We start from the raw sequence: 288,358 nt of genomic DNA, 5'->3' as shown, positions 1-288,358 counted from the left end.
AAAGGTGGTACTAGTACTGTATACAATACATGTGTAGCATTCTAATACAAAAGTTTTTTTGCAATAGCATGAAATATACAGTATAATTTGGTGTTTTGAGCACCATCAGCAAGCAGCTGAGTTAGGTTTACTGCCACAGGGACTGGTACAGTATGTTGTCTCCCTTAAACCACAGAGGCTGCATGTACTCTTAAACAAAGTGCTTACCTTTGTACAAACACAGACTCCCCCCCTCTGGCCTTAAATTCTATTATGTTTCAGGAAGGAAGTAGGAAGAGGTGTTGAATATGGAGGAAGCAGAGGTCTGGAGCATCTGTGTACGTCCCGTCTGCATGAATCCTTGAAGAGGTGGAGGCAGAGAGAGAGAGAGAGCGATCAAAAGCGACAGAGAGAGTCAGACTACAGAAGGACGTGGTGGGGGATGAACGCCAGAAAGGTTAGCATTAGGGAGATGATTAGCATATCGCTACAGGGACCGAGCTGCTTTTCTCGCCTTGTGTTGTGGTTACACTTTTTTTGTCAAAGAGCATATGTGCTTTGTTATTCTTAAGTGTGGTTCAGGGAAACATACTTTTATCCAGTTTTAAATAAACAAGCATTAGCATTGACAGTGTACGGTCATGGAAATGTGCTTCAGGTTATGTTCCATATGAGTCAAGCGTTTAGAAAACACTTAACAGGCCAAGTCCCACAGTTTAAAGTACTTTAATAAACTCAACTCCAGGATAGAGTTTCACTGATGAAAATCAATATTATTTTTCTTGCTGCTTTTTTATTGCTGTATGAATTAAACTTAATGTGGTTTATAGAGCTCAGCACGACGAATTAACTGAGTATTTCCATAAAGACACGATTGGAAGTGTTGGAAAATATTTTGTGGAAATAAACTATTTGTGACATAAACCCTGTTTGTACTGTACAAGTATAAAAATTAAATGGGAAGTTGCCAGTGAAGGCAGCACAGAACATCCAATGCAGGTTAATTAACTTAACGTGTATTCTTTTAAGTCCTTTTACCTCCATGCCCCTAATTTGTAACACAGGCTTTCTGTAAAATCTTGTAGTCTCTTTATGGTTGGTTTGTTGATATGATCCCCATTATTCAAGGTCAGTTCTTTATTGTCAACGTTGCATGTATGAAAGTTTAATGGGTGTGAAGAAAATCTCATGATAGACAGTGTGTAACATCTAAAGTACAGTATCGATATCTGTCGTTGTTATCAGTTAGAGCCCTTAAACATTAGTGGGAGAGGTGTATTTGTACAGGATCAATGACATATATTTCTGTCCAATTTACTGAATTCCACCAGATTAGTATTATCAGATCAATTAGATTTGTTTTTTGGTCCAGGCAGTTAAAACACTTTTCTTAAGAGTGGGAAAGATGCTGGTTTTTAATATAGAGACTCTGTGGCCCTCAGTTCCAGAGCAGTAAACTGGAGGTGACAGCTGATAGCATTGCTGCACAGTCTCTATTATATTATACTGATTAAAGTAATAAACTTACTGTTGAGCTGCTGCAATAAAGCATGTGCTGCTTTATGATCTGTTAAAACTAAGATAAATGCAGATACGTCACAAGATGTAAAAACAACTTTTCTAGTCTTCTGACCTCTCAATGCACTTTTACACTATATGTCACATTCACCCATTCACACACACATTTATACAGTGATGACAGAAGCTACCACACAGGGTGCCAACCTGTTCATCAGGAGGAGACTAACATTCACACACATTCATACACCTTCACACATCAGGAGCATGTTGGTGTTTCGGTATCTTGCCCAAGGACACTTGGACATGTGGAGTGGAGGAGCTGGGAATTGATCCTACGATTAGTGGAAGACCCGCTCTACATCCAGAGCTGCAGTTGGCCCAATCATATCATATTCTGAAATATTAAAGAAATTACAAATGAAAAATCCAGGTTAACTGCACTGAAAAAAGCTTTAATTAGAAATGTTCTTTTTAATGTTGATAGTGTCTCCTCAACAACTATCAATAAACTGTGTTGACTGTTGGTTGGAAACAGGACTCTACTCTGACCACCCCCCCCCCCCCCAGTCTCAGTAAACCATATTACATACTGTATGTTACTATAGGGATATTAAACAATTCCTTTTATGAACTTTTCAGCACTCGTTGAGAGTATTTCACTACACCATACTTTTTAGGGAATTTTTCATTATTTAGGGTCTAGAATGGGCCTTGAGGTGACAGTAAAGGCAGCACTATCATACTGTCTCTCTCCTTTAGGCAGTGAAGGCAACTGTTTGTGGTGTTTAGGGGAAAGCAGGTGTCACTTTGATAAGTTGTGACACCCAAGATCAGAGAATGACTGTCTGACTTCCTAAACCTACAGATGGGTAAATGTGTTTCCTTGTTTGTAGAATAATGAACCAATAGGCTAATTCCATATACTGTAGATGCATTGAGAAATTCTCCAGAACAATACAGTTTTAACTTTTTATGCAGTCCTGTAATATAACACATCACCTGCTGAACTAATGAAGTGTATTAGGCACAAACTAATTTCAGCTTAGGTTACCTCATTTGTTCTTTGCGTTTCTTAAACATAACCATAAAAAATGATGGTGTTATTATTTCTTACAAAACACACTTGATCATGCTAATGAGTTCTATATTAAATGTATTGATATATAGTAGGTAATTAGTGTCAGGCTGTTTTTTTTACTTTATGGATCACATGACATGTCAGGTTCACATGGGACTGAGAAAACATATGACTTCTGCAATTATTAAAAATCACAGCCCCCCAGTTAATATTAGTCCTCCTGTGTGAGAGGGGCTATATTCTCTAAAGAATGATGGCGAGTAGTCTCCTATCTCCAGTCTCTATATTCATGGCCCTCAAGGGAACTTTGTCCACATCGCTTCTCCTGATAAAAGGCAGAGGAGCTCAGAGCCGAGCTGTGTTTTTATCACGTTAGAGATAGAAAACACAGAGTAGTGACACACAGACTGCTGTAGAATCCTCCGTGCTCCGACGTGGTAAGAAATCATTCATTTATGTTGAGAAATAGAGAGATCACACTGATTTCATTTCGACAAAAGCAGATCACATTTGGGTGAGAAAATGGATATTCCCCCGTTGCGAGGTGCTCTCGCATATTTTGCTGCTCGTCTCGTTCGGTGTGCTCCGCTGAGATGGAGCCTTTGAAAAAAAAAGAAAGAGAAAACTGCTGCTGAATGAGCCACCGGAGAACATTTCCCTGGCTAATACCAGCGCTGCTCTATCACGTTTTTGTCCACACACGACCGACTACATTTGTCAATATGTGCAGTGAAAGCAGTCAGCGTTTCATTGTTTCTAGAGTGACATTTTGATAGACTGATGTTAGTCGTTGGCTTGGTTTCACTCACCATTTTTCTTTTATCAGCATTGATTTTTCACTGCCCACCCCCGACCGACTCCCCTCACCTCCCGCAGGGTCAAAGGTCAAAGAGGAATGCACTGTTTCTTATCACTCTGAATGATGCGGTTGTTCGTGTTCATGGCAGATAAAAAGAGGACTATTAAGTGCAAATGAAAGGGTGATGAAAGGGAAGAAAAGCGCAAGTTTAATGGGCTTCGGTGACGATATCAGGACTTCCTCTCATGCCGACACTTCTAATGGATGATTCTACTCTTCTATCTTACTCACACACACAGTGAGGCCTTTTTTCTCACCTCTGAAGCCAGTTTTACAGTTACTGTTACATTCATGCACAACCTGTTCTTATTTGTAAAACTGTACAACACAATGAAAATCTTCCCCCTTTTTTTCTAGTATCTGAACAGAACTAATGACACACTGCAGATTGCTTCACCTCTACCCCCACCCACCGTTCCTCTGTTCTAATCCAGTCACAGGTCCTCTCTGGCTGTCATGGTCCTCTCCAGGATTGGCAGTTTAATTAACCTTATATCTCCGTGTGCTGCTGGAGCAGCTACTTCTCTCCGCACAAGAGGATGTATGTGTGGGAGCTGTGATTGTCACGTCTGTTACATGAAAACCTCCGAGTCGTTAAAGATATACCAACACCGAGATCCGGAAGACTTAAATGAGGCATTCCAGTAGTTTTGCAGGCATCTGTCCGTTAAATCCTCAGTGATTACAGCTTACATGAGCTGAGTTTTTTATACCTTCCAGGGTCCATTTGTGATGTAAAGGTCTGATGACAGAGCTTCTTCGTTCTGCTGCCACACTGCACTGCATTCATAAGCTACATGTATGAAGTTTGGAAACTCAACAGGAAATGTGAATGATTATCAGACATGAACGTTGTAAAAACAAAACAAAAAAACACATACATTGAATATTATAAGCACGGGTGGATCTAGGAGTTGATTCCATTTGTACATTCATCTGTTACTGAGTAAATGTATTTATTTGTGCTTCAAAATGATCAATGGATATTGCAAAACCCTGTCTTGGCCCAGACACAAATCAAATGCATCTCATCAAAATCAGGTAAAAATATAATTACAAAACAAAGCCACCAGGCACCATGAAAAACAGTCAGCAGCTGCTTGAAGTCACTGATCACAAAAAGTGACTTAACCAGAATTTTATTTTTTCTAAAATAGATAGCTTTTCCATCTGGTCAAATGTATTGCAGCAATTATATTTGATACTTTAATTATACTCACAATGTCAGCTGTAAAAAAATTTTTTTATTTTGTGTTAGAGTTATTTCATAAAAAACATGTATATAAAAGAGATAGTGTTCTCAGAACCATAGTAGGTACGGTGGCCCTGAGGGTCAAAACTCAACATTTCACAAAACACAATGATTTCAGAACTTAGTATGACTTGTTGTGTGTTAGACTGTCTGTGTGTACACATTGTCTTTCAGTAAGTGGAGCTTTAGTAACATTTTACCTTGCTTTTAGCATGGCTCATTAGCTAGCAAATTAGCCTGCTAACCATTAAGATCAATGGTACAGCTCACCAAATGTGCACTGTGGGCGAGTCTGTAAATGTTTTGCGTGAGTCATGGGTGAAACGGCAGTCTCTCTCCCCAGAAAAGGAAAAATGTGTTGTGTGAAATGTTGTTATTTTGAACCTCAGGGCCACCATACCATATGACTACTATGGTTAAGTGAATAACTTTTGTAAGGCGAATGTCAGTTATATTTACAGCTGTATCTGCTGTCCCCATGAGGCAAAAAAAAAAGCAAAAAAGCAATTCATTAGTCTTAAAACTCCAGAGTCATCAGGCCAAATATACTCAAAAATATCTGAATTAATTTAGCAGACAGTATGATATTTACTGAGCACGTTCATTTTCCTCAGAGAATGAGCTCCTTCCATCTTGAACTTCCCTTTAGGACATCCAGATGAAATTGTCAACTTTGTATTGATGCGTCCCAGATGATGAATCTTAATGTGTCCTGTGACTTTCTGACAGTTAGTTTTGCAATGCCTTAAAGCAAAAATGTTACATTTGCATGCAAATTAAATGTATTTGCATACAAAGCCCCAATCTCAAAATGTAGTGATTGCCATGATTTTCTGAACACATTAATGGTCCAAAGTTTATTGTCAGATTCTACATTTCTAGCCGCCCTGCAGGTAAAGTCTTACCTGGACCTAAATCACTTTTATTATTCCCATTTTAACCCTTTCATAATGGACAGTGGTGTTACCAGTGATCTCTGCCCAGTATACCAGTATCTCTTAGCAACATCATCTAATTACCATTGATAGTTCCATGAACTCATTGACAAATAATCAGACTCAGCCTCAGGAAACTAGTGTGCCGAAACTCAGGTGGTTATTCCCTCTCTGGTAGATGGTACAATATGTGTCGATGCTGTGACGATACAGAGACATAGAAGTAGTAAGTAAGTACTGCACACTTACTTACCTATATAATATAACATGGTAAGAGTGTTGATAGAGAGATAAGAGGAAAGAAGAGATGGTAGTCATCTGTACCAGGGTGCACTGTGAAGAAGATCAACATTCATTACAAAGATGCTTCAACAGATGACTCTTTCCAGGCAGCAGTACTTCATGCTCAGCTCCTTACCTTATCAAGACTGAGAGAGAGAGAGAGAGAGAGAGAGAGAAAGAGAGAGAGAGAGAGAGAGAGAGAGAGAAAGAGAGAGAGAGAGGTGGAGAAGGAGGAAGTGAGAGGGAAAGCAAGAAAGAAATATCTCTGTAATTAAACCACATGGGCCCTTAATTAAATATTGTGTGGTTTAATTAGCTAAATTATCACTGAAGCTAAATCCATCTTTACAGATGTTCCATCAGAGAGTGGGAGGGGAGTAGGGGGAGGTGGTCAGGGCTACAGAAGTGGTCACCCACTGCTCAAATGTAATTTCCTCTGATTGTCCAGAATAGCCACTTTCATTAAATTGGAAAAAGACAACTTTTCAAACCCCCTACCACCCTTTTCCCAAGCATTTCCAGGTGGTATTACTGTTTGCGCTAGTATCGCAAAGACAACTAGATTGCTTTCCGTTTTCTTGAGCCTAGCTCCATGATGGAATGACCACTTTGGAAATAAGAAAGCATAAAGAAGCATGTTCACTGAAGGGGTAAATTGAAATTGTCAATAATGGAGACGTGAAAGCAGATAGAATTTTAGTGGTATGTGTTCAGAAAAGTGAAGTGGGTTGGTAGCATGTTTATGTTTTTACAAAATGGGAGACGCGGCGTCACAGCGATGGTGAGAACATATCTGTCAGTTGACTTTGATAAGAACAAGTAGATTATATGATTCAATTTTGTAGGATTTTATATGAACAAGTAGATCAGCCTGACAGCCAGCCTGACTGATCCACTGTTCTGTAGTCAACTGATTTCTAGAAGGCTTTCATCCCATTAGTTACCATAGCTAATGGGAAGAAAGCCCTCTTGAAATCAGAAAGACAATTTATTCAGGAAGTATACTAAACTAAAATGTAGTATACACAGATACACTGTAAGTAGTGTGTCATCAGATTTGACTGTCCGATATTCCACATTCATCATATCAGGCAATAAGACAATGGAGAGAGGTTGGCCACCTAACAAATTATAATGCGGCAAAATAAAAGCACTATCCTCTTCTTCCTCTATTGGTTTTGCAATGGTTGACTTCCTTCCATTGTGCTGTGAATCAAGCCTTCATTTTCCTTGGAGATCATACCCAGTGGCAGATAAATGAAAGTGAAAGCAAAGCATATAGGGAACCAATCTAAACATCAATGGCATCATTATTCTAAAGCCATTCCACCGTACAATCAACATTTACCTCATAAGGATGAGTTGAAGCAAAAGACTCCCCTCTAAGGAGAATAGAAAATATGAAGCAATTAGAAGAAAGGTTGTTGTTCAGCACCTGTTCTAACCAGGGGTGAGTGACTGAAGATGAGCTGGTCGATAGAAGAGGGAGAGGGATGGACGAGGATCATTCAGAATCAATGAGGAACACTACTATCTAATATCAATTGCGGAAACCCAACACAGTGAAGCAGTGAAGGTGTATAGTGACTGGCTGAAGAGGACAGGCCCTTGACCAGGAGTCAGTATTCTGGTTTGTCAGTTTGATCGACACTTTGGGTGAAGAGTGAGATATTACACCATTTGCCAGAGAGAATATAAGATTTTCATTGTAATGATTTGAGAAACCTGTGATCTTTCCTTCCCTGTTTCACTCCATGTATCAAAGTCTAATATCTATGAATGGAAATCAACCCTATCATCAGACACCTTAATGTCATGTAGGGTATTACATCATTGTACAGTATCAATGATGACTTCATTCAGGGTTTGATGCCACCATTACTTACAATACCATACCTACCTACCTTACTTATGATATCTTTTGCATGATTAAGGTTTAGCTCCTTGGTGGTCTCGGGGGTTTTAAGGTGCAGACCTTGAGTCATGGACCTTTGTTTCAAGTCGTTCTTCATCTTTCTCTCTGCTCATTTCCCGTCATCTCTCTTTTGTCAGCTCTGTAATAAAGGCATAAAATGACTTAAAGACAGCAGAAGACATCAAGGTGAATGTGATAAGATACTTTTCTACAGAGTTGTGTCAACATGCAGTGATGCGTGTCAAGACACTGACAGTGTTTGAGCTTACATAGAACACAATGAATGTGGGAGTTTTGACATAAGTCATACAGTACACTGCCAGTGTGTGCTTACCTTCACTTTTCCATTTGCCAAACAACCTAATAGTCATTTCTGCTTTGGCACTGAACATTAACAATGGATGTAATCTATGTGCTGCAGATTTCTCCCAAATGAATGTAAAGCTGTGCAGACACTGTGTGTTTTTATTAATAGTGTACATTGTGTTAAATTGCAATGCACATTTCAATCTTCTCTTCTATACAGCCCAAAACTGCAACTTACATATGACTGGCCACTAAGTGATGCACACACTGAACATCAGGGTTGAAACCCCTGGTTGGTTTGGTCCAGTGATAATTCTGATGAAGTTTATTTAAATAAAACAACTTTGTGTTATTTTGTGCAGCTCTACTATGAATTCAAGTTTTTGGTTCTTCTTCTATTATGGTCTGCATTATTAACAAAGTGAAAGAAGTATACTTCAAGATTTTGCAATGCAGAAATGTTGGAAATTTAAAATCAATCTAGATTATTCATGTGTTTTCTGTCAGAGAAGGAAACTAATTCATTTGTTTATTTCGCTATAAACACACAAATAAATTTTGGACAGATATGAATAATTACATAAATAACAAAATAGGTACTAATGTACAGGTTAAAATATCTGATGTTATATCTTGATGTAAATGGACTGTCTGTATTGTTATCATTGTTGGTAAATATCACATAAACTGTGCTCTCATCAGTTTATCATCAAACTCCAACAATACAGCACAGAGAGCAAAGAACAACAAAGCTGCAAAATAAATGAATTTAGTTTGATATGATGACATTTTTTTTCTCTTAATCTTCAGCTTTGGTCTGTTCAGAATGTATATTATCTATTTCTGTACTGACAATATGTCTGTTCTGATGCCATGTTCATTTTATATCACAGCAGTCTGGGTCAGACTATAGTTTAACAAAAACATGCCAAATATCCTCCCAAGCTCACTACAGTCTGATCTGTATATTCTGACTGCAGCCATGTGAGAAGAGATTGTCTCCCTTCCTCCTGTCTCTCTCTTTCTCTCTCTCTCTCTCTCTCTCTCTCTCTCTCTCTCTCTCTCTCTCTCTCTCTCTCTCTCTCTCTCTCTCTCTCTCTCTCTCTCTCTTAATCTCTTATTACAAACTGTTGTGCTGTGTTGGTGTTAAGTCAGTAACAGATTAAATGTATCATTGATTAATTAATTTAATGTCAACTGTCAGCAAAAATGTATACTGCACTTGCCTTTGTGTTTTGGTTGGAAGCACATAACGCTTGACACATCATTCTCATGATCTGTAATGATTTGTAATGCAGTGAGTAGCTGACAGTTAGCTAGAGTTATATCCCATGTAAAGATGAGCAGCCAGTGTAATTTAAGCAGTCTTAATCAACTCTGCAACTCTCTTTTCCATCTCTGAAATGAATTGATCAGCTCAGATCGTCCTGGTGGAGTTTAGTCATTTAAGATGCTGTTGAGTTTCACTATCTCTGTCCATGGTTCCAGTTCTGCTGAGGTTCTATGTAGCATGGTTGTTCAAAAATAAAGGCACAGTAAAGAAACTGCCAAGGCTGCACACTATAAGAAAGAAATGACTGAACCTAATATTTGCATAATAGAGCCTGACATGTAGGTATTGCACATGTGGGAAGGAGGAAAAAAGGACTTCTAATGATTTCATCTTCATATTTCGCTCCTTGTAACCACAGAAGAAAATGTATGCTGGCAATCTGAACCAGTGCAACAAATCGTCATGCTAGACACAGGAGTGACTCACTCCCATAAAGTATAAATAAATCATCTGGACAATCTTCTACAGAGTTATAGGCTACAGTAGAAGTGAAGTGCCATCCCCTATTGCATCTTAAAAATGCATGTTCTATTACGGAAATTATTTTACAATGGTTCCAATATAGCCAATGTTGCCGGGCAACATATACTAACTAATTTGAGAAGTAATGCATTCATCCATGTGTAGGGACTCTGCTGTTTTCTGCCCTTCATACAGCAGCTTAATGCTAGACCTGGGCTAGTAAATATGTATAATCCCTGACTGCTCAGGACCTCAGTCTCTGCCCGAGGGATTAAAAATGCATAAATACAATGCTGCATATTATTATGTGCAAATAAAAGTCTAAAAATTGAACTGATGGATGGTCACTTGAATGAAAATAGATGTGAATTAAGGCCTCGTTTGAATAACATCTCTACAAATAATCCACCAAGATGAGAATACGCCAGCTCATATCCAACATTAAGTATTGAAATTAAAGATGGGAGTTTTTTTTTTTTTTTGCAATTCAAGCAAATTAAAGAAAACATATATACGGTCAGCAAATGCACTGTAAATTACTTTTTGATTGTCCTAGACAAATCCCCCAGCAAATAATATCCTTTTTATGCATCCAAAATTTTGATAGCATTTTGTTGAAGGACCTAATTTAAATTTTGATTGGGTGAAGGTTCCCCCTCCCTGAACAAGATGAGCAGAGTGAAGCAAATAAAAAACGGGATTCAATCTGCTTAATTTTATAGACCGCAAATGAATGCAAATGAGCTAATTATGCTCAAAAAGTCAAGTTTGTGTAAAATGCTGTGGGTTGCTCTGAGCTGTCTGATAAAGTATGCAGACACACCTGAGTCAGTGTAACAAACAATAAAAAGACATGTCCCCTTCTCCCTAAAGAAATAAAAATCTGCACACAGCGTATAACAGCATTATATAAAATTTATTACAGCGAGACCTCCAAAAACTCATTTCAGTGAGGAGATGCTGTCCCCTTTCATCGTATTTATGAGGTGAAACATGTCCTGTTAAACAAAATGCTGTATATTATTCTCCTCCCCCTCCTTCCTGATGCTGTACTCTATAGAAGCTCGTGTTTTCCCCTTACTTCTTTCCCTTTACGTGGATCTCCTGGTGTGCAACCACAGCAATGCTGATCATTTGTAACAATGAGTGTCTAGACACTACTCCGTTCTTGGTCATGGAAGCCTTGCAAAGTGTGTCAATGGGCATCTTTTCCTCTCCGGGGGAGGGGGGGTGGACTCACTGCAGCGCATCTGAAATCCCAATAGGTTACCTCTGACAAGCTGACCCACCATGGATTTTTCTTAGTCCCCTGTTGGTAGCTTAAAAGCCGCTCTATTTCCTCCTCGCCATCAAAGATAGAAGTAGAAGCCAGAGGACAAAAGCTGGGGCCGTTCTAACATACATGTCAAGACCGGTTAAACCTTGGAAAACAATGGCAGTTTGTTTTCTTGATGACTGATGTCACCCTTCAGCTTTTTCTAACTGAGCATGCTGGATTTAGGTGGATGTTCTGTACTTGAGTTAAAGCAACAAGAGAGAAATAATTCCAGAGTGTGTGTGTGTGTGTGCGTGTGTGTGTGTGTGTGTGTGCATGTGTGCAGCACAGTTCATCACAGTTTCTGCACATCGGGCTTTTGATGGAAGAGTTTATGCATTTGTGTAATTACTTTGAATGAGTCCTTTGTCTCACTTTAAATAGATATAAAGTATGTAGGCAGGGGCATATTTCACTAGATAATTAGCAGCAATTATCCTCACAGTTAGCTGTGGAAACATCAAAGAGAACAATATAAAAAGTACACAAATTGCCAGATTTCAAGTTGATGAGCTCCAGTCAACCAGATATACAGAAATAGATAACATTCATTAAGTAAGCCATACTTCAGTTTAACTGTCCAGTATGTATACATTGACTTCGGATTGATTTTAATAATACATTTTAATTCTTTCTTAATTTTTTTAACTCACTTCGCAATCTCAACACAATTAACAGTTATACTTGGATGGAGTTTGTTGTGTTGTCAGTCATGAAAGCTCTGGAACAAATAAGTAAGCGGACGTTGAGCGGTTGTTTCATTCAACTTCATTCAAATGAAGTACTGGCAATAAGTAGGATCTCTATCTAATCACATTCTGTCTTAAATATCATGGGTTAACATCTGACACCACCATACCCTTCTATCCTCCAACCAATTAGATCTTTAGTGCTGCTCTTTAAATATCGTGGCAATTCTACACTCTGTCTTTCGATTCGGCAATCTTTCCACAATATCTAAACACTCATCTGCACACTCTGTTATTCACCAGTTATGCATATCCAATTCAGTCTTTTGTAGAGGCAGATATCTATCCTGCTAATCCTGCTGACACCTTACACATTGCAGCATGCATCATAAGACGTACCCCTGCTGTGTACCTCTACAGCCCTCCAGTAAATCCTCCACACCCCAGCTGCCAACGTCTCATGATGGCACTCCAAAATCCTGTAAAGCAGGCGGCCAGCCAGAGCATCATTCAGCTTCTTCATGGCCCAGACTGACCTCCATTTCTTGGCTCCGACGCACCCCTCGCTGCTCCTACTCTGGCTCTCCCTGCACCTGTTCAAGCATATCACTGGGTGCTTCAGGTCCAGATTTTTAGCAACTGAGCAAATAGCCTATGCAACGTATTTAATGAAACTATACACACTAACCCCAGTTGCATTCCTCCATTTTTTTCTCCAAATCTTTTTATTTGAATTCTGACTCTTTGAAGCTTTGGATCTTGTTGAACAGATTCCATCAATCCATTAAAAAAGTAGAATAGGTACATTTTTTCAGATGAGATGAAATTCTTAGCCTTGCTCATCTCCAGTTCCTAGGTCTTCCTCTTAAGAGTTACAAAATGAAAGTTGCTTACTATGTACAACAGCAAGTGAATGCATCACCATACAAATCCAATCCAGGCAATCCAGTGAGAATAACAGTAACATCTCACCATTCAAAGGCATGTATTTCTGTACAAATCCGCTCCAGTATGTACAACAGTAAGTGAATGCATCACTGTCAACTGTATGTCATGATGTTCATCAGTAAGTAAATGCATCACTGTCTGACTCTGATTGTCTTCAGTTATGTTAGATGTGATGCTACAAAGAGAGTTACATACTGTAGATGATATATGATAAAGGTTAACATGTAGCAGCTACAATTACAATACAGTTGTGAGATTAGGATTTAGTTGATTCTGTGGATTCCACAGTGTGTGACAGTGTCGCCCAGTTACTGGGGGCTTCACTGCTACCAGCTACTGACTCAGTCTGCTACAAGGTTGATTGAGTTTAATCTTTCAGTTTAAAACAACACATTATTTCATATAACAGTTGTAGTATAAATATCACAAACGTCTGCTATATCATCTTCATTCATTACTCAGCGTAGCCTCGTCCAAATCCAACTTCCTCATCACCTCCTATTCTGATTCCATCTCCTCATTCACTGGGTTGGTTTTTCTCTTTTCTATGATAGTATTCTACACCAATATAGCAAAATCCCAGTGCTTTTAGGGATGTGGGGGCAGAGCAGTCACATTCATTGTGTGATTGCTAGAAGGCTGAAGTCTCTCCTTCAGTCTGTATAGTTGTCAGCCTATCATAATCTCCATTCTTCGCAGAATGCTTTCTATTTTCCATCATGGCTTTTTACTACCTGAGTAGATGCTCTTCTTGACTGTGTATTTCGTTGACCTTTATTGCATTTCTAAGTTGAGGTCATTTCTGGACTTTTATCCAAAATTTTACTGCTTATTTCCTAAGTATTCCAAACAAAAGGTGCTGTTTCCATGTTAACATTTTTATAGTTCAGAATATTATGACCCATCATCTCCTCTCTTTTTAATGCCTGATGGTTATCCCATGTCAAAATCCTGGTTCATTCATCACTTAAGGCGAATGCTTCTAAAATTTGGTCTAAGCCGTCTGCAGTGCCCGAGCCTCAGGATACTACTTCCGTGTCTATGCATGGAATTTCATCCTCTTCTTTCCAACAAATGGGCCGCTGGTCATCTTCAACATGCTCCAAATAAATTCTACCTGACTCTGACGTCATCCTCTCGGCTCAAAAACCCCTCGAGTTCTGTGAATCATTGGGTAAGTCGTGCATGTGGCTGGTGGTAGTTGCACATTTATGATATCATTTTTGTCTTCTTCCTCTCCGCTGGCTTTAACATTCATCATAGTCATCTCTCCTGTAGTTTCCTACAGAACCTTTAGGCTTATTTGCAGGGTAAACTTTCCATTCCTCTAGCCAATCAGACTAGAGGACTGGATAGAGTAACGCAAGCCTTCTCTTTCAGTAGCGTTGAGATGCCTCACATCAAGGCCTCACAGTATAATCACCATAATCAGTGTGTTTCAATTGACAGTAAACATTACTCATGTTTAATTACTCTCTCCTGATTGAACTTCTGTTTCACTTAAAAGGCCAACCTGGATTTAAATTCACTAAAATGGAAAGAATAAGGGCAAGTTTGGACATTTAGTGGGCAATCAGACTGAAACCAGCCTTGGCATGGGGGAGGTGTGGAGAGATAACTCTCAATATTTAGAATTTTGACTGTTTTACCCATTTTAAACGCTTGCTGTCAATGTTACATATTCCTCCTTTAAAGTCCATGTAAAGTAAGAATAAATATGTGTTCTGAGTTTGACATACCACAGAAAAGTGTGTTGTTAACCACCCTGCCAAATTTGAATGATTAAAAAAATATAAAATATATATGAAATTAGGCTTCAAAGTTGTGTAAAAATTAGCCTCTTCCAAACGCTGTGGGAGTGCCCGCCGAGTTTGCTGAAACCCCGCCCCCTACCAAGTGTCACCTGTCAATCAAAGTCACCACCTCTACCCGAAACATGGACGCTACGTCTGAGAGCTTTCTGCTGCTCACTCAGCTACTAGCTCGTCGGCTAACTGGCTAACTGTAGACTGTAGTAGTAGTAGTGTGTGCTGAATGTATTTCTACCTCTACAGCAGCAGAGGCGGGTTTATGCTAATCATTTAGACCCGCCCACTAAATCCTGAACACAGAAATGTTGAAACACAGTTTGTGAAGTCTAGCTCCACAATTCAAATCTAAATGGTTGAAATGCTTTTTACACCTTTTTTAGAAATACATTTATGACCTATTTAAAGTGTTTAGAAGAAGATGTCTGAATTCACATTACACCGTCTTTAAATCAGCATTTTGTTCAGACAGCAGTTCAGCAGTATGTAACATTTACAGACAGGATTTCACAAGTGTAGGAAGTTGAAAGCATTTTATGTTTTGAAGCAACAACTGCACAATAAATTGTAGTAATACTCATGTTCATGCTACAAAGTAGTCCACCAGGATATGAATGGTGGATGTAACACCTTGCTGGATGATGTCATGTTGTGTTACAGTAAAAGTTATCCAGATTCACCTTTTTTGCCGGATGACTCTGCAGAGTTTTACCAGAGTCTCGTGCATTGGTACCCTCAGCACGCTGCTGGATGGCCTTTGTTCAAATGAAGAACATACGACTGTCTTCTCATCCAGCTGTCCTCCAGAAATGCCAGCTGTTTATGTTCTCGTGGGTAGTGAAATGGTCCAACATGGTGAACGTTGAACTATTTATGTGATCACGACTGACAAAGCCCCCCAACAATTATGCATTTTGGAGGAAATGGGTTGAAATAGTGGCATGTTACATTATCATCATCATTAAGATCAGTATAAACAGCAATGAATAAATACACTGTTTTGTATTATACTTACATAAGCACAAAAGGACAATAATACACCATATTACACCAAAGGGTACAATATAGGGCAATAGGTAAGACATACATATACATGCAGTATATACCTACTCATACATACATATACTATACATCTACACATAAACATATGCTAATCATATACATAAACACATGCACATCCATATGAATACATACACCTATATATGTATATATACACACTCTTATGAATAATTACTATTTTGATTACACAAAGAAAGAAATAACATATTCACATTGCTTTAATAGTTCTTCACCATTTTCTACACTATATTTGATCCCAACCTTCACCCTGACTCAAAGCATCCCACCCATGTTCACATTAAATGATCAACTTAATTGTTGTTAATTGAATCCCATTAATATCATTTTCAAGAAGCCACTGATGTGTCAAAAAAGTCTGATGTTTAATAAATAATGTAAATTTGCGTATACAGTATGCTTTTCTGTGAAGCCCTTTGAACTACATTAACCTGTATTAAAGGTGCCATATAAATAAAGTTTGATTGATTGATTGACTTATAACCATCCATCATTCACCCTCCACTGAGAATGAATGACTTTCAGTCTACATTAATCTGACAATATGTGAAGCTATGCAGAGGGACAGACTTTATTTCTGTATGTGAGCTTTTTATTTCTGTAGTGATACAAGATGCAGTTATGTTGGTGTACTATTAGCTAGGACACAAAGTGAGTTCCACACAAGGGTTAATGTGTTTATTATTATTTTGCATGAAATATATCAAACTCCTGAGGTTATTTAATGTGTTTGTCATTTTACCATCAGGGTGCCTTCATTGTGCCACTGTGAGAGCCATGTTATTTTATAATGCAAGTGTTTAACCTTTGTAAAAAAAAAAAAAAGAAAAAGGTTGCGATGCTCCATCCTGAATATAAGCTAACCTTTAAGAGCTATTTCAGCATCAACCTTCTTCCTCTGCAAGTTTTCTCTACACCCACAATGACATTTTCAACAACAACAGTAATAATATGCTCTTATATCTATGGGAAGCTCGCACGTCCAACTCAAAAAAATTGTAATTTTAGTTTGGTTGCATTTATTTTGGAGTCAACAGTTCTACAATTCATATTATGCTTTCTTTGAATGTATTACTTTAAAAATGAGGAGCAGAAATGTTCATGGCCCTGTGAGCTGCTTCCTGCATCAAGGTCTTAACATTTCTCCTGCTGCTTCTCAGTACATGCATGATACTACATCTTAAGGATCTGCTCTGGACTTAAAAACAAAGATGATTTAAAGAACTGCAGGCTGTAAAGCTTTAAACTAATTATAAACTACACAGTACTAGATCAGCCTGGACTGGCTGGACAACTAACTTTTGACCCATTAATTTGTACACAACCCTCCATTTACATATGTTCCAGCAGATACTCTTTTCTATTTCACAGAATAATGGGGCAGCATCTTCAGGCTGCTGAGGCAGTGTAATGTATCAGCATGATGGAAGTATGGCTTTTGAAGCAGCATATGTAGCAGACTCTGAGCTATGTGTCACATCTTTTTTGACATTTTGTCTATATTTGAGAGTGACAGTTGTGATGCAGGCAGGTAATGCAGGAGGAGAGAAGGTGATGACATACTGTACAACAAAGGTGTACAGCCAGAATTGAAGGTTTTGCTGTATGTGTCTTAAATAGTAGGACGACTTTTTGCCTTTGCGCCTTCCCATCCACATTCATTACAAAAGAAACAGGTATAAATTCTTCAGTGCAAGACATGCACTGCATGTCTAATGATGTCATGCTCACCCTAGGGATGCACCAATCAGAGTCATTGAACAAGTGTCAACCACAAAACCATGATCCGTGTTAAGTCGATCAGTTAGCACACAGATGTGACCAATCCACATTACATACTTAGATGCACAATATTTTCCCTCCTGCTTTATTCATTTGCTGCAGGAGCATTGTTGATGTATTAAGTGGCTGCTGATACTGATCACGACCTGCGTGGATTTCATAATATAGTACATGCATCTAATGTGATGGCAGTGGAAGGAGAGTACAGCAGTGCCATTGTGGTTAGCTGAAGTAAAAATGGATTTAGTGTAATTTTACCTTTACACAACTAATTGCTGTTTGTCAGTGTAACAGACTGGAGGATGAGCAGAGTTTCAGTCAGTCATTGCCTACTGTAAACAGCAGGGTTATTATTAACCTCTTAACACACGCCCCTATTTTTTATGTTAGCCTAAACGACATGCCCAAGTTGTGAGCAGCACAGATCCCACATAGTTAGAGACTCAGAGATGTGTCTGGTATCATTGGAAAGGAAACACTCTCAGGATTCTTGTAAAAGTGTCTGTGTGATTCTGTGACTTACTGACAAAGAGTGGCAGAGGTTACAATGATGGGGTTGTTTACTCGCCCATAGGTTTGCCTTTACAATGACATGTGTACAGACATTCAGGGACCTCTCAGCAGGATATAGACACAACTAGGTCACAGTACACATTTGGAGTCAAAAGACCAAAAAATGAGTTATTTTTCCAACAAGTATGTCCATGAAAAAAAAGTTCGCTCCACTCAAAAAAGCCTGCGCTCCTGTGTGTGCGAAGCGGACAAACAGAAACTGGAGCGTAAACCGGGAATATGGAATAATGCCATTTGTTCATGGACAACCAAACCTGACAGCGTAGTGTCATACACCGTTGGAAACCTCAGACTATTGGCTAAAAGGTTATCAACTTAATTTCACTGAACATGTCCATTGGCTAGAACAGCTATCAATCAAACTCACGTTGTCGTCGGTCACATGTCCTCATTGGCTTTGGAGGCATGTGCTGCCTAATCCTAAGCACTGATTGGCTGGTGTGTGGTGTCGTATGAAACAGGAGGAGCTCACGGACGTAAACAAAACAGTCACGTGCCCCACAGATGCACGTGTACGTCAGGAAATGACGTAAAAGGGACCGTATATGGTTTGTTCCGCGTGTGTTACATTACGTGTTGGACTAAATACATGTTGACATATTGAGGAAAGTATTCCGGTTTTATGGAAACGGATTTCATATTTCAGCAGAATGGATACTTGGCGAGCTGTACAGAAAGTCCTGAGTCATAAGATGATCGTTGTGGATAAAGGGAAGACTTTGAAGGTATGTAGCATTATAGCTGTTCTTACTTTAGCTGAGTGGCTAGCCAAGCTAATCGCTAATACTATTACAGCTGTGAGCAACCATATAAGTCGTGAGTGGTCTTGAATGAATCAGGATAATCTAAGCTTTCTAACAATGTACGGCATGAATATATATGTTTAAGGGTTGGTGTTTAAAACATTCAGAAGAACTTGTCGCTACCTCCCAACCTCCGACCCGTCCCGTGGGTGGAACAGCGTGTTTTAAGAGGGTTGTGTTATTGGTTAAATCTGAAACGTGTGTGTGCACTGAGGCACAGATAATGACACATGATCATTTTTTTATTCAGTGTGCTGCATTCTGTGTTTTACTTAACATCCAACATGTAGCACTGGTTTACTGAAGATAAGTATATAATATATTCATTGTTTTAAGATTTTTACAAAGCAAGCTTGTTTACTTTGAGCCAGACATGTACACATTGGAGTGATTGGTTACTTCCAGACTGCGCCAGGCTGTGATCCCTTAAGCACAGTGAGTGATGAGTGTTATATTAATAAGTCAAGTTGAACACAGTGGAACAGTATGTTGGTCCTCAAGATACAAAGTTTAGTTTGATGACTCATAACAACAAATCAGTCTACGCAGACACATTAATGAAGTGATGGGTTACAGACACGGCCTCGTGTTAACTTGTATAAGAATGGAACTGTTAGAGTGCAGAGTGTTAAATCACACTGAGTAGAATTTAAAGACACTAATAGGAAAATGAATGTGTGCACAGTTCACTTTGATCCACCTGACTCTCTGCTACTGTTTTTCTTCACAATGTAGCAGGTTTATAGAAATATGGTTTACTGGTTAATTTATCACAGGAAAACATATTTAAAGCAGGTTGTGGGTCAACATTGATGCTGTGAGGAGGACACAGGCAGTGGCTCAGAGCTGCAGCCTGTGCAACAATGTGCTCATTATATTTCTGTTCATGCTGTCTGACAGGACTATATTTTGCACTGCCCTTTACCGCAGTGGGAAGAACTGAATTATTTTATGCACATGAATACAATTAGTTTGATTAGTTCACCCACATTTAAGATTGCAGAGCATCTCGCTGTGGAAATCCCATGGCAACTCTTGAATATGCCACTCCTTCTTAAGATCCGTTTTAGATGAGTCACTCTGATAATCAGTAGGTGATAAAAAAGCCACTGGGAGTAAAGAATAATTGATATACATAAATGACACAAAGATGGAGTCCTTTCCAGATAGGTGGATTAGAACGCCACTTTGACTCATTTCACAGGATCTAATCAAGTGCAGACATGCAGACTTCCACTGACAATTGAGTCGGCACAAAATGCATTTGATAATAAATCTGTAAAGAGTGTTCAAAGGTGACAAATGGAGCAATGTAGAGATGTTCATCAGTCTGGTTTCATGTGACAATACCAGGCTGAATTAAAGCTTATGGCTGAGTCTGAAGGATGCTTTTACCTTAGAATGACCTGATGTAGACTGTTAGCTGTAAACATGCAAATAAAATGTGGTAAAAGAGTAACAATGCTCTGCTTACTGAGCAATGTTCCAAAGTGTTCTTCTACCTTTACGGCTTATTATAACCAGTGATTGTACACTGGTCTGTAGCCTGTATGGGTAGTGCACATATTAACAGCACATTCTGTCTATGGAAATATGATTTTAAAAATTAACTCATGATTCGTGATTTAAAATCCCTTTTTTTCTTAATAACGAAGCTTGTAATAATATATCTTTGAATGTAAACTCATAGAATTAATGTAGAATCAACACCAAGGAAGCAGTTATTTGTATACTGGAGTACATAAAATGCAATGCCTTTAATACTGCTCAAGTACAATGTTTTATATATGGGTCAATGAGGTTTTTTTGTGTCCATGTGGTTTATGAATAACTTCACACATTCTTTTTTTGTGGACTCAGCATCAAATTTCTGCTTTTAATCCATTTAGAGAGAATATGTTAGAGGATTATGGCAAAAATGTCCAAGTGGTGTAACCATAAAAACTTTGTACCAAATAATTCAACTTGATTAAATTGTCAATAAAACACCATATCAACTAGTTTGGCATGATCTTACATTATAACTTTTATATTAAATAAAGCTAATGGAATACTATTGTTCTAAATATTACATTTCATCTGGAGAATCATGGAGATCAGGAAACATGTCTTTTTTAATGAAGTCATTATTAGTATAAGTCCACTTAAATACACTGTAGGTGGATACAATATTTAATATTTATCATTCTTTTGTGGTTACACTATATGACATTTTCAGGAGCATTCAGTCTTACTTTTGGTAAAAAATTGTGCAAATGTCATTTCAAATGACAAAACCAACAAAAATACTAAATGTACATTTAACAAACCTGATGAAACTTTATTTTATCTTTATTTAATAAAGATATATTTGAATTGCTCATCTTGCCAACCCTTATTTGTCACTGACCCATATACATTTACCCAGAAGACTGCAGTTAAACAGGCTCATATGACTGACATCACATACATTTACCTCATTACTTGAAGCTTAGGCCACGTTTGATAGGAACATCCATTACTGTAACATTATATATGACAGGAAATAAGGAAAAGTAAAATAGGTGGTGATAGTGTTGCTGGAGGACAGGACAGGGCTCATCAAAAACATGAAGCGTTATCCTCTGAGGACCATGAATAATCATAGCAAATTCTGGCCGAGCAGTTGCTGAGAAATCTTGCTCAGGACAAACCTCGGACAGCTTGCGGCATAAACACTGTTAATTTACATACAGTTTATCTTGCCAAAGCTGTTATATTAATGTGCTGTGAAGTGTATATTCTGTAGAGTTTAACTTTGAAGTCAAGACCAATTCAATTGTGCAGCCATGCCAAATCAGTGAAATGAAATGAATGTCTTGTTTTCTGTAGTCAGGGGGATGTACTCTCATGCAGCAACATTTCTCAGAGCCAATGAGGAGGAATAAGTGCTGAGTGGAGCCCAGGCACAGTATGCCATGCTTAAACAGGAGGTGAAAGGTTTTCTAAATAGCTCTTCATTGCTGTTCGTTGGCAATTCATTTAGCTTCATCTGACTCTCCTTGACTCTTGCAGATGTACCTCCCAACCTTTTAATCTGTGGTAATTAGTCAGGAAGAGGAGCCGAGCTCTGTGAAGTGGCTGCTAGGAAACCTCCATGTTATTCAGTCCTTTGTTCAAATGATGTGTGGAAAGGGTATAAGAGGAGAGCGTTAAATATTTGATCACTAGAAAAACATGTTCTTGATATTAGCTTATTTTCTTGAGATTATCCAAATGATTATATAGTCAAGAAAAGAGAAAAAATGTCTCATCTGTATGTTTTTTTTGACATATCCATGAATTATTCAGTGGTCAAAATGTAAACTCACAGAATGAATGTAGAATCAACACCAAGGAAGCAGTTAATTGTAATTAATTAATTGTGGAGTACATTAAATGCCTATAATACTGCTCAAATAGTGTAGTGTTTTATACATATTTAGCCAGAAGACTGTAGTTTGACAGGCTAGCAGGGATTAGTTTGCCACATTTGATATGAACATTCATCACTGTAACATTATATATTACATGTAATGTTTGCTGACACATTTGCTTTTGTAACTTTAAAGCTGATGATGTCTAAAGTTCAACTCATTGCAAGGATCTGCCTCCAACTGGATATTCTGGTCAAGGACTCTGATGTATAAAGGGCGTATTCGCATTATCGCAGAAAGCTTTTGCACGCACCTCATTGTTGTGTGTGTGTGTGTGGTCAGTTGTGATAGCTCTGCAAGGCTGAACACAACTTGGATATGTGCAGAAAGTTAAACTTTGTTCCTGCTTGAACTGAAAGATGGATGAACTCTACATAACCTACTTGTGCTGTTGAGTTTTCTGAACTGTACAGTAACTGTAATAAGTGGCCTCATATTGAGACCAGACTAAAAAGATGTTCTCTTGGCAAGATATCAGCATGCAGATGTAGCTACCATATGTGTTACAAAAACTCTGAATCTGAAACATAGCAGAAAGTAGTAGAAGAAAACTACATTATAGTTAAGGAAGAGCACCACCAGGAGTTGTGAATAATGCTAAATTCTGTGCCGACACATGTGGAACACCTCTGTTCTTCTGCTGTAATGTGAATATGCTTTTGTGTAAGTCAGTCCATGACTTGACTTTTCTCATATATTGCAATGAAAGGCCTCATCTAATTTGTATGAACTGGGCTGTTTATTCTCCAAGCACTGATTTAGATAACAGTGAGCAAAACTCATATTGACACAGTGAAATATTGCTGATATAACAGCTGATGCTCAACATCTCCAAACCTTATTATATCATTGTACAGGCTAATGATATAACATAAAGCTTTACATCAGTGTAACTTGCATACACTCACATCAGTAAGCCAATGTTCCTTCCTTCAGTCCTTCAGATCTTTACTGTAACACAGTGAATTTGATTAGCCTCCAATGACTTCCATAAAAAATGAAAAGTCAACCTTATCACCAATGCCATGCACGTTTTGTTTAGTTCACATGAATCCAGACTTCCTAAAATTTAATTGGGATTTTTATGTCACCTGCAGGTGACAGGAGACATATTATTCCCCCTCTAACACCTGTCGTCCACCAAGGTCATCCTCAATAAGGCCCTGCACACGGAACAAGGGGGCTGCCTGATTTGCATGCATAATACAGCATTTCTATGTTAAATGCCTTGTCAAAAGGGAACAATTTCTTCAGGAAAAAAATAATGGCTTCAGTGTCTGTGGCACAGCTGGGTGTTCCATATACTGTACTATACTATGCTGGGAGGTTTTCACTGTATTTCTTACTTTACTATAGCCTTGTCATTGCAGTGAGGAATGGCTACACGCAGGAGTTTGAATATTAATCAAGTGCTAAACTTTGAACAATATGTTGGAGCCATTAAAAGCCCACATTTCTAAGTGTTAAATGGAGAGAGCTGGTTGCTCCAGGCAGCATATTTTCAGAAGGGAAATGAAGTTTGGTCACTGTGGTGGAGTGGTACGCGGAATGAAATGCCAATTTAGCCCATTGAACGTGACATTTCTTCTTCCATCTACCACCCTGTACCTCTCAGAGAGGAAGTCAGAGGTATGACCTTTTCCAGTTTCCTTGAGGCTTTGCTCGAGCAAAATGCCCTTCGATATTTTGCTGCGCATCCAAGCTAATTGAATCTAAAAGATTGCGTGTGAACCCAGGGCTGTGGTAATGAGAGCAGAGCTGCCTGCGCACAAAAGGTCTGTAAATTGATAGAAAAGGTGGGCGATCCTTCTGACAATTTGCCTCAGACAGAGCCTCCAAAGGGCAATCTCCCACCCTGCCTGATCCTCTGCAGGAGCCAAAAGGGCATCAAGGGACGAGTGTTGAGTTATAGCCTCTAACCCAGCCATCCAGCCTGCTACTTCATCAGGCAGACATCATTCTGATATTCGATAGCTCAACTGTTAACTCACACACTGAGAGTGGAAATACACCATACTATATTTCCACACTGCTATTGTATTTCCATTATTTGACTCTATTTTAATTGTGCAAATGCAACAACAAGTTAAAAGTGATCAGGAGGTGTGACGATTAATAAAAACACTGTCGGCCAGCCAATCACAGTGAAGCATGAAAACTTTAGCTCAACAAATGGAAAGAACTTCTGGAAAACATATGTAACTTTGCCTATTTAAATCTCTGTTTTCAGCTCAGGTCAAAGATTCATAAGTACTATGTAGTCCGTTAATCTTTTTGACCACTCAAAGTGCTTTTACACTGCATGTCACATTCACCCATTCACACACATTCACACACATTCATACACTGATGAAAGGGGCTACATGCAGGGTGCCAACCTACTCATCAGGAGGAAGACTGACCATTCACACACATTAAAACTAACTTAAAACATATTGATAAAACTTTGGGCCGACCCAGGCTTGTCTTGGACCACCCCTAGTTATGCAGCTATAGGCCTAGACTACCAAAGGACTTGGATTCTTTCACATAGTTTTGTGCTTTCTTGTCTCATAGGAGACCAATGGCCCTGGACTGACTTCTGTTCATTGTGACGCTCACTGCTGCTGCTATTATTACTAGTCATTTTCGCCAACTTGGTCATATTCTATCATAATTATTATTATTATTATTATTATTATTATTATTATTATTATTATTTCTGTTGTTACAGTTTTTATTGATATTATGCTTCTCCGTGTCTCTGTCTGCTCTCCCCTTCCTTCCTTCTTTCTCTCTCAACCCAGCCGGTCAAGGCAGATAGTCATCTACCTTCAGCCCGGTCCTGTTTGAGGTTTCTTCCTGTTAAAGGGAAGTTTTTTTTTGCCACTGACACCAACTGCTCATGGGGAAATGTTGGGTCTCTGTAAAATAAAAAAATATGGTGAAAAGTGCCATGAGATCATTTCTGTTGTTATTTGACTCCTTAAGTGAATACCTACAGGAAGACTTGGAAGACGGGCTGTCCTTCAATCATTCAGCCTTCAAACATGAAAGATAGCTGATTATAAAAAATCATTTTACATTCATATCCCCAGCAAGTTAGCTTACCTTTTTTACCTTTTCCTAGCTGTTGTGTTGCTTTGGATGAATCTCTTTTGCTTTTCCTTGCACAAACATTTGACATTACTAGCAGCAGCTTAACAGTGCTGAGATATGGCCTATTAGTGCAACAAGTCAACCAAATAAATCAACTAAATGAAGATGTTTTTGGGAAGAGAATACTGTTTTACTGGTCAGGTGCAGTAATCATGTTATTTTCAAAAAAAGGAGTCTTCAAGTCATTTTTGTCATTGTTTTTGTTGACATAATTAACACTGAAGCATAAATGTCCAACCCGTGACCAGCATGTAGTGTTGGGTTTGATCTCTGCAGTGTACACAGTGCGGCTGTCTGAACAGGTCCAAATTTATGCTCAGCTTTGTTTGTCAAATACAGCTGTAACTAAAATCCTTCTCCCGTCGCGCTCACTCACACTCAGCCACACACACACACATACACACACACACACAAACATCCTATTAGTGATTGTAGCTTTTAGAGAGCTGCATTTTTTACATTAGCCATGGACAGAAAAATACTCATGTTCTTCACAGAATTTAGCAGACACTAATCTGTATAAATGGATATTTGCATATTAATGCAGAAACTGTAAGCAAGGGACAAGCTTTTGGGATCTGAACCTCTGGTTTCCGTTTCGGCGGTCTGGTTCCTCCAGGAACATGCTTTGGTTGCATAAAGGTGAACAGTCCATGTTGGGAGTGAAATGGGGGGTACACATTGGCCAAAATGTTGTCTGGATCTAAAAGACCTACAAAAAGTATTGGTTTGTTTGGTTTTAAACTGTTAACTGACTGTAAACTGGCTGTTTCTTGAACAGTCTGGTCATAGTGATATCTGAATTCCAAATCCTATAGGACTGTAAACTACACACAGAAAAGGAAGTCTTGGCCTTGATATTCATGGGCTACACCAGTGGTCTCCAACCCTGCTCCTGGAGAGCTACTGCCCTGCATGTTTTAGGTATCTCCCCACTCTAACACACCTGATTCTATTAATTAACTCTTTATCAAGCCCATTGACAAACTTCAGCTGCTTGAAAATGAGAATTATTAGAATCACGTGTGTTAGAGTGGGGAGATGCCTAAAACATGCAGGGCAGTAGCTCTGCAGGAGCAGGGTTGGAAACCACTTGGCTACACCAAAAGCCCCAAAGCATTGACTGTTGCTCCCAGAGGCTAAATCGTAATCAGTTCTAAGATTATGCACAAGCAAGCAGACATACTGAAATGTATATCTTATTACACTAATATAACACTATATAAATTCATTCTATGGTTCATCTCCATTTATCTCCCTCTCTCTGGACTCTTTGCTGAAGAACAACTTTTTCCAGTACATTATAGCAACGTGTGAAACTGAACTTTCTCAGTTATAACACTTTGCTTTGACATTGACACAAAAAGTACAACCACTTTTCCCCCAAACTGTTTTTAATGGCAGAAAAAGACAAGGTTATGATACAGTATGGCAGAACATCTGTCCCTTCAGTGTAGTAGATGAGTAATAATGAAGTGACTTTGGAGAAGCACAGCCCACTCCTGAATAAAGACATAAAAATCCTATTAACAGCAGAATGCACTTGCATACAGTAAGGCTTGTAATCAGGTAGAGGATCACTGACCTCCAGCTGACCTCCGTCTACCACCTCATCCATCTGCAGGGCATACATCAACCTTTACTGCACACGCTTTCATGTTAAACATCTTGCTATGCTAATGAGGATCAAAGCAATTGGACACAAGAGAGCGCGCTATACTGTGAGATATTGGCAATACCACCACCGCTAACAACATGCCATGAATTAAGATATGCATATTCATCAGCTATTTTCAGAGGAGGGGCTTGTGGGTTTTTGATGAGGAGAAAGAGGAATTAAGTGAAAGTTTCAGTTTATTATACACAAACTTTCACTTTCACTTTCAACTTTCTTGGTTTGCTATTGACCAGAATATACTGACTGTATAGTTTACAACATTTATCCAAGGCACTGTTTGGTACAAGCTTACTTGCTAACATTATCACCCAATATTTCATGTTCTTCTTATATCTACACATGCTGAGTTAACCATCTGTTTTTCATGGGTCCTGATGCAGTGACTTCAAAAGCTCAAAGAACCTGATAGCACTATGATGTCAGCATTCAAAATGTCACTCTGTGATTGGATTTACAACACAGAGTGACATACAGAGTGATGAAAATGTATAAATTGCTATAATGACAGATTGGCATGAGCAATTAGGTGTAAAATCTTCTACTTTTGTTAAGTTTAAGCAATGTGTGTAGTGATATTGCCCTCTTGGGTTTATTGTAGCTATATACATTCATACTGAGATCATTTAGTACTAATGCAAACCTATACTTGACTTGACCTGAGTCAACTTGGCTACTGATATGCAAACTTGCTGCCTTCAACATTTCCTCTACATGATGAACATCTGCACGTATATCAAAGCATACTGGAAACCATAGACCAGAGATGACCAAACTATTCCATAAAGGGCCATGTGGCTGCAGGTTTGCATTCTAACCAAGCAGGAGCACACCAGGCTTGACTCATTTAATCAGCTGATCTCAGTCTTCAGACAGTTGATTGGTCAAATCATGTGCTCATAATTAACAATCTTCAGTCCCTTTATGAAATAATGTGGATATGGCTGGCATAGACAAAGGGAAAGCCTCTGGGTTTACTACAGGCTAGGTTGTTAGTTAGTTAGGCCATATCAAAGTTAAACATGATCACCAAAAAGAGAACACTGACAGGTTTGACCCAACCTGGTTCTTCTTCAGAGCAGGCTAGAAAGAAAGATCAATTAGAGTGGAATGTTGTGATTCCTTATGTAGACAATTAGTGGCCAGCAGGCTAGATCACATAGTAAATTTACCACTAGTAGGCTATGTGGTAAAGAAGTTAATAGTCTCCATAATAATTATAATCATGACAAGTGGTTAGCATGCATTTGAAAGTCCCAATAGATCTGAGCTGATGGCTTTCCCTCCTAACTGGAAGATAACTGTGCTAGTCTGTCTTATACGGAGTGGACTGGTTTACAGCAGACAGTGGGAGGAAATTGGACAATCCCCTTCAGGGAGGGGTCACTCCGGATGTCCCAATTAGACACAATGATCTTCTGAGCCTGTTTGCTGAAACTTGTGACAAAATGTATACCTGCAGTGTCTTTTCTCTATCTGTTTGATTGTTGCAATAGGTGATGAAGCACTTGAAGTTCCAAAATATACAGTCAGCACACCCCAAATATTAATATTCATCAATCCTAATATGCTGACAGTGGTAGAATGAGAATAAAGCTGATGTGTTCTCAGGTGTGCTGCAGCTGCTGGCATACCGCTACTGCTGCTTACTTTGTGCAAACAATTAATAAAAGGATAATTCAACTCCGCAGTACTCCTCCTCCTCCTCTGTGTATTCGGCAGTCTTCATTTTTCCTTTTAAGTACATACAATATCTTTAAATAAACAGATACAAAGCGGGGTTTGGAAATTTGCTGGTTAATAATTGAAAAGTTCAATCACTGTTTAGTCGTAAATATTTCAATGATAATTGAAAGTTAGCTGTGTTGGCTGTAGATGGCACATATGTATTGTTCCTGCTTCTGGCTGATGACTACAGCTGTTTAATAAACATAGATAAGACATGTTGTTGTAATAAACTGAATCCACCAGAATTTCTGAACTCACCAGATTACACTCATGTAGATGATATTGTTTAGAATCCTCCTTAAAATTGAAATTGTGTTTTGATTCTCATTTCAGTCTAACTCAATGCGCCACATGGTTTGTTACACAGAATCATCTGAGAGGTTGTCCTTGCAAACTGAAAGGGCAGACACCTCCAAAAAATACTTGCAAGGCAGCCAGATTTACAAGATCACAAGATCACTAGATTGTGTGTGAATCCTCAAAGGACAATGATCGGGCTGAATCACCAGTGGTTCAGACACAAGTGCATAATTTGACAACATGGGTTCTTGCGATGTTGTGATCTTGCATATCCAGCTGCCTTGCAAGGTAAATATCAATCTGCTGTAAATGAAAAACGTGTAGCAAACTATGTGTTCACACTTCAAAATCACAAACGTGTTTTATGAGTGTGGTGTGCATGTGACTCTGCCAATTTAAGCCACAAAAATTGCCATCTATCTACGTATGCAATTAAAGGTGATCTGAGCTGTTTTTGTTGCAAATGTAATATTGTGCAAAAATGAGCACCAGAATTATATTGTGCAAAAATGAGCACCAGAATTACACCGCATTGCTTAATCTGCAAATCCGCATTGCTTAATCTCAGCTGTACCTCTCTCTACCACATAGGTGCAAGTGTGCTCCTTTAGTGCCAGGAAATGACCAAACAGACACAGATGCACAAAATTAGACTTGTGCCTTGGGAAAATGTATTAAAAACTGCATTTAATCCAGTGTAGGACTTGTGCCTGCAGGTAAATAGACTGAAATGCAGTCTGTAAGCATTTATACCTTGGATTAAAACAAATCTTTCCTTATTCTAATAAAATATACAGATACAGATCACACATTAATACCAGGTAGAGACTAACTTATAATAATTTATCCTCTTCTTCTCAATATGAACCTCAGTGAAAGTTCCATAACTTATAATAATTTGCATTTCACATTTTCAGTCCATTTACTAAAAAATGACATCTGCTGACATTTTCCAAGTTAATTTTCATAACATACTAGGATGGATGGAATCCAAAAAAGAAATACAGGCCTCGGAAAATAAGGGACAGTAAATCATTTGAGTTAAATGTGCCAAAATATGTAAAACCTCAGTAATGGTCCTTTAATTCTCGTCTGTCACCATTGTGTACCTGCAGCTGACTCAAACCTCAACCCACATACATGCAGCCATACACCCAGGAACCATAAAAAAAACCTGCTGTGGCTCTGCTGCTGTCCGGACCATCCCAGAGAAAGACATTTGAGTGCTGCTCACTGCTCGTAACAAGCAGCTATGTGAGCAGGCAGCAGCCATTAAAATGACATCAGCACCATGGAAACTGCGTCGTGTCATTCCCTCAAGGAAAATCACAGGCCTATTCCAAGCTGTATTTCACCCCAGATAATTCGAAATGAATTAGTGCCACAATTAAGACCTGAAATGTGTGCTACCGAAACGCAAAGGAGAGCGGGCCGTGTGCTCCTTGTTCCAGCTTTTCTAAACAGGAGATACTGTCCACAGGTAGAAATTCAGACCACCTGCTGTGGGGTTTCACGACTAACACTAACCACTGACAAAAGCTCTCCAAGTAGGCCAGCTAGGCCTTTATTACACAGTACAGTTCCTCTATGTTAGAATCCACCTGCTCCAGTTGCTGTGTGGTCATTTGATTAAAACATATGAGTGAACCACCTCACATGAATATTGAATATGAAAGTGTAGTATAATATGTATACTAACAACACCTAACATTATATTTGGTGTCTAGGTTCTGACCTCGTCACCCTCTGAAAGGAAGCACTGAGCTTAGCACAGCAGGGGATGGAGAGTGACATGGAACTTCACCGGAGCCTGTGGGTGGATGCTGGGGTGAAGCTACTGCTTTTCGAAATGCTACATAGACAGCAGCGTCAGCAAGCATCAGCGTGACTTCCAGGTGAGCGGTGTAGCAGCAGGCGTATGAGCAGAAGCACTGACTGCATAAGTGCCATGATTAAAAAGGTGTGTTGGATATACACGGGCGCCATAAGGGAGTGAGAAGTTAGGACCATTCTAAGGGCCTAACAAATATTAGAGCATTAGTTGTTTTTTTAATTGACATATTATCATTAATAGACATTTATAGAATATTTCATTTTCAATTAAACTAACACTTTATTTGTATGCAGAATGTTTCCTGCATGTCTACACAGTGTTAAATTACAGTATCACAGCTCAGAGTTGCAAGCCTTCACAGGTAGAGATGTGGTTACAGAAATTGTGCATGGTTGGTATGACCCGTGTGTGGTGGTGGGGCCCAATGTGATATCGTTTCATGGGGCCCAAAATCCCTGACAGTCACAGTGAGAGGACTGTCCCATGTGAGTGAAGCAGTGACTCCATTTGGGCTGTCTGAACTATTGCCCACATCCAAAATATTCAACAAAAAGAACAAAACTGAAATAATGAATGTTCTGAGACTCTACTTTGATACAGATACCCTCTTCAAGACAGGTCCTCAAGGCAATAAAGCAGGAATCACCTTTATGCCCAGTCAGGCCAGTTAATATTGAGCAATATTGTGCATACCCCCGTAAAAAATATTGAATAATGGATGCAACCCCCTGGGTTATCTTTGTTATTTCCCCAGGGCAATTTAATTATATTTCATGTTATTTGATAATGTTATACAGTGATTGGTGTGTCTCTAGGTATTTCAAATGTGTGTATTGCAATCTGATTAATTGCAGTACTAAGTTAAGTTAGTTTGAAGTACACAGCTCAACATGTGTACGTGTAAATGGGTCAATGATGTTTTTTGTGTCCATGTGGTTTAGTCAAACTTAAATTGGTTAAAATGTGAAAATAAACGTATCAATAACTTGCACACATTCTTTTTTTGTGGACCCAGCATACAATTTCTGCTTTTAATCCATTTTGAGAGAATATATTAGAGGATTATGGTAAAAATGTCTAAGTGGTGTAACCATAAAAGCTTTGTACCAAATAATTCAACTTGCTTAAAAACACCAAATTCTCAATAAAACACCATATCAACTAGTTTGGCATGATATATTTGAATTTTTCATTTTGCCAACCCTTATTTGTCACTGACCCATATACAAATGTGCACCCTAAAATGCTAAAATACTCTTCAGATTCTAATGAGTCATTTTAAAAGTGCAGAGTGCATTGCAGATATTGTGAGTCAGGTACAGACTTTACTCACTGACATATCTCCATCTCAGCTCATGTCAACAAGCACCTACAGTACTTACATCCGCAGAAAGCATCATGTTCCTGCTCTGGACTACATCTTTCGGTGATTTCTAAAACATACCATAAAAATTGTGACTGTTCCACGGTGTTACGCAGAGATTTAAAGCTTATTGTCGCTAATGTTCTAAAGCAGGTATGGAGAATCTGTCCTCAGGGGAAATCATGTCTGGGATATTGATACAGTATAACTCCTTGATCCCTCTGTCTGTGAGAAGTCATGACTGTGACTTTATCTTTCCTCTGAGGCCCACAGAGATGTAGCCACATAGACTGACCAGGAGGCAGGATTCATTACTTCACTTTACAGCCTGTCGCAACACTGACAGGCGTGAGGATCATACCTGATGCAGGAGTACAGCAAAGGAAGCAGGTAAGTAGTTTCATAAAAAGTAGATTATAGCTGTCAGATGTTGTTTTGCATAGTGATTTAGGGTTTATGTGGAAAAAAAGCAATTATATTCACAGTTTGTGCACATTAATACACTGCAATTAGGGATCTTCACTTCATAAACAGCACTGTCCAGGAAATAAAGGTTGTTGGAAGATGTGATAGCTTTCTGATCTGCTGTGGTTGTGTGAAAAGCAGAGTGATTATTTTGGAGGAGAGAGGCATGAAAGTCAAAGAAATACCAATTTGAAGGTTGCAACCTTTCGCTGATACGAGCCAATGAGAATGAACTGGTTTGTGATGTGAACCCTTCAGATGGAGGGTCGATGAATGTGAATGATGCTACACAGCACATCCACAACCAGGGGAATTCATGGACAGGAGATGTTCTTCATATGAAAACCACCATGTAGCAATTCCCATGCTCCCATTAAGCAACACATTCTATTAAATGAGCAGAACGTTGTGGAGATGTACAGTCAATGCCATACTTTGGCAGCCAGAGGATTTATAAAGGACTATTACAAATATTTTATTTCTCACCTGTTGTGTCAATTATATATTACTACTAAATCAACTAAAAAAAGTAATTAATTGGACAATTGGCATCTGTGTCTAGTAGCTAGATTGTAGACTGTCACATAAATACAGTACTATTCATTTATTAGTATGTACACTCTACTAGTGGGATTCAAATCAATCATAAAATAAGAATAAAAAAGAATAACATAAGTGAATTTTCTTTTCTTATATCAAATAGACATTTTAAAATAAAGTAAATTACAGAAAGCAAATCTCTCAACATGTCCAAATGCATGGATTTGATTGACCTACTAGCATCACATGAGAAGATTGGCTATGTACAGCGGTCCACCTGTTAATGACCTCTGCTTTACGGAGTCAAAGTCACAGTTTGACCAATAGGATCACTAATGAAGATAGAAAAAATAGTGGGGTGAAACAAACAAACAAACAAACAAAAAAACATTTCCAGATGAAGTTTCATTGGGGTCCTTCGCCATTATGGCCCCATATTTCACAGGCAGTAATGCTGGTACCAAACAGAGTGGCATACAGTTCAACTAAGAGTTATGAATGTGTCTCATGTAAAGTCTTGGGGTCTGATAAAGTCAATCCACCGTGACCATATATTGATCATTTTATCTGGTGTTGACACAAACACACTCAGTGTATGTGACGAAGAAGGGAGACAAGTCAGGTTAATGTGCCAAACAACAAACCAAACAACTATTTACAGATGGTACGAGGTGTGGAGAGTAACTGCACCAATAGTGTAACAATGAATGAGAAATGTGTATGCTACTGATACAGAAAAAAAGGTCAAAACAAACCCAAATCTTGGAGAGATGGGGAGCCTAGAAGAGAGGGAGAGACAATGAGACTAGCCTGGTATTTATAGCCTTGGTGGAGGCCTAGCCAGGGGTCACCACGTTACCTTGAGAGCCCTGCCTGACTGCCAGCTTCTGCAGGAAGTGGCCAGTTGAACCATTGCAGACAAAAGGGAAGGGAAGGGAGTGTACTTTCAATCTTTGAAATATTTTGTGGGAAATTGCAAAGGTACAGAACATTGTATTTTTAAAAAAAGGGCACTACTATACTGAATACCTCCTCTGAAGTCTGATGGATATTTTTCTAGTAAGCAGCCAGGACAGGGTTGGACCAAAATATATGATAATGATCTGCATTGTTGGCCTGGTATTGCCTCCAACAATCTGAATTAATAGTTCTGTGTAGCTTCTGCTGAGGGGAGATGAAGAATTGAACCAAACCTTTCCAACAAAGTTCCCTCCAAATAAGGGAACTCTCCCCTGAGAGAACACTATTATTTTCCCTTTCCCATTTCTCATAATGTAAAGTGCTTCTTCTGATTTTCCATTTCAAAAAATAGTTGTATATCCTGGAAATCATTTTAGTATTGTATTCAGAGTTATAGGTGAATATAAAAAGTGTCATTATTTCATCCTCTATGTTTGCTACATTAATGTCCTTTATGTTCTAAAGTAGTACTGCATTTGGAGGAATCTGTAAAAGTCTTGCTGTTCAAAATTATACTATTTCCTAACTGTCTGAAAACTCTTTGGTTTTCCCTTAATGTATCAGAGTAGGCTGTAACTCATTTCCTTGCCCAAATACTGAATCTTTTGACCCTCAAATCAGGGGAAATGTCATTATTGAAGACATCTCAGCCAGCATGTCCATGTGGGCCCCACATGGGTTAAATGCTGGCAGCGTGGATATGGGGCATGGGCTTGAACTGGGAACATTTTGCAGGTCCCACATGGTTTCAGTAACATGGACCCCACACGTGAAACCCACATGGGCTGACTGTTACCCCTTTTCCACTGAGCTGGAGCTCGTGCTGGTTCGGAGCCAGAGCCTGACTAAGCACCGGTTCTTTGCTTTTCCACCACCAAAGCTCCAGCCCAGAGCCTCAGAACGGCAGCCAGAGCAAGCACCAACTCTTTGCTGGTCTAAAGCAAGAACCGATTACGTCAGCTAACGTTTATTAGCAAACTAGCGGGGCATTTACAGAGGGTTAAAGATTTGTTGATTAAAAGTACTATTTTTTATCATTTTTTTTGCCAGAGCTGTCTTCTTCTTCTTCTTCGTTTGCGGCAGGCTAGATGCCTTGGGTCATGTTGCTGCCTCTCACTGGTGAATCATTGGAAGTGCTTCAAAGGCGCGCGCTGGCTACGTTATACAGTGATGTAATCGCGTGGCTCCTTGCCAGTGGAAAAGCAACAGGTTTGTAAGAGGTGCTTGGATTAGCACCAACTGAGCACTGGCTCCAGCACTAGCTCCGAACCAGCACTGGCTCCAGCTCGGTGGAAAAGGGGTATTTGTGAGCCCCATAAGGGATGTAAGTGGGCTAAGTGGGCATGGGCATAAACAGGGCAAACAGTATGGGCCCCATATTGTTTCAGAAACATATGTGTAACCCACCCAGTTTGGCCCCACCTGAAACCCAGTCAGAACCCACTTGGAGCCCATATGGGCAAGTACAAATGGAGCCACCATGGAAACTGCGGACAAACCCATTTGGGACCCATATTTGCAGCCCAAATTTAACCCTTATGGGGCCCACATGGACGTGCTGACTGGGACACCACCTTAATAGTCCTGCTATTCTTTGTATGCACAAATTTTTTTGAGTTTCCTTTTAAATATTCAGGGATAAGTTAATACATTGATTTGCTGTGGCCAAGTCCTTGCCAGCTCTAGCTCTTTTTATCTAGCAAAATAACTGGGTTGCATCCGCATATCAGAGGCCGTAGCTGGGCTGCATAATAATACTCTAATAAGCATGGAAGCCCCATTCCCCCTTGCTCCTTTTTGAAAAAGATGTAGTTGTCATGGCAGAATATTCATTTTGACTGATTTAACCTTTGAACTTAAATTAAGGAATGGAATAAAATGCCAATCTTCTTACCTCTGCCTTCAGATTGGAGGCCAGAGGTCCAAAATTGATGTTGGATAAACTTACCAAGTTTTTTGGTGGATATACACCCAAATATTTTATTGAATCAGCATCCCATTTTAGCTGGTGATATTCCTAGCGGACTCGTTATTAGAAGTGAGGACACATTTAGGTTTATAACTAGTTATTGATCCATAGTCATCTAGACAACACATCAGTTGGGCAGGGACTGGGTCAGTTTTTTTAAGTATATCAAAGTGGCATCTGCAAATAACACCAGCTTTTGTTATATTCTGATATTCTCAGCTTTATGAAATCATGCCTAGCAGACAAAGGCCAATGTGTGGGGGTATACAACCAACACTCAGCTTTCATCAAGTGTACTAGTGTCTCACAAGGGTCTATTTCAGGCCCACACTAGCTTGTACATAGATGATCTAGCATCAGTTTGCTCTGACTTTAATATCCAGATGTACGCTGATGACACAGTTGTCTATATGCATGATTACAACAAAGATGAAGTGACATCAAAATTGTCAAGTGAGTTGCTTGTGTGTTATTTGGCATTAGTATGCTTAGTGTAAGACCTGTTCCTACTTAACATAGGTTCTATACATAATATCCATACTTCACCAGTCCTGACACTGAGTTGTCATGGTACTGTTGATTTTGTATGTAATAAGAGCTATCTTTCTTGTCTCTGTGTAGTACAGGCTCTGTTTGTATCTGCATATTTTTAAAATGTTTTTATTGTCAATTGCATTTTCTGTGCTTTCATTCATAAAATGTGTTCTTCCAACTATTTGCCTGCTCAGGCATTACAGATGGATGTTAGCCATTCTGGTTCCAATGATGTCAAACCAAACAGAGGCTGAGTGTTCAGGGGAGAATATCAGTTGTTTTGCAGGAGGCGTCTCTTTACTTCCTCTCTAAAAGTTTAAATGCCATAATTTGCACGAAATATGTATTCATAAACAACCTTAATTTGAACTATTACAATCATTGCAATGCGTTTTTGTCATATCCCAGACACATTTAATCTAATTTATTGCAATTTAATTTCACCCACATACTGTAAACACACCCACACACACACACACATCCTTTGCTTGTAATTACACTTGTACTGTAGTTTGCAATCTTTCCAGTGACTGGAAAGCACTTTCTTTATTTTCTTTCATAGTATACTACAGTATGCAGTACTGTCACAAGACAATCTTAATAATAAATGATATACTGCAATCAAACACACAGCAAATACATGAAGGCTATTTTTAAATGCATAACTTTTGCTACATTTATGCCTAGCTACTCTGTGACACCATGCTGGTGTATCTGGAGTTTAAATCAATCAGTCAAACTTTATTTATAAAGCACCTTTCATAGAGGCTAGTGTAGTTCAAAGTGCTTTACAACTGGTTGAAGATAAGCTGATAATAAGACAGAACAGCATAAAGAAAAGTAAATTAAAAGCTGGACTAAAACTAGGTTTAAAAAGAGATTAAGAGACAAAAGAAACAGACAAATAAAATAAGATAAGATAAAACTATAGAATGATAAAAAAAATAAAAAAGTACAAATACAAATAACAAATACAAATAAAATGAATGAAGTCAAACTGTGCCTCCTGTGTAAATACACACAGGGTATATGAACACAGGGTATGTATATTTGTTTGTCCTGTTATGGAACAACATGGATCAGTAGGTTTGGATACTCAAGGATCATAAAACATGGTAAACAACACTTGACTAGTGTAACTGCACAATGATTCATTTCTCTTTTCTTTTAGACAATGATTGTAAACACACTAGAGCCAGTGCCATAGTGTGCATGGAGCAGCAGGGAATAAACTAGGCATGAACCCCACCAGAGTTTTTCAGCAGTAATAATCTGAATGTAGCCTTTATAAAATAAGCTTAGTGCTTTTGAAAACATCCAGTAACAATGTGCATGAGTAAACAAATGAAACCTTCATGAGCATAATGGAATACATAAGAGAATAGAAGTTTACTACTGTCAGTCACCTGATCTGAACCGGCATGGCCTGATTCACCAGAAAGGCCTGCAACAACAACCTCAACCACTTGGACAAAGTAATACTGCAGGTCATTATATTCAATGGAGGTTCTACTGGCATGTAGTAAATACATGTACTATAAAATAAACAGTAATTGCTTTAATAGCCTTGCTGCTGACCCTAGCCAGGCCAAAAGCTGTTGTAAATGTTGCTCTAGGGTAGGACTGTTATTACTATACTTATTATACTTAGTACTTCATAAAACTTTGTTCTGGTGACGGTGTGAGATTCTTTTATAACACATTCATATTTACTGAAGGTGAGTTGCAGATAAGCATAGAATCCATAGAATTTGTTGATGCTGGTTATACAAAGCATAGCATTGTTCCAAAGATGCTCACATCAGGAGTACACCTACTTTACACACATGTACATTTTAATGTGACTTTATACAGTATAAGAAAAGGCTCTCCAGCAGTGTTTCATGTAAACTGATGATAATGCAGCTGATGGTCATTCTTGCAGATAACCTGTTTATGGCCATCATGTGGAGAGAATGATGATGTTTCATGTCAATTAAACTCTCTTACACATTTATATCATAATATGTATCAGCAACAGATCTGTAATGCTCACCTCTACCTACAGTCTGTGATTAATGGCTGCTGATACCTGCTTGGCCGTTCCTTTAGTTAGATTACACTGCAACTTTACTTACCTGTTGTATTTTTACTACATTGCTACTGTGGATATTACTACTTAAGCATTGCACTGATCAATATTATGTTACATTAAAAAAGAGATTCAGAATTGATTGAGATTGGATAAAGATTAGTATTTTGCAAATATCAAGTCTCAAGTCAATGTTCTCTTTACATCAATGCATAACTAAGGTATGCAAAATAAGACAACTATTCATCAGCATTCAAGGCCATTGCTTAAATAGCATACTGTACCAAAAAGAAGAAAAAAAACAAAAAAAACAAAGGGTGCAGCCAAATGAGGAAGTTGGCAGCAGTGGTGCTATCAGTGGAAAGGTTAGCCTGAGGCCTGAGGCCCTGGCCTAAAAAGAAAAAAGGCAACTTTTTGTTACTATGTACAGAAGTCTTTCAATCTAGAGTAGTAGGCTCTGTCCAGTTCAACTTGGGGCAGCACTGTTAGTCATTCTCATCTTCACATAGTGTTTTAGATTGGCCTGAATCTCCTGGCTGTCTGTCATGCCCTTCTCTACCAACTGGTCCATCCAGAGAGTGATTGTCAGATGGGTTTTCTGTGCCATTCCAGAAAGGTGTGTTTTGTTCAGTGGGGGTTCTAAGTAGTATGTATTTTCCTTTTCATCTCTCAGGTCTTTCAGCAGTCTTTCCTTTGTCTTCTTTAGCTCCCCCTCCAGGTTCCTCTAACAGGATATTGCGGTGAGTAGATCTGCATATTTGTTTGATGGTGATCTTTGCTTCACATCCTTTCTTTCTTGTGTCCTCTTTGTGAAACGTCTGTTTATCATTTATTGTATTTGGTGCATAATAACTGCTGTTTGTTGTTGCCAGGTAATGTATCACTTCTTTCTTCTCACCCTGTTTCTTTATTTTTAGTTTTTTTTGTGTGCATATTTTCATATGTCCCTCTTCTTACCACCACACAGAAATGGAAATCCATCACCAGTGATGCATGGACTGCTGTACATGAGGTAAAAGATGGACTGAGGCCTAATCTTAATATTCTCTTTGTCAACCTTTGTTGGGTTGAACTGTCCAGACGATGAATTGCAAACTCTAAAAATTGTTATAGTTCATTTGTAAGTGAAATGTCTAGCGTACTTTGTTCTTAGTACTATTATTTTCCTTATGTTGTATGTTATTAATACTGTAGCATTATCTTTAAGTTTCACTATGAATGAAACCTGCAGTACATTATTATTATCATCATTATTATAATATCCACAAATCTGAATGTTGTGTTAGGTAGGTTTAGCAACCTTAACTTCCAATGAAATGGAAGATATCCTGTTAATTAAGAGCACATCATCTGCTTCTTGACAAATGTACTAACTACTAGTAATTGAAGAGGTACTTTAACATTATGCCCCCTGATTCATTCTCATTTGTAAAATTCTTGTACATCCCATTTCTGCCAAGAACTTCAAGAAATGATAGAAAATCAAAACACTGATAACATTTCTGTGGTGAAAAATCTGACAAATGAACAAGAAACCATGGCCACAAGGCATTCTGGGTATGCATGCCCAACAAAGGCATTTAGTCTCTCTGATTAACACACATTAAACTAGTTATTACATATGCTAATCACTGCGCTATTCACTAATGCTTCTAGCACATACACATGTCCTGGCTCTACATGTACATTGTAATTCACATTGTATGTGACACCAAAGCCATGTCTGCAGCACTTACAGAAGATGACTGTATTTTGTCACCACAACAGTCCCATTACACCTTTCTTACCTGTGCAAACCAGTTTAGCTTGTGATCAGTGTCATACAGTCATAGCATGCACCTGTGTAATTCTACAGTAGGTCTGATTGTGAAATCATGTATTTGTTTTCCCCCCAAATATTTTTCGGCAGACACACCTCACTTCCCTCCTCTCAGAAATGAGCATTTTGCCACCATTTATGCTCCTTGAAAGGATGATATTGGGAGAGCATGGCTCTGTTTGCTTCTCAGGAAAATATTTCTGATGAAAAAGGTCAGAGTGACTGGAACAGTCTCCTCTTGTTTATGCCAGATAAGGCAGAAGCAGAGGAAAAACAGTGATTGGCTGACATGCATGAGACAACATGGATGAGAGGCATGGTTCCATTGGCGGAGGAGGAAAGTGGGACAGACAAGGAGTTTATAAATATGTATTCATACATATTTTCAGTTCTTTCTGCAGAAATAATTCTCCTCGACTTTTCATTCTGCAACTACACCTGCTTTTTTCTTGGTCAAAAGTCCAAATGCCTGCTGACTAGAGATCAGCTTATAACAGCTGATGAGCTGTCATCATTCATTGACTAGCATTTGCCCCAACTTACTGTGTTGATGAACCTGACCAACGACCTATCAGATTGAGTGGCCACAACCTAAACTCACTATTTGGTACAAACCCTAACCCATATGCTGTCCATTACTCATGTGTTGGTCATACCAGCTCCTAAACATACTGGGGTATGTTACGGACGTACTGTTACTGACTGAGAGATAGATCTTTAAAAAGATAAAACATCAATACTTCTAATTCTATTTGTTTAACCCTTACATACTGTTCATATTCTAACCCTGTGTAGTATGTTCTGGGTCAGTTTTGACCCGGTCTAAGAATCTCCTCATAAAAAGTGTTTATACTAAATGTTGAAGCACAGATGTGTTTAGAAAGCATCAATAGTGGATCTGACTGATCAATAAATGTGATTAAACCTTGATTCATGTTTCAGAGAGCAGAGAGAGTGTATGTTTTAGCTTTTACATCACTCATTGTTGGAGAAAAAACATCTACTATCACACAATATCATGTCCTATTTGACCTAAGACATGAAAATATAACATAGCAATAATGATGGAAATGTATTTAATGTAAAGGTAAAATAACAAGAAGTTTATGGAAGTGTGGGGTTTATTGTATAACCATTAGAGCCATCAGTCTTCACTGCTACATCATAAAAACTACTATCTTATTAAAACTATTAACTATTCATTTCACTAAAACACATGGCAATAGATACGGATCAAACTTGACACAGAACAGACTCAATGGATAAACATGTGTAGCACCTATACAAAAATATAACATTTTAAAATATTTACATTTCTGTGTATTTTGGGCCACTTTAGGAAAAGTCATCAGTTTCACAGTAAAGGATATTCATGGTGTTTTCAAAATGGGTCAAATTTGACCCGAACAGTGTGTAAGGGTTCATTTGGCATTCACTGCAAACATTTGTTCTTTTTCTCTTCCTTTAGTCAACCTCACTCTTTAAAGTCATCAATAAAGTCACACTCAGGGTTGCAGTAAATAGTGGCAGCGTGTTGTGTTGCATTACAGTAAACAGGGCAACAAACTGAAGCCAATAAAATCCCAGAATTGCCCCTGTGCACTGATGGAGTCAGCCCAGTGGATCTCATTTCAGCCTGTACCATTACATGCTGTGACAGCCTTGATAAAACTTTTAATTGCATTCCTCTGAGCTTTTCTCTGATGCCTGAGACAAATTGACTTTGGGCTAAAAGTCAGATGGTATCAGAGATTTTTTTACTGCAGTCTCCAGCAAATAAGCCTTTGTAAATTTGATCTGCACCCCACAAATAGCAAGTGGCACACACAGAGGAGAAGATTTACCCTTCCATTCGCCTGAAGCTCTTTACTCAGACCTATTTTTATGGTGGCAGAGAGAGCTCAGCACAGCAACTTAAACAGATACGTCATATTTAGGAGGAAAAACACCCTGCAAATTAATAAAACACAAGCAAATTAAGAAACACGCTGGCCAAATTGAAAGCGACACAGCATAAGGTGTAAATAGGAAAACATGAGCAAAGCTTCTTGAGGGACATTAAAAGTGACAAATACACATGGATGCATGATTTCAGTCCACTGCTGGTAAGTGATGGTGGAAAATTTGCTCCAGTTAGCAAATGTTTCTTTTAGTGTTGACATTTAGGTTTTATCGTCATCATTTATTTACACTGTACATTAACGTTAATAAAGGCAAACATCATAAACATACATTTAAAGCCACAGATAAATTATAACATAAAGTACAATTATTATCTTTCTGACAGTGTTAACACAAACTGTAAAAAAAAAATATAAACTTCAAAACAGTCAAATGTATAGCAGAGCTGTTGTATTGGATTGAATCAGATTTCACAGGTGTATCTAATGAAGTGGCTGGTGAGTGTATGTACAGTACTGTGCAAGCATTTGAGGCACTTTAGATGTTCAGATTCATATCTATTATGTAATCAGGGAGTCGTCTGATTGGCCCCAAATGTATTCAGCAGCATGACAACAATCCCAAACATACAGACAGAGTCATAAATAACTATCTTCAGCAACAAGAGCAAGTGTACCAAGGAGAACTGCTGCTGCTCTAAAGGCAAAGCTGCTCACACCAAATATTGATTACATTTATATTGCATTTTAATTGAGAAGTAAAAACTAGTCATGGCATTGTTTTTGAAAGCGTCAATACTAAATCTAAATCAAGCAATTGTCCACCTATTGAAAGATCGGAGGTTTGATTCCAGGTTCCTCCAGTCCACATGTCGATGTGTCCTTGGGCAAGACACTTAACCCCAATTGCTCCCAACAGCTGCACCAACAGTGTATGAATGTGTGTGAATGGGTGAATGAGACATGTAGTGTAAAAGCACTTTAAGTGGCCAAAAAGACTAGAAAAGTGTTATAAGTACAGTCTATTTACTTATACTACTCAAAAGTTTGAACATCATTTCTTCTTCAAGTGTATGGATGCTGATTAGACTCAGACTCAGATGCAGAACAAACAGGTTCAAAAGGTCATTTATTCCTGCTGCTATCAGCCAGACACTCCAGATCAAGATACCTTGAACCTTGACTCATTCTTGACATGAACTTGACTCGGGACTTGGAGATGGCAAGGCAGGACAGAAGGGAGAAACAGGATCAGGGGGTGCCAAAGGAGAAAAGGGTGAGGCTTGTTCTATGTGCCCCACTCTCGGAGAGTTGGAGCCTCACTGGGCAACACATGAGTATTAATACTTTACTCAATTTTGAATGAAATCACATTGTCATGACAGAACATAGTCTAATAAAGTTTATTTGCTAGTTTCATGTAATGCAATACATGACAGTAGAACATAGTGGATTACATTTATCAGCCATGCAGCTCATCTGGAAATAATTACAACTGTATGTGAATGTAAAATATGTAGAGTACTCTTGCCTTGTCACTCCCTACAAAGAAACAAGCTGAGCACAGCAGGGAATTGGACCTGTAGTAATATGACGTGACCAAAAAGTGACTAAAGACTCACATAATAGCCTTTTTCAAAGCTTTCAACCACATCTTAGTGGATGGTTAAAATGTAATGGAGAGCTTGGCTGTCATCATGTGTCTAAGTAAGGAGCTTCTGTCTGTGATAAAAGGAGGTTATTTAGGTTATCATCCAAGACCTGACATTTTTATAACTTTATTTCCATTTATTTCCAGTTTTCTGCATCAAAAACAACAAAACAGCCCTTTCTAATAACAGGAGTAACACTCCATCACTTTTTCTTGATCTCCATGTAATGCACTTACCAGGAGACACACAGTCTTGGGCATGATTCCCTTTGTGTGATATACCAGCGTGGAAGCCCATTTCTCTGTGGGTGTGGGAGTAAAAGCACACTAAATGGTGCAAGTAACTCCTTTTAGCCATCCAACAGGGATAGGATTTAATTGCAGGGATATGATTCATCTAGCAGTCGCAGGGACTTACAACCCTCAACTCCATGACATCCAAATCCAAGCATAACATCCACAGGGACTGCTGGAGAAAAACAAGTGTGCCATTAGCTTCACTTTTGCAACCATCCAACTGACAACACACACATGCAGGATAAACTGTATGACAAAGTCACATTAAAAAGTTTGACACCCCAGGAGAGTCATGCAAGACTCTCAGTTGTATTGATCCTTAGTCATCATATTTCCACAAATATCTCAAAGTGTATATCCATGATTGATAATGACGAAGACAAATAAGCATCAGTGTGAACGGTGGCGCCATGAATATAATTATAGTTTATTCAGTTAAACTGAATGGCTCATATTGTTCCTGAAAATGTCCTCCCACTATCCACTTAAAAATAGAGTGATTTTCTCATTTAGCAGTGTCTGACAAGCTGTTGTGACAGTTTGTGTCAAATTATGCTCTCAAATTACCATGTAGCATTGAGCAAAGCTCTTAAATGAATCATTGAGCCAACCAACTGACATTAAACTTTAGATATAGGGGTTCTAGATCCAGAAAATCTGCAGTTACATTATTTGAATATAAAATTGGACAAATTCACACCTGACACATTCATCAGCTGTCTGTTCAGTTTTTTTCACCCTCTATTAAAAGTTTATGTTTATTTGCAATATAACTATAACAAATGGCATATTCTATACATAAAGCTGTGAATCATATAGTTTGTTTTAACTTTAAATAGTCCAACTAGTAAGTCATTTGGTATTTGTGAGGTGTTTTAAATGATGGAAGTATTTTCATGAGTCACTATGGCATGACAGAGCCAAGTATGGGTCACTTGCCACAAAGGCTGATGCCTGGACTTGTACAGGGGACATTAGGCACGCTCTTGACACCCCAAGTGATTCTGTTCTTTCATTTATAGCTTTCTGGTAGAGTGATGCCTCTAATGGGGATTGGTATCGTGATATAAATGTCTACAGTAGAAGAAGGCAGTATTTCAACAGCACAGTAGATTTCCTTTTGTGATATGGTAATATTTCTACCACAGTAAAATGAAAAAACATATTTGCATTATTTTGCTCCTTTTTAGCATTTTCTAGCATCTCCATTAAGGTTTTTAAGTTTTCATGCACAAATAAAAGTACTTTGTCACACATATAGTCATACAGTGAAATTCAGTTTCTGTATTTAACCCATCTTAAGTATTAGGAGCAGTGCACCTATGAACTCCAGTTCTATGTCAGTGCCTTAGGTCCAGTGTGCTGACAGGAGAATTAACCTAACATACAGGTTTTTGATGATGCGGGGAGCAACTGGAAGAAGCCAACACAAGCAAGGAGAGAACATGCAAACTCCACACAGAAAGACCCTGCACCAGCTACATATAAAACCTAAGACCTTTATCTGAAAGGCAACAGTGCCCCAAAACTGGTTCATGGAAACATACCTAATCAGAACAAGTTGGTGATGTTAGGGTCAGTTTATTAGGCATTTAGAGAAAAGAAGGTGATAGTGGCTCAGTATCAGTAATAGCATGGTAGAAATGACATCAGAATAGTCATTAGCATCTTGTTTACCAAATAATAATGGGGTGATATAATTGTGATTTTTTTTTTTTTTTTTACAATTACAGTTACAAAAAACAAGCAACACTTGTTAACAGCTTTCCCCAACTGCAAAATGATTAGCCTTAGCAACCGTACTAAATTCAAGTGTAGCCTTGTCATTTTGTTTCTGTAAAAAAATGGATATTCACAAAGTTCAAATGAAATCTTTCGATTATGCAGGAAATGAGTTTAAATAGGCCACAATCTAAGATGTAGAAGAGATGTTTCCTCATTTTTGAATGACATTATACAGTGTGTCCTCTGGGACTAGGCTGGAAAAAAAGAAAAGCAAATATTTTAAATATATTATTTTAATTTTCACATGTAAAATGTGTTTAGATGTAGATGTAGATGTTTTATTTCTGTAATAACACAATATAATATGTAAGTGATGAGGTGAGAAAAAAGAATTCAGCTGAGACTGGGAGGAGATGGAGGAGATGGTGGATGGGGAGGCCACAGGTGACAGAGGGGGAACGGAGGCTGTGGTGAGGAGATTACATAGAAAGCTCAGAGGGGCAGGTTGAGGTGGGTCGAAAACAGTGGAAGTATAGAAGAGTGACGGAGCTGATGAAACTTGCAGTGACGCCATTGCTGGAAGGAGTCGTCCTTTGAAGAGCCCTAGAGAAAATGAAACATATGCTACCTCCCTTTGCTATGCTAATGGTATTAAGCATTCAGAGGTGGAGAGAAAGTGGAGGGCTGAAACACAATGGTAGTGGTGCAATGGTAATCAGCTGGTATCTTCTCTCAAGTTTATGTTCATATGTTTTACAGGATAAAAAATATAAAAATATCTCTCCAAAAGCTGTTATACCAAACCAAATGGTTCAACATGGGAAATGAAGTTTCTATGATGAACAAGCTTGCTGAAAACAGTCAGAGCTCTCTGGAAATACATGTATTAATTATAAAGTCCTGCCTCTAATTTACAAAGCATTACATGGCCTTGCACTTCCAGATATCAATGATTTATTGGTTCCATAAAAACACACACTTCACACTGACAAGGAGGAGGTTCTGGATTCAAAAGTACCAGCTTCCTGCCAGCGCAAACCACAAACCTTCAAATGACATCAAGAGAATCAAGATTTGTGTTTAAATGCATAGATATCTAGAGAGGTGTTGTTCCTTACTAGTAATGGATATAAAAAAGGAGACATTACTAGAAACATGAATTATTTGGACACTGTATTAAAAAGAAAAAAATCTTATACTAAATTGACTCATTTTCCATTGAATCATGACAATTGTGGCACCTATTCCAAACTACAGTTGTGCTTAATTAATGATCTCTTATAAGATATATCTAGATACTATCACCTTTCCTATGACTGTAGCTTTTGGCCAGGAAAAGGTGTCATCAAGCAGGATCCAAATTTCCCTTGGACATTTCAACCCTGAACCACAATGTTCTCTGGTGGGTCAGCAGTGATGACCAGTCACTGACCATCTTCTGGCTTCCAGCTCAACTCCTCCTGCTTGTTCCTGGGCTTTTGACTGCCAATGCCAACCTGCCAACAGCAGTCTTTCTTTCCCTTCTTACTAGTCCCAGTCTCCCAGAGCAAGAACAGACTGTGCTGGGAAACCCCTACAGCCAAACGTGAGCTTGAAATAGCCAGGCCTGCCTTCCTTTGTCCTTTCATTTTTGGACCATGTCTTGGTACTTGGCAGCATTCCTCTTTGCCTCTGTCTTCCCATGGAATTGTCACTTCAATTAGGATGACCATACAGCCCCTACATCTAAGTAAGGCTATAGCCTCACCTTGATGAGATCAATGTGTGGATGACTCATAAAATCACAACTGATTAGTCTACATCTAAGTAAGGCTATAGCCTTGCTACAGCCCCTACATCTAAGTAAGGCTATAGCCTCACCTTTATGAGATCAATGTGTGGATGACTCATAAAATCACACATGCAAAACATCACTAATAAAAGGACCACAATGTGAATTGGTATTATGATGTACATCTGTGGAAGAATGATCCTATCTTTATTCAAGAGCGTAGGTTTTCAGTTTAAGAGCATGATTTTATTCCTTTTCAGTGACACAGCTCCTTCATATGCTCACATTTATTCTCCTCATGCTCACATTTTGTGCTCACACTGAGATGTCTGCTGCTCACATTTCTTCTTCTTGGACACAAACATTTCGCTTGCATTTAAACTAAAGTCAGAACTCAGAACTAAAGTCTGCGCTCTCAAATCTAATGTGCACGCACTCAGAACACGCACATGCCCTCAGGTTGAGATCTCTGCTCAGACTAAATATATGGTCTGTTTGTAAAACTGCTTCTCCCAAATACACCAATTCAAAGTCCTTCTAAGGCAAGTCATCTCACTCGGCGGCAAAATTGGCCACGCCACGCCTCCGGGCAGCTATTTGGCCATAGGAAGACCAACCGGCTATCTAAATGAATAGGGAGAGAGCTGTATCTCCATTTTCCGAGGTCTAAGGGACATAAAAATCACGATGAAAATAAAACTATAATCGCTGAAAGGGTTTGATGGTTTGGTATCAAATTAACGTTTTAAAAGCCTTTTTCCTTACAGGCAATCTTGGACTGCGCATGCGCAATACTTCACGACAGTCTTCATTTACGGCAGGCACTGACAGCAAGACGTCATCTTACGCTCACAGCAGAGACAGGAGTTTGCTCACAGTCAACTTTCCCAGATCATGCCACAATTTTGGATAAAGCATTACAAAATATATGTACACAAAGTAGTATAAACTGCTGATCATGTGTTTTAAAATGTCTCTGTTGAAAATGACTTCCAAGTGTCGCAAAAAACGTGACCGCGTAGGACCAGCAAAATGATTGGAGCAACGGCACCAGAAGAGGCGGGACATAGTTTCCCTATGCATTTCAATGGAAGATTTTTTCAGTGATATGTCTCCTCTTATTATAATGTCTCTGACCAATTGACCATATTAGCCAGCTATTTGAATCATCACCTATTTAAGACGCCAGCATATTTATGTATAATTAATCTTAAATAATCCTAAAAACAGTTATCGTAATTTAAATTTTAATAAATACTCTTAACTGTATAGCAATGTTTCGGCAGTCGAATAGTTAAGGATATTGCTATCCATTGCATTTTAAACCATGGGACGCAGCTCTCTTGCTGAATGTCATGTTATGATTCTAAATCTAAATTAATAAATTACTGTTACAATAATAGAATCCATGTAACCAGCTGATTCTCTTATTGAAATGTTTAACAAGAGATGACGGGTAAATAGGCTAGGCTACGTTATTAAAAAGTTATAATGAAAAATACATAGTGCACGCAGTGGGGGCGAGAAACGTCTGGTACAAACATAGTGGAGAAGGAGAGTTGACCAAGGAACATCCAGAGAGGAGAAAGTTAGAAGAACATTTAATATAAAAGAAGGACTTTGCCCAGACAAGGACCCACGGACACATCAGTGTGGTTTTCTAACGGTGGAGGGACAGACAGAGACCATGCGAAGGACAGACGGAGACCCTGTGAAGGGACTGACGGAGACCCTGCGAAGGGGCCGACGGAGACCCGGCGAAGGACCGGAGAGTGAAGACGGAGCAGAGCTGTTACTCACAGAGTAACAGCTCTGCTTCACATAAACTGTCAGGTTACCTGCTGACATTCAGCTCACTGTCTAGTTAGTCATGATATGTTGTTGTTGTGATGTTATCTGTAAAGTAGCAGAGTTGTTACTACAGCTGTTTGACTCTCTGCACGTTAGCTTAGCAGCTAACGTTAGCAGCGTGCTAACGTAACCACGTAGCTGCTGTGTATCTGGTGTTTGTTCACTGCTTTCAAAGTGTTTACAGTCATGAAGACATATAAACACAGACTGTCTATCACAATAAGATTATTTGGAGTGATACGCAGGCTAACATGCTATGTTATCATTAGCTTCAACTCTTCTCACTGTAGTTGTGTAAAATCAACCTGAACAGATAACTCCTGCTAGTTTTTACTCCGTTGTGTTTTATTACATAAACAGATTGATACATAGATAAACAGATTGATACATAGATAAACAGATTGATACATACATAAACAGATTGATACATAGATAAACAGATTTACTTTATTGATCCAGTATTTGAAAACTCTTAATTTAGAGCAGCATGTTATCCAGTATATATAATATGATGTCTGTTTAATTCAGCTGAAAAAATCAAGGTCTGGTGATTTCCAAAACAAAAATAAAATCAGCACATATTTTCTCCACACAGTTGTTACAATCCAACTGTATATGAAAGTTTAACATTGCACATTACTGTAGCCATCTCATCAGTCTTCTCAGTTATCCAGTAACAATGGCATAAGACTGATAATGGGTCTGTATTTATTCTTTTTAAAGGCATCCCAGACACAGATGTTATGTCAGCTCCAGCAACCTCTCAGCCTCTCTCATCAGTGGTGTCATTTGGCCTATTTTAGGGGGGCTGAAGATAATTTTATGTTCATTTATTTTAAAAAATTAATAAATATATTTTTTTTTACAATAAAGGGCCCACAAATTCAATATAATGTGGCCAGAATATGACTTTAAATAAATGATCATATAACCAGTCATTATTAACTTAAATATGATCATAAATCTTAGTTTCCCTTCACTTCATAGAGGAAGGTAGAGAGCATAGACTGTATGGTAGAGTCAGAGTCAGTGCGTCGTTATCCAATCCATTCCACTTGTTCATATAGAGCACGCCCACATCACTGAAATCCAGTCCACGTTTTCCCTGAAACCTAGGTTGCACTAGGTACTGGCAGCATGTGGGTACCGGGAGCGGAGCACACAGCACACAGAACCGACTAGAGCAGCGTTAGGAGAAGAGTGTGAACAAGAATGGATATACGGAATTTTTTCAAGAGAGTAAGTAGTATTCATCACTACTGATAGTAACAATAAGTTAACTCCAGCCCCCCAGCTAACAGCAGAAAGTCCCACGTAATTACCAAATGCTCCCTGTTTGACAAATAAAAACCTGGCTTGCAGCCTTGCACACTCTGTAGGAGAGAGCCCCCTGTACAAGAGGCAGCGTGAGATGCGTGCTGTATAGACGATCTCTGTGCACGTCTTACCTTTGTTGTTTTGAGGTCAAAAGTTACATTTCAGCTCTAAAAGAACGCTGCTGCTTAGCTAGCTAGTTAGTCTGAAATGCACTGTGAAGGTCCTGGTTGTTTATAGAGTTAGGTGTGCACTCTTTTTTACCATATACTATCTTTAGGGTGACTTCCTTCTGGAGCATCAGCTCCAGCATCAGATGCACACAGTGAAACAAAAGCTGAGCTCATTCACCTATGATTATGTGGATAATAATAATAATAATAATAATAATGACAATTAGAATGATAATAATAATAACAATAATAATAATAATAATAATAATCCTTCACTCCACCACCCCTATTGACCTGTAGGAGTCAGGGCAGAGAGAGAGAGAGAGTGAGAGGGGAGAAACCTCTACTACTGGAAAGGTGAGTCTAAAGGACTTCACAGGATAGAGTCATTTGTGATGCAGACAGTCTTGGAATTTTATGGAACTTGATATGAATATGAAATATGAAACATTTCAGTCCAAGTGCGCCATATAAGACTTATTTAACTTGAGCTTTTATTTAGGAGAGTAATGATTGGAAAGTGGAGATAGCCAAGAGAGAGATATATAGGCCTAAGACAAATTAGCCTGGCCCAAATATTTTCATGAGTACCTTAATATAACTGTAATTTATGTAATTAGGTAATATTTTTCAGGGCTTGAAATTACAACCATTTTAGTCACATATGTGTGTTCATAAGTCAGATTTAATTATGACCAGATGCAGTTTTCACATTATATGTAGAGCCAGTGTCAGTTCAGAGGTAATGCTGTTACACTGATGTAATCTGGATTTATTTCACAGGATAGGGGTTATAGCCTTACTACAGCCCCTACATCTAAGTAAGGCTATAGCCTTACTACAGCCCCTACGTCTAAGTAAGGCTATAGCCTTACCTTGATGAGATCAATGTGTGGATGACTCATAAAATCACAACAACTGATTAGTCTACATCTAAGTAAGGCTATAGCTGATATTTCATTGGACATTACATTTAGTTACAGAATGAACATTGATGAGAGAAAGAAAAAAATGCCAAATTTTAAACATTAAGATACAATGATACAGGAAGATCTAAAACTATAATATGTGGCTGTTGTCCAGGACACTTCTTGGCTGTTGTTCAGTATTGGGAATACTCCTTGCTCTCTAGTCCTATGAATATGTATACGTATATTATTTGTTTTATTCATATGGATGTAATGTGCAGTACCAGTCAAAGGTTTGGACACACTGCTCAATTCAAGACTAGTGGGCTCATGACAGCTGAGAGGAAAAAGCTTACAGCACCTGGTATTCCCAGGCAGTCTCCCATCCAAGTACTAACCAGGCCCGACCCTGCTACGAGATCAGATGAGATCGGGCGTGTTCAGGGTGGTATGGCCGTAAGTGATGAAACAGGCTGCAGAAAGCCCATTTAAAGCTACGCCAGGGCCCGTTATACCCGTCCGTGTCATTGAAGGAAATAATATTAACATTCATAATATAATGTGTGTATAGCTAGGGGATTGATTTGGGATATCACAAAACTGCACATCTGGTTCTGTTATCAAATCGTTTATATGTGATTTGCATTAGATCCAATGAATACGTATATGATTTTTTTTTTTTTTTTTTTTTGTATTCATGAAAAATTGATTACCTACAGCTAATCTTTAGGAATATTTCAGCTCTCCAAGATTATGTTTCTGTTTTACCTCCAAATGGCTTGGTAGAACTTTTTTTTGGACCTAGTTGCATGTTTCCTGAGTTCTATGTTATCATAACTGATAGAACCAATGGCCCGAACTATGAAAATAAATCAAGTTTTTCTTATTCACAACTTTGGACACACCTTCCCATTCACTTGAATGAGAAACTGATCCAGCAAATCTGTATTGTATTAAGACAGACAAATAAAACCTGCACCTATCCTTTAATGTATTTTTGCACTTTCTTATGTTCTCAGATTGAGTAGCTGCAACCTATCAGAGAGAAGCTGTTAGCTTTGGCAACAGTCCTCAGCTCAAAGTCCTCCAGTCTGACAGAGCTGGACCTGAGTAACAATGACCTGCAGGATTCAGGGGTGAAGCTGCTCTCTGCTGGACTAGAGAGTCCCAACTGTAGACTGGAGAGTCTCTGGTCAGGATTCAATGTGTTCATCAGATAACTCTTTAAATCTCTATTTAAATTTAGAACATTATCACTGAACAAAGGACCAACCTTTATAGTATTTTCTGTGACTGCTTCTGTTGCCAATCTTTGGCATAGCTTCTGGCAATCATGTATTATTGTGTCATCATGAGGATATTTAGTTCTATTATCTAATCACTGCATCACTGCTGTTAAAGCCTAACAGACTAAATACATTTCAGTTTCCCATTCATTTGTTAATTCATTCATTAGTCTCCATTTCTGCTGTCAGGCTGTCAGATCACAGACCTCAGCTCTGAGGTCCAACCCTTCCCATCTGAGAGAACTGGACCTGAACTACAATCACCTGGGAAACATGGGAGTAAAACTGCTCTCTGCTGGACTTGAGAATCCACACTGGAAACTTGACACTCTCAGGTATGGAGAGAACCTCCAGCATTTTTAGTCACTGTTTGATAGAGGTCTACCCTTTGGAAAGCCTTTTACCCATCATACTGTCAACCTGTGTCATATAACTTAATATCACGTGTGATGGAAGGTAGTCATGTGAAAGACTTTTTCACACAGGCCTTTTGTTACAAACTGCAAGTAAAGAGACAGCGGAAAAGACAGAGAGATACTAGTGTAGTTGTAGCCAGACAGTTGTTGAGGTACATGGTTGCAGTTTTAACAACAAAGTCTGTCCAGACTAACAGAATAGGAGCATATCTTGACTGTCATGTTGACTTGAGAATCCACATTGGAAACTTGACACTCTGAGGTATGGAGAGAACCTCCAGCATTTTTAGTCACTGTTTGATAGAGGTCTACCCTTTGGAAAGCCTTTTACCCATCTTACTGTCAACCTGTGTCATCACAAACAAGTGTGTTGTGATGTTAATGAAAGGAATCTCAGTGTGTAGCTGAAATGTGGAGACTGTAGGGACTAGTGTGTGGGTGTCACAATGTATTTCTGTTGTTTACGGATGCTGTGGTCCTGCTGGCTTCTTCAGACCATGTAATACAGTGACAGTCAAAAGCTTAGACACATTTTAGACCATTTCTAAATCAAGGGAATGGGTAGGTCTGTCCAAACTTTTGATTGGAACTGTACAATCCATGTTGCCTCAAGTGGCTAAAAGTTAGAGCCAAGTTTGGCAATGTTGGGTTAGGGCAGTGCTTCTCAATTAATTTTCTGTACGTCCCTCCTCGGAAGCAGAAAACATTTCAACCTACTATCTTAAACAAACCTTTTGGTAAAATTTAATTCAGAGTTTTTCGATATTTTGCAGAACAAGATTGAAAAGTGAAAAACATAAACTCTTTTGGACCACAGATTCTCAAACAAAGACTCTTTTAACTCATTTTTCACATATCAACATTTTAACATAAAAGCAAAATAAATAAATACCCCAATGGCTAATAACTTATTTTTCTTTTCAAGTATTCAACTAACTCCTCTCAACAGGAAATCTATGAAACAAAAATGAATAAAACAATTTGTGCCCATGAGGATTAATGGCTACAATGAGCACGTTTTGCAGTGCACAGCTTTTCGAAGCGGGGTTTGAAGCATGATACTGCAACTCTCAGCTCCTGCTCAATGTTTAGCTGGGACCTGTACTTGGTCTTCAGTGCAGCAACAGCAGAGAAGCCAGTCTCACAAAGATAAGATGTTGCAAAAGGCAGAAGAATACCCATGGCCCTCTGTCCTAGGAGTGGATACTGCCTCTCTACACTCAGCCAGAATTCACTGAGTGTCTGTGATGGGAAGCTCAGTCAGTGTGGAGTCAGATGTCATGTCAATGAACTGGTCCTCCTCTGCAGAGCTGAAACCAGTTGGAGCTGATGCATTGAAAGGATCTCTCACCCAGTCATACTGGGAACTGTTTTCAGGGAAGTACTTTTTAAAGAATCCAATCAGTGATGAGATATGCTGCTGGATACATGGAATCACTGAGGTGGCATCACAGTCAGTGGTGTTAACAAACTCCTGCAGGTTCTCAAATGAATCAGTATTTCCTTCTTCGAGTCGTCTGCCCCACATTGCTAGCTTTCGAGTGAAAGAGCTGATCTTGTCTGTGACCTGAGGGAGGTGTTTATCTTTCCCTTGAAGCTGCAGATTTAGTTCATTTAGCTTTCCAAATATGTCACTCAGGTAGGCCAGTCTCACCAGGAAGTTCTCATCACTAAATTTTGCTGCGGTTTCATACTTCTGCTCCTGCTCCAAAAACATTTTTATCTGCTCTCTGAGCTCAAAAACTCGGGACAAGACTTTTCCTCGCGACAGCCATCTTGCTTCACTGTGAAAGAGCACAGCTTCATGTTCAGCTCCCATCTCCTCACAGATAGCAGAGAAGACTCTTGTTTTCAGTGGTCTGGTCTTTATAAAATTGACTACAGCTAAAATGTCAGTCATAACCTCACTTAATTCAGAGGAAAGGTGCCTTGATGCCAGTGCTTCTCTGTGTCAAACACAGTCTGTCCACTCAGCATTAGGTGAGGCCTTCTTGATGAGTGTCCGAAGTCCTTTTCTCACCCCTGCCATGGTCTGTGCACCATCACTGCAAACACCAATGCAGTTCTCCCACTTTAGCCCATTCTCAGTCAGAAAGCAGTCCAGCATTTTGAATAGCTCTTCAGCCGTGGCTCTGTCTCTGACATATTTACAAAAAAGTAGATCCTCACACAGAGAGTTTGTCATATCAAAATGCACATATGCAATAAACAAACAGTCTTTGTTGCTGTCAGTTGCTTCATCAAATTGTAAGGCAAAACATTTGTCTTTCAGTTTTTAACCAGCTGATCTTGAAGATCGTTTGCAATGTCATTTATACGTATGGCGACAGTGTCATTGGACAGAGGGATAGTTTTTAATTTTGCAGCACTTGGGTCATCCAGCATGACAGACACCATGTCTAATGCTGCAGGCAGTATCAGCTCTTGTCCTATAGTGTGGGGCTTTTTGCACCGAGCAATTTGGTACGCTATCTTATATGATGCTAACAGTACTCGCTGGTTTACAGAAGTTGCATTCACAAAGTTGGATGATTGTTGGCAATATTCAGCACGTTTTCGCTGAAAAAACTCAAGCGGCTTATCAGCCTGATTGGGGTGTAATGTGTGTAAGTGACGCCTTAATTTGTTTGGCTTCAAGCTGTCCGCTGCCAAGATTTTAAGACACAGTAAACACACCGGTCTTTCCTCGTTTCCCACCGTAGTCACAGTGAAGCCGAGTGCTACATACGCTTCGTCGTATTTCCTCGTCTTAGCTTTCGGGTGACTTTCGTTTGTGTCATTATCTCTGTTTCTCTCCGCCGTTCTTTTCATCCCCGTTAAATATTTTTCCATCTCTCGGTTTGTTCACTGCATTTTTCAACTTTCAACAAACAATCGAGTGGATATTCCCTGACAATGTGAGCGCTACTGCCACCTACTGTAGTTGACGTGCAATTACACTTTGTTTTAGTAAAAAAAAGCATGTTCCCCGGGGTCAGACGCCCCCCCCCCCGGCATCGCACAGTGCCCCCCAGGGGGGCGCGCCCCACTATTTGAGAAGGACTGGGTTAGGGTTAGGTGTCTTGTTCACAGTTCCTTTAGCATCAGCAGTGATGTACCACACTGGACTGCTTGTGGTGAAGGAGCAGGGCCTAAAACCTGTTTTAAGCTTCAATCTGTGGTTAAAAGCTTTGGTTAATGACCAAAATAATGGGATCCAGAATATATGTGGTAAAAATGGTTTCCTTCATAGGGTGGTTAGATTCACCCTCAATGTTAAAATAAGGAACTGTGTGAAGAGCTCAGAGGAGCACCATTGCACCTGTCTATTGAAATGATGGAGTGTATTTTCTTGTTTCAGGGTTGACCATGGAGAGCGATGTTTGACACCAGGCTTAAGAAAGTGTAAGTTAAGTTTTTTGCTGGATTCCTAAAACCAAAGCTTTTGTTTCCATCATTCTATGGAGACTGCATGAAACACAGGCTTGTAGACTGTCAGAAGAATGGCATCTCAAATTCTAATCTTTAGTTTCCACTCAACATTAGAGGCACATAAAACTGAAGTTTGAGCTTGGTAATTTTTGTGTGTTACCAGAATGTTATTTTAAGTCATGTTGACGCCGTATTCCTTAGGTTTTAATTGATAGCCTATAGGCTAGTTCCTTAGACTTTTATCAAAGAACCAAGATCCAGCACAGTTGGTCAGTCACCTGACACACATATTGTGTGTTAATGGGATTTCTTTCTGATCAAGTGTCATAATTACAGTTAAGTGTCAAAATGCTATAAGTCATAAATCAGTTCAGTCCTTTTGCATTTTGGTGTTATTAAAAAACAAACAGGCTGCTGTTTAGAGATGTATCACTTTTCATGATAAATAGGACAAATGTTACTGTTTAGGTTTCATTCTTTGATCCAATTTTCCACCAAATTCCACAAAGGAGGTCCAAACCAATAATGAATGAATGCATTTGTATGTAGCCTGCCATATAGCCACTGTTGGTCAAACACTGAATGCTCCCTCAGCTCAGTAGGTCTTGAATGCAACCCCAGGCTTGGCCCCGCCTCTAATCAAGGTAAGGTTATTTAAGACACCTGTGTACCTTTTGTTCTTTCTGTTCTGCTGCCGTGTGTTCTGGACGGAGGTCGGTATGCTGAGATTTAACTGCCACAAGTTTTTGTTTCTGAGTCCTAACTTTGGTTTTTCTGCTTAGTTTCTCTGTTGGTGTCTCCAGCTCGTAGACCCTTTTCTCTACTATGGTGGAAAGTGGTGCCTGGACAGTTTGATTCTATTGTGTATGCAGGTGGCTAACTAACTGTCTCTTTTTGAAGGATACCATCTGCTGCTGCTTTTTGCCTGCCCTCTTTAGTACAGCCTTATAAATATTAGAGATTAGACCATCTATTTGTGTTTAACCTTTGTAGTTGTTTGTAGTTTTATTAGATTTAGTGGAGTTGTGGGCCAGTCTGCTGGGATAGGTTTGTCCCTCTGGTTGAGGTCCCTTCACAAGTGAGTATATGTTAGCACACCTAGAGATCTGCTAGCCCCAGTCCACTTGTTTTGTTTAACTATTTGTAGTATATTCTGATTTTATTTTTAAACTGAATTTGTAATAAAATGCTTTTACATTTTAACTCAATATTGTCTTTGAATCATTTACTTGTCAGCTTATTCTGAAATGTATTGGACTCTAGTTTAGAGTCACTGACTCTTGTACCATAATTCATTCCCAAGTGGTATAGTTGGTGTATCACATCTAGTCACTTTCAAACCATTAGCACTGCACAATGTACAGCAGTTCATTTTGGATATAGTCCTGCTGGAAATGGTCCAAATGCACCATTTCCTTATAAAGTAACAGTATTTAGTTACATATTCAACCAGTGTGCTTAAAGTGCCAGTTATATTTGGTACTGATCTGACACTCCTAATTCTCTCCCCTCTGGCTGAGCTCTAGAATGTAGTTGATATTGCACAGTCTGTTGAATACACTTATAATGTAGTCAAATCTGGTAAAAAAAAAAGAGCCTAATATAAACCACCAAACAGTTGCTGCAGATTTTTCAAGTTTTATTCAATCACAGATCTTACATTCCAGTAAAGTTGATGTAATCAATGTTAGACAGTTTAAATTTCAGGCTGAGCAGAAGTGCCTGGTCACATCCCAGCAGGTGGACTCCAGTTCTCCACACCAGTCAAGCAACACAAAAAGAAAAGAAAACACATTACTAGAGAGCACTTGAGTTTTTAAACAAATTGCAATTCACATGTTAGCTTAATAGAATATCTCCACAGCAGATAGGGAAGTCTGCCATGGCAGTACAGGATTGGAGACACATACCTGACATCAGTCTTGGTTCCTGCTGTGTACTGCCCCCTACAGGCCAGCTGCTCCACACTGCTGTAGAGAAAATAGTTAAAGCAGGAACAATACTGATCACAGCCAGCTGCTATGCTCAGGGTTTGATCATCACCGTGTTATATTATCACAATATAAATTTGACTGGTTTTGCATCACTCACCTTCAGTCAGTCAGCATGAGCTTCATCTCCACACTGAGCAGCTCATCAGTAGCTCTGCCTGCAACAGTCAACAAGGAAAATATACTTCACTCAAGTTCATTCACGTCATAAGTCATATGGCTACTTTGATTGAAAACTTATTTTCTACCACCACCTATGAAAGTTCAACTTCAAAGCTTCCTTATAGGAGTAAGTCTGAAGTGTGCAACCTTGTACTGTGGTTGGGCCAAGCTCTGCAGCAGCTCAGCGACAGACTCTAAAACAGAACCTACAACCAAATACAGAGATACTCTACCAGCACTGTAACACTGAGCCAGACACACACTACCTGGACAGCTGACTGAGGACTGGAGTGAAAGAAACAGCCACCATGATGTGTATCTACTGTCTGTTTTGTGTCTTTTTAAAATCTCAATTTGTGAAAGATAAAGTAAAGTTCTTGGACATGACTTGAATGCAATGTGAATCTTAAAGTGAACCATCACAACTCTGTTTACACTTTTACTCCAAATAAAAAGACAGGAGGTTGGTAGTTTCATCCCATGGCGGGCTCTGTCACCGGGAGACCCAGCATCTCTGAAACAAAACATAAAGGTCACAACGTGCTGCAATGGAGCCACCAAGTGTCACAGAAATTGATTACTTAATTACTGGTTTATATATTTATTTCAAGTAAGGTAAACCTTGTGACGTAATAGAAGTGCTCAAGTTCAGCTGCGTGATTGAACACTTTCAGTAAGGTTAGCCGGCAGCACAGTAACATATCCAGGTCACGCAGCCTAACGCAGGTGTTATGTGCAAGTCTGTTCCCCCGTCTATATGTGTCCCCGCTTCTCCAAAATAACCCAAACCAGTCCTATTCTGATGTGGTTAACTTTAACCCAAGTTTACCTTAACCCCAACCAGCTAAAGTAACCATAACTTAAGTTTACTAGGAGGGGAACGTTATTAGAAGGTGAACCGACTTTAACACCGGCCCCAACCGCCAAAAAACGACTCATATAAGCGCCATTTTATAAAAGTACTTTAACTTTCTCACGAATTGAGTACAATAATACATTTCTTTAAAAAATCCTAAATTCTTACCACGTTTAATTAAACAGATATCAGAGTCACCTCTCTCACACGCGTTCTGTTTCTTCCATTGACTGTACTGAGATCCACAGCGAAAGGCACGCTCATATTTATAACCTACGGCTGTCGCAGTGCATTATGGGAAGAGAAGCCCTTCCAAAGATCGTCTCTTAAACAGAAGGACCACTAGTTTATTTTCCTCTGGACGATAAAACATACAGTATTATAGGTTGACTGCTCACCAGTCACACTTAACATAAAATGTTTTGAAAATATTATAGCCTATTTGTTGAACTTATTCATGTAAATATATTATTACTGTGATAAATTAATGTAAACATTGTCACTACAGTTCAATAAGCTAGTTAACTGTAATTCACAGTTCCACCAACAGAATATACAGTGGCTTTATATGAGAAAGTTGCAAACGAATTATATAATTCATTCCATCATTTTAAGTCTTCCACTGGGAGATGTTTTCAGGACATCCCTCATACCCTTGCAGTGTTAGTATGAAGTAAGAGAGCTTTCTTGTAGAATTTTAAATCAGTATAGACTGGATAGGCTATCATGAATATTATTTCATATATGTTTAATCAGGTGATCTCATCAGGATCAAAATATATTTCACAAAAGAGTGCAGAAATACACACTTGGTCTACAGCAGTGGTCTCCAACCCTGCTCCTAGAGAGCTACTGCCCTGCATGTTTTATACACACCTGATTCTAATTATTAGCTGAAGCTCGTTAAGGGGTTTGATAACGTGCTAATAATTAGAATCAGGTGTGTTAGAGTGGGGAGATTGTTTACATTAATTTATCACAGTAATAATATATTTACACGAATAAGTTCAACAAATACACTCAAGAAACCTGGCGCCGATCCTAATGACTTGAACAACTTCCGTCCCATCTCTAACCTAACCTGCCATTTCTCTCCAAAATACTAGAAAGAACGGTTGCAGCTCAGGTCCAAATCCATCTGTCTGACAACAACCTCTATGAACAATTTCAGTTAGGCTTCCGTCCCCTCCACAGCACTGAGACAGCCCTAGTGAAAATCACAAACGACCTCCTGATGGCATCTGACTCTGGACTTCTATCCATTCTGGTTCTCCTCGACCTGAGTGCAGCCTTTGACACCGTTTCTCATGGCATCCTCCTGGAGAGATTAGCCTCAATTGGAATCACTGACATCCCTCTGGCTTGGTTCACATCATATCTCTCTGGCCGCACACAGTTTGTTCAAATCAAAAACCTAAGATCCGGCTCCTCTCCAGTCTCTAGTGGTGTTCCTCAGGGCTCTGTCCTTGGCCCCCTCCTGTTCATTATTTATCTTCTGCCTCTTGGTCACATTCTCAGGAAATTTGACATACAATTGCACTGTTACGCTGATGATACCCAACTCTATCTTTCCACTAAGCCTACTTCCACTCTGTCACCCATAGCTCTATCCGACTGCTTACTGGAAATTAAATCATGGCTTTCACTAAATTTTCTTAAACTTAACGGCGAAAAAACTGAGGTCCTCCTCATCGGTACCAGATCAACCTTAGCAACACTCAACACTTTCTCCATGTCCATCGACAATTCCACTGTTCCTTCATCCCCCCAAGTAAAGAGCCTGGGTGTCATCCTGGACAGCACACTATCTTTTGAAGCCCACATCAATAGCGTTACTCGGTCTGCATACCTACATCTACGTAACATCAATCGTCTCCGTCCCTCACTTTCACCAACCTGCACCGCTATCCTGGTAAACACCCTGATCACATCTCGTCTGGACTACTGTAACTCTCTCCTCTTTGGTCTTCCGCGGAAATCTCTCCACAAACTCCAACTTGTACAGAACACAGCCACTCGTATCATAACCAGAACTCCCTCTATTGAACACATCACTCCTGCCCTGCAGCAACTTCACTGGCTCCCTATCAAATCCCGCATTGACTTTAAGATTCTACTCCTCACATTCAAGATCCTTCACAACCTGGCACCATCATATCTCTCTGAACTTATTCACATCTACACACCTTCTCAAACTCTCCGATTCTCCTCTGCCAACCAGCTCTTCGCTCCATCTGCCAACTTAGCCACCATGGGGTCAAGAGTTTCAGCCGATCTGCCCCTCGCCTATGGAATTCTCTCCCACCTGACATTCCCACTTCAGACTCTGTCTCTACCTTTAAATCCCGCCTGAAAACGCACCTATTCAGAGTGGCATACTCTGTCTCCCATTAACTATGCAATCTTCATTCTTGTTTATTTATTATATTAATGCACTTTGAAGTCATGTTCATATTTATTCTTCTTTATTCTTTATCTTTGCACTAAATGTCACCTGATTTGTATTGTTTGATGTACTGTTGTTGTGTTATATGTGCCTTGTAAGGCGACCTGGAGTGCTTTGAAAGGCGCCTTTAAATAAAATGCATTATTATTTTATTATTATTATTTAAATAGGCTATAATATTTTCAAAACATTTTATGTTAAGTGTGGCTGATGAGCAGTCAACCTATAATACTGTATGTTTTATCGTCCAGGGGGAAATAAACTAGTGGTCCTTCTGTTTAAGAGACGATCTTTGGAAGGGCTTCTCTTCCCATAATGCACTGCGACAGCCGTAGGTTATAAATATGAGCGTGCCTTTCGCTGTGGATCTCAGTACAGTCTACGGAAGAAACAGAATGCGTGTAACTGGGGATTTCCACTGGGTCCGTCAGCGGCGCGGAACGGCTGTGCTACGGTTTAGCTCCGTCCTCTGCCCGGCGTCAACTCACACCGGGAGCGTTACAGCAGCGGACCGGAGCATGCTCTGGGAGAGAAAGCTGCCTTTTAAAATGACGGTGCACTGTTAATACAGTAATTACGGCGGCCCAATCAAACCCGAACGAGTGCCTTTAGTCTACAGTAATTACTGTAGTAGCAGCACAACTAAATGGCCCGGTTTTGTTAACTTGCTCAATTTTGGTTGATTTGGTAATTTTCTTTGATTCATGTGCTTATCCCATCTGTCAGTAGGCTACGTAGCTAGATGGAGTCTTTATCTGACTGTTTTATTCATGTTTGTTGCTGAAATACGATCGGGAGGCTGCACGGGTTGTTTTATTTTGAAAAACGGAAGTTTTATTTTGCTGATTCAGTGTCGGACTTCCTGCCTGGTGCAATCTGCTCTGTTGAGCTTGTCGCGAGTTGGCAACGGCTCCGTCAAAAATAGAAATGCTACCTATCGATAGCGCTGCGGTGCGGGAGCCGCTGCTGAGCCGTTGCTGACACGCAGCTGAAACGTTCCCGGTGGAGATACTCTCATTGATTATAGTGTTACCTATCAGCTCCGGTGACCGCGGCGCAGCTGTAACGCGCCGCTGCCGGACTCAGTGGAAATTGGGAGACGTGACTCTGATATCTGTTTAATTAAACGTGGTAAGAATTTAGGATTTTTTAAAGAAATGTATTATTGTACTAAATTCGTGAGAAAGTTAAAGTACTTTTATAAAATGGCGCTTATATGAGTCGTTTTTTGGCGGTTGGGGCCGGTAGTCGTTCACCTTCGAATACTGTTCCCCTCCTAGTAAACTTAAGTTATGGTTACTTTAGCTGGTTGGGGTTAAGGTAAACTTGGGTTAAAGTTAACCACATCAGAATAGGACTGGTTTGGGTTATTTTGGAGAAGTGGGGACACATAGACAGGGGAACAGACTTGCACATAACACCTGAGTGAAGCTGCGTGACCTGGATACGTTACTGTGCTGCCGGCTAACGTTACTGAACGTGTTCAATCACGCAGCTGAACTTGAGCACTTATATTACGTCACAAGGTTTACCTGACTTTAAATAAATATATAAACCAGTAATTAAGTAATCAATTTCTGTGACACTTGTTGGCTCCACTGCAGCACGTTGTGACCTTTATGTTCTGTTTCAGAGATGCTGGGTCTCCCGGTGACAGAGCCCGCCATGGGATGAAACTACCAACCTCCAGCCTTTTTATTTGGAGTAAAAGTGTAAACAGAGTTGTGATGGCTCACTTTAAGATTCACATTGCATTCCAGTCATGTCCCAGAACTTACTTTTTTTATTCACAAATAATTTTGTGATTTTAAAAATACAGCAAAACAGACATGTTTAAGTTGCAGTAGATACACATCATGGTGGCTGTTTCTTTCACTCCAGTGCTCAGTCAGCTGTCCAGGTTCTTGACTGTTGCAGACAGAGCTGCTCAGTGTGGAGATGAAGGTCATGCTGCAAAACCAGTAAAATCTATATTAAAGCTCTTAATGCTGTGATGATAAAATAACACAAAGCCATGGTGATGATCAAACCTTGAGCATAGCAGCTGGCTGATTAGTAGCGTTCCTGCTTTAACTATTTTCTCTACAGCAGTGTGTGGAGCAGCTGGCCTGTAGGGGGCAGTACACAGCAGGAACCAAGACTGTCAGGTATGTATCCCCAATCCTGTACTGCCATGGCAGACTTCCCTATCTGCTGTGGAATCTTAGTATTGGGAGAGAAACATCAGGACTTTGGCACAGATTCAAGTAACATGTGAATTGCAATGTGTTTAAAAACTCAAGTGCTCTCTTTTCTTTTTTAGTGTTGCTTGACTGGTGTGGAGGACTGGAGTCCACCTGCTGGGATGTGACCAGGCACTTCTGCTCAGCCTGAAATTTAAACTGTCTAACATTGATTACATCAACTTTACTGGAATGTAAGATCTGTGATGGTTGAATAAAACTTGAAAAATCTGCAGCAACTGTTTGGTGGTTTATATTATTAGGCTTTTTTTACCAGATTTGAGTGTATTCAGACTGTGATAACTAAGTTTATACATGTTTAACACATGGAGGCTGTTTTGATTCTTTTCATCCTATACTATCAGATCATGACATTTTAAGCACACTGAAGATGTAACTCTAAATGTAAGGAAATGGTGCATTCGGACAATCCAAAATGAACTGCTGTACACAGCAGTGCTAATGATTTGAACATGACTAGATGTGATACACCACCACTTTGGGAATTAATTATGGTACAAGAAAAGTCAGTGACTCCAGATCATAGACTGATTCAAAGACAATATTTTGTTAAAATGTAAAAGCATTTTATTACAAATTCAGTTTAAAAATAAAATCTGAATATACTACCAATAGTTAAAACAAAACAAGTGGACTGGGGCTAGCAGATCTCTAGGTGTGCTAACATACTCACTTGTGAAGGGACCTCAACCAGCAGACTGGCCCACAACTCCACTAAATCTAATAAAACTACAAACAACTACAAAGGTTAAACAAAAATAGTTGGTCCTAATCTCCAATATTTATAAGGCTGTACTAAAGAGGGCAGGCAAAAAGCAGCAGCAGATGGTATCCTACAAAAAGAGACAGAGTTAGTTAGCCACCTGCATACACAATAGAATCAAACTGTCCAGGCACCACTTTCCACCATAGTAGAGAAAAGGGTCAACGAGCTGGAGACACCAACAGAGAAACTAAGCAGAAAAACCAAAGTTAACACTCAGAAACAAGAACTTGTGGCAGTTAAATCTCAGCATACCGACCTCCGTCCAGAACACATGACAGCAGAAAAGAAAGAACAAAGGTACACAGGTGTCTTAAATAACCTTACCTTGATTAGAGGCGGGGCCAAGCCTGGGGTTGCATTCAAGACCTACTGAGCTGAGGGAGCATTCAGTGTTTGACCAACAGTGGCTATATGGCAGGCTACATACAAATGCATTCATTCATTATTGGTTTGGACCTCCTTTGTGGAATTTGGTGGAAAATGTGCTTGTGGAGGTGGATCAATGTGTCGGAGGAGACTCTATAGAAAGAAAGGATGCCAACATGACAGTCAAGATATGCTCCTATTCTGTTAGTCTGGACAGACTTTGTTGTTAAAACTGCAACCATGTACCTCAACAACTGTCTGGCTACAACTACACTAGTATCTCTCTGTCTTTTCCGCTGTCTCTTTACTTGCAGTTTGTAACAAAAGGCCTGTGTGAAAAAGTCTTTCACATGACTACCTTCCATCACACGTGATATTAAGTTATATGACACAGGTTGACAGTATGATGGGTAAAAGGCTTTCCAAAGGGTAGACCACTATCAAACAGTGACTAAAAATGCTGGAGGTTCTCTCCATACCTCAGAGTGTCAAGTTTCCAGTGTGGATTCTCAAGTCCAGCAGAGAGCAGTGTTACTCCCATGTTTCCCAGGTGATTGTAGCTCAGGTCCAGTTCTCTCAGATGGGAAGGGTTGGACCTCAGAGCTGAGGTCTGTGATCTGACAGCCTGACAGCAGAAATGGAGACTAATGAATGAATTAACAAATGAATGGGAAACTGAAATGTATTTAGTCTGTTAGGCTTTAACAGCAGTGATGCAGTGATTAGATAATAGAACTAAATATCCTCATGATGACACATTGAATCCTGACCAGAGACTCTCCAGTCTACAGTTGGGACTCTCTAGTCCAGCAGAGAGCAGCTTCACCCCTGAATCCTGCAGGTCATTGTTACTCAGGTCCAGCTCTGTCAGACTGGAGGACTTTGAGCTGAGGACTGTTGCCAGAGCTAACAGCTTCTCTCTGATAGGTTGCAGCTACTCAATCTGAGAACATAAGAAAGTGCAAACATACATTAAAGGATAGGTGCAGGTTTTATTTGTCTGTCTTAATACAATACAGATTTACCATTATGTATATACAGTACCAGTCAGTACCACTTTCTCAGTCAAGTGAATGGGAAGGTGTGTCCAAAGTTTTGACTGGTACTGTATATGTATGTGGAAATTGTAGAGACTTGCATTTGTGTTGTACCATCTGTTGGCTATATAAGTAACATTATAAGTATAAGTAACATTTCCTCTGTTCCCCAGTCTCTTCTCTCCTATTGGTATTTATTTTATTTGTCTTTTCCAAGTTGAGAGCAACTACCACCTCTACCACCTAAACACCTTAAGGTGGAGGCTTTGACCACTAGCAGGAGTCTCAGAATAGCTTCTTTGGAAGTAGAGTATTTCTTCAGGTCAAACACATCCAGGTCTTCCTCAGAGGACAGTAAGATAAAGACCACAGCTGACCACTGAACGGGAGAGAGTTCTTCTGTAGAGAGACTTCCTGAAGTCAGCTGGTCTTGGATCTCCTCCACTAGAGAATGGTCCTTCAGCTCATTTAGACAGTGGAGTGGAGTTTTATATGAACATTTATGGTAATCTTATTGCCAGCCTTCTCCTGCTCTGTGACCAATGAGCTGGCAACAAACTCACACACGAGCATGATAATGCAGAATCCGGCTCTTCTCATTGGTCGAAGTATAACTCAGAGTTTTACTCTGTAGCACTGAAAGACAAACAACTCCTTACTGCAGCAAAAGCTCAAAAGAAATACAAATAGAAAAATTAGGCTGTCTCCACATGATGAAGCATTGAGCTTTTGACTTCATGAGTTCAGTCTTTTCTTTTCTTATTTACTACAACTGTACAGTCATGGCCTTTGAGACACAAAGTGTTTATGTTTACAACTTTTCTTATTGTACTAAATGTGTTTCTGTTATTTTATATTGTTTTCAGTTAAGCAGGACAGTTCTGTTAAAGAAAGATTTATTTTATTCTGTTAAGTTAAGCAGGACAGATTTCTGTTAAAAGATTTGTTATTTTGCACTAAAAAATAATTGTTGAATAATAATTAGTTTTTCATGTATTTGCATCACTCAAAAACATGTATCGAATTAAATTCAGGTTTGAGTCAAATCATTTAAAAATTGTTTCACACACACAAAAAAAGGCAAAAAATGTCACCAAGCCAGGAGGGGTGAACACAATCGGGTCGGCCGGCCCTGCCAACTAGATGTCCCTTATTTATTTTTCAGGGAGTTGGCAACCCTAGTGGTAACTCAGCCTTGGTAATGGATTTGTTGTTTGCTGTTGACCTGCTCAAAGTGACTGGGTCAGTAATGGTAATTTAATGACTGTCACAAGCTCATAAATGAAGGTAATTAAAAACAAGCAAAAAACTTTAGGGTTCAAAGGGTTAATGAAAGCAAGTGTTTGTGAGCATTTTGGATTTTATTATCTTCAAAATGCAAATCTTAGAATACAAAGGTAGTATTTGGAGAAAACTTCAAACGTCATATGTCATGCCCAGAGACCAATGCTAGAAAAGTTAAGCCACAATGATGACATAACATTATGATGTCATCTGATGGTATACCTGCCGGGCATTTCTGTCTGTCGCACCTCCACCGGTGCCTTGGAGACCAGGTGCAGAATAGCTTGCACTATTGGGGCACCTGGGGGTCTGAGACTCCAGGGAAATCATATTTTACCTGGTTGGTAATATTGCTTTGGGTGAATCGAGTTAACCAATTTTGTCCACTTAAATGTGTTTTGATAAGTAATGGTAGAAATTACAGTTTGCTTGTTTGTCCTTATCATATGTGTGACAAATTAAACCAAAAACAGGATTTAATATTTCTACAAGGATGTTCATGGTATGCTAGTACAGCCTCTCAAAACAGCACTTAGACCAATAGACATTACAATTCAGAATGCGTTACATGTCATAAAGAACATCTGTAATTGTAGTGCCAGTTGAAATTAATCAAGCTTTTACTGATGGTGGTCTGTAAGTATCTTATTCCTTTCAGCAATTTTTATGACCCTGCCTTAAAATCAGACCAAAAACAACAACGTAAGAGCTAAATTAAAAACAAATTAAAAACCATTAGTCCATACATCTGTAATTAGCTTGTAGCATTTAGCTTTACTTTACATAAAATTAACTTTCAACACAAACATAAATGTACCATAAGCCTTTAACTTGTTGCCACTTTCAACCAGGCTAAAATATCACTCTTGTAGTTAAGTCCAACACCATAGTTATTTTATCCATGAATTTCCTTTTATCCATGTGATGCTTATCTACCATCAGTTTACTGTCAATTTCTCCTTTTCCTTTTTTACCAAACCCATTCGAAGTAAAGTGTCAAAATAAAATACCTAAAATAATACATAGTAAATAAAAGCCAACATGCACTATGTTGATGTCCTTTACAGTAATTAACATTTCTATAGTTCACCAGGAAAATATATGCTTGCACTTATATATACTTACACTATACTAGTATAATTAAAGTTCTGCTCTATTACAGGAATGTGGTAATGCTGATGAGCTAAACAGACTGAAACTGGACATCAGAAACTATCACAGGCTTTTCTTCTCTTCTATACTGTATGCGAACGCACACTTACCATGTACGTTTAATGTTTACCATGGTCGCCATCTTAGCTTAGCGTGTTAGCATGCTAACATTTCCTAATTATCAATAAATACACAATTGGGGCTGATGGGAATGTCCATACATCCAACAGTTGTCAAGACATTTCACAGTGGACCAACTATCAACTATCATATTTTGGTTGCACTTCAGAGGTTCATCATCTGGGGACCACCAGGATGACCTGACACATCATGGGTCCCATACTGACACCTGATTGACATCAGTGTTAAAAATAAATATGATAATGAAAAGTAAATGTTAGAATATGTCTTTGCTACACTTCAAATGTGCACACCAAGGAGAAATGAGCATCTCCTCAATTTGTGTGCTCTACACTGCAAACAAAATCAAAGAAAAGGTGGAGACTGTCTGTCCTTTTCTTTGTCCCTACAAAGAAATGCCATCCTCTCCTCACAGTCCCATTCTCCTGCTGCTGATTCAAATGGTTTCTTTTCCCACTCACAGACACAAGTAAACACTTGAAATCTGCAACGTGGAGAAGGTTTGAGCAGTGCAAACAGACAGACTAAGGAGCTTCACTTTTACAGATGCAACATGCATGCACTATTCATCGTAGCCACTCTCCCCAGCAGAGATGCTCTGCTTTGTACTCAGCATATTGTCAATGTATTTTTCAGCAGTTTACATTGAGTGGTTGCTGTGCTGAGAGGTCAATGGCTCATGGAGCACCATTAGCAACTCAACCCAGACCTGACTGTGTGTGCATGTAAGAGAGAGAGAGAGAGAGAGAGAGAGAGAGAGAGAGAGAGAGAGAGAGAGAGAGAGAGAGAGAGAGAGAGAGAGAGAACGAGAGAGAGATAGACCTCTGCCCACAGTTAAATGTAAACATTTGAAGGCTCTCCACTGGGAGATTCATTCAATTTCTTCAAGTTCACCTTTACCTACTCAGGGCCCTACTGAGGGACCATTCTCTTTCCCATGTGTGCAAACAAGAACACAAGATGAAAATAAGTAATCACTGGTGTGCATAAACAACACAGTACCAGACTTGAGAAGGGGCGATGTACACTGTGTGTCAGATACAATGATACTATCTATCTATCCATCTATCCATCCATCCATCCATCCATCCATCCATACATACTTACTTTCTTTTCCTCTCTATTTACTTCACTGCTCAGATGCTTTATCAACAGAACAGAACAATACAGTACAACAGAACTCACCTCTACCCATACATACATACATATATTTGAAAGTGTGGACATTCTGTGAAAATAGCACAAAACTATTTTTTCATATGCATATATGTATATACAAAGTGATGGCATTTCTCAGTTGTGCAAAGCATTCTGACAATAACAATACTGACTCAAGGGGATTGAAAACCTTGTAAAAACAGCCTGGAGGATGTGAGGCTTTTTTTCCTAGTCAGTATTCTGCTGTTGTGGGCGTGACAGTGAATGATGAGAAAAGATGCAGCACAGGCAAACTACTCCAAGTTCAAGGTGATGCTACACAAACAGCCTATAATAGCCAGTTAAGTCATTATTATTGTTATAATTGTTGGTATTATTCTTTATTAATAACCATACAGTCTTCTCACTGGCCGGTGTAAATGTTCTGTGGCCTGTGCGTTCAGAATCATTGCTCTATAGCGCTACCACTGGGAGAAAGTTTCCACTTCTACAAGCACAAAACATAATGATTGTGACAACCTGATTTCTATGAACCGTTTCCATGTTCAGCACCCCATGAGCCCTCCTCTTGTTTCACCCTCAGGCTAAAAATGTCAACCTTACAAGATATCTCATAATCAAACACACATACTACTGTGAAATTTGCTGAGTGCATTCATACTTGTCAAGGGGATTAACTCTTTTGATTTTAATGGCCTTGTGACCTTCCCTAAGGTGCTACCCATGGGAAAAATATCTATAGCCTCAAAACTGGTGAGAAGAACAAAATCAGTGTGTCATTTCCACTTTCATACACTTTTGTGGTGTCATGCATAATGTAGCCTCAGATTTTACCTGAAGGACTCCAAGACTTCATTTTGTTACATTAAGAAGTAGAAAAATACAGCTTTAAAGAGCAGAGTAATTGGTGAGGAGGAAGTGTGAGGAGATTTCTATATCTGAACACAGAGGTAACACGCACGTATATACCTGAACTGGATCTAATGGATGTTAATCATCTCATCTCTGTCACCCGGCAACAAACTGCAGTGTCACAGCCATGAATAACAACAGTGACGCTTCTCAGTGGCTATACAGCTACCCTGTAACTGACTGACTGAATCCTATCAGCCGGTTACTGACATGCACACACACTCATACACACACCCTGAGGGGGGAAACAGAGATTATCTCTTCTACCAACCACCCACATCAGTACTGACCTCTATAAAGTCCCTGAGGGAGGGTTCTGCCACGGTTGTCATTGATCTCCCATCACACACACGATGGGTTTGATTGCAGGTTAAGGGAGGGGACTCACAATCAATAAAGTATAGTTATCTGCAGCACACTGATATCAGAGGTAATAATGTGTTGGAAAACACCAATGTTAGCTTTAATTGTTTCAAGGTCTATAAAGTTGCTATGAAAATGAAATCAAAGCCTGATATGATTTAGGCTAATAAACACTTTAAAGTATTCTATTCTGGGAGTGTTGTTTTGCATGGTGTTAAGCTCTAATGAGGAGGCCAGAAAAATTACCTTCAATCTTCAATGTGGACTCACTGCAGGATTATTCTATCCGATTGCCAGAATGTCCAGTGACTCCATATACTATTATGTAAGAGCCTGTTGTGTTCATACTCACTTGTTAAACTGTGCATTTATCTGTGAAGAATGACATAAAAGTGAAACAAAACCATCCACAGTGTAGTGCTTGAAGAAGAAACATGCCTACTGTTAGCTGCTATGCTACCCAACAGGGACAGTAGTGAATGAATGGTATGAGTTTGTTCTTTACGGGGACACAAACCTGAAACAGATGGATGTTTGAGGTGGTGTTGAGATGGTTTGAAGCTAAGTAAAAGTATGAAGACACAGGCTTTCTGTTCATGGATATATGTTTCTTCCTGCGGTGTTCAACTCTAAGAACAGTTGTGTCATCTCTGTTTAAACACACCAACACAAAGAGCAAAGTTGCATCATATTAGTACATTATAATGAGAGCCACCACCATATGTTGTTGCCCCTTACTGGCCTTCATCCAATACTGGCTCCCACATATAGACTAGCTGATACTTTTGCTGATGCTATTTACTTTTTTTTTTTTTTTTACTACAGTTGCAAATATGTTACATTTACTGCATAAGTGTTTAACTGGACTATAAAAATGTTACATTAATCTGTAACACAGTAATGTAACACATTACACTGTCTACATTCAGTAATCACATTACAGTTACTAAACAAACAAATATGTTGTTACTACTTGCGTTACATAAATTCATCAATTATTATGTATGAACTAGGCAGATGAAAAAAATAATCAAAGGTGCTTTTCATGCACGCTTGTACAACAACCGCCTGACCCCTCATGCTCTTCAGCCTGGCCATTTTGCTGACTGAGAAACAGGTTGTCTATATTATTTTGAGGCAGGTATTATTTGTACAACATGGCGTTATGAAGACCTGGACTCATAGTCTTTATTTGTCAATATATTAATTTTACAAAATCACCAGCGTTGCTAAGGAGGAGTTACATAAAAGTAATACGAGTAATTAATTACTTCCACAGGGAGTTTTTGAAAGTAACGAGTAATGTTTAATATATTACATTTTCTTTGAGTAACAACCCCAACACTGATCGTCTAAAGTTTCCTTTCATGTTTCAAGTTTCTTCTCATCATAAGAATCAGAATCATCATTCAAGCAATTGCTGATATGCTACATGAACAGTAGAGGACACCAGTTGCATGTACAGTCAATTTGGTCAATATCACTCCTTGCAATAAAGTGACTTTATTATTGGATTAGAAGGGGTTACATTCTCTGTCTTTTCAGCATGAACAGTAGAGGAAACCAGGTTTACCATGTACCCTATAACTTTTTATTGCAAGGAGTGACATTGACCAAATTCATTGTACATGCACCTGGTGTCCTCTACTGTTCATGCTGTTCATTCAGTATTTGGACATACAAACTTTATTCATTGTTCCATCTATCAATGTCATCTCACCTACACCTTTGGCACTCATACAGCCCTATATCCGCACACTCCCACTTCTATTTTAGTTGACTCTATGCTCTTTCTTTGGTATTCGTGGCCAGGTCCCTGCCAAACATGCTGGACCCCATCTGATCCAGTTTAATCTTAAAGTGAGAAATTATTTTCTTTGTGGAGGTCATTTGTAAAGGTTGACTTCTTGCAATGTCCTTTGCATTGTCTGAAAAGTCACTCAAACACCAATTTCCACAAATATTCTTCAGAGGAAGAATCAGAGGTCTATTTTTCAGTGCAAGGTTGCATAAGTATCAAGTTGTGCGTGCTGTCAATTTTTAAAGACACCAATTCCACCTTCTTTTAGACACAACCCAGGATCGAACTGAGAAAGTTGTGGTGCTCACAGGTTCTTTTATAACATTGTTCAAGCAATTAGTTTGAACTGGAAGTCACCTTTTGGTTTTAATTGCAGATAATATAAAATACACTACCCTACACTTCACACTAGAATACTACAATTATTGTAAGATGATGCACTTTAGAATCATTTTCTGTAGTTCACAGAAAACCTCCTTCATCTTTTCGTCTTTCTCGGCAGTATCAGAGCATTTGAGGGAATACAGTGACTCATGACTTAAAAAGAATGTGGGTGTAGTGTAAAGTAGGGTGGTCAGTGTCTCTTGGCAACCATACTTCCAGTGCCAGTGAGTAATGCGTCATCTGGAGAAAGTTCATCATCTGCATCCCCTACAGAAACCTGTGGAAAGATTATAATAGCCATCAATTCCTGTGTACTTTGTATAGAGAATCATCTCATACATAGAGTATGAGTACTGCAAACCTTTCTCTTACGAATCATTTCCAGCCTCCACTACAAGCCTAATTATTTTACTTGTAAGTTTTTAACTTGTCCTCCCTCTTACAGCTACATCTAGCAAGAGCAGAAAAATAAAGAAGGGAATGGAAACAACACTTGAAGTCTTTGCTAAAACATTTAGCAGTGCTGTCAACACAGATGATAACAAGCTTCATTTTAGGATGCAAGCAGCCGCCCCCTCCCTCGGACTGTCACCACCTTAGTCAAAACGTAGTATTTCCATTTATTTATTATTAAAACGTTGTATTTCCATTTCCAGGACTGCAAGCAGCACAACACGATATGAGATGAGCTCAAAATGTTGTCAATGTTCACACAGTTTTCATGGAAGGTCAAACCACTCCCAAAATCCACTCATTTCTACCAGGCACCAGTTCAGCCTCCATGCATTTATAACCCAAGACAACAACCACACATGGCATTTCACATGGCTTCACCTCAGACTCCATCATTTTACAATGAGACAACCAACCAGCCTCCATCCTTCCTGCAAAATGCATTTATGTCCTGCCCAGCTCAGAGGGGAAGACACTGATGAAGACACATATACCTAGCCACAGAAAACAGTTTAATTCAAAGGTATGCTGTGTTTGTAAGAAATGTTAAAATCACAGAATAGCTAACCTGCATTCAGCTGAAATCCTAACTGTGAGAAGAAATGGGAAATGACTCCATGTGTGTGTGTGTGTAATTACAACATCTACATTTACAAATTGTGCTTGCTGAATCAGCTATAAAAAGGGTCATGCCAGCTTGTTATGCAGGGAAGTTTGCTCGGCCTGTTCACTGAAGAGCATACACCAAAAACATGACGGTTCAACACTGCTTCCCCCAAAAAGACTTGCCCACAGCTCGATCCAGGCTGTGCAACTACTAAACATCGCTGGTGACTCTACATCCCTGCTAACCACAGACTAACTCCAGCTAGGCCAAAAACAACGCCAAACCTACCAAGATGACATCTCTGCTAACAAAACGGTAAAGGCCTTATTACGGTTCGAGCACTAACAGGGTGAAGGCCCTATTGTATCTGAAGGAAATGTTCTTTTTCTCGTTCTTCTACCAAAACAAATGTGTTTTCGGCAGCTTAAATGTGCCCGAAAACTCGTGAAAATTTGACACATACGTGTCACAGCTGCTGAAAAACACAGAAATGGGCGTCAACAGTGTTCTCTAAGCACATGGGGAAGAAATGGAGCCCCTCGCTCCAGATTGACATAGACCAATGAAATCGGGTACGCATATGCATCATGTAAAGGCACACAATAAAGTCTCTTGGAGCCATACCCTAACTCCAACAGGAAGTTAACAATTTTGATTAGAATTTTTGATTTTGGTGCCATTTTCACGATTTCCACAGCTAGTATATTAACAAACTCCTTCTATTCCTTTTCTTTATCTTATGCTTTATCATGTGTTATTAAGACATTTAGCTAATAATTGATTAAATCGAATAAGGCTTTGTGCTTCCTCCTGGCACTACTGAACTAACCTAAAGTAGAGGCGTAAGTATATGAGGTTATATTTTATAACAATAAATACCAGTATTCCACCAGCACCTATTGTATGCGTGTACAGTGATGTGTCTTAGGGAAAAGGTACGTACATTCATTATCTGTATTATATATAATTCATAATCAGCATCTAAACAGCAACATTAACAATATAATGAAAATGCAAAACCTTTCAATTAATCTACAGCTTTTAACTTATGCAGCTTGTAACACACACACGCACACACACACACGTGCACGCACACACACGCACACACACACACACAATATTTAGCGTCTTCATTAAGAATAATGATGGCCCAGGCAGCTATCATGTGTAACCTCTATAGCTGGTTGCCTACAATTAAGATTTATGGCATGCTGCAGGAGTTAATAGACATTAAATATCTAATGTGTGTGACTTTAATGTATTACGCCTCAGTTTATGCCATATTGCTCAATAAGACCTCTACGTTCTCCAGAATATGTAATCTGTCTCATTTTTTGTCTCAGGTAAATACAAGCAATTAATAAAGATGGGGTGCCTCATGGTGATTAATTTATATCTGCATTGATGACTTCTATTTTGTAGGGAAAACAATCTTTCAGGAGTTCCCCCGAGACACTTTTACTCATACAGGAAAAAGGAGAGGAGAGGAAAACACAAGAGATCAAGCAAACACACCACAGCAACAATAATCAACTCACTTTACTCTTATCTTTCTGTGTTGTGTAGGATTAAATAACCACATTTATATATGTATATGTATATATATATATATATATTTGAAGGCAGGCCTCCATCCTTTAAAGAGGCCTGTGTAATTAAAATGTGTGTTAAATGAGTTTTTCATCACAATCTCCGTAGAGAAAAGAATTTAATCAAATGTAGCAATATGTAATCTTTTTGCCAATGAGAAATACATTATTTTCCAGACATAATATTCATAAGTGTTTATGCACACATACTGAAGAGAAAGTGAACAATTAAAACGTATAGCATAAAAAAGTCTAACAAAACAGCTGATTGCAAACTTTTAACTTGAGCTGCATTCCAAAAAGTATTGGTCCTGTCATTAGATGCTGATTGTCAGCAAAAACAAGCCGTTTAAGTGAGTGCTATGTTTCACTTTAATGGTATAAATAAAAGTAGCAAGTAACAGATACTAGAATGTGATGAACACAAACTGTCAGCTCGCTTTTCATTGGATGGAATAGAACAGTGGTCACATTCACAGAGTAGATTATGTCTTACAATGTAGTATAAAAGTATACAATAGATACATCACAGCAAATATACAATATCTGAAAAGTGTACCCTCATTTACAATCCAGATTTTGTAGGTCAACAGTTCTCCCAAATAAATAATGATAGAGTAAATACACAACCTTTCAAAGCTTTCCCAAAAAGTGATTAGGTAGTAAGTTAAGAAGGTACACACACACACACACACACACACACACACACACACACACACACACACACACACACACACACACACACACATCATTGAACAACAGTAAGTATTCTTGCCAGTGTTGATCTTTGAGAGGATGGAAAGACAAAGTCCAAAATGAAGGAAGCTATCGTAGCTTTATAACTGTGCTGCATCATTCAATTTAGTTTAACGTCCTCCAGCAGAGTAAAAACTGTTCCATAAAAGAGCAGTTGTTTCCAGACATTATGAGACAAAAGATAAGGTAGAAACACACCGTTCAAATATACTGTGAGAAATTATAATAAGCTAATTAGCTAACAAAATGTCAGGGGGAAGTAAACAGAATAGGACAGAGGAAAGTTATCTCACCAGCTATAGTATGTCACCAGCTAGCCCCACAATTACTCATTATGACACCAAGCTTCCAGATCCAACTATTTTGCATCCACATCCAAATATCAGTTTGTGGTGTGGACATGGCATTAGCGACACTCTTTGTTGACCTCAACATAAACCTGGACTTTGGTGGATAGACAGTGCTGCTTACAGCTTCCATCTTTGTTCCTGGACATGAAAAGAAAACTGAAATTCCTGTGTGACATTTGTTTTCCATTGTGTCAGTAATCCAAGTTGTGAATTCACCAGGTCATTGTCCAGGAAACAGTTTCTCTACCTTTCACCCAGTGCATGCTGGGAGAAGCTCCAGCCACCTTTAGCAGATAAATAGAGAATAAATAAAAAATGGTAAATGGCTGCATTTATACAGTGCTTTTATCCAAAGTGCTTTACAGTGTTTCTGTTGCTCACTCACACACTAACTTCACACGGTGCTGGCACAACCATCGGCAGCAATTTGGGGTTCAGTATGACATGCAGAAAGGAGGAGTTGGGGATTGAATCGCCAACCTTTTTATTATACACAGCCATCCTGGTATAGAAGGAATAGAGTAGACGGTTTGTCAAAAACACTTTACTGCAGCCTGAGTGTGTGTGTGTGTGTGTGTGTGTGTGTGTGTGTCCACCCATCGTATTTTCGTCAGATTTGCTTGTCTGATGGTCTTTGTCTGTATCACACAACAGGCTGGCATGGAGACAGGAAATTATATTTTTTTAAAAGATGTGACGGATGAATGAAAACAAGGAGATGAAAAGCCAACAGCAGTGTTCCATATTACACTGAGCATCTGTAGGAGCAATAAAGGCTGAGTGAAGAGGAGAGCACCATATGGATAGATATGGATCCACACTGGTGTTTGAGTCCCTGTCCACTGTGAACACTGACAAATGCTCATTGAAGCTGCTATCTGTAATGTTTCCCAATTAGAAAGTTACTAATATATCTGTTTGTAAGGTGGAGAATTGGGAAATACAATATCGGACACAAGCTGTATTGGTTGACTTTCTTTCCTTTTGGCTCTGGTTTGGTCTCCACCTACTGACTCTTTACCTGTTAAATGCTACACTATGTTTAGGGAGTAGTGAGAACTTAACTGTTACCAATTTCTGACTGGTCTATACTGAAATATTGATGAGCTCCTGGATAAACGATACTACTATCAGTATGTTTGTCATGTTAATTCATTCTAACATAACTGGCATTTTTTTCTAATTCATACATTTTTATGAACAAGCTAAAACCAATGATTTATCTTAGTTTGTAACATCTGGTTACTACTGACTACTGACTGAAACAGCAGAACATACAGGCATGTTTATTTTCTGAACCAGTGTTTTGATGTCAGGAATATTCTATATTACTGCTGACATTTCACACTAGTTACCAGTAAGATAGTATTTATTGACCTTGCAGTTGTAAACAGTACTGATGCTGCTCTAGAATAATATTTAGTTGTCATGGTCTGTCCTGCTACTATAGGTCATGTGTTAATTTTGGTCGCTTACCTCATGTCTCGTTTCAGATCCACTTCCTGTTCAGTTTCCCACCTGTGTGATTGTCTGTCCCGCCATGTCTCATTGTCTTCCCTCTCCTAGTGTATTTAGTCCGTGTCTTCCCTTCCTTCTGTGCCTGATCTTTGCGTTGATGTGAGAGTTCCAGTGTTTTGTATTGATTGTAGTGTATGTTGACCTTTGTTTTTGCCTCTTACCTACTGATTTGGATACCTTTGCCTGTTGGACCTGTTCCTGATTAAATGTTGTTGAAATGTTTTTTTTATAGTTTTTTTGCCTTTATATTGATATTATGTGGCATAGAGGCTGACAGGAAATAGGGAAATAGAGGTGAATGACCTGCAGCATAGGTTCCCTGCAGGAATCGAACCAATGACACTACCATTATGCGGCATGCATGGTAACCACTCTGCTACCAAGGCAACCCCAGTAATAAGTGTTTCAAAAAATCATTATTTATTAATAAAGAGCCAATAAGAGTATTGATAAATAACTGAACCGATAATGAGCATTGATAACTAAAACTAGTGTTGTAGTATTGAGTAGTAGTGTATATCAGAGCTTAAAATCAGCTGCCTGCTGTGGCTGCAAACATGTCTGAAGGATTCAGAGAGAGAAGCTGAAATGGTATAAAACTCATTGTGGAGTTGGGTGGTAATTCTCTATGCAAGAGATGGACAACTTTGAAACACATCCTGTTTAGGGATGGCAATAGTGCACTGGTACCAAAATTGTAAATTTGAATGGTATGCCTCCGAGATGATCAGTTCCTCATATTGATGCCCAGGTGTGAGATGTTGATGGAACTGAAATGTGAGGGCAGTGCAGTCTCTGGTTATATGGAAAAAGCAGTGGTTGCAAGCATGTTTTCATTTAATGACTAAAACATATCTTTCTAAAGCAAAGCACTCTAATTATTGTGACAGGTGGTCATGTGACAGTCATGGAGATATTAGAGGGGAATATTATAGCCTGATACTGAAGATGATATTGGCCAGAGAGCTGCAGAATAAATTTGTTTTAGTTATATATTTATTTTTATTATTTCAGTGTCATATTTAAATCTTAAACTCATTCACATATAGGACGTTAGAAATGTTTCTTTCACACCATTTTACTCTCAGGAGGTAAGTAGGTTTCCTAGTATACTGAACTACTACTTTAAGTATGTGAGTCAGTTGACCACAAACAAAGAAGATAAAAACTATTTATTTATTAATATTGTCCCATGTGAACATGTTTGCATACTGTTCTTATAACTGTATTTTTATAAAGCTGGACAGTATGGGAGCACTAATATCCATCAGCTTGAATCGTCAGCCTGAGAAGAACCAAGGGGGCTGGGAATAGCTGGGGGTCATTTGGATCTCATTATAAGGAACAAGAGTCATCTTCGCTCAGCCAGCGCAGCACAGAGGCCTCACAGTGACTCATATCATTTCTATGATTTCTAATCAGCATTATTATTATGAAAGCTTTTCTGGCACAGCTCATTCTCCAAGGCTGAACCATCAGTATGGGCGGCAACATGCCCGATACTGCAGGACGGACGGGGTAATTAGTGAAAGAGTTTAAGTCTTGTTTTTAACATGGGTCACTGGAGCGGCAGTCTCTTGGCCTCTATAAAAAGTGACGACCGAAAAGTGAGTTTGTATGAATTATAATTCATCTTTGATCAAATCAATCGCAAACCCATTTATGAAGGTTAAGAAAAAATGGTAGCTTGGCATGCCTCTCAGTACTAATAGTACAGTGTGGTCTGGATGCCACCGGTTTAATGTAATTTCCTGAACATGCCCCACTAAAGAGGGACGCTCATTTTTCATGATTGTGACATGCTTTCATTATTATATTTTGTGCTGGGTAAACTTTTTCTATTTGTCTGCAGCCACCGTGTCTCGAATGAACAGGCAACTGATGGCTGAGCTATTATGACTGTAGAGCTAAGCACTATTGTTGATTTATTTTTAATGAGTTTTCCAATTATGCAAGTAATAACACCCATTAGAAGTTATCCAAGAGAGCCGGGCCTGCCTGCGCTGTGCAACTTCTGCTTCCAGCTGCAGCGCGGTGAGACTTGTGGCTCGCACTTTGAGACTCAACAAAAAAGGATTCAGGTGTGATGATGACAGCACGTTCTGTTCTCTTATTTTCATCTCGTTTTCTTTGTTTATTGAAAGAAGAAGTTCTGTTTTGTTTTGCTCCCAGGAACACAAGCAGCTCTTTTAATATTTTAAAGAAAAGCTGTGGGTGAGAGTGTGTGTGTGTGTGTGTGTTTATGTGTGTGTGCGTGCGCATGTGTGTTTGTTGTCAGTTGATTCCTGACAGGAACATTAATCATTGACTGTGGGCAGACACAGATCAATGTGGAAAGGTTTGCGTCCAGCCCCTGCTGGGAACATTTCTCAGTCAGAGTGGTGGAGTGACAGGCTGTAAATCAGGGTTTGTTTGTCGGATCAGTGGCAGGTTTAGCGGCTGTTGGCGGCGGCTAATGTCATAAACACTTGAACGCTGGGAGAGAGAAGGAAAAAAAATCCAACAAAACACACAATACTTCTCACAGCAACCTGTTACTGTCTGTGGTGTGTGGTTAAAACCTGCTGCCAAATCAAAGGTCTGCTTTAATGTGCTTTACATTGCTCTTTATGATGCTCTTTAAATATGCTTAACGTGCCTTACAAATATACTATCAGTGAAGTTGGAAGTTATATAATAAAAGTCATATAAAAGTCCTCTGATCCACAAATATTGCTTTTACTTGTTGGTGGATAGACATCTGGCAATATAACAAAACGTTTTACTAGGTTTACTTATTACTAGTGTTTGGAAATATCATGTTAATGTTGCAAATGACACATATGTGTTCATAAATCATTATTTGGTCAGATAATATCAGCACATTATTTGCAGTGATCTTCAGGTTGCTCATGTGTTCACTGTTCTCCTAATCTGAGAGATTATTTAGCCTGCATAGAAATCTTCACATTTTTCTCCTCAGTACTACAAATGGTTATTTCCTGTTCCGAAATGACATTAATTCTCATCCATGATAACACATTCACACAATCTACAAGGCACTTTACCAATCAAAACTCATTTCCACCCATGTTATCTTTCATTTATGCTGGTAAAGCCAAAAACATAGCTACATTAAGAATGTGTGAAGACAAATGTACAATTCACAACACGGACATGAAGTCTCTAGCCGCTCTGCATTTTAATGAGCTTAAAAATTGATGTCAGCCACTTCAGATTTACGGGCACGGAGGTGGTTAATATGCCCAAACATGGAGGGAACAGACACAGACTATAGAGAGAAGCTTTTTGGATTTTTGCATCCTCCTACGCCTCATGGTTTAAATGTGGATTCTTCTTTGAGATGTTTGAAACCTTTTATTGTTATTTCCTTGTGTTTTCTATTTTGAATTTTGAAGCTCTATTCCTGGTCCTGTTCATTGTTATGTTCTTATTGACTAATCAGTCTAATGTCTGTGTATTAACAGCCAGCTGCTTGTGACAATAAACACAGTGAGGAAAGGTTTGGACTGAAATGTCCGCAGGACTGTGACAGCACATCTTGTTTCTTGGAAGAAAAAAAAAACAGAGCAATTTAGTTAGTCAGAAGGTTAACAAGGGCCTTGAGGTGCAGTGACATTAGTACTGGTCTCTGTGAATACTCACTCTGTCTTGCTTTAACTTCAGTATAAGCCGGTGTGACTCACAAATTTAGATTCAAATCCAAATGGAGTGTCACACCTTAACACACAGTGCCCTTTATCAGGCTAGTGACTATATTTGGTAGCTTGTGTAAACATCCACAATATGGTTGTAGTTTTTGTATAGAGACTTTTTTGGTAAATGTTTTACCCTAGACCTTGATTTGCAACATAATCATGAACAATTAAAAAAAGAAAGTCACAAAAGCAAAAAAAAAAAAAAAAGGTCATGTTATATCCCCTAATAACTCTCTAGGGTTTAAACTGTGAATTGCAGTATTTCAATATAAAGGGAGCTCTATAAAGGGAATATATTGTACCAAAGGGTCAACAACTGTTCCGCTGCAGGTTTAGATACATAATTCAGTGTCATATTTCACCTGTTGATATCATTATCGGGGCGGCTGTGGCTCAGGAGGAAGAGCGGGTCAATCGGCTCCTCCAGTCCGCATGTCGATGTGTCCTCTGGCAAGATGCTTAACCCCAAATTGCTCCTAAAGGCTGAACAAACGGTGTGTGAATGAGAAAGAATGGTTAGTTTCCCTCCTGATGTGGTAGCTCCTGTCATCAGTGTGTGAATGTGTGTGAATGAGTGAATGTGACATGTAGTGTAAAAGTGCTTTGAGTGGTTGAAAGACTAGAATAGTGCTATATAAATCCAGACTACCATTTACTGCTACACTGTACAAATGTATGATATGTCATATTATGGTTTAATTATATTTCCCACAGTAATTGTGTTTACAGTCTTTCATTCGCTTTGTAGTAAAGAGTGTCAATATGAAGAATACATTGTTTCATTAATAAACCCTACTGTTAACATGGTTGAATTCACTGTGACACATAGTAGCAAGCAGAAGGTCTGCAGTGGATTTTGCTCAGAGGGATGAAGTATATCTGCTCCTATCTTTTTTTTCCTTTTTATCTTTTGGGTATTTTATGCCTTTTATTGGATAGAGATAGCAAAGAGATGACAGAAAGATGCAACAAACCTTCCTGATTGGATTTGAAACGGGAACATTGGGTTTCACGGTTGTCGTTTTAACCTCTAAACCAAAGGGGCGCCCCTGTCTGCACAAAAGTTTGTGTGTTCACTTCAAGTCTGGTAAACACACAGATTTGTGGTGTAGTCCACCTTGGCAGAGCTGACCTTTGAGGTAACAGAGAGTCCAAAACAGACGAAGCAATATATCTTAGATTAGCTATGTTGTGCCATCCAGTTTTGAATCTAATCCATCTCTGCTGCAGTATAAAGTGTTCCACAAATAAGGACACGCTTTACTGACTGTTATGAAGGAAGGAATCAGAGGTACAAAGACCTGACTGACTGACTGACTGACTAGTCCTGGCTTGTTTCTTGCTAGTGAACATGTACTAGTTGATTCACCAGCTACAGCAGCTCATCAACTAGCTTCATGAGTAGCCACACAAGCTCTGAGCAGCATCTGTTTCACAAGTAGATACACTTTGTTGTGTGAGTTTGTGGCGTGAGCAGGGATTTACTACAAAGGAGAAGATCACTGAGCCTTTCAAAGATCTCATCACAGCTGCTGTAGCTTCAACATCTGGTTACTTATTTAGGAGGTGCATGTCATCTACTGCATGCATACTACATATGGAGCCCACGCTAACCCACTTTATATTCCCTTTAACAAAAAGCCTGTCAGCAGCAGATAATGGTGGAGGTTCATGATGAAGGAGCATTTGACTTTAGCTTGGAAGTTTGTTCAGGAGGAGGAGGAGGAGGAGGAGGAGGAGGAGGAGGAGGAGGATTGGGTGCTAACCTACTGTACATTGAACTACTGTTGGCTAAAATAAATTATAAGTAATTATACTGCAGATATAGTGAGTCACACAGTGTGAACAATGCTAACACTGCAGTCTCTACAGCCACCAAATCAGTGCCCGTCTGAAACCCAATATCTGCTGTTCCTTTGGTTACAGATCACACACTTTACATGAGAGGAAGTGTTCGCGGGAGGAAAGGTGTGTGTGATATTGTAAGATCTGAACTATGTAAAACTCGCTTAATACTTGTTTAATATGTGAGAGTTTGCATTCCTGTATAATGATGTCATCTGTGTGGAGTCCATATCCATCTCAGTGAAACTTCACATCGTCAGCTTAACAGTAGAAATATGTGTCAGTAAAGACTTGAATGAACTAAATTTGAATTATATAATTTGAATTTGTATTGTCTATTGTATAAGTAGGCTATTAGTATTAGAATTATAAAGAATATGAAACTGATTGTAAGTATGTGCACGCACACACACACACACACACACACACACACAGACATTCATATATTGCTCTTAAACAGTGTATTTGATCCTCTCTGTAAATTCAACTCTCTATATACTTCCATATACAGTTCTTTCAATTCACTGAGACTGAGATCACCTCAACTGTTATATATGTAGAATTCAGCTATTCATTTACAAAACTTATTCAATAACAATTTCAACTCTAAACTCTAAAGTTTTAAATAATTATTCAACACTTAAAACTGTTATCTAATCATTTCTAGGATATATAGTGACAGCTAGAAGTAAAACAGCTGATAACTGCTCCAATGTTTTATTATTTGATTATAAATCTATAACAGCGTCTGTCTGTCACAGAAAGAAACACAAACAGACCATTTCATTCTGTTAATTACTGAAAGAACAGAACTGACCTAAAGGGGCAATTAAACAGCTGTAGCCTGCAGAATATGTTTAAATAAAATATTGCTTATTTAGTTTTTTGAGTCTGATGCTCAGATTGTATAGGAGACAGACAGCTGTGTGCCTTTTGGGTTATGGAGAAAAACAAAAAAGTTATGGGAGTGTTTTTATGATTGATATTTGTTTTATGAATAAATAAAAACAGCTGCTGTCGGTGCTTTCATTCCTGTTCCACAGGTAGTTTTCCTGATCTGTTGCATTACAACACTGTTTAGTGTCTATTCAGATCAGCTGACCAATCAATAACTAGTCAATCAAATGGGTGTTGCCATCAGGTAAAAAACAGAAGATACACATGTGTTCCTCACTTCCAGTTGTATTTAATGTATTAGAAGATCCTCAGTGATGGTAAATGGAGGTTGGTTGGTTGGAGAGAGGATGCAAGGAAGCATAACTCCATCCTTTGGATCAGTGGGAGTGAAGGAAACTGTCAAGACTAGGTGCTGATTGGCTGAAATCTGTACTCGTACTAATTGCTTTTTAGCTTTTCAGCTTTAGCATTTCATTTTTATTACTTGTACTATATGTATATACATATGTGTATACAGTATATGTACATAGAAGCATTATCTTTCATGTGTGTTTGTGTATTGTGTGGACTGTTGTATCATCTTTTTCTATCATTTGTCTTCCCTGTGTAAATCAATTTGTGACTAATGATGAAAATCACTTTTCAATACATTTTACTTACTTAAAATTTTACTTCCTCAACAGCTGGATGTTGCGTCTCAGTGAACTGAAATTGAACTGAATGCATAAATATTCTATCACATTCAGTTTCAAGTTGGAATTCAAACTTCCAAACTCATAAATTCATTTTCAAAGTCTACTAATCAGATTCTGTTTTTCAAAGCAATTATTGAAGTTGAGCAGTTAAAATTCAAATTGATTTAGATTCAGTTTCTAGTGACACATATTTCTGCCTGCAGCAGTTCTCATGTACAGTACTCTGTGTATGACCGGATCAAGTTACTGTTCTGCTGCTGTGTTGGAATGAAACCTCATGGAAGATGTTTCCTCTCTGATGTCTTTACAGCAGCTTGACCCGAGGCTACCCGCTGTGCCTCCCTCCCCTCCTCTACAACTAATATTTGTTGATTTCCTTCTTTTCATTATTCCCTTTGTCTGAACCCAGATGATGTGCCGGGAATTGTCGGCAGGATTCTGTCTGCAAAGGCAGAAGCTGCTATTTTTGTCTGTATCTTATTGATTCTGTTAGATGAACACACATGTACAGTAGGTCCTGCATAGGATTGTGCCTGGGGAGGAATTCACACACAGAGATATATGGGGCGAAACAGAGCGAGAGATGAGACAGTGTATGTCTGTTCATGCACAATCACACTAACAGCACGGCAGAAACATGCTGAGCCTATTTCCATGTAATTGGATATAGGCCTCTCCTGCAGATTAGATTTGCAGTAATTAGCCTTCTCATGTGGAGTGAACACAGCCACTGTCTCTACATTGCATTATTAAGCCTCCCCCTTATTAACACTGGTAAACAATGAGTAGAACCACAACAAACCACAACGCTCCTTATACTGCAAAACTGCTCGCCATTATTACTGAGAATCTACAGCTTTCTGTCACGCCACAGGTGATGGTGTCATAGGGATTAAAATGGTTGGTGTTAAGGAAATAAAAAGGTAGACAATGGCAGCGGGTCTGCTCCTGGTACGAGCTGCGTTGTGTCATTGGAAGCGTTGTTGTAGAGATAAGCTCGTGGCTATTATAGCACAGGCCTGCATCCAGCCTGTCTGACCGCCTTATCTCCCACTGTTATAATAACCCAGCCACACCGCCAGCCTGGACATGGATAAGGGTGTCAATGTCCAAGTGTGTGTGTGTGTGTGTGTGTGTGTGTGTGTCAGGGTTTGAGCGGTATGGGACTTTTTTTCCAAAATTGATTACTTTCATAACAAATATTGCAATTACCTCAAGATGTATTCTTTGAGTCTGGGTGTGAAATCCCTTGAAATTGTATGAAGAGCATCATATTAGAAAAGAACAGAAATATAGAATATAGCATCTATGACATCATTCATATGTCTGTAAGTTATGGGAATCAGAGAATTTAGTTTAAAAGTGAGTTTGAACAACATGGAACAAACAAATGGCCAATGCCAAACTCTACCAGCAGACCAGATTATATTTAATTACAATGTTTTTTAATAATTGAAGGTTAAATTAAAAAATGAAAATAAAAACATCCCACTACTTACTCAAAGGTGGGGTGAAAATCTGACCATCAGAGAGAGAGGAGGAAGACGGGGAGACAACCGTTGTAACTACAAGATCAGGTCAGCCTGCCAGATCCGTCTGGGGTCCTGCATTAACAGATGACATCACACATTATGATTGGCTGCATGTTGGCAAGTTTACAGATGTCATGTGTTTGTACCGCAGACCTTGTGTGTAGTTGGAAGTGTCCTGTCAACAGTTTTACAGACGTCTCTTTTATAATGGTTGTTTATGGTGAGAGGTTTTTTTTCTTCCTGCAATACCACAAGTAGCCACTGGGGAAAATTGGCTGCCAGGGTGAGCAGCAGAGCCCTATCAGCTCTTATTAATATACCTCCAATATACATAACCATAGTAACCAAGGAACCTTAGCTAAGCCAGCTTGCATACACCCATGAGCTATAGCTAAGCGGTGTGCTGCCAAAATGTTCTGGGTGGAACTTATGCTCTAGAATTATTGCTACGCATTTCATACTAAGTGGATTATTAAACTATTTTGACAATAACTGCTTGAAGCATAATCTTTGTCAACTGCATGCACCAAACCACAATGTCTGTACTGTGAGGGTTCAGAATGAATACATGTACCGTTACACCCTGAAGAGATACCAACCAAATTCTTTTTAGATCTGTATAGCTTTACATGAGTTCTTATATTCTCCAGCAGGGGTATTTAGTTCAAATTCACTGAGGTCCAGTTTGTGACAATGTTGTCAAGTGAAGGTCCAGATCATCATAATGTGTGTTATTGATCAGTATCTTAAAGTAGCATTGTAGTTCCATCAGCATCTGTGTCTAGTAGCTAGATTGTAGACTGTCACATAAATACACTACTATTCATTTATTAGTGTTTACACTTTACTAGTGGGATTTAAATCAATCATGAAATAAGAATAAAAAAGAATAAGATAAACACATTTTCTTTTCTTATATCAAATAAAGAATAAAGTTAAAATACAATGCATTACAGAAGGCTTTTCATTGTGCTTCTTAAGTAAAGTGCTTAGTTTCCTTTTTACTTTTAAACTGTGTCTGGGTCAGGATCCAGACTGTGATCCACCTATTAGTGACCTCACATGAAAGAAGACAACATGTAGAATGCAAAAACAACATCTACACACTGTATGCTGCCAGTGTTCAGCTATAGAGGCTAACAAATATAATATGGCCTGGTTACAACAGGAATCCAGCTGTATCTTACTATTGAAAGTGGTATTCAAATCCACAGAGTAGCTGCAGGACATTCTTATGTTCCCAACAGGATGAACCTCATGACCTCTCCTTTATTAGCACCATCAGAACTACGGTATACTTTTAGCCCTACCACTGGTAAGGCTCTAATAATAGTAAATCACCAGCCTGTTTCTCCTTCAGTCCAACATTGCAGTTGGCTGTTGAACACTGCAGCCTCTAGGGAGCAGTAGCTGGGTTTAAACTTTTACTTCTGCAGTTTATAGTAACAGGCCAACATATGCCAGCATGTATCTGTGTGTTTATGTTGTGTTTTTGTAAAGTTTTCCTCCGCTCAACTTTCCATCAGACATCCCGTCTCATCAGTTTGCAGCTGGAGTCGCTCATAACTGTCTTACATGAGCCTCATAAAATGGAAGCTGCAAAAACAGATGTCCTCATGAATTAGTGAGGCACCTATGAAAAATTAACAGATGACCTAGGACATAAAGCCACAGGGCTTGTGCTCATTTAATTCTTCCTTCAACATGCAATATGCTGCCTCCAGTCATTGTTTTTACTGTCTGTCCCCGTCCAGCTGCAGCAGGCCTGCTTTTAGATGCAAATTAATAGTGACAGAAATGTGTCTGTCGAATAAATAACAACATGGGCTCTGGGATAAGTGGCTCCATCAGACTGAAAAGTGGCTTTGGATAATTTGTAAAGTGATTGCTGTAATACACTAGACCACTGGGAGCTCCAGATATGTCTCAACAGGTCGTCTAGAGTTGAGGTTCTCCACCTAAATGCCTGGAGCACCTCCTTATGACGAGAAGCACCACCTGCCCCAGCTGCACATTTGTGACTCACCATGTACATGAGGAGTAGATGTGCAAAGCATCATTTAAGCTGTTCAGTCAGTTGAATAAGACTGGCATAGAGTATAAAAACCAAGAAGACAGCAGGTTGTGTTCCTTCATTTCTATAAGAAACATTACCCTGTAGACTGCTAATAATTAGGATGTTATGGAGATTCTCACTAAAGGAATCTTTACACTTTATGATTTGGTGTTGGAGACAAAAAATCTTACTCAGAGAAAGTTGGTTGTCAATCCAAAACAGTGCTTATGGATCTTGATGTGGTGACTGATCTGGAGCTTTGGTGACCAAAGACATCCTGCTAATTCCCACATTTAATGTAGGAACAAGTTCTGAGAACATTACTGCTGCTAACTTACATCTACAATCCAACCAATCACAATACCACATGAAATTGAGAAATTGTGACATTTTATAATTTTAAATACGTTTTTGGTGCCAAACAATGCACAAAGAAACCAAATGGAACGTCATTTTAGGTTTTTGATGCATACAGTAGAAGCATCAGCACTATAAGCAAAGCTTGTGTTATTATGTTGCTGCATTTTCAGAACATGAGAGGTGCAGATAGATGATGTGACATGATGACATGCCTCTGCTCTGATACTTTTTTTCTTTTTACATCACAGTGCCACAATTCACCAAAACACTCACACAATCTGACAGCCTCAAACTGCTAGGATACAGTCTGACACAGTTTCTATCTAAGATTTTATTACAGGTGCCTCACACAGCATAACAAGCACAAAACATACAGTGGGGCAAAAAAGTATTTAGTCAGCCACCAATTGTGCAAGTTCTCCCACTTAAAAAGATGAGAGGCCTGTAATTTTAAATAGGTATACCTCAACTATGAGACAAAATGAGAAAAAAAAAATGCAGAAAATCACATCCCAGCCACGTTTCATCTTCAATGCCCTTGCTGATGGAAGGAGGTTTTCACTCAAAATCTCACGATACATGGCCCCATTCATTCTTTCCTTTAGACGGATCAGTCGTCCTGGTCCCTTTGCAGAAAAACAGCCCCAAAGCTACTGCTTCACAGTAGGTATGGTGTTCTTTGGATGCAACTCAGCATTCTTTCTCCTCCAAACACGACAAGTTGAGTTTTTACCAAAAAGTTCTATTGTGGTTTCATCTGACCATATGACATTCTCCCAATCCTCTTCTGGATCATCCAAATGCTCTCTAGCAAACTTCAGATGGCCTGGACAAGCAGGGGGACACGTCTGGCACTGCAGGATTTGAGTCCCTGACGGCGTAGTGTGTTACTGATGGTAGCCTTTGTTACTTTGGTCCCAGCTCTCTGCAGGTCATTCACTAGGTCCCCCCGTGTGGTTCTGGGATTTTTGCTCACCATTCTTGTGATCATTTTGACCCCACGGGGTGAGATCTTGCATGGAGCCCCAGATTGAGGGAGATTATCAGTGGTCTTGTATGTCTTCCATTTTCTAATAATTGCTCCCACAGTTGATTTCTTCACACCAAGCTGCTTACCTATTGCAGATTCAGGCTTCCCAGCCTGGTGCAGGTCTACAATTTTGTTTCTGGTGTCCTTTGACAGCTCTTTGGTCTTGGCCATAGTGGAGTTTGGAGTGTGATTGTTTGAGGTTGTGGACAGGTGTCTTTTATACTGATAAGTTCAAACAGGTGCCATTAATACAGGTAATGAGTGGAGGACAGAGGAGCCTCTTAAAGAAGAAGTTACAGGTCTGTGAGAGCCAGAAATCTTGCTTGTTTGTAGGTGACTAAATACTTATTTTACTGAGGAACTTACCAATTAATTCATTTAAAATCCTACAATGTGATTTCCTGCATTTTTTCCCCCCATTCTGTCTCTCATAGTTGAAGTGTACCTATGATGAAAATCACAGGCCTCTCATTATTTAAGTGGGAGAACTTGCACAATTGGTGGCTGACTAAATACTTTTTTGCCCCACTGTACTTATTGTCTCACTGTGTAAACATGCCATGAGTTCATAATTCAGTAAGGTGATGAGGTTTGGTAACAGGTGGTACCTGTTATCATTCCAGCTGTAAACACAGGCCACAAATCATGCTTCTATGTGACACCTTGTCAAGATGTTACTACACCATGAAACTAGCACGTCAGTAGCACCTCAGTCAAGACGTAGTAAATGTGGTGCAATGTTAAGTTCATACTGGTGTTCTACAGAGCAGGAGTGGTGATATTTGTAAGGCACTTCGGGATAACACGTGATTTAACTCACTAAATATTTGCTGTGAAGTGATTTCCTAAAAGAAACTGGCACCCACAACTATAAGGGAGATTTGGCAAGTGTCAAAAGGGTTTGATTTTCACATCCAATAAGTTTTAACCTACTAAAATGGTTAGTAGCACTGCTGTAGGTGTCACATTTACTGCCTGGTGTTTGGTCAATAACACATTTTTTGGATTGTTTGCTCCAGTTGATTTTAACATTCTCCTATACTAAATCTTAAATATGTGTCTCTCACCTCTGTAAGCATCAATTGCTGCTGTATATATGACATTAGCCAATAAGCTTTAATATATTTGGTGACACATTTACCTCTGCACTTGATGTCTCTGTTGGACGTCTGCTCCAATGAACTAGCTTACATGAATGTGAAAGTGAGTCTGTAAAGCTATAACTGTGAGGACCCAGAAGGATTGTATCTTGTATGCTTGTTTATCTTGTATATATACAGTCGGGTCCAAACGTCTGAGACCACTTAAATGAGTGGGAAAGTGGTATCAGACCACTGTGTATACATAGATATAGTGTTGTCCAATAGCAGCTCTGCCTTAAATTCTACTTTTACACAGCTTATGCATTTCAGGTTTTGTTGAAATTGTCACAATGGTGATAATTCTACTATATGTGTATTAGTGAGGTCATATTGAAGTGTTGTATTGGATTGCAATAGATTGCACAGGTGTTTCTAATAAACTGCTTGGTGAGTATATATCCAGTAGATATTTGGCCACCCAGGCTACACTGCTACCACCCAATTACACTAATTACATCTGAATCTCAACATCTCATTCCAAAAACATGGACTTTAATTTGCTCCACTCTTCTTTGAAGGCTTTCCAGCAGATTCTGGCTCATAGGATTTAGTCCCATTCTGCCACAAGAGCATTAAAGACACATTTATGTCTGATGTAGGACACACAGTTTATGTGCACTGTTTTGGATGTGACCGAGGGACTGCAAGCCAGTTAAGTTCTTCCACACCAAAGCTTATGGCGCTGGCTGTGTATATGAGGACATGTTATTTATGTCGAAACAGCCTCAGAGAGAAAGTACACAAAGGTACGTGGACAGGTGTGTGCTTTTATAATGTGTCTCATATGATTTGCAAAACCAGGGGCCCACACTGGAGCCAGGATATCTTTTCATTAGCTGGCTTCACTGAGCTGCAATCACACAACAACCACAATCATGTAACAGGGGCAGTTTTGGCACCATATGACCAATCACAAATATGGACAAGTCACCCTAACTCTATATTTTACACAAGATGAGCTAAACTATAATATTAAACAAATATGAAGTATTTAAAAACATAATCCAGTCTAACAACATAGTTTCTGCTGCCAAATGCAGTAAGGAAAGCTGGCATAAACTTGCTGACTGCATGACTGTGTAAATATAGGTTTATCAGTATCACTACCCCATCACTAAGATACAAGTAGATCTGACTATGAATACATTCAATTGTATAGACATATTCTCATAGACAATTTTAGCCTTCTAGCTGCAACCCTGACAGTGTTCAACAGTCTTGAACAAATATGAAAACAGAATTCTAACCAGCAAGTCAACAAGTGCAAAGCTTTAGTGCTTTAATCTGGAAGGTATTGATATGCACAGGCCTATAGAACAATGAAATGGCTTTCAAATTGCTTTCAGCCAACAGGGAAAAAAATGAAGTGAGGAGTCCTCCAAAAGACTGCACCCCTGCTGAGGAGCTGGGTCTCTCCAGTAATCAGGGTCAGAGTGGAACTGCCAAGCCCCAACAAGGACAATTTATACAGGGTATGTTTCAATGAGTCTATATTAAAAAACTGAGTTGTTAATAAAACATAACTATATAGTATATACTATATTATTATAATGATTATTGTGGGAGGAAGCAGTAAACTATATTTACTTTGTGTACAGTTAATGTTGAGACATTGAGTTAACAGTGAAAGCAACATGCCATATAAAGTGACATGACATCTGATCATGGATCAGGTCTCATTTTCTCAGGTGGAGCTGCCCTAGATGTCCAAGAGACAGTGTATTTATGCTCAGAGAGAGCTTCGGTTGTACACTTGAGTCTTTTGTTAACAATTTTATCCAGTTTTCAATTTGCCCATCTTAACACAGATGGTGAGAGAGTGGATGCTTGGCTGTAATTGATGCATCTTTAATCACTGGCTAATGGTGGTGATGTGCACATGGGACAAATAACTGCCTCAAGTGTTCTCTATCCAAAAATGAATCCATTGCTTCCGTTGCTATGATGTTAATTTTGCAGGAAGAGGGAAATGTTCCTCCCCCTGAGCCTGTGGCCTCCTCTTCAAGTTCAAGAGGATCACAAGAGATAAAGAATTAACCTTCATTTAAACAGCGCAGTCAAAGTGACATTTGCACCTTTTCTTCAAGTGAGCCGTGTAAAGAGGCAGTGCTTAAATGTTAAAGCCACTGTATAAATTAGTTGTATTTGTTTCAGGTTGGAGCAGACATTGTAAGGTCTGTACCTTACAATGAGGATATTAGAACTCCAGATTGAGCACAAGGAGTACAATATATAAATAGAGAACAAACAGACAGTATCTCAGTTACCTAATTTATTTCCAGGCTTCCAGGCTTGGGTAACAATTAAACTAAAATATCTTTGATCCAAGTAATGGAAACCTAAGTAAAGACTTAGTAATGTGAAATAGTCCTGGTGTTTGTTTTTCTTATCTAGGCAAAACTAATGCTGTGTGGTAGTCTCTCTCACAGCCCTGCCAGTAGGGTGGTCTGAGGTTCGGTGGTCCACAACATGTGGTGGTTGCTGGCTGACAGGAGTGGCTCTCTCTTTATGTATGGATGCTATACACTGAAGCATAACACATGCTGTGACTAGCCTGGTCTGGGTCCACTCTGAACCCATATAGACAGCATAAGTAGGCTTTCAGTATTCCAAAAGTCATTTCTCTCCTGCCTCTTGTTTTGGTGGAGGCCACATTGGATTTATCTTTGGGTTTGGGTCATGATAGAGGCTCATTATAAAGGGGTAGCATACGTACCCCCTGTCTACTTCGACTAACCCTGGATATAAAAAAGAATACTGCCAAGATCCGTACCACAAAAAGGCAGATTTTTAAAACATACAGCTGCCATACCTTGTTCAAATATGTGGCACAGTGCAGATGTTCCTAAAGATCCTGGAGTCATGGACTGACCCAGGTCACTTTGCTTCAATGCTGCTGACCATGCAGTGATGGTTACCAGGCACAACACTTCCACAAGATAACAGCGTTAAAGTAAATGTAGCATCAGTGTCTATGCAGGCAATGTGTCAGTATGTTCAAACAATGAGCATCCTCCTTATTTATCCTTTAACTGAACATTGATAACGTGAAATGAATTGCAATTAACAAAACTGCCTCTTCTCTCCCTGCTGTGTTGGGAATATGGGTACATATGTGTCCCATCTCTCTGGGGAACCCTATGAATGGAGTAGGCTGCATTTAATAGGGTCTTCATTATTTATAGATCAAGTAGTCGACTTAACTTATTATCTATTTCATAAAAGCCCCTCCTGGATAGACTGTGTGGGTAAGTGGCTGGGGAACACAACGAACGCATCAAGTAAATGGTAAATGGACTGTGCTTTTCTAGTCTTTTGACCACTCATCCATTCATACACTGATGGCAAGGGCTACCACGCAGGGTTCCAACCTGCTCATCAGGAGGAAACTAGCATTCACACACATTCATACACCTTTGGGAGCAATTTAGGGTTAAGTATCCTGCCCAAAGACACATCGACGTGCAAACTGGATGAGCCGGGAATCGAACCTCTGATCTTTCGATGGATGGACAACCGCTCTACCTCCTAATTCATAGCCGTCAGATAAGTAGATGTGTTAGAGCAAGAACCGCATTGTGAATTGCAAGGCTGACCATGTTTCTATTTCTTCAGCATAGATAAAATGACCTGTAGTAAAAAGAAATCCAAGCCAATACTTACAGTCTACAGTCTACAGAACTGTTAAATGTGTCTCACTGGCAACATACAGCTCCAGAAACCATCAAAGATAAGCCATTTCCTCTGCTTACAATATGCATCTTTCATATAGATATTCCTCTGGGAAAGGTTTTGTCCATCTCTAAAAACTCTTGCCTTACTGAGAGACCCTTTTACTATTCATGCACCAGGATGCTCGGGATCTTCTAGGAATGGTGGTGATGTTTTATCTTGAACGTAATCTGCTCAAAAACATTAAACCAAGTGCTGGACCAAAGAACCAAATCTTTAAAGGACAGAAGAAAGTCTACACATTGTAGCTCCCAATGCAGATGTAGTTTAATGGGATATCAAGAGATCTTGGAAGTATAATCTTGGGATACTCAAAATGTCTTGATATCCCATTAAACATCAGGTCCAACATTAAGTCTGGTCCATTGTGCTTCCAGCAGTATGGCTTGCAGACACTGGGCCTAAACAACAACAACAACAACAACAACAAAACAACTAATTAAAAGAAGAAAACACAATCCCCAAAGAAAGAATCATCTGGCCTGTGCAAGCTAGACTCAGTTCACCCTAATTAGCCACTGGTTCGTTTAGTCACTAATTGCGTGGGAGTGTGCTCATTTTACAGATTGTAATAAGCAAAACAACCAAGATGACTGAGGTGTCTCACTTAAATCAGCTGTGGTCAGGATTGTATAAGTTTTACCTTGAAACTAAAGAGAGAAAAACAATGTTCACGTGTGCTTTAAGAACACTCTTATAAGAAACACCTTGTCAACACTTAGACTTCTCCTGCTGTGAGTTTCAGCATGCAGCTCAGTGACAGCTGCCTGTAGGTGGAACAGCAGTCTGACAAACTGAAAAACAGCATTTCTGTTCAAATTTCGGGGAATAAACACAAACAGATGCTAGTGAGTCACTGCTTTGCATGTTGGTGAATCTCCTTTTAAAATTTCCCTCCAGCTGATAAATATTTTGACTTATTAAATCATGTATTTACACAGTTACTCATGAATTCAACTTTGCCAATATCACTGCAGCTATTTAATTTATGCGTGTCTTCAGGAAGCATCTGGCATTTGTTTTATAAATAGCAAATAGGGATGTGATGGAGGCTCTGTGTAACAGCTGTAGGTTAATAACAGGCAATAGAACAAAACCCAAAACAAGGCAGTGAACCTGGTGGAAATTTAGATTTAATTTGGGATCACTAATTAAGTCTTCTGTCCATGCTGATTATGAAGCAGTTCTTTCACTACATGCTTTCCATGTGAGTGATGGGGAACAAAATTCACAGTCCTCCTAGTTCTGTGCAAAAATTACTTTTAAAGTTCATTCGAGGCTAATGGAAGGGTTCAGCAGTCTGAGCAGTTTCAGTATCTTCCAAAGTTGCATTGATTTCTGCGCAATTCTAGAATTTTTGTTTCCCCAGACAGCATCTACCTGTTCATCAACATTTAGCACGAATTTTGACAGAATTTTCAAAAAAATTAGCCAAAGAATAATTATATCAATGCGCATTGCCATCCACTACCACTGCAGAAGAGGACACAACACAAAGTCATGAATAGTGTAAGTCAAACCTCAAATAGTAAAAAAAAGAAAAGAAAGATATGATACCATGGTTTGTTATATGTTTTAATTTTGAGTCTGCTCTTCTTTTTTTAAACCTGTGCAACAGAACAAGGACTGTGGTTCTAAGGAGATCTCTACACAGCTAATATAGACAGGAGGTACAACTACAGACACCAGTAACTCTTTCAGTGGGCATGTGTGCTGTTTTAAGACAGGCTTGGATAAATGTAGACCTTTGTAGAACTTTTAAAGTTAGCATCAAGCAAACAAAGACAAGAAATTTAGGAACATGTTATCAGAGAAACAGATTTGTGTCGCCCCTTTAAGAGAGTTAGGTGTGTGTTGACTCTGCTGTGCTGTTTGTCCATGTAGAGGTGCCGTAGTTCTTTTCTTTACTGAAGCAAACTTGTGTTTTCCACTCCTCCTTCATTTTGTCTGCTCCACCCTAAGGAGCATATGTCTGTAAATAATACTCACCTGTGTAACGTACCTGTGATGTTGTTGAGAGTCTTTTTAAGTGTGTTGTTGGAAAACCGCCAGTTGTGCTAACACGTTAGCCCGTCTATGGGAATTTCTATGTTAAATTAGCATTAAGCTAATCGCTAAATTGCTGTAAAAGACAGTAGAAGATAATTAACGACTGAGCATTTGTTGGTTTATACTGAGAATACAGAATATTTTGTAACATGTTATGTGTTTGTTAATCTATATTGCAGTTTCACAGTAAATATCTAAAAACGTACCTGCTGACTCCTGGATGTTTATTGGAGGAACCTGTTTAGCTATCTGCTAAGCTAGAAATCAGCTTCATCCTAGCAAGGGCAGAATAAGATTACTGAGGGGTAAAAGTTGACACCTGGTGGACAGGAGTGGAATTACCAAGCCAGAAAAGACACTATATTATTTAACTAATGTTAAATGTTAACATAGAAGCATAGTACAGTCATTTCAGTTCTGATCACTCAGTGTTGTCCTTGATAGAAAAGTGCATCATTTCGTATCACCTTGTGAACGGCTGCTATCTGACCTGACAAGCTCTAACAAGTGCACAATAACTTTCAAACTGAGGTCATTGCAACTAATATGACATTCGACATTTAACAACAACTAGACCTTTTAAAAATGTGATATGTTTTTAAAACAAGCTTCAATTCACCTTAAGCACCACAGCATCCAGGATCATCACTGAAAGCTGAAAGCTGCCTCCATAGGTGGATAATGTATTGCTGCATTTGTATTGTTCAAAGTACTTTTTCTGTCACATTACACCCCATCTTTAACCTGTGATTTTAAAAAAAATCCTTCAATCAGCAGAGCCTCCATTGAAGGAGAGGGGGCTTAAAGAGTATTTAAATAAAATGTATTGAACATAGTGTTCACAATACATTCAAATTCAAATGTATTTGTACTGCACCATCTCAAACAAAAGCAGTTCAAAGTGTTTTGCATAAGAAAAGAAACCGCAAAAATGTGCAAATAAACAGAAACATCATGCATATATGCATAAGATCACATTATACATAGATGCATACAAACAAACATACTGTATAAATATGATGTGTTCATTTAAGAAAATTCTCAGCTGAAAAATGAGATCTTTAGTTTGCTTTTACAATAACAGTGTTTGAGCAAGTTTAAGTTCAACAGGCAGACGCTTCCATTCTTCAGATACATAAATACTGAATGTCATCTCAGCACACTTTGAAAGGCACACGGAGGAGATTCCCACCTTGTGCTTGGAGGGATGTAGCAATTTTGGATGTTTAATCAATAAACTCTCATTAATAAAGGGGGACCACTTACCAGATTTGGTGAGACAAATTTAACTAATTAATTGATTAATTAATTAAGTTGAATAAATCAGTACATTTTGATAAATCAGTCACATTTCTGAATCCATGACTCTATGGTAATAAATGATCAATAAATAAATGTAATGATGAACTTGCAATACAATTTGAATTCACTGGTTACTCAATATAGCGACATTATTGAAAGATGATGGTGAATGATTTAAATGAAGGATATGTAGTCATGTGGAAGCGAAGAAACGTATACGTTTACTGAGTTTTACATTTAAAAAAAATTTGAATCATCAATCTCACATCAACCCTTGATTAATGCAATATTTGGATCTTACTTTCATCCATGGGGGGGCTCAGCTGTCCGTCCTACAGGGATGTGCTGGGGTTATAAACTGTCAGCATGTCTGAGATGTTCTGTGGCAGAGCAGCAAGTTCTTTAGAAACCAAGAGGACCATTTTAAATTGTATTGTGAAAACAACAGGAAGCCAGTGAGGGTTCAGGAGGACTGGAGTTATGATCTCATCTTTTTGCATATAGATGCGGTTTAATATGTGAGAAGTTGTTCGTGGTTAGACCCCATTGTAATGTCATCATTTTCAGGAAGAGACCATGCCATGAACTGTACAGTACAGGAATATCCTGCCTGATGGAGTGGTGGCAGTGAAGTTGAAGGTGAGGATGGTGAAGATCTGGATGGATGAGATATGGAGCAGGACTCTGATGAGACACAGAAGCTGGATCTGATGAACGGTGGAGGTGAATGGCTGCATCGATCTGATGCTGACATGATGGCTGACAGCAGCAGAGAGAGGAAGAGTCAGCTGATGAAGTTGAAGAGGTAACAGAGAGGGAGACAGAGAGATAGAGAGAAAAATTAATGGAGTAGCATGAAGTCTTCCTGGTTGAGCTTCATATTACACATCACACAATGCTACTTTAGTACAGTACTTGACTTATTCATGACATTGCACTGTTTCAACACACAAACCGACCATAAAGACTACAAATAAAGTAGAAGTGTGATGTGCTTGTTTTAGGATCAGCAGAAACAGTGTTGCAGGGGTCGACACAGTCACAAAGCACTTAATGCCCCTTTAAAAAGGCTCATTTGGCAGTCGGATGGCCGCAGCCTGTGTGTGAGCCTTCAGATTGGTGGACTGTGCAGCTGCTGCAGGTCATCAGCATCCAGCTCTACCTCTTCCATCTCCTACCACAGCGGAAACACAACGACTGAGCCTAGATCAGGAAATGTCATCAGACGGCCACTCCATTAATGGCCATTGTCAGGCTTTTGTAGGGCGAGGCACAAGTACAGACTAATGCCTGTTGATGGTCTAATTAACAACATGAGGTTAATGTGTCTGGATGGATACTAATGATGTTACAGGTTTTTTTTTTTTTCTCTTCCTCACGCTACATCAGCACCGCCGCTGAAGGCGCCGCGGCCTTAAAAATGAACTTCTCGAGCGAGGAAAATCAAGTGAAGTCACTGCAGTTCAAACTGTTATTAGGAGCATGTCAGGAGTTCTTGGGCGGTCAGAGAATCTGTGGGTGCGTTTGACACAGCCGTCGCGACAGGCGCTACCGCTCCAAACAAAGTGCTGTGAAATCTCCCAAAGGTCAAACTGCCGTCATTTGCCAGCACATTCAGTTGTGAGTAGACGGTGAGATGAGGATGACATATTGTGATAAGATAACATCATTAGTCACACACATGCACATACTTTAACCATCCTGTTGTCTTCGGGTAACATTTAACCCATTTTAATTGGCTGAAAATCACATGGATGGTTCCATACTGCTACTACTGAAGTATAATCATCACTACTTTCATTGAATTGGGTGGTCATTTGTACTTTATGCTTTAAGTACTGAGGTTTTATAACTGCTGTGTCAGCATTTGTACAACACCTGCCAAGAAAATGTTGTTTCTAAAAACAAACATGATCTTTGGAGGCACAGGAAGCCGGTGACTCAGACAGCAAAGTCCTTGTTGCACATTTAATTTAACTTATTCATAAACAGGCTGCTGGTGTTACATGTGTCTGTCCTTGTAGTTATTTCATAAGCACCTTAAAATTTTTAAAAGATACAAGCTAACTCAATCTGAGCTGATTACATGTGTGATTTATTATTGAGCTGCTATTGAAATATTAAGCAAGAAGGTCTGACATCATGTTCCCAACACTCAGGGACATATGCACACTCATGGTCATTTCGTGGAGTGTCACAGGCACTGCTGAAATGTCAGGGTGATCCCAGCATGCATCAGGTGGCTCATCTAACTAACTGCTGAAATGATCATCATCAGATATAAAAATCCAAGATTGCATCAAATGTCTTTAATAAAGCAGAGAACAGAGCGCTGATAGATTTTTTATATAATCTTCTAATACTATCCATATTTCACCAAGTACTGTTTTAATTAAGTTCATATTTGAAGAAGAATTTTTTACAGCTTATTGCTACAGTTTAACAAAGTATAGTTGTTTCCATAACTATTAATGAGGCATTATAACAGACTATTACATCAGAATCAATCAAATACAGTTTACCATTAAATATACCCAAAGTCATGACAGTCTTTCTCTTAGGGTAACAGTCAAATGTACAATTACATGACCCAAAAGTAATTGCATGCTATAATTAGAGAGTGCATCTTGTTTATCTCATTTCCAGATGTTGTAATTAGTCAACAGCTGCTTCTTGTCCACATCCACAGAGACCAGATCTCTGTAGAATCTGTTTCAGTCAATTGATAATCAATTCATCAATGGTTATAACACCTCTACCAATAATGAAGCTGTCACACGATTTACTGTTTAATATTCTTTCTCAGTATAAATGAGTAATGTATCACCTTCATTATCAGAACACTGTCTGCAGAGAGCTGAATGTGGAACATGTTTAACCACACTTTGCTTTTCCTTCTATTCATCCAGCCAGGTTCCATTTTCAAGAAACTAATGAGTGAGGAACGATCGGTTACTAACAACCACAACATTTATTAGTCTGGCAATTTATGGCTGTTTAAATCTTTAATGGCTGACTCACAGCAAAGTGTTGTTCAGATTCTTCTCAGCCATTCTCAGCCCCATTATAGACGCACTTAGAGACAACCATTTCTAATCACAGCACTCCCACTCATTATTCACTTGTTTCTCATCTCAGGTTAGAACATATTCAGGCGTGTGTTATGTAACAGCTGGAATGTCTCTAAAATAACACTTCAATTGTTTTTACATCAGCTGGGTAATGTAAGTTTGACCCGTTAGTGGTCAGTGGTTCCTTTGTTTCACAGCAAGCCTGTGATATGACAGCTCAGAGGCAGCTTCCACCCTCAACTGAGCCATGACACAGTCTCACTAAGTGACAAATGACAACGGCAGTGGTGGAAAGTAACTAAGTATATTAACTCAAGTACTGTTTTTAAGTACAGTTCTGAGGTACTTGTACTTTACTGTAGTATTTCCATGTGATGCTACTTTCTACATCTCAGAGGGAAATATTGTACTTTCTACTCCACTACATTTATTTAACAGCTTTAGTTACTTTTCAGACGAAGATTTTACACAATGGATAATATAATAAGCTTTGGGAGGGGCCCCAGGTTGGGAACCACTGGACTAAACTAGCTAACTGTATATAAAGTAGTGTAAACTAGCTAACTGTATATAAAGTAGTATAAACTAGCTAACTCTATATAAAGTAATGTAAACTAGCTAACTGTATATAAAGTAGTATAAACTAGCTAACTGTATATAAAGTAATGTAAACTAGCTAACTGTATATAAAGTAGTGTAAACTAGCTAACTGTGCTGTATATAGAGTAGTATAAACTAGCTAACTGTATATAAAGTAGTGTTAATGTGTCACTAGTGTCATATATAATAATATATCACTACTTTTACTGTAATACTGCATACTACATCACTCATAATACTGCAGCACTTTTACTGTAATACTGCATACTACATCACTCATAACACTGCAGTACTTTTACTGTAATACTGCATACTACATCACTCATAATACTGCAGTACTTTTACTGTAATACTGCATACTACATCACTCATAACACTGCAGTACTTTTACTGTAATACTGCATAATACATGACTCATAATACTGCAGTACTTTTACGGCAATACTTCAATTACATCAAGCTCAACATACTTATGTTCTCTTGTGGTTTGTAATGCAGGACTTTGCAGGACTTTTATTAGTAATAGAGTAATCTTACATTGCTGAATTGGTATTTAAGTAAAGGATGTGAGTTCCTCTTCCACTCATCATGTGTTGTTAGAATCAGAAAAACTGTATTAATCCTTGGGGGGAAATTGGTTCATGTTACAGTTGCTTACATTCTAAAAGAAGGAATATATAGAGACATATCGGTATATAGATATAGGAACAGAGAAATTATGTGGAAAAAAGAAAATAAGAAACAGGAATGTGTGAATCATACTACAATATATATCAACAGTGTAAAAATATTGATGAGAAATAGATCTATAAATGTGTAAAAAAACACTGTATTTACACTACAAAGAATAGTGTAAATAAGAAATATCAGATGAAATATAATGTAGTATTAATGCAGTATAAATGTACACCAGAGCACAACACTATTGTACTGTTAAGTGAGTATTACACAGTTGAAAATACATGAATAAATGATGGGTTTATGAAGCTGCTGACAGGGGGGAAGGAAGTCCAGATCAAGGGTCAGTCTGTACACTCTGAGAGAGGAGTTGAAAAGTTTGATGGCCACGGGCAGCAGTGACTACCTGTGGCTCTCTGTGGGGAACCTTGTTGGACTGAGTCTTGAACTGAATGCACTCCTGTGTTTGAGCGGGACATCATGGAGCGGTTGGGAGACATTGTCACAAATGACATGTAACTTGGACATCATCTTCCTCTCTCACCACACCAAACTCATAAAACATCCTTAGCATTGGCTGGCTTAAATGTGCTTAACCCTGATCAGTTTATTGTCAATGTACATTCACAGGTACATGCAGTCCTCCACGATGTCCACACTGACCCCCTGTACCAGTACCTTCACCCTCCACAGATCCTCAACCTGCTCTTCAGTCTCTGTCACGTTGAGCTGCAGACATTCTACTCACACCGTGTGACAGAGTTCCACACCACAGCCCTGTACTCATCCTTCTCACCATTACTGATACATCTAACTATAGCAGACATGTCACTATAATGAGGGACACTCAGAAAGAAGGCCATATATCTTAAAGACCTATTACAACAGGTTCATCTTATGTTGGATTTTCTCTTCTATAACGATGGAGGTTACTCACCTTTCCTGAGTCTGTTGCTATGGTAATAATATACTGGCAATGCAAATAACTTTCTACTGTGAATATATTAAAAGTAAAGCTGACTTAATTTAATTTAATACCAATGCATTGTTGGATTAAAAAACAATAAAAAAGTGATGTTCATCTTCAACACTTGGATCAGTGGATCAGGTTTAAACATAGTTGGATGAATGAATAAGAAAAAGATGTAGATGTCTCTGATTTCACTGTTTGTGCACTGGAGGCATCAAGTTTCAACATCACGCCTCTGTAAATAGCTTACTGTACCAGGACTGGCTGCTAAGTAGTTGTGATGTCACACATTGTACTTGTAGGTGCATGCATGAAACTGAAGGTGAACATTTGAACATTTCCACTTTAAACAGATGGATGTTAAAACAGCCTTCTAGTATCAAACTCCACATGCAGGGGTGCATTAATGAACAGGCTAACCTGGACTACAGCCCCAGGGCCTCCACGGGTGGACCTCTAAAAATTGAGAATAATTATGTAGGATAATGAACACTCGACCGTAAAGCACATGACGATGCACTACAGTGACATCTGGTGGTAAAAGTGATGGGGATGGTGCGACACTGAGAGCCCCCCCTCCCATATCTTTCATTTTGATACAATGTAACAAAATCACACCATATATATCCAACACACAGCTTAGTAGATGGCACACAAAGCAACAGGCAAGACGACACATAGCCTAATAGTTAGCAACAATGAAGCGTTCACACCCAAGTGGCGTTGTAATTGTTGTGATGTAATTGTGCGTGTGTGTGTGTGCGTGCATGTTTGTGTGAGTGCATGTTGGCTCATTTGCAAAAATGAAATGCACATAGTTAATGTTAGGCCTACATACATTAAATATATAAATGGCACAGAGATGAATCAGTTATTTGCTTGCAATATGTTTGATTTGTTGCATAGCCTATGGAACAGTTATTACTAGCCTAAGTGAACTATTGTGCTGATGTAATTGTTGGCTCATTTGCAAAAGTGAAATGCACATAGTTAATGGTACATACATTGGTACATACAATGGTACAAATAAATGGCACAGAGCCAAAGATGACTTTGTATTGAGTTTTTATAGGCAAAATATAGTGTGTCAACCACTTAGGGATGGGAGGCTCATAAAGTCCTGTAGCAGGGGTGCGGGTTGAGGGGGGGCTCATAAAGTTCTGTAGCTCAGGGGCCTCCAGTGATGTTAATGCGCACCTAACTACAGCCCCTACATCTAAATAAGGCTATAGCCTTACCTTGATGAGATCAATATGTGGATCAGGGTTTACGTTAGCCGGTATATGCTGGCTTTTGGCCGGTATAACGTGTAATTGGCAGATTAAAATATCAACAGCCAAAATGTCAAATAAATAAATACATGTATCATTAATAACATATTAAATACTAATATTATCATATAATATTATGTGATATAACCTATAAGATATGTTGCCTTGACAACAGCAACAACAACAAAGTTGTGCAAAAGTTTTGTTTCCTTCCGTTTCATTGAGAACTTCACTGAGTGTTTGATCATGTCACTGACTGCAGCACTTAGAAATCACGCTGCATATAAATGTGAATTACATGTGGAATTCAGACCAGACAAACATCTACTGTAGAATAATGTCTGTATTTAACACTGAGGACTGATTTTCACAGTTATATCCGCAGGAATCATGTACATCAGTCTGCACAGAGAAGAGGCAGACATTATAGTGCAGAAACTATTTGAACCAAAAGCTGATTTTATGTTTCCACTTCACCTTTTATCCAGATTTATGAGCTGTAGTGGTGTAGTTGCTCTGTACTTACATGGACTTTCATCTCCAACTAGTCCCCTGTCCACTAATACATTCTTAATGCAAACCAACCAAGTGTCTCTGTAAACTCCTCTAGTACTCCTATATTAACTGTATAAAACATGTTTTTGCCATTTCAAACTACAGCAGAGCATCAGATCCTCATTAAACCAGGTCAGACGCAGGTTGATGAAAGCACCTTTAAGCCACACTGATCCCAGCTGTGTCATCTGTGAGGCACTTCAATCTATGACCATGACAGGTACTGACAGTTAGCAGTTGTTGATCAGTGTTGCTGGACAGCTTCTGACTCACAGCAAACTGTTTGTGAGTAGAGGTTGAAAAAAAATACACACATCCTTTACTTCAGTCACATGTTCCAAGTGAAAGCCTAAAAGCCCTACATTCAAGTAAAAGCACAGCAGTAGCTTGTAATTAAAGTATCAAAAGTAGAAGAACTCATTATACAGATAGCCTATTAACCCCCAAATTACTAGTGACTGATGCATAAGTATAAAATGTAGAGTGAAAAGCATCATGTTTTCCAATATTAACACATTAACAATCATGCAAATGAGTTCCAGTGTAAAGTAGTACAGGTACATTCAAATTGGACTTAAGTACAGTTCTTTGAAATATGGCCATATGGTTTATGTATTGGATCAAGTTACATCGCAATATATAATTATACAGAGTCTGGTGCAAATGTGTCAGCACGCAGTAGAAGGAATAGGTCAGGAACATTCTTCACACATTTAACTCACTAAATATCATAGTGTTTCCTTTTTAAACTGTACACAAACACAAATGTTAAAATGACAGCTTATAGTTTCAGTTAGAAATATGTTCTGGATCTGTTTCTGGACTAACAGTGTCAGGCCATTGTTCCAGACTCCAGACAAACTCTCTGTTCAACAAGAAACACTTCAAGCTCATTTTCTGTCTTTCATTTCTGTTAATGTTCAGGTTCATTTATAAGTTTTAGAAGTGTTTATGAAGTGGTTTCCCCCTGTTCCCATTTTTTATGCTAAGCTAGGCTAACCACAGCCTCACTCCAATCTGTAGTAGTGTGCAGATATTAATCTTCTTGTCTCAAGAGTCCAAAATGTTAAATCATTCCTTCAAGGGTCCCCATAGAGATGTTATAATAATACAAACATACACATAGGGAAAATATACCACTCTAACTATATGTTTAATGACTTGATGAATCATGATGATTGTTTAGTGATAAAACATGACGACTGTTTCTTTTATTATATAGATATGCTTTTATTAGAAATAAGACACATTCATTTTGTGCTCTGAAAACTGTACATTAACAAAGAGGCAACCCCAGTAAAATAAAAAGGGGAGGTGGGAGGGGCGTGTGTGTGTGTGGCGGGATGGGGCGGATGCGAGGGGGTCCGAAGTTCGGAGGTCAGGGGTAAGCGATCAGGTTTTTTTTCTTTTTTCTTTTGACAAATACAGATCTGAGGGAGTGACTGGCGGTGATATCAAAACACACACTGTTACATTGCGATACAGAACACTCGTATAGTCCAGTACCCTGAAAGGACAGGGGAGGCAGGGGGTGGGGGTGAGTGGGGGGGGGGTTGGGAGGATCAGTATCAGAATAATCATGTTCATATTTATAATAATGATAACAACTATTCCCCAAGCACAGTAAGAAAGATATTTATAGGCTAAAATCCATTCTGTAGAACTCTGTGAAATAATTACAATGCTGTACATCAGGACTCCAAATGAGCCTTGTGCTTTCTCTGTGTGCAACCAGCATCCCTCTGTCCAACTCTGCCTTATACAGAACATCACCTTTAATCCTTATACTATATATATTTAGAGATATAGTAATTTATTCATCTTGCAGTACTCAACACACACGCATACACACACACACACACAAGTACCTTTTTAGCATCATCAAACACCCCCCCCCCACCACCACATTTTGCACGGACTGTACCAAGCCTGCTTGTACATCAACAAACTGACCCAAACAGCATGTATTCGTCCAATGAGGCTCCTCCTGGACGCACCGACAGTGGCGGTCTGTTTGTCCCGCTGCGGGCCGCGTTGAGGTTTAGGGGCCGATAAGAGCGCAAAGCCTGCTGGCTGGCGTCTCTGAGGTGTCTGTTGATGAGAAGGCAACCTGCCATTTTGGCTCAGGGATTTTTTTTTCTTCTTTTCTTTTTTACCCTCCCTTTCCCCCCCTAGCTTGTCACCGCAGGGTGGACCTTGCCCCGCTGGGATCGGGAGGAATGAAGTGGATCGGAGGAGGTGGGGTGAGCTGTAGGAGGGAGAGAACTGCATTGAGGGGCACATAGGCGTATGTTTGGCAGTCTGCCTCCTCACACCCTTGTTCGTATTTATTTCCGTGACTGATGTTAAAGAAGAAACAAATCCGGAGGCGTCTGGAGGCCGTATACAACATCAGCCTTCATCAGGAGAAAGAGAGAGGAGCGGAACAGTGATACAACCGTACTTCCAACAGTAAAAAAAAAAACAAAGAAAAGAAAAAAAAAAGAGACATAATCATGACTATTACATTGTAACCATTTAATACAAGGGGTAAACATTGCATGATTACCTTTGCTATGCTGTTTATTACATGACTGTATGATGCAAATACAGTAGCTGAATCTGCTACTTTGGCAATCTGTCTTGCATGTGAGCCAGCATGGTATCCAAGACCATATATAAGATGAACAGTTTTTTGTTTTTTTTTTGTTTTCTGATGAAATTCAAACATCAAACATCAAATGAAACAACATAGAAAGAGACACCATGTTCCTGTTCTCTCTTTAATTGGTTAAATTGATTTTTATGATGTTGTGACTTCTTTCTCTGTGCCTTCCTTTACCCCCCCTTCACATTTCTCGCAGAGGGCGTCCTCCAGCCTTTTGAGTAGAAATACAGAGCAGGGCAGTGTATGTGGTGTGTCTGCTTGTTTGTCCGAGAGCATTTTTTGGGGGGGAAAAAAGGAGCGTTGTGGGTATGAGGCAGCTCGTCTGGATCACACCTCTGTCTGCAGGTCCATGATCTCCTGGCCTACCAGAGGAATGGTTGCGCTGGTCTTCTCCCACTCCACCGTCTGCATCTCCAGAGGGGAGGCCACCACCGTCTCCAGGTCCTTCCTCACCCAGGATGGGGGGGAGTGGGTCTTCCTGATGCCCTCCCACGCCCTCTTACTCGGGGTCTGCTGCTTGTCCTGATGGCAGGAGGAGAGGGAAGAAAAAACTTGTTTGTTAAAGACAGTAATGAAATTTAGTGGACGTATTTTATCTAAAGCTGCTATCTGTCTAACTCAGCATTTACATTTCTTAAAGGAATAGTCAGACATTTTTGGAAAATGCACTTATGTTAACCCTTGCTGAGAGTGACATGAGAAGATTGATATCACTCATGTTGGTGTGTTGAGCATGGAGCTGGAGCTGGGAGGCATTTAGCTTAGCTTAGCATAAAGATTGGCAAAAATGCTGATTCATGTTCAGCAAGGCGACATCATTCAGCAAGGCACAGCACCGGCCAATCATGTACATGCATTGTGTGATAACTTGTAGAATCATGTCTGTAAGTGTTAAAAAGTGATGTGTGGTGTTTTGCAGACATTATTATAATTGCCTCACCTAAACAACAAACCCTCTACCAACACAGTTTGCAGTTTTTATGCTAACCATTGCTAACTATCTTTTAGCTCCAGCTGTAGACAATAGAGTTGATCTTGTATTACTCAAATATGCATTTTCCCCCAAAACATTAAACTATTCCTTTCATAGTCCTTTTCACAAACCTCTATAAAATGGATGCAAACTTACTTATTTATTCAAAAATAGGTAAACGCAAAAAACAATCTAGCTAGCTATGCTACTATGGGTTGGGATGCATCAATGAATGAATGATTGCCTTGTAGGATCCTATTGTTTGGCACATCCTCAAAACACATCTTGTATCCACCTTGGAGAAGTTGATCTCTCTGCCTCTTCCATTTGTATGATCCATTTACATTGATATGTGTTCTTTTTCCTCCTCTGGAAAATGATCTTGCAGGACTATCACAAATATGGGACTGGGTTCTGAAACTAACAGTGTCAGATAGCTGTGGCCTTGTCTTGTAAAGTTGGATTTAGCCCTAAGCCAGAGTAAAAACCTGACTCCAAAGCTGTGAAACAAATGGAGCTCAGGGGCTTAAGCAGCAGAGGGAAAATGGTGCCATGGAATGACTGCACCTATAAAGCCAACATGGATTCTCTTTTGTACCCAGTGCTGGTGGGTTTGTAGGAAGACTAGTTTCGAAGTAACCAATTTCCTATTGTTTAGTGGGATAAAGACTGTGAATCAGCTAACTAATAGCCTTGTCAAGGAACAAAAATGACCCCCCACGTAGCTAATCATGTCTTGAATTTCAACACTACACAATTAGCTATAGAGTAGCAGAGTGGGCGGACATTCCTGCAAAGACAATCTTAGCTGACTGTTGAGTTGTCACCAAACTTAAATAGAAATAATTAAAATTGTGGGCCAAAACATAAAGCTATCATACAATTAAACTATCAAGAAGATGTGGGCTTCTACGTTGAGGAACACTGAGGATATTGTTAGAAGAAAACTTTCGAATAGAGTTGACAGTTGCTAAGCTACATGTAGCAGTTTAGCAGGAAGCTAACCTGATAGCTTGTGCTAGCAGTGGCACAAAGCTCTATACTTACTGTTAGCTTGCCAAGCTACACACCATGCATATCTGCCTAAAAACAAATGACATACATAGAGGCAGAATTTGCACGATTGAAGAAAATGAATTTCTTTTGGAAAATAATCAAATTGTTAGCTAGCAGAGCTTTAGCCTATACTATAGCGCCTACACTGCTATCTTAATACCAAAAATAATACAATTTTGTTGTGATGCGTTGTCTTGTAACAAGTTGAATTATTTGAAAGAACCTTCAGGTATTTGTAAAATTTAGACTGACTTAAGTTGTAGTTGTCTTTCACAAAGTCTTTATCTACTCTGTAGTTATCTTTAGCTAAGTCTTTAGCAAAGTTGTAGTTGTCTTTAGCTAAGGTGTAGTAGTCTTTAGCTAAGGTGTAGTAGTCTTTAGCTAAGTTTTCAGCTAAGTTGTAGTTGTGTTTAGCTAAGTTGTAGTTGTCTTTAGCTAAGTTGCTGTTGTCTTTAGCTAGGTTGTAATTGTCTTTAGCTAAGTTGCTGTTGTCTTTAGCTAGGTTGTAATTGTCTTTAGCTAAGTTGTAGTTGTAGTTTGATGTCCCTAGATGCCCTCACGGTTAATTTGCTCTGGCACACTGACATTGTGAACAGATTAAAAACACTATCTTCAAAATGAATACACTTATAATTAAACAGGCAACTCCACTCAAGTGTGGTGATTTATGCTAATGATAAGAGAAAAGGGGAACAACATTAGATATAGGAGAGGAGGAGGAGGAGGGGGGCAGAACAGAATAAAGTTAAACTCTTTACACTCATGTTGGTCTTGTCGCTGCTGGCAGAGGACACACTCCATCTTTTGGCAGCTTTGGCGTCAACAGGTGGAGATTCTCTATCCTTGTCTGCACTGTGAATCTTCCTGTTCAGGTCCTGAAACATGTCCTGGTGGCGTTTCCGGGTGTGCATTATCTTCTACACAGGAACATTGCACGTTATGTATAAGGCAAACAGCACAGGCTACTATCAATCCTGCTTTTTACCCCCTTCACATTCAATGTCTCTAATCTCAACACTACAGTCACAGCCCAAACTTTGAATAATAAATGTATGCAAACATCTAGAGCTCTGTAGGAATCAAAGAGACTAAAATTACCTCAAAGTCAAGCTCTGCATAGCGTGATTTTCGTCTCTGGGGGGGAGATGAGACAGAGAGATTAAAGATGTGTCTTGATATTGTGTGCCTTGTGAGCAGACAAATGCTCAAGTGTTTCTTAAGTAACCCATTCTGTATCACTGCGTCAGCCAGTCAACAAAGGGTGTTTCTGAGGGCTCAGAAGAGAGCTGTGAGTCACTGAGGGAGGAAACAAGGTTTGCTGCTGGTCATTCTGATCCTGTTGGCACAAGTTTGCAGTTAACAGATTGTGACCGAATGACCTTTAAGTCTTCCGTCAACGGAGTGGTGAAGGAAAACCTGACCTTCAGGCTGCTCGGTTGCTGTGGCAGCTGCCGCCTTGCACGCCATTATGGAAGTGTGTTTTTGCCCAGAAGTGAAAAGACACCAGCAAGCAGATGTCCAGGCTGCTGTGTGCTGATCACTGTGTCGTCTCATCCTGCCACACTGCTGTCTGCACTAGGAGCTGAGTGAAAACTAACCTTTTCCAAGATTCTATCTTTACATGGGGCCAGAAAATGTTGGAGTATTTTTCTGGTGATGCAGTGTTTGTTATGAATGAAATAAAGGGGCTTGTTGCTATATATAGCATCATAGAGGGGATGACCTGAGCATGCATATTAATGATCTTTTTGTTTACTTTTACAAATGAATATTACACTTATCAATGTGTGGCTCCCTAGGTGAGGATAATCAGCTTTATGTAAGGAGAATGCACTAATGCTCTCTTGATGAAACAAATCCTGTTGTAAAATACATGCCACATAGATGATACTAGCACATTATTATAAATGATCACTTATTATTTTACATTATAATACAGAATTTGACTCTATAGATGGCTGCATCTACATAGCATGCAAACTTATAGATGATTAACTCAAAAGTAAGCAGTCATGACATGGAATCATGTGGGTAAGACAAGAAACTGATTTATGATCAAACTCTAATGTACCTTTTTTAAGACTGTGATAATAAAGAGCAGATATGATGAGAAGGAAATGATGTGTACCACAATGATAACACCATAAATTCTCAAACAAAAGCCAGTATTTAAATAATGGCCAAGTAAAAAAAAAAAAGAAATAAAGGATGATCACTAAGCAAAGTTAGAAAGAGGGTGTGGAATTACCTCCACAGTAATAGCTTCCATGGTTAATTAATCATACACTAATACCCTGATGCTGCTGAGTTACTCTTTTTATTCACTCATTTATTTCATCACTTCTACTTTGTTTTTTCGATCTGTGTTAAGCTAATGTCAGTGAAACACACCACTTCCTTCCACATGTTTCACATTAAAAGCTTTCCAGGACATAAAGTAATCATACCTTACAAGCTGCTGGAACCTTTTTAAATGTGTGACATCTCTACAGAAGTGTTGAGGTTTTTTGACCGATGATTAACAGTGGTAGGGTTATTAGAAATTAGAAATGAATGGAATTAATCAGTCATTGGGAAAAGTATTTTGTTTAAAAAAAAACTCAGAGCAGCAGAGTGGTCTATATAGCATGATTCTGTTGATGTTGAATTGACATTGATTGTAAATTAAAATTGGTAGATAACAAAACAGGGGAACGCCTTACAAAAATAAGACAAAATACACTTTAAAAAACTGGGGATATTCAGATAAGTAAAAAGTTTAAAAAATGTTTGAGAATGTATGGTATATGGTAGCAGCACAAGATACACAGTAGACTCATCTTCACCCAATCACCCCACTTTACATACATGTCTACTCTCTTACTATAACCAAGTATGAGGTTGAAAATGTGTAAGACACGAACATGCTGATCAGGTTACTGGTCTCACCTCCAGCGAGCTCATGGAGAGTGTGGAGACGGTCTCACTCTTGGACATCACACCGGAGTTTCCTGAGTCTCCTCCATCACACATGTTGTTGGCCACGTGGGAGTCTCTGGGCATGTTCTGCAGGTTGTGCGCAGGTGAGTCTCTCTCTGAACATGACACACTGACCTGGTCAGCAGGCAGGCTCTTCAGCCCAAAGCCAGGCATTGGCTCGCTGTTGGCAGAGTTAGCCAGGTGGATGAGCCTCGTCTGAGGCAGCTGCTCAATGCTGATGTTATACTTGGCTGTCTGCTCCTCTTTCCCCTTGGCTGGCTTCAGGGTGCCCGTGTTATTGGTCGGTAGAATGACGTATCCCGGGCCTTTGCCAGTGCCCTCGGAGCTGCTGCCCTCCCCATTACCTCGAGGCAGCTCTCCGTCCAGCTGCTTGAAGAGCTCGCCGTCGCAGATGTAGATTGATTTGGCGCCCGGCAGCTCGGTGCTGATTCCCTTGGTGGCTCCCTTCTCCCTGCGCAGCGTCAGAGTGTGGCTGGTGTAGTCGGCCACATTCTGGAGGTGAACCTTAGCCATGCTGGCTGGCATGGTGTTAAAGTTAGAACCCTTCTGAAGGGTGAGAGTCCCAGCAGACGCCTTTTCCTCCCCCTGGAGGGATGATCTCTTCATAGTGCCTGGAAGCAACAGGAAGACAGGAAACCAGTCTCAGATGAAGGCTTGGACCATGGATGGATTTACCCACTTGGGGCCCCTGGGGCAGGTGCAGGTTCCTATTGATCCCTGCACCCCTTCACTGTGCATTATGTATTCTGTAGTCTTAAACACCTACGTTCATATGTTTAGTAATACACACCATGTTTAACTAGATGTACAAAGCTTTTCAATAAGACAGAGTCTGAAGATAATAAAGGAAGCAGCAAAATATCCTTTTAGAAGCAAACCAATGTCAACCTCTAGTAAAAGGCTATAGCTATAGATAAATTCAACTGTTAAATATTGATTTGGTATCATCCTCACAAATGTAAGAACCAATCAAATTAACACATTTTTAACATTCATTGTGATTTTAACCTAAAAATCTACTGTCCCATGGTATTACTTCACACCCAATATGCACTAGTAGAGGAAGGCAATATTGATGAAACACCATTCACAGTATATGTAATTTTATCTGAGCATATCTATATATATATTGTCATATAGTTTTTGGGAAAAAAGCTTGTTTATAGATGAAATTATGTGATAAAGTCATGTGGATGTCTGTCTTTGGCTACTGTAGAGAAATTGAGGTATTTGTCACATTGCTATAAAAAATACTGTAAATCTAGCAGTTATTCGCATCATGGGCTGCAATAACGTAATAATCCCAGAAATATGGAAGTGGTGTGGTGTGGTGGTGGTGGTGGGGGGGGGAGCTATCATGGTATAAACTGAGATTTATATTGTCTCATGGCCAAATCCTATACATTTCTAACATTGGCTTTAGTGGAAATCCAAAGATAGTAATGCTATTTTCGAGGCTGTTTGGCCCTGCAGAGAAATGATGCATACACACCATAATGTGATCCAACAGACAATATCAGCAGACTCAATCCCAAAACAAGAAATGTTATCACCCTTCAAACACCCATATCGGTCACACCCTGCTGAGTGGGCTGACAAATCAGCAGATCTCTAGAAAGTTCTTGTTTGTTAGAATATAATATAAATGACAGTACATGGCTGCCATGACCTTGTGACCCCAACCTTATTTCACCATAGCAACTGTTGGGCTTAGAATCCATATCCCCCATCACCATGTCCAGGCTTCTAAACAACATCCCATGCTTTATCCATAAGACTAAATATATTACAGTCACTCCTTGTTCTCCCTCCTCCTACTTGACATAAACAAAGAAAGAAAACAATCATCTCCCTTTGTTGTTTTCTCTTTTCTTGATCGGGCCTGTCTCTGTCTCAATAGCTTTTCTGCTCCAGATGCTTTTCTTGATATCCTGTCTCAAGAGATAATCAGATTTTCACTCCCAGGGGATATCAGTGCAGAGGCAGTATCTGATGCAGCACTGTTGGGAGGGACTTAATTGTACAGCGGCAGTGTAGGAGAGACTCCGACAGCCCTATTTATCTGCATATAACTGCTCAGCACACGTTCGTCCCACTCCCATCAGTCTGGGCTTAAACTGCGTTATGCAGTGGTAATGTGCTGTATCTCTTGTCAAAACAGCTCCTTGGCAAAGGGAGTCTGCTGTGATGTTGATTGTACGACACAAACTGCCGAACTGAGGGGGAACATGCCTCACATCTGTTTCGACAACGCTGAGGAATTTCAAGGAGTCGGAATACAGAGAGAAGGCACGGAGAGAGACATCTGTAGCTCCTGAAGAGCGGTCCCCAAAGTCAAACCAAATGCACACGCAGATGCAAAATCTAACTCTCTCTACTTGGAGCTTACCTGATCTGCAAGCCATATCAACGTCTTTCTCAAAGTCAGTCTGAGGACAGAAAAACAGTTCATATTGTATTTAGTGCAAACATACCCAATTATATTCAAAAATAACATCTGATTGTAAGAAAAGAAACATATTCATACCATCAGCTGAGCGTGGCCGTTCTGGAAAGATCCTCCTGAGTCTCCATTAGTGTCCTCCTGGCGGTCCACCACACGACACTTTACTGCCTCCTGAACCTGTTACAGATCATGAGATATACAGTATGGATCATGGTTCTGCTAGGGTACAAACATAAACACATCAGTATGCAAATACTAAACATCTGGCCTCTATTAAACACTGCTTAAAGCCTTCAACCCCTAAAGTCTGCAGTGTTTATTACAAGTTAAAATACAATGTACAGTGTTAGATGTGACAACCAGCGTATTGAGGATGTTGTTTGTCTTAGAGTCTAACAAGTAATGAGACTAAAAGGGTCTGTTCTGATGCTGGTCAAAGCACATTGGGATCATTAGGCAAAAAAAAAGGTTCTCCCATTGGAAGCAAGATGTGTTCAAGGAATGTCACGGCCATCTGCACCCTCACCCATTATATTCTGAGATCATGGACCTCATCATGGACCATCATGGGCCATGTTGATCGCTAGAGGAAGTTTGAACTGATGGTTGTGTAAATACAATGTCTGGGGGGTCACCAAGATTCTCTACTTTCTTCCAGTTTTATTTTGCCGTTTTTTTTGTAAAGAGTTTGGCTACTGTCACTGAACATCAACAATTCTTGCAAAAAGTTCTACATTAAAAGGCTTCTAGCAGCTCAGGGGTCTAATAGTCCCATTTCTCTGTAGGCTTTTGATGTGAAACATCAGCAGGAAGTGTTAAGTTTCGTAAACGGTAGCTTTGAAATGATAAAAAAAACAGAGAGAGTAGAAGCGACTGGACTAAATTAATGAATCATAGGCATTTTTCTGCTAAAATGGATTATATTAAATTATTGGTGCGGAACTGTACATCATACTGAATTTACCAGTACAAGTCTTACAGTTACACAAGTAGAGTAGCTACACATTTGGTAGTTGCACAACCTGTCAAAGGGAATGGTGTCATTAAACTCAAAAGCAATCATCCCACTGGGAGGAAGAATATGCTCAACAAATATCACTAAGACCTTATTGACATGGCAGATTGGAGGGGGTTATTTCAGTGGAACCATGAATGTGCAATCAGCCCTAATACATTCCTACATGGCAAGTTTGACCTAATAGAAGTGCTAAACCAGTACCCCAACCGGTCAAGGCAGACGGCCACCCACTTTCAGTCTGGTTCTGTCTGAGGTTTCTTCCTGTTAAAAGGGAGTTTTTTCTTGCCACTATCGCTAAGTGCTTGCTCATGTGGGAATGTTGGGTCTCTTTAAAATTAAACCTGAAGAGTTTGGTTTAGATTTGCTCTATGTGTAAAGTTCCTTGAGATGACTTTGTAGTGATTTGACGCTATATAAATAAAGATTAATTGAGATTGATTGATAAAGGTGTAGCCAAAAATGTTGGACTGTACCTCATGGCCTCATCATGGACCATCATGTCCATTTTGATCAATGGGAATACTCAGATAATGGATACTCAGAAAAGTCTGGGGCACACCAAAAACAAAAGGAATTACCTTCTGGTGACCCTTACTATTGATATCAAATATCGTGCCAATCTGGCCTGAAATTGCCAAGATATCATACTCTTGATCAAGGCATTGAACAAATGAACCAACTGTCCTACCAACATTTCTATGCTGGTGGTAAAGATGGTGATACCAGGCTATATTAACACTGCATTGCAACTGAATTACACATCAAAATGCTGAGAATCTGTATGATCTAAGTGTTATTTAGTAAAAAAACAGGGCAAAGTACATATATGGTGGCAGTGGTAATACAAGGTACCTCTCTGCGCAGGATGCAGTGCACCATGACAATGACAAACCCTTCCAGCGAATCAAAGACAGCAAAGAGGATCTGGAAGAGCGCAGAGCGTCGGTCAGTGATGGCGAGGACGGCAGACATCCATGTGAGGGCCAGGAGGGGCAAAACCACACAGGAGCTCCACAGTGACGCCCTGCAGGGTGGAGGAGGAACGGCAGTCAAAGAGAGCACTGGTAAAACTTTGTCAGCATGACACAGGACAAGCCTTTTTTTAAATGGTGTAAACTGTACATGTAATCTTAATTTAATACATTTCATACTTATTAGCTAAGAAAACAACTTCAAAAGATAAACTGTATTTCATTTCTTTTGTAACATCTACAAAGGTATAAAATCTAATGCTTAACACAGTCCTAAACCAATCTCCTACTTGCTGTTAATAACTGTCCACGCTGATAACATAGTGTTAGCCTTCAATTCTAACCATGCATAAGTACATAACATCACAACAAATAATTATGTTACTATCACAAACAAAAACATACATCCATTATTTTCAGATATATATGTTCATAATTCACATATATTACATGCATGTATGTTTAAGATGGTTCAGTCAAACCATAGAGGATCTAGTGCCACAGGAAAGAGAGGGAGGAGCAAGGGTGAGCAGTGGGGGGAAGAAAAAAAAAACGAGTGTAATGAGGCTGAAACAGAATGCAAAGACAAACAGAAGAGGCAGAGCAGAGAAGGACAGGGAGACAGAGAGACAGAGAGAGAGAGAGAGAGAGAGAGAGAGAGAGAGAGAGAGAGAGAGAGAGAGAGAGAGAGCGAGAGAGAGAGAGAGAGAGAGAGAGAGAGAGAGAGAGAGCGAGAGCGAGAGAGAGAAGGAGAGAGAGTCTGAAGAAGTGTCATCCTCGCCCATCCATGTTTTACTCCCACTTTGCTGTTCTTGTGTTTTTCTGACTCATTCCATTAATTGAAGTGTGCGCATTAGGAATAAACAAGAACAATAACTACTGTCATCAAATGATCTGTTCTATTCAATCTGTGCTCACATTAAGTTGGAGAATATTCCAGAGGTGGAAAAAAGCCTTTACTTAAGTACAATTATATGCTGCTTGCAACAAGGGAACAAATACTCCATTATAGTGGAGAGTAGAGCACTCTTAACAACGTGTCACATGGTGAAATTGGCATAGCATAGTACATTTTCACAGCACTAATTCTTGTCACCCTCACCACTCCACTCTGAGGTTTGTGATCTTTACTACTTTGCAGTTTTTGTTATCAATCCGTGCTGCCTCCTGCTGATGTTTCACATTTAAAGTCTACCACAAAAGAGAAGGAGATCGGCCCCTGAGCTGCTACAATGTTCTCAGAGCTTAACACGTGCAGGGAGTATTGATTTTTATTGACAGGAGCTGAAGACGGAACAAAAAGAAACTGCAAAGTAGAAGTGACAGTCAATTAGTAGGTGAGTAATAACTCTTGTACTGAAATAGAGCTGTAAAATGTATAATCCTACACATTTAATGGAGACAAATATTAATAAGCACCATTTACTGTCTATCAAGATAATACTGCTGCTTGAAAGACAAACAAACTTTGCTTTGAAATAGTGTCTAATTTTTTTATTTAGCTTCTATCAGTTCATCATATTTTCCAAACCTCATCCATTATTTTGCATTTAATAAGATGTCCTTTGAAGTAGAATATGACACATCAAGTGAGTATAAATATAAAAACAAAGTCTAACAAATGGAAAGTACAAAGCAGCAGCATTTAAACTACTGTTTCTTTCCACCTCTGGTATTAAACGGGTCTAAACCAAAGCCTCCAGTATGTGGGTTTGATGATGTTGGTGTTCCATTCTATGAATCATGTTTCAGAGGCTTTTCCAGCCTGCCCACAGTAACACTCAGACAGCGTCAAAATGCTGAAAACTAGCACGAAATATTAGCTTCAAAAGGGCTGAATGGCTAAATCTTACTTAAAAGGATAATTCCACTTATTTTCAATCTGGACTTTGTTTTCCATACTCATTGTTTATGATGATGATTATTTGACTGTAGATCTATGAGCTTTTACATTAGCAGGGAGTGTAGTTCTCCAATACAATCCAGTGTCAGTAGGGAATATAAAGTTGATTACAACACGTCCATCCACCCAGTAACACCCACATGGTGTCACACATGCTATTCAAACTTCTGTGAATTCTTTTCATGTGTTTTTCTCATTAAATACAAACTGCAGACTAACCTCTTAGCACTAATTAGCAGTGTTTTTGCTGACTTCTCTATCTTCACCTGGTGACAAACTAATGCAACATGCCAACACAAGTTTGAAACAAGCGTGGTAACATGCAACAGGGAATTCACTCCTGGTTATTCTGATCCATATTATGCTAATTAAATCTTATATTTACAATAAACATAAACATAGACATGTAATTGGATAATTTGTGGATTCCAAAATCTTTTATCATTTGATTTTCTTTCATGCTAAACTACAGATTCACTGCAGGTAAAGAATGTACAATATGTACAATAAATAGGCTTTAATAGTATTATTGAAATACTTAAGTGTTGCCTATTGTACAGTACTAATACAGACGTAGATATTTCATATAGGGAAAGATTCTATAGTCAGCATGGCAGGCAACAACACAAGTCATGGGCCCATAAGAAACCTTATTATTGGGATATTGAAAAGTGTTGGGCATTATATTTAGATCTACTCATATCATTTAGAAAGAGACTCTACAGTTAACAATGGGAATACTTAATACAGCAGAGTGAAACATGATTGGGAAAAGATGAGATTGGCAACAAACAAAAGTCATGGAACTGTTATGAGTCCAGATGAAATATTATTATTTGAACAAGTGTTTCTTTTTGTGTCGAGACCTACACATATCATTTCGCAAGATACAGGATAAGTGAAATCTAATACATCGGAGTGTAAAAGGACTAAAATGTGACGGGATTGGGACAAGAGGAATTAACATTATGACATCGATATTTTGAATTAGTCGCCTGTTGCATTTAGATTCCCCCCCGTGTCATTTAGAAAGACACTCTGTCAACACAGAATGCAGATAACACACAGGAGCAGAACAAGATTGAGAATGAAATTGACAGGTCTTAATTTGTTACAGTGCTATGTGGGTGATTCCATGTTTTCATCATATTTCTGTTCATATTTTTGATGCATTTTACTCCTTGGAGTATTTGCAAACGCAAGCCAGAAAGAAATGTAAGGTGGGTCTATAATGTGTGTGATGTGTGATGGTGTCAACAATGTCACATGACAGGGTATGAAGTGAAATGTTGTGTGATAATTGTTCAGTGACAGCTATTTAAAACCTAGAGGAGCTATTTAGAGGCTGTGTTTGATGACTGTAACACAGAGAAACACTCCCTGCAATCAATGTCTGTAGTTATGAGAAGACTCTTTTAACAGAACAGCTAACAGCAGGGAAAAAAAGACCCAGGTTGAAAAGAGTGAAAAAGATCCATCTAGGCACTCATAGATCATGGACACCGACTGAGACAGTCCAAGTGTATTGCTTTTTGCTTTCCTCTCTGCATTTAAAGCCATGGCCTCCTCAACATCTGTTCTAATCAGCTTTGTGGCAATGCTGCTCTCTAAACACACAGTAACACACACACACACACACACATGCAAGCACACATACACTCTTACTCTTATATAACCATCAATTACATATGCAGATTTATATACATGTACAGTAAACACAGTTTGTTTTCAGGAGCATCACATAAGCTTCATACTGAGTGAAATCTTCCCTGCCATGGCATCAGGGAGAAGAAAAAAAAATGACAGAGGGATAAAGGAAAGAGAACCAATCAAGTGAGGGGGAAGAAGGGAGGCGTACAGTAGAGGAGAGAACAGAGGTAAGAAGAGTTAAGGAAAAATAATTAGCGGGACTAACATGGCGTTACTGGTAGCTGTGGTGGAAACGTCAGCCGAAGAGATAACTCCGCACTTGGCACATTTGAGCGTCATATTGTACAGTGGCACTGTCATCTGACTGCAAAGTCAAATTAACACGCTGTAACATACACAAACAGATACAAATGCACCTACACACAGACTTGCACAGATGCACGTGCGCACGCGAGCACGCACAGACAGTCACGCAAACAGTGAGTCACAGTGTTCACGCACAATCTCTCTCTCAGGGCTACAGTCCAGCTCCGAGTTGTGTGTGTGTGTGTGTGTGTGTGTGTGTTTGTGTGTTTTTGGGGGTTTACCTGTGTGTGACTCAGGGGACAGAGGAGTTTGGGCCACAACATAGCCATTGGTGTATATTTCAGATTTCACATGATGCCTGTGCCTCTTCACACATCACTGGTTTATTTGCCTTAATGCACCAGAACTTGCTCTTAATATTTTACCCACTCAACTATTTATCTGCTTGTAACACCAAAACCTTCATCTAAGCGCCTTATTTCATACATTTAATCTCTGCTGCTCTGATGATGATAATGATGTGCTGGATGTGCCTAACCTCTGTTCATCCATAGCTGTTAGGACTGCGTATCACAAGCTCTAATGGGAAGGCTTAAACGCAGACACATCTCAGACTCAATCCACAAACACACATGTGCAAGTAACAGGCTCTATCAGTCATCACAGTAAGTACTCAAAAAGAACAAGAAACACCTCAGTTGCAATCAAAGTGTTTTATAACACCAGTAAGTTCTATATACTAGTTTAACTGCATGTAGCCTCAACCAGCCAAACCAGCCAACTCTGGTAGAGAAGCACTGTGGGAGGTAGAGCTGGTCCTCCAAGGTTCAGAAAACAAAACTCATTGTCTGCATTGACAACAGTTGGAGCACTTCTAAGCCATGAAATGGTCAGGCATGAAACTCTCTCAGCTGAACTACCGATACAAAAACACAACTGTGTTAGAAAATGTCAAAGGTACAAGCCTGTATACATAAAATTATAAAGAAAATATCTTTTTTTTATGGCTTTAGTTTAATAGCTTTGGCTACTGGTTCAGTTATGATATTGTAATCAGCAAAGTCATTGCCCAGATCTCATAATAATGTGAAATCCCTAAAAATAATTAATTTTCTCTTCCAAATAAGTGTAAGGGCCAGATATATTCCACAACAGATGCAGATGTGCATGCTGTTCTGTCTGTAATACACTGGCAGTCTGCATGTGCAGATGTGTTCACACATTAGCAAATTATTGAGTACACTTGCACAGCCCATGTGGACCTGCATGAACATACGGACATAGAGAGTGTAATTTGTGTTTGACCTGGGGGCTTGTTTACAACCCGTCTGATCAGCTGACTGCTTGTGATTTTGCCCTGTTGGAGCTATTTTTAGCAATGCTGGCACATTTGGAGAGCTCAGCAATTACTTTGGTGAGCACAATGTCATTGTAACCAATAAAACTGATGGCCAGAGCTAGGAAATAGGATTTGTAGGAACCAGATGAAACATTTAGCAGTTTTAATTAATTTACTTTCATATTCTGAATCAATTTGGGATGATTAAGCACCTACAGTGTGGCAAAGTGCTCCTTTCTAGTTACAGCTGACTTGCACTTGGTGACTGGCTTCTTTTCAATCAATCATTCACAATCAAGTTTATTTATCACGTCATCATATAAGGTGCAATCGCAGTTCCCTCAATTTGTGCATTAAAAAGAGTTTTTAAGTATAGGATTTCAAATAAATATAAGTTTATGATTGGATTCTTTTGCATGTATTATCCTAGTGACCTGAGAGTAGAAGCTATTCCAGAGCCTCTCAGTACTGGCCTAGTGTATCTGGTAGTATCTTCTTACTGACCCAGAGGTTATCTGGATTGATGAGATCCTGAATGATTCTCCTGGACTTATTCTTGCAGGGTAGAGCACCACCTATTGTTTGTAGCCAAATTAAGACTCTTTGCAGTGCCTTGCGGTTTTGTCTGGAGCTGTTTCCATACCAGGCAGTGTTCCCTTTCAGGAAACTCTCGATGATGCAGAGGAGGACATTATTATTTGAGGGGGGTACAGAATTTCATATACAGTCTCTGCCTTGCCTTTCTTACCACTGACTCAGTATGCAAGGCCCAGGTCAAGCCCTCTGTGATGTGGACACCAAGGTACTTGAAGCCGTCCACCCTCTCCACTGAAGACCCATTGATATTAAGAGTGGCAACATTTCTCCATGCTTCTTCTCAAAGTCCACTGTGAGCTCTTAGCCTTGCTGACGTTCAGGACTAGGTTGTTGTCCTCACACCAGTGGGTCAGGTCTTCTACTATCTTCAGATGGGCCTTTTCATTGTTATCTAGTCATTTCTGAATGGAATGAAGCAGTGATCCAGAGTGTTTATTCCTCTTGTGGGGCAGTCGATATGTTGATGAGCTCAGCATCAGGATTCACACCTCAATGATCGTTGTTCACCATAAAGCACACGCCTACTCCTTCTTCTTGCAATAGCCCTTTGTTCTGTCAGATCGGTATACAGAAAGAGTCACCTGGTTGAATGGCACTGTCTGGTATGTCAGGATTTGGCTAAGTTTTGGTGAGACAGAAGACATTACAGTTACAGCTGATATTCCATTCTGGGCATGGAGGTCGTCCACTTTATTATCCTTCGCCTGTTCATTGGCTAGCAGGATGCTTGGCAGAGGAGAATGGAGAAGATCCATGTAGCACAGTTGGCAGGAGGGAGAGACTACAGAGTGATGAGTTGATCATATTCCATTCCTGACTCGTAGTTAGCGTTGTTCAATATTATTCACAAAAAGTACAACTTATTTTGTAAAAATAAATGTAAGTAACACAAATCTAGAGAGAAGCCACTGGACAGCTTGCATGTTCTTTGCCGGAAGAAAAGCTATTTAGAACCATTTTCAACGGCAAACTGATGAAGTAGTCGAAATAATTCAAACTGATGCAGTGACAGAAACCTATAGTACTGTTAGATCATCCAGGAGACCATCGAGAAACATTTTTATGTCAAGGAACATTGAGGTTATCAATAGAAACTCTTCACATCTCTATTCAGTAAGTGGCTTCACTTCTATTCCCAGGCACTTTCTCATTGAATTCACATAATTCCTTCTTTGTGTCTCCTGAATGTCAGTCTCCCATAGACAAATTGTGTGATTATAGGGGACTAACACCAAAACTATTGATTTTCTAGATTACTGAAGCATTTCCTGTTTTTAAATTCTATTATGGCTTCTAGAAATACCTTGGTCTGATGCCACGTTGTCTGCCTGTGGCCAGTTATTCAGGAAAATGCAACAAAACTACGAAATGGACCAAGTGAAAGCTGTTCCTTGGGTGGATTTTCCTTAATGAGTTCACTCAAGGACATGGTATTGATTTTCTATATGTATTTTCAACAACATACACCTAAAAAAAAGTAGCGGATGATTTCCAATTATGATCTCAGAGAAACTATATCACTTTATTTTAGTTTCCAAAAAGCCCCAAACCATCAGGGTTCCATTTATAAGTGTATATCATGGCTAGACGAAGGCTGAATACAACTCAGGCGATATTGACAAGTAATAACAAAGTAATCTGTTACCATATGGCCTCCTGCTAAACAACAATTAAAGCTGAAGAGCTGAGGGAATCGATTTTTGTAGCCCCTGGACGCTTGGATTAAAAATCACATAATGGAAGAAATTCAATTTCAAGTAAAAGGGCAATACAGCCACTAAATGTATGCCGTCGGCAGTGATATTAAAAAGCAATCAACACTTTTTTGAAATACAACACATTTCCCTGGACTTGAGGACTGAGAGGCAAAAGGTGGGTTGTTGGGTGGTAAGGTGGGGTGAGATGCAATAAGCTGAATAAATAGATATCCAGTAGGGGGCAAACATCAAATGGATCGGGTACAAGTTAGCTACCGAGTCAAAAATAAAGCTTCTCAACAAGGTGTTCCAAAGCTTTGCATTAAATGGAACGCTAGGAATGGGTAGAACTTGTTTAAGCTAAAAAGACCTTTATGTCGAAAAGCTCAATGTTTATTAAACATACTATTACAACCTGTAAATACACAGACTTGACGATTGAAACAATTTGTAAAGGAGGAAACAAACTCCAGTGCTTGTGGAATTAGGTCTCTCCTGTCTGTTTTAATTTTCTCAGTGAATTAGCCTCTAATTTCGGGGAGGGAGGGGAGGAGACTCTGCAGCGAGGCCTGTCTCCGAGGTGTGAGCCGACCTGTCTGGTGCAGATGTTGCTGCGCGCTTAATTAGATGCTGCACAAATTAATTAGCTTCATTGAACATGTTTTGCATTTGAACCTTGAGAAACGCATACAGGAGAGGCAAGTGGGTGGAGAGTGATGGAGGGTCAGCGAAAGGGAAGAAAAAGCTTTCCTTTCCTTTTCTTTCTCCACCACAGAGTCAACTACAAGCAAAAGTAAAAAGTCAGTCCAGACCAGTCAGATCATGTTGATCACAAGGGTTCATCATAAGAGTTGGGGAATACTACTGCATTTGAGGCTAAAGATTAAAAGCTGAAAATGAAAAACAAGTGTGGGTGTGGAGTTAGAAAGAAGAGAGGTTACCAGAACTCTGTAGCATGCTGTTCATCTCTCATAATGTGTCTCAAAGCTATATTAGCCGCTACTAGCACCAGACACCTGAATATATGACTATAAACTACTAGTGGTTAAGTTGCATTGTGGGTAATGTAGGCACCAGGTTTTGAAAAAGAAGAATGTGTGGAATAAAAAGACTATGCTCTAATTTATCAGATCTATATTGTTGATGATCTATTCAATACAAACAACCAAAACGATAGCCTTCTGTAATTCATTCTTATTTCATTTGACACTTTCAACTTTTGATTTGTCTAAAATCTGCAAACTCATAAAGACAGCCTTACTTTAATAAACCTATTTATTGTTCATCTCAACTGAGTGAAATGCCCCCTTTTCATTTAAGAGACCTATTATGGTTCTCCTCATTTAAGTCATATATTATATTACAATACCAGATGTTAAAAGTGACCAATGTGTCAAATAATGAGGTAGAAGTAGTCCCTGTGAGTAAAGAGCACCAGCTTCAGACTGCTTGGTTTCCAATGGCCGACATCAACTCCTAATGAATTTTGTTATATAGTCATCTGCTCCACACAGCGCGCAAGTTCACTACTCTGCTCCCATGTCTCCGTTATATCCTGGGATCACCCAAGGGTCCTTTTGTTAGCTTCATACCACTACGTTTTCTGATTTACACTTTAATGTAAAATAGCCATAAATGTGTATGCCCACTGGTTGTGTACAACAGCCAGAGAGCAGCTGTGAGTAGTAAGATGTGAACACAACTTAAAGACAGGTCCCCACTTAGCGAGGACAACTGGAGAGCTGTATGACATCATGTGACAGCAGTATATCACTATATCAGTGAAACAGCAAGAGACCGAATCAAAACCTGAAACAGATGACAGCGTTGACATCAGCTGTCTGTCATTGTGCTTGCTTCCACCCACTTGAGTGGGAAGTTCGAAAAAAAGGCTCAAAGCATCGCAAAAACAAACAAAAAAATGCGCTGAGGTAGAAAAGTTGGTTTTGATGAAAAGAAAATGCAATGGAATAAACAGTAGTGAATAAATCATGATGTACATGAAGCATGCGACTTAAACGTCCACCGAAGAGGCTAAAAATAGACACATCACTGTGTGTGGATCGATGAGTCTGTAATGCTTCCCAAATTAATACATAAAAGATAAATGTCAGATCTCCCTCATGTTAATCATTTTATGTCATCTTACTGTCTCCTCTTCTATAATGCTTTAATGGCACCCAAGCAGAGAACTAGCACCGCCAACTCATTTATCTCAATAATCCCGACTCGCAAAACTGCTATTTGAGCTATAACTACTACACAAAATTAACTGAGGTAAAAACCGTCTGAAAAGACATTCACAGTGAAAGAAAATCATTTGAAGCAGCTATCTCACCAATCCTCACTGTCAGACAATCTATGTTTCTACAGATTACTCCATTAGTTGAGTACACACACTATAGATGGTGTTATTACTACCATACCAACCTTGCACACACTCATTCCCACAACATTCAATCAAATAGAAATATTAATACTACTGCATTGCAACCAGCATTTGTTATAGTTGCAAAAGCCAAAGTTTCTCTAAAAGCATTCCAGAAATGGTCAGAGCCTGAGAATGAATGTGTTACGTTCTACCCAGCTAACAGGAAGTAAGATCTACTGCAAGGTCAATAGTGAAATAGTGAGGTAAATAGGCAGGAAGACTAATATTAAGCCAATCAGAGGTGCTTGCTAGAGGATTCAGCAGGTTTGGTGATGGGCAGGGCTGGTAGCCATACTTTAAGAAGAGGGATGGGATGGGCAGGTATTTTTACCCAATCACTGATGACATGGGAGGGGGCTTCTGAGACTGATGTGTTCCTGATTGAAGAGCCCTGAGTGAGAGAGAGGGGATTCTGTGCAAACTCAAACATGACATTTCAGACAGCAAAAAACAGGTACAGTTGAACAGAGAGATCATTGAAGAAAGCAAACATTTTTTTTTCAGAGAGAGAAAGAAAATAACATTTGAATGCACCAACAATGCCAATGGAGACAGAATAGCCTGCGGGGTAAAGGGGAGCAGGGAGCGTGTGAGCTTCGCTGTTTGGCTAATGGCTTTTTGAAAGCTGACACCAATAGCAGAGTGACATTTATCACAACGCCCATGCCACTAAATCTAGCATTATTTCTATATTATCTGAACAAATAAATGTGCAAATAACAGTTTTTCACAGTAAAAACTAGGTGCTTGTGGTATCTAGGACTAGTGATATTTAAAAGAAACAAATATGCCTGTTTGCTGTCAAAGCCACACACAGTTGAGGAGATCGATGGAAATCTCTAGGAAGGTTTTAAAGTAACCTGGAACAGTCTAAAGCAAAAGGAAATCGCTTCCATTAAAAGTGAAAAAAATGAACCTTCCAACAAATCTACAGCTGTGTCATTCACACATAATATCATGTTAGGTACCAAGCTAGTCACATACTAGAGCTGCCTGGTGTTTGTTCAGACTACAGTCACACTACACTTATGTGGGTATTTAAGATAGAGCTTGGCTTTCACCTGTTGTCCAATTGGCAATACATTGGAACCGTGCTTTCAGGTCATTAGTCCACATGGTGATGGACCCACTTTATTGGCCTTACTGGGCCTCTAGTTACACAACAAGGTCCCTTTCAGATCTGACCCAAATAAGGGGCCCAAGTTTTATTAAGCAGGGCACACACTGTAAGGATAACACCCAAGTTTAACCCTGCATTGGTCTTCCTGACTGATTTTAGAATCAGGCCAAATTTCTGACGCGACCATTGAATCACCCTTACTTTGAACACTAGGATTCGCAATGGGCCATGGTAGACCACACTAGACAGGGGAAGTAGTTACAGAAGGCAGGATGTGCACATCTGGGGGGATAATGATGTGATATCATTGCTGCTTTTCTGGAGGAGTGATATGCAGTCATGCTGGGCAATAGGAAGTCACTGCCACTGTGTGGATTTACACAGGAAACGATGGGTGTGATTGTTCTGACACTTGTCATACATGGTCAGTATATAGAGCCTTTTAGGGACAGAGTTATTGGAATTTGTTGGAAGGTGAACTTTTCCTCTTTTGACAGTTCCCAGTTTGTGTGCTAAGCTAGTTTAAACACATTCTGGTCCCGTCTCTGTACTGGACACACAGATTACATTTATATCGATCTTCTAATCTGATTGTGGGTAAGACTCTGAGCGACCCACTGTATTACCCAAAATGTTGGGCGTGTCCCTTTCAGAAAAGGTCAATATCAGGCCTGTAGTGTATAGCAGCAAATGGGTTTGTTGGGTCAACCGTTTCTCTTATTATCATAACTTCACTGAACTGAACTGTAACTTAATAGAATGATAATGACTTATAACAAAAGAAGATTTTAAAGGAAAACCACAGTTTATTATAACTTATTATTATATTTGTACTTTTATGTAAGTTCTATTAGTTATGATAATATTGCTCATCTCATCTATTTTTTTGTTTACTGTAATGCCCCAAGATTATGAGATGTATCAGTGACTGAGTACAATAGTATCATAACCAACAGCAAAAACCACCAAACCAAAGTTATAATAAACCATATTTTTCCATTGGAAATACTTTATAATGAGGTCGTGCTGTTTTAAAGCCCTGCTTCCCTTTACTAGAAACAACCAAACAGGAAGAAAAAAAGGACACGGATGGATTTACAGAACTTTACATCAATAGCAACACCTGCAAACAAAGAGCAGCTGGAGGAAAAATGCCACACATTTGAAACATAAAAAGAAAGCAATGAGATGAGTCATCATCTTGCTAAGTCTGTGCAGGACCAATAACCAGACAGCGTTCCCCACATCTTTCTTATTCTTTCTGCTAGCCTCCATCATAGTTTTAGCTAGATGAGGACACCTTTTTATTTTTGGTCTATTATCTTATTTCTGATTAATTCAGTCACATTTCTCTATCTTTTTTCCCCCCTGTCCTCCTCATTGTGTTGGCGTTAAAAAATTGAGGCGTCATCTTCAGCCAATTTGCCAGAGTCTGGGATAATGACTGAGGCATGTGTGTCCCCCCCCCCCCCCCCCCCCCCCCCCTCTCTAAAGCTGAGCCATCAGACTGGTTATAGGTCACTGTGTAAAATGGATGTGTGGTATAAGGCATACCCCGCCCTCTCCTTTAGTTTCATATCAGTAATGCCGTCTTTGGACACCAGTTTGTTAAAAACGAGAATCCCAATAACCATGTTAACCTGCCGAAGAGAAGAGGCACAGGATTAAAGCAGAGCAGAGTCATATCTGATATATCATATCTGTTCTTCACAACATGCAGCACTACTCTGATGATGATGATGATGACGGCAGCATGCACATAAAAGAGTCATATCTTACACACACACACACATTAGCTGTACTTACTGTAGGCTCTGCACAGTACTCTAGATTTTACCATTTTAAATATTAGACACAAAATATCAGGCACACAATTAATTTATTCAAAATAAATAAAGGAGAGGATGGATTGCTAACATTGCTAACATTTTTGAATATAGACAACATGCTTGAAAAAGAAAAGAAAAAGCATACTTGAAATATGAGCTGTGTAAAATCAAAGGCAGGGGAGGGGGGGGGGTATCCTAGATTGTAGATTGAAGTTCTGCAATTTTAATGCTTTGAGGACTCACTGTCTATAAGATGCAGCTTGGAGTCTGCTGGGCCTCCAGTATGGCTGCCAGTCAGACCAGTACAGTATGGCTGCCAGTCAGACCAGTACAGTATGGCTTCCAGTCACACCAGTACAGTATGGCTGCCAGTCACACCAGTACAGTATGGCTTCCAGTCAGACCAGTACAGTATGGCTGCCAGTCAGACCAGTACAGTATGGCTTCCAGTCACACCAGTACAGTATGGCTGCCAGTCACACCAGTACAGTATGGCTTCCAGTCAGACCAGTACAGTATGGCTGCCAGTCACACCAGTACAGTATGGCTGCCAGTCAGACCAGTATAGTATGGCTGCCAGTCAGACCAGTATAGTATGGCTGCCAGTCAGACCAGTATAGTATGGCTGCCAGTCAGACCAGTATAGTATGGCTGCCAGTCAGACCAGTATAGTATGGCTGCCAGTAGTGGTTAGAGAAGCTACAGTCAGTACGGTGTTAAACACTACCTACATGAGCTGTGTTTTACTTGTTAGTTAGTTAAGGGATAATACCTGACCAATTGACCAATTTACATTGTTTTACTCAGACAAAAGGGATGCAGGGACAAAAAAAAAAAAAGAAAGACGTCTGGAGAGAAGAGGGGAGATAAATAAGGAAAAACAAAAGATAGGAGGAGAAGAAAGTATGCTAGGAAAACAGGGAAGCTATAAAAGAAGGAAGGTTCATGACATAATCATCATGTTTGTTTTTAGTTTAGTCTCTCATAGCCATGAAATGTGTGACTTTCAATGCACAATGAATAATCAGAGGACGTTTGTAAATGTTTCATTTGAGAATGTGATGTTCCTTTAACATATAACTCTTTATATCATTAGTCCTGTCAATCATTGTAAAGCAGCTTCTGGATCAAAAGAAAAAAGAAGAGAGATACTATGTGGAGATGTGCACATTTGGAATAAGCAGTCAGTCAATATCTGAAGTGTGTTTCATTTGGTAGAGGTCTTCATCAAAGGTCATATGTTGGGTTTTAGTTAGCCTCTCCATAGGCTTCAATAGAACTGGTACCAAGCAGATGTAAATAGCCTTCTTCTATTATAGTTTTCTTGCATGAAGAGAGGAAGTAAAAAAAAATGTTAAAAAGGGAAAATGAAAATGTAGGAATAAAAGCAGGATGTAGGGAGGAAACCAGGAGAGGAGGAGGCAGGTGGTAGGAAGGAAAAAAGGCTACATGTATAAACAAAATTCTATCATATTAAAAGCTAGAAGCTAGAAGAATAACTTCAATGTAAAATATAATGTGAGCATTATATTGTGCATTTGAGTTCCAGTGTGTTGTTAAATCATGTATTTTTATGAGGTATTAGACGATATATTAGACTATTTTTGTACAATAACCCCCAAAACAAACATTAATATGATAAATAACATTATTACATTATTACTATTATAAACCACATCATGGATAGCTTTTGAAAAAAACAGTTCAAGAATGAATGGAAGTATGCAAACCTAATATGTGAATTGAATAAAAAGTGTTAGATGATGAGAGCTGCTGCTACTACTCATCTTAAACCTGAATATGTGCAGAGGCTTTGAAAGCAAACCGACACAGACGGCGAGGAAAGAGGAAAATACCAAGACTACAGCTGCAGCGGGTCCAACAAATGCATAGAGGAGACCTCCTTCCAGAGACAGCCAGCAGCTACGAGAGACAGAGCAGGAAGACGCAGATGTGGGATGATGTGATTAGGAGGAATCGGAGGTGATGGAGGAGCGAGGCGGGGGAGAGGAAAGGGAAAGGAAAGGGAAGGGAAGGGGAGAAACACACGAAGAGGGGATAAGAGGAGGGAGAGAATGAGGTGAAAGGTAAATGGGGAGTATGCATGAGTAGGAGGATGGTAAAAGATAGATGAGACACAGAAAGAGAGAGAGGTTAATTATGCTGTACACATAAACCCCCAATCATGTGTAATATCCCTGCATAAATAGTTAAAGAGCATGAGCTATACTGTAGTCAGTGTATAGGCAGGCGTGCTTACTAGCTCTGTGTTCCATATCCTTTTGCCTTAGTGAATCCCACTGAGATGGCCACAACGAGAGCAGGGAGACCTGGGGAGGAAAACAACATTAAAATTAACAAAGAGACAAATGAAAGAGAGAAAAAAACAAACATGACAGACAGCGGAGAGAGGAGAGAAAGCCCACCCCAGCCGAGACACAGGAAGCGCTTGCGTATGATGCGATTCCTGAGGCGACCCGTCACAGCCATGTAGGACTGCCACGCCTCCGTCAGCACCCAGCAGAACGACGACAGGAAGAAGAAATGAAGGAACGCAGCGATCAGGGTACATAAGACCTGATAGAGGAGAAAGAGAGAGACAAAAAAAGAAAAAAGTAGGCAGGATGATTGGTGATAAATCATATAGTGTGATGGTAGGCTGTCTGATAAATTGGGATGGGCTCTTTACCTTATTCCGTGTCTGTGTCTGTCCGATGAGAATGAGGGCGTTGGAGGAGATGATGGAGAGGCAGAAGTTAATGAGGATGACGGAGCGCTCGGATCGGATGTACCTGCAGGGAGACGAGAGGAAACAGAGAATAAATGATGAGTGGAGTTCTTACTGGACTCTTAACATCCCTCCATCTAGCAGCTGTAGCTAAGATCAGAGCTGCAGACATGGATCACATGGGACATGAACTAAACCCCTTTTCATTTCATTCATTTAGCCATTTTCATGTTGGGCAAAGAGGTTATTATAGGGCTTTTTCACTAACCAACTAGCTGCAAGATTCTTCCTTTCCAGTATCATTTTCAGCTGACTCAGAAGATTTATTGCTAGAAAAATATACTACAGTTTGTGAACTCATATTCAGATTTAAGAACTATAATTTCTGCAACTCATGGGACAACAACCTGTGCAGCTGCATTGATTCATCTACGCTGGTTGTCAGTTTTGGGGCTATATAAGATATACGTTTCAGTCTTTGAATGCAACACACAGGACAGTGTTACATCCACAGCTTGAATATTATATATATATATATATATATATATAGATATAGATATATTGATTGGAGTTGCAGCTTATGGTCAGCACTGTCATTAAATGGTGCTGACCACTAGAAGAGATGCTGCAGTGTGTTACCTTTCACTCTCCAGAAATGTGTGATTTTTTTTGGTTTTGAAAACTTGATCGTCATTATTTAAAGCTTGTTAACTTGTTCCTCAACCTTTGTGGAAATACAGAGATCCACCAGAGCAGCTTTCAAGTGGAAACTGTAAAGTCTCATTCTCAGATTGCCTCTTTTATCTAAATCAAGCAACATTAAGTGTAGGGAAACATGGCAACAATAGTTGGTCTCAGTGTGAGTCCTGGACTATCTGGAGCCAACAAAGCTACTATAAGTCTACCAATCTTAGTAGAGGAGCAATCGTTTTCAAAATGACCCCCAGCACACTCTTTAGAAGTCTGAATTTAGGAGTCAACTTACTTGCAAAACTTGTAACCAAAGTACGTTGAACTTTCTTCTCTCTACAGGTCAAGTTTAAAATGGAAAAGGTTTGTTCATCTGCTGGGTAACAACAAAAGCACTGGCTATTTTCAAGGCCTGTTTCTCCACTATATGTTGCCCTTTACTGTCTGTAAGAGATTGTGCCTTTAAATTGGAGGAGTGTTTCAGGAGTTTGTGAAGACTCAATACTTTTCTCGGTCACTGAATCCCACCAAAACAAACATTACTGATTGTTGCTGATGAGACAACTTTGAAGACTTATACTAAGACTCCTCATTGTCTTTTTCAAACATACGCTGATACATTTATCTTGAACTTTCAATGATTGGATTATTTTTGGTCTTATATTTCCAATAGCAGACAGGTTATCTCACCTCCAGACAGACACATAGATGATGATGAGCAGCAACAACGTCAGTGAAGACACTCCACAGCCCACGATCAGCGTCACGGACGGGAGTTGTGTCTTATCCATGTTCTGAAAAAAGAAAAAGAAGAACGCAGACAGGTGTGAAAAAGTCTTGCTGTCATGTCTACAAATGCATCACAGCATCCATATCAACAGTAGAGTGAATAGAAGCGTGTCAGTGAAAAGTTTCAGAACCATCACTATAAAGCCAGAGTGGATATCGGGCAGGGTTTTGCAGATCTGTGCTGTGTACAGACTTTGACGGGAGCTGTCGGCAGATGAATACAGAAACAGAAAAATTCCCCGTTGGCTCGATTTGCTGAGAGCTCACCTCCTAACTGGGTCACTCATGGTTCAAATGCAGGCGAATACATTTTCCATAGCAACGTTTCAGTCTCTGATACTTTCCAGGAGGCCAGAACTTTGACAGACAGCGCAGCTCTCGCTTCTAAGCTGCCAACCGTGAAGCACTGTATTTGTTCAATAATATGTGAGTAAAAACTGAAGAAAAATACAACAGGTGCATTTATACACCTCATGGTAGCACCCCGAATTTAAAGAGAAGAATGACATCTTGTTGAAAACCAGTGTCAAGGTACAGTAAGTAACAAAACATGGATGATAAACAGAGTGCAAAGTGTTCTCGGTGTAGGAAAACACACTGCGTGCTTGTCTCATCGTGTGCTAGCTTCAGTTTTGATGCTTCGGTTCTGTGGACGACATCACAGGAAATACAAAGTAGAAATTGACGATGACAATTCAGCTGGAGAGGCTGATGATTTGCCAATGATTGGAGTCAGTGAGTTTAAGCATGTAGCCCCAGCTGGCCAGCCGTACAGAGGAGTGTTTATGGTGGTAAGTGGAGCTGTAAAGGTTAGTGGGATGACTTCACACACACACACACACACACACACACACACACACACACACACACACACACACACACACACACACACACACACACACACACACACACACACACACCAGAGGAAGCACGGCACTGCCTTAAGGAGCTGTGAACTCTGCTAAAAGAACTGCACTGATACAGCTTTCAGTGGAGAGGCTTTTCTAACCTGACAAGAATAAAATTATATGAGGAATACACACACACACACACGCACGCACGCACACGCATACACACACACACACACACACACACTGTTACTGCAGGTATCAGGTGTCAGTGGCTAAGGAGAAGACGGCAGACTGGCTACTGTTTGGGCCTCGGTTGCAGAGCAAGAAGACTTCAAGGTGACTCCTGAATAAACCACAATGCCTAAAATCAGCAGAAACACACATGCACACACATGCACACACACACACACACACACACACACACACACACACACACACACACACACACACACACACATACAGTTAATGCAAGTCGAGTCAGCTTCACATGAACGGACATTTTTTCCTATCTTGAAAGCTGGCAGCTCAACACCATCCCCGTGCTACAGCAGACATTGTCTCGGTTGTCACGGAAACAGTGTAACACGGCAGCAGGGTGCATGAGTGTTGTGTGAGGGTGTGTGTTTATGCCTCTGCTGCTCAGGATGTTTCCCATTGTCAATATTAAGCTTTAAAAACAGGCACAGTCATTATTATGATTATACACTATACAGCATCTTTTACACAAAGTGCTTTCAAAAAAAGAGCAGACAATTTAAACAACATTATATTATTAGTATATATCATTTTATATAATATCTTAATCTGAAAGGTAACCAGTAACTATGAGTGGAAAATAAAATATTTTATTAAAAAAACTATTTGAAAAAGGAAATGTGTGCTATCACTTGTTTGCCTAGCTAATATATAACAGCAGGAAACACAGTGCAGCTCCCAATGCAGGTATAGTTTCATATATCACTAGTGATGGTTCAAGCCTTCTGCTCTTATTCACACTAAACAAAGAATGTATAGTCACCATCTTAAAAACACAAGGCCTAGATCACCTGACAGTCACATGATGTGTCAATCTCACTCTGATGCAGAGTCATGTGACAGTATGCTTCACTCTTATATCCAGTTATCCTGCATCGTTCGGGCTGTACAGTGAGATCAGTGGGATCATGGTACTTCAAAAAATAAAAACATCTTATGTAAAGTAATACCTTCAAGTAGGGCTGCCGGATTAGGGAAAAAAATCATGATTACGATTTTTTGGGTCAAAATTGAAATCACGATTATTAAAACGTTTTTTTTTTGGAAAATGTGAACTTTTACTTACAGTTAAAACATTTTGCTGTGTTTCAGCTTCTGTCAAACTAACGGAGCGGCAGCGGCTTCTGGTGGCTTCCAGTCTAAGCTTTTCAAATAAAATCTTTCTTTTTGTGTGCTATCTCATTATTATTAAAAATCATTTCCCACCAATTTTATTCGATTCGATTTCGATTAATTGAGCAGCCTTACCTTCAAGGAGAACTAATAGGTACTCCAAATCTTTCCTTCCTTCTGCTATCAGGTTACTAAACTCTGACACTAGTCATTTGAAATGACAATTAACTGACTGTCTTGATGATAACAGATGTAACATATATCTATTCATCTATTGATGTATTTTACCTTGGTTATCTTTATCTTGCTGTCCTTCACTGACCTCTGTTTATTTATTAATGATTGTTTTCACATGTAACATATTGTTGTTGGTGTGATTGTGGACTAGGTAAGCTGCAAATGAATCACCCTCCTTGGGATCAATAAAGCTGAATCTGAATATTTGATTTTTTTAGATTGTGTAGAAGCATGAAGTATATCAGTTAAATCTATACAGACAATCTAGAGACAAACATGAAGGGTTAGGGTTCAATTCAATACATAATCTGTCAACAGAACTAAACAAGTCACATATGTATGTAAAACAATGAGTGAAGCCACTGCTGCTCACTTTACTTCCATGACTAATCATCACAAAGCAGTGTAGCATTATACAGCTGTACAGAGTGTGGTGACCAGGTGGAGAGAGTTAAGGTGAGATGAGGAGACACTTTAATCAAATAAACTCCTTAGTAGGGGTGGACATGAGCAGCCCCCCCTACCCCCCCCCCCCTTTTCTAGCAGGAGATAATTGGCTGAGTTTATAGCCTGTCTTGTCTCCAGGTTTGATGTGTGTGCCGGGGCCAAGTTAATTAAATCCTTCTGATTAATCTGCACTGCAGTGAGTTCTTTCTCTAAAAGCAAAGGAGGGAGAAAAAAAAAAAAAAAAAGATTACGAGTGCAACAGAATGGAAAAAGGCGTCTGCTGAGACAGACAAACTTTTACTTCCTCCTCGACCAATGACTGAGCTCAGCTGGAGTTCTCAGGCAGCGGCCAAAGAAAAAAGCACTACCCTCCCAAATAAAGTGAGCAGACTGCATTATTCCACATGAGCAGAGAGACACACACTCCTGCTACCACCACCATTTCCTCTAGAGAGCTATCACACCAAGCTGCTCACAATACTCTAACATGAAATAAATATGACTTGTTCAACACTGCTATGACAATGGATCCCTTTGTAATGTTAATAAAATAGAAAATACACAAATATTCTATGTTATTTATGATAAACTAGCTCACTCACTGAAGATGATCTGATATTTGAGATCACATGAATTGGCAATTATTACTTGTTCCACCTCATCAAATGGGAACTTTAGATTGCTTATGTAACAAATATAATAAAACAACCAATTTGGAATCCAATTTGGGAGTTCTGATGGCCATTTTTAACTAGTTCTTTACATTTTACAGTTTAAATGATAAATCAATTAATCAAGAAAATAATCAGAAAATGAAAATGTGACTAGAGCCTGGTATTGTTTAAAAAATGATGATACCAGTACCAATCTAAGTAGACTTAAAGTGATTCTGATACCAACTGAGCACTTCACTCGACTCCCATCATGTGAATAAAAATTAAATGCCACCACTCCTCCACATCTAAATGATTAGACTTTTACACAAATACATTTTGAAAGTCTTTAAATGATTAATATTTATTTATCAAAGAACGCTTGCATTGAATGGCTGTGAGCAAGTCCATACAAATAATCCTATGTTCTAGCTCTGGGTGCAAAAAGGATCAATTGATGTTTCCATTTGGTATTGATTTATTTCAGTCCATATCTTAAAAGTATGGAGTACTGACACCCAGCCCTACATGTGACTATGTTCCTGAGTCTTTAAATACCCTGTGATGGATTTACTTATGCAGACATGGTTTTGCCCCTGCCAGTGGGGGCTTCCTTTAAGATGACCAACTCTTATTTCTATCAAATATAGAAATAAACATTGTGGACATATGACTAAGACATCTCTTCTGACGTTCACACAATACAGCAATATTACATTATATTACATTAGATTCATTAGCCAATCCAAGTATGACAACCATAGATATTTCTGGTGCTCCTTCATAGGTAATACCTCTGGGAATCTGCGTATGCTGACCTTGATCTTAGTTCTTTATTTATTTATTTATGACTCTCAGAATGTGGGCCAATTGACCAAAGAGGCCTGTCACTGCATGTACGAGCTCCTGACAGCACATTCAAAGTGAAGAAAAGGCTTACGCAGGCTTACAACATCCAAAATGATACAAGCACAAGCACACTCATTCATCCTCTCTTCCCCGCTTCAACACACACACACACACACACACAGGTCTAGCTGTGGCAGTGAACTGGGCTCAGGTTTTGGGGGCTTTTGCCTTTGACTGCAGTGCATTTTTTTTTTTTATCTCTGTTTTTCCTTCTAAAAAGCCTGCAGCGAAGTTGGACTGAGCAAAATGGACACGAGAGGTGGCGGCAAGAGAGTAGATGATGGAGTAAGCGGAGAGAGAAAGAGAGAGAGAGAGAAATATAATGCAGCATCAGAGCATGAAAAAATGGTGTGATGAAGTGACTGAGGTGTTGAGGAGGAGAGGAGGAATAGAAGGAGTGAAGGGGGGGGAGGACAGAGAAGGGGAAAAAAGGAGGTTGGGGGTGTTTATCATGCTGGGGCTGTAGGAGGCTAGCTGCAGACAGAGCGGCTGGGCCATTTAGAAGCTACTATGTGTTGCAGTAGGAATAATTAGCATGGCTGTCTCACAATATCGTGTGAGGGGGGGAAGGGAACGGCAGAAAGGGAGGAGAGCGGTCGCCTTTTCCTTCTGTTCCTTGGCAAAAAAAAAAAAAAAAGAAGAAGAAGAAGAAAAAAAAAACAGAAGTGGCCACAGTTTAGCTTCCCTCGGGGTGCGAGGAGCCCCGGGCGGCGACAGAACTGTGAACAGGCTGTCAGCTGCACAGGTGGAGGACGGCACACTGAGGACAACACAGAGCTGCTGCACTCACCATAATTACCTGATAATTATATCTCACATGTACCTGTATCTGAACAAGAGTCTAAAGCCACTGAAGCAGCTCTGTGTGTTACAGAAGGGCTTTGAGCTAATGCTAATGTTAGCACGACAACATGATCACAGTGACAATGCTGATATTTGGAAGGTGTGAGGTTCACTGTGTATATTGTCTCAGAAATAATCACAATAAATGACATTATTATCATTTGAAGATCATTTTCTACCACTGATATAATGATAATATAATAGCATAATAATGTAAGGGGGGGGGGGGGGGGGCTACACTTCTGAGGCTGATTGGAATGTCATTGTAGTTTTTTGGATGGATTGACATGGGAATCCATCAAATGGTGTTCAAATATTTCAGTCTGTACTAAAGTGGTGACTAAGGCTGAACAATTTAAAAAATATATGGAATTGCAATTATTTTGACTGATATTGCAGTTGTGATATGATCTACGACATTAGAAGTTATTCAGATGATTGTGGTGGGATTTTTGTGGGGATCAAAGATGTTCTCTTCAAGTCTGTAGAATATGATGTGTAGGAGTCAGCTAATGTTTTTTCTTATGAAGGGCATGGGCATTCTTTATAGACATACACACGTAGACACTGCTGGATTATACCTCAATGTCACCTCCATAATGGTCAGGGAAACTCCTGTCACCCTACTCTCCTCCTCCAACCTCCTCACAGTCTCACACACCAAACTGTCCACTTTGGGAGGCCGGTCCTTCAGCACCACGGCCCCCAACCTCTGGAATGCTCTCCCACAATCCCTCCGTGATTGCCCCTCCCTCTCCATTTTCAAGTCCCAGTTAAAAACCTTTCTCTTCCTCTTATTCTGCTCAGTCTGGATTTGTTTTGTTTATTTGTTTGTTTGTTTTCATCCCTTGTAAAGCGTTCTTGGGTGTGTGAAAGGCGCTATATGAATCACACCTATTATTATTAACTCTCTGAAGACTGGATTGATAAAATGTCTGAAATCAAACCAGACCTCAGAGAATAACTTTTTCACAAGTAAGACTGAATTGTGAAAATCTTACATTCCTCAGACAGAACAACAACAACAACAACAACAACAACAACAACAACGACAACAACGACAACAACAACTTGACAAGCAAAATTCTTGGTCCAAATGAATCTATCCATATACATAACACCCATTTCCGTTTCCGAGATTTTCCACCATTTCCGCTACTCCTCGAGAGCAAAGAAGTTTGACAATAGTTTGTCTCATTGCAACCTGCAGCCAATTGGAGTAGCAGGAGGATCTCTGAGGAGTCATGAGTGAGGGTACATGTGAGTTTTTAACACGTCAACACATCCTATTATTGGATATCCATCAGTGATGGGACGCTGCAGCTAATCAGACACATTGCAGATTAAACTCAAGTGTATGACTCCCAAGTTTTAAATTGTATTTGTTTTCTGATTCACCATCTAGTTGAAAATCAACCAAAAAAACAACTTCTTTTCATTTGTTAGATTTTTCTTTTTATGATCTGTTATTTCCAACATTAACTGTTATAATGGATACTATTAAAGTGAAGAAGAGTCTCTCTGTCAGCAACAAACACATTTGAAACACATTTATATTTGACATCATTTCTTGTCTAATGTGAGGCTGAACATTCCTGAGTGTGGAGTTTGATGTGAGTTACATCTGAAACATTTAGCATACTAAACCATTTCCAGTGTTCAAAAGACACCCTGATCATATTCTGAGTTATTAAATAATGGATCCACAAACTAAATATCAATAAATACAAACACAAATAATGAATAAATGATACAAACACATTCTGCCTGTAGAAATGGTTGATGTGCCTCTGAGCAGGATGCAGTACACAGTAGAAATACAAAATACATTCTAATACATAAAACACTGCTGCTCTGTCAGTGATCACAGTGCAGCTTTATTAGTATTAGCTCAGTGTAAATGTGTCAGAGGTCAGTCGAGCTGTTTACGCTGACTGACAGCTGATCCAGCTGTGATCAGCAGCTGTCGTCATCAGAAACCAACGTTGCGTCACATGATGGTTCAGAGGAGAGGACATCTCATATTTCCTCTCTCCTCACTTGCTTTCCTTGCATCTCTCCATGTACCCTCAGTGGAAGATTTAAGTACTAATGATCTATAGACTAATGAATAGAAAGATTATAAGTGCCCTTCTTCTATAGACACTGGTGAGAGATGATGTGTTGGTAGTGACAGACTGGCAGTTGAATGAAATCACGTGGTTAATGAACTACTTTTGTAGTTAGAAGAAGTGACCTCAAGATAAAGTTATATAAGGCATTAATGATGAAACCATAAAGCTGTCCAATACATCATCTCAATGCAGCATCTCTGTATCCCTTTAACAGATAGAGGAGTGTATACCCTGGTATACCATAATACCTTGACACTTCTCAAGCCTAATGGTTAGCTAGCTTTTCTCACACTTTGAAGGTTTCCCAAGTGTAAAGAGTGAAGGAGGCAATGGGAAGAAGCTTTAATAAGAGAAAGTTTTTCCACCAGTGAGTCCTCTGAGTGCTCTGCCACTTCAAACCAGAAGACTTTAACAGGACAGGCTAGATTGACAGGATTAGAGATAGAGCTAAAACATCCTCCACTCATCTCCAAAGAGAAGGTGTATCACTTGGCTGAGGACACTTTGTTGAAAATGTTCTTTTTTAAAAATGTTGTTACTGTTTTTTGGAATGTTTGGGAATCTATGATGTACTGTGTGTTGCACTGTGAGATACTTAAACCTGTTCAAGTAGTCTTGTAGAGAACCAGGTCAACACAAGCCTCAAGGAAGGCTGAAGACAGTCTGTCAGTGGACTGTTCTCTGCATAGAGACACTGAACCTCTGCCTCATGTTGGGAGTATCTGTAGCTATGCCCCAAACAGCTGCAAGCATCACTGCCCTGCTCATACTCAAACCTCTCTTACTCACTCTCTCTCTCTCTCTCTCTCTCTCTCTCTCTCTCTCTCTCTCTCCCTCTCTCTCTCTCTCTTCTCTCTCTCTCTCTTTTCAGACACACTCACATATACACATGTGCACACACTGAAACATGCTGGTGCTGAATATGCATCTCTGACACACACACACACACACACACACACACACACTCAAACCCAGGGTGCTGGCAATGAGATTGAGGGGTGAAGAGATTAAGAATGCGGGCCAGCAGATAGCACACTGTGCTAGCTATGCACCAAGCAGCTGTGACATTAACATTACTCAAAACATCCTTCCTTCTACTACCAGCAAACAAACAAAAAACCTAAAATATAAATAAAACTTTGACCTTTATGTGTATCTGATGTTTAAATGTTCCCATATTTGTTAGACTTACGGTAGTTATTATTTCAAGGGCATTTACAGATGAGTTACTCTCTACCTACATGATCTATAAGAGCGTAGAAGAGTCTGAGAGAGTCTCTCCATCTCAACCTCCCACATAAACATTAAAAAGGTATTCTGCATGTCATTTGAATGCGCTTTCAATAAATACTCATTCAAATACATTAAATAACCATTTTTTATAATAAAAAGGTGGATGCTTGTGGATGCTAAGCCTGACGACCTTATGTAGATGATGATTACTGAACAGCTACACTTTCATTGATACATCTTCAGTTCAGTCAGGGCATCAGGTAGAAATTTAAAGTTTATAAAATGTCTACAGGTATTTGCTGTTGAGATGTCCTCTGATCTAGCAGCAGAAAAAAACTGTCTAGTTTTTATCACCTTTTGTTAAGATTTCGGCACTCTTTAATTTCAGAGAGACAACTCATGAAAAAAGGTGTGCAAACAGTTCAACAACAGCAACAAGAGTTTTATTACTATTATATTATTTTATTACTCAATATTTAATTTACTTATTTATCATATTATACTACTACATACACAACATATGCTATTTACTATTATGAATCTAATATTATTGTATTACTGATATGATATTATAATATATTCTTACTACACCAAACTGTGTGTGTGTATATATATATATAAATTATAATATGCTATACTGCTGCACTATACTGTATAATTGCACACACATGTACACAACATCATTATATAATATTGTTATTGTGTGTACATGGTATTATTATTACATGTTTTATTTTATTATTTAAGATATTACATTACTGTACTACATATACTATTTATTTATTATTATTATATACTCTACAGCTGTACTATACCGTATATTATTGAACTACTACATCTCAAGTTATATATCAAGTTATATTAACCACTCTTACTTTTTATACTGTATATTGTTCTATATTTTACCATATCATGTAAATATGTTATACAGCTTACAGCATCACTAAAGACGTATCTTATGTAATCTAATAATTGACTGTGTGTCTTGGAGACTATCTGTATTCTTTCACTTCTTTAAAACAAAGAAAGCAGAGTGACTGCCAGTGTCTCACTATTTGATTTCTATTTGACATTTTTCTCCCATTTTTCTCAATGATCATAAACTCTCAAATATAAAAAGGACTTGGTGAAAATGGTTGAGAAATGTTAATGTTATAGTGCTTTTATCCAGAAAAACCACAGCTGCCATATTTGCTCTTGAGCCAATATAGTGGACATGTTGATGTGTAAGTCTATGAATGTTAGAAATGACACAGAAGCAGGACATACACCTGCTAATCTAGTTCATCTAGAGCTGAATAATTCAATCAGTCATACAGATGAACAGAGCATTCACCAGCAACTACAATCATCAATTCATCATTTTAAGATTTCTTTAACCATAGTAAATTATGATGGACATTTTAGATTCAATAATTAATTGATTAATTGAAAAAAATAATTTGAAGTTTATTGGACAAAAAATAATCATTATAGATCAAACTATTAAAAAACTATTATTGAAAGGTGATCGACAGATTAATCAATCAATCAAAATGAAAATAATCTTTAGTTGCAGCCAAAACAAATGTGTTAGGAAGCACAATAGCAGCTGAGAGGATCAGAGCTCTTTTCTACCCATCATGCATATTCCTCAATGATTTGATCTATAAAATGATTCAAAAATGTCCAACACCATTTCCTAAAGCGTACGGTGATGTCATCAAATGGCTTGTATGGTCTAACAGTCCTAAACTTTAAGACAGTCTTTTATGATGCTATAAAACAAAGGAAAGCAGTGACTTTGACTTCTTTAAAGGAGTGTTTTCATTCTATTGGCGTCTATCTGCCTCATGCTCTGCTCAATAGCTAGCAGTGTTGCTGATCCTGTTACTGTCACTGATGCTAGTGAGGCTGCTCAGTGTGTGTCAGCTTGCAGCTTGTCAAGGTGTGACCCCCTTGCCCCCCCCCTCAGCCACAGCTTGGGCCCTGTACAGATAAGTGAACTGAACATTACCTCTGGGATGGAGAGAGGGATGTTACGGCTGTGACTGAAGACCATTAAACCTACTAAATGTCACAAATCATCCCAAATACACACTGTGTGTTTGTGTGGGTTCAAATCACTGCTGTAGCTCCAAAGGTAAAAACACACAAAGATTCAATTCACAGTGATATGAAGCAACAAGAATTAGTGTGACTTCTTTTTACTGGCGAGTGACTCAAAGCAACACGTCGATATTTTGGAAATTCATTCATTTGCTCTCTTTCTGAGAGGAAAGTGAGACAGATAATGATCTAATGTCAGTGCATTAAGCTGGAGTCAGGATGTAATTAGCCTAGTTTAGCATCAAGCTTTCCTGCCTCTGTCCAATGTAAAAGGAAAACAAAAAGTAACTGCAGCTAAAGCTCAAACAGAAAGGTAAAAACATCAGTGTGTGAGTTACTGGGATGTTGCATGGTGGAACTATTTCTTGACAAACAACAGCTATACACAGTGACTGTGTGCATGCCCTCAGAGTCTTAACATCAGAGAGACATTTCAAAACCTATGCTCATCAACTACAACCACCCTGTGCTTCAGCTGCATGATACACTGCACAGATGTAGTGTTGTTTGTCAAGAAATAGTTCCAGTAACTCCTCGTTAATCCACGTGAGGACATTTCTGATTGTGTCCACATAGACATTCAGTGAGTTTTAAAGGTGTGGATAGACAGTTTTTTCAAAACAGAGCCATGCTAACTGTTTGCTCTTGCTTCCTCTTGCTATGCTAAGCTAATCACATCCTGAGCCCTTCTTCTTAACACATAAGCATATTTTATACATTCAGTCAGACCATTCATGTGAATAGTCATCGATCAGCTCTCTGTCAGTGGACTAATACATTGATCAGCTAATTATTTCAGCACTGAGCCCACAAAGCACCAATGAAACACAGCACTGCAGCCTCTCAGCATGAACGCAGCCACATTCTCACATCATTCAATCACAACCGCATGAAAATAAAAACAGATGCATATACATGTAGGCTGTGTTTGACTCCAAACAGTTTCATCAGTGTTAAAGCGCAGCATCCTCTGGCCTAGCCTTTCCTTCTGGGGCCGCACAGGCAGCGGGATGAACAGCACGCTGCCTTCTATGTCTTTAAGAAAAAGCCTCCGTGCCCATGCTGTTACCAGGGCAACTAGTGAACAAACTGCTTCCGAGGCAATTTCCAGTCTAATAATAACTAATCGCACTGAATGAAAATTCCCCCACAAAGACACTGCCCTTTCCCCAAAGAAAACTGGGGCAGGTTTGAGTCACTGGGATTGTGCTGTGCATGGGCGCCTGTGTCCAGAATGCAGCCACATTATGGGCTCTGTAGACAGCTGTTTAGCTCCATGTCTTATTAGAAATTTTGTTTTTTTTCTCCTAATTTTTTTTCACATTAATGGATTGCCGTGCAGCACCTTCTCCACTGGGCCTGGTAACCATGGAGACACCATTGACAGTCAAATATGTTAAAATATGCTAATATGAACATCAATTGTTTGGTGTTCACATGGAATAGAAAAACAAAAAAGTGGAGGAGGGGGTGGAGGAGAGGGGGGGTTGCATGCAGGTATGATCACATATAATAGAACATGATCTTAAATCCCACTCACCATGTCATGTATAGATATCAGTACATCTGACAGGCTGTGTATTCAATGCACAGGTTAGCACACTGCTGCCCTTCCTGTGTGCATTTCCTCTTCAACACACACTATCTTCTTCTAGGTGGAACGTGAATAAAGAAGCCCCCCCCTCCCCCCCCCCCTCCCTAAAAAATCCTTTTCGGTGGCAAGTCTACAATAACCTTTTTACAGCATGGCTTTGGCATGTCGAGACAGAGAGACAGGGAAGGAGGGGAGAGGGGGGGGAGGATCTGTTGATATGTAATGACAATGACGCCCTTTGGAAGAAAAAAAAAAGACACAGCTGATGCATTCACATATATTAAAAAAACCCTACAAAAAAACACCGTCTCTGCTACCTTTAACGTCAACGAAGTGAAGGGAGGTTGTCGGACTTACCATTTCGGGGTTTAGCCGTGCTAAAATGGCGAAGGTGGACAGTCTGTCACACACGCATTTGGTTCTGAATGAGTCGACTAGCACGGCTTTGCAGCCCCTGGCAGACCAGGATCCCAGCAGAGAGGAGCTGCACGGGAGAAACACACACACACAAGCGCGCGCGCGCACACACACACACACACACACACCAGCAGATACACAGAGACACACAAACAGAGAGAGAGAAACGATGCGGTGAATATAGAGGCAGCCCCGGCAACATAAAAAAAGGCAAAAGAAAGCGGTTGAGTTCCCGCCGTGTTACAGCGGCTATTTCATCCACTTTACATCTCCAGCGGCTGCAGAAGGAGCACAGAGTGAAGAGAAGGCGGTGATGAGGAGGCTGTGAGGCGGTGATGAGGACGCTGTGAGGCGGCGTGCTGCGGGTCTCTGCCTGGACACATTACACCAACACACTGCAAAGCCCAAAGCCCCTAATTATACTATATTATTATTATCATTATTATTATTAGCCCTATTATCATTGTTCTTATGTGGTAATAAGATAGTACGCTAGCCTATTAAGTGTTACAAATAATTACTACAACTAATATATAAATATCCATTATTCATACTTATCAGTATTAACGCATTGCTTTGTTTTTGTATTATTAATCATAATATAATTAATAATATCCGTATAAGCCTATTAAAGGAAGTGAAGTTTGTAATGTGTTTCCATGGTAACAACCAGTCACATCCACTGACAGTTGACAATATGTGGTATAGCAGCAGTAATAAATGACATTAATAATGGCTGCGCTGTGTTTAGCTTTACAGTGTGCTAGTATTGTACATGCTGACTCACTGACATGACTCACTGTCTGACACACGCACATTTCAATATTAGGTGTTGTGGCTTTGGTTACAATGCTGTGAGCTTTTATTAAACATAGTTTAGAAATATTTGTAAGTCCTGACAACGATTTTCTTTTTAAACGTATTCTTGAAAAAAAAAGAACCAGTGGTTGCTCAGTCCGCCATTTTTTTAATGATTATAATTAATTAATTAATTAATTCTAACCATATATGGGTATGTTGTGTTATTTGAAGCATTCTTAAAATATAAGAGTGAATAGTAAATCCCTTAATTTTTCAGTGGAAATTAAGGAGCAACAGACAGATGACTCTTTGACAAAACATTTGACTTCCTTTCATATATATGCTATGGAAGCTCATTAATGCCAAGATATAAATGAAGGGAAAACAGATAAAGTAAGGTATAAACAAAATAAAAATACTGAAAGTAAGTCAAAGTACAGTATGACATAAGTTTGACAATTATTTGCAAAATGTTACACTCACCAAGTTAAAATGATGAGATGTTAAAGAAGTTATGTCAGAAGATTATACAATTATGTTTTTTATACTATAATAATTAGTATGTTAAAAGTCATGTCAACACAATTTTGAATTGTGCACTGCAATTGTAAACTTTTGTCCTATTTTTTTAACATTACTAACATGTCATCTTTTCCCCGCCCACAGCATAAATAGACTTCCACAGTTTCTAAATGTGAGATTGGCAGTAGAGCTCTAATGTCACAATTTGATTTGTGTGAGTATCATTTCCGTGTACAAAATGACAACGTACATCACTTTATTGTACACTAGGTAGTGAACTATCACTGTTAGTACGTGCATGGTGTATCTTTCTAGTATTAGTAGATAGTGTAGAATGGGGATGTTGGATATTCTTCAACTAATCAAGCTGAAAACCACACATCAGTAATGTAAACTGGTTTCAGAGTGTTGGTGGTCTTTCACATACTGTTACTGTAGAGTTTGGACACCTCTGGCAATTACACAGCAAAAAAGCTCCATTTGACACAGGCTGGTCTTATATTACTCTGCTTCAGCGCACACACAAATTAAACAAATAAGTCAAATTGATGAAAAAAAGCAACCAAGTGTTATGAATTAACAACAGACCAGGCTGAAATTCTCCTCACGCAAATTCATATCCATATGATTGACTTGAATTCCTATGGACTTGATTGAGCAGCACACTAACTGGGTTCTGACTTAAACTTGTGCTGCGGCCGTGGAATCCAAATTAATTTGTCACACACTGACAATAGGGAGCACTTGAAATGTCAATCATCACACTGCATTTTTTGAAAGCCACTCAGAGAAGATCTATAGACTGAATTCAGGCTTCACATAGACCAAATGAAAGACATTGCAATCTTTTAGGTCAATGTTTTTACTGTTACACACATGAGTCAGAAATAAGTTTCTACTAACTTTGTGTAACTGGCTTCACAGGGTTGTGTTCTGCATCATAATGTGAAGACTCGTGGGACTATGCTACAATGACTATCATATTCCATAATAATTATACATCATTATACTCACACTTGATCTTTTTCTCACTTTTGTCAAAACATGAGCTAAAGGAACACTCCCCTTTGTCTGAAGAGCAAAAGTAGTTTATATTTCTTCTCCAGCAAGGTCTCTGAGGCTATTTAGCCAGTTTTCCTTCTAACATTCACAAAGCAAGTAGTCTTCTTGTCTTGTTGTAATCAGCATGCTTGTAAAACACAAAACGACTTTAAACCATAATCTGAATATGACTGCCAGCCAAGAATCTTATAAATGATGTTCACATTAGAAAATTCCACTCCTCTGGATCAGTGTGTAGAATGTCTAGCTTTCATGCAGGAGAACACAGTTTGTGTTCCTTCAAAAACTAGAAATGAACCTTCATCTGTTTATTAATCGTGACAATGATCATCCTGAGCCTCAACCAAATGTTTTAGTTGTCAATTACCGATCTGAACAATGTCGTTATATTGTTAAATATGACTATTTTATCCATGGTTCTGCTGAAGTGTCCATTATTGATGTTACTTTGTGGCAGAGGGGTTATTTGGAAACATGATGCAGCTGTAGTCACCTCTTCCACTAACTTCAGACACTTGTAAATACAGTTTGGTGACAAATCCTAATGTGTGAAACTCCACTGGAGAGATGAACTGCATTTACTGCATGTACTTTTCGCATTCAGTGTTTTGATGAAGGAGGTGGAGAGTAGTACTGTCATGTCAGCATGTCACCAAAAAACAGCAGGCCTGCAGCACTCTCCTTTCACTTTACTGCTTGATGCACAACAGGCTGTATAACAGATACAGCCTTAACTAGATTAAAGGGTGACCAGGTCAGCAGGTCACCTTCATTAATGATGGTTTGGCACAAGAAGTTTAACCATCACACCCTCACACACCAGTTGGTTTCTTAGTTTATACACATAAATGTTGCCTTCAGAGTGTGAGTGTGAGTGTGAGTGTGTGTGTCTGTGTCAGTGTGTGTTAGCCCCAGGAGATGGCTCAGTGCTGACATTAGCACATCACCTCCAACAGAAATCCAATATATTAGGGCTCAGTGCAGTTTGTCTGTATGGCTGACATGATTAGGCCTCTCTGTGAGCCACACGGTGGCCTGCAGACAGTCTTGCCCCACCGTCTAAGTGGATAAATTAGGTGCTGGTCCAGCAGCCCTGCATGGAAGAATGTCCTCTGCCAAGAACAGACCACATGGATGAAAAGCAGTCTGCCAGCACAGAGGAGATATATAAACATGGGCTGTTATGCAGAAAGCTCTAGGGAGGAGGATTCCTGTACTAGGTTCACTGATCAAGTTAAGACCATGTGTGCTTACAGAGATGATCTATGATACAACTCAATTCCATTAATATTTTGGACAGCTCAACTAATATCTGGACTCAAACATATATATATATTTAAACACAGCACAAAAAGTGAGGAGGTTTGTGTTTGGTAGAGTATTTCTTGTTGTAACAATGCTTCTTGGTAATAAATCTTATTCCATTGGAAAGCCTGTGTAGTTTCCTGTTAAATGGAGCCACATTTATAAGGAACATGCATTTGTGGGATGAGCAGCAGAGCTGAGTATGTGGGTTGCACCCATGAAAAATTGGGCAAATCATCTCTGCCAATGCCAAACAGCTTATTTTGCTGTTGTATCAAATGTGTAAAAGAAAGCATGTATTTAGAACTGGGGACTTGTCAGGTTGCAGTATGGGATTTGCAGGATCTAAGTTTTGACCCATTCAGTATGGACATAACGTCAGGATAGGTCAGCCCATTTTATGGAAGTGCAAACCTACATTACTAGAATACACCTTTATACCTATATAAAATGTATTGATTTATTTTTACAATCTAAGTGCTGCATGAATCTATAATTTGGTATTAAAATGTGATCAAGTTAATATGTGTATGCAGGAGTTTTAGCATCTTTCAGTTTTCTGGTCCACAACTTTACTGTTTCTTTTAATTCATTCTCCTCACTCTCATTAACCTTGAAAAATATACTATATTTACTTACATTGGTCAGGTGGATAGAAACAAAGTTCTAATGAATATTAATGTTGGTCTACGTGTGCAGGAAACTGTTTAACATGATCACCATCACAACTTTATAAGATGATTTATAAGAACTTGTGTTTGAAACTGTCCTCCAAAGAAAAACGACATGATAGGTTGTAATGTCAGTCACCCAAAGACAATAGACAATAGACAATAGTGATGTTTGACTGGCAGATGCCACTGAGTATAACTATAGGTGTCTGTCTCCCAACCTTAACATCATGGTTATTATTGTAGACATGATAATGAAGATGGCCTACATTTAAGGAAGTAGTAACTTCAACCCACACCACATGTTTCTCTAACAACGTGATCATTTGAACCCAAACTATCATCTTTCCCTAAACATATCCAAATGTGGGGTTTTCCCCATGAACCTAACCAGACCTTAACCAAAGTGTTGTCACACCAAGTTCATTATTTTTGAACAGTAGGTTTTTAATGATTTGGGAAATTATGGATGAATGATGTGTTGTCCTGCCAATTACTGCCAATAGGGGCAACGGATTGGTTTTCATTGCACTGTCTAGATAATGCATGTTTAAGAACCATATGATTTAAACTCTGATTGACTTGTAACAAAGCTGCTATTTTTACATCACAGCTATATTAAAGGCAGGTGTGTCATGGCTCAGGTGAGTGCTTTCTAAATGTAAGGATACATCAGTAAAGTGGATGAATAGGAAATCTACAGCAGGGAACACTTTCAGTAATTAAAACTCACATGACTTTGGTCCATGACTTTCTGTTTCATTTTCAGGGTATTCATCAATGTCCTGTGCTTTAAAACAGCTGGTAGCTGTCAAGTGAATTAGAATGAATTAGCATGCTCTGAATATAAATACAGTAGACTGTGTGCAGTCAGCTCCTTACAATAAAGCAAACATGGGCCCTGCCAATCTGGGATGGAAATTTCCACCGGCCATGGCTACATCCTGGTGAATGTGCTCAACTACCAGCCACGGTGGCCGATGTGCTGTAACGTTACCAGTTGATGGTGAGTTCCTGCAGTAGTTCCTGTCATTTAGTTTTAGCGTGTGTGACTGTGATGTTAATGTATGTGCTGCTGTGTGTGTGATGCGCATGTTGTGTATGTGTATGAGTGTGTGTGTGTGTGTGTGGCTGTACTGCTGTGTGTGCAATGTGAACCACTGCACAACTATGTGCAGCACGTGTGTAAATTTGACCAGCAAAAAATAGATCTATATGACACTGATCGGAGCCAGTTACTGGTTATGGCCAATCAGCTGAATACTATCTATGTTCAGTCTGTTATTTTGGTGACAATTGGTGACTATTAGGGACCGCTAAGCCTCCAAAAGCCACCAGGAGGGGATCTACATTATACAAGGAACATAGGCTCCACGTGAGTGAGTGTGTGTGTGTGTGTGTGTGTACGTAATAACTCACTTTCAGAGACACACACCAGACTGAGGACCAGTTGATTGGGGACAGTTTTTGCAACTGGGGGCAAAAGCCCTGTCCCCAATTTGTAAAACAATGATTTTGCGGTCAGTGGTTAAGGTCATTGTTAGGTTAAGGTTCAGTGTGTATGTGCCTGCATATGTGTGTGTGTGTGTGTGTGTGTGTGTGTGTGTGAGGGCTGGAAAAACTCAACAAAACCTATTATTAACACAAGACATTGAGGATGATTTTAGTGTTTATGCTTGCCAACAATTTTAGACCAATTGGACAATGTCACACACACATTACACAAATTGTCCCCAATCAACTGGGTTTAAGTCTGGTGTGTGTCCCTGAAAGTGACCATCATACACACACACACACACACACACACACACACACACACACACACACACACACACTCACTGGCTCTCTCATTGCAGCCCTTTTCTCCAGAGCTGACTATCCTTGTATGATACAGATCACCTTCTTGTGGCATGTGGAGACTTAATAGCAACCAATTTTAAATGTTTGTTCCCACAATAGAGCTATTGTTTGAGATGTACTGATCGGTAGGCCAATGATTGAAAACAGCTGGTTTTTAGCTGATTGGCCATGACAAGTGACCGGCTCCAATCAATCTCATATATCTGATTTGTTTTGCTGAGTTAATGTACACACACGTGCTGCACATAGTTGCACGATGGTTCATGCTGCACACACAACAGCACAGACAGTACAGCCACACACACACACACACACACACACACTAGTAGCTTCAACACATTCTACAGCCGCTTCACAAACACACAAGCATTTGGCCAGTGGCTGCCACTAATTTCCATTCCTGAAATGAATTAACCTTATTTGCTAACACTGCTGCCTTTGAACCTCACCCCCTCTTCTCTAATTTTAATATAGAGATTGATGAAGTGTACAGTGGTCAGCGTCAACATTTGATTAATTCAGGCAGCTCGTCAACATCAACACTAACAAACTAAGTGAGACAGCGAGGTCGATTTGTATGATCGGATGTAACGCTGATTAGTGACTGCAGTCTGGTAAATATATCAACGTCAATGTCTAAGCCTGTATGAAGCAATGTCTCTAACCTGACAAATGGACTTTGACCTAAACCCTATAGTGCCACTTTGACTGGATTTGTTTCTTGTATATATGATGAACCACCCAAATCTGGATTTTAAGTTGAAAGAAATGAGCTTCCTTTGACCATAAACTGAATTGAACCAAAATACTGCAGTGTTGTACTCCTCAGGCGGTGTTTGTATCAGGGCCTGCATGATGATGATAGGAAGTGGCAAAATGACTTATAAATCTGTCATGTATTGCATTATAGAAGATAAATTGCCATCCAAACATGCACAACTGATACAATTAATTCTAGGTGTTGTGTGTATAAAATAAGGGAAAATAAGATGTGCCCTGGTAATACAGCAGCCTGTAAGAGCCACACAGTAATCAAACAGGAACATTGGAATATTCTAGACTAATGAAGTGACAGCACCTCATACAGGATCACTGAACACTCTGCACTTTATGTATGTTAGCACTTTGGTACTGGCTGAACTTTATTGCTTAATATACTGTATTTGCACTTTTTTTAAATGAATTAATAATGCACAGGCATCATCAAAATATTCAGACTGAGTGATTCATAGAATTGCAAATAAATGCCATCTGACTTTAGTATAAAACCATTTCTTTATCAGTGGGTTGGTTTGGCTGCTGTGATCCACATCTAAAATCTATGTCTTGCTTGAAAGAAGACAAGACGCTACAAATATGTGAAATGTGTTTTTTGATTGGATATATAGTGATAATAGGGTCAATTACAGCACAAGGTATGACAGAGACAAAGATATTTGTCAAATTTAAACACTGGAAAAAAATAAAGGACATGCAAGTTTTTTGGGAAATTGGCCAATTGGCCAAAATTGGTGGCAAACACAAACACTAGAATCATCTTCAAGTTCCTTGTTTTGAAGATAGGATTCTTTGATGAGTCGTAATATTCCAGTATGTAAAACAGGAAGATTGATATTGTAGTAATAATATATTGTGTGGTTTTAGACTGAATGTAAAAAAAACAAACAAATACTGTATAGAATAATTATAATTGGTTTTGGAACTATTTATCAGTAGGTGTGTAGTGATTTCACTTTACTTCTTCATCTCGCTTATACACACAGAAAGTTGCTGCTAGTTTAACGGTGTGTTTTGTTTTGTTTTTTAACCCAAATATTATTAAAAATATATAAATGAATGTGTATACTCATACCCAGTAACAATGACACTAATAAAAGAGACACAAGTCAGACAGACCACAGCAATACTAATGCTAACACACAAACTAACACTTATTCCAGGAGGAAATGAGTGTAGCTCAGGAGGCAGCCAAGCCATTTAATTAAAATGTGTTATCATGCAATAACAAACCAACATGGACCTTTAAGACTATTTCAAAACATACTTAAGCTTCCATACAAATGTTTTTGCAGTTTAGCTTCAGGAGTGATGCAAGATTGTAGACTTTCTACTAGTCGGTAGAATGAAGTTATGCTAACTCAAAACATATGATGACACATGATATTATACCTTATGTCCTGTGAACATCTGAATATGCTAAGCTACAATATCACATCTCTACAAATCTTCTGTCTGACTTTTAAAGGTCCAATGTGTAGAATTTAGTGGCATCTAGTGGTGACATTGCAGATTGCAACCAACTGAATACCCCTCCTGCTGCCCGGAGAAAGTATGTTTGCCATGAAAGGTGGAAAAAACTCAAAAGTCCCTTTCTAGAGCCTATGTTTGGTGTGTCCATTCTGGGCTACTGTAGAAACATGGTATTGCAACATGGTGGTCTGTGAAAGAGGACCCACTCCCTATGTAGATATAAAGGGCTCTTTGTAAGGTGACAAAAACATAACGATTTTTATGTTCATGGGATTATACACTTATTTAAACATACTTATGAGTATTATATTCAATTTCTGCCAAGCCTGTCCTTTTAGATGCCACTAAATCTACACACTGCTCCTTTAATACACGTTAGCATGCTTGTTTTGTCTTACTGCCGTCAAAACTGTGGGCGAGCATTTTGTCTTAATGATAGCCTTTCTTTATTCAAACCCTGTTATTTTCTTTGCATTACTGTCATAACACATATGTACAGAACAAGTAGATTAAACAGAAGGAAATCACAACATCCATCATTTCAATGCATAATGTTCCAGCTAGCTCCAGATCCATTACCCTTTAGTGATGTAATTCCAAACCAATTCAACTCTTAGCTACTGTGGGTAATAGTCATGTAACAAACACATGTCTTATCATTGATCAGATGGTATGTGCTTCATTAAGAGCTTATCAGGAAAATTGACAAGCGAGACATGTAATAAAAAGTTGAATATTCCTGTAAAATTGATGAAATTATCCAGGCAACAGAATCCCAGGTAGTACAAATATTTATTGTCCAGCAGATAAGACATGTAAACAAAAGTAAAGTAATCATGTGTGTGAGTGATAAAGATAGAAAGAAGCTGCTGATGTTCTTGTTATTGATTTGAGGAGATTGAAGCGTGGTGCGGGTGAAGGCCCGGCTGCGTCACGGCTCTTATCAACATGACAAGGACGCCTCCTCAGATTCCAATTTCTCTCCCAAATATTAACTCATTAATCATAGCTGCTGTCCTAGATGGATTTTAATTTTGCATATAACATGGCTCCCCTCCCTCAGGCCCCCAACCCCACACCTCAGCATCAACAGATTAGATCCCTTGTCCTTGGTTTTTTGACATTGTGTCTGTCATCTCTATGTCTTGTCAGTGATGGTGACATTCAGGAGGTGACTTAGGTCAGTATCACTAAAAAAAAAAAAAAACCTTCACAGTATCATTTTCATTTGATCTAATGTGAACCATTGCATGTTGTGTTATTGAAAAAAGAAAAGCTAGACTCAGATAACACAGTATGAACAAATAATGGCTGTAAAAGTTATTAATTAATGATAACTACTTTTGTTGGATGATATATTGTCTCAGAAATGACCACAATAAATGATATTATTGTCATTTGAAGATCATTTTATACCACAGATATAATAATAATATAATAGTATAATAATGCAAGGGGAGGGCGGGGGGTGGGATTGCAGAGTGGGGGCTACACTTGTGTAAAAACACAGACTGTCATTATGGTTGGGGACAGAGTTATTTGTTTAGCCAATGTGACATGAATAGCCTCTTAGCTGCTAATGTGAAGTCAGGCAATACTGAGGTCAATAAAATAATCAAGGTCATGTCCATGTATCATATGATAGGTCCATATAAATGATGATGTTGATAGTTATGTTATTGTACAATAAGTCTATAACATAATTAAATGAATCATTTAAATTAAGAATGTGTGATAAGGATTGGGAATAAAAGCATGGGTATCTTTCTTCCTTCTTCCTCCCAACATCATCTCCTTGTCTGTGTATTGCTGCTCGCTCCAGGTCTATATGTGCCAGGATAAACTTCTTTTAATCCCTTGACTGAGGTGATGAATGTTCTGCTCTTTTGTCTCTGAAACACAAGTGTATGCACCCATCTAAATGCAAATGTCCAAACCTGCAATGCAATATGGCTGCAAAATGTTTCCTTCTTTCTTTCTCCCTCTCTCTTGCCCTCACTCAAACACTCTAACACACACACACACACACACACACAGAAAAACACACTATTTTCTTGTCTTAAACAAATAAGGTACTTGAGTGCAAAGAGCAAATGGGTAGTTCTTTGAATCTGTAGAATTGAACTGTTCAATATGTGTCTTTTTTCCTCTTTTTGTGTCCTGCCATTCTCACTACTTTGTCTCTCTCTCTCTTTCTCTGTCTGTTTCTCTCTCTCCCTCAGACTCTGAACTGCTCTCTATTGCAACATGTAGTGTGTGCGTGGGCTCGGATGGGGAAGGAAAAGCTGTGAGCGACACTTTTAATTTTCCACATGCTGCATCAGTGTCGTAGCAGTGATAGCGCGGGGTTAGCGTCGACCCAGACAAGAGCTGCCGAGCTGTCCAACACGCTCAGCGGCTTTCACTGGGGACTGCTGCACTGACTTTGTCAAATTAAAAAAAAAAATAAAAACACACTGTGGCCAGACACACAAGTTGAACAGGGAACATTGTGTCCCTTTAACGCCCACACAGAGAACCAGAGAACCTAACAAAGTCTACACTACATATGTTTTTCCAATATTGAAAGTGTCATAATTATAAATGGGATCTGGACCACCTGGTGTGAGCTGCCCCTGCTACATATGATGCAGATTAACTGCTTATCTGACAATGTCAAGAGATTGCTAAAATAAAAGAAAAAAATAAAACAAAGATGAGTTGTGATTTGTGTGTGGGATTAAAACAGTATACTATAAGTATACTTGTTTTAGAAGGACTAAAAGTCAAAAGCTTCACTAGTGGCTCTTAGAAGCTGCAGGGTTAAATTAACAACTGTTTTTTACACATTTACCAGAAGTGGAAATAAAATGTATGAATCCAGTGAATGGTGCTTGAAAGGCCATTGGGTCATGAAAAGCAAAGGGGTTCACCTTTTACCAATTAAAACAAAGGAATGCTTTGGTTTGATGGAGGCACTGAAAGGATGATCATGGGATCACCAGATGAAGCTTCATTAAAGTTCCTTGCTCCTTGCTGTCATTTCTGGGGCATCAATTAAGACATCTGCTGGTTACATCTAACTAATAGCACGGTGACACTCCTTCATTGCCAGTCTATCATATTGCAGCTGTCTTTTTAAATGTTCTCCCTCTCTGCTTTAGTGCTTTCTTGGTGCTGTTCTGCATGACCCTCCACATCCTCATCACCACCCAGTCTTTGTACATTCATCAGTGCTTCATATTTATACATACATATTTCATGGAGCTCAAGCCACACAATATCTTGCTCTGGACCAGTGTTGGATTAATGAATTTTAATTTAACTCAAATTTAAAAGCAATTGGAAACATTAATCCACAAGAATTGTATTATTTGGTATGAATTCCTCAATGTGGATTTTTGGCTCAATCTACAGTCATGTTTGTGTCTGCTGGAGAGTTCTTGTGTATATAATGCATTTCCCCATTTACATCAAGACAAGCACATGTAAGGAAAAAAGGCATGAAACATCTTCAGATTTTAAATGACTGAATTCCTGCTCAAAATAGCATCTAATGGCAGCTTCAGTCCAATATACTATCAGTAAAAGGATCAGCCTTTAAAGATCAGAGCAGCACATTTGGTCAAATCAACAATCTTACCTGTCACTCTCATCCCAGGATATACACGTCTGATTGGTTGTGCCCTGATGGATAGAGGAAGAGTTACATAGTCAATATAAGAATAAAAATATAATTACATTCTAACAGTCCGCTTTCTGAAATCACCTTGAGATAAAAGTTTGTTACTCACGTTGTACATGTGAGAGAACTCGACTACGACCGGAGCAGACAGGGAAGCAGGGGAGGGTTTGATGGCCACTGACAGAACCTTGGAGTTAAGCACTGTGCTGTTTCTACACAGAGACACAAACACACATCATCACTAGATGCTAAAGTCATCATGACAACAAAGACAATGATGCTGATGTTTAGCAGCTGTAATGTTAACCATGTGTGCAATCTCAGTTTTAAATGTATCTAATAAGCACTAAACAAGTTACAGCTGAGTTTGATGCTAATATCACTATTTTATAAACAAAATACTTTTATTAGATAAATGAAAAGTTTGGCCTGATGTTCACTATGAAAGGTCTGGAGATCATTTGGGTACATTGACTGTGAAACATGAATATCTGTTACAAATTGTTGATCAATCCAGCAGATGTGTCACTAGTTAAAAGTGAAACTTTGACAAACTAGGATGATTTATCCTCTGGAGATCTTGAATGTCTGTACCAAATAGGAAATTCATCCAATAGTTACTGAGACACTCTAAACAACAAAGTTACCCCTGGGATCAACATCATCATTAGGAAACATCATGTGAGAACCTGGATCCATTTAGTAATTGTTCTAAGTGCTAAGTGCTTGCTGGTGGTGTAATAAATGATGATTAGGATTCAGGCTCTGCACACCATCAATTTCTGTACAAAATTTCATCAATCCAAAAAAAATGGTTGTTGAAATATTTTGGTAAAAAAAAAAAACACACAGACGTCAATCTTATGGTGGCACTAGATAAAAAGTAAAAGGGTCACCAAAGTCATTAGCATTCATCTGAGGACCATAAATGTCAATTTCTCCACACAATCATCCAACAGTTGCTTAGGTCTGGACCACAGTGGTGAAAGATCATAAAAACCATCCAGAATTCTAAGTGTTAAAAAGTTGATAAAAGCTAAGGAACACACCAAAAAAATAAGATTTGTAAATTGTAGATATGTTGGAATGTGCAATACACTTTTACTATATGTGCAATAATAAGCTATGCTGCTGACCTGAACACTAAACACTGAGCCTGGCTTCACTGTCAATACTGAACCATTTCATACTGCATCTAAACTGTATGTATTTATTTATGTATATGTCATGTCGACAACAAAGTGCTTGAAGTAGAATTTGTTGATTAGCACCTTGCTGAGAATGTCCTTAGTTTAGTGAGGGACTAACAACTGTCACAAAACGTTAAGGCATTTCATCAGAGCCACCATCAATAGTAACGCTACTGTATGTGTCATTGTGGCATCAAAATCACATCAACCAAACTTGTTCAATCACCAATAAAATATGGAGTAGATTACAGCCTCATGTTTCTGATAAGCTTACCACAGTCTTTGTGTTCTGCTTCAGAGCAAACACATAATCCTACCAGCCGAGTAAATCCTTAAAGGTCCGCACGGTTTTTTCTCTCATCTCTCAGCTTTCCACATTGTTTTTCAATAGCTTATCTTATAACATTTTTTTTGAGGCTTTTTATTTTACATTCTCCTTGCCTGCTTAGTATGCATTGCAATTTCTGCTTTTCATAGGTACTATCAATCATGTGGAATGAGACAATCAGAAAAAAAAAAGTGAATTGCCACTGGAAGTAGTGTGCTGAAAGCTTCCAGTCGGCCAAACATGTTCAACAGCCCATGCTTGGCTCTCTGGTTCCTCACATCATCACTGTATCCTCTATGCACAATTGCCCTCTCACCATCTCAAAACACAATCAGTCAACTTAAACTTTTGTGTCATCTAGTCTCTTGCCTCAAACTCATCTCATCTTCCTTGAGGGAGGGAGGAAGGGAGGGAGGGAGGGAAGAGGGGGATCAAATGCAGAAAAGGAGAGGAGGACAAAAAAATTAAAAAAAGAAGAAGAAGAGTGGAGAGAGAAGCTGAGGAAGATGGAGAGCGGCAGTGATCCAAAGATTGAGAATAAACATGTGGGAGGACTAAAGATAGCTGGGGTCTGCTTCATTCTGCAGTATCACATCATCATAATGGAGAGCTTCTTACCACAGCTACCACAGCACACTAACACATATACTGTAAATATTGTATATGCATATAATTACACAGTTGCCTGTTAAAATGTATGTTAATCATGATGCGAGCAGCAACAGCAACTTCCTCCAAGAAATCCCTTTCCACACGGAGATAACAGACATACATGAGGCCACCCACTGCTAGTGTGCTGCTGTCTCTGCATCAAATCCTTGTTTTCATTCAGCTGGGAGCATTCACTGAGAGCCTGATGTAAAATGCCCTGACGGAAGCGTGACCGTCCATAACAGCCAGAACGGAGCACGGCCCCGAAATGTGGTTTTTACTACGTTTGGATGGGTAGCTGCTTTAATAAAGAATGTTTGGAGCAATTGTTGAAATGTTAAATATTTTCAGTTTTTAAAAGCAAATATAGTTAATCCTGTTTGTCTGGATGTCTTTTTAATAAATAAATAAAAGGAGTCATTTCATGGTCACACTCATACTTATTCATACTGTCCTGGTTTCATAATGCTGTCTTTCAGTTCACTTCCACAGTCTGTTAACACTTCATTTGAAGACCCTTATTAAGAATGTGTAAGCAGTATGTCAATGAATATTAAATAGTATGTTACACACTACAGTATAAGTGTAAACAGATTTATAGATACTGTGTGTTTTCTGTGTGTAGTAGTCATTTACAATGACATCGAGACAATTACAAAGGCATACTAGGAAAAGAAAAATCTGAAAGAAATGTTTTCAAAATAATAAAAAATAAATAAATAAAAAATAATACAATTATACAATAAATAGTAGATTTTGGGATGTTTACGATTACATTTCCAAAATGTCCACATGGTTTAGGTGCGTCTATTTTTAGGAAGGGCTGCATTTTGTTCCATGAGTCAGATGTACTAAAGCTAAAAGCAGTTTTTCCAAGTTCAAGGTAATGCAGTGATTTTCCAATAAGGGCTTTAACTTTAGATAAAGAGATGGAGATGGAGAGAGAACCATCCAACATTATTATACAGAACACAGCAATGTGTAGCATAAGCATCTCCGGTTATATATCTTAAGGCAGAGTTACATCCAGAATTCAGAGGTTTGAGTGTTGAAGAGGATGTGTATCTAGAAATGACATCACCATAGTCCAGGACTCGACAAGCCTTTTTCTACAAGTGAAGATGGTTTGTCTCTGTACAAAAACCCAACTTTTTGCCTGAGTGGGCTCACAAGATTATCTATGTGTGAACAACTGCACTACATTATGATGCTGTCATCCTACAGATGGATGTCTGAGCTTCACTGTGCACACTTTGTTTTTTTACATTTGTGTGTTTGTCTCAGCTCATCATTTGTGACATCACAGCTAGCTTTAAATCCAATCCTCGTCCAGTATTCCATTTACACAAGTGTGATGTGAAACCTTGAAGCCTCCAGTCGAATTTAATGAGGGCAAATTCAAAAAGACACTTGCAATCACTTTTAATGTGGTATTTATACTTTACTATATCAGACATTACACACTTTTAAAGTCAGCCTCTCATGAGAGACATTATCTTTAGTCCCTGTGGGTTTATTTCTCTAAAGACATACAGTGTACCCATGATGCAATTAGGTTTTTCCTAAGCCCTCCATGTCTTTATGTCTAACCACTACTCTACTCTACTACTCTATAATATTTAAACAAATGTATTTTTTTCTGTTTTGAACTTGAATTTTTTTTTTTTAATTTTTAATTAAGTTGTATGTCCTGTAATAAATGTTTCATTCATTATCTATTACAACCAACTGCACCCCCTGAAAGCAACATTAAAAAAAAGTTTATTATAAGATTATTTTGTTCAAACTGTAGTTTTTACAGTCCATCCACTACCTCCTATTGTACTACTAAGGTCCACATATCCAAAATCAAATCTACATCAAATGAATTCTGTTCTATCCCAGAACTTCCTGTGTCCTGCTGCTCTGAGCTAAACTATGAAATACATGAAGTTATATTCTTGTAAACTCATTTCCCTTACACTTCCCGGGGGATTTATCAAGTTCCCTCCTGAGTACGGCTCTGTATCCCCCTGATATTTGATGTTTGATAAAAAAAGAGGACAGCCTGGGTAACAATTGAAAACACAAGTCTTACCTCTGCAGATTGAGAATGCTGCCCAGGTTTCTGTACAGAACGATGCCTGTCACAAACGTCGAGGAGTCGTCTGAATCTGAGGAAACACACACACACACACACACACACACACACACACACACACACACACACACACACACACACACACACACAAACAGAGCAGAGAGGTTAAAGTCAAATAGTGTTTTGAGGACAGTGAGTGTTTGGATCCTTGTTAGTACAGAGGCCTGCTGTAGAGGAGAATGCAGGTCTGCCATGCTGCCTCTACTCCTCCAGCACCCAGGAGCTCTTTACAGTGGAGCTGGCCTACATGACTAGTCAGCTATAAACGCTGTCAACCAACTGCAACCCCTTACACACTGCTTTACCGTCACACACTCTTACACACACACACACACACACACATATATGCACAATGGTACGCTCACAAACACATTCACACACGCACTGACAGATATGAAAAGTTACAAGCAAAGCTTACTTGCTGCTTTGAAAACACAGATGCACACACACACACACACACACACACACACACACACACACACACACACACACACACAGTATTGTCCTTATTGATCGTTTTGTTATCTGTCATGACACAGCTGATTTTCTTAGTAGTAGATAGTGGCAGCATAGTCAAAACAATGACTACATTTAACTTCAGCAGTGCAGGAGTAAAGGAACTGGTTTAGTGTTGTCAAACTATGGTACAGATTCTTTAAAGTTGTAATGCTACTCAAGTTTTTTATTTTCCATAACAACTACTACTACTTCTGATTTATTCCTTTATGAAACCCTTATTAGATCCATGATCTAATGTGTGTTTAGGTCATTAAACTGATCTGCTGATAATCACTGCTTTGTGCAATATTAAGACTGCTGTGATGTGGGAGGGAGGGGCTTTTACGGGGAAATCACTGTGCAAAGCCTACACTCTCCTGGGCATCACTGGGGCATCAGTAAAGGCCTAAAGGTGATGGTGGATCATGAGGGACCAGCTGTGGTCAGATGCTTCTTGGACACAGGCTGGGAAGTGACCATTCCTAGTCGGGTCGCCTGGGTGAGGGAGTCAGGTACTATCACTGATGATGTGTTCAAGTGTAAATGTTTGTTAACAGGGATTGGAGTTTGTTTTATAATAGCACAGGTCAGGTGTTGAGTAATATTATTATTATTTTTTTTTTAATCAACTCAGCACAGTATCATATGAATTACGTGCCAGTTCCAGAAGTAGTGTGCACTTTATGCAGCTAGGCAGAAAGTAAGGGAGTAGATGTCAAACCTGCTAATTGTGGTACTTCTTAAATTGTATTTTAACCATAACCACAGTCTTTTACAAAGTATATGGATGGTGATTTTATATATGCTTCCTGTCATGTACAGCCAAACAAAACAATGTCACAACAAATAAGTGCTGTGTGTGTATCTGAAACGTGATATATATCTTCTTCCTCTTGTCAAAAAACAATTAAAAACACGTCAATATCGCCTCACCGCTGCACACAGTGACATGTTCTTCCACCTCGACGTTTAAAGTCATGTGAGTTTGATGAGAAACCGCTCCAAACACTAATAGCAGTGATCACGTGTAGTTCTGTGTAAAGCAGACACCACTGAGCACCACCCATTTCACTGCAGTAGAAAAGTGTTAGAAGGTGTGAGGTGTAGCTAACTATCACAGGTCTCCTTTTAAATACATTTCACCACATTTGGTTGGGGGGAGGGTGTGCATAAGATCATTTAGGGTCACATCCATCACAGTGATGCGGTGTAAAATGAGTCCTGACCTGAGACTGTGCTATCACTTAGTCGCTCTGATTCTCATTAACACACACACTTTAGCTTTGTAATATTTACCCAGGGATCTTACTCTCGGGTCAGCTAACACCGATGCTGCCATGGTAACCTGAGTGACACCTGACCGCATGCGCCATTAACCGATCGGGAATCCATCCTTTGAAATAATGATCGTTCAGTCACAAAAAAAAGACCTGCAGTACTTACAGCTGAACGTCTAATGGATTGATATTGATTTGTGGATGTCTACATGTGGCTGCGGCTCTCTGTGGGTGAGCTCCCCCTGCTGTAGTTAGGGGACGGCGGAGTCGTGCCAGCACAGGAAGAAATTTGTCAAAACTTTTGACTGTTTGGAGCACATGAACTCACAGACAGGCCCGGGGGCGAGGAGAGGCCTTCTCTTTCCGGCTGTGGTGTCAAAAGCAAAAAAAAAAAAGCACAACTCCATCTGCCGGGCCATCTGAAGACATCCAGTTCTTCTGCTCCAGAACACTACATGGCAGCCCGAGAGCATACAGCAGTGTGCCAGGCAGCAGGCAGAGGCTGTAGCTCCCAGGCAACAGCTGAGCTCCCATGGGCATCAGGGGGGAACCGAGCAAGACATGTGCGTGTATATGTGTGTATGTGTGTGTGTGAGGAATGAAGTATTATGTGTCCTGCTCATCCACTCTTTTGGCTGGCCCATCCAATATGCTCAGCCAGATTGTCTGTGCCCAACAAGAGGTAGCCTGGAGGGACTTTAACCAGTGATTCAATAAGTTCTGTGTCTGTATGCTGGAAGTGGAACAGCCGAGTGACCGCCCTTATATACATGTGTTAGTGTGATGAATGTGCTGAATATTCATTTGCATATGTCGGGAGTGTGAATTTGCACGTGCGTGGATTGTAGTCACATGACTTTGCAAAGGGACTTTAAAAGGAAAAACCAAGCAAAAGAAGATTTCGTGACACAGGCATGACTCTAAAACACACACACATACACACACACACACACACACACACACACACACACACACACACACACACACACACACAGACTCTGCTTTATCCACTTCACCTTCGTTTGCATGCAGAGTTTGCCATATTGGGGTTTGCGGGGAAGGTAAGTGAACTAAAAAAAGCTGTTAACAGCGAGTGTGCACTTATGCCTGCTTAATATACTCCATTAGCTCCTAACAGAAGCCCACATGCCAGGGGACGGAGTAAACATCATACAAATTTAACTTCTGCCCTGCTATTTTGTCATATATTATTTTGATCATGCACCATGGTCATCTGCTGGAAGTTGTTAGACTGCTCTTTATAGAACAACAACAGAATGTGACGTATAGTTAAAACTAAACATTAGTAAAATATCACTTTGCCTCTGAATTCATTTAACTTGAATGTTAGGTATTTTATTCTAAAGTATATTATCTGTTTAAGAGATGTTATTTACTTGCATGACATAACATGTAGGTGAGCAAGGTATGTGTTGGTGTCCATGGTGACGGCTGCTTTCCTGCTTATTGTGGACAAAACCAAGTGTGTCTCACAGGTTGCTTGCAACCCTCTTAATAGTGAGAGCCCTCCACTGCTGTGAGTGTGACTTCACATGGAGAGACACTGTAGTGGGAGACAAGTGGTAAAGAGGGTAGCAGTCTGAGAGAGGGCCTTGATTAGTGCGACTATTATGTTCCTAAATAATGATGTGACAGCAGTATGAGCAGTGTTTGATTTTTAAACACATGTTGGCTAAAAGCTAAGAGGGCATGTAGGTGATAAGCGTAGCTCATAGGGGGGAAATTTGAAATAAGAACACAACCTTTCTTAATTCAATACACTAAATGATTTTGCAGCAACAGCCTTAAAAGGTCTGGTGTGATCACTAGCTTATGGTGGCTAATGTTAGCGGCTGTTAGCAAACTTGACCCTAACATTCATATACATCTTATTAGAAATTTAGAAATTAATAAATGGCTGATTAATCCTTTATAAGTGTTTCAGAGAGCAGAGAGAATGTTTTCTTTCAGGTTTGACATCATTCTTTTATAGATATTTAATAAACAGCTATAATTATTTCTATGAATTTGATAGAAAGTAAAGGATGCAACAGCATTTTTTAATCCTTAAAACCATCAATCAACACTGCTAGCAAATTGAAACCCAACCTTCTCTGTCAATTGTACACAATCAACTCTGCTTTGAGTGTCATATAACAACATTTTAGACCTTGTGGGAATAAACTGTGGGACTGAAGACTGATCAGGGCCAGGTTCAGATTACTGTGTTGCCGTGGGCTACTTTGTGAGGAAGATGGAGCGGTCCTTGCATGAGTGGAGTTACAATGCCCTTTCCTTTGTCCTCCTCCTCTAAAACGCTCTCTTTAACTCACTGTTGCCCTTCTCAGCTTGGAATAACTGATCCACATAGGACTCCTGCCACTTCCACCAAATCAGTGAAATAGGGGCACTCAGGTACTTTTTAAAGTCCTATGAAAGCTGCCATCCACTACAAGTAAGGACTTTGTTGGGCCACCACTAACGTTGGTTCCCTGGGAATTGATGGGTTTGATTTAAATATCAAGTTATATATTTATTTATTACAAATTACAGATATATGTCAGTATCTGACTTGACATTCACTGTGATGGAGGAGTCAACTCAAGCAAGCTTCAAGAGTCTGCTGACAGATTTTCAGAACATTAATGAAGGGGAATCAATTTGAAAGAAACTTGAAAATATACATGTTAAGTAGTTAAAGAACTTGAAAACTTTGGGTTTGAGTATTTAGTATGTCAGACTGCATGTTTTATTCGTCTCATAGTATAAGCACAAAATTGACTGTAGAAATGTATTCACACATTTGGTTCTACCAGATTAATTCATCGTCTTTCTTTCAGTTATTTCAATAATTAAGCTGACTGTTGCTCTGAATGTTTGCACATTACAAAGGGGAGTCTAATCAAATTCTGCCTGTAGCCCCAAAAACACTGTTTGCTTGCAACATCATCATTTCATGTTGAGGAAACACATTTTTCTCTGTTCTTTAGTCGCCTGCAGAGAGCCGTTTGGATTTTTCATCTCAAGAAAAAGGTTCAATTGGACGTGAGAGGGGACCAATCAATCAGTGTAAACAAGGCATCAGGACAATTTTAATCCATGTAAGCAAGTCCAAGCTGTATGCATAAGGAGAACTGACTGCTGTGACATTGCCACCACAGAGACACATCTCCCAGCTGGGGAGGAAATTGTCTCTAATTGCTCCTGATTGGCTCCTGTTGACTCTTGATTAGGACTGACGGCCTCATTAGCAGGCGAGCAGTACAGGACTGTCTTTAATGGTCCAAAAGCATCCTGGCTGACAAATAACTCTGCAGGCACTAAAAAAACAGTGTACCTAATACCTACATGCAGACAACAGTCACGCTTGGCTGGTGCTCCTCTTAATAATGTTCACCAATCATGACGCATAAACTTCCCCACGACTCAAACTGAATAATTATAACCAATGAAAATGGTTTAAATCTTCACTGCCAATGGCTATTGATCACTTATTACTACAACATGAATGCATAGTGTCTACAGTGTTTAAAGACAACTACAGTATAGTGTAGTTTTGGTGTACTGTAGTCTAATGTTGTGTACTGTAGTGTAAGGTGCTGTAGTGTCGTTACTGTACTGAGGTGTCATGTATTGTATTGTACTGTAGTGTAGTTTAGTGTACTGCAGTGTAGTTTAGTGTAGTGTACTGTAGTGTAGTACAGTGTACTGTAGTGTATTTAAGTGTATTTTAGTGTAGTGTAGTGTCGTGTTGTGTACTCTACTGTACTGTACTGCATTGTACTATAGTGTAGTGTAGTGTACTGTGCTGTACTGTAGTGTACTGTAGTGTAGTGTACTGGACTGTAGTGTAGTGTACTGTACTGTACTGTAGCGTAGTGTGCTGTAGTGTACTGTACTGTAGCGTAGTGTGCTATAGTGTAGTGTACTGTAGTGTAGTGTGCTGTAGTGTACTGTACTGTACTGTAGTGTAGTGTGCTGTAGCGTAGTGTGCTGTACTGTAGTGTAGTGTACTGTACTGTAGTGTAGTGTACTGTAGTGTAGTGTACTGTACTGTAGTGTAGTGTACTGTACTGTACTGTACTGTACTGTAGTGTAGTGTACTGTACTGCAGTTTACTTCCCAAATGAAATGTTCACATAAAGAACTGTTACATATCAACAGATTATCTTGATAAAGAGTCTTCCATATTTACAAAATAAATATATATTTTTATCCCATTCAACAAAGCATTGCACAGTCCACTATAAAACGTTCAGTAATTGGAACATATTTCTATATCATTAGACAGTACATTGAACACGTGTTTCTTCTTCTAGAGGTAAAATACCAGAGCTCAGCAAGACACATAGAGATCTTTGCTGTTTACAGTCATTGTATACAGCATCATTCTCTACCATATTCAGTTTTTATCATCACAAACATATGCAGTTTGGTTTAGTCCATATATTGTCAGCTCACTGCCCTTTGTTCTGAGCAAACACACATTGTTTAAACAAACACATGTTGAGTTTCTTGGTTTTTTTAAACAGCCTCTCTAATCCCAGAGTAGCAGCAACAACGCACGCACACATCTTTAGTCCAAGAACTTATCGTTTGTTTATCCCGGATAAATATTTGTCTCAGCAACCTACTTTATTTTATTTCAAGTAACTGATTCCATAACTGAGCTATGAATGAGCCTCTCATGATTTCCATCCAATGTCCCCACTGTAAATAACTTGGTGCATATTTGTACACACTCAGAAAATATGTTACGGTACTGCTTTGACTGTAAACAGGTAAGTAGCCTACTGTGGGTAAATCAGGGTTTTAAAAGTTATCTATTTCATTTTTCTATCTGCATCATTTTCCATTCACACCATTCTTCATACATACAAAATATCCCTGCTGAGCGTGTCAATAAAACGTGCACGTGTTGACTTGGTTTTTTAGACAATACAAAGATATGATCAAGACATGACCTTGACTTACAAAACTCATTTTGCTCTTTCATGAGGAGTCATTCTATTTCTAAATACAGCATGAGCCTCTCATTATGTATAGTGGAATACAGCTTATAAACTATGCTCATTAGGCTAATCCCTCTATAATTTAATGGCACCCTCGGGTCCTCCCTTTGGGATTTTATTAAGGAATTATAATAGATTTAAGCCACATTGATGGTATTTTAGCAGATTCAAAACATGTTTTAGATCATTCGCATAAAATATCAAATAATCTGATTGATTTTAATATCTCATTTCATTTATTGATCTATATTTTCAACTCCAATTGCTTGTCACAGTTTTGCTTCCCTGATAGACCTCCATTAAGGTCCTCATTTACATAATATATCTCTTTTAATATTTGGTTCTCTATTACAGTTTTTCCCCAAACATCTGCCTTTATAATGTTTATCATCAAAATGTGACATGTCACTAGAGAAGACACCTTTAAAGTCTCCAGACTGCCCAATCACAGCATTGCCATCATGCACCCTGCACTTCCATCAATATTTTCCAAACCCACCTTGAACCCAATTTATTCATTTTGGATCAATATATATTGGGATTTGATGTTTGAATTTCCCTCAAATGTAACACCTTTCCTCCTTGAAAACATATTTTATAGAATCAGTGTCTTCTATCAAACCTGCACTGACTATTCTTAAAGGCTTAAACAATTCATATTCATACTATTTCAGCTTCATGCACAGACTATAACAGATCATAATTGTTTTAACTCCTTATTCCAATAATACCTCTTATGAAATGACTTCCTGCTAGGATAATGATTGTCTCCGGCTTCATTATCAACTTCTATTTCCTCTTTAATTAATTTGCAAAGGCTAGCATAGCAGTTATCTACATGTTGTTGCTCTGTAAAATAATTTAAATCATTCCTCATTTGGAAAAAAAAGTTGATTGTTGTAAAGCAGAAGATAAGAAGTCAGCTGCTAAAGTCCTGCTGACTATCATTTTTGTGGGAGGAATGAGGCGACTCTCCTGAAGAGCTGCAGATTAATGAGCCTCAGTCTTTATTTAAAAGAGAAAATGTCACAATAATAAAGAATGATTTGACATTTCTACATCTTTCTCCAGTTGGATCCATACAGTTTGCAGATTTGATTGACTGATTTGGGGCTAATATTAAAAGTAGTCACATGTTTGTAAGCAGTCATATGGTACTATTAGTGTATGTAGTCAAATACAGCTTCACACACATGTAGAAATATCATTAAAGGGCACATCCTTCAATTAATAATACATAACTATGATTCTTTTAGAAATGATCTGCTTGTTTACAGAATCATTCAATGAGGCTCCAGGGGGTCTGTCATCCGCTTCTTTTAAATAACACCTGTCCCCCACAGACAAAAACTGCCTCAACTCCTGAACAGACATAAATACAATATAAATACAAAGATGATTGAAAAAAACGAGACATCCTTTCCTCATACTGATGTTTCAGGTAGCAGGTGGAAACAACACATGTGTCTTGATTTCAAATGCATAGGGAATACCATCCACCTGTTTGTCTATAATATCAACTTTTTATAGATCTAACTAATCATTCTTAACACCAAAGCCTATCATCCCTGAACTTTTGGGGGCATCAACATATTGTATTCTATTATAAGCAGCCATATATCTATCTATAGCTGTTAACATTCCAGAGTGCTGGAGTAACAGTTCACCTTCTGTAATCTGAAGCACAGCATAGATGAAGTTTTTGGTACAACTTCTATCTCAGACTGAGGCCAGCTGGATCCTGACTGGGCATGGTCCACAATCTGCTGGCTTCAGCCTCACCACTGGAACCAGGCAACAACAGACTGGACCCTGTCTACACCTGTTCCCCTTCCTCGAAAGGCAGAAACAAATCACTATGCTGGTTTCAGGATTGAAGTCTGTTGTAGCTGTTTGACTGAAGCCTTGTTCTGTCTGACTAATATTCAAATTCCAACATCCAAACTGTTCTGCATGCTTGTTTTTCCCCCTCAATTTCCATTTTAAAAGCATCTTGATCTTGATTCTGTTTCGCAAGTTTTATCATGGAATCACAGAAACTGCAAAAATTCACTTTGTCCAACGATAAAAGCAACATTTTAATCTTTTAATCAGACATCTTCTCCAGGTTATTCATTCTAGCGATGTTATCGTTTGATTTTCTTTATTCTTGAGTGATCCTCATTTGATTTTACATTTTTGCCAGCATTGTTTCACAGATTCTTCCCACTTTACCATCACTGCTGCATTACAGATGCAGATTCTTCTACAAATGAATCGTGCAGAATAAAACTGTCCTTCTGAGAACTCATTTATATTGATGTAAGTTCTTTATCAGGTATTTTGTTAAAAACATGCAACTTTACGTGTGACATGTGACCTGAACTGGAAGTCTTAGAATTAATCAAAAGAAACAGACAAATTACAAGACCTAATTCAAGCTCTAATAGTTGAATATTAAATCCGGCACTAATTGATGGTATGACACAGAACATGAACCTTGCTCTCCATTGGGTGTCATTCTTTGGATAAATCACTAAATCACAAAAATGCATACTCTGCCACCTTTTGTAGTATCTAGCTGAGATTTTGCTGCTGTTCCAATACAATGAAAGTGGATGGAATTTGGATTATTTTACAAAGAGCAGCAAGAAAAAGTATATCTTTAGAAACGTTATGTGGGTAAATCAATGCAGCATCAGCAGTAATGCAGGGGTCACACAGTACCTGAGTGGCCTGAAGGTGAAGCATCAATTTATCAGTCTGTTCCAACCCTCAGCTACGATTATGAGCTTTAGAGTGACCAAAATTGCCTGTGATGGATGACTAGATAAAGTGCAACGTGTCACAGTGTTCATAAAAACCTTTTCTTTAGTAGAAAAAATCACCCTGTGAAAACTGTCCACACTGAGGACTCCAAGAGCTGTTGTTTTTCAAATGCCATCTTTTTTTGAAGTCAGAAAAATTCAATTTAAATTCCCTTCACCTCTGTTGTATTGTAGTGTTGAAAACTTCCCAAGGACGGATCTCTCCAAACCTGGCCACAAAACCAGCTCCATTTTTTAATACCGTTAAAAGGAGGGTGACTTTTTAGAAGGTGTGCTGACCTTTTGGATGAGGAACATTTTTGTTTGCAGCACACATCTCAACAAACATTGTATGTGACCTGTAAATCTGTATGAATATCCTGCATACAAACTACTTATTTGTTTCCCTTCCATCTGTTATTTTACACACCCTTTATTTATAGTGTTGTATGTGAAAAAAAAATCAATGATAATCCAACTCAATACATTTGAAACCAGTTATGTCTAAGTGGTAGTAGTAGCTGAACAGAGATTGCTTGAAGGTAAATGAGTTCATTTGTAAGGCTGGAAGCTGCAGGTAATGTTCTTTTCAATCAATAATACTTAAAAGATTTAATTAACAAGTCACTAAATTATTAAGAAATATATGTTGGTTATAGTGACAGTTAAAAGATATAATGAAATGGAGGACAGCAGCTTCTTGCTTACTCTGCTTTAATACCACAGAGTTATATAATCCTTTTTGTCTGTAAGCAACAAGCATGTATGTAAATGTTCATTTTTTGCAATTCATTGCCCTCAAATTGTTAAGGCAGATGGGCTCTGTATTAACATTTTATGGGACTTACTTTGTGAAGTGAAATGATTTAGTTATTCTCCTGCATGTTTAACCAACATTAAATACAAGCGTCTCTGCATGCATCTGTCTGGTAGGATGCTTTGCTGTGCAGATTAATGGCAGTAAACACTGTTTTATAAATCAACTGCTCTTCCCTATTACTGCTTTTTTGTTGTCTTGACAGCACACTCCCCTACACACACACACACACACACACACACATACACACTCTAAAATCCTTGTCTGAAAAGAAGGCTGCGGTAATCAGTATTTGGAGAGCACTGAATTTGTGTCTCTCAAAAAGAAGTCATCTATAATTACACAATAAAAGTCATTATGTCAAAGATGGCACCAAATTAATACGAACAGGTTTGTCAGTCTTCCTACATTACAGTTCACCTGTGTGTGGGTTCTATATATTGTGTGTTGGGGTTGGAGATGTATGTGTCTGTGTATGTTTGTGAGGTGTGTTGCAGCTCTAACCTGGTTTACCGGTGGACAGGATGTTCTTGGGGATGATGACTCTGTCCTCAGAGCTGCGGGCCCAGTCCACCATGCCCCTCCAGCCCTTCATGGGGAAGTTGATGTCTGCCTGACCCACCACTGGACGCTTGTGGATGCTTAAAACTGTAACAGAGAAACAGTGGCTACTGAAATGTATGTTATAAGATAGATTATTGACTTAATGAATATTGTGAGTCTGTTGTATTTGTCCTGGAAGAAGCATCCCTCTTCTGTGTCCCCTCAATTTTTTGTATTTTCTCAATTGGCTTCCTGCTATGATTGATGGATTGATTAGAAACACTTTTCTAAAAAACTCGGACCTACTTTAATACTGTCAGTCTACAGTGTGTGGGCTGACACGTCTGATACACTATTCTATGCAAATGAAACTGTTCACCTTTACAGTGAACCTAAATTATTGTCTTTTAAAAAAGACAGAAAAGATTGTTTACTTGTTTCTTCCTCCTAAAGAGAATTAACAAACCACACATATAAATTAAAACAACCCCAAAATAATCTACATCCTGTGCAGCCGACTGCTCTGATGAGTTAGAGGAAGAAACTCTGAGCTAACAATATGTTGGCAGATGATGGCTCTGTCTATGTTGGAGGTGTGGGAGAGCAGAGGAGGTCTGCTGCCCCGAGGGGACGACCGCTGCTCATGTGGGTAGCTATTTGGCTCCAGACAGCGAGGTGGCAACGCTATAAACAGGACCTCTCATCTGGCCTCAATTCCCACATACTCTCTGTGACTCAACTCAAACTCTGCCTGGTTTTTTATGTGGAGAGCAGGAGAGCCTCTGTGATGACTACAGTTTATTATTTCCCCCCCTATTTGAAACAATCTAGAGTGCTTACAGTGGTGGTGAATATGGATTGTGTATCCCGTGAGACACATCTAAAGACCTGCTGCCCTGGGGAGAGCTAATATTTACCATGGTTTGTTCTCTGGATGTACATACTGGGGAATTAAAATAGAATGCTACAGATATAAAGAGTCTGTACTGCCTCAGGACAATCATATATAATTAGCTGACACTATTAGAGTCATCGGGTAAACTGAACCCCCCCGACAAAAACACCAAAGCAGATAATATTAGCTGAACTATGTCTGAGGAGCCAGACCTTCCAAACACAGAACTTCCCTAGACTCCAAGCCAGCCTCAATTTTACAGATCTCTGGTCTGTATGAATGTAAGTAAGATTTTTTTGTACCTGAGATTGAGTGTTGCAGCTTTAGTCAGCCTGGCTTAAAGCCTGATGACAAGCATAACCAGGAAATAACATGCATTGGATTCATTTACTCAATAAACTTCACTATAAGGCCAAACCACTGCCTTCTTTACTGAGGGATCCAATGATGCCTGTTGCTATGAATACTATGCAATACTTATGAAACCTATTAATAACCTGAATACATGAAAGAGAAACTGAATTGGCACTAATTTTCATGTACTGTAGGTCCATGTGGGGATCTATATATGTGTTTTATGAAGGAAGTCATTATGAATGCATTAGAGCCTGATCAGTGCTGAAGTTTTAAGGCAGATAAAAAACTGGTAACAATATATGAACATTTTTCATTAAAAGAAAGCCATTACAGACCACATTAGGAATGCTTCTCACCAAGATATGCACTGAGCAGACATTTTACAGTTAATACAACAATTGAGCTGCATCATGAGAAGTGAGAGACTCAGTGTTTTTGGAACTTGACTCGTGCTACAATTTTAAAGTTATTATATCTCTGCCACTTCAATTTTGACCCTTCTTTGTTTGATCTGTCTCTCATCAGTCTCCCAGCTTTACAGAAGTAGAATACTGAATCTCTGCAGCAGCCGTTTAAATGGGCCGGCTGTAATATTAATGTTAAATGAATATTTGATTTTTAAAATAGTGTATCACTACTGACTGCTTCATCTAGAAGTATACATTTAGCTGTCTGTTTGTGCTTTTGTTTTGGTCTGACTGATGAAAGTGAAAGAAAAGCTTTAATAGATAACGATCACACCATCCAACGGTGACACCTTTGGCATTTCTGGCACTTTTGCAATTTCCTGTTGCTTATCAGCCGACATACAAGCTTTAATCGACTGATAATATGGATGAATCTCTGCTGTGGGGATGTGAAACGCTGCTTGCTGTAAGAATTGTCCGTCTTACCATCGGGTCGTCCTCCCCTGCCCTCCCTTTTATGTTTTGCTATTGCATTGTATCGGTGGAGATCAGAGGAATGAAAAGCGGCCATGAGTGTAGGTTTTGATAAGCAAAGATAGCGGTGGAGATCTCCGGGGGTGGAGGTACCTAGGTTATCGGTGACTTCATACATGTCTTGAAAGTCTTTCAACCTCAGGCCGATGACGTCCACAAAGTCCTCAACCAGACGGAACAGCTCTTTGATGTTTGGCCCCAGCTGAGAAAAATAGAGACACATGAAAGTAGAATGAGATTAATATCATCTCATTATAGATTTGTATTTATATGTACTGTATGAAGCTGTACTGGAGGAAAACACTGCAATTCCATCTCTTGTTGGTTCAGTGCTACCATTTCTCTTCATTCACACAGCTATGACCAACATTTACATTCTGTGCATCATGGTCTTCCTCTTCATTTCTGCTGTCAGCCGTATAGCAATGCACTCTATTGCTTTGTTTCTTCATCTCATTTTCATTTCAAATGGGCATTAACTGAGAAACTGAGGAATGAGCAAAAATATGCTATGGACATTAGTAATGCAAAGACTGTCACCATCAACCATGAAAGGATTATGTGAAATAGGGTTAGGCTTAAGAGTTACATTCACAATGATGTTGAACCAATTGAATAAAAGATGTAGATTTTACACATTAGGTGTATATGTGATGGAATGGAATAAAAACAGGGAAAAAAATGTTATACTGTAGCCTCATAAAGAGCTCAAACTCATTTAAAAAGAGCATTTAAACAGAGGTTAACTGACCCTGAGTTAACTCATGGCCGACACTGTGGTTGTAACAGCTTGTGTTTCACTCATATTGTTATGTGTGTGTGTGTGTTCTTGTTTTTAGTTGTGTCTTTTTTGTCCTCTGCCCTGCCTCGTACTGCCCTCCTCTCCTCTGTTGATCACTACAGCTGGGCCCCGTTTGCCATCAGCCTCAGAATATAAGCTCCACAGAGAGCTAGACTGGTGCCAGTGGGCCATCCAGCAGCGTTGTGGCTGCTGCTGTGTGTCTATGAGCTCATTTCCGAGATAGTATCCCTGTTAAGAAATAGTGTTATCTTTGTATACTGTATACCTTTTTCAGACCAGCTTCCTTTTATTTGGTGAAGTTTCTGTTAAGTGTGTGTGAGTTTCTGATTATCTTTGTCTAAGTTGTTAATAGACTCTTGGTTTTTCTACTTTTGCTTCATGCCTTTGTTTTTTCCCCTGAGTTAGTCTAATTGTTACTCCTCTAATCCCCTTAACATTCTCAGGGTCATAACACATATGTAACTGCTACCCAAAGTGTCAGTTTTACCCATCATGGAAAGCAGTGCTCCAATATTCTTTATAACTCTGCCAAAATGTTTTGTTGGTTTAAGAGTTTGATTTCAAATCAAAATCAAACAAATACAAATAACATGAAAAAAGAGGGTAAAAGCCTATTAGGTTTCTCAATGAGCTCTACATAAATGTAATACATACTAACAGTCAGTATAAGAAAAACACAATCAGACTATGAAGAAATATAAAAACAAAAATTAAAAAAACTAGTACAAAGACATTTTAACCTACTGAGAAAAAGTAGTTCCATAAATGTGAAGCCCTGGATCTGACTGAAAATTGACTTGACTGTTTGGCAGTGCATGCAGAGATGTCATTGTTTTTACATGCAGCTGAACCAGAGTGCTGGGTCAGTGGTTCAGGTGTGTTGTGCTGATGGTGGCTAATGTAACCTGGAACTGCTAGTATCCATCAGAGATGAGCATTTGCCCCAACCAACATTGGCTCAAGTGACATCATTGAAGCTATTTATCAGATTTCACAGAGCTGTTTGGAGACACAAAAGGCTTTTGTATGAAGCAGTTTGTTTATTCAAGCAGCATTTAAAAGAGTATCAGAGTAGTGCTTTCTATGGTGACTAGAACTGACCCTTTGTGTAGCCGTTACATGTGAGTGAAGCACAAGCTGTTACTGTACACCCACAGTGTAGATCATAGGTTAACTCAGGCTCAGTGAACCTGTTTTTAATGCTCTTATTTAATAAATGAATGTGCATGTGTGAGCTCTTCATGAGGCCATACGTCACTGCGGACCATTTTCAAAGTATGCTACTTGTGTTGACTCTGAATGTTTTTCTACCAATCAGGCTGCTACTTCTTCTATTCATTTACATTTGCAGAAAAACAATCACATTGCAGAGAGCTAAACGTTGCTTACAGTAGCTAAAGCATCCCAGTATAGTGTCCTCCTTTATTTTCTTATTTTCTCAGTTTTGTAACATTTCATCATTACTATTGCCACACAATGAAAACATTGTCAACATCTGTACTTGCTCAATTTGCTGTCATTATAAGCTTAGTCAAAGATGTGCCCTAATCAAGGCCAGATTACCTAAAAAACCAAAGGTAGAAATGTGCTGTGAGCGCCTTTTTTTCAGTGCGTGTGTGTGTGTGTGTGTGTGTGTGTGTGTGTTTGCGTGTGTGTGTGTTTGTGTGTGTGTGTGTTAATCACAATTTCATTAAAGAAAAATAAAGATTATAACCCAGGGCCCATCTTCACATTGGGACCTCAAGATTAAATTATAGCGTAGGCCCTCATCATTTTAGTTTATAATGTGCTTTAGTGGTTCATACTGTGCTGACAAACAACTATTAAAATAATTGAATTACCAAAACCTAATTGCCACATAGTTAACATGTAGTGTTTGGCCCCACTATGACTCTGGGTCTGGTTGTTAATCCATCTTTGACCCTGATAAAGGTCTAAAACCTGAGAGCTTGGCTTTTTGATTAAATGCCTACCTATTTTTTTGAACTTAACAATGTTAAAAGCAGGCAGGGTGCCCACTGTGATAAATTCTCAATTCCCCAACTTTCAAGCCTCTGGAAGTATTGATTTTACATAGAGAGAATTTACATAAAGGGAAAGCTCTGGCTGCTTGGAGGCTGGTGGTTACACATAAAGGAATATAAAATATTATATTAGAAAGAGTGATGTAAAAGATGTGTTTATACTAAATCACATAGATTCTGGTCATGGTTAAATAAGAAAACTTTTTCTTCAAATTTTATATAATATAAATTGGCATGAGCTGAGTTGCCACAGTTGAAGGTAGAAATAAAAATAATAGTGGTGATAATATTAACTACACCTCTTTTCATGGTGGTGGAACTAACGTCTCTCTTCTTGTGCACAAAGCGTGTTATTTTCATATTTTCATTTTAAGACACGGTTGAGGCCAGGTTGGTTTATTTAGTGTTATTCAGGTGGCTGCGTGGTGATGGACGGACGGCTGGAGAGCAGAGCCGGATGGAGGCGATGATGGTGATGCACGAGTGGATGAGTGCGGCAGATGGATGAGTGGGTGTTTGCTTTGACTCAATTACTCAGTAGCTACAGCTATTTCTGTTTCTTCAGCATCTCTTCTCTCCCTCTACCTATCTGAAAATATACAGATAGGCTGTTTGCCCACCTGTGTCTTTGTCAGAGTGTGTAACTCATCAATTATACACCACTGGGGTTGTCATTACTGTACACTAAGTTCTACAAAAGGTGCAATTACAGATGGGGTGACCGTTTGGAGCTTCTTTTAGAAAGAAAAAAAAAGATGGGGGGTGATACTAACCAGTTGTGCTTCCTCCCATCTTTCTCTGTTCTCTTCCATCAGCAGATTGCTGACTGACTGCACAAAGTTCTGCAGAAAAAGAAGAAACAACAATTAACATGGTATCAGATTATTACTTTTCCATATAGTAGGATGTACAGGTTAAGGTATTGTGAAGTATTCTATTGTCTTCAAATGATTAAAGCACCAAATGTATTTAGTCCTCAGATAAAAATAGCCCCCACAAAAGCACTATAGTAACTTTTGCATAAAAACTACAATTCCCAACTGTGACATGGAGAGGCTCCAATTTTACACATGATCAGTTTGTTGTATCTTGTCTACAGTAACTCTGAAGGAAACTTCCCAATGTCCCAAAATAACTCCCTAATGATGTCATAGTGAAGTCATTAGGTATATCTCAATTTGGGTTTTGGGACCATGTTTATAACAGAAAAGCTGTCTTACTAACTGGGGCATGAAGTTTAGAAAAGGTGTTTTACCAGGCAAGGAAGGAACTAAGAAAAGATGGATTTGTACTATAGAGTTATGGCACGCACTAAGTGTAGTATCCAGCTTGACCTGTATTAGGGACTGCTTAACCTCTGCTGCTTTGATTTTCACTCATCTATGTATCTATAGCAAATCCCCTAACTTTAGACACACCACTACTGCTACAGACAGAGAAGTAGAGAAAGTATTTAGACAATGTAGAACATTTTGGTACTGATTTGGTCTTGGGACTTCCTGACACTCTGAATTAACAGCTCAGTCAAACAAGCATTTAAAGTGGCAAGATTTTACAGGGAAATCAGTTAATTCCATTGGAAATGCTGCAATCAGTGGATTTGCTCGTAGGACTGAACAAAATTTGATCAATATCCTTGTCAAGTTCAACTGCATTACCAAGCCTAATTAACAACCATTGCCTATGCACAAAAGAAGGTGTACGTCATTTTTTAAGCAAATAACAGAGTTATAAAAAAATAAAAAAAACTGGGAGCATGGGAGCATATGTGGATCCCCATGGAAACTTTGACCAATGTGTATGCACATAAACTGGATGAATCAGAAACTGCAACTTTGATGGCAGAAGGCTGAAACATAAGAAATATTGAGATTGACCTCTCATGTATTATTTGAAGAGTTCATTTGCAAAAAAGAGATAAAAGCCATTCTCAAAATTAATTAAAAAAGCAGCTGTTTGATTGATACAGCCTGTAGTGCAAAAACACACAAACAGAGATATCAGTTGTTGCAAAAGAAGTCCTCAGCCCTCATTTGAGCCAAACACTGCAGCCTGTTTGGCAGCGTTTGTAATATCCACACTGTGTTCACCAAACAGGAGATTTCTTCTTACCTCAACCTCCTCAACAAGAATTTCAATTACACACTGTGTGTAATATTTTTGCCATGGTTGTCTTCATGCAGTTGGTATAAATGGAATATTAATGAGAGGCATTCCACTGAATATTTATAGGCAACAATGGATGTTACAAGGGTGGTATAAGACACTCTCTACCAAATTTGTTGATTGTGTTTTATAAAGGGAAACTGGCGTAGGATGTGTGTGTGTACTGTGTTATATATCAGAATATTTTTGGCCTTTCTGTTTCCTCTGTACGCCTCCTTCTAAAGTGAATCCTGTGCACATTTTTATGAATGAGGCTCCAGAATGTAATGCCAGCTTTATCCTTTAATCTGGTTTTAGTCCACATCATATCAGAATTATTTCAAAAAGTTTACTCAAACAGAAGTAGAACCAACATTACATATACAGTATCTACTTACCCTCATGTCTGCACTGCTGGGGCTGTAATATGCCCTCCTGAAGATCTCTGTCATGTTCTTCAGTACGTCCACAATGGCCAGCAAATCACCGCTGTAGCTCGTCCCATCACTGGATGTCACCCTCAGCTTAGTCATCACCTCCGAAACTCCATCTCCCACAAGGCCCCGCTGGGCTTTGGACAAATGTTCCCGAGTCTGATAGAAAGAGGAAAAACTGTTATTTTTCACCATATTTCACCACAACAGTTCTGTTTATGGTAACAGCTTAAGGCTCATTCTTTTTTTATTTTTTTTTAGATGACCTATGTGTGCAACTCTTTGGCCTCAAGTCTTTCATTTACCCTGCTTAATGTTGCAGGGCTTTGTGAAGACATTGGCAATATAACACAGCCAGCAGGCTTTGACACAATATCTTTTAGAATAATATTAAAATATATTGAAATTTCACACCTTTGTGCCCTGAGATAGAATTTGAAAAGCCACAGTCTAGTTTCTGTTTATTTCTGTTATTTTTGCTTTCAGCTAAAGAAAAACTTCTGAATGCTTACCAAAGTCTGTATGCTGCGATAGTCATTGGAAATGCATTTCATATAGGTAGGATTCTCCCAGTAGGCGATGCCCTCCTCGTCAAGGGTGCAGCGGCGCAAGATAAGCCCTGTGTGAGGACACATGCAACAAGTCCTATATAATCAAAGTTTTTTATCTAACTCCTACACTATGAGTATGGTGTGGATGGCAGGGTCTATGTATACACACACACACACACACACACACATATATACGCACACACACACATATGTGGCTGGAGCTCACCCATGGCATTAGGGGGACAGCGTACTGCTGCTGTATCCCCAGCTGGAGTCATCTTCCATACAACGTTGGAGAAGTTGTCCTCCGCACATATTTCATGAGGTTCTGTTCACAAACAAGTGTTAATGAGCTTCATCAAGTTGTTACAGTGGGGGTCACAGGCATGTCTAAGCACTACAGTTTTCTGTCTTTGATGTAATATTGCTGATAATTCAACCTGTGCTCCCATTCACTGACCTGGACATCTCTTCTCACTACAGCGCCGGACCTCTTCTCGTTCTCCGGGGCAAAGCTGCCCCCCAAAAAAGGGCCCATAACAAATTCTGTTTCTCTGCTGGCTCCCCCCTCCACACGTTTTAGAACAGCCTGACCATAAAGACCACGGCTGCCACTTGCCATCCACTGAAAGAACATATGCAACATGAGACACAGGTGAAGCATTGTAGAATAGTTAAAACATTTAATCCATCAGGCCAATAGTGTGTACTGTTCTTTTAGTCAATACTGAACTAAGGAACCATACTTAAAAAATACATAATGCAAACAGAAAGCAATAAAGCTGAAAATTAAGACTAACTAACTAACCACTATTCAGTGCCCTGTTTATCTAGCAGTTTTTGGTCTCTAAATATGTAAAATAACAGTAAATCTTTGATCAGGGTGTGAGCCTGTCCCCTACCCGGGCACTCCCCAAGGAAACAGTCCACAGTCTCCAACCACTCTCCTCTGCACTCGGAGCCTCCGTACGAGGGGCCGTTGCACTCCCTGGTTCGCTGCGTGGTCCCGTTGGAGCAGGAGGCTGAGCAGGAGCTCCAGCTGGACCACTCGTTCCACACTCCATCCACTGAGGACATCAAGGCCACCAGCAGTCACACAAAAACAGTGCACAAAAAAGGTATGTTAGTTATTTGCTATATTATAGGTTTGTGGTGCTACTCTGGAATATTTCTGCATGGACATATCATATGACCTTGTATTATTTATGTGTAATACTGATGAAGAAAGAAAAACCTATTGTTTTTTTAACAGATACAGCACTAGTCAAAAGTTAGGACACCCATTCCCTTGCATGAAAAGTATGTCCAAACTTTTGACTGGTACTATACATTTTGTGGTGTTTTGATTTGGTGAAATGTTGCAGTAACATGAAGTATGTGAATCAGCTTCAAACCAACTAGTTTGTACAAAGCCAAAGCCCGGCATAATACAGGGATAAGATGTGATGAATCATACAAATGAGGATAACATACATGTCAGCCAGTTATTCCTGTTCTTCATTTGATTGTACACATAAAAGTGTATCTACTCATTTACACAACTATTTCTGATAGCCACATTTGTATTTATTCTACATTGGGTATCTGCAGTCATGGATATATTCAATCACGGTCCTGCATATGTGGTCCCTCCAGTTCACTGCACTTGGTCTGACCCTCATGGGCTTGGAGAGGTGACAAAATATCTACCCTGTGCATCATCATAGCCAGATTTTTGGCTTAGAGAATGAAAGAAGAGGGACAGAGAGAGAGAGAGGGGGGGGGGGGGGGGGGAGAGAGAGAGAGAGAGAGAGAGAGAGAGAGAGAGAGAGAGAGAGAGAGAGTTGAATCCTGCCTACTATTGTGAATATTAACAATGGCTGCGTGTGTGGGTGTGACTGTTGGATTGGAGCTTTTGGAAAATACCACCGTCAGAAAAGAGCCTGTTCGATGACCCAACAAGTACTCTGAAGTATGCTGACTCCTTTCAAAATTGCTTTTTCTGAATACGCAATGAATTATTGCTTCCTGCATTGTCCTGTTGAAGCATCAGGCTGGAAACAATAGATTACTTGATGTAGACTCAATGTTTGTAGGAGTGTTGTTGTGTTTCTCACCTGGACAGACGGCTATGTTGCAGAATTTGGTCTGTTTCTCTGGACCATCACAGGCATCTCCCCCAAACTGAGGGGGGGTGCAGGTTCGTGTTCTGGACCTGTAACCTCGGCCACAGGTCGATGAACACAAACTCCACGGTGACCACTCGTCCCAAGCGCCGTGCACTGCAATCAGAGCGGCTGAGGTATGATTTATAGACATATACACACCACAACAACAAGACACAACCCTAACCCTGCTGACACTGACTCTGCTCATTTGGCTTAACTGGAATCATCTATACCGATTCATTTTACTGTGGTAACTTTGCTTTTTATGTTGAGGAGTCTCCCTGCCTGTCTACATGTAGGGGAGCCTAAAAAAAACAAAAAATAAAAAACATAGAATCTCCCGTATTATAGCAGAAATCATTCTAAACTGCAGACAGAGCTCTTTCTGTAAGGTAGGGGTAGAGATCATCCTTGGGTTTGCAGATTTGCTAAGTGCTTGAGGAGGGTAGTCAGGCGGATCTTGTATGGGTGAGGCAGGGTCCAGGAGAGGGCTGGGCGAGCGCATGGAGGTGGCTGGAGAGGGTGGGATTGGGGGGGCTTACCTGGACAAACGGCAGAATTGTTGCAAGGTCTCTGCTCTCGCAGTGGCCCACTACACTGGGTGCTGTAGGAGGAGGACACACAGAAACGAGTGCGACTCTGCCAGCCCTCCCCACATGTGGCAGAACACACACTCCACGCTGACCACTCCTCACCTGAAGCTGAGTCTACTGAGGAGGAAGGGGGGGTGGATAAAGGATGGGAGGATAGGGGGAGAAAGAAGAGGAAAAGGAAAGGACAGGGCCAAAACTAATTAGCATGCAGGACGCAGCCTCTGTGGCCAAAAGAGGAGGGGTTGTGATGTGATAAGGGGTGGATTCTAGCCGTGTCACATTTCAGAGGCCACCTCCTTCAAAGTCCTGATATTGCCCTAACCGGTGGATGCACTTATCCCATTCTGAGGGGTCCTCCAAATACGGTTGAGAAATACAGCCTTCTGGTGTATCCTTAATGGCTTTCAGTAATCCAAACAGAGGTAGTCTTTTCAAGGTAGTCCCTTAAAAAGAGAACTGCCACAAGTTTAGTTGAAGAGGGGGTGTGGGTCCAACCATTTAATGCACGCTCCACTGCGCCCTTCAAAGGAGGAGGCCCCTGAAATGAACCACAGCTTCTGTTCTGCTAGTCCTTCTTTAACTGTAGGTCTCCGATGTCATATCCTTTGCATTGACTTCCAGGAGAAGTTAATGCCACTGGCTTAGGATATGTCCGTCATATTTTCAATGGCCATGACTGCCCTTACAACGGGTCAGCTGATTGATAAGGCAAAATTGGGCAGTCACAGCTGGGGGAGCAGGGAGAGGAGAACTAAACAGGATGTGGGGAATCAATTAGCCAATTAAAGAGATACTCCACCCAAAATCTGTGTGTGTCATATCAAACATTCACCCTCTATAGGCACTGGCTGTAATCAGTTAGAATGGATTCTGATACTAGAAACATATCTTATAATATTTAACCACCCAAAGAAGCCTCTCCTGTACCATGATCCACTTCTCCATCGTCCATCCTGATCACAGCTTCTTGCCTCTGTGAAGAAGTTCATCACAGATATTTCACAACCACCTTTTTAACGTAATAGCTCAACATTTTAAGGAATGCACTTATTCACTTTCTTTACCAGAGTTAGAAAACAAGAGTTACACCCCTCTCATGTCTGTGTGTTCAGGATGAGCTGGAGCTGGAACCAAGAGGTGATTAGCCTAGCTAGTTGGGGGGGGGGGGGGGGCTGTAGTACCACAACCAGGTGCAATGACTTCCTGGAGGTGTCACAGTGACCTTGAACAAAAAGGTTGTGCTCACTGGGGTCAGGAGTCAGGCCTATGTTCCATCAGCCCCAGTATCAGTGCCGGCCCTTCAATACTGTACATAACAAGCTGCTGGGGCGGGCGGGGGGGATCGGGGTCAAACGGACAGAAAAACGAAGAAATGAACAAACAAACAAGCAAGCAAGCAAACAAACAAACAAACAGAAAAGCAAACAAACAAACAAACAAACAAGCAAGCAAACTAACAAACACACTAGGGCAAAAATATGACCTCACTAGTGGAGGTTCTGATCTGAGGGAACAGAGGGCTGTGGGAACACAGACACACTCCCACCACAGATGTGTTGGCAAGTGTTTTTTCTAAAAGAGCCAGGTTAGCTGTTCCTCTACTACTACTCATTATGCTAAGCTAGGCTAAACACATCCTGATTCTTGCTCTGTATTTCCCACACAGACATCACAGCGCTATTTAACTCTAGGGAAGAAAGCAAATAGGTGTATTTCGTAAATTGTTGAACTGCATGATCTTTGAGCCCACATTTGCTCCTTTAGATTTTGGATGGAGTATCACTTTAACAGAGAGGGAGGACTCCATTTGATATCGTGTTCTACAAACAGGGCACAGTGTCCTTTTATGACCTCACATAGAATACCATCTCATTATGTTCAGTCAGGGTCCATGTTGGAATTAGTCCATTGCAGACGAGGCACTACTTTGGGAGATTTTGATAGATGTGTAGTGTATTTGTCTTTTTTTTTTGTAAAGTGTTGTAACAAGTGTGGTGGTCACCCAAGCTGCTACAGTGACTGATGCATGGGATCCCTCTGCGTCCCGTTGTCTTACCTGTCTGGGGGCTCTGTTGTCCGCTGCGGAGCTTGTCTACGTCATCACGCTTGCGGCTGTCCACTGAGCGAAGCGATTGGCTGCGAGAGAGATGCCGACCTTTGCCTAAAGGGGGGGTGAGGCAAGGCCAAGGGGGGAGGAGGGTGCGGGGGTTAGCAACCAAGAGCTCCTTCATTGATTGGTTATATTTGGGACAACAACCGTGACGTTATTGGTCACCCAGAACAGCATCAGCCAAACTTGGGACTTTTGATGTGCTGTCGGTGTTGATGTGCTTTTAAAATGCGTGCAGTGCTCCTTTTTTTGTGTGTGTTTTCACCTGTTGTATAATCATGTTTATCTGAATCTGATGGTAGGACCAATTGAAGAGAAAAAAAAAACATATAAACACATCTACAATACTGACAGTTTGCTGTTTGAACTACTTCATAAATGTACCTCTAATTCTGTACAAATAAAGAAAGCTTTATGCAGTAACACAGTTCCATGAAAGCACTAAACGCTTCTTGGCAAATAGCTTCTACATAATAGTGCTTAGATGTTAATATTGTGTCCCTTGGGCCATTTGTGAGCGTAATGAGTTTGACACACTGTCATGCATGGTCTCGAAAACGGTTGACCATGTCATTCTTTTTTTTTTTTTTGTCATCGATCAAAGTCCCCTTTCCAACATGCACTCCTTAAGTCAAAACACTGACTTATAGATGATGGGTAGACCGACAGATGATACAGATGTGAGAACAGAAAGGTTAGAAGTAGCTGTAAAAACACACGCTTTGCACACAAAACGCATGCTCAAATTTAACCACCAAAAGCGCAAAAAGGGAACTCACTGACAGACATGGTAGTACACACAAATGAATACACACACACACACACACACAACACATATATATATACACACATATATATACTGTATATATATATATATATATACACAGAGTGTTTGGAGCTCACCGGTGCAGGCTTGTGAGTTGCAGGGTCGGCCCTCCTCCACCACTCCCTCGCACAGGTAGGACTCCTCGGGGGGTGACTGACAGGTCCGAGTCCGGGTTTGAATCCCACCTCCGCACTCGCTGCTGCATTGCGCCCACTGACCCCACACGCTCCAACCACCTGGAAACACACATACACAAAAACAGCACATTATTGTCAACTTTTGAGCACTAAATGTGAAGTGAAATTGACAGAATAACAAAAAGCAGAGGTTAAAGAGGTTAATCACATTATCAAAGCCAAGCCAATAAGAAGCATATGAGAACAATGGCGGTATTTTTCCTATACACTATGCTTTTTTTGAAATCATCTGATGGAGTTTTCTCATCTCACAGAGAAACATATAAAGCTTCAGTTTTGAAGACCTGCCAAAAAGTGTATCTATTTCTATAGCTTCATCTAGTGCCCTGTTACATACTGGTGCAGTAAAGTTGCAACTGAACTAAACAGTGCCAACAGTGCTGGCACAAATCAGTGCCAACAGTGTTCCCAGTGCGAGCATGCTTTTATATCTGGAGTTAAAGAGGCCTGACAGTTTGTGATTACAGGGCCGAGCATCACGTCTACATGAATGACACAAACAAAACAAACAGAACGCACCACAAAAAGTTAATAACAAGAAGCCGTCAACAGTCCTGGAACAAACACAATACAGGATTTGTGTCAAACCCAGAACTACTGGTTCTCTTCCTAAAAATGTGACATCATGATGAAATGTTTCCAGCACAGCTACAGGATACATTCACTCATTACTCATTACAATCTCATAGACTTCAGCCAAACGTTCCCACCTGTACAGTTCATGTGTTTATATTGCACTCTACAAGCAAGAGAAATGTGTGAAATGTGTTTAAACGTATACATAAGACATGTACAACATTTGTGCAACCAAAACATAAAAACAAACATGGAATCTCGGGTATGAATATTTGACTCAATGCAAACATCAGAGAAGTGTTTCTTGCTTCATGTTCTCTACCAAGTTTTTCATCCTACAATGTTGTGCAGTATCTAAGAATCAATATCTTCTCGTGACCCCTCAGTACAGGTCATGCAGCAGTTCAACCAATGGTAAATGGTAGAGGGAATACACTTATACAGCACCTTTCTAGTCTTCTGACCATTCCAGTGCTTTTACACTTTAAGTGACATTCACCCATTCACTCATACATTAATACACTAATGACAGAGGCAGCCATGCAAGGTGCCTGCTCATCAGGAGGCTGAGACCAACAACATAGCCAGCAATTTGGGGCTCTCTGTATTGCCCAAAGGAATTAAGCTAGTGATCCTTAGTGAATGGCCTGCTCTACCTCCTGAGCCTCAGCTGCTACAATGCTAGTCAATTATTGAATGGCTGAACTACTCTGTCCATCCATCAAACCATGTCCTGCAGATTATCCAGCACTGGGTAGCGGTGGCATTAAGTTGAGTAAGGACACTCAGACATCCTTCTCCCCAGCAATGACCTCCAGCTCCTATCTGTAAGGCTGAGTCTAGACACTCTCCAGAGGAAACTCATATTGGCTGCTTGTATCTGTGATATCACTCTTTCACTCACTACCCAAAGCTTGTGACAAAAGTTGATGGTTGGAACGTAGACCGACTGGTAAATTGAGAGCTTTGCCTTCTGACTCAGCTCTTTTTTTCACCACAGCGGTCCAGTATAGAAGGAGTTCAAGTGTCTCAGGGTCTTATTCACGAGTGAGGGTGAGGTTGACAGGTGGATCGGCAGTGAACTGCTGTGTAACAGATATATTTCTTTATTTGTCCCATGATCAATGTATGATGCCTGGAACCAAGCTGTTAACTGATATCTGTAGTTCCTGTAGTTTAACTGTACAGAGTGATGTATATGTGCAGTCTGCTTGTTCTTGACATGAACTAGTAGGAGGGCTCTTACACCTGGGTGTCCTATTCAGTATTCTACCTACAGCACCATGCTAATCAGCCATACAGGGATAAATCTATAGCAGATGAGGCAGAGATAGAAATTCTTCCTCTGACCGTGGTGTGGTGCAGATAAAAGGCAAAGCTGCCATTTATCACGCCCCAATGTCCGAAAAGTAATAGGCAAAATGTCTTTATGGTAGACTAAATATCCATACACTCCTAAAATGACTATGGAAGCACAAAGAAGCACAAATCAAAACAGATTTACAGCGGATGACACTGATGATGCACAGATAAAGTGAGTGCAACAAAATGTAACCTGTAATACAACTCCTAGACTGATGGCTTCTAACGCTGAAAAGAGGATCTGCAGGGAGAGTTTTGCGTTTAAAAACACAGGTGTGATGAATGCCGTTGTCATTGTGGAACTCCCTGTTTGGCCGTTCTGATTTAATGCTGCTCCATTAAGATGTGTGCCGATATGAAGAGGAGCGAGTAAAGAGCTCTTTCTCTCTTCTCTCTCTGTGTCCTGTGTGCTCATGAATGTTTAATGGCACAGACAGATGCCTTTCAGCCCCCACAGGCAACGACAAATATGTATTAATCTGCATGAATAGAACATGAAGTTGGCCAACATCCAGACACACACGTTTTTAATTACTCGCAAATCAATTTCCTTTGGGGGTGAGGGTGAGGGGAGGGGGGGCACTGTGGAAAGCACTTGATTCACTAACACATACACACACAAACTCGCAATCCGTCTACAGCTGTGTGGAGTCTCACTGTGTCAAAGTGATGAGTCAAACTTTATAGACTGGAAGGAGACACAAAATTTTTTTCCAAATTCATAAATGATTGCCCCCCCCCCAGAAAAGAAATTAGCAGGCACCAGTGATCACAGTCAATATATTTTTGTTGTCAGCAGATTGACCGAGTGTGGCCCCGGTGTTAAACATAACCAGTCCATTGCAGGCACAGATCCACCATATTTTCATCCGGAAGACCAACCACCAAAAAAAAACCCCAAAAAAACACAAACAACAATTCAATGGAGCTAATAAGGTCATACTACCAATCAATGGGAAGATGAAGCTGCTACTAGACCTGTCACAGTAACTACTTTTATTGGACAATATATTGTCTCAGAAATAATTGCAATAAATTATATTATTTTCATTTTATACCACTGATATAAAGATAATATAATAGTATAATAATGTAAGAGTGAGTGGGGGTGGGATTAGAGAGTGGGTGCTACACTTATGTAAAAACACAGACTGTCATTATGGTTGGGGACAGAGTTATTTACCTTTAATTCTTCTACAGTCTCCACTCAGGACGTACACAGTGAGGAATGGAGGACACTACTTGTTTAGACAATGTGACATGAATAGCCTCTTAGCTGCTAATGTGAAGTGTGGCAATATTGAGGTCAAAAGGTCATGTCCATGTATCATACAATAAATCAATTTATAGTAGAGCGCAACCGATATATCAGTCAACCGATTTTATCAGCCAATATTGGCCTTTTACATATATCGGTATCAGTGCATATGTTGTCTGATACACCAACATATATGGATAAAGTTACATAGGCAGCATTTTATGTGTGCATATATATACATATTCTGTACAAATAAGATTATCAGCCAATCTATCGACATCTGGCTTTTTTTACTCTTATATCGGTATCGGCCCAAAAAATCCAGTATCGGTCAGGCTCTAATTTATAGACATGATGATGTTGATAATTACCTTATTGTACAGTAAGTCGATAATTATTGTGACAGATCTACCAGAAACAGAGAAAACATGCATATGTCAAATTGCTGACTCATGTTTCTGTTTAAGACATGATGGAATGTCATTGGACCATGTGTCACTCATTATGTTATAGGGACATATTACCAGTCAAAAGTTTGGACACACTTTCTCATTGATTTAAATGGGGAAAGTGAATCCAAACTTTTGACTGGTACTGTATATATATTTAATGTAGTAAACGACTGAATGAATGAGTGAATATCTAAACAGCTTGGATAGTGAAAGCAACATGTTAACAGCAGCTTCAGACCTCACTGTGCACCCTTAGGGGCGCCCATGAATTTTGGACCCACCACCAGGCATGGGCCATGCCAGACCTCCAGAAACCAGCTGACCCTTCCAAAGCTTTAAATGACTCTACTTGTGCAGGCTTGAAACTCTCTTGTAGTCCAATACTACTATACAATATTTTCTGACATTAAGTTGTGAAAATATAACACTGTGTAGACATGAATGTAACATACTGCATACAGTGAAATTCACCATATGATGCAAACTAACACCCCCTTAAGTAATGTGCTTAAGACTGTCATTCACAGTCTAAATGTAATTTTAATGGTAAAATTCTTAAATGGAAAATTCTATCTATAAAGTGATAAAATGAACAAAGCAGAACATTTTTGAACTAAGTCTACTTACCAACTAAGTATATTACCATTTCTTATCATTGAAAAGGATTCAATCATTGTTCTTTAATAATAATTAAAATAAATGACCACAGATCTTCACTTATATTAAGTGACATGTCATTCAACCCTGCTGCTCACCTCCTTCTTCTGTTGTCTGTAGGGCTGCTTCATTATTATGTGGGGACAGGTCTGCTGAGCCTGAAGATACACCTGTTGGTCCTGGCACCAGGAGCAGGGACAACTTGTTTTTAGTATGAACAGCTGCTAAAAGTTTACCTGCATTGCCTAAATGTCAGCTGAAAGACGTGTGAAATGTAAACAGAACTTCTTATCGACTAATATTAGCAGTAACTTGTGTTGGGGAGCTAAAGTAACATTAGCCTGTTCCACTGTGTGGACTACTTTCCACCCCTCTTTTTAATGAAACAGTGTATGACATATTGTTGCTCACTCAGTTCTCATTCTTGTCTTACTTTTTTCTTTGTTTTTCGTTTATGGAACCTTATATTTATTTAATGACGCAGTTGATAAATTCTGCCCACGTAGTTCCTTCTCACTTAAAACTAGCTGCCGGCAAATGCGCACCTGGTTTGAAGGCAGGACTGAACCATGTCATGTAAACAAAGGGGGGTGCTTGGGCAGTACAGAGTTTTTGGATGGTTAATTTTTGTCCAAAATAAGAAAAATAAACTGTTTGTTTAATGGGTACAATGTAGAAACATTTTATTTTAATGTATATTAATGATGAATGATCAGTTATTGTTTGTTTATTAATCTTTTATACAGTCTATGTTATTAACCTATGTATGTCAATGACGGCACCTTAGGAATCGTCCTTACTGTTGGCGCTCTACACATGTTGCATTCATGCACAGTACTGAGTGTGGGTCACCAGCGTTTTCACCGCAGTCAGAACCCAATACACAATCTGAAGTCAACTGTGGACTACTGAAAAATAAGGTTGAAACACTGAGTGACAAGCATTAAGACTACAGAGAGTCTGTGTGTGTGCTTACTCACTGGGATCCTTTCCCCACAAGCATAATGTCACTACCATGACAACGAGCTGTCACAGTCATTCAGCGATGTGCAAACATTATCACTAATGCCAGAGGCGAGATGTCATGTTTAAAAAATTTTAAATGTTAATGAAGAGAGAAAGAGAGAGCTGCTTGACCAAAGAACTGTTAAAGAGGCTCTGATCAGGCAGTCACACCTTTATATCCAAGTTCAAGACTCAGGCAAATTCCATTTCTCCTACTGAGTGAAAACTGTTAACATTCTACAGTTTCCTTATGGTTAATACATTTTATGATCAGACCCCAACCAATAATGAATGCAACCCACTAACAAGTATTGTGTGTGTATCAAAGGCTGTAATATCTTATTCCTTTGTGTCATTGAGCATTATTGCTCAAAATACACCAATGAAGCACACACTTGCACTGGGTGATGCTCCTTCCTTATCATGAACACACACACTATACTTTATTTTGACTCAGTCCAACACACTTTCCTACTGCCACTAAAACACCAAATAGCCTATGGATTAATCCACTGCAGAAAAAGGTTCCTTACAACTGCAGTATTTCCCCTTATGTGAGTGATGCTTGCTCAAAGCTACAGTTTCCAGCTGTTACTGAACCTTTTTCAAACTTTCAATGTTTTATGTGACAATTTTAAAGATAGGAACCAGTGGGCTAGGGTGTAAGTGCCACAGAGAGATTTTGGACTACTTATTGAGCATTATTTATATCCTTGCATTTTGCTGACATGGTGTTGAACCTCTAACCTGATGTAAAAATTCATATTTATACATTTAATATAAAAAGTTTGAAGCTTTAAAAAAAATTACCACTGTTTGATCTCTCTTAATAAACATTAAAATTATGCATTTAGTAAACTTACCCAATGTTGGCATGTACACATTGCCAATAATATTAATATTTCCCTCATTAGCTTTTTTCCATTATTCAAACATCATAGAGCAGCACCATCATCAAATGCAGCTTTGTTTTCTTGCAGTTCCAGTATTTTGGGGGATAAAGTGAGCGTGATGTAGCAGAATAACCTTCATCTGCTCTCCAGTATCATTTTGAGTTTATTGTGAACAAATATGCTTTATGAATACAGAAGGAGATTAACTGCACTTTGGAGCAAAGGACAGAAGCTCCTTCTGTCAAATGAAGGCTTTGGCGAGGCGAGAGAAAACGAGGGGGGTGGATCCATTTAGAGATAAGATTCATTCTTTTGCAGGGAGTAAAAAAAAAAGACAAGACTATGAACTTTTTTTTTCTTCTTCTTCTTTCCTGCCCAATAATCAGACTTTGAGAGGGGGAGAAAAAAAGAGTAACACAGTGTTGTCTTTCTCCCTCAGCAAGGACATTTCATTATGTTCTCAATAATTCAGAGGGGATCTTTTGTCAGTACACTCCTGGTAGCAGGAACGGCTGCAGAGTCCAAGTCACCTCAGTAATCCTTAAACTCATCCTCCCCTCCTTCACCTCCCAAAATCCCTGCTTTACTTTGACCTTCAATCGTTCTCCAAAACACACACACACACACACACACACTCACTCCCCTTCAGTTACGCTGGTGTGTGCAGTGCATGGCTTTGCAGTTCACTGGGTGCATTGCATGTGTTTCATGGAATATTTTTCATGTGTGTGTGTGTGTGTGTGTGTGTGTGTGTGTGTGCGTGTGTATGTGTGTGTGTGTGTGTGTGTGTGTGTGTGTTTATAAAGAACTTCCTGAAAGTCACCTTCCCCTCCTATTTGGAGCTGTGGGATGCGTGGATGGGCATCTTCTGTTACAGCTCCTCTTTCTGCTGCTTTGAAATCATCAATAGCTGCCACCAACCTCACCAGTCCCCAACCCCCCGAACCGAATCTCTCTCTCTCATACACACACACACAAACACACATGCATGCACAGCTCTTATAGGTAGGGTTACTGCAGATTTATTGATTGAGAAGTGTGTGTGTGTGTGTGTGTGTGTGTGTGTGTGTGTGTGTGTGTGTGTGTGTGTGTGTATGTGTGTGTGTGTGTGTGTGTGTGTGTGTGTGTGTGTGTGTGTGTGTGTGTGTGTGTGTGTGTGTATGTATGTGTGTGTGTGTGTGTGTGTGTGTCTGAGGAACTGTGATGGTAGGAGAAAGGATGGGTGAAATATGATGTTGAAGTTGACAACTATTGTGGAAACAAGCAGGGCTGCTGGGGAGGATGGGAGGAGAAGAGGATGGAGGGAAGGGGGGGACAAAAAGCGTAAGAAAGACAAGAGACAAGAAAGGGAGGAAGAAAATAATCATGGAAACATGAAATGCAGGCAGAAAATGGGGCGATTGGTTCACACAAAGCTGTACAGCTGAATGAAGGATAAGGCGAGTGCTGACACCCAGAGGACAGAAGCAGTCAACTGCATGGTGGAGATAACAGGCGGTGAAAGGAGAGAGCAAGGGGAGGGGGGAGGAGGACAGAGGGAGATGAAGGGAGACAGAGATAGAAAGAGGGGGGAAAATGTTAGGACAGATAAGAGGAGAGGGGGGGAAATGAAAAGAGGGAGAAAAAAAAGATAGGCTTATGCCAAACTGAACAGAATGTTACAATTCTACATCAGAGAAAACGCTTTCATATATGTGTCCTCATATAGAAGAGAATGATGCTTTGTTTTCAGCAGTGGGAGATAATATTAACCCTATAGAATTTCTTGGAGAGACTTATATATTCTGCTCTTACTGGCTTTATGTTTTACCAATTATATCTACTATTATATCTACTATTATATTGTATATTATATTTATGAAATACAATGTTACCTGTGTTTCTAAAAGGTCTGCTGTGCTTGTTGCTGCTTTTATTTTGTATTTTAGCTCCAAAATGAATGTAAAATGAATGAACATACAAAATAAAAAAATAGAGGACACCTTAACACATCTGCATCCCATCGATCAGTCCCTTCCCTATAGAGCGGGGAGCTTAACCTGTGGGTGAACCCCGCTTACAGAGCACCCAGCATCCAATCAGCTCCCCTGCCAGGTCGACGGTGACATTAAGCAAGCAGTCACCAACATAATAACACACCTCCATTCTCCCCTCTGTTCCACCTCATCTTCTGTTTCGCCTTCAGTCACTAAGTGTAATGATTTAAGTTCATTTCACACAGTTATGTTTCCTAAAGCAGTGACAATATTTTTTAAGATTCAAGCTGCTTAATTTTCATGCCAAATAAATGGGATGAATTGTGCTGTCCTGGTGGTTTTTACTCTCATTTGACAACAAATCCCATGAAAAGAGCAAAACTAATTATGGGTTAGTTTGTCTCTCAATGCATTATGACTTCCAGACTCTGTCTGTAGCTATCAGCCCCAAACACATTGCTGCTACTGAAGACAGCTCAAAAAATATTTATATGATACTTGTTTGGTGATTCATGTTTTTAAGAAAAGGTGGATTCATTCACTACAACAGTTGGTCACTGTAGTTTTTAGCAAACATTACTCAAACAGCAGGAAATAGTACATTTGTTGGGAACTACTTTCAGCAGCGGATGAATCCACGTTTTCTATTCTAGTGAGTATTTCTGGCAGAAGGATGGCCTGTAAGGGACTGAATCAAAATAAACTGCATGGTAATGATGTTATTTGTCACCCAGTGGAACAGCGTGACTCACTGATGTGTTTTAAACTAGTCCTATTTATAAGATGCAGTGTCCTGGGTTCAAATCAGTCCACAGCCTCTGTTCCACGTCCTCTCCTTCTCTGTCCACATTGACCTGTTCGAGACAGAAATGCTCCAGACAACACTTACAAAGATAAGTATTTCCTCACCCTGTTTCCTCCACTATTTTCCTCTTGTCGGGGAGAAGAAGAAAAAAAATCTGTGAAACAGCATTTAGAGCATCACAGGATACTAAATCTCTCCATTGAAAAGCTGGAACTCTTTAAGGCAGGTTAACGGTTTCCTTCAGGCAGAATGAGGCGGCTTTCATCGCAGGTTTTACAGAATGTCCTCCCACAACAATGGAATAATTCCTCTGGTTTGGCTTCTAGCCGCAATCAGGGGAGTAACATTGACTGAAAATATCAACACACATAAGCCCTTCTCACACATGGAATATGCCACATTGTTGGTTTCTTTAACCTGTAAAAAGTAATAGCTTTTGGGGGTTTCAAACACAGGTCTCCATTATGTAAATATTCAGTAATGGCTCTATTCAAACATGACATGACTGTTATGGAAAGAGCCACAATGCTCACATGATATTTGGCACCTGGTATGCATGTGAGAGCAGTTCCAAGTTGGGAAATAATGACATGAAGAATAACAATGTGTAATTTTCTCTCACAGGCTGCATCAGTGATGGATTTTTAAAATGTAGTTTGCCATCATCATGAGAGTGAGGGACACTTTTGACCCCAGTTTCTACTACTGAATCACCTCATCATGCATTAGATAGAGTAGAGAATTAGAACAACATAAGGTAGTGATGTCTTTTGTTAAGCTTGGTAAAATAATTCATAGGTTGCTCAGCAGTTGTCAGGGCTTTCCATGTTAGTTCAATTCATTTCAATTCAATGTATTGTTATCATACAGAGCAGAACCTACAGTACAACCTACACTGAGGGGATTCTTAGACTGGGTCAAAATTGACCCAGAACATAATGTGAGGGTGTAGAATATTCAAGATTCAAGATTCAAGATTTCTTTATTTAGTCCTGAAGGAAATTTCTCTTGGACCATACAGGCTGCTACCGTACATATAACACATAACATGACAAGAAAGAAAAAGACTAGTGCAAAAAAACACACGAGTGCTAACAGTGCATTGACATAAGGTGCATACATTGCATCAAATTACAGAATGGAAGCCCCTCATTGAACAGTATGTAAGTGTTTAATAGTAACCCCAAGTGCTCCCAACCCCCCACATATGCTACATTTTTAGAGACAGTCCATTCACTGGTCATATTATACCTAAAGGGCATGAGTGCATTCCAGAGGGACAAAATAAGCCAAGATCTGCTCAGGAAGGCTACTAATATATGTACTTCTAAATGCATGCAAAGCAATGTGTATTACTGTGTTTTGGTGAGTCATTTACTTGTATAAATGTAGTGGCTATTGTTCTATGAGCAGCACGGCTGCAGCGTGGGAACAACAACAACAGGCAAGACAATTTGTTGATAGAGCACATTTCATACAGGGTTGCAGTTCAAACCGCTTCACAAAAACCAAAACAACACCCAACACTAGAATATGATGATTAATAAAGAATATATTATAAAACCAATGTAATAGCAACTGGAAGGCTGGTGAAATGGTTGATGCACTGACCATGAACACCACACAGTATATTGGACCCTCACTGTGTTGAGTTAAATGTTATTATGAGCAATAGGAAGTATGACCAGTGATGCATTCACAACACACAACTGAATTCAATTTGAACAGTGATGCATTCACTTGCTGTTGTGCATACCCAATTGAACAGTTAAATTAGAAAACTGAAGGCTTTGGGAGTCTGAACCCAAACACAATGCATGCTGGGGATTCTTAATGATCTAATTGGATGAGACCAAGTGTGGAGGATCAGCTGGACCCATGCTGTGTATAACTTTTCTGCAATGCTTCCACGACTGAAGAACACCAACTAACTGAACTTGTTTTTTATTTCTCACTTTATAATGAATCATGGACGGAAAGTTATGTTTATTTATAACTGCTGTAGCTGAACATCTGCCACTATGATCTTTACAGGAAAGTGACTCAGATGCCTATTTACATATGAGGCTAATATGTCAAAATACCAGCATATATATATACGTACTGACATGCACGTCTGCACATCTACTGTATATAAAGCCTACTGTATCTTTACAATACCTGTTTGAAAATATAGCAAAAGAAACACACAATTATCTCATCTAAAAAATGAATCCATTCACAGACCAGTTTGAGTATTAATCCCACCCTCTCCACACTATTGATGAATCAGCATAACCCTGTGCCATCTCTTTAACCCTATCAGCTGAGGAGCACAGACCATTACCCCCTCCCCTCACCTCCACACCTCCACACGCCACTGCCATTTCTGAAAGTCTTTGCCTGAACCTATTGTCTATTAATACATATCATGTGGGCTGCTCTTTGGTTTCAGGTGCAGGTCAGCCAACCAGACATTTCAATTCCGAAGATGGATGCCCCATTTCAGAGGGAACGATAAGAAAAGGCTCAAAAGGTCTTTCACCACAGGGATCAGATGCTTTTCTTACTGTTTCTCCAGCCTGACTGACAGCTTGCAGGAATAAGGCAGTTTTTTTTTTTTGTCAGGAGTTTTTTTTTGTCCTCTTTGACACACATCCATCTTTGCTGGACTTGCTGATAAAGCTTGCATGCTCAGACAGTGATTGCGCGCGCTGCTGCGGCTGCGGCTGCACGAGCTGATTCGCTCATCAAACAACTCAAGTGGCGATTATTTCTGAGGTGCCTGCCTGCCTGCCTGCTTTTTTGTGTCTTTGTTGATTTTCCCTCTGCAGCTACAGTAGCTGCTGAGATCTGCTGAGAGGTGCTTTGACTTCAGCCTGATTTTTTTGTTTACAGGTTGTCTTCCTCCCAGTACCCCCAGTGCGCCGGGTATCAGGCTAAAGTGTTCTTATGGGAACAGCCTGAGCCGAAGTTGTCTACTCCCCTCCATTGACTTGAGTAGATTCCCCCTCAACCTCAACTTCCCCCCTCCTCCTCCCTCCTCCTCCCTCCCCTGCCTGGGGCCTATTAAGGCCGAAAATCGCCCCCGCTGTGCTCTGGTGTGTCCTTAGCACTCTGCAGCTTCTTCATTCACTCCACGGCTGATGAATGCGTCATTGTTGTTTAGTTTTTTTCTTTCTTTTTTTTCTCCTCCTCAGTGTTTCTCCAAGTTACTTTGGCAGTGCATTTAACTGCTCCATTTAAAACCCATACGGCACACTACAGTATATGAAATATATTCAGAGGCTTCCAGGGATCACTAACCTGTAAGCCTCGGCTAGGCTCGCACACATACAAACACATGTGAGCGCACACATATATACACACACACACACACACGCAGATCTCTGAGCAATGCGGTTTACTCTTCCCACGCTTTATAACACTCTCATACATCAGAAGCCCTTGTCTCCCCACACAGTGTGGGATGGTGACTGCATTGTGACTCAGAGACAGAGAGACACAGAGTGAGAATAACAGAGAAAGAGAGAGAGAGATGGTGTAAGGAGGTGGCGGGCGGGTGGGGGCTGCTGGGGGTTTCATCCTGGTGGGCTGTGAAGGAAGAGCCTGGCAGGTCATTGTGGGTGAGACACATACAGCTGTAGATACATGGAGACGGAAAGGTCTCAGCCTCATACTTCCATTCTGGTGGAGGGGTGCATCCATGAAATACTCTCTTCATGAAATGAGTTCTTTGTGATTATGTGTTTTTTACATGTGCTAGTTACCAAAGTTCCCCTGTTAATGAGGCTGTGTGTCATGGTTTGAGTTATTACCCTTCAGTTTGGGATAATAATCTATAAAGACTGACTGGACAAATCACATGTTTTCTTTCAATGACAGTCAGAAAGGAGAATAAACCTCACACCTGAGTAATTACACAGAAAACACATTGATCTCAGTAGGGAAGGGCTGGAATGAAAGTAGAACATTTTTGTGTATTTGACTCTATGCACAGAGCTGTATTTATTTAGAGTTACCATATTTTTTATTATGAACAACATACACACACCCTCTGCCAATACTAACCATTGGAGTTGGATGCAATTAGGCTGGAAATTGATGTTGGGCATTGTTACAACTTTTTTCCCCAATACAAGTGTTTCAATGCCAATTTTGTTTTTTTCCAGTTCATGTTCTGTTCTCAATGCCAAATTGTACACTCAATACCAAAACTGAAGTGTCGCTGCTCTGGTCTCAGATCTTCATCTCTTTTCTTTAACAGCAAGGACAGATGAAGCAATGGTAATGGATGGAATAAATGCACCAGTGAGGCTTCACTCAATGGAAGTTACTCCAGAGAACTTTAAGAAAAAAAAAATCACATCAGTTTCATAGACACAAAGGTAACCTGTTAACTAAAACTGATCAAAGCATTTTCATCCAGTCATCAGCCTACATTAAAAATAATATGTGATTAATATGAGGTACACATGTTATAAGTAGGCTTGAACAATGGATGAACGAACATTTACTTATTTATTCATTTTGAGTGTGTGTGTGTGTGAGTGTGTTTGTTGTTCATTTTCAAGTCACATCTGGACTGGTGAGACCTCTGTTGGTCTTAATAATAATATAAAATCAGTCTTTACACCATCAAGGTGAACTGGTTTAGTCTTTCCTCTTGGTTGATTCTGCTGGAGGATTGGTAAAATTGATTTATAAGTGTGTTGTTCTATTTGTGTGATATAGGATTTCTACAAGTAACTTGTATTAGCTATATGTTATCATTCGTAATATTTAAAAAAAAAAAAATTGTGTCTATTCCTTGTACTTCATTTTTGGTATTTGTAATTGTTATGACTGTATATCATGTTGGTATTTATGATTGTTATTTCTCTCTCTCTCTGTCTCTCTCTCTCTCACAAGCTAGACGTGCCACTGATAGCAGGACAAAAGTACCATGTTACCATCACAATGTCCATCAACTTGACCCTGCCTAGCACCAAAGATAGTGTCACATGATGAATTAAACGTTTACTGATACTTAGTCTACAGATAGGTCTAACAGATGATAGACATTCTTTACTTACAGAGTAAAACATGATTTTTCTACACTAACTCTGGTAAAACTGATCAGATGGAGATGCTTTAGCGTTCCTCATGTGGACTTTACAGCGTGTTTCTAACTTGTGTGTTACAAGAGAAACAGTCTTTATTGCAACCATGCTCGTCCTCTCCTAACAAATAGAGCTCTGGTGGTAGACAACCCAGCAAATCCTGTGAGAATGCCAACTGTTGCGTGATCCTGTATCAAAACAAACACGGACGGCAAGCAGCCACACTGTTTATATGCAGCGTGGTGTACTCTGAAAAAGAAAAAAAATTTTTTGGGTGAAATCCTGGGTAATGTGGACTGTAATTGGCGGTGAGTGAACTCGTTGTGGTCAGCTGTGTAGCTCTTTGATTTGATGTTGTAGAGACATCCATTCTTTTTACAGCTCAGGTTATCAGCTTTTTCTCCACTTCAGTTGTCAAGTGGCCTCTAACCATTTTCCCTTCCTTTATTTATTTACCACTACATCTAGAAAACCAAGTGAAGTCAGTGATCAACAATGTCAGTAAAAATAAATCTTTGTGATCTGTATGAACTGGAGCTGAAGACTTTATGATATGTGATTTTATCTGCAGACTGTCAACACCAGCTGATCCAGATGTTTGTTTATGTGAGTGCTCCAAGTCAGATTGAGCAAACTCTCTTAAAGTCCATGTAAAGTAAGAATAAATATGTGTTCTGAGTTTGACATACCACAGAAAAGTGTGTTGTTAACCACCCTGCCAAATTTGAATGATTAAAAAAATCTCCAAACATATGAAATTAGGCTTCAAAGTTGTATAAAAATCAGCCTCTTTCTCTGCTCCCAAATGCTGTGGGAGTGCCCGCTGAGTCCGCCGAAACCCCGCCCCTTACCAAGTGTCACCTGTCAATCAAAGTCACCACCTCTACCAGAAACATGGACGACATCTGAGAGCTTTCTGCCACTAGTTCAGCTACTAGCTCGGCGGATAGCTCGGCAGTTAACTCGGCGGCTAGCTCGGCGGCTAACTCGGAGGCTAACTCAGCTAACTGGCTAACTGGCTAACTGTAGACTGTAGTAGTAGTAGTAGTGTGTGCTGAATGTATTTATACCTCCACAGCAGCAGGGGCGGGTTTATGCTAATCATTTTCAGAGCCGCCCACTAAATCCTGAACACAGAAATGTTGAAACACAGTTTGTGAAGCCTAGCTCCACAATTCAAATCTAAATGGTTGAAATGCTTTTTATACCTTTTTTAGAAATACATTTATGACCTATTTAATGTGTTAAAAATGTCTGAATTCACTTTACACAGTCTTTAACTGCTTAACACATCAGTTCCTTGTTTGATGACCTGTCCATTATTAGACACATTTTTTAATCGTTACCATGACTGTCACTCCTCAATTTCCTCATACTGCTCCATTTGTGGGCAATTTGCTTTTACAAAAATATAACCCATAAGAAAAAGAAAACCCTTAACAATGTGAAAAATGTCAAATCCTGTCAAATTTGGCGTTGTCAGTCGTGGTTTTAACCGCTAAAGAAATGAAGAAATATTACTACAGCTGTCAAAACACCATGACAGGAAGAAAGGAGAAAGAAGCTTAAAATAAGAGCTGAAGAAATGTGGTCCATGAATGTAATGGAGGGTGGTCAAGGAAATGGAAAACAGATAATATTCCATTACAGCTGATGCTTCACTGCTGGTAGTTATTATAGAGAATATTCTCCTGAATAAAGACCTTGAGGCAGTTATAGTGAGAGAAGTTTTGTATTTTATTTGAGTTGTTTTCTGTAAGATATTTGAATTCCACATTCATCCAGAAATCAAATGACTAGTTCTCTAGCACCACTTGAATCAATCTGTTCAATCTGTTTGTTTGTTTTCTAGTATTAGGCCTGGTGATTAGGGCCTTACTCACACTGGGTTTTTGTAGCTGATGCCGACACAGATATTAGGGAGTAAAAAAAATCTGATATATTGGCTGATAATCTCATATACACTGAATACATGAACATATTTTTTATAATGATCCTTCAAATGTTGTTATCAAACACTTGTGACACATATGTGATATTTTACCGTTGAACAATAAACTTTAGTGTATAAAATGACATAGATGCACTTAAATAGTTAACTTGACTGGGAATTGAATCATTATAAATAGCTATGCAAAAAAACCCATCTGTATATAAACTTACATATATAAATGTACATAACTTGGGTTAAGAAAAAGGATCAAATACACAGAAAATGCTGCCTACATAACATAAAAAACCAAACATACATATCGGACAACATGTATGCCAATATCGACTGATAATATCGGCTAAGTGATATATCGGTTGTGCTCTACCAGTGATATTTCAAACTATTGTATCCTTTTTTTCTCCAACTTTGTGCCAACACTTCTGGTTTCAACATGTCAAAGCCAGCTCCTAAAATAACTCTTCTGCTCTGGACTGGCGTGCAAGGAGCCCTGATCTTAACTCCATCCACCACCTTTGGGTGACACAAGTCAGGTGTTGTCACCCAACTTATCAGTGACCTCACCCTCATGCTTTATGGATGAATGGAAGCAACACCTGAAACCAGAGGACTGCAAACTGTTATAGCAGAAAAATACCCATGGCTTTGTTCAACCATCAATAAATATTCATCGCTGCACTGCATGTGAATTCATATATTACATTCTGTTTTGTAAAGAGTTACATCTTCACTAAGAAATAATGGACTTAAAGCTGTGTTCAATATATACAGCAAAAATAACAGCCTTCTCTACCCCAAAGTGGCATAAACATAAAGCTGGAAACACTTCATCTATATTTATGTGAATCATTTTAGTTCTAATTGGAGGCTGCTGTGTGAAGAAATTGGCCAGACTTCACACCTTTTAAAATGTGAAACCAGTGCAAAGCTTTGTGTTCTTCTCTGCATGTGTGCTACATTTCCTTTAATTTGCGATGAATTTAATATCTGCACCAGTCCTCCTGCCAGATCATGCTGCGGCTGAACCTGCGATGGCACCCAAACATAATCCTTTTCAAATGTATGAAGTGAGTGGGATATTAGAGGAATATTTAAGAAACACACTGCCTTCTTAATGCTGATGGACCTGTTTTAAATCAGAGATGTCTGGAGTCATTCTGGCTCTTTGTGGAAGCACCTATATAAAGCCGGTCTCTGTGTGCAGTACCTATGACAGATGGAGATCTGGGAGCTGAACAGTGTTTCACATGTTGCACTGCGTCTTGTCATGAGCTATTATTCATCTAAAAGCAGCAGGAGCAGTCATGCCTGTGCTTTTTATTAAAGAACATTTAAATCAGATGAACTGGGAGGTTGGCTCCTGGTACTTAAGGCTCTCGTGCGACGAAGGGTTCAACCTAATTTAATCCTGGGATAGAAATTTCCATCCTTTGAGGTGGATGAAAGCATACAGCGGATATTCAAATTCAAAGTTCTCATTTTTGCTGAGGGAAACAGTGCTCTGCAACAATGCAACTCTACATTGAAGAGTCAAAAAAAACCAAACAAAATCCAATGCAATAGCTCAGAAGACTGAACACATCTATGATGGCCTTTTTGCGTGTTTGTATTCGATTTCAGTTTTCATTCTTTAAATAAACCATCATCCTTTTTTTTGTTGCAGTGGCTGAAATGAAAAGCTACAAAATCTAAAATGAAAAGCAAACACAGAATTGTCTCTGCCAGTTCTGTGGCAGGAAATCAACACTATAGATTTTGAGGAAACTAGAAGTCAAAAATGGGAGAAAAAAGCAGAAATATGTATTGTTTTCATGAGCTGCAGTGACAGATATGGAACAGATCCACAACATAATATACACGCATGTATGTGACTGGTGGACAACTCTAAACTCTCACAACTAGTAGTTTTACTAATTTGATTAACTGAACATTTGTTCAATAAACTGCCGGCAACACTAAATCATGAACTGAATGATGTGGATTTAAGGTGACATCTGTATTATTAACTATCTTATCTGTTGTATAGATGGTTATGATGTAGTTCTTATTATTTCAGTATATATCAGTGTCTTTCAGTTTACTCTTTATTAGTGGAATTATACTGTATGAAACCTTTCTTTGCATCATGGCATACATTGGTCACAGTTTTGTCTTTTATCATTTATTTTATTTATTAATTAGTTCTGTTTTTTGTTCTCTCATCATTTTCTTCCTTCTCATTATGTTGTTACTTGTTCGGTCTTATTATCAGCTCATCAATCTACTGTGAAGCACTGTGAACTACACCCCGCCAAAATAGACTGCATCTTATACACTGGTGCAACCTATTTACTGGTTTTACGGTAATCATTTTTACAGCCTACATTTAATAACATGTTTGTCCACTATCAAACCACAATGAGTCCAGTTATTTCACACTAAACTGGATAAACTGTTTCTTAAAGGACCTGACTTCATACAGACAGGTGGTATTATGCTGGAACAGAAAAGGAACAAACTTAGTAACACTTTATTAGGAGAGTTAAGGTAATTCTAACCAAAAACCTAGAACCATAAGTATGAATGAATGCCTCCTTCAAAATATAACAGATCTTTACTTTTACTGGTGGAGGTTTGCCTTAAGATGTTTCCTGCCTTCAGCCTCATCATTTCCCCTCCTCTTTATTGACCCTCCTCCACTGAGTTGAACTGAGCACAGATGATGGATGCCAGCTGATGTCAGCAGCAACCAAGGAAGCTGCATCCAAGGATACTTTTTAACCTTCAACAATCAAACTATCAAAGCATTAAAAACCAAATTTATCTCCTAAATTGAAAGCAGGAGTGCAACACGACACCACGGCGAACACCGCAGATAAAGATAATTCATCAGTGAGTCTCTGCTACATTGCGCTTAAGAGAGGAGCTCAAATCTGGAGGGAGGGGTGTCTGGGGGGTTGATTTAGCCAATGCAGACTGGAAAAAGATTTATTCTCACTGTAGAGCCTCTGGGTGTCTTAGCCGCAATAATAGAATGTGTTTTTCGGGAACGCACGGAAAATAATGAATTGTAATTTTTGTTTGAGATTAGATTGAGCAATATAATCTTTAGCGGATATGAAAGCAATGAAAAGATAAGAAGTCTATCAAGCACGTAAATGAGAAGCTGTGGAAAAGACACACCCTAATCATGTTGTGATGCTTTGATGAGAAATAAATGAGAGTAAATAAATCAATCTAAACTGAGGAGAAGAAGAGAAGAGCTGCAGCTCCTAGAAGTTGATTATAAGCTCACTGCATTACACAGAGAGAGATACAGGAAGAATATTTCTTATGATGATTATGTTCTGTTATTTTTTTTCTTAATTAAGTTTGACTGGTATTGCTGAGTTCAAAAAATGTAATAATGTCTGCAGTAGAATTATCAAATGTCATTTTTCTCACCTGATATTGCTGCATAATGATTGAATTGACTTTGAGTGTGAAACAAGGCTTTGCAAAGACTCAGCTGGTGGGTGACAGCAGGCACAGAGGAGCCAATATATTCAAAAACATGGTGACCATCAGTGTTTCATGCATTTTTTCATCTCCTTGTTCGTTGCCTGTGACTCTGTGAATACAGAATAAGCGAGCTCGTAGCCTCACGCCGGATGACAGCTCGCTGATAAGAAAGACAAAAGACCCAACAACACACACCTGCTGTATCGAGGAGAAATGTTAAATATTACAACTGTAAAAAAAAAAAAAAAGAAAAAAGAAAGGTAAATCCTCCCCAGGATACTCTTATATTGTTGTAGTGTGACAGTTATTTGGTAGTAAAGTGCTGTCATGTTATCAGTCCTCCAACTGTTTTTACCCCCTTTGTGATTTCCTACATGTGCTCAGATAGTGCTAAAGGACAAGTTCACAGTTTTTTTAATAGTGTGCCTTAAAGCAGCAGTTAGGTGTCCGTTCCTCTCTGTAATCATTCCTCCTGTTCATACTGAATATTAACCCTTTCATACACAGTGGTCACTGCAGTGGACAGCTTTCAAAGGCTGTTTTCTTATATGCATGGATTTTGATGGCGTAGTTACACTTCAGTGACTCTTACACAATACAAATCATTACTGAGGTTATCATAATTCATGCATGAAAGGGTTAAAAGATCTCCATCACATGTGCTTTCAATGGAAGTGATGGAGGACTGTATCCACAGTGAGTCCATACAGTCATTATAAGGTAGATGACCAGCTTCTATTGAGCTTCATCAGTGTGAGTTAGTCATATCAAGTGATATCTGACACATTTACAGTCTTTCTACCATCACATTCTCTCTTAGTGTTTCCTGTTGAGCTGTGGTGGAAGTATAGTAACAAAAAGACTTTGATACTAAAAACACTGTAACGTTGAAACATAGAAGATGAAGATTTGACTGAAGCTTCATATTAGCTTCACATCAACTTTTAAATCCATGTTTACACAGAAGGAGGACTGTGGATTTAGTCCTCCAAGTGCATTATGAAGAGATCTTCTAATGGTCAGTATGAACAGGAGGAATCATTACAGCAAGAAAAACAGGTTTCAATGTTCATTCAAATGTTGTTTTAAGTCAGACTTGAAGAATTGTGAACATGTCCTTTAGGAATTGGACATAACCTTAAAGCATTGTGTATCTGAAGGATCAGAGTAAGCTCAATATTAGACTTTCTGTGGATGTTATAGTGTTTCCAATGTGGATTCATATACTTCAGTCTCTTTCATACATGCACCCCTTTTAGTTTATCTGATGGCAATTGAACATGTCTGTCTCATGTGAATAAGCATCCTTTAATAATAAGTCACTTTTACATAGAGGTCATGATGGCAGTCTCTCTAGATCCAACCTGTAACGTTTCCGTAACACTTTCTAGTGTGACACAAGTTTGAACCGAAGGCTGCAGCAGCACAAGGTTAAACACACAAAGAAAGAGAGCTTCAAGTCCTTCCTTTCTAACATCACTGCAATAAATGTAATATCTCATTCATCATCTCTTATGCATAGAATCTATTTAATAATATAGAAAAGACAGTGAAAAGAGACAACTTCAAGGTGTCGAGGAGATCAATGTTCTCATCACATCAGACTCTCCCTGTGGATGAGAAGAGGTTAAAACCCCTCTTAGAAACATTAATAATCAGACCAGCAGTCTCCAGCTATATTTAGAATATTCTTTCATGCCAACCACTGTGCATGGATAGATTTGGAATAAATGAACATCCAGCTTTACATCCAGCACGTGAGCTAATAGAAATTAAACCCCCGTCATAATGAGCTGCCATTCACTGACAGTGGATATGAGACTTTATAAAAACAGCAGAATTTGCTCTCTGATTATGTTAAATGATGAAATTGATGCAAAAACGTATCACTGGGAGGACTGGTGGAGTGATGCAGCCTGTGAACGTTTGTCTTCTTCCTCCTAATTGTTACATTTTTAACTCTCTCGTGTCAAATATTGCACTTGACTTGATCTGAATACAGCTGTAAGGAACATATTTATCTTAATAACAGGAAACCATCACTTGAACAGCCAACAGTGTTATATCTCATGTCTGAAAAGGGTTTAGAGGTAAGAGAAGTATATTTCACTCAGATTCCAGTCCAATTTAATGGTGATTTTTACACTACACAGCAGTTCTACAATGTTTCCAAAGGATTTCTGTGATTGATGAAACTTTGTCATAGAAATCTTCAAACTAAAGGTCATATTTGGGTGACACTATAACCTTGCATCACTCCATGACCATTAGAGCACAAGATTGCCATGAAATCAGTCGATACAATTCATCCTTTAAAGGGCGCGAACCCTCTTTTATGATCTAAATAACTCCATGTTTCACCCTCAGGATAAACTTTTTAAGCCTACATCTGCTCAGGCTGTAAGAATAGCTTCATTGTCATTGTGTCGTTGGTTGCATCCAGCCGGCTGTGGCTTTAATGACCGCTGCAGTCCCCAAAGTCCAACTAACAGGGCTTTAGTTCTGCCTCTACCTCCTCTAAGACACATTTCTTTCTCTGACTGCTGCAGATTGGTGTGAAGATGGACTCAAATCAAGTTTTAGATGCGGCGTGACTACTCACCAAGACACATCAGTGTTGATTGACAGTTTGTGTGCTTGAGCAACACAACTGGACATATCACAAGCTTTTTTTTTAATATAACTCTAATGCAAAGGTGGAAGAGGAGAAAGAAAGGGAAAAAACTTGGTGAAACTGACCACACACACACACACACACACACACACACACACACACACACACTATGCTTTGCTTGCTATGGATGGCCAACTTCTCTACAGTTGTTCAATTTTCCACCAATACATTTGGATTAAAATGTCCATCAGTCTGATTCTTTTAATCTGAACTCACCTTAAAACCCTCCAAACTGATGTCTCCTGATGCTTTAGAGAGACAGAAGAAAATCCCCTTAAACTCTACTGCAGCTGTTGAGAAAATACCACCATGATGTTTTACTACATGCATCCAGAAAAGCTCATTTTAACATATTAATGTGATTTAAGGTGGAATGTAGCTATAAACGCTGATCCATTACTGTACAAAGTTCAGTATAAAGGTCAGGCAGGTGTGTGTTGAAATATGTCTGTATATTCTCTGCCTGAATGTGTGTGAGTCTCTGTGTGTGTGTGTGTGTGTATGTGTGTGAGTGTGTGTGTGTCATTAGAAGAGCACATTGAACACGTCTGCACTAATGAGTTCTTTTCTCGGACCTGGCAGGCTTTGGCCAAGATCTGCTCAGCTAACTGTGTGGCTCTGTGTGTGTGTGTATGTGTGTGTGTGTGTGTGCGGGTGTGCATTCTGACAATGTGTCACCTCTGGGTGTCATTCCAGGTGACACCGCCAAGGAGAGCAGCCTTTACAGCCGTCCCGCAGAGCCACCGCCTGCTCTTAACAAGGACACCGAAGCACTCAGATCTGCTGCAACCACCAACACACACACACACACACACAAACACACATACACACACATCCATCCAGCTCCGGCGCACACGGGCAGCAGTAAAGTTGTACTGAAGCGCGATCTGAGGTAATCCATCTTCATTGTCCGAGTCATCAAATGTGAAGAACGACAGCGAGACAGTCAGACGAGCATCAAATGTCCTCACGGCCAAGGAGACTGGCAACATGAACACACTCTCTAATTCTCTATTTTCTCCCCTCACACACAATTTCACCCTTGGAAAATATAACGCAGTCTCTCAATGATAGAGCATTTTTTTCCGAGGGGTAGAAAAAGGGGGTTTCAAATCTCCTAGAGTCTACAGGATTTCACAACCCCCCCTAGAAAAAAAGAGAGTGTGATGAAGTGTAAAATAGAGGAGAGAAAAGAAGGAAGGCAGCCGGTGACAAGCTGCCTGTCAGGAAACAGAGGGATCCCTATCGCGGCTCCATTCTCCTGCAGTCACACATGACTGATGAGCGAGGTAAAAAAAGTTCAACTTGTCTTTTCTCTAATCCTCACACTTTTCTTTATGCCAGGAAATTAATGGCCTTTCGCATAGGACATTTTTACACATACACACACACACGCACACACACACACACATACATCTGTCTGCTCACCATGCTCATCCTGGAGCAGTGCTTTTATCATCGCCCGGTAAGTAGCAGCGGTAAAATTGCTTAATTAAAGCATGAATGTTTAATAAACCCTCGGGCTGCGTTGGAGAGGGACCCGAGATAGGCCGAGCGTTGACGGGCAGCCTCGAGGAAGGAGACAGACAATTCCTCAACCGGCTTCACACGCTGACTTTAAGTTCAAGTGAGCTCTTTGACAGAGAACAGGTGCAAGCTGCTAAAGGCCAGAAACTTCATGAGTGCTCAGGTCACTGCCTTGAACTTTGTTCAAATGCTAAGTTGTTCACTTCTGTAGTGTCATTTTTGGAGCTAATACTGTAACCTTAACCTAAGGCTGGTTTTGCTTGATTTACATTCCCTTGATACACAGGCTTATGACTCACAAGGGCAGACATGGCATGTAGTGTTATTTTAAGATTTAATTTGCCCAAAAGTGCTGCCATTGAAGTAGCGCTGTACATGTTTATCTTTTGTTTCTTTGTGCTTATAACACACACATACTGTAAGAGACTCATGCTGTGTCTCAAACCTGTACATACACTTAATATTTTGAGTATGTTCAATCAAAAAGTTGAGTGTGGAACTATGGACACTTCTCTCCCTCAACAGTCACCATCTTGGCTGCTTAAGGGAAGGGGAGGGACCGCTTTTCAAACATTGTAACTACAGTGAACATCTCCACATTATACAAATAGAAATTATACATGGGTTTTTTGCACTACGCACCACTATACTGTTGTCACATATAAGCCATCAGTGTATTTATTGGGTTCATTTAATGCTAGCTTGCTAACGGTAACTAGTGCAACGTCTCAAATCACATATTTCTTAGTACACTTCTGTTATTACACTCGTTGAAATTTGTGAACTGCACAAGTACAGTTCACAAGCAAGCTAGCGTTAGCATTTGCGGTCGTGGTACTAAATCATTACAGACTACTAAATTAACATACTGGTGGATTATATGTGACAACAGTATAGTGGTGCTTAGTGCAAAACATATATTATATGTGTGTAATGCAGAAATGTTCAACGTCCTTGGCCGCTATTTCCTGTTTGAAAAGTGGTCCCTCCACTTCCATCCAGGTACTCATAGTGCACTGCATTTTCCATACTTCTCAGTGTGAACATACTTATGCACTCAAAATATTAAATAAAGATTTCAGACACAGCATCATCATTTCTGGTAAGTGCGCAATGGCTGTGTTTGATTTGAACCAACATTAACTTGTTGAAATTTGTAAACTGCACAAGTAAGTACAGAGTGTACACAGTGTACTATACAGAAGTGTACTAACAGAAGATTTGAGAGAGACACAGCAGCACTATCACACGGACATACAAACCACACTGACAGAACATTTTCAGCATTTTCAGTTAAACAATCTTTTTTCTTTCCATTTGGGATTATGTGAGGTGGAATTTTGCTGCCTATTCAATCTACAAACACCTTATAATGTGACCCTAGAAGAAGAATGCTCTGCAGTTCACAGGAACGGAAAGCAAAATGCAACATCTGCTGATGTTTTAGATAGCAAACAATCCAATTAAACACAATTGCAGCTGTGTAAGAAATAGCTCATTAAGATGTCTCATTGTCTACAAAAAGGGCAATTATCCAGAGAATTACACCACCAAAGACCCAGGAATGGAAGACACATCCCTAATAGTTCATTATAACACAATTAAAGTGAGCCAATGAGGAATTATGCTTTAAATTGTTATTCATTAATGTTTAAGTCTCAGGAATGTGTCCATATATTTTGTACTCTTTTATTATTTTTTTAATTCATGTGTTTTGAGTTTAAGCACTACAGTTCCAATCATCAGTCCAGTGCAGCTTACAGACAGCTTACAGACAAGAAGTGACATGTGTACATTGGCCATACATGAGCTGCTTATGCTGCTTTTTAATGCTGGATTTAAAGTACTAAAGTTGTGAGTTAAGTGAAGCTTTGATGTAAGTTCAGTGAGGAAGATCTCTTACTGGACTCCATGTTCTGCCATCACTTCAGCTTTCCAACACCATCGAAATCCATCCAATTCTGACATCTGACAAATGATATTTCTGCTTACCTTCCTCTAGCCAATCACTTCCTACATATCATCCTTTAAATATCATGGCATTCTATTGCGCAAACCACCTACTCCTCATCATCTCCACGACCCCCATGATATCCATGGAAACTCATCAGAAGGTTTACATCAACCACCACCACCAGCAGCTAGACTATAGGGTCTTATCTTCTTATAGACATGGCTCTATGAAGATGCTTCACATACAAGTCTAGTCCTCAATAATCTGTTTCTGTTGGAAACCTCAATAAATATTGTTATACACATCCAGATCTCTCTGTATTGAAAGACATATTGAGTAAACAAAAGACAAGAGCAATTTTTTCATCCAAGGTGATGGTGATTTTTTAATTCATACAAGTCAAAATGTACTACAAAAATATAAATGTGTAATATAGAAAATATAGCAACATCTACATGTATATTGTTGCTAAATTCTTTAATAGGTGTAAGACATACTGTAACATTTACTGCATTCGTAAATATTGAGTAATCCTTCATGTGATATTCCTATGAGCTATATGCAAACTTCACTGTTTTCATAGAAGAGATAAAGGCAGCAGATCAGCTCAAGAGCCATGGAGAGCATTATCATATTCAAATAAATGTTTTGTTTACACAAAGCCCGTTATCCCTCTAATAATCACAACAATGAATTTACAATAAAAAAAGTGATTTTAACCTGTGTCACAGAACACTGGCTGCTTATAAAAGAAACAGCGTTCTGTATGAAAACGGAGGTTTAAACTTTGTATGCTCTTTCTGCAGATCCACATAATAATGAACAGTAAGATAGAGTTTCAGCTTTAAACTACAACAAGTTTTTACAGTTCCCATGTGACCTTGATTGACTATATGCTGAGTGTCTGCTGGGAACCTGGAGCACACAAAAAGTAACATCAGCAAGACTTACAGAAAATACCCTGACATTTATGATGTATGACTCAATCTTATGTATTGATTATGCTGCAATCTGAATATAATGCATTGATATGACAGTGTAGAGGCGGGTAGATCAACAGAAGCCCTAGCGGTAAAGCAGTAATGATTCCAAAAGTTTACCCATGGTGCAGTGGTGGGCTTGTTGTATCCCACATGACAGAGACCTTCTCTCACCTTCTCTTATCATGTATTTAACACCTATTTAAATGCATCAATGGGGATTGTCAATCTGATTGATTTCACTTAGAAATAAATAATTGTGGAGCATGTAATCACAGCCTCCAGTCTCTAATAACTGCACAGATCATTAATGAGGTCAACTACATGTAGGACAGCATGCCTTTGCTAATTGTTTTCCTTTCCTCCACCCCCCCCCCACCCCCCTCCCCCCCAAAAAAAAGAAGCTCCATATGAAAACTTCACAAACAGGCTGTGAGGTTCCCTGCAGACGGAGCGACCTCTACACCAGCACGGAGCATCTTACTGCCATCTCTCTTCAGTTTTTTTTCCCGGCCCACACGGCGCCCCCTGTGGTTAACACCACACCTCGTTCTTTGCACATGCTTTACACAAGCACACGCACGCACACACATGCACACACACACGCACACACACACACACACACACACACACACACACACAAAATCAGCTTTATTCTCTCCCTCAGTCAGCCACCCACACTCAGTCACGAGGGGCTGGTGCGTGGTTGCACCAGTGTATGTGCCATTTTCTGGTGTGACATTTCACCACGTTTGTGTGTGTGTGTGTGTGCATGTGTGTGAGCGCTCCACTCAGTGCGTATGCCTGCGCACGAGTCCAAGCATGAGTGTGAAGAGGAGCTAATGCATTAGACTTGCTTTAGGATTCCTCAGTGCTCTTTATGGAGGCGGGCTGGAAATCCCTTAGTTTAGCAACAATGTGGTCCAGCCATGCAGAGGCTTGCAGGGAAAGACAGTACAGCTGCATGCATCCAACTTCATCAACCACTGCCAGCTCCCACAGACTGAGGGGAAAAGTGCAAGTCAGGAGGGTTTATGATGGTTTCTTCCTTGCTTTTTCTTTTTATTTACTGTCAGTTTTTAGGACAGTGGATCAGTCTGGAAGATTTATGATTTCCTTTTCTGTCCATCACAATCAATATGTTAGACAGCACTGATTAGACTGTGATCGCAGTTAGGGAAATGATGTATATCAACACTGTTCTGGCATTTATAGAACTGACAGGCTCGGTGGAGACAGTGCAGGTAAACTGCTCAGAGGGAAACATTTTAAAGTTCTTTTTCCCTTGCTGTTAGTTTATCACACACACACACACACACACACACACACACACACACACACACACACACACACACACACACACACACACACAATTGTGAATAAAACTGTTTGTCCACTGGTCTACATGTTTGTACAGACCGACCGATAATGGAATTTTCAGGCCAATACCAATATTGGACACATTACCTAAACATTTTTGTTAAAGGACTTGTTCACAGTTTTCTTACAGTCAGGGGCCAAAATGAACACGGAAACTTGTTTTCTTGCTGTAATTATTCCTCCTGTCCAAGACTGGATTGGTACCCCAAGGGGCCCTTGGGCACCGAAGCTCATGATTGCTATTCTATACTAGGCTATGGTTTGGACACACTAGGTTTCCGACAGCGACGATAATTATCAACATCAAGAGAATGGGTCAAGCCTTGTGTTGTACTTCTGTGGAGCACAACAGGGAAGAAACAAACAAAACAAACACTGACACACATAGACTATTTTTCTCTTAACATTTAGAGCCGTTCAAATCCAGTTTTTATGTTTCAATGTTACAGTCTTTTTAGTGTCAAAGTTCCTCTTTTTGTTACTATACTTCCACCACAGCTCAACAGGAAACACTAAGAGGGAATTTGAAGGTAAAAAGACGTGATGTGTCAGATATCACTTGATATGAATAACTCACACTGATGAAGCTCAATAGAAGCTGATCATCTACTTTTAAATGACTGTGTGGACTCACTGTGGATACAGTCCTCCATCACTTCCATTGAAAGCACTTTTGAAGGAGATCTTTTCAGTACGAACAGGAGGAATGATTACACAGAGGAAAACCTCTTTCACCTTTCATATGAACACCTGACTGCTGGTTTAAGACAAAGAGAAAAATTGCGAAACTGTCCTTTAAGACATGTGCAACCACACAAGGCGTTTCACTTATCCTGGCTGATTAAACCTCAGCTCAGGTAGAAGGCTGGCAGAGCTATGCAGGAAGTCACACAAGATCAGTGGACCATTAAGAATGATGAAAGTAATTTTTTGGTGCTACAAATCTAACAGCAGAGTTGGGAAAATGGTGCCAAGCCTTTAAAAAAATGTCTTTTTAAGACATTTTACAGTGTGTAGAGAACATTTTTTGTCAGCGCTCTCTGGTGGACAAACTATATAATACACAGTGATATCAATGAAACTGCCCAATCCCAACAAACTACATTCATTTGCCAGTTATTTATTTATTTAATTAGATAAAACGAATGCAGTCCAATAGCCCTGCAATAAATGCCACCTTCATGAAGGTTCAGTTCAGTCATTCATTTTTAAGGCCATTTGAAGAGCTATTCAATTGTTCCGTATCACACTGACAGATATTGGGAATTAGGGGAGACATCTTGTACTAGACTTGAAACTAGACACTGTGTTTTTATTCAGCTTCAATCATCGTGTTAAATCTTTCATATCCTAAATTTAGGATCAACATTTGGACCTAAAAAGAGTTCAGAGATAGAGTCATTTAAAATTCAATATGTAGTCATGAATAATCAGTGTGTCAGTTTGTTTTAATGGTATCTTTACACATCTTTTGATTTGTCATTGTCACATTAACTGCCTCAGTCCTGTTGGTTTTGTCGATTCTGACTCCCTCCCTTAAACCACACTCACTTCCCTATCTCTTTGGTCCTTGCCATTCACCATCTGGCCAACAGACACCTTCCGAATTTTCCACCTGTCCCAATCACCTGACTCCCACATGCACCTGTTCACCTGCTCTTTTTCCCAAACCATCCTCACCTTTTTCACACCTGCCTCTTATTATGCCCATCAGTCCTTCTGTCTCACTAGCTCTCCAACCCTTTCCCTTTTGTACCTTTGAGTGTCATTTGAAGAACCCAAATCTTACAGAGTGCCTGTATCCTTTTACTTTTTCCTTTATTTTCTGGATCCTTTTGTTTTACCTTGGCACCTTTACTATAAGCCTTAATGTTATATTATTTTTACCAATAAACTCAATGGGCTGTTCCTGTGTGCATGATTGCATTTGGGTTCTTTCACTTTCTTGTTGTGACAGTGTTGGCAGGAAAAGCTCAGGTGACACTGATGAAATTAACAATTGCTCAGCTACAATAGATAGATAGATAGATAGATAGATAGATAGATAGATAGATAGATAGATAGATAGATAGATAGATAGATAGATAGGCTTTATTTTGTCACTATACAGAAGTACAGCGAGTATCCAAAGAAGCTGTACTATACCAGGGTCATGACCATGGAAAAAAACACTACCATCATTAATGTTCTTTCCCAGCTCTAGCATGTCACAATGCCTACTTTGAAAAAGGTCCATTCTATTACTCTTTGTACTCTGTTGTGTTGCATAGGTTTAATTTGCTGTCGAGTTGTTTGTATTTTTATAAAGGCCCATCTCTGGCATATGCTGCAGGATGTGGCATTGGTCCATGCTGTGTAATTATCAACAGGCTCTACATGTCAGAACAGTAAATAACAAAGCAGTTGGGCCAGGGGTGAAAACAAAAACTCATATTAGTTTTCATTGTTGCTTCTCAACTGGATGTGGCACACAACTCTGCATGACAGGAACCTTTGCAACACATATGCCTGGTAGTCGTTGACAGCTGCGTAGCTATCCCCGCCATAAGTTTGACAAACCAATTTCAGCCTGGAATCAGGATTTTTAGAAAACTGTGAGCAACAGAAAGAAACTTCAGAAGGGGAGAAAAAATACTGTATATTTCTCCAGTTCCAACATTATGAGAGACAAAAGATTTATTATATTACGTGGTGAGTGGCAGATCTTTTCGAAGGCAGGGTAGACAAGATTATCTTTGTTTCTTAAAGTATCAGGAACTGTAGAAAACAGTTTCGATCAGCAAGACTTGAACCCTCTATTTTGTACATTCGCTTATATTGGATCCTATCCCTGCATGCACTGGGCCAGAGGCAGGGTACTGTACACCCAGCACAGGGTTAGGGTTAGGGGTTAGGGTTAGGGTTTCCTCCAAAAGACACACCCAGCAGAGGTAGATCCTTCAGAGAAATTGAAAAGAAGGTAGAAGGAACCTCTCCTCCCAAAAAGAACCCTTGATGCTTTTGAGACTTTGTTGTTTTGTGGTCTAAGTCAGACATTTCAGATTGTAAATACCTGAGGAAAACCTTATCACAATCAGCTCCTACATTACTGACTGATCAACTGAACACACATTTTTCCAGATTTTCAGAGTTAATGAGGACTGCATTAATGTTCCATTAAAAAATTGATCAGTGAACAATAAGTTGCAGGAGAGGTGATGACTGCAATGCGTACAGCAGATGACACATTCAGGCAGAAGAAAGGTGTATTTCTTGGTTTTGAAAGGGGTAAGGGTGTGTTGATAATTTGACATATTCAGTCTAGACATGAAAATACTCAGAAATTGGAGAATCTTTGGGGTTTCAGTTCACTCTATTCAGATGGCTCATAACATTCCAGAGAGCAAAGCAAATTTTTTGGTGTTGGGTGACACCACCTCTCTGTGTCACCATGCAGAGTGCTCTCAGTCTGCGACACTGTGTCCTTGTTTGGTTATTTTCTGAAGCTTTTCTGCTTTATTTAATATTTCACACTTGAAAATAACAGCAAAGCTGAAAGTGCATGGAGTATAACCAAGGTCGAACCCCAAATGGCCCAATGGCATTGTGGGTGACGTGTATCTTCCCTCTTCACCTTCAGCGCACTTTTGTTTTGATCACTTCTTTCCTTATCTCAAACCTATCACAATCGTGTCACTTGTGTTTAAATTGAGTCATACGCCTTCTCATTTCTTCACATCTCTCTGATCCATCCTTTAATCACTCACTGTCTCCTCCTCTGTCCACTGAGGACTAACAAATGAAACCTCTCCTGCTCTGTGCCACACGTCGTGACACAAATACATCCACACACATGCACGATGCCTCACCAAAAATGGATTTTATGGAAGATGTTTCTGGACTGAAGCTGTCCACATGTCCCTGAACCTTTAACTTACACCATTTGAATGTCAGAACATTCCAAAAATAGCCCTGATGTCACAGTCCTCTCAATGTAAAGGTTAAATATTTCTCATTTCTCACAGGAGCTACACAGCTCACACAGTGAGATATGGATATATAAATCACATATTTTTGCTCATTGGCTCTAATTATAATATTACAGTAAAAATTAAAATCTTGCTCTCATTGCAAATATACTGTGAAATTAGACGATGAAATTCCTATTCACAGACACTCTCAACCATAACCAGAGAGGTATTGATTAAAAACTGCATTTCATCCTTCAAATTTGATCAAAAGGTCACATTAGAATCAATACAGGTTAAGAGCTTTCTATTGATGAAGTTATTGATGTAGTAAAGCAGATAATCAAGCTGTATCATATCTGATAACAGAGGTCAAACACAGTCGCTGAGTAACATCCGATTTTGTATTAATAAATGAGTAATATTGAGCCCATCTATCTATGAGTAAATATATGAATCTAAGCATACACACTGTACACACACAGGACTAACCCTGCCTTTATAGGCCTGGAATTTACTGCACAAATACCAGCACTCCATCTTTGCACCTGTCCTGGTGGATGTTTCCTTGAACAATCAACTTATCTGCAGTGATTAATAGATTATTGATTGATCATGTCCGGAACTGAAAGAACAGAGCATGACAAATTGTGGCATTATTCACAGCAACCACAGTGTGACATGAATAACCCTTTCTGATTGTAGCATAGTTATAAATAGTTTGGTGGCATGCATTGTTGTTTGAAGAAGACTCTCAGTGAACATCCCAGTGAAGGTGAATGGGCTGGTTAACCTACAACACATCCATGAATGGTTTTGACAGTAACATTCATTGCTGTTTGTCTATGTCTTGACCTCTTAAACAGTCATTCCTTTAATCATCAAGAAATATGTTAAGGTATCTGCTCCTTGCAATGACAATGACTTGCTACTGATTGGTTACCACAAACTAAAACCACATACAAAAAACCCAGTTGCAAGATACAAACATTGATATTAGACAGGTCTACCTGTACCTCATTGATTTTTGAGTCAAATGTTAATTCCTGCTCTCTGCAATATCCTATATAATTTTTGCATCACAATTATGGATGGTTACATTTTAGGGATGATATAAAATAATGTATAAAAGGTTAGGCCGTAAAACACATGGTTAAAGTTTGGAAAAGATTTACATTTAATAAAAAGGAACATTCATTGTAGATCTGTGACAGAACAGAAACTCCAATCTATCACATAGATGAAAGTCAGACGCTTCATGCCTATTCCACACCTCGACTTCTACACCTTTAACTGCTTGCCTCATTACTTGAAGGGCCCACTGCTTCCTGTAGTGGCACTGGACATTGACACTGAAGTTAAATCATGGTTGTCCAATAGTGACATATACCATACTGTGGTCAGAAATTGGCTCGTATTACCATTGCAACAGGCTGAATGAGACAAAATGGTAACTCACTATGATTATCTATGAAATACTTTGTTTTCAAATTCTACAAACAGTGGCTATAATGTAAATTTTCAATTGAACCCTTACATACTGTTTGGGCCAAATTTGACCCATTTTGACATTTGACAGCTTGTAAAAACAGCCCAAATGTTTTCTACTCTGAAACTGATGACTTTTCCTATCTAAATAAATAAATAAATCTAAATATTTTAAATGTTATACTTTTGTATAGGTGCTACACATGTTTGTCCATTGAGTCTGTTCTGTGTCAAGTTCTATCTGTATCTATTGCCACGTGTTTTAGTGAAATGAATAGTTAATAGTTTTAATAAGATAGTAGTTTTTATGATGTAGCAGTGAAGACTGATGGCTCTAATGGTTATACAATAAACCCCGCACTTCCATAAACTTCTTGTTATTTTCACTTTACATTAAATACATTTCCATCATTATTGCTATGTTATATTTTCATGTCTTAGGTCAAATAGGACATGATATTGTGTGATAGTAGATGTTTTTTCTCCAACAATGAGTGATGTAAAAGCTAAAACATACACTCTCTCTGCTCTCTGAAACATGAATCAAGGTTTAATCACATTTATTGATCAGTCAGATCAACTATTGATGCTTTCTAAACACATCTGTGCTTCAACATTTGGTATAAACACTTTTTATGAGGAGATTCTTACTGTGAGGGTGTCGAATATAAACAGTATGTGAGGGCTAAAAGAATAACTTTTCTCTTTTCATTGACTCCAGCGTCATTGTTTCGATGTTGAGTTAACATTTGTGCTTTAGGTGCACAGGGCTGTGTGAGCACATGGCAAAGCTCCCACACCACCGATAAGGAGCCAAACTCCTCGTCTCGTATCTATGAGCTGGACATGAGCACAGCTCTAGTGTTGACAGCAGGTCTCACCCCTCCATCTGCTACTGGGCGGGACCTTCATTCCCTCTGCAGACAGGGAGTGAAGGAGGCTGGGAGACAGACTGTAATGTATGAACTCCTCAGTTACTAAGGGCGCCCAGACCAAACGGGTCCAGCTGTGTATAGCCTGACCCAAGAAACAACTATCTATCCTCATCAAGTCTGGTCCACCTCCGACAACTCCCCCATCTCTGCTCTTGTCAGCCTCTTCACTCTCTCTTCATTCTCTTCTCCCGCTCTATCTCTCTCTCATCTCTGTATCTATTGTCTTTTCCTTCATTCATCACTCACAACTATCACCTCTCCATTCCCCCATTCGCTGCACAGCAGGCCATAACCACCCGGCTCCCCGACCTATTTCCACACAGAATCCATTATGTCTTCCCCAGCCGCTCTTTATCTTCATCCACCAATTCAATCCATCCAGTCACCCATCCAGCCAAATATTCAGACTCCGTGCCTCCATTTGAACTCATCACAGGGTTCCGTAGCCACTCTAAACCTGGGATTATCATCCAGGAGACGATTCACCCTTGTGGGTTTAAGCACAAAGAAGGAAAAAGAAAAAGGTATAACGTCTTTCTATCTCTGCCAAAGCCAACAGTGGATGTATATGTGTAAGTATATTTCTTCTTTTTATTTTTCACACTTGAGGCACAAACAGCCCACACCCCACTGTTGAGGCACCATAAGCGGGATTACATAAGTGCGATAACTCGCAGAGAGAGGAGGCTGGAGTGGCGAGGGGATATTAGCCGCTCTGGAGACTGGAGGAGGATAAGGCTGGAGATACCCACCGCAACATCTTCTCTGCTTGGTTGGCTTCCCACAACCCACAACTGGCTCAGTATCAGCCCACTATCAGCCTTGGGAGAGAAAGATGGGGAGGCGGCAATGGTGGCAGAAGAAAGAAGAGGAGGAGGAGGAGGAGGACCGAGAGAATAAGACCACGGGCTGATTAGTGGGAGCGACTGAAGAGAAGCAGAGGAAAGAGGGAGAAAAAGATGGTGGAAAGGTTAAGGGGAGTAAGGGGAGCTGAGAAATGTTCCGCCCCTGTGGCCATAACTCTGACGAAGCCAGGATAGAGATGTCAGGCCACATCCTGTCTGCCGAGGGAAGGGAAGGGTAGGGAAGGGAAGGGAAGGGAAGAGGGAGCCAAGATCAGGCAGCAGACAATTAGACTTCAAGCCACAGGCTCTTATCCCATTGCATTTCTGCCTCTCTCCTTCTATCTCCCTCTTTTGTCTTTCTTTACATCACCATCCCCCTCCTTTGCTCTGAGCATCCCCAAAGCTATCAAATATCAGCACTTGATTCTCTTCTGTTTCCACAAGCTTCCCGGAGGCCGATCGAGTGTCCCTCCCCGGACCACAGAGGGATTGAACACGGTGCTGACCCTTGCAAGGTCACAAAGATTCCATCAGATGAAACCGTAAACCTTCCATTTGCTACTTTGTCTTCCACTTTCTTCCCTCTACTTAAGCCAAAGCGCGTCACTTTTTTTTTTTTTTTTTTTGCCGATATCACGCAATTATCCTCACTTTTCACAAATCATACACATTTTCCCCCGGCTTTATTGCAACCGAAGATGCCATTCCTCTCATTTTGCTGAGAGTGTGGTAGACCTTTTGGAGGTTAGATGGAAAAAACTTCACATAAATCCATTTTGCCTCTCCCTTATTGTTTTACAGAGAAGCAGAAGTAATTGTTAATCTCAGCACTTAGAACTCTCTGGACACTTTGTAGTTGATGCTGTAAATCCCCTTAGCAAATACTTTAGAAGTAAACATTTTTTAGTTAACCAACCGTAAAAAGCTTATCTACTCACCATTTATCTCTGCATCTTTTCCACTCTCTTTCACGCTGGGTAAACAGTTTTCCAGGTAAACTCCATTGTGGTAGCAGCTATTTCCTTCACTGAGCTGTGGCGGAGGCTCCCAGCATGTACATGGCGTCTGCATGATGCCACAAGGCCTGTTCGATGTGCTGGAGGCCAGACAGTCCTCTAGCCACTGGCACAGCATCTGACAGGCCGCCATGCTGGGGTTACGCTTCCCCACGACTAAATATTCTGTTTTGAAATCCCCATCACCATCCGCGATGGCCGCCCCAACCCGAGGATGTCCCTTCCTCATTTGGAGGAACTGCTTCCCGGCTTCCAGGAAGGCAATCGGCGCAGAGGTGTCGCAGAGCCTCACCACCTCGTCGAAGCTCTCCATGCCCAGGTAGGTCCGCGTGGTCTCCAAGAAGGAGTCGTACTGGAAGGTGCGGAGCTGTGATGGCATGCAGTCTTCTGTAGGTTTGGTCACCTTGATGAAGATGGTGTAGCGCCGTGGATCGGGGTTCTGCAGGGTCCAGGAACAAGGCATGGTGGGGAACACTGACGATGACAGGAAGAAGCCAAAGAAGCGGCTCTGAACTAAAGTGGAGCAGGAGTCCGACTCTGGACCTGAGGGGGCTGCCTGGCTACGACTGGCCATCAGCAGCAGGGGGACGAAATACAAAAGCAGCGCAGGGAGAGGCCACCTCGCTTGGCCGAGAAACCGAGAAACGACACTTGTCATGGTTTGCGGGTGATGGGAGGGAGAAGGTATCACAAGTCGAAAGGTGGTTTCTGGTTTCGGAGGACGAGATTTCCAGCTCTGTAGGGACGAGGAAGAACAGAAGGACGAGAAGGGGGAAGAGGAAAACGACGCAGAGGTGGTGGAGGAGGAGGGCGAGGAAGGTTCCAGCTCTCAAAGATCCAGCGATCGGCCCATGGCTGCATCAGTCAACCCCGAGATTCACATGAACCTGCAGAATGGAGACAAGATAAGAATTAGACTTTCTGATCAGACATGAATTGGATAAGAAATCTCAGCTTTTATTGTTTAAACTAAGAGCAACAGCAGTGACTTGGAGGGGTGGGGCACGGAGAACAAGTCAAATAGAAGCAGATGGAGGGAGGGGGTGATTTTAGTTAACTTTTCTTCATTACGCAAGTTCAGATCGGTCTCTTCCTGAGAGACAACTGCTTTCCTCACATGTCTGCTCCCATATTTCATCAGCCAGCTCATTAATTTGTCCAATTATAAGACTATTAATTACAAAAAAGGCAACACCTGCAGTCATTCATTATGCCACTTTATCAGAGACGAGCCACAGACAGACGCTGTGATCAATATGCTTCTTTGTTTTTGAAAACTGAAACAATTAGCTGATGTTTTCTCTTTTTAAATACACATTCAAACAATGATGATGGTATATTTCACTTTTTGGCTCATTTCTTCTATTATACTTCTCTTTTATGTTGTGTGCAGTGCCGCTTCCCATTGAGTAGCTTTGTTGTTTTAAGTTATTATAATCAATGTTCTTTATTCAAAAGCTATGATGTGGAAAATACTTTTAGGATGGTAAACAATATAATTTAAATACACACTCCTGGTTTTGTCTTGTAGTGAGAATTGTATAGTTTCATCTGAGTGCACTAATTGACTTGAAATTGGTGCTATTTTAGTAGAAATTGTTATCCATTGTAAGGTATTGTATGAAAAACAAAAAATGTGCTCTGTCTGCTCAGCAGTGGGGAGTATTTGTGGCATCTGTCAGAAGGATTGTTAATGCAGGTTTCAAACAGAAAAGTGAATATTAAGAGAGACAATTATACAAAATAAAAACAAGCTAAAGTGATTTTAGCTCTGGGAAGTGATAGAAATGAATTAGACACATGCATTAAAATGGCATGTAGTTGCACGCAACTTATTACCACAGGTTTTACAATATGTTTGGAAATGATGGTCAATTTCTGCTTTTTTAGTTGAAAAAGCAGGAATTATGAATTATCTTTTAACTGCATTTAAGATCAGAGGAAAATATATTGATGGATTTTAACAAACTGGTCAAAGTTGAGTCATGATATAGTTTTAAAACCATTTCAAATACTTGAATAGCAGCACATAATCACTCCTGTTGTCATCCTGGGTCAAACTTGACCCAGTTTCAATGAAAGTAGTGATGATTATACTTGACTTACTATAATGTAATATGGAACCCTAAATTCTTACAAATAACAGCTTAAACCAGAGAAGGTGAACATCTAAATACAATGTAATCCATTCAAAGATGACATATTAAGACTCAGAAGGAGGACTGTGGATTTTGTCCTCCATCACTTACATTGTAAGAGCATTATGAAGGGATCTTCTAATGGTGAACAGGAAGAATGATTACAGCAAGAAAACCTCTTTCTGTCTTCATTTGGGCTCCTAATGTTGTTTAAAGACAGACCTGAAACATCTGTGAGCCTATCCTTTAAAAAGTTTGGGCTTTTTTCTTAATGATACCAAAATACAGACACTTTCAAGACAGATTTTCAGGCTAAAAAAGTGACAACTTTGTTCAATCAGGCCTCAATTTCACATCACGACAAATCAAATGTGGCGATAACTTTGACAACAGGCTCCATTGGATTCCCGTTCAGTTCCTCTGTATAGATTTCAGTGTTCTGAAGACACCAGCCCGCACTGATCAATCATAATGATCTGTGGGCCCTTGAGAAACAACGTCTGGAATAATCGCCTTCTTGTGAGCTTTTTCTGTGGGGAAGTGTGGGGGAGGGATGGAGTAAAAGATACATTGTCAGAAACCAATAAAACACAATCTAAAGAGAAAGTAGTAAAGCAGGAGCAGTGCAGCATTATATCATCTCTACAGATGTTCCCATTGCAAACAAACTTAATTAAGCAAACTTTAATCAAACAGTGCATCTGGCCTTGTCAACAAGAGCATTTTTCATTTTTTAAATAATAACAGGAAATCACTGCAGAAAGCTAGAGAAGCTCATATATGTGAGATCAGAGCAGTAAATAAAGAGACTGATATGATGTGTATGGAGGATAAACTCTAATCTTTTTTAATCTTAATTCTGTTACTTCTTTTTATTGGAAGGTAGACCTATTTACCTATTTACCAATGAATCCCAAAACATACATTTTCTCCCACTATGTTTTGTTGACTGTGAGGCCAATTTTTTAAAACCAAATTTCAACATGGCAAGCTGCAAAATAATAATAAAGTATTCCTATTTTTCATTTTCGCAACTCACTCACCAAAACAAGCTCTATGATTGAGATCCATGTGTGAGGACATGAAAGAGCCAGCAGGACTTGAAAATGTATCTGCAATTTGCAGGTGACATTCATTCGTGAAAGGTGACACCGCTGCTGTTTGTGATCTGAGTGGAAGCAGTGTTTGCAAATCACTGGTCCCAGTCACAACGATGGGCAGCATGCTAATGATTAGAAAACACAAAACACTGTATGATTTAATGTTCCATCTGTCAGCCCAGCTTAAACCAGACCAGAACGGACTCTGATCAGTCACAACATTTAAACCAGATCTACTGTATGATCTGATAAATAACCATAATGGATTTATACTACATTGGTTGTTTGCATACTTTGACGTCTTCACAGCTTTGTCATTACATGCAAGTGGACATGGATTTTGGGTTTATTGTGTCATGATGCTGACAAACTGTACGTTTTTGGCATTTTTTTCCTCCCATTTGTTCAGATATTACCAATATAGTATTGATTAGCTCATACAATCATTCACTATGGGAATGAACCAGGTATCTGCATACATATTCTTTCACTATTATATTAAAAATACCCAACAATACAAAATTATGCTGTTAGTGTCACAGGATCAGCTGTTTAGGACTGTTTTTATTTATTCTCAGTTCATTTGTTTTTCACTAACTCTCCTGTTATTTTGGATCCTGCCAGTCCCTGCCCTGCAATCACCTCATTCCACTCATCTGAACTTCCCCACCCTCTTCCACAGCTGGCCTTCATCATCCTCATCAGCCTCCCATTCAGTCTCCTTTTTTATATTCAGCCCTTTCTCATTTAGTCTCCGTCAGATTGTAAAGTCATATGTCCTGCCTAAAACTTCCCAGTATATTGTTTGATTTTTTTCTGACGTCTCGCTTTCAGTTTATCTGGCTTCTTTACTTTGTAGCCTAGTTTTCATTTTGTGAGTAAATACATTTTGTTTTGGATGCTTGATTTTTGCATCTGAATTTGTGCTTTGGGTCCAGTACCTTCTGAGTCATTACAGTTAATGCTTATTTTTTGGGCAGCAGACTCAAAAAAGATGTATTAGAACTCCAATAAATCTTCTATGATTCATAGTTGAGAGATTCGTGTGAGAGAATGTTCAGGGTTAGGGCAAATAAGCTCTACCTAGGATGGGTATAAAAGTGTCTTTTTGACTCTTGAAGTTCTTTTTGGTTTTAACCCTTTGTGACAGCCCTAGGCCTCCCATAGTAAAGGGGTTAGTCTGCCTTCTACTCTCCTGTTTTCTCTCCTCCCACATGGTCTGGTCCCTCCTCATCATCAAGGGAGGTCACCTGTCGGGAGCCTTGTTAAACAGGGGAAGTTTAGGATGGCGCTCTCCCTCTCACTCTCTGACCCTTCATTTTTGGTTTTGGTTCTGTCTTTTGATTGTGTTAAAAGTAGCCTTGGTTCATGTCATTTTTGACTTTAAAACTATTGGTTGTTTACAGTTGTCAACTTTAATAAATTACTTCTTTAATTTGAGCTTTGCCGTGTGGTCCTCCCTGCTCTGTTATTCTCTCAAACACCTTGACCTCATATTATACCACATGTTGAACCACAGATGTGTTTAGAAAGTATCAATAGTGGATCTGACTGATCAATAAATGTGACTAAACCTTGATTCATGTTTCAGAGAGCAGAGAGAGTGTATTTTTTAGCTTTCACATCACTCATTGTTGGAGAAAAATTTTAAAATATTTACATTTTTTTTGCATTTTGGTCCACTTTAGGAAAAGTCATCAAATCAAATGTCAAGATGGTATAAATTTGACCCAAACAGTATGTAAGGGTTAATTACAAATACATGAGAAGAACCTGAAGTTTTAACTGGCTGAACTGAAGGCTTTTTCTGCAACATAATCAGAAAGTTCAAGATAATGTAAAAAACCCCAACAACAAATAGTTTGAATTAAGCAAGATTGTGAGTTTTTGTCTGCTACTGAAATTATATTTGGGGCTGTAATCATCTGCCTGGGATAGACATTGGATGTAGGTTTCCTTCTATCTTGTTCTGCAGTCTTCTCCAGGAGGTGAGATCACCCCTTTTGTGAGTCCGAAATAACCCCTGGTTTAATTCAGTGGTGTCACATCTCAAAAACCCGAAGCTATGGCAAAGTCCCTGTATCTAATATCACTTACTACCAAAAGGCTTTTCTTCTGGTACAGTGATTCACTCTGTCTCATTTTATCTCAGTCTGCCTCACGTCTTATTCTGCCTCATCCTATTTCACCCTGCCTCATCCTGCCTCAACGTGGCAGCTCTCTAACTTCACCTCCTACCAAAAAGCGTCCAGGGAAAACCGCCGAAGCCTCCTTCACCAGACGTGCCTGACAGTAATGAAATGAATAGAGTTTTAACAGAGGATAAAGAGCTGCTCCTTATTGACAGCTCCGCCTCATCTATCTCCAGACTCCCCACATCCATCCCTCCTTCCCCCGCTCTCCTCCTCCTAACCTCGCCCAACATGCAGTACTCTATTGGAGCTTCCTGTTCCTCATTACCGAGCACTAACCCCCCAAATCTCCACCTCCCTACCTCCAACACACAACAGAAACCCACATACAGTCAGACACCACCACCCATCCTGTATCGATCTTTGTGTTTGAGTAGCTAACAGATAGAGAGCGGCTGTTAACACACTTTCATCTACTCTGCAGCGGAGGAGAAGATGATCCAGCAGTGAAAGAGGAGAGTGGAGGCAGAGCTGCATGGTGGCAGTCTGCTGCATGAAATCTGACCCAGAGATTAAACTTGATGTTCCTCGTCAATTAATCAATGCAACTCTTTGGATCTCTGCTGTTACATGTTGTATTATAGTTTTGGAAAGACTATCAAGACACAGAGTCTGCAGGATACAGAAGAACTCCGATCAATTGTGATTCTGGGCTTTTCAAAATAAAGCACATAGTTTAACCCTTTACAGAGCACTCATTGAAATACTTGGAAATTCAAAATTTCAACCCCAGAGAGTCATTGGGGGATATTACATGACTTCCTTTGCTTTTGTGACTTTTTTCAAAGTTTTTAATTTTTTATGTTGCAAATCAGGGTCAATGAAGTGACCATATATGATTTCTCACCAGTCTAGGGTAAATCTATATATAAAAACTATAAACTCACAGGGAGGCATGGGGAGGCTATTTTGGATGTATTTGGATGATTGGAGGTATAGTCGATAAAGGGTTAAGAACGTTGGTGCTGTGCATGACAAACATAAGATACCGTTTTAAAGCCCTTAAGTGCTTAAAATTGATATCTTATATAACCTAGCTTGGATGATGATGATTAATCCATTAATTTCAAGTATAGCACAATAATTTGGCATGCAGTTGTGACTTAATGTGTCAGTATTAAAACTGTAGGTAAGCACAGCAACATAGAGGTTTAGCTAAAAGAGCTCGGAGCTAAGGTGTTATATATGTTATCAATTACAGAAAGGAAAGATAAATGGTTCCTCAGTGAGAGCCGCGCTAATTCAATTCTAAATTCCAATTAGAAACCAAACACAAGGATATGCTGCCTGGATCTGACAGCAATGCAAAGTCAAATAAAGCAGATTCTTGTGATGCACAGGTAGGAAAATAATCAGAATAATAACTTTAATTATATAGCATATTTCAAAACAAAGTTACAAAGTGCTTTAAAATAAAAATCAGATAATGCACTGAAAGATCCAAACCAGAGTCTTAAGAAGAGATTTGAAAGATGACACTGAGTTTGCCTGCCTGATATCTCCAGGCAGGGAGTTCCAGAGCTGAGGGCCTCTAACAGAAAGTAACATGTAACATGTTGAGATACAGAAACCATCAGTAGGGCCCTGCTGGAGGATCTCAGGCAGCAATCAGGCTCATAAGAAGTGAGCGGTTCACAGGTAACCAGTAGCAGGGATTGGTGTAATTTGCTCACTTCTCTTACTACCTTAAAAGCCTGGCTGCAGCATTTTGTACCAACTGCCGTCTACAGATGTTTGGCCTGCTGGTGCCAGAATAAAGTGCATTGCAGTAATCAAGTCTGGATGAGATAAAAGCATGGATGACCTTTTCTACGTTTGCAGAGGAAAGGAATGACCTGCTTTTGGTTAACTATCTCAAATGGGCAAAGTAGGATTGTAGTACTTTGGTCAGCTGGGCATCAAAAGACAGAACAGAGTCAAAAAGTCAAAAAGGTTTTATTTTAGTGGCTACATGATCATATCAAGGCCACGGTGTTCTTCCTTTGTGTCAAACAATCACACACTGACACAAGTGAAACAAGTGTGAAAATTGTCACAGGCACATCCAGCTCCTACTGTACACTCAGTCCATAATGAATAAATAACTCCAAAATATGTTAATATTTGTATGAATGTAGACGTCCAACTCTAGTATCCTTTACAAACCTGGAGCCTACAACTATTTTTTTAGTGCCCAACTTCTACACTGTAAATCCAAATAATCATTCTTTATAGTTATATTATAGATGTATTAATATCAGGCTAAGTGTTGTAACTAGGAATTGCAGTACAGATATATGAATTATATTAAATTATATTATTGAGGTTTTTTACAAATATTTTATTGTAGTTACATCATTTGTAACATTTCCATTCTTTACCCAGCCAGCATGTCCATGAGGGCCCCACATGGGTTAAGTGTGGGCTACATGGGTACTGAGTAGGCATGGGCTGAACTGGGCAAATTTGCAGGTGTCCACATGTGAAGCCCATGTGGGCTGACTGTGTGAGCCCCATAAAGGATGTAAGTGGGCTAAGCGGGCATGAGCATAAACAGGGCAAATTGTATGGGCCCCATATTGTTTCAGAAACATGGGCCCCACATGTGAAGCCCATGAGGGCTGGCTAAACTTTAACTTAACTTAACTTTAACTTTAACCCCATATGGTCAAATATATGGGGCCTACATGGGTCTCACCCAGTTGGGCCACCATGGGAACTGTATAAACCCACTTGCAGCCCAAATGTAACCCTTATGAGGCCCACATGGACATGCTGGCTGGGTAATAATTATATTTAAAGTTGTATGATCAATATATTTTAATATATTAACAATGAATAATATAGCTACTTGCAGTGGTAAAAGAGTGATACTCCCACTTTGGATGTGTCACCCACAGAGATTTATCACTAGTTTATAGCCACTTTAACAGTTTTGGGGATTTTTTTTTTTTTGGCCTACAAACTCCACTCTCATCAATCTCATTTCCAGCAGTAAGCAGCTTTCTTCAGACAAAAAACATCCCCAAACCTGTGATAAATCTACTGTACTTTACCTCCCCAGCACCAAACAGCTGGCAGACACAGTTAGAGACTAGCTGGTGAACAAAGTGGAGCATTTAGCAGCTAAGGAGACTAAAGAGAGACAGGCATTTTCTCAGGAATTAAGAGAGAGCAAAATAGCTAAAAGCTTAAAGGACAGTTAATATATTCATCATAACCAAAACATGGCCCCAAATGGATGCTGTTACTCCATGTCTGCTGGGAAAGGTAACGGTTATAAGGTGGCAATGTGTGATTCCAGCTGTGCCCAAGCCACCAAAACACGATTCAGTCAGCATTTAAGTAATTCTTTACATTAAAAAAGGCAAAGATTGAGTTCCTAACGCTACATGTTATTTTATTCCTCAAACACATGTATTGATATTGGTATCAATATATGTGTAGCTTACCTAATGACTGTGTGAATGGTTTATTGATAGGCTATTAAGATGTTAGTATGAAATGCAGTGAGGGACAGACAGCTGTTTTCTTCCTGGTCAAACTGACCTGGCTTTATGACGGTTGCTATAGATGCATCACTATAGTAACCAATCTTTATAGTGATGTTGTTACTAGGGACGAGGTCTCCTGGGTGATTCCTGAATAAACCCACAGTGGTTTTATTCTTTTCCTTCAGATTAGCCGTGGCATTCACTGGGTCAACACCAGCACATTACAACTGCTACCGTATCTCTTTGTGGATCAAGTGTGTGTTTGTCAGTAAATCTTTCTGCACATCTTCTTCAGTTTCTGAATTGACAAGCTCAGGAGTTTTTAAAACATGGACACTGCCAAAACTGGAGTGACAAGATGTTCACATAATCTCCTACATATTGACTTCCTGTCCATATTCAGCAGCTACCAGCAAACATTTGTATTCAGAGTGAGGGAGTTCATCACTGGGTGGATATTTTAGTATTCTGTTACTGTGTAAGTATGTGTTCCTTTCAGCCTGTGGCTGGAACAACAAGCAATTAAAAGAACAAAGGTGTTGCATTAGCCAGCAGCCTAGAAGCATGAATCGATGTAAACATGCCCAACAGGCTGCCTCTGTGAGCGAGACGGAACAATGGACCAATCACGGAGCAGCAACAGTCCCTCAGACAGAGATGTAGAGGGAGAGAGAGATAGAGACGGAGACAAAGAGAGCACTGATGAGAAAATGATAGAGTCGCGTGGAGCATCACTTCTCACATCAGCAGCACAGGGATTACAGGCTGATTAGCAGAGCAGCACAGGGAGCTGCTGCAGCACTCTGCCATATGAACTACAAGGCAAAAAGCTGCGAGCTGCCAGATGCACATGGATTCCCTCTTCCACGATGTACAAATTGTGTAAAATTGCTCCTCTGTGTCATCAAATTCTTTCACATGCAAAGTCAGTTTGGCAAAGACATCAGTCACAGCAGTTTACGCCGCTGATGTCGATAGTGGTGGCTTTTCAGTCGGTGCATATCACGCTCAGGTGAGAAATCAGAGCAAGGGATAGAGAAAGAGGGAATGATGACTGATGAAAGAAAAAGCTGATCTATATAAGGTTAGCCTGATGTACAGCGCGAAGAGGAGTTTTCATTTCAACTCAGATATGTTACAGTCAATGTCTGATCTCCACATGAACTTTATGAAATCCTCTGCAAGATGGACAAACAATACTAATTTTGCTAGACGGCAGAAGATGCATAACCAAATGAAAACAAATAAAAAGGCAGCATGAATGTTCATCAGCTGAAGACTGCAGTGTAGCAGCCAGAGTAAAAAGAAAATGAGAAAAATCAAAGGGAACGATGAAACTAAAATTTAACAGTGGATTAAAAAAATAAATAAAAGCAGATTTATTTTTCATTTAGCAAAGGCTGCACATGATTAGAGGGTCTTTTTCCCCCCCTGGTTTTGTTTCCTAATGTTCTATGTTATCAAGTTCACCTGCTGTTTCTTATCACACTCTCATCAAACACACAGAGGCTGAGCTAATGCTTGTCTACTCACATGTGGAGTGGAGCAGTGAACTGAGTCTTAAGGATAAAAATAACAACAACATATTCAGGTATCCAGCTTCACTCACTGCACTGCTAGAAACACTAATATATTGATATATTACCAGATTTACACTGCATATGATTATATATTATACCATATGTGTATACTCATGGCATGAATCCTGATTAAAACTATACAAACATATCAAACTGTATTCATTTAGTAATACTGGTGGCTTAAAGCAATGTCATCTTTATACAGTTATTTTTTTATTGGGTTTGTAAGTTTAAAAAAAAGAAAAAAAGAAGAATTACATTTAATGAATCTTTATTGATTCGATCAGCATCAAAGTTCACCTGGAAGCTATAGAACTGTGTAGAATTTTAGACTTTCAATGTTTTTTGGATCATTTTTGTCATTTTGAACAAAACATGGGAATAACTTTAGAAATCAAAAAGGCTGTGGTGTTTAATAAGATGAAAGTAATACTAATATTAATCATGATGTGACTTAGGAGTGATTTTCTAAAGCATTACAACAAGTGAAGAATTTAAATGAGTGTAAAATACTAAAACTAATGTGTAATATTGGAGATAAAGGAACACATTTAACCTAAAATCTATCTTAGAGTATCAACTACTGACTATCCATAGATTTAAAAAAATGCTCTGAAAAGTTTGTAGCATTCACCTTTACAGCAATTACAATAGATTCTAATAATAAGTTTTGTCAAGTAGTTGTGAAATACATCAATAACATCCTCACAGTGTATATTCTGCATAGTCAATATGCTCCAAATGCCCAAGCACCACCTATTTTTGAATATATAGAAATACCTGGCTGGTGCTGAGTGAGGAAGGTTAATAGAGCAAGAAGCTGGAGGAGACATGACGAGGTTCTTTACTTGACAAACTGCTGCTGTATCAGTTTCTGTACAGCTGCACTCTGATGACTGCAGCAACAAAACCTGCGATTTCATGCAAGGCTCCAAAATTAAACAGATAATCATCTGTCTCTGCTGATGAATGTGTTTACCATGGTAAATGTCAAAGCGTTTCTAATAAGCAGAGAGAAGACACTGCACTCACACTCACAGACACACATACACACACACACACACACACACACACACGCACACTCATACTTACACACACACACAAACACACAAAGTTGCGCACCATTATTCAGATACACGTTTCATTACAGCTCCTGCAGAGCTCAATGGGAAGTCTTACAGTGACAGTGGGGAGCTTTAATTGATTAGAGCAGAGTCGGAATAAAGTAAAACATAGTGGTGGATTCTAAAGAAATTAAAGACGCGCACACACACACACACACACACACACCAAAATAATAGGATTTCTGCTTTACTGTACGTCAAACCATAATTCATATCCTCTCTGAAATATTAACTTTGGAAACAGAGCATCATAGACCTTATGGATACAACTCTCTCTCTCTCTGTGTGTGTGTGTGTGTGTGTGTGTGTGTGTGTGTGTGTTATGTGGGAGGAACAACCAGTCTAGTCTCTTGCATTGAGGAAGCAGTAACCCACCTAAAACACCATCCACACGCTTATAATATATAAAGCTAACTCCAGTGGCAGTTTAAATGCTGTGTCATGGACTTTTCCACACTTTGATTAAGCAACACTAATAACACTGATAAAAACTATTGATTATTCAGGCTATAATATCATCTACAACGACTTAAAAGGTCATTATACCCAACAAAATAAAAGTCTCATGATGGGGGAAACTGTTTCAAACATACCAGTGGACAGTGTAGATGATGTAATACATATTTCAGCTGACTGCAGAGGGGCAGCGATGCAAATATGTAATGCATGTAATAAATCAGGAAAACACCAGTGACGCACCCAATGTAGCAATGCAGCAGGAAAAAGGCAGACAATACGATGCATGTAGAAGAGATGAATATAGTTTATTTTGAAATACAAATCTCCTGCATCTCATAAAGCATTACACACACTCAACACACCATTAACAAAGAGTTGTGAAGAAGAAGAAGGCTCCATTTTTAGTCTTTTAAATTAACACTACATTGAATATATTAATAATAGCCAAAAAAAATCTGTTATTCCTTGGCAATTCCATTCTGAAGTATAACTGGACTTCTGCTGTTTAAAATAGGTGAGCAGCTTTCAGTGGAATGAACAGGTGTTGTTCTCTATGTCTTCATACTGTGGACAAAATACAAGTTCCAAAATGTTCCAAAACAATTGGCTTTATATATGTTTCATGAAGAAAAAGAAAAAAAGGACTCATGTACTTATGTGGATAATTAACTCAGTGGTACTAAATTATTCATTTCACTGCTTCTTCCTTGTTCTGAGTGTGGTATTAGAGAAAGATCACCTGACACACTTGACTCTGCGCCCCTCTTGTCTGGACTACTGTGTGCTGCAGTTAAAAGTGCACTGCTGTCAGTCTGTATCAACCAGAGCTCCCAGTGCAGTGTGAAGACAGCAAACACACGTCAGCATTGTTTACAGCGCTGGAACACTTGAGCCTCTAAAGCACCATGAGTGTAATTGAACATGTCTATTATTAGCTTTTTACTGTACAGACTGTGTGTATACTGTAGCTGCAAGCTGCCTCGCCCTTGACTGTGAAATGAGAAAGAAAGAAACAGAGACACGGAGAGCAATTACACACACACACACACACAACAGGCGATGGCTGCTGTTGAAGTGGATTGCGGAGTTAAATACAACCTTAATTGGATTTCACCGAGATGAGAATTTATGACATGTTGTAACCCCAGATTACAGTCTTACCACATACGGAGCAAACAGCACAAGTGGTTTTACAAACACATTAATGGGTTGATAATGAGAAACAGATCCTCAGCTTTGTTGGATTCTCACTTCTGACACTCGTGGCTGCGGTCACAGCAGTGCTCTCTCTCTCTCTCTCTCTCTCTCTCTCTCTCTCTCTCTCTCTCTCCTCACAGTCAAGAGAGAGAAAGTAGAACAAGATTAGAGTCCTGATGCATGTGTGTGTGTGTGCATGTGTGTGTGTGTGTCTTATCTCTCCTTCCTAATACCCATATCTCTCAGTAGGGATGTTACTGATGAAAATGTGATGGTCCTTTTTTTTTTTTTCTCCTTCCCACTAGCGCCATAAGTCTCAGGATAATGGACGCTTTGTTCTACGACGTAATCGCATTAATATGAAAGGCAATTGCTCCGGATAGCAAATCAAATCAAGCCAGATCACATTCTGATGAAAATGAGTTAATCAGAAAAGCTATGTGTTTGCACAAAGGGAAGGGGATTAAAACTGAAAGAGGACATCATATGCGAGCGACTGCTTTCAAATGTCATTTCGGCTCCGTTCCATCCGACTGTAAAATACATATTTTTTTTACGCAAACCTTTTGAAAGTCGTACAAAATGTGGATTAAATGTGCTTGCATCAGTGTCAGTATTCCTATAATGTCAAAAATATGTTTTTCCAAAGACTGAAATAAGAATTTAAAGATGGGTTTATATTAGAGCTCTGCACAGGTCTGGGTTTTTTTTAAACTCTTACATGCTGTTCATATTCTACACCCTCACAGTATGGTCTGGGTCACTTTTGACCCGGTCTAAGAATCCCCTCATAAAAAGTGTCCCAGAACAGCCTCAATGGACATAAATGTGTAGCACCTATACAAAAGTACAACATTAAAAAAAAGTGTATTTTGGGCCATTTAGTCATTAAATTTCAGAGTAAAATACAGTTGTGGTGTTTTTACAGCTGTCACATGTCAAATTTGACCCAAACTGTATGTAAGGGTTACACCATCCTGCTCTAATTATGTTAAGCTTGCTATTCAGTGCCAGTTCTCATCATGTGTCTTCGGAGGATATATTAGTTTGTAAATGTAAAATGAGCCTTGTTAGTAAGGGCAGATTTAAACCTGTTATACTACACAAACCACTCCTAATGTAGAGATGAGTAGAGTATGCAGATGGGAATAAAACAAATGTATTCACAAAGTACTGGTAGTTAGGTTTATTTTATCTTTTGGCCCCCTCCCCCTGCTGGACAGACTTTGTATAACATGACCATTGATGTGTGGTGTGTTTCTTCCCAGGTGTCTTGATTCAGCCTGACTGTGACAGGACCTAGATAGAGGAGGACAAGCCTGGATCACGCTCTTTTTTCCACTTCTGAGCAGCAGCCTGTGTGTTTGTACTATATTAGTTCTTTGCCTTTTTTTAGCTTTCTGTTTGTTTGATGGGTCTGGTAGTTTTCACATCTTCAATTCTGTTCTGTTCTGTTCTGGTTTAGTTTTAATGTGATTTTAATTTAGAGGGAAGAACACAGATCCTACGGCCCTTTGTGGGCTTGTCTGGGTGTCTTCCCTCTTTTTGGAACAGTTTGAGGGTTGTATCTTAAACAGTGGCTTTAGAGCAACACCAAAGCACCAAATGAGAGAATGATGTTCATTCAAGTTCCAAACACTCTCAATCACCTCCTACATCATGATTTGTTCCAGTTCCAGTAGGTCTAGTGTTGTCTTCATTGAAACACAATGGACCGGAGCATTTTCGGTGGGATTAGGAAATTAGAAATGTGGACATTATCCTCTTGTGTTGGAGCCAGAAAAATAGCAACAGAGGGGAAAAAAAAAATGGTGGGTCAATCTCAAGTCTTGGCTTTGAAGTCCTTAGTCAAGATCCAGGTCAAATCCAAGTCCTAACCTTTGTGTTTCAAGTCAGTAATTGTCAGTTGGTCTGGACTCTGGACTGTCAAACACACCTTTCACTCCTGCTCACCTAACATTAATGGCTGCTGTCAGATACATTTGAAGTAAGTCTGTTATTTGGACAATGAAGAGTTAATTTACTACACATGGTTTACGCATCAATTTAAATCCTCAGGTTTGTGAGGATATCAAGTCTAACCATATCAGATGTGTGAGGTCCAAGTGAAGTTATTGATGATGAAGTCAAACTCATGGGACTCAAGTTCACACCTCTAATAAAGTCAAATACCATTGCGTTTCGGTGTCTACCAAGATAGGTTGGGTATATGGTCATGTGACTTCAGGCCAATCATTATCCTCAAATTGACACCTCTGCACAAAAGTGACCACAAAAATATCCAGAAGTGTTGAGGAGATGGACTCATCATCTTTCTTCAGTCGCCATGGACAACATCTACTCAACTGCCCCTAACAACTATTACCACAAACACATCACTCACTACTAATTGGTTCGACCAAAAAACAAACCAGGAACACTGCAGCTGTTTTGGAGGCGAGTAATAGGACCGTCTTTTTAATTTGTCAGCCATTCAGGGGCAATTAGTTATAAAGTTATAAAGAGTCCTGGCATTTCCTGAGCTCTTCGTTAGTGTAATCAGCAGCAAAACACTGAGCCACAGTGCTTGATTTAATCCATAATTGAGTCATAATCCAAATTTGAGTTTTGTAGCTTTGGTTTTATTTCAGTTAACTGTTTTTTTTATTTTATTTTTTATAGCCAGCGGTGACTCTTTGTTTGCACTGATGATTCAATCAGGAGGATTTCATGCCCATCTAAATGTTGGAAATGCTCCAATGGGCAGTCACCTAAAATGATCTTTGGCAGGAATGAAAAGGCTCTGGCTGCCCGTTAGAACCTTGTGAGTTACTGCTTTGCTATTTGACTTTTATCATTTCTTTAATAATAAAATGGGGAAGAAATATCCACTTTAGCTGAGCATTAATCCTTTCTGTGCTACATTTTGTATCAAAGCATGCTGTTTCTATTCAGCTTAATTCAACTGAAAATCCCATTCATCTGTTACAACCGGCTAGCACCCTGTCATAAGGTAATGTGTGTCTCTTCCACATCAGTAAAGAGAGCAGAATCCAGCTGCAGGTTAACTGCAGTTGAGGTGAGGAGCGGCCCGGAAATAACTCTATCCATTACATCATCGTTAAGGATGGGAGCGCAATTACGTGATGAGCCTGTTTTGCTCCAAACATGTGTTATTAGTCACACACACATACACATACACATACACACACACACACACACACACACACACACACACACACACACACACACACATACACATCAACAAAATGTGTCATGTCCAACAGGGTGTGCATTTACTTGTGGGCACACACACATACATGCATGCACACACACACACACACACAAGGAGCAGCAATGACTCAGTATAATAGCCATTTGTAAAAGCGACCTTACAGAATGACGTGGCAACACATTGTCCGCACATGACCTCGCAGTCTAACAAATACTCACAAAGACAGCTCTATAATCCAAGTGACAGGCCAGCAGCACCTCAGTACTACTGGTAATGAAGTCTAATGCCTTCTAATTTGTATTAAAAGGTGTTAAATGTATGATTTTCTGAAAAAAACACAGTCCTTTTCTGTAGTTGTACACATACACTTTGACATTAGGGAGTATTTTTTTGCAGAATTGTCTCATATCAACATTGTCTGGCGGTGGGGTCGAAGTGCAACAAGATCAAGCTCCTGCTCTCTGGCAGCTGACAAAAGTCATTAGAGGAAATCTGCTAAACAACAATTAAGGAAGTAAGTTGACAGGAGAAGACGAGGCAGGATGAGATGAAGTGAATAAGGCTTCGGTGTTAAATAGCTTCTCCCACACAGATGAGATCTCACACTCTAAGAAGAATCTGAGGGTAACGTTTTCACACTTTTAAGACTCATGCATTTATTATTAGACTTAGCCTTGTGATTGCCAAAAGGAATATACAGGTGAGGGAAATTAATGAGGCAATTAATGATGGTGTCAATTTGATAGATTACAGTTAATGTATGAGTGATCAATATTTCACACACTCAGTGCACACTCTGAATATTTGTCCTGTTTTAAGTTGCTGTTTTTTTTAAATTATGTTATGAAATAAAGTGAGGTTTTGATGATTTATTCAGGCAGTGTTTTAAATAATTGTAAAACCTTTGAAAAGTGAATAGTCAGCAGTGTTGATCCATGCAATGAGTACAAATCTGGGCCTTCACCACCTAATTTACTGTAAGTCTAACCTCAGAAAACAGAAGCAAACAGAAGTGACAGTGTGAGAAACACTAACGTAGGAATCAGCTGACGGGGTGTGTGTGTGTGTGTGTGTGTGTGTGTGTCTTGGTCGGTGCGTCTTCACACCATTAACGCACATAACAGTGTGAGAGAGCTCGTGAGAAGAAGAAAACTCTGTGTTGAGAAGAGTGAGCAGACACTCTGGCTAAATTCCTCTTCAGACTATTTCAGACACTCAAATCAGATTTCACAGGTTGTATTCTCGGGGTTTTTCAACAGCTCTCGTCTATTTTGGGTTGGGGGGAGATGAATCACTGTAATTCACTAACAGATGACGGAGGAAGCCTGTCACACACAATCAGCTTGTAAACGGGGCTCCCAGTCAGGTTTTGTGAGTGTACTTGTTCAGGAGCCACACACACACACACACACACACACACACACACACACACACACACACACACACACACACACACACACACACACACACACACACACAGAATCACATTTGTCTCACTTGTAACCTTATAGATTTATTTCCTAAGCCTACACCTGAAGCTTTACTATAATACAATATGTTTAACCTCAAAGGAAAGCTACAGTTACATTTCACATGTTCTGGAGGGGAAAATATAATTGAATATGAAAATTAATATCCAAACTAGAGGATCCCGGTGGTCTAGTGGTTAAGGTGTAATTTTGACTGACTTTATTTTACCAAGTTGTGTGTACATATAGGTTTATAATTCAATATAATAACACAAAAGATAGTTAGGGTGTATTCAACTTTTTGACTTTTCCAGCAGGTTTTTAAAATAGATTTCTTTTATCTATTAATGTTGTAAAGCTGTGTGTGTGGTGAAACATTGAGGCTGGGAGAAAAACAACACTTTTATATTATATTTATTATATATTAAAGCAATTAATATATGAAGCGAAAAACATTCATTATAATGATCATAACTAACTCTAAAAGGGACCATGAAATGTTACAATGTTGAACGTGGCCACAGTGTCAAATAATGAGATAATGTATGAAGCAGTAATCCATGTGAGCATAAAGCAGCAGCTTCAGACTGCTCTGAACACTCAGTTTTCAACAGTTTTTTTCTGCTTTCGGCCCAAGCTGATGTCAGCTGGTGACAGATTTCTTCATAAGGTCATGTGCACACCAGTTCACTGCTCCACTCTGCTAACATTACGACATTAGACAAATATCTGCATCTGTTATTGTGTCAACCTGTTTTAGCGCTGCTAACAAAGCTTGGAGAGGAAATTCTTCCTGTAACTTCTTCACTATAAAAGTCACCTGCTATTTAGCCATTTTTAAGATTTTAATATGAAGCAGTAAAGCAGGAAATGTTGTGGTTTTGTGTTGCGACTTCACTGACATAAGCAGACCTACATAATATTTGATCACATGGTTATCAATTTCAAAAACACATAAATGGTGATTCTTTATTTTTAAGTGTCTCAATGATGTAGTGTGTGCAAGTCCTTCTCAAACTGACATAAAAAAAACCCAAACACACCAGACCTTTAAACCAACCTGAGCCCACCATCAAATCTTAATCTCAATCATAAACCCAATGCAATGACATGCACACACATCACTGCCCCCTCTGTGAGGTCTGTGTGTGAGGTGGATCTATTTCACCGTCATTCAGTACAGATCTACAGTGAAGCATCAGTGCATGTGCCTGTGTGTGTGTGTGTGTGTGTGTGTGTGTGTGTGTGTGTGTGTGTGTGTGTACTCAGTGAGGAACAACACTAACCTGTGCTGCTCAAGCACAATGATAAGGACTTTGAATCCTGGCTATTACTGTAAGACCAAACACTGAAAAAAGCAAACAAACCTGGAACCTGTGTAGTGGAGCTTTAGAGGAGAGCTCCACTGATCATTGGAGATGTGCTGTTGAGACACGAGCTACAAAAACAACTTTTCACAGGAACCAGACAGTTACGTCTAATTGCTATCGGAATCTTTTTTTCTTTGCGGTCGATTTGTTTGGAACAGCAATGTGTTCAGCACTTTTCTGGTAAACAAGCAATCTGAGAAAATGCCTTCAATGCAAGCAGTATGTTTTGCACATGACACTCCTACACTGCACAGTATAGAGTAGGCGTGTTTACTTTGTTATGCCAACTACAGTATATTCTCTATCTGCCTTAAAGGACTTTTTACAGAGGATCTAAGTCAGCTGCTCCCCTACAGACTTTTCTGCACTCCAGATCAGATGAGGTCAACACTGTACCATGACAGATGTTGCTACATCGTTGGATTCTTGACGGCACAGTGGTCAATTACACCTAAGGCTCATGATATATCTGCCTTTTACCAATGTATACATGTAGACAACAATGCAAGCAGCATTGTTCTGTCCATACTTGGTATACATCAAGGATTAACAGATATACATACTATTGGACAGATCATGGAGCGATCGGTAGATAGGCGGTTTGATCCCCGGCTCATCCAGTCCACATGTCAAAGTATCCAATCTGCTCCTGAAGGCTGTGCCATCAGGGTGTGAATGTTCTGATTGGTTGGGTTGGCAGGTCTGCTATCAGTGTATGAATGTGTGTGTATATGGGTGAATGTTGAAATGTAGTGTAAAAGCTCTTTGAGAGGTCAGAAGACTAGAAAGGAGCTATATAAATACAGTCCATGTACCATTTATCATAATATCATGAGTCATATATTATATCATCTTTTGTCAAGATGCTCAGAGCTGAAAGACACCTACATTAAAAAACTGTTTCTATAATTTCTTCAGTGTTGCCTTTTACAAGGAAAACACTCATAATGGTAGAGAACGTTTGAATTACAGTCATTTGGAGCAGTAGTTTGCTTTTGTACAGCAGATCTCAACTAAATGACACAAATTCATGTGTTTACATTTGGCAAAGGAAGAATATACACCATATCAGAGATAAAATGCAAACTTCTTTGTGTTGTATTTCATCATCTCCAAACTCTATCAGTAATAATGACTGTTTGCTTTTCCTGCCTCTTAGCAAAAGACAGAGCTGCTCTTAATGAAATACTGTTATTTGTTGACAGAGCCATGAAATCTTTATTGATTTTGAGTGAAATAAAAGACTTGTTCCTGTTCCTATTATTCACCATCTCTGATCTTTAATAGCTTCTGTTTGTTGGGGATGACTCATGGTGTTCACTGACATCATTCACTAAATAAGATGTGGGCTTGGTTGTCGACACCAAGCTCTTCAACCTTTATCTGGTAACGTCATTAAACCAAGGCAGTTTCATTGTTCAAACAATCATTTCTGATGTCGGGAGAATAAATTCTTCAATTCACACAATTCTATAAGGTTATGACTTTAGTGTGCAAGAATCATCTGATATATAAGGATGACTCTACCTGTTTGGTTTTGTATATACATTCAGACTTAATGTGGAATTACTTCATATTACTGACACACTACTTTATATGTCTGGCTTAGGCTGGGCTCAGACTACAGGAGGTTTGGACCAATTTATCCCTGATTCACCCCTCCAGACAATCTGAGGAGGAATCTGTTCTGGGACCTTGTTGGTACTGATGTTCAGTGCAGATTATCTGGTCATGTGACGGGTTCACAGATCCAATCTTAAACCTCCAGAACTGTTCACAGGCTTGCCCCGATAGTATCAAACAGGTTTGATATTTAGGATTTAAATTTTGGCGGTGATGGCGGGACCACAGTGTTCTATGAGAGAGACTAAACTACAAGAAGATAAAAGTGAATGGGAGGACTATAGAAATGGTGACTGAGAAGAAACAACAAGCTATTGTACAGGTGTGTTGGACAGCTGAGATGGAGGAAGGGCTTATTGATATGTGTCACATTACAATACATCATAACTGTATGGACAATGGACAGGATTTAAAAACTCCTCTGAGTTTGTCCGTAAACATCACAGCTGAACTGAATCTGCCTGGAAAACATTACAATTTGGCAGTTTGGTAAGTAGCTGCAGTGGAGTCCTGCCCTGGGAATAAAGAGAGAAGCCAGCGAGGCAGCACAGACCTGCACTGTCCTGTGGTCGTCACTCAGCTGGTGTGTGTGTGTGTGTGAGACCGTCTCTGCCGAGGTTTCCCAGGGTTGAAGGGCTCCATTGAAACGGGCTCTCCTCCTTTCCTCTCATTGCCATGCAAAGGGGACCAGCTGCCTACACTCGGCCGTGACGGCTGAAATATTTACCACTCTGTTTACCGGCGATGTCCTGACTGACAGGACCTACCCCCCCACCCCCCACCCCCACACCCCCTGAGCGCCTCTGCCTCTTTCCCAAAAAACTTCATCCCTCCCTTCCTCCTCCTCCAATTGCCCCTCTGTGTGAGCTTCCTATCAGCGCTGGCTCCGAGCGTCTTACACTGGTTTTGTCGATAATAGACTCTTTGACTGACAGATTTTAATCCTGTCCCATTCTAATGATATTTGCTCTCCCCCCAGTGTGTCACCCGCTATCAAAATGTCACAGGCAGATTTACAAGTGCATAAGCCGCCAAACAAAGCTTATTTTAGTCTGGGGCTTTAGGGCGGCGAAAAAAAATCCATATACTACAAATCAATGGGGGGAAATTTATGGCTGGCACCTGTGGACTAAAGATTGTGAACGACTCGCATACACACAAAAGAATAAATGACTTGGATGGATTTGATCAGTGTTTGTGTGTGTGTGTTTCTCTTCAGTCTGTCTTTGTACTTTGTCATATGTGCAGAACAGAAGGAAAATTATGTCATCTCACTGCTGCAAATAGAAAGTGCTCATGTGATTAAGTCGGACTACAACATTAAATAAAACATGAAAAACTTTATATAAAAAACAAAAAAAGGTTATCTTCCTCAATACTGATGTAGTGATATTTTAATTGATCATTTATTTGTTTTGTTGACTTTATTCAAACGTGGAAATTAACATTTTGAAAGAACAGGAGAACCTTTACTGTAACATCGTGCTGAGTTCATCTTTTGATTTCATCTTTTTGAAATTCTTTGAGATGTCAACAACTGTGGATTTGACAAAATGTTGACTGTGTGTGGGGGAGCACTATAAAGTCAAGAGTAGATAAAACATCACAAAAAAACCAACATTTGTGTCACTCATGCACCATCCTCCACCAAATGTGGACTAATCCGCCGCAGAAAATAGTCCCTCAAAAATACCTTTCCTTCAGTGTGAGTAACATTTTGCTACAAACTACAGTGACCAGCTGTTTTATGAAATGACTGAGCCTTTTAAAAATTAAACTACATGTTTTTAACAGTCTTTAAAGATTTACAGTATATCCTCAGTAGAAACCAATGGGCTTGGGGCTGACAGCCACACATAGTTAGTTGTTGAGATTGAAAATAAGCCTTTAAATACCATGATGAGACTTTATGGCCTCAGACAGAAAGTAGAGTCCTGTAGTCTGTACTGAAAATGCATTGTGAACTTATACAGAGACACAGAGATACCAGTTCACATGTATACAGCACGCCCCACTCATACACTCAAGTGTGTGTGATCAGATGGAAAGGATGTGATGTGTAACCTTTAAAAAAAGGTAAATATATAACAAAGTATTGAGTATAAGTATTGAGTGTAAAATTGACATTCAGTACTAAATACAGACTGTCAGTACCATGGACAGCGACAGTCACATTTTGTGGAACTGGAATAGATCATACATACATTTTGACAAGTTAATCAAAACCTTCATGGTGAAAATAAAATAATGTTGGTTTTGATCTTTTCATAAGGTTTTATAAGAAAAATATAGAGTAATACCAGCCTTATATCCTTTATCCATAAACCACAATGACATACAATAAAGCTTGCAAAATGTAAAGCCTTGTAACTTAACTTTAGTCACAAAAATATAGATATTTGTCATGAGCATACTGTCCTTCACCACCATAATACTGACTGATGTTCAGTTTCTGTATCTTTTAATTAAAACAGTGACTGCGCGTTGTCTGTTGTAAATCTAAATGTTTTCTCAAGAAGATGCATTTTGAGATATTTTTATCAGTGGTGTTTTCTTGTCAGAATGTGTATAGACTCCAGCAGTCTGAGGGTTAGACCAGCATGAGAGGCAATACCCAGGGCAAAGAAGGTACAAATACCCATTGTGCTTATCACAAAGTTAATATTGCTTTGAAACATGAGCATTAGGTTTTGACAGATGTGCTGCTTAGAGAGATTTTAGCACTCAAAATGAACTCTAAACTTGTAAGAGTGCATTAGAATTTGAAAAGTGTCTCCTCCCCTGCCCTACAGTGGAAATTATACCATTTAACTGTAATGACACATTTCCATAGTTCATGATGCCAAGAGGAAAACATGAGAACACAAATGTCCATACCTGCAATTACCACTAGGAGGCTGAAAAGAATGTTTCTTGCCAGCTGGCGGCTCAGTTTCACAGTGAACCTGACATGACATGAGATTGTCAGTATCTTTCTTTTCCTGTCTTTGTCATCTTTTCTTCTCCTTTTCTCTATCTATCTACACTGCGCTCATTTGAGACGCCTGTGGGGTGTTGGTGTGATTCCTCAGCGCTGAAGTGAAAAAACATGACATGCCTTTAGGGCACAATTACCCAATGCCAGCCACTATTACTGTGGTTCCTCTGCAATCATTCCCTGGGGGAAGGGGCTGCAGAGCCCACACAGCACCTCCCTACCCCCCCTGAGTAATGGATTTATGATATCCCCCCTCTCCATATGGAGCCATCGGCCACATATACATAAACAACTCAAACATGCCCTGTGAGCATTTCACTTCACTGCAGCCATATGCTCATAACTCTCTCTGACTTATTCAAACAAACTTGTAATAAAGCGTATATGCGTATATTTTTCTATACTGGGCCACACACATAGTTTTTACAGCACTACATGTAAGGACACTATAAACAGAGAGAGACAATAATCTATAAGATGGTTTCCCCTTCAGGTCTTTATGAGGTTTGATGCATTCCAGGATTTATTTTATAATGAATCATTGTAATTAACTTTCTATTATTATTATCTATATTTCCTTGCAGACCTCCCTTGGTCATTTTGGCTCATTATACCTAAGCATTAAAGTTCAATGACTTTGAAAATAGTTATAAAGAATTAAAAAAAATAAAAAGCTCAAGCTCAAACATACGGCCTGTAGGCCAGAACTGGCCCACCAAGGGATCCAATCTGCCACACTGGATAACATTTATAACTTGTGAAAATTGCAGAAAAATCATTCCAATTTTTTCTGTTGCTTCAGACGGGGTCCACTGCCCACCCTGACCAGAATACAACTCTCTGAAAAACAATGAATACATATTGTGGTCATATTTCATACCATTCATATACTGAACGTTGTGCAAAATGTTGTCAATCAGCAGCTTCTGTGCAAAATAATCTGAAACAAATTGATACATAATATTGTTGAAATTGTACTCATGTCATCTCAAATAGACCTTTTATTATAGTAAATTATAATACTCTATTATATATTATTTGTAGGTTGCATTAGTGGATGGAGTTTGCTGATCTGTTGTAGATGTGGCTCAGATGTCATCACTTTGCGTAAGGTGAAGTTTCTCACTTATATATAACTGACTGGTGATGATTAAAGGTTCAGGATACAGCTAGAAAGTGGGCCTAGATTCAATATTTCTTTTGTCATATCATTGTAGACATGCTTTATGTGCACATATAGCTGGTGAAACAAAAGCCATATGTTTCACATTTCCTGCGGATTTTGTGCTTCCCTGGAGGATTAAAAAGTATCCATTAGAGGGTAAATCAGGGCTCATCTGTGGTCAACACCAGAATATCTTCCTCAGGAACTTCAGATTTTGCACCATGTAAAAATAACTGAACATGGCGACACTTGAGGAGGTAATTATGTTGTTGAGATAATGGCAGAAGCTCTTTTAGTTGTTACTGTGATCTTGATATACTGCCCCCATGCTGTATGGTCTGAACTGCATCACAGGATGTGTAGTTGAACTAAAGCAGGTCTGCTCTGGTCTGAAATGGATTTAGAGATAATTGTGGGTGGGTTGTGGTGTTTACAAAGGTTGAATGAAGTGTTGGTTAAATGAACATAATGTAACAAAATGTTTAATTGAATTTATGCATGACACCTGTTGCTATGCAAGCAACTTCAGTTGACAACAGGGCAGAAGCAGCAGCAGCAGAATTTAATTAAGATAGTGAGTTGCTTGTGTTGCCTTGGCGACGGAGACTTCAGTTTGGGGTTTTTTTGGCACTGAATTTATTTCAACAGTGACATTTTGGTGCTGTTTTATGGATTTCACTGAGACTTCTAAGTACATCATGGGGAAAAGAAAAAAAACCTCAGACTACTACTAGTATTCCATTCAGAATACAGTACCAGACCAGACCAGACTAAACACTCTTCATCCTTCATTTTAACAAAAAAAAAACATAGTACAGTGCAGATCCCAATCTGATTTGTCATTTTGTCATTCATTTAGTAAGTGTCTAGTCAGTTAAACCCTAACGCTTTTTTTGATAAACAACTTATTTAAAATAAAATTAACAAAATGCATCTCAATGACTTTCCTGTTATTTAATCAAGTAATTGATTTACTGACTAATTTTTTTAGCACTTCTCGACTCTATTCATGGCTAGAGCTGATCATCTCAAACTAAATATAGCAGGCCGAACCAGACAGGAAGTCAGACACGGAATCAGCATGAAACTTCCGGTCCACCGCCAAAATAAGACAACCCGCGCATATTTCAGCAACAAACACGAATAATACAAACAGATAAAGACACCATTTATCTACATAGCCTACTGACCCATGATAGAAGCACAAAAATCTAAGAAAATTACTAAATCAACTAAATCTGAGCAAGTTAACAAAATCAGGCCGTTTAGTTGTGCTGCTACTACAGTAATTACGGTAGCCTAAAGGCACTAGTTCGGATTTGATTGGGCTGCTGCAAGTATTGTATTAACAGTGCAACCTAATCTAAAAGACAGATTTCTCTCCCAGAGCATGCTCCGCTCCGCTGCTGTAACGCTCCCGGTGGGGTTTGACGCCAGCCAGAGGACGGAGCAAAACCGTGGCGCAGTTGTTCCGTGGCGTAGCCACTCCTGTTAAGAATCCCAGGTAATACTGACACTCAGTATGTACAGTTTAGCCCTTCATGTTGGAAAATGAAATGTATATAAAATGTAACTGAACAGTTATAATAATAAATATGAAACAAAATCTAAATTAAAAAAAACATTTTACAGATTTTATGTTTGAGAATCTGGTTGACATTTTCTCACGGGGTGCACCTTTAAAATCCTGGCTTCTGATTGATTAGCGTATGATGAAAACTGTACAAACATGTCAAAATCTGATATATGATGCTGAATTTTCTAAGTGAATCATTGGATCTATGTATAAGTGAGAAATAAAGGGGCTTTTGTGTTTGTGTGTGCTCTGTTACTCTAAGAGACTGTGTGTGTCCCTGGTGGCTGGCCACTATGTACATGGCTGATTACACACATTGACAGGCCTGCTTTATCATTGTATATCGAGCCTATGGCAGCTCCCTTTTCCCTTCCTTTAGTTCACTTTACATTTTGCCTCTACAGTGAGCTCCATGTCCACATCCTCTCTCAAACTTTCTGTTCTGGGTTCTTACAAAACAGATCTTTTTTCCTCTCGCATTTTATTTCCACTGCGTAACCCCACATTAAAGCAATGGTCTGTGGCATTTTCATTTAGATTAATGTCTGTTTTTGCTGCTCTCATTCTGATGGAAATAAGAGTTTAGCTAGTTTATAAATGTTTTATTATTTGGTGTTCTGAAGACGGTTCTCGTGAGGTCTTTTACTAAGAAAAACCCTCTGGTGCACAGCAAGTGAGGCATGTTGTGTTTCTCATTTCTCTGGCAGGAATAGAAAACCTGAGTAGTTAGCATGAGCGGTGACTGAACAGACAATAAAAACAGTGCCAGCTGTGGAAACTCAAACTTCATCAACATGAAAAAAATGTGATCTGTTCTTTCAGTGCAGGCAGAGATAAAGCTTTCAGAGGTTCCAGCAGGGGCAGATGGTGGAGAGAGTGAACTAAAGGCCAACAACAAAAATCACTTCCAACACATTTAGCTTCTTCATTAAACACTAGGGAGAGAGGGGGGGGGGGGGGGGGAGCAAGAGACACTTGTTTTTTTTGCCTGTTGTCAGTTTTTGTCCACCACGCTCTCTCTTTTTTGACCCTGAGCCAAAGCACAACAATGGCTTCCAATTGGCAGCCTTATACAGAAAGCCAGAGCATAAACTTGTGTGTTTGTTTCTGCCGCCTGGGGAGCTAACAGACCTAGCGTTAGCTGAGGTTACCAACATGCTGGCATTGTCTGTGTCAACAAAGCTTTACTGTACCGAACAAAACTAAAGCTTCCTTCAACACAACTGCGCTTTTCACCTGTAAATGCTAAATGTGACGTAAGCTAGCCCTCCTGCTGCCATGTAGCAGAGGGCGTGCTAACAAGACAAATGCTAATGGATATCAGAATACTGTGATTAGTGTGGTAGAACCTGGCTTATAATGAAAAACCCTCACAGAACTATCAACTTTTAACCTCTTTTAGCATATCAGTGTTTTTTGTTAGCCTGTTCATTCATTCACAACCTCCTTTTCCTGTAGCTGCAGTCGAGTTAAGTAGTCCAATACAGTCTCAAGTCTCTAAGGCTTCCATCTTAATATGTGTTTCAAGAGCTTGTTTCCTTTTGTATTTCATACACAATTACCAACAGACCCTATTCAAAATAAAGTTAACACATATGTTGATCTGTGTATGTATTTCTCACTTTAATAGATGCAACACTGACCTATCTGGTGTGTTTTCAAGTGCCTTATGAAGCTGGATATGGTTGACCCAGTGTCTTTTTATCCTATTCTTTATAGGATGCAGTTTTTCTGTTTAGCTCAGGGGTTTTAAAATCCCTATATCTAAAGGCTAGGCTATGGATAATACAGCTTGTTGTGTGTGTTTTTTCAGTGTGACATGCTTGTGTTTGGAAGTCGAGTGCTATGAAGTGTTTAATGATCAGGAAGGATACTTTGCTCCTATATATGTTCAGCTACTCATTAACTATAAAACTTTTAATTTTCTTTAGAATCTTTATTCATGAGTCCAAGTCTATTCATGTGCGAATCGAGTGCCACTCGAGTACGAGTTGATAACTCAAACGCCTATCTCTGGCTGACAATATGTCATATGTAATGTAAGATAGGATAAGATATTCCTTTATAAGTCCCACATTGGGGAAATGTACAGTATTACAGCAGCAAATTAATAGTAAATATAATTGTAACATTATGTTCACTCTCTCTCTTCTTTTTTATTTTTTTGGTATTGGGTGGTGTGGGGATTAACCAGCTTACTGTACCCTGCCGGTTGGCAAACATGCAAGCACCTGCTCTGACCCAGGCTAAAGGCAAGATGCTGAGTCAAAGTCAATGTGACCTCGTTGCTCCATTACCAAAAGTGACTGAAGCCCTTTGGAAAGGCTCACAAACTGTGAGTGCATTACACAATCACAGCTACTAGATGTAAAATACAAAATATACACAGGTTGTTAGTATTTCATCAGTGACTCCAGGAAGGCTCAATAAGGGAGTGGGGGGTTGCCACTGCTGTAATTATGTTTTAAAATCTGGACTATAATTAACCCAACAACAACAACAGTACAGCAGTACAACACATCAACACAACATCAGTGACAGAGGCTACACACTGACCTACACCATCTATCACATTAAGGAGGAGAGGAGAGGAGAGCTGGAGGAAGATGAAAGGGCAGAGGAGGACGAGTGAGTGAAGTTAAATCGTTGGAGCTTAGAAGAAAAGAGCGCAGGAGATGAAATTTGAGAAGAGATCGCATGAGAGGATGGAGGGGGGGGAAGGATGATGAAAGTGAGGGTGAGCTGGATCGAGTGGAACACTTTCGAGGGGGAAAAGAGGAAGGAGGATGAAGAGTGGAGGAGAAGTGAGGCAAAGGGAGAGGAGAGATTTAAGAGGACCGAAGAGGAGAGGGGGGTGGTGGGGGGTGAGATATTTGAAAAAGGAGGAGAAGAGAAGAAAGTCGAAACTAAATGAAATAAGAGCAATTAAGTATTTGTGGGGATCCAGTTGTATGAGGGGAGGGGAAAAGTCGCACTTAGCTTGTTTTCTTAATTTCCTGCCTTTGTCTTCCATTAGCTCCACATGAAAGAGCATAACAGCAAATTAACAAGTGCTCAAGTAGACAAAATATGCTGAGCTCAGTATCCAGCTGCAATGCCCTCTAAGTGGAGAAAAACAACATTGTAGATGTAATGAGGTGGAACATGGAGGGGTCACAAATAAATGCTTCACTTCAGCAGAGCTGTTGTACAACACAGCTGACAGTGGAAGAGTGGACTGTCAGCACTTTGGGGCCACATGTTTTATTTATTTATTTATTTTTTGGGGGAAGAGACAAAAAAGTTTAATGAAGATGTTTATCTAGCAGAAGACAAATGGCCAGCAGATGTGTTCTAGATGTTAGGAGATATCTTAATGTCTTTTTTATGACAGCTACTAGTCCAATAAACAAAATAAAGCCTATATGACATATAACAGTAGATCAGCATCACAGAGCTGAAACTATTATTCCATCATGAGTTAAGACTTAAGTTTCAAACTGAAGGATCTATAGTTTATTCTGCTATTCATTTAGTTTGTTGATTTCACCCATTTTTACTTCTAAGTATACCAGCAGTATATCTACCAGATCATGTGTTTCCTTCATTGGTAACAGCTCTAACCTTGTTGTTATAGTAACATTCCTCGTCTGTCACCTGTTAGTCTGCTCCTGCTCGTTCCCCACGCTAACTAAGCACCTTCCAACCAGATCACAGTCACAGACCTGCCTGCCCACTCCACCGCTCCAGACGACCACCACCACCACCACCACCACCCTACTGTATTGGGTTCCAGTCAGCTCTACTTGACTTTCTACTTTTTGTATTAAACATCTTGAGTATCTGCTGTGAAGTCTCCAGCCATTGTTCTGTGTACTAGGGTCAACTAGGGACTTGACTTGAACGTGCCCCAAAAGCCTGAGTCTGAAATTTTGCATACTGTTTTCAAAGCCCAATGATAACATGACAACAGTTGGAAGTAGGGCTGGGCAATATATTGAAATTATATCGATATCATGATATGAGACAAGATATCATTTTAGATTTTGGATATCGTAATATGGCGATATGTCATCAGAGTCGTCTTTTCCTGGTTTTAAATGATGCATTACAGTAAAATATTTAATTTTCTGAACTTATCAGACTGTTCTAGCTGTCCTGTTATTTACTTTTTACTCACTTTTCATTGTTTCATTGTGTACATTTTTTGTGAAAGCATCGACAGTCATCTCTACAATATTGCTGTAATATTGATATCGAAGTATTTGGTCTAAAATATCGTGATATTTGATTTTGTCCATATCACCCAGCCCTAGTTGGAAGTCACAATTACTAAATGATAATGTCCCTGAAACACATGTGACTTGAAAAGGAGTGTGAGCATTAAAGCAAGTTATTATAAAAAGAGGATAACACAACTGTAAAACTTTAAGAGCTGCAACTAAATATTATTTTAAATATTGATTCATCTGAAAATGATTTTCTCCATTTATCAATTGTTAAGTCCATAGCATTTCCATCACTTTTTCCCTGTTTCCCAAAACCCAAGCTGACATTCTCAAATATCTCATTTTAACCAGTAGTCAACAATATTCAGTTTATTGTCATAGAAACCAGAAAATATTCACATATGAAGAGCTGGGATTTCTCAAAAAATTACTCAGAACAATGAATCAGAATATTTGGTAATTAATTTCATATTTGGTAACTGATCATTAATGGTTGCAGCTCTAAAAAGGAGGGTTAGCAGCTGGTAAAATGACACCATAATAAATGATATAACCAGTCATCTGATGTTAAAAAAATAGACATAAACATTCAGAACACTGTATTTGCTCCTTTTTACCTTTTTAATGGAATTGCGGTATTAACCCCACGCATTAGTAAACTGATCCATGAATGCACTGTACAACATGAACACAGAGAGCAGCAGCAGCAGTGAAGCTGAATCCCACATCTGGAGAAGTGTGCCGTTCAGTGGGGAGAGTGGTAATAACCCTGATTAGTTCCAGTGTTGATGGCTGCTCATGGAGCTTCCAGGGGAGAGTTGAATAGAGATGGAAATCAGGGCTCAGCTACGGATGATTATCTAGCCACTCCAGATCAAAGATTTCCCTCTGTCTCATCACAGAGGATAAAGAAAAAAAGATCAAACTATATGTGTCTGTTTTATTGAGACAGCCTGGAGATGGAGTGAAAGAGGCGTCTGCATTTAAACAAACAGAGGATGAGCAGATTGATGCACATATGGTTATTATTCTATATGTAGTGATGCTGAGATGATTTATACAACAAATGCTTTTCAAAATGATTATCAGATTATTTATACATTCATTTAATTTAATTAACTAATGAATAGCAGGAGTTAGATATGATAGCGCAATGTGTTGATAAGAACTCATATTTCCAGCCAAAAAGAGGGTCATGACACTGATAGAGAAAACTGTGGAGGAAGCGGAGTGAGCCATCTGCCGTTCCTCAAGCTCAAGCAAAGGTGTCTACTTGCATTATGTGCGTGGGGGTGGGGTGGATTGGGGCGGGGGGGTAGTGTAAGCACAGCGAACATGCTGCCTACATGCATGTGACTAATTTCTGTGTCATTTCTCCAACTCGTGTTGGAGTGAAAGAGCTGCCACGCTCGGGCTTGATTTGAGCTTTTAAGTCTCAAATAAAAAAAATGTTGGCTTGGAAAAGAAACCTCTGAACATAGAGAAAGTCTCTCCTCTCTAAAGGCTGATACCTGTAGCTGTTTGCCAGAGGCAGGTTTTTTTTTTAGATTTTGTGGCTGATCAAACTAGACTTCATTTTGGGTAAAGAAACAAAAAAAATACAAAGAGTGTGCCATGTGTATTTGGATTCAGGGGAAAACTCAACTGGAATAAGCTGACAAAAACTGAGCTGTGAACACTACAAAGAGCCAGAGAGAAAAGGTCTAAAACAGAGGTGTCAAACATGCGGCCCGTGGGCCAGAACCAGCCCGCCAAGGAGTCCAATCCGGCCCACTTTCCTTCCTGTCTTCTTTTCCTTCCATCTTTCCATCCACCCTTTCTTCCTTCCATCTATCCTTACTGTCTTCTCTCCTCTTCCTTCCATCCTTCCATCTTTCCTCCCTCCCTTCCTTCGATCCTCCCTTTCTTCCTGTCTTCTCTTCCTTCCATCTGTCCTTCCTCCCTTCCTTCCTTCCTTCCTTCCTTCCTTCGATCTTCCCTTTCTTCCTTCCATCTTTTCTTCCTGTCTTTCTTTCCTTCCTTCCTTCCTTCCTTCCTTCCTTCTTTCCATCTTTTTAATGGACCGGCCCACATAAGATCACATTGGGCTGTATGTGGCCCTTGAATGAAGATGAGTTTGACACGTCTGGTCTAAAATGTACATGATTGTAACACTTCATCATTATTTCCCTTCACTATAGCAGCATATAGAGATGTTGTATGACTGGTGTGATAATAAAGATGAAGCAGATGCAGGTGGTGTCATCATAACATCCCACTGTGTGTCACAATGTCCCAGTGCAAACAACACACCTATGGAGCTCGCCTTCAAGTGTGACCAATGAGAAATGCTGTTACATGGGGATTTGAGTGCAAGTATGGCTTTAATTGGTATGAGTGTAAGACAGCACTGTAGAATGAATGTATGTATTGTAGCTGTGTTATTTGCAGTCATTACATTCGTATTCAGGTTTTGGGGAATATGTGCAATCTCTATAATTGTAATTAATGCTTTATCCTAGAGTGTGTTTGCTCATTTTTTATTTTGAAATTAGATGACAGAGCAAGAAAATGTGTCAAATAGCAGCGCTGGGGTTGGTTACATGGTTTCTGTGTCTCTCTCCTCTGCTCCACTGTGCTGTCTGTGTCTGTGTGTCATGGATGTATAAATAGCTGCAGGTCTCTGTGTGTGTGTGTGTGTGTGTGTGTGTGTGTGTGTGTGTGTGTGTGTAGTGGTGTAGTGGAGCTGAGCTGAGCTTTGGCTGAGTCGTCAGTGCAGTCATCTGTGGCCTATAGGAGACCTAAGTTCAAGACCTGGTGTGATGGGACCCCCTGTGTAAATCGACACTTTAATATCCTGAAATTAAAAATGTAATAAAGTAAAAACAAGAGGATTTTTACACCTATTTCCACTTTTATATGAATACAAATATAAGTAATTTCACTGCCTCGACAAATACAGATACAAATACTGGTCTCTCTACACACCATATATATATGTTTTATTAAAAAAAGACCAGTAGGGCTCTTCAGAAATGGATTATTTTGCACGTGAGTAGTACTATTTATGTTCTATGACACTTTTTTATGGGAAATAATGAACTAACATATACATATACATATACATATATACATGTGTAACTGGATAGAGGTTCCAGGTATATAAGAGCCATGAAGGTGGGACACTCTGAGATACTACATGTATTGATAGTGATCAGTGACTGTTTTGTTGATTCTGTAAAAGCCAGTAAGACATCAACATGTTTAATGACATCATTCTGACTCATATGAAGTTGTGATATCATGTTTTTTTGGGAACAGTGTGTGTATGATGGCAGTGCATTCTGATTTGACAGAGTTATGACTTTTGGAGATGAATGGGTATGAATTAGGACGCACATTTGAGAAAAGGTGACATTTGGAGATGCATAAACAATATCAAACTATCTATTAAAATATTCCAATGTAAATGATACTTCTATCTGTCTATTACATCTGAAAATGTGTGGGACAGTTTACCCAGAGCCAGGACTCATAGGCTCACTCTGCAAATGCTGACTACATTAAATATCACTAAACTCATATTTAAGGATTATTTTGTACATTGCATAAAATCCAAAATGCACATCTAGAGATTTTTGTATACTTTTGTAGACGTGTTTAAATTGAGATTTAATATCCAGCAGGTCTAATGACAAAAGTCACACTTTACTATATGTAACATATTCAATTTCACTCCATTCACACTGGTATTAAAATACTGTACATTGCTTTGGGTAATGAATATGTTTTTGACTCAGGGGGCATATTATAAATTGGAAAAGGCTGAGACTCTCAGAGAAAAGGTTTAATTCAATAAAGGAGAAAGCAGAAAATGTGAAAAAAAAGTGTTCTGGAAGTAAAGCTCTGCTCGCGGAAATGCAGCTCTGATGTGCAATTACTTCAGCGACGAAAAATCTGTCACTTTATTCTTTGATCTTTGCTCTTTCATTAGAGTTCTGTACATTATAGTTTGCATATACAGACATGCAGTTTACATGCTTTAATCCACTGTTGCTACATCTTTCTGTCATTAGAGGTTTCCAGAGAGGCAGAGCGAGGTGTGAAGGTGTTTCCTCTGCTTCTCTCACACACTCGCTAACATAAAGATAAAAATAGCAAACAGGCAAGAGAATCCTGCTAATTGAAGACCTTGACTCACAGCGATGCAGTTCAGTTCACCCTGTACCTGCTACTACACAAGGCTTCCACCAGAACACTTTTAATGATAATGTCGACTGCAAAATTAAGCATTTTCCATTAAATATATTCTCAGTTGAAGTGTGTCAAATCTGTCAAATCAAGGGGTGAAGCTGACACCACGTATTACTTTTAATAAAAGGCTAAAATGTAATTGCTCAGGCTCTACTCTCCATACAGAAAGCCTGCTCCTTTTCTAACACTGCTTCTGTATTTATGACCGGCGTGTATTTTTAGCCGAAGATACTGACAGTCACCTAAAGGCTGAACGTTTGCCTGAGAGCAGGATTATTTTCAGAACTAGTTAAATGTTTAAAGCGAGTGAGGCCTAAAACCAGGAAAGACTCCACAGGGATTCCAAATCTCATTTAAAAGTGAAGCCTTGCCAAGATGGCAACAGAAGCAAGCAGTTAAAGAGCAGACTACAATCCAAAAACACCAAAGGCCTTATGTATCTTTATTGAAATTATAGTCCAAACATTTCAGTTAAGTAGTTAAAACCCAGTTCAGTTCAAATCTTAAACAAAGAAAATTAGAGTATTTTGACCGTAAACCATACTAGAGTGTACAGTACAGTACATGCTAGAGCCATAAAGACTCATAAGTAAGATGGAGACAACCTCAGAATGGCCTTATAAATAAATGCCAGGCAGTAAGAATTGATTTCTGCATAAAAAGAGATCATCCATCCACCCATGGCACACAAATCACAGTGATGTGTCATAAATTTGCTGCCAGTGTCAAATCCCATGGCACAGTTCATACAATGTGTCTGGAGATTTCAGATACCAAGGAGGGAAAAAAGCAGTGTTTTTATATGAATTAAAAATGTCTTAAGTTAAAAAAATAAATTATTAATTATGACATGGTTCTGTATTTTCAGGATTATGTGATGCATGTGTACCTGTAGTACCTAAAAAAAATGCTTAAAGTAATTAGGGAGCGCCATAGAGCTGATGTATCATGCTCAAGCCAAACTGTGGTATCAAATTTATGCATCCTCAACTCCTCAAACATGCATTCCAAAAATGAAAATTGACATAGAAATCCAAACTGGCTGATTTACTGTCTGATGAAGAAATTTAAAATTAAAGCTACAAGCAGCAATGACTGAGCACTCGCACCTTGCATGTGTCATTGCATGTGTCAGGGGAAGCAGCAGCTGTCGTATCACTACTGGAGGACTGTGAACATGGCTCTGAATTTTCTAGATTATTGGACCGGTGTGAATGGATAAAATATTTCCTGTGTGCAGCACGTGGAGCTGGAGATGGCATATTGGAAAAAACAGGAAATTGACATGATATACATTTTCATGAATATTTGATACTGCATGTGGGAGATAACTATCTTTTCCTGTGTCCACTATATGGCTGTCTTCCTGTTGTCAGTAAATGGCACTATGACTATGACTCAGTATTGACATGTAGATGTGTTCAAGGCAGGACCAAACATAAGACATTTGGGGCACATGTTATGAATGTAAACTTAGTTACAAAAATATTTTCAATTGACCAGCATGCCATGCCAAGGGCCATCCATCCATTTTCGGCCGCCTATCCAGGCCCGTGTCGTGGTAGCATTATAGGTTGAGCAATGAAACCCAGACATCCGTCTCCCCAGCAATGCTCATCATCTCCTCCTGGGGGATCCCAAGGTGTTCCCAGGCCAGGACAGATATATAATCCCTCCAGTGTGTTCTGGGTCTGCACCAGGGTCTCCTAAAAGTTGGACGTGCTCCGAGGCGTGCAGGAGGCATCCTGACCAGGAGCCCAAACCTCCTCAGCTGGCTCCTTTTGATGCAAAGGAGTAGCAGCTCTACTCCTAGCCTCCCCTGGATGTCTGATCTCCTGACCCTATCTCTGAGTCCAGTCCAGACACTCTCTAGAGGAAACTCATTTCGGCCACTTGTAGCCGCGATCTCATTCTTTCGGTCAAAGCTCGTGACCGTAAGTGAGGGTTGGAACGTATGCTAAGAGTGTCGCATGAAAACTAGAAAAACTTCACAATTATGCATTGCAGAGGAGAAAAATATGCAAAGTAGATTAAAAATGTCTAAGGGTATGGCTCCAAGAAGCTTGTTTTTGGAGAAGTTACATCTGCCTACCAAATTTCTTACATCTACGCAAACCTAAGATCATTCAGACAGGAGGTTAAAAAACTTCTGATGCATGTATGAAATTTCTTGGGTTTTCGAGCACCTCATACATGCTAAAAGTAATTAGGGGGCATTGTAGACACTATACTACACTGTATTACACTCAAGCCCAATTGTGAACTGAACATAGGTGCACATTTTTCACGCATCCCAAAAGCCTCAAACATGTACTGGCCATGCCCGAGCTTTGACATTTTTGCCACTTGTGATGTGTGTGCCGAGCCTCTCGAAACTGCAACTGTGAAGCAAAATAATAATAGTAATAAGTTGGTGCCTGGTACTTAGAGTTGGAACTGTCCTCAATTGATTGGCCTTGAGATGTTACAATTTGCCTGTTCATGTTTCCTGAGAGCAATATTTACTTTTTTTGTCAGAATTCAAGGACAGCTCAAGTTCTCACAGCTGAGATTGAATTCTTTGAAAATGTAACTGCAGCTGAACAAGTGCCTCTAATTTTGGAGGGTGAGTAGTTCACTATGGTGTCATCTATATTACAACCAATGTCTTTAATATCCATAATAAATGAAGAGGACCAAGTACAGATTCCTGTGGCATCCCTGATAACTCTGCTTCTCATGTGGTAATCCCCATGGCAACACTCAGAAGATTGTAGGATGTATTCTGCTTTTTTATGCTGGAAGGTGGAAAGTAAGATTGGGGAGGTTGGGGTGATGACTGATGAACATGTACAGCTGACTTTCATGCAGTAGACCAGACTCAGTGTACTGTCATAAACCTGCATACTGTGATATATAGACATATATTAAAAAACATGCCTCCATAGGCAAAATCAGCTGTCATATGGCATGAGGGCAAGGTTGGCTGCCTGTACACTGATGTTGGTGTATACATGATGTCAAGGCTAATCAAAAGAGTTGAATCTATACAGGATTTGCATTGTAATGCTTATAAATACCTTTGTCAACCAGCCAGCATTAAACTTGGTTCATGCTTGGTTGCTCACTCGACAGTTGTCCCCAGACAAAAGACACAGTTTGGCACCTCACCCTGCTTTTATGCCTTAGCAACAGGAATGATTAAGCAATCACACCGTTTCTTCAATACTGTCTGCTCTCACAAGCCTGCTACAATAGAGACAGCTATAGAGGTAAAAATGTATTAGCCTATATTATCTGTCTGAATTAATATTGTCTCACTTCTTGGCAAATAAATAAGCTTTACCTGGTACAATGAATGACAGTCCTGGATGTTATTTCTTAGGTTATAACCAAACGATCTTCATTGGAACCCTTGTTGAAAACTGCCCCCCTCTCAGTCTCAACATTTCCTGTCACTTTATTGTCAAGTGTCCAATAGAAGCAAAAGAAGAACTGCGTTTGCTTCTAGAGATCAAGCATTAATTCAACTTTATCCAACAAGTGCTCTAAAATAAACTGTAACAGGTTTAAAAGCGACTCATATTTGTATCATCTAATCTGTCAACATTGCTTAACAGGATCATGTTGGTGGTGAATAATTACAAATTCCTCCATGGACCATGTTTTCTTTAATAAAGGTTTGGTTTACTGAATTAAAACGACAACAAAAAAACAACAACCACCTGGTTAGGGTCACAAGTAGGGCTGTAGTCTAAATAAATTTGTGGTTAAGCTGAATTTTCTTATTATTTTAACAATGGATTAAATGACTCTGTCATGTAAAACGTCTCACTCATAGTAAAAAACCCACAAAGAATCATCACTAACTGTATTTCCCCTCAACTCTACAGGGCTTTTTAGCATCTTTTAGCTCATTGTTTTGGTTTTATGGCTCACAACTTTACCGTTTAGGTTCAGTTTTATCACTTTCACTCATCTAATGTTTCATGAAAAAGCTCTTATAAATCCACTGTATGCTATCTGCAGGGCACAAAAGTTAGCGACTAGTTGGTGAACATGTTGAATGTCTAAAGAGGCAACTTCATACCAACAAGTGTACCACAAAAACTAATGTTGGGTGTTAAGGAATATCCGCTATTCCAAAGTGGAACAGTGTATTTAAGATATTAGAGTGGGTTAAAAAATACAATATTGTGAAGTTAAGGGAACCTTTGTCATCATAAAACTGCTTAACTACCTAAGTTAAGGTCAATCATTCACTTGGTAGGAAACAAACAACAGTATCCCATGTCATGTGCCAGATTAGTGGTGTGTTGATAGACCCAAACGCTTTTACCTTAAATATATTATTAAAAGTACAGAGTCCTAGCTAACTAGCTAACTAGCTAGGCTAGACTACACTAGCTACAAAGAGAGTGCAACATTTTGTACTGGTATGGTTCCTCATCAGCCATAAGTTACCTACATCCTAGATATGAATACTCAAAGCAGTCACTTAAAACAATCATGGCTAATCAGCAGTTCAGAAGAGCATGGAGGTTGAGGTGTGAATATAGCCGTTGAGAGTCTTCATGGTTAAGCTTTGTGACTGCTTCATGGTTGTCTCACTCCGCACATTGGCCAAGCCTCATTAAACAGCCATCCCAAGCTCCTCGTTTAGTCCCTAATTAGAGGAGCCAATGGTTTTCACAGGATCTGGTCAACCTCCAAGTCGCTTCAAGCTAAGATATTCTCCCCACAGTGCCACTGAGGAACCATTAGGAACTTTCAGGACATGGAATACTGACATGCTTCACCTTTCAAGTGTTTCAGAAGTGTGTGTGTGTGTGTGTGTGTGTGTGTGTGTGATTAGTCTGTCTGCGCTGACTGATTGCTGTGTGTTTACTTACAAGCACGGTGGGTGTCAAGTACAAACTGATGTGTGGAGCTCAGAAGCAGCCAAATAGCATTGTCTGTCTATGTCACCCAACCCAGCGTCTACGGCCCCTTTCTATCTCCCCTTTAATCCATCTTCTATCGTCCTGCAGACTGTCTCATCGTCCCCCATCTATTCATCTCCCCTCCTTTCAATGACTCCCTCTGTTAGCCCCCCCACACCCTCTCACTGTCTCCTCTTCCTCCCCTCTGATGTCACAAATTCAGATATGAGGTTCCCTGATAGCGCGCAGCTTTTGGACACTGCAGCCTTGTTCGACGAGGGGGGAGCGATCAGAGGACACAAGGGATGAGAAGATGGAGGGAAGACGGGCGAGTCGGCGGGTATTTTCTGAGGCAGCGGGGAGAGGATGGAAGACGCAGAAACAAAGGAGGGCATCTAGGTTAAAAAAACCACGCATGAATGCCTCTGAAAGGCCTGTGTTGTGTTGCTGGCTTGTCTCATCCCTGTGACTCCGAGCCAGCCGTGCCTGTCAGGCCACTACTGTTGAGTCTATTTCTGTTATCTGCTCTCTTTCTTATGGATAAAACATTTGACTGCTAATATCCGTACCTGGGGCTATGGGGTTAGATAGGGAGGGGAGGGGGGTTCAGACCCAGAATCTGGCACTATCCCAGAAATACATGTGCCGTCATAGGCGCAGACAAGCCACTTGACTCTGTTCAGCATCTTGGGGCAGGCCTCACATGGATGTCAGTGGCACAATGACAAACATATACATTTACATTTACCATAATGTCAAGGGTGTTGATGTAGGACTTGGCATCCACAGTACCTTGATTTCAACATTTTAATATTAATGAGAGGTCAAATATAAGTTCAAACCACTGGACCACAACTGTGACTCTTTGGGGAATGCAAACAATCTTTTATGCAAGCCTCACAAGCTGCAGTAACATGGGTCAAAGGCAGTTCGGCAGATTTATATATACGTTGGGAAAGGTTGGCTGTTGATGTGATGATGGAGATGGAGTTTTACATATACTCTAAGGTTAAAGATCTATCAATAACAGAGAGAAAACAGTTGCATTTAACAGTAGATAGTGTAGCAGGATACACAGAGGTATACAATGTGGCAAGGACACTTTCAATATAATTCAACCTTTAAATGCCTAATGTGTCTACATATGCAGCATTGGACTGCAAAAGAATTATAGTTAAAATAGAGATTTTTAACATCTTGTAATAGTATTCTTTTTGTAAGCATCACAAGCCGCAGTAGCATAGGTTAAATGATTTTCATATGGTGTGAAGGTTCGATGGAGATTGGGTTTTTACATATACCTTTAAGTGGGAGATTCATCAACAATAGAATGAAAATGGTTGTATTTAAGAGTAGACCGTAGAAGGATTCACAGAGGGACATAATGTGGCAAGAGCACTTTTAATTTGACCTTTAAATGCCTAATGTAGCCACATCTCTTAACACAATATGCAGCATTGGACTGAAAAAAAATTTCATTAATCATACTTCCAGATGAGATTTTCAACACCATGTAACAGCCTTAATGTTTTCTTCCTGAGCCTTTTATACCAACTTTTTGATTTGAATCTAGAAATATTAGTATAAGCCTTTGAAATTGCCATCAATCAACCTTGATATCTTAAGTTTGCTTATATTTTAAATGTAGTAAACAAAAGTATTAAAGTGTAAATGCACCAAAATGGTAACGACAATACAACGCTTCTGCCAGACTTTCAACCAGTAGCTGAATTAGCTTTTTTTTTTTTGCAGATTTTAAGGGCATCATCACCTGTTGAGATATCACGTAGATCTACAGTATGAACCTGCGTTTTCCCCTGGTAGGAAAGCTAAACGCTGCTATAAATCAACACTGATCAGTTCAGCGCATAAGCTAATGGGAATTTAACCTGTCTTTTGTGTTTTTATAGCGCCCTCAATAGTGTAGTGTGGGAACTTGAAATGGTTTAGACTCAATCATAATTGAGTCACGTTTGTCACATTGTCAACCAGACAAGGTAAACACACGTAGAAGTCTGTCCAAAAATAGCAGCATATCCATTAAAGATTCTGTTTTGAAAGTTTTTTTTTCAAAACAAAAGCCCACCCTGTGTGTCTCCTCTTTATTTTTGGAAGCACATGTGCCACATATTAGACTGTGAGTCTTACTGCAGCACAGGAAGAGATGAGGGAGGCTCCTTGCACCAGAAGGGGACAGTGAATGACAGCCCATTTTGTGGCGAATAAGACTGCTGGCCATCCGTGAGTGATACCAGGCTGACTGAAAGTGCGCCACAGCAGCAAGAGGCTCAAAGCATTCATCTGCCTACTCCACTGCAAAGAAATCAGCCTCATACGTGCCTCATGCTCTCATGAGCATCATTGAGCATCATTTCTTATCATCCTGTATAATAAGACACATGACTTGAGCATATTCTGGATGCATTTCAGCAGGTTAAAAAAAATAATGCAGGATTCTTTTAAAAATTGTGATGATTATTTCCAGCTTTAAAGTTTGTCTGAGGTGACAATGAAAGGTGTCATTAAAAGAGGATCCACAATGAAAATAAGGGTTTTTTCCCCCCTCCACTCTTTAAAACCATCATCACAAACCTGCCAGGAAAATACTGAGAAGTCTATGAAAATATTTCAAATATACAAATATATGACAGAGTGCAATAAGTCATGCGCCAGTTTTGTCCGGATACGCGCAGCTTTCCGTCTTGGATGGAAAACCCAAACGCCAAACTCTATTTAAAAATGTTGCATTTAAGTGCAGCCTCGCTTGCTGGCAAAGGATGCAACACCACTTTGTAAAGGCATTCTACGAGTTGTGTATAAGCTGGTGTTTTCTTCAATCACACCATGTATGGAGGCTGAAAAACACAACGTTTTGACTGGAATTACAACTTGAACAATGTGCGTGTGGAATGAAACAAAAGTTAAAATGAAAAAAATAATAAATGTAAACAAATTCTAGATGGTTGTAATATATGCCGATTTAAAGAGTAGCCCCTTATTTATTATCAGACGTCCTAATTGGCTCTTAAGCGGGTGTTTAACCTCTTCCCATGCACCAAGACTGATTAGATTATAGGATTTTTAAATGAAGTTTGGCGACATTGTATCCCCAGAGGAACGTGCCTCCCTGAATCCTCACGGGCGGACTGAGTAACGCAGACGGGGACTGACTGTCCACCAGCGCTCCGTTTGGGTGTGTGAGACTTTAAAATCCAGCGCTACTCCTCAACTTGACTAAAAACAGAGCACATCACAGTCTATCCATCAACAGCCAGCATATATGTCCACATAATAAACCCTTCTAACTTGATGTCAGTCTCTTTTTGTTGGCATTTTATCCCCCAATCCGCCCAATAAGAGCCACAAAACCGACACACACACACCTCACCAAAACAACGCAGAGGCAACACACACATAACCAGCTGTGATATTAACGTGTGTGTACAGTAAACTTAAAGGAGAGAAGCTGTATCAATAACAGGGTAATACAAGTGAAAAAGGTTCATTTTTAAAAAATAAGAATTTACCTTGAGTAAGTTAGCAGTCCCTTTGATGCATACTGTTAGTGGCCACAGCTCGGTGCGTTCACAGCGCAATCACCAATTCCAAAAGCCTGGGGATAAGTCCACAAAACGCATTATAATAAACACAAATGTCGTCTTGGGTTGAGTAAAATGAATGGAACGTTATTAACAGAAAGATGAAGGGAGGAAAGTTGTGAGTGTCCGTTAGTTCCGACTGTGTTTCCAGTGCGTAAAATGGATACAGAAAATCCCGTTATTTTCTCACATTGCTCCAAAATTCAAACGTGCTGCGCTCCTCGTGAATATGATGATATGAAAAGCAAATTCCAGTTTTTTTTAAAAAAAGAGAAAAGAATAGTTTATTATTCCAGAAATTCTCAGATATGTCTGAAAAAGTTACTCTCCGAAATGTGCATCCATGTCCTTCTCCCGGGTCTCCAGGTGAATGTGAGGGCTTTCACGGAGCGGCAAATCAAAGAGGGCTCGCGCGCATCTCGGGAGCCGCCGTCCCCAGCTCGCGGCTCTGGAGCGTCCTTGTCTGTCTGTGTGTCCGCGCGCAGCAACAGCCGGATTCCTTATTTGGAAGCCCGGGGCTCGCGCTACTGTCAAGAGAGTCGAATTACACCAAAATGACTTCCAGCCAAATCCTTCAACATTAAAAGCATAATTGGAGGAGGATCACAGCTGCACAGTTCATCACATTTATACAAACACACAATTTAGACATATATATGTTGAAGTGAAAAAGGAATTACCAATTTATATTAAGATACAATTCTGTCTACCTACATTTTTTATTATACTGCTGCACTTTACCATTTATATATTTATTTATCTGTAATATATGCATACATATATTTTAATATACATATGTATTTATTTTCATATGTGTTACTGGGATGGGGAATGCTAAGCAGTTATATTTTATGTGCAATGACAAAGTATCTATCTATCTATCTATCTATCTATCTATCTATCTATCTATCTATCTATCATCTAATTTTTTAAACTTTCAAAATAAAATAAAACATGTTAATCATGCAAATAAAGGTACAGTAGAATGAAATAAAGAGGAGGTTGTATAAATGAAGATAAATGATGCAGTCAATAATGGATTTACAAGTCAAGTAAATAAAGTGTTTTGTCGTGGTATGATGTTTATTATTCATGTTATGTTTGCATTAGAGCTGCTCTGTGTGTATATTCATATCATGTAAACTATCCATTTTTTCTGAGAGGATAAAAGTTCAAAATGTTACAGCTGCTCCTAAAACATGACCCATTGCATTTTATGACATGTTTAAATGTGTTATTTATTGTGCTGCAGTGTTTATGTCTGCTGTACATCACAGTACTGCTGATAAAATAATAATGACACAGGCAATAAATAAAGGCTTCCCTTCCCTTGGGAATACTTTTATTTTGAAGGCAAAAAACGCCCAATTTCCTGCCAGATTCTGCCTTTACTGTTCAAAGCCGAGGGGGTTCCTCTCAATAGAAAATTCACCCATCAGCCCCCTCTTCTGGAGTCAAACAGCGTCAATTGGATGTTGTGTCAGGTGTGTGGCACCACCTCCGTTTACCACACAAAGAGGAAATGTTAAGAATAAATAGCCTCAGTGGGGATGTGTCTAATTCAGTGATGCGTCATGTGATGTGGAAAGACAATATCAGCCAGTTTCTCCTACTGTTCTAACCCACAGGCCACTAACAAGGAGATACATGTGATGATGAAGAGATGTGCGTGGCTGGATGAATTCACAAAGGGCAGAGCTGGAGCTGCTGCTGAGTACAGTGAGGTCATGTCCTCAGTGTTTTGGGTATTTTGGGGGTTATAAAGACCTGGGGAGGAGCTTACACACACTACAGTTACACACATTACACAGAGGCTGCTTCTGATATTCTTCACACTGAATGTATTCGGATGTGTTTATTTCATTGAATTTATTATGCAAAACAAGTGAAATTAATTGAAATCCTAATACGTATATTTAGTATTTTAGCCATGCTATAATTTAGAGTGTGAAGATGTTGAAACAGCATTTAGGTGAATATGAAAATCACAGAAGATGTAGTTAAATGCTTGGTTTAATGAATGAATGGAATAATGTGTATAAACACAGGAATATTGATGGAATATTTAGATTTCATTGTATTTTTAAAAACCCCTCCTTCACCCTGGTTAACAGGCTACGGGGCAAAGATGATCTTTTGACCCCTGGTTGTTCCAGCTTGTTGTGCATTGTGCATCAGCTGGAATAATAAAGATATTAACTCTAAATTTGGATACAGGCACCTTCTACAAGACAAATGCATAGATACATTAAAATGCAGGAAACACTTATTTTAGTTTGTAAAGTATATAACTACATACATGTTGCTAGATATATATCATAAACTAGTTATACATTTTTAAGGGTTTTATATTTTATTGGTTTATTGTCCCCAAATAACATTGAAAATGATCAAATGACCACTAACTAATGGTCATACAATAAATACATGACCTCTTGGGCTCCTGGGGGTCTGGGGGCAGGTTTCCAACTGCACCCAGTTCATAATCCAGCATTAGGGTTGCTGCAGTCATTTCAAATATAAAATATTAGAATGGATGATTTTTATTATCACTGTAATCACAACGGGTATATTTCTTATGCCCTGAGTGTACAAGAAGACTCATGTTAAGTTTTAAATTTTACAATTTTCAGAATTGATTGTGACTGTTTTATTGGACAGTATTAGAGTGTATGTTCTGCAGCATCACATATTATGCTGAGCTGGGTTGCACTGATGGCTACTCCCACATAGAGGGGAACGTTGTGTGTGCGGCCCTGCAAAGATAATGTGATGATCAGATCATTTCTGAGAGGGCTGGCCCACATTTTTTAGGGCCTTCAGCAGAGTTTGAACCCAGGCCCCATTTTGAAATGCACACTGACAACCGTGAATCAGCCATGAATAAAACTGTTAGAATGTTTTGTGCTCTACAATTAAAATCACTTGAATGGACAAAATGATCCGGATAAAATGTTCAGTTCAGTTTCCTTTTGAAATATAAGTACATCCATCCATTGCTATACACCCACGTACCCCGCAGGGTAGAAACACATGTCAAAAAAGTTAGAATGACCAAATAATAAACTTCTAATTATTGTTTCATTGGTGTGCATATTTAGTGAATATGTAAAGACGGTGGTTAATGAAACAATGGACTTACCAAAGTTTAGTGTAGTGGACAATCTTATACCTTAGTCTGGATCCCTAACCAAAATGGCCAATAGCTCCAAAGTATAATGACCTATTATTAAGAGTCTATTATAGTTCCATACTTAAATCTGCAGTGTATAGAATTTAGTGGCATCAATCAGACTTGGCACACAATGGAATCAAATGTTTTAATTAGTGAATAATCATCTAAGAATAAGAATTGTTGTGTTTTTGTTACCTTCATCATAAGGAGCGGGGCCTCTTTCACATTTGTTGTGCCGCCATGTTTTCTACAGAAGCCCAAACTGGACAAACCAATCACTGGATTTAAAGAAGGCCTTTCATCATTTTCGTTACCACAGCACATTTTCCTACACGTTGAAAAGAGGGGGACAGTTGGTTGCAATCTGTAATCTCACCACTAGATGACACTAAATCCTACACACTGCACCTTTAAAGGATATTTAAGTTTCTTACAACTTGGGTCTGATTTGGTCATCATTTCTATTGTTTATGATATTATCATGGCCTCATGTTTTTGGAATCTTTGTGTTCTCTTGGTTTCCAGTGTGTGATCAGTCAGTTGATTTAGCTTATTTCTATTTGGGTTTTGTAAGTGTGTTTTCCTTGTGTTCTACTCTTCACACCTGCCCTTCATTTTCCTCATTAGCCCTGCTCTGCTCCTTTTGTCTCCTCCAGCCAATCAGCTACCAGCCTGTCCTTGTGTTGCGCCACCTGTTCCCTGTTGTTTGATTAGTTTGGTTTGGATTTAAATCTTGGTTTTCTGTTCAGTCTTTGTTGGAAGCTTTGTCTTGTTTTGTCAAATCTGCTCAGTTCTGTTCTGCTCGGTACACACTCTAAGGAAATAAACCTTATTTCTGGGGGCCTGCCTTTGGTCTCTACATCCAACTGCTTCACTCTCTTCAAAGTATTAGTGTGTGACAATATAGGTTTGTAGTAATTTAACCTAACTGTAAATTCCCATTTGAAAAGTTTATGTTAATATATTCTCAATATTAAATCCTCAACACAGAAACACAGAAGTCTACTGGGTATTTAATGACTCTATATTATGGCTGTAATTTCTGAGAAATCATGTCTTTTCATCAGTTTTGCATAGAAGATTGTGTGTCATACCACCATTTCCAATCATGATATTTTCCCACTTGTGATATTTTGCCTTAGTGTTAATTCCCACTAATTGTTTCAGTGTTACTGAGAGGAAGTTATTCAGCGGTGTGAGTCAAGAGTTGATGCAGAAAAAAAGTGTTGGACTAGCAACTGAGGACAACTAATTTCAGGAGCTAAATGTTATATCTGGTTTTACAATGTATAAAATTTTACCCTCCACTTGCCGTTAGTGGTGCACCTAATAAAAGTTGGAACTTGGTGATTGGATTTTTTTTCCTACTAAAATACACCTTGGGAGTTCAAGCTCACATATTTTTCTGGTGTAGTTCTTCATCTTTTGCACTGATGATTCAAGCAGGAGAGTTTCATGCTGGTGTAAGCCTTAAAGTGCTCAAACTGCCAGTCAGCCAACATTGTCTACAGAAGAAAATAAACAAGAATTAACTTCCCTGGGCAACAGAAATAACTCCTGTAACTTTATAAATCAATATCACTTCACCATTTTCCTGTGCCAGAATCTATTTGGTTCCCAGACCTTCATTTTATCAGCTGATTCTATACTTACATGGTGCATATTCCTAAAAAATAGTCCTGCTTATATTACTAACTCAAAAATGCCTGGGGCTGTTAAATATTCCAATACAGGAATACCACACAACACATAGTGAAAAGGTGGAAGATGTTGATTAAAAAAGTCCCAGCAGCTGAAATGAATCTGGCCATGATCCCAGCCATTCATATCAACTTCTTTTACTTCAAACCAACCTGTTGATGCCCATGAGTGAATATTTTTCACCACTGATGTCCAGAAGCAGTTTAGAGAACTGGTTAGTGTCATTTTGGCCTCGTGCTGAAGCCATTACACCAAAATGAAATAGATGGAGTGAAAATAATGTGCAGCGATTTGAATCTCACCTTGAACAGGAATGCGATTACTGTCGTAAGAGACAGTCATCAGTATTACATCATGTGCTGCCATATGGCGCAGAAGTGTAAATGGAAGCCATCGCTCTTTTCTGCTCTCATTCCTTTCATTGTATACTAGTACTCTGTTTTTAAAGTCAGTGTGTGGTGGGATGGTTGAGATGGTCGAGCTCAGTACAGAGTTAAGTCAGTTTTATTTAAATAGCGGCAAATCACAACAGAAGTTCTCTCAAGGCACTTTTCACATAGAGGGAGTCTAGACCATACTCTTTATACTCTCTTGTTTTCATTGAAGCTGCATGAACTTTCTGATTTGGTGAAGTGATTGTATTCATTATCTGTTGTCTCAGTTTCAGTGTTGGCCATTGTGGCCTTTTTTATGGTTGTTTTGTTCTGATGTTGTCATGATGTTAACTGTGTTCTGTCCTTTTTTTCTTTTTTTTCTTCGTTTCTTTCTGATTGTCTTGTCTATGTTTGTATGTTGAATCAATGTCTTTTTATATGTCTGGATCCCCTCGAAAACGAGATCATGCACTCAAGGGGTTTATCCAAATAAATAAATTTCAACCATACTCTTTAATATACAGAGAGCCAATATGACCCCAGGAGCAGCACCCCCCCCCCCTCCCTTCTACCTTGACTAGTTGGGTTGAGACAGGAAATAGGAGGGCGAGAGAGAGATATATATATATAGAGGAGCACAGCAACAACAAAAACAATGATAATAATACTAATAATGGTTTAAAACAGGTGTTTGTGAGATAAATGTACACTGACTGGCAGAATCACACTGGTCCTGACTGGCTCATATATTTCAAGTGGTGTGAATCTGCTGAGACACTCTCCACTTCAGCAGTGTCAGACTGGCATGATTGAAAGGATTTTATCTGAGAAGAAAAAGATCCCTTTAGGGTTTAGATTGAGTCTCTACCTCCAACATCACTTCATTTCACCACTTTATGAAAATCCACTTGAGGGGTTCATGTTTTTTAAATAGATGGTTTATTAAAATAAAGTTATATTTGCAGGTTATGATGCAATGGTTTTACTAGTCCAGCTCCATTGAGATCAAACTGGGGTGTATATGAATTTGACACCCCTGAACTAAACTCACGCAGCACCCATCGCTCTACAGCTCCAACATGGTGAAACAATGGTGAATTGTTAGCAGCTACCAGCTACCAGGGGAAAACAGCATCAGGGTTTATATATTCCAGGCAACATGTGAGGGCAGACACAGCATCATAAGTCATTTTCTAGAACTTCCTGCTGGTGGGTGCAGGGGAGAATAGCTCAGTAGCAGGATCAGCACCATGGAGAGCTCCACTGAGTACAGTCCTGATGCATGCAGAGAATAACTACTAAATAAATTGACTTGCTTACAAAAATGCAAAGTACAAACACTTTACACTACCTCATTCTAAAAAACATTAACATTTTATTATTATTTTTTTGCCCTAGTTTTTGAACACTATTAAAAAACAGTATACCAAATATAGGTTAATTTATTCTGCCATTATACATCATCAAGAGTTAAGATTGTCACATTTTCTACTGATCCTTTTTGTTTGCTGAGTGAGTTCATTAACCTGCTGATCTTACAACAGGTCCAGATTGATTGTGAAGCATTTGAGTTGAAAGGTAATTTGTTTAATCAGAATGCTTTTGTGTTAAGCTTGATTTTCTTACTGCTATTGAAAATGGACCGATTCCTTATGTGCTTGTTTTTAAATGACCAGGTTTGCACAGGCAGATTTTTTTTTATTTTTTTTATTTTCTGTGATCACAAAATCTGACTGTGGTGGCTCATCACATGGCACAGCAGGCATGTCCTAATCCTGTTATTGGCCTGTTTGCCTGAGATCTGCTGCATTTTTGTGTGTGTGTCAGTCTGTCACTTTTGAAGGTGTGTCAACTAAGACTGGTTTTGTGGGGGATGAGGGTCTCTCTTTTTCATACTGTGCCCTAGATGTGTTTATTTACAGTATGATGGTTAAAAACATACACTTTCAATCAAGTGACAGTTATGAGGTGATAACTAATAAAGTGTGACAAATACTGAAAACAACTATTATGTATAGAAGTGCCTCCTTTTTTCACATAAAAATATAGGTTTGTATTTATTTATTTTTTCTAAAAAATAAAACACTTCATAGACACACACAACACCTTATAACTCTTTACTTACAAGAAGATATTCTTAAGACGCTATTTTTTTTGTGATATCAAATCAGACAGACTGCTAAATTAAGCCAATAAACCTACTGATGGCTTATATGTGACAACAGCATAGTGGTGCTTAGTGAAAAAAACCTATGTATAATTTATATTTGTATAATGTGGAGATGTTCACCATAGTTACAATGTCCTCAAATGCTATTTCCTGTTTGAAAAGCGGTCCCTCCCCTTCCCTTAAGTAGCCAAGATGGTGACCGTTGAAGGAGAGAAGTGTCCATAGTTCCACACTCAACTTTTTCATAGTCATCCAGGTACTCACAGTGCACTGCATTATTCCATATTTCTCAGTGTGAACACACTTCTGAACAAATATTAAGTGTAAGAAGAGGATTATGACATAGCAATAATTTTACTGATCCAGTACCTCAAAATCTTTGCAAGCAGAAACTCTGACCAGATGGGATTACCCAAATATTTTTAAAATCATGGTCCATGAATGGTTGCAGCTAATTTACACTAATATCAGTATCCAAACAATGTAGCCTAAGCAAAATCAGAGCCAGAGTGCATTGTGTATCAGCTGGAATAATAAAGCCAGAGCAGTGAAGAACCCATTTGTTTTAGCTGTTCATGTCAGGAGTTGGTATAACAGTAGTTGGTGCCCACTGCAACACCTTGACCCTGAAGTAGCCACCACAGGCAGTCTGCACCTGTCTCCTCACTCACTCACTCACTCACTCACTCACTCACTCACTCACTATCTCTCTACCTCTCTCTCCCACTCTCTTCAAGCTGCAGATGATACATGTATTCAGAAAGTGCCCTCCCCCCGCTACACACACACACACACACACACACACACACACACACACACACACACACACACACACACACACACACACACTTTTAGCTTTGCCACTGGGCACAGCCACACAGCTGGGAAACCCTTCTGATGTGAAACCTAGAGAGATCTGACAGGCTTCTAGAGGCGAGAGCATAAACAAATACGACTTCCCTCCTTCACTGTCACTGTCTCCTCTTCCATCGAATACAAACAGGCAAGTGCATGTAAGGACACACACACACACACACACACACACACACACATATATAGAAATCCAAGACCACTTAGCAGACAGTGTTGTCAGGGGTATGTATGAGCAAGCTGAATATTTCATGTTGGAGTTGAATGGGATGTCTGAAACACTGATGTCTCCAAACCCTTTAATTTAAAACTGTGATGTTTGATCATGTTTGAAAACATATTTTAGCTGTAATTTCCTCTTCAAGCTGTGAGAATGTACTACGATGTAACCTCAATGCTTGCCAACAACCCCTCTTTTTTCGCTGCACCCATGAAGCAATCAAATTCCTGGCACAATCAAAGTCTTATGCAGCCTCGTCCTGAATTGCATTTACAGGAGGCTGAGAGTGCATTTTCTGAGGCCCTTTGTGTTGGAATTATGTTCAGCTAGAGTCCAAGAGCACAGGGAGAGCACAGAGCTGAGTACGAGGGGAAAGCAGCTGTGTTAGCAGCTGAACTAATAAAAGAGCTTTTTTTTTTTTTAAAAGGAAAAAAGGAAAAAAAAACACACCGTCTCCTAATGCCTCACACTGACATGTAGGAATTAACGATGGCTACGTTTCCAGGAATTCATTAATGCTTGGCATGAATGGATATTGCTATTCAACATCATTCTAAAGTAGTACAAAAGCGGTTATGTAAATGGTTCCAGTCTTCCTATTTTTGCAGGGAAAATTAAGCTGTAATTTTGGGCACATTGGCTTTAATTGCCAACATGCTTCATGTTATGACATGATTTTATGACCTCATTGTGTGGATGCGGTAATGTTTTTCACTCGGTGGTTAAATGCGGTCCCACATTTCACTGACTGTGTGCACCGGCTTTCACTGGCTGCGGTTGAAAGGGTTTTAAGGGTTTTTATGTTGTGTTTTTGGATCCATATGAACAAGAGCAAATTACAGAGTGGGCAAATCCAGCACCTGGTGGGGGTGGGGGGGGGCTCAGACCCCAGGGGCCCCAACTACCAGGTTAACTGTATATAGGCTGTATGCAGATTAATTAATATCAAATTATTTAAGAATATGCACAGCTGTTATTAATACACATAGTGAAATGAGCCATGAAATGGGTGAGCATTCCTATGGAACCCTTGTATTGGTGTTAATGATCATTAGGCTCTGTATTGAGTATCAGGCTACAGTGTCATACATCGACTGAACCCTATGACAGCTGCATATCTATACTGTATCTATTTAGATTAAACTAGGCTGTTTTATCTGAATTCATGGCTCAGTAGACCAGTCACCTTCCCTGCCTGTCTTGCTCCATTAGTCTCATGAAAAGTAACCAATTTAATTTTCTCTGACTCTTTTTTAAACTGTTCTTAAATCCTAATCTTAACAACTACCGGTTGCGTGGACTGCAGCATCTCAGGAGTCCTGTCCTGACAGGAACCGCATCACTAGACCAAAGTGATGCTGAATGACTGTTGAAACCCTGGATTACATTCATAATCATGTATTTTTCTAATGTCCAAGCACGGTACTGTTATCTATGATACCATTAAGGTTAGAAAAAGATGGGTATGGGAAATATACAATGGTTATGGTATTGTTACAGCTGGATTTTTCCATTCTAAGTTAAGGTGTTACACTGTAGCTAATGGCTATATACACAGCTGTTGTAGCTACACTGTAGGCTACATTGTATTTCCTCAAAATCCTGTGTCAGGTCTATGGATATATGTCGAACTGTTATCGGTCAGCTTGGACAGTAGAGATTGTAGAGAATGCAGACATCATGAAACAAGCTGACAAAAGTCATCTCCTTTCTAGTGGTATACATTTAGTAAAGCCTGTTACTGTTAACCTACTGCCATCACCACTCTGTCACAGTGAATGAATGGTTATTCAATCATTCATAGCCAGCAGTCTCTGATTCAATTACCTTCCCACTGCTGCTGTGTATCACCATAGTAAATATAACACCATTAATGTGGGAAATAAAAAAGCATGAACAATACAGAGGTCTCTTGTTGAAGTGGTTTTAAGGTATCAATGAATGAAATCTGACATTCAAATGAATGAAAAACCAACAGTGAAGGTATCTACAATGAGACTTTTGTTAAGCCAAAGTAAGCTCAGACTTAAACCAAGATTACCATTATCAGTCTGTGATGGGACAGTCAAGTCAAAATGAAAGTTGACTGTAGTTAAAGGAAATCCACTATCAATGCCCACACCCTTACTTTACACTATCACTTCACTACATGAAGGCCACCCTGTATCCTGCATTGACACTGAATGTTGGGTGTGTTGTATGACAGTCTGGGGTTGGGCTTCTTATTATAAAGCTGCCAGATTTGAACCCTATCCTAAATCTACAGTGAACAACACTCTTAGTAAGTATCTCTCTATTGGGGCGACTGAGGTTCAGGAAGTCATTCACTGATCAGAAGGTCAGTGGTTTGATCCCCTGTACCTCCAGTCTGCACATTGGGCAAGATACCAAACCATCAGTGTGTGACTGAGCATTAGAAAAGTGCTGTATTACTCCTGATGAGCAAGTTGGCACCTTGCATAGCAGGCTTTGCAATCGCTGTATAAATATGTGTGTGAATGGGTGAATGCTGGCATGTGTTGTAAGGCTCTTTGAGTTGTTATAAGGTATAGTATTTGCTTCTGACAGAGGAAAAACCAGCAGTTCTCACAGTTACCTCCAGCTTTTTTGTGCTAAGCCACATCAGGCTAAACACATCCTGGAGCTATCTCTGTGCTGGACTCACATAGATGAAATTGATATCGATTTTCTTTTGCGGCCAGGTTTAACAGCCAAAAAAAAAAAGAGGCATATTTCCTTTAAAATGCAGCTAAGATCAGACTTCAAGCTTTCATGTCCAATTCTCGTTGTTTTCTATTAGAGAAAAACAACCACTCTGAGTTTCTCTCTTCTGTCCTGTAATGTGGACAAGCAGGTTGGCTTCAGGGCTCTGGAGACTGCAGTATTCTGCATTGCACACCATTATCAGACATGACTAATTCAGCACGTGGCCAAAAGACTCTAAATGTGTAATTAAATATTTAATAAGGCCACAGACTATCCACCCACCTCACACTATGGCCATTTCAGTGCAGCAGTTGTGGAGAAAAAGCAGTGAAAGCTCTCAGTTTCTAGCTTACCTGGACACATTGTAGCTCTTGGGGCTTGGTCTTGTCATCTTTGAGATATGCCTCTTAGGATTTAATACATGCATGTGAACTTTATACAGAGAAATGCCACTGTGTAAACGGCCTGGTCCATCATCCTCTGTGTACACATGTAATCTTGTTTTTTTTTTCTTTCTGTTGCCGTTTTGCCTAAATTGTTTGTTTTGCGTGAACTCTAGCTGCTATCTAATCTCTTGATGCAGCCCCGTGTCATTTGGATTTGTATAGCTCATGCTGGATAACACTGTCAGGGACATTAAACCCCAATTTGAGTGTGACCTTTTTAGCTGCTTTTATCTAAAGGACTCAGGGAAAAAGGCGGCCTCTCTCATTGTGAAGATTTCTTCCTGAGTCTTTCTCTAGACGCTATTCATATATTAGCTTTTTGTCCCAGCCTAATATATGCCACAAACTTAACAGAAGCCAAATAATACAACACTCCCTGTGTCTTTAATCACACATCGTCACATGGTGCTATTTTTAAAAAAGGCCCCGACTTTTTGTACAAGGCTTATTTTAAGTGATACATTGATCCTCTGTGCCTGCATGCATTCGGGCCTTGTCGAGCCGAGCGTGCTGAGCTGAGGATCTGGCCCCAGTCCATTTCCACAGTGGCTTGGGGTGTTAACTGTGTGTGTGTGTGTGTGTGTGTGTGTGTGTGTGTGTGTGTGTGTGTGTGTGTGTGTGTGTGTGTTTGTGGGGGAGGCTAGGACCATCCAAGCCAGAGAAATCATCACTGCTCACATCTCTTCCCTCAGCCATGTTTCTGCTGAGAGAGGAAGAAAAGGGGCGCCAGAGATGTGAATATGTGTCAGCTTATGGAGCGTACAGTGAATAATGTGATTGTACCACAGTGTGTGTGTGTGTGTGTGTGTGTGTGTGTGTGTGTGTGTGTGTGTGTGTGTGTGGAAAGATTTTGATGGCGCGTATCTGCTCTCATGCACTGAATGAGGGCAGGCCTGTGTATTGTAGATACAACTGCGAGGATGCGTTGGCCCGCCGTTTGTTGGGTGTTACTGTCGCTACAATGTACAGAATGTGGTGTTTCATAGGTGACTGTAAAGGTTAATAATTCCATCAACATGATAACATCAACCAAGATGAAAGTATGAGATATTTATTGTGTTGCTTTGGAAAGTTTGTCTGAGTTGAAAATGGAAAAAATGGCTGAAAAATTGGTCTGAAGCCACTTCCCCCTGCATTATAACCACAGCATGCTATATGTATACAGAGTGATGACGCTATTCAATGCAGCTTTGAACATATTACAAAGCTGAAAGTCCAAAGTGGGTTCTGTAGATGCTTCACTTTTCATTTCATCCCATAAAAACATTGTTTGGTTTGGAAGTCTAGGTTTTTATAAACAAACATAAAAGATGCTATTTATTTCCATTAACCTTACAAATAACACATCATCATATCATGACTATACAGGCCTTTGTGCATTACATAGGTTTAAAAGAGTTAAAAAAGTGACTCTAAACACAGATTACAAAATAAAACCATGCACAATATTTAAGTAAACAATATATTACAGATCTTGTAAAGTGAATTCAGACATTTTCTTCTAAACATATTAAATAGGTCATAAATGTATTTCTAAAAAAGGTGTAAAAAGCATTTCTACCATTTAGATTTGAATTGTGGAGCTAGGCTTCACAAACTGTGTTTCAACATTTCTGTGTGCAGGATTTAGTGGGCGGGTCTGAAAATCATAAACCCGCCCCTGCTGCTGTAGAGGTATAAATACATTCAGCACACACTACTACTACTACTACAGTCTACAGTTAGCCAGTTAGCTGCTGAGTTAGCCGCCGAGTTAGCCACTAAGTTAGCCGCCGAGCTAGCAGATGAGTTTGCAGCAGAAAGCTCTCAGACGTAGTGTCCATGTTTCGGGTAGAGGTGGTGACTTTGATTGACAGGTGACACTGGGGGCGGGGCTTCAGCGGACTGGGCGGGCACTCCCACAGCGTTTGGGAGCAGAGAAAGAGGCTGATTTTTACACAACTTTGAAGCCTAATTTCATATATTTGGCGATTTTTTTAATCATTCAAATTTGGCAGGGTGGTTAACAACACACTTTTCTGTGGTATGTCAAACTCAGAACACATATTTATTCTTACTTTACATGGACTTTAAGTCTATTATACTATTCCTATTTCAGTGGCAGCACTTTGATGCCTTATATTTGATTGAATATTACTAAACCAAACAACTTCCCCACAAAAAACAGCTTTTTTCAGCCTTGCGTCGTGTCTGCTGTAACAACAAGCTCCACTAAGCTCTCAGAGTTTGAACAGCCTGCATGTTTTCCTCAAAGGCGAAATTTTAAAAAAGTGTTATTTTTGATGAACTTATCTTAACGATGTTACACTTGAAGCAGACTACTCAACACAGAATCAACCTTTCAATAAATAAGAAAGGTCACTCTTAAAGGTCTAAAAGGTTGCACTAAAAGCACGTGACCCACCAAATGAGGCCTTGTTATATCACGCTCATATCAGAGAGGTGTCACTCTGCCGCAGTATTTAAAGAACATAGCTATAGACTGTTTAATGTGATCAAGGGAGTTAATGGTGTACACTTCATTGCGAAAAATAAGAATATTGAAAAGAGTAAAATTACTTACTGTGTATTCTGATACTGTTTCATCACCCTTCATACAAACACACTACCAATAGATGCTCAACAAATGGGACCATTTTGACTTTATCACATGCTTCACATGAAACAGTGAACCATTTTCAATCTAATTTCTTTATATTGATTGAGTGCTTCATAAATCTTAAATTCACTATTTAATCTGGAGATTTTTGAGTTTCTTTATCACCTTTTTGTTATTTCTTACCTGCATTCGCCATGTTTTAGTTAAAGACGATGGCCTCCAAATGCTCCCTGCTTTTACGCTCTTCCTGATGTTATCAATGATGCATGTATGGTATGAGTATGGGGGACGATTGTCATTGGATTAAATGGAAAATGGACTGCTTTTCTAGTTTTTTTAGATTCACCCATTCACTCACATTCATACACTGATGGTGCAGCCAACGAGAGCAATTTTGGGGTTAAGTATCTTACCCAAGGACACATGGACGCCTACAATGGAGCGCCTGGAATTGAACCACCAATCTTCTGATTAGTGGAAGTTGCCCTCTCTACCTCCTGAGTCACAGCTTCCCCTGTTAAATATTATGTTGATTAGAATGTGTTTGATTATGGAGTTGACTTGCAAAATGATGAAGAATAGGAACAGTCTTGCTTGCTTGTACTGCAGATGTTTATTGATAGAAGTAACACTTTTCCTTTGTCTGTTTAGTAGAGAGACTGAGACACCCCTGATTAAATGTGCTTCTGCCTCCACTGATTATCCAGTAGACTGAAGGGCCTATTTAAAGGAGTTGTGCTTGTCGAGAAAAGGTCCATGTAGCTATGTGCATGTGACCATGCTGCCCCGCTTAAGTAAATTGTCTTTTTTTTTTCAGATCCTGCCCTTTATCATCTTCGCAGACACTCTGCTCAGCCTTTTCCTCAAACTTCATTTTTAAAAAAGGTTCAGTCATTTTCGAAAAACAGCTGGGCAATGCAGTTTTTTAGCAAACATTACTCAAACATGAGGAAATGATGAGTTTGTTTAATGTGGATTAATACAACTGCAGCTCTGGTGAGTGTTTCTGGCAGCAGCACAGTGTATGTGGGACGGAGTCAAAATGAAGTACAGTGTGTGTGTTCATTCTAATGAATGGTAATGAAGGAACATGTCACCCAGTGCAACAGTGTGGCTCCCTGATGTGTGCTTAAAATCCAATTAAATTGCATTATTTTTGTCTTGTACAGTATTCTGCTCTGTACATGTTCTCCTTCAAGAAGTAATGAGAAACCAAAAGCAAGAAATTTAAAAATATAATATTTTAAATGTTTTTATTTCGAGATGGGAACCCCTAGTTTTAATGAAATGCCCTTCCATTACTCGTCTACATAGATGGACATAGAATACATATACATTATGGACTGTTTCTGGAGCTCTACACAGAAGAATGAGATACTCTCTTAGGCTCTAGATAAACAATACTTGACAGTAGCAGTAGTTCATTGGTAGTTGGGCTTTTCATTGGATTTGTTGACTCAAATATCACCAGCTCCATACAATTATGCTTTAATGCAGCATGTTCCCAGATCCATAAACAGTCACAGTTAACCTTTACATGCTGTTCAGGGTCAAATTTGGCCCATTTGTTACATTTGAGAGCTTTAAAAACACCCTATACACATTTATTTTAGCTAGACGTTTCCAAATGTGTCCCACAGTTTACAACAAATGGAAATAAAATGCATCACTTTATTTGTTTATTTGTTTATTTGTTTATTTTTTGTGCAGCTGATGCAACTGTACAGGTTTGACCTGTGTTTAAATCACCATTTAAACATGTTGTTGCATTCACCATATTCTATAAATGTTTTCCTGGACCATAAAACAGTGATTGCGAAACAGAAGAATTAATAAAACATTTATTAATTAATGACTGATGGGGAATTTATGAATGTGAATCGGTGTAGAGACTAATTATGAATGAGAATATGAACAGGATGTAAGGGTTAATTAATAAAACTACCACAAACCGGTTGGCACACTTTGGGGGCATGTGGGGCTCAATGTGTGTGCAAGATCTAAAGGTGCATAAACTCTCCAATATGTTCATGTTGAATTATTCTATGTAAATATAGTAAGGTGGAAATAACGGTTGCTTTCAGTGGCTGCCAAACTATGAATTCAGAACCTAAATAAATAAGTCAATAACTTAATATGTTTTCAATGGTATCATTTAATAAGAAGCTTTATTTAATAACAGTAATTGATTGAGCTGGTATTGGCGTCATCATATCACACCAATAGGGATTAATCTTGTTCAGTTCCTGCATATTGCTACCTCTCAGAATGCCTGCTGGGTCATGGTGGTGGACTGTTTATGTCCTTGAGAGCTTTCTCTCTTCTGGTTATTACCTCTACATTTTTTCTCATCAGCATCTGCTTCCAATCTGGATACAGCAACATCATTTTTTGAATAGATGATCATTTTCCAAGGTGCTTTCAAGGTCTCCCGGGGTGGAAAGGAATTCGATCTCATATCAAGGTGCCTGCTCTCCGCCACAAGACCTCTCATTATATGCACGGTCCTGCTTGTGAATGCCTCTGTGCCACATCTGTGTATTACATTGCACACATGCTGTGCGTGTTGCATAGGGTTTATCTACAGAAAACCCAAAGACGGACACATTTAACACGCTCCTATTCACCCTTGACTTTGTATCAGGAAACGTTCACCAGAGGAAGACAATCCACAGAGGAAGAGGACGTAGCTGCTCCTTTATTTTTGAGAGACACAAAGAAGATCAATATATTTTAAAAAAGAGTAGTTGGTTGAAAAGACCATTACCAAATCCCAGTATCATTTATAAAATTAGCAGTTAGCTTATTCTAGCAGCCCTGAAGTACTGGTGAGATAATAGGAGAATGGATCTGGATGGGGAGAGCAGCAGAAGAGGGCATAAGCAAGCAGGCAGACTTCCTGCACTCTCATTCACACAATCACACATCATCAACAGGTGACTGAACAAGCACTCAATTAAAAACTGGATCAATTCCAAATGAATCAGACTCTTTCCATGTGAGCCCAGACAGTCACTGTAACTCTTCAACAGCTTCAGTGTTCAGCACATTACATGATCTCTCTGTTAATTAGTTTGAGAGAGCAGATAGATATATGCTAGTTAATGAATGGCATATAAAAAAATGTACATGGTGTCCAAACCATGGAATTACAATGTCATGTGAAGCAATTACGCCCAAAAAGACTTTTCCCATAGACTTACATTGTGAAAGAGACATCTGTAAGTAAGTGGGTACATTGTTGTGTGCGTCACAACCCCTACAAAATGAGTCTTTCATTAATGCAACTTTCCAGAAGAGATGTGATCTCCTTTTAAACTAGCTGGAGGGTAAACCAGAAGCTGGTCAACAGAAATTGCTCGTGTGCCTATGAGTCCAATGATCTAGAAGATCCGGGTCATTTTATACCTAGAAGGCACACTTTTTTGGCTTTATGTGACACTGAGCAACTTTTATAGGACTGAAGAAAGCACATCTCCCAACACTGTATCCAGTTCTCGTTATATGTCCTTGGCATATAGCCTGAGAATGACTCTTTAGGACTTTCTTTGCTGTTTTCACATTCTTGCTCCTGAGCCAGACACGTCTAATAATTGAGAGTAGAGAAGATTTTCATGTGACTTTTAGTGGTGTGTAAGAAAAAAAACTGAACAAAAGGGAAAAAAG

The 288,358-nt window shown here is 39.4% G+C and overlaps 1 protein-coding gene and 1 pseudogene across 1 annotated transcript; both read right to left on the bottom strand.

Moving 5' to 3' along the window:
* Nucleotides 1–52,687: 52,687 nt before the first annotated feature.
* On the bottom strand, nucleotides 52,688–52,800 carry LOC128367155 (uncharacterized; annotated as a pseudogene).
* A 57,443-nt stretch (nucleotides 52,801–110,243) lies between these two features.
* On the bottom strand, nucleotides 110,244–227,491 carry adgrb1a (adhesion G protein-coupled receptor B1a). Its single transcript, XM_053326633.1, has 32 exons — nucleotides 226,756–227,491; nucleotides 190,472–190,630; nucleotides 189,515–189,619; nucleotides 187,408–187,575; nucleotides 186,815–186,979; nucleotides 185,621–185,785; nucleotides 185,179–185,343; nucleotides 184,945–185,046; nucleotides 184,680–184,786; nucleotides 184,132–184,326; nucleotides 182,362–182,430; nucleotides 178,856–178,964; nucleotides 176,531–176,674; nucleotides 165,574–165,649; nucleotides 161,437–161,539; nucleotides 161,286–161,329; nucleotides 149,133–149,259; nucleotides 136,340–136,443; nucleotides 134,921–135,023; nucleotides 134,658–134,808; nucleotides 134,492–134,561; nucleotides 134,088–134,154; nucleotides 131,957–132,042; nucleotides 129,614–129,673; nucleotides 123,178–123,276; nucleotides 119,241–119,412; nucleotides 117,452–117,547; nucleotides 117,314–117,353; nucleotides 114,874–115,535; nucleotides 113,044–113,079; nucleotides 112,704–112,862; nucleotides 110,244–110,438 (listed from the first exon to the last, which is right to left on the bottom strand). Exons 1-32 carry the CDS (start codon nucleotides 227,489–227,491, stop codon nucleotides 110,244–110,246), a joined length of 4,839 nt encoding a protein of 1,612 aa, XP_053182608.1.
* Between the last annotated feature and the right edge of the window lie 60,867 nt (nucleotides 227,492–288,358).

This window comes from Scomber japonicus, chromosome 10, assembly GCF_027409825.1.
Source record: "Scomber japonicus isolate fScoJap1 chromosome 10, fScoJap1.pri, whole genome shotgun sequence".
Classification (NCBI taxonomy): Eukaryota; Metazoa; Chordata; class Actinopteri; order Scombriformes; family Scombridae; genus Scomber; species Scomber japonicus.
Note: the sequence above shows the minus strand (reverse complement) of the source record. Positions and strands in the feature narration are given on the sequence as shown.

Excerpts from the sequence above, each read along its gene's own strand:
- adgrb1a (XM_053326633.1), bottom strand. The coding sequence starts at position 227,491 with ATGACAAGTGTCGTTTCTCGGTTTCTCGGCCAAGCGAGGTGGCCTCTC. Across the intron at positions 134,562-134,657 it reads CTTCCTGTGTCTCGGCTGGG|GTCTCCCTGCTCTCGTTGTG; the intron begins GTGGGCTTTCTC and ends TTTCCTCCCCAG. Across the intron at positions 115,536-117,313 it reads TGATATGGCTTGCAGATCAG|GCACTATGAAGAGATCATCC; the intron begins GTAAGCTCCAAG and ends TGTTGCTTCCAG.